The 288,358-nt window shown below is 37.0% G+C and overlaps 2 protein-coding genes, 4 long non-coding RNA genes, 5 other non-coding genes and 1 pseudogene across 11 annotated transcripts; 7 read left to right on the top strand and 5 right to left on the bottom strand.

The window, feature by feature from the left end:
• The first annotated feature begins 7,438 nt into the window (after nucleotides 1-7,438).
• Nucleotides 7,439-28,544, top strand: LOC121727396 (long-chain fatty acid transport protein 4-like). Its single transcript, XM_042115232.1, has 13 exons — nucleotides 7,439-7,553; nucleotides 8,977-9,212; nucleotides 14,594-14,744; nucleotides 16,604-16,841; nucleotides 20,330-20,579; nucleotides 21,138-21,339; nucleotides 21,737-21,847; nucleotides 22,194-22,275; nucleotides 22,914-23,044; nucleotides 23,832-23,982; nucleotides 24,775-24,932; nucleotides 27,448-27,601; nucleotides 28,115-28,544. The coding sequence occupies exons 1-13, from the start codon at nucleotides 7,500-7,502 to the stop codon at nucleotides 28,270-28,272; spliced, it is 2,076 nt and encodes a 691-aa protein (XP_041971166.1). The 5' UTR covers nucleotides 7,439-7,499; the 3' UTR covers nucleotides 28,273-28,544.
• Nucleotides 28,545-35,686: 7,142 nt separating this feature from the next.
• Nucleotides 35,687-165,742, top strand: LOC121727404. Its single transcript, XM_042115244.1, has 9 exons — nucleotides 35,687-35,903; nucleotides 65,739-66,168; nucleotides 99,686-99,789; nucleotides 112,450-112,629; nucleotides 114,470-114,664; nucleotides 114,871-115,047; nucleotides 151,967-152,056; nucleotides 156,644-156,728; nucleotides 165,450-165,742. The coding sequence occupies exons 1-9, from the start codon at nucleotides 35,831-35,833 to the stop codon at nucleotides 165,529-165,531; spliced, it is 1,416 nt and encodes a 471-aa protein (XP_041971178.1). The 5' UTR covers nucleotides 35,687-35,830; the 3' UTR covers nucleotides 165,532-165,742.
• On the bottom strand, nucleotides 107,691-107,807 carry LOC121734609. Its single transcript, XR_006036762.1, has one exon. It is a non-coding gene; the product is annotated as a U5 spliceosomal RNA (small nuclear RNA).
• LOC121734620 lies at nucleotides 110,166-110,282 on the top strand. The gene has a single exon (XR_006036766.1). It is a non-coding gene; the product is annotated as a U5 spliceosomal RNA (small nuclear RNA).
• On the top strand, nucleotides 124,535-135,395 carry LOC121727453. Its single transcript, XR_006035677.1, has 3 exons — nucleotides 124,535-124,655; nucleotides 127,968-127,977; nucleotides 135,385-135,395. It is a non-coding gene; the product is annotated as an uncharacterized LOC121727453 (long non-coding RNA).
• LOC121727448 lies at nucleotides 129,174-149,327 on the bottom strand. The gene is made up of 3 exons (XR_006035676.1): nucleotides 149,317-149,327; nucleotides 142,474-142,478; nucleotides 129,174-129,264 (listed from the first exon to the last, which is right to left on the bottom strand). It is a non-coding gene; the product is annotated as an uncharacterized LOC121727448 (long non-coding RNA).
• Nucleotides 165,743-189,082: 23,340 nt separating the features above from the next.
• Nucleotides 189,083-193,386, bottom strand: LOC121733256 (annotated as a pseudogene).
• A 17,596-nt stretch (nucleotides 193,387-210,982) lies between these two features.
• On the bottom strand, nucleotides 210,983-222,127 carry LOC121728347. The gene is made up of 3 exons (XR_006035783.1): nucleotides 222,116-222,127; nucleotides 220,258-220,263; nucleotides 210,983-211,085 (listed from the first exon to the last, which is right to left on the bottom strand). It is a non-coding gene; the product is annotated as an uncharacterized LOC121728347 (long non-coding RNA).
• Nucleotides 222,128-237,686: 15,559 nt separating this feature from the next.
• Trnah-gug lies at nucleotides 237,687-237,758 on the bottom strand. Its single transcript has one exon. It is a non-coding gene; the product is annotated as a tRNA-His (tRNA).
• Nucleotides 237,759-243,172: 5,414 nt separating this feature from the next.
• Nucleotides 243,173-243,244, top strand: Trnah-gug. Its single transcript has one exon. It is a non-coding gene; the product is annotated as a tRNA-His (tRNA).
• Nucleotides 243,245-252,173: 8,929 nt separating this feature from the next.
• LOC121727041 lies at nucleotides 252,174-258,998 on the top strand. The gene is made up of 3 exons (XR_006035614.1): nucleotides 252,174-252,184; nucleotides 256,626-256,632; nucleotides 258,913-258,998. It is a non-coding gene; the product is annotated as an uncharacterized LOC121727041 (long non-coding RNA).
• Nucleotides 258,999-272,283: 13,285 nt separating this feature from the next.
• Nucleotides 272,284-272,355, top strand: Trnah-gug. Its single transcript has one exon. It is a non-coding gene; the product is annotated as a tRNA-His (tRNA).
• The last annotated feature ends 16,003 nt before the right edge of the window (nucleotides 272,356-288,358 follow it).

Here is a 288,358-nt window from a genome sequence, read left to right on the forward strand (position 1 = left end):
ATGGAGCGTTTCGGGCAGCTCTATTTTATGAGATGTTTGAATTGTCATATCTTGGTGAAATTCTTTCAGCGATGTTTCTATTTTTTAAGGGTCTTTCAATTACCAATAAGAAAAAAAAATAGTCATCAAGCCTATTATTGTATACAAAGTACAAGTCACTGACCAAAAAATAGGGAGACTAAGAAAAAAATCGAGAAATACGCTTTTGACTACGCACGAGTTTGTGCGCAGTGCACACTGTACTATATTATTATGTATTTAAGTAGTGAGTAAGCATAAAAATCGGCCAAGTGCGAGTCGGACTCGCGCACGTAGGATTCCATACCAATATAATAATGTATAGGGAAAAAATTGTGTTTTTTGTATGGGGATTGGGAGCCCCCCTTAAATAAGTATTAATTTTATTTTAATTTCATTATTAATAAATTTATGAAAGTACAAATATATATAATATATATGTATAAATATTGTAAATATTTCAAGTGCTTCCCTCCCCTCCCTCCCTCCTGTTGTCATTATTGATATAGATTATAGAGCAAAAAAGGCCGAAAAATCACATTTGTTGTATGGGGCCCTTAAATATTTTTGAAATACTGCCTGTAGACAGATAAACAGACGGACAGATAGCGAAGTCTTAGTAATAGGGTCCCGTTTTTTCTCTTTGGGTACGGAACCCTATAAACCGCACACCACGATGTATTGCCTTAATATTATGGGGGTACTTCAAAGCAATACACACACACACACACTTTACAAGTATGTGTGTGTGTAGTGTGTACTACTGCGTGATATTGGCGAGGTATGATGTATCAGAATTCAGAGGTGAACTGGACTTGGACTGGCGCCTGAGTCGCCACCCGCTGAACCATTAAGCCACAGAGGTCGTCAATATATTTTTATTTTGCCTATGAAAAATTTCCCTGATAGTACGGAGTACCCAGCCGGCCACAGGTTGAACTGTTTTTTTTAAATTTGATCTAAGATTCTATTACATTACAAAGTAAAGGACGAAGAAAAACTCCATTGTATGTAGAACGTGCGATGGCCAATTATATTTAAGTGCATAACACTCGTACATGTTTTACAGCTAAAGTTGACTGATTATTATTTATTCCTTTCTGTGGTTTTTATTAGCTGCTGTGTAATGTTTGTGTTTCTTTCTAAAATTGTAGAGAAATATATAGTAACAAATGACAAAAAACATTTTTTAAGTATAGAAAAATATGTAGTCAGTAGTCACGGGTCACATGTTTATTATTCTGTAAGAGTACACTTTTAATACAAAGGGAAAAAATCGTTGCAACTTGGAACCGCGCGACACGCGACAACCGCAGACGACGTGTCGCAGCGACACTACTGGTTTGTATGTATTTCTATGAAATACCCTCCGCAGCTAGCGACACGAAGCTAGTGACACTTATTCATAGTGCCTGTCCTGCCTGTCTTGCATACGCCAACGAGATATCTCACTCTACATGTTTTCTCGATGTTTGATGGTTTGTCTCTTCATCTCTATTGACCCTAGCATGATAAACATTTTTTCTCGCGTAGATCTATCATCGAAACACACATTTTTATAGAGTTTTGTCGAGAGAATGTCGAGATTTTCACATTAAGAGAGGAGTAGTTTTTAATTATCTCGAGAGTGAGATATCTCGTTGGCGTATGCTAGGCAGGCAGGTGAGGCATTTTACGTCAGACGAGGTGTTTGTCCGTCTGTCCGTCTGTCTGTTACCTCTTCCCGGCTCCCGTCCCGCCTAAACGGCTAAACCGATTTTACTGAAATTTGGTATAGAGATACTCGAGTCCCGGGAAAGGGCAAAGGATACTTTTTATCCCGAAAAAATGTACGGTTCCCTCGCGATAAACGAATTTTGGTTGTGGGCGTCATCTAGTATTTTATAACATAAGACACATTTAATAAGTTTAAACGGCCTTTTTATGGCGATATAAAAGCTTTGGGAAAGTAGAGTCAGTGACCTCCACTGGCAACCTCTACAGAGAGCGAAACTTATTGTCACTTTCACATCGCTTCAACACTTACCTCTGCCATTTAGCACTTAAAGTAAGTATAGGTTGCAAGAAGATTTTATCCGACTTTCATTTAGGAAGACGATTGTAAAAATATGTTTTGCTGTTTTCGTACCAATTTGCAATTTTTAGCTTCTAAGTTCTAACGTACGAAATCATTTTAAAGTTATTCTAGAGATAATTTCAACTGACTTGCTAATATTACTAATATCAATACATAAAATGGGTATTTATCAGTCTGTAGTCTGTACTGTTACTTCTTCATATCGATTAAGGGGTCGATCAACTTTTTTTTATTGGTCCGACGGTACACGCATCATGTCCCTGAACGATAATTAATAAATATTAAATCATAAAGAGTTAAATTGGTTTTAATTATATTCCTTTTAATATTTTCTAGCATTATTGTGAACAATATTTTACTTGTTTTATTAATTTGTGCGTAGTTTAATGGTTGTCCGACAGACTATATGCAATTTTCCAGTACTATCACATTTGTCCCCAAGCCACAATGCATTAACAAACTTCGCATCACGAAAAACATACTATCACGACCATAAATACCAAATACATTTCTTGTTTCAGTTCATAATTGTTGACATCAAAACATACAAACATTTTTTTTTATTGGATATAATAAAATTTTCAGGCATTTTACTTTTGTCCCCATAAATCACCTACATGGCACAGGTCTCACGGACAACCGTAATTTAGTTATGGAACCAAAACACAGGTGGCGCGGTAGACTCCTAAACAACAAGCCAAACACAATAGTTAACTGTCGGGCTCAAACGCCATTTTGATTTGTATAAAATCACGGCGACAATCGTCCGAGCGACGTGGGTGAGTGTGGGTGGCTTTTTTGTCAGTCCGTCGGACAACTGTGATTAAAACGTAAGTACTTGATGCATTGTTATCAATTATACTACACGAGATGCGCTTTCGTCTATATTTTAGTATGAGCTGAGATTAATATATAAAATAACAATAGTATTTGCTTGGCGGCTCAAAATTTTAAAAATGTCCCGCGGACAACCAGTCACTTGGACAACTAAAGTGGTTGTCCCGTGGACAATTTGGTTGTACCTAGGACAATAATTATTTAAAACTTACTTTAACAGTTAAATAGTTGATGTTTTGTTTATTACTCAGCTGTTTCGGGAATACATTTTTATTACGCGATTTTATGTCTAGTTTAATTGTAATTTTTAATTTTTTTAGATAAGACAATGGGATTGTTGGAGAAAGAAAAGTCAAGACACTACAGAGAAAGGCTTAAAGCAGACCCAGATAAATTGGCTGAACGGAAAAGAAAAAAAAAAGGGAAAGTTATCACATAAATAAAAAGTTAGTTGCGAATATGGAGCCGGAGGAAAAAAATAACTGCAGAATAATTTGGAAATCGTTTGGACAAACAAATAATGTCCCATGGACAACCAAATATGTCTTCTGGACAACTAAGATGTCCCCATATGAAAATCACATTATACTTCATTCATTCAGTTTTATCGAGAATCAGTTCATTTCAATTTAGTAAAATCTATAATACAATCACTATTTCCGCTTTACTTATTTTTTTTATATTAGAAACATAATTTGGTTGTCCAAAAGACATCATTCGTTTCAATTTTAATAAAAATATTTCGTATTTTGGGTGTACATAGAACAAATATTAAAATATTATTTATTATTTAATATTAGAAGAATTTGTTTTAATTCTTAAGGGCATTTAACATTTAAAAAAGTACTACTGTGTAAGTTGTCCAAAGGACATTATTTCCCGTGAAAAGATCGGTTAGTGAAGTTAAATCCACAAATGTGTTTAATCAACATAACTGCTGCTTATATAATCTTAATCTACGAAGAATCCTCTTCTAAATGAAATAATAAAATGCTGAAAAAGAAGCAAAAAAAAAATAGCAGAAAATTAAGATCGGGACCTTTAAAAATTGATTGACCCTAAGATGCCATTGTGACATTTGGTACGGAGATACTACGAGCACAATAGACATATCATTCTGTCTACTCTGCTACGAGTCCCGGGAAAGAGCGGAAAGCTTAAAGCTTAGGCCAAACCTACGCGAACAGGCGTCTGCGAAGCGGAGCGTCAAGTTGTCAAATGTGTGTTTTGTATACAAAAAACACATAATATCACAACTTGACGCTCCGCTTCGCAGACGCCTGTTCGCGTAGGTTTGGCCTAAGCTTTAGTGTTAGAACGTTTTCCGCGTGATATAAATAAATTATTGTGTGAACGAATCTCTATATTTCATTTATATAATATGTCTCGTTAGTCATTACATAACATACTTTGCGACACAGCTCATTCAATTTTGTTTGTCAATCTTGTCGATCGACACACTAACCGTTTCTAATCCTACTTTCAAAACAGAAGAATACAAGTCTAGATTCTAGATCTACAAATATACTTATAGTTTATGTAACCTGGCCCTTTAGTCAAGACCTTTTCTTCATCGCTTCTTTATAGAATCACCGATCAAAATGTATGTAATTGACATAAGCATTAAGCATTCGTTAATATTATGAGGTTGACGTTCGACTCGTCTAATGTTAATTCCATACATTTTGATCGGCGATACTGTACAGAAGCGATAAAGAAAACGTTTTGGCTACAGGCTCTGTCTGGTAAAGAAATTCCGTAAGCTATAATATTATGAAAGTATAAAACCTTATGCAGTTTATAGCTACGAATGCAATCTTACGTTCTACAGGGTGTACCAAAAATAAGTGATAATATTTTAGGATGTGAACGTGTTCCTTGTAGAAAGTTTACTGTGAAAGTAGCAGCTCTGAAAGACGAAAAAAATTTTTCACGTTTGTATGGAAAGCTAGGAATAGAAATGAAGATAAATAATCAGTAGGTATAGAGTAGGTACTTACCTGTTACTTGTTTGTTTTGTTTGTTGGTGATTAATGGTACAGTTTACAGTTATTTTTACAAAATATAAATTAAGAATAATACTGGATGTGTTGAAAAGTTTTAAAAATTAGCATGTTGTTAGTGACATACTATATCAAGGATTCGCGGCTTCGGATATGTCGCGGCTACTGTAGTATTTCACACGTTGTGCCTAATTAAAAAGTCACGGCCGCTATTATCTGTGCTATTATATAACATCTTAAGCAGGGGTTCCTAAACTTATTTTGTCTACTGCCCACCTTGAGAACAAATAATGTTATAGCGCCCCCATTGTTTTAATTGAAAATGCATCCAGATGAAATAAATCACCCCGAGGCCCGAAGCCTCTACACGAGGCCCTGATTTTTTTTCTGGGCCCCACACACCTTTAGACCTTCAGCGCCCACAAGGGGGCGTTATCACTTATCGCCCACTTTGGGAAAGGCTGGTCTAAAGTAAGTATAAAATGAAGTGTGTATTTTAAAAATTCTACAGAGTACATATTCGTAGTAAATAAACAATCGATTCTTGCTAATGTTATAAAATATAGGTATGTGTATTGTGTATCTTGAATCTTGAGTCTTGACATGACTTTTCGCATCGTTGAGAGTTGAGACGATGCTGATGAAAAATTGGATGAAAAAAATAATGGAAGTGGGAAATGTACAATTTTTACGCAACACGAATAGGTGATCGAAAAGAAATAAAAATTAATTAAAAAAAAATATTTTTATTTTCATTTAATTACGCGCGTTTTGTTTGTTTTAGCGGAAAAATCATAAAATATAAATAAATTCACTGAATGAATGTTAAAAGCAAGCTTTTCATTTTAAAAGACGATCGCTCATAAAGATACTTACTTAAATATGATTTTTTAAGAATTTGTTAAAAAAAAACAATCTTTACTTGACTTTGAATGACGTCAATAATTTTAATTTACGTACGTATATGAAACAAAAACTTTAAAAACGTATTAAGTATATTATAATTGATACAAATCTACTGATTTATTACGAGATGATTACGAAACTTAATTTTACTCTCGATTTTATAGGTTATATTCTTATTAATAGATTTCTGGGGAGAATAGAGATCATTCTATTTATAGTGGCAAAATGTACGGTTAAATTCAAGTTCAAAGCCCCCCCGGCCCCCCCCCCCCCCCCCCCTTATATACGCCCATGACAACATCTATTATTACAAACATACTTAAATAAAAAATCTTCAGCTAATATACCTATTATATTTTTTGTAAGTCTATTTGATTTGTTCCACAATAGGAAACAGTTTTAAACAATTTCTTGAGTCAATGGTTTTAAACAACGACGCTCTGAAGATGGTCAAATATTAGTCCAAATAATATTGACATTTGACACTAGAGATGTGCCGTACCTGACTTTGGCCGACTTGCCAATTAGTCGGCTGCAAAGAAGCCGACTAATCGGCCGACTAGTCGGCCAAGCCGATCATGGTTTCGGATGTTTCCGTAACGCTTCGTTTACTGGTGATAAAACGCGGGTAAGTCACAAAACTCCGTCTGCAAACGTATCGGATCGTGTTCTATTTAAGTGTCGTGATGGTAAGACTGATTAATTGTGAAAGAAAAATATTATAAATAAATAAGGTTTTTCTTTGATGAAACTCCAATAATAATGCCGGATATTCGGCGCTTTTTGCTGAATTACCGAATTTACCGACTAGTCGGCACATCTCTAACTGACACTGATCACTCATTACCTTGACCAAAAAATTATCTCCGGTTCGTTTAACATTGTATGAATTATGTAAATTTTAAACTGTATATTACAATACAATATCCTTTTCAAACGCATGGAATTTTTATTTGATTTTCGTTTTTACTTTGTTTGCTAAGGTGTACTCGGCGAATAGAGATGGTAGCGGTCACTGACCCCCTGTCAAAAAACTTGTCATATTACATCATTTTCAATATTATAACCGCAATTGACAATGAAGTGTCAGATGTTCTTAGTCTAAGGGTGATATCGTATTTTGCATAGTCGATGTGAACTGAATAAGAAGCATATCACTTCGCTCGAACTCATAAAAAGTTGGAGACTATCATTCTAATAGTTACCAAGAGGTTTTCCGATGAATCTATAATGTCTATAATCTGTGTCTTTATAAGAGGTCAATTTTATTCTTAAATATTCTAAATACAGTGCGAACATGTTTTATTTAGTGCCTAGACTAAAAAGGTCAATCACCGCTACCGCCTCGTTTCGCCGAGTACACTTTAGTAAGACAAAATACATCATAATATTATTTACACTTCTTCATGATAGTGTACCTCAGTACAATATTAGACAAATTACATATTTTTGACAATGATGCTTAGCCACTGAGATTTCCATCTACACGTGGAGAAATGAAAACAAAAGAAAACACACAAGACAATAAAATTATTATTAAAGTCTCGAACTTTCAATTGATTATCTTGAAGCAATCAACTATTTTTTATTGTTACAGGTTAATACGTAAAAATGAAGATTGAATGAGCAGACATTTCTGGAATTGAGTTAATTTCAATATGTCGAACGTACACAGTAGCAACATGAGCAAGACAATAAACAACAACACAGAGGTAAGCAACCTTTGACTCCGAACATTGAGCGACTCGACGTAGCACGGAAAATGAATTTCAATTGCGTTTGCGCAGTTTCCAATGCAAAGAACGTTTGTGTTTGCATTTTGATCAGTTCATTACGTGCCTTTCTTCTTACCTTTTTCTTTAAAATTAAAATGGATATTTTTAGTAAATTTATGAGTGAGCTGATAAAAAACTAGGCCTTTACATCCGTTGTGGATGATTTATACAGTATTTTTCAGAGCGAAGTAACCACTCCTCAAATACTGTAGTGCCTGGGACAAGATTTAAATGTCCGTATGGTTGCCCAAGCGCATACGGCATTCTCGCATCATAGTCGGCCTAGTCCAGAGGCAAGAACTAGTCAATACGTCTGGGACCAACTATGTGCGGGTTTCCTCACGATGTTTTTCCTTCACCGTACGAGCGTCCGTATTATGTACTTGAGATCAGAAAATGTCTCATAGGTACACGCCTCCACCCGGGTTCAAACCTGCACCCTCTAGAAGTGCGAACCGAAGGTCTACCCATTAGGCCACGGACGCTCGTGAGCTGATAACTGCGTTGGAAATACAATTTGAACCAGGTATAATGTACATATCCCTTCATGGTCTAGTGGCTAAAGCTTAACTAGACTTGGGGACTCTACAATAGCAATTCAGTTAGTCGGTTCGGCTTATGATCTGATCAACTGACCCACTTAGCTATGACAGTAAAGGACGGCTCCAGAAGTCCAGACGGAACGCTATAGGTAGAGTGTTCTTGTGTATTACATACCTTCTGTCTTGGATACTATAAAATGTCTCCTATGGTCCCGGCCGACCGACAAGGCTTTAAGGTTTAAATGAACGTGGCGAAAAAAAGAACTAACGCCGCCATCATACAAAAACCTAAAAAAAATTAATATGTTAAGAGTTACCAAGACGTTTTCCGATTAAACTATGATAGAAAATTAAATTTTATTCCTATGTTAACAGAATGTAGTGCGAGTATTTTTCACACAGCTTTTAGACTAGAAGGTCAATGACCGCTTGTGCCACCTTAAATTGTCCTGACTATAGTTCTCCAAATCTTTGTAATCATTATAGTATACCGCTAATCTTCGATTCTTAGGGCCTTTCTACAAGACGTATTTTTTGGGCACTGACGACGCGCGTTTCTGATGCGCTCGTCTTCTGCGCGTATTCATCGCGTTTTGGCAGATATAAAACGTTTAAACGTGTTGGCTTCCTTGCGTTTGCTGAGTGCTTCGATCAACTTATATGCTGAGCGTTAAACTTTTGTTTGTGTCGATACAAACGAGCGTAAAAAACCTCGTGTGGAAGGGCCCTAATACAACGATACGCGTATCTTATCTTACGATATTTTCAGCTGTTCGCCGGTACATGTGTCATTTTCCTTTGAGCGTTCGCTGTTTTAGGTGAAGGAAAAAGACCTGGAGGGGAAGAGAGTGGTGACATCAAAGGTGCCCTGGGGGAAAGTGATCGCCATGGTGCTAGCCCTGGGCGTGCTGATCGCGGCCTGCACGGTCGCCTGGGTCTTCCAGGACTGGCAGACCAGTCTGCAGGTCTTCGCGATTCTCTTCGTAATATACATCATAGCCTTCTACTGGAGATGGATATGGGTGGCCATACAGACAGCGCCGAGAGATTTATCGTGAGTAACATAAAAGTAGCATAAAATTAGAATTAATTAAAATAATTTTGTTACAGTTTACTTCCGCGTCTAAAAGGAAATAACTAGTTCATATTATATAGGGTCACTTGAAATTTCTTGTTTCTGTACTACCTCTATTTTATTTCTCATTTTGAAATCACCACGCTGCTTTTAATTAAGTTCATCTCGAATTCGTGTATTTATTATAATGGATATTAATAAAGTCAATTGTGTAATAGGTCAAATTAGAAAAAACACTATAATAAGGATGGCCAACCTTTTCGACACTTGGGCCAAAATTTTGATGTAGAATTTTACCCCGGGCCGCACTACCAAATTTTATGTATACTCGTAGTGCGCGCCAGATAAGATTGCGCACAGCCAAAATCGGATACTAATTTTTCCTATTAGAACTTAGAGCTTAGAACAAAAAATGTACTGTAATAAGACTAATAAAAAAAGAAAACACCCCAGTCACGCGCTCAGTACGTTATTTTAAAGTCAGCCCCACTTTATGTTGATAAAGCATGTGTTGATTTTAAAAGTAAAAGAAAAGAAGTGTTTGTTTGCTTTTAAAGTAGGTATGTTATGGTAATTTTAGTATTAAATTTTTTTACTTTAAAAATAATGTGCTCGGCTCCGCGGGCCACAAGGTAACAGACGGCCGCGGCGGGCCGCATGTGGCCCGCGGGCCGCGTGTTGGCCACCCTTGCTCTATAATTTGGGTCGATAGAATCTAACAACTCTATGCTTGCATGCCCAAAAGAATTTCTACTATTGAAAGGTAGACTATCTATTCTTTCCCTCCTTCTTTAAAAATTGAGATCTTATCGACGTTAAGGCATTAACAAAGTTTCAAGTTAAGATGCGCGTTCAGTTTTTCGTAATCTGGCTGTACGCTCCGTACTTACAAAATGTTGAAGGACTTTCGGCGAGGAATACCTATGCCAGTGATGGCGACCCTTTTCGTATTAATGTTTCTGAAGAAATCTTCAGTTAACTCATAAACGTGCCATTCAATATTTTTGTCATCCTATGCGATTTCAAAATTTGCCTAATTTGGTGCCCACTGTGTAGAGGATCTATAACCAAATCATTGTTGGTTAGAATAATTTCGATTCTAGTTTTTTTTTTTTTTTTTTTAATGAAATAAGGGGGCAAACGAGCAAACGGGTCACCTGATGGAAAGCAACTTCCGTCGCCCATGGACACTCGCAGCATCAGAAGAGCTGCAGGTGCGTTGCCGGCCTTTTAAGAGGGAATTGGGTAATAGGGGAAGGTAGGGATGGAAAGGGAACGGAATAAGGGAAGGTAGGGAAGGGAATAGGGTAGGGGATTGGGCCTCCGGTAAACTCACTCACTCGGCGAAACAGCGCAAGCGCTGTTTCACGCCGGTTTTCTGTGAGGACGTAGTATTTATCCGGTCGAGCCGGCCCATTCGTGCCGAAGCATGGCTCTCCCACGTAGTGTTGGGAGCAGTGGCGCGGGCGTGCTCTAAATTTTATGTCGCGTGCCACTGGTGGCTTAAGGGTGCCATTGGTTCGCCATCCCTGACCTATGCTGCACTTGTAGTCTGGTATTATTATTACTCGTTATCACGCTGGAACTGTAAAAAAAAGTATCAGCTATTTCGTATCCCGGGACTACAATACGTATATCTCCAAACTCAATTTTAGCAATGTCGGTTTCGCGATTTGAACGAGAAGTAGCTTGCTTTATAGTTGTCTATAAAACTATTGCAAAGCAACAGTGTGTCTTTCTGTCTGTCGGTTACCTTTTATTGTTTTAGCCATTGAACTGTGGTGGTGAATCGCGGAGCTACTTTGAGTCCTGGGACAATAGTTTTTACAAAAAAAAAAGCGGCATACGCGCGGTTAAGGATTACTGAGGGATCCACAATTTGTAATTACATACTAGTTATTGTAAAATAAATAATTTTATTATTGTGCATACATACCTTTATATGATCTGAGATACATACTTAGAAGGAAGTCTGTACACATCATATTATATGTACATTAAATTCATTAATTATTGTTTCAAAAGAACCCATCTTATATCCTGGTCTTAACTTACAAATTCGGTAACTTCTACAATCTAGTATACTAGTTATAGTGTAATAACTTCTACTTAAGGCCAGGTAGTCCCTAAAATTAGCAGGTCGATGTCTGTCAGTACGAATATAGACGTAATGGACATTAAAATAACATTCATAATATCAGCGCGCCTTGTACGGTGGCGGTTACGACGCTCGCCACGTCTTTGATAGGGAGAAGTAGGAGAAAATTATACTATTCACTTAGATTTGATAAAGACCAAAATGCGAAATGTAACCCAAATGTAACCACATATTCTTGTTTAAGTTATGAGATTTTCGTAAATATGATTTTTGAAAGTAATAACTAAGTAAACTTCAAGAAAAATAAGACATATATCACAAATTATCGAATTTACCTTCCTCTTCGGAGTTATTTTTGATCGAGTGAAGTTTTCAATAATATTATGTTTCGAACCACAAATTGTCAAAGTACATTAAGTAAATATCAATGTGTATTTTTTTGGGTTTTAGAAGTCACTATTTGTTTGTTTATTATTGATTCAAAGTCATGTAAATTACCTACCTGGCCTTAAAATCTACATTTAAATATTCTTTTTGAGTTTTTATCGCTTACGTATTGCGAATTGCGACCTTTGATTTTGGCGACCTTTGAGTTTTACAATCGTGCAGAAAGTCTGATAAGGATTCATTTGTTACTTATCTAAATTATTTATTAATTATAGAGTATTAAAATTATAAAACATGATAAAAACAAGAACACTTCAAAGTATCTCTGATTAGCCCTAGATTTATAAATTATTATTATTATTACTATCAGAGAAGTTGATTCCTAGGCAGATGGGGGACCTACGCAGTACGGTCGCGTTACGTCAAACCCAGCCGACAGATCACAATTTACATTGAATTGATATGATCCGACCAACTAACGTTGGTCTGTCAACTGCATTGGAATCAATTTTCTCGATGGTACATTATATTATAAAACATGAGTAAGGTACTAAATAAGTGCATTATAATATATTATTCGAATAGGTTCAAACTTACGTTCGAACGTACAAAACGCACTTCAGCACAAGAAACAAACCTTTTAATTTTTGAGAAATAATATTTTAATTTATATTTCCTGCATCCGTTCAAAGTCACGGAACCCAAACTTTCTTTATAACAAATTTTATTAAGAGGGCGACTAACCCCAAAAATCAAACATCGCTCTTCACACTCACGCCCGTCTTTCATATGCCAGGTGAAAAAGAACGACGCAGATTCATCGCCAAATTAGTTTTTTCTTAATAACTCGATAAATATACAACATTTAAAAAATCCGCTAGGTCGATCTCTCAATGATAGAATTTTATACAATGTATTAAAATATTAACTTAGTTCAATGCACGGTTATGGCAATAAATGAAAAATTCGTGAAAATTAGATGCATCTTTGTGATTTTTTTCTATCGAGAAAATTTTAAGATATCGTGTTTTTGCTCAGATCGAATTCTCGGAAATATAATGTAGTAAGTATCTATGTTTAGAAAATGAAACAATTCGGGGCTTATTTTCAAGTATAAAAATGAATTATAAAATCGTCACTTTAGGGTTAGTCGCCCCCTTAAACTAGCTACACAGTATCTTTATCGATTAGTATGCTTTATATCAGAGATTCCCAAACTTTTTTTGTCTACTGCCCACTTGGAGAACAAACTATGTTTTAGCGCCCCCTTTGTTTCAATTTAAAATGCATCCAGATGAAATAAATCTCCCCGCAAGCCTCTACACAACGCCCCCATTTTCTGGATCCCACACCCTTTCAGACCTTCAGCTCCCACAATGGGGCGTTATCGCCCACTTTGGGAAAGGCTGCTTTATATTTTATAAAATGCATATGAAATGAAAGCGTAAAAACAGCCTCATGCAGAATGCGCTGCAAGTCATTTCCTGATTTAAATATTATACTTACTTACTTATTTTTAGTGAGAAGGCACCAGAAGGTGAGCTCTACAATTAGTGTTTATACCTTCAATTGGTGATACCGGTACTGTAGTACAGGTTTCGAGTACTTGAAGTAAACCTTCAAGGTTCTACATTGGCGGTCATTGCCAGAGAACTGGTTGTAGGTACTGCGCCCTGTTGTTAGACTTTTCTCTGCAAAATTGGTATTCTCCCTGGCTTGTAAAGGATAGGTAATACAATTTTGAACTGATGATAGTTTGAAAGTAACGGGACTGATAGATACTATACTTCGATTTAAATATTATTATTTTAGATGAAACTTTTTATATTTTTATGACTATATTAGATATATTTTAAACTAAATATAATAATTCGTAGACTATCACTAAATATTTACTTAATTTAGTTACGGATCTTTTATTAGGGTTCCGTATCCAAAGGGTAAAAACAGGACCCTATTACTAAGACTTCGATGTTTGTCCGTCTGTCCGTCTGTCTGTGTGTCTCCAGGCTGTAACTCAAGAACCACAATATTTATTTATTATTATTTGTGTAACCACACTAGCAGCCATTACAAAACTTTTAGGAAGTCTGTTCCAGACCACTTCCACTCGGTTAGGTAAAAAGTGCTTTCTAGGTAACTTCTTGCTAGGATTTTGGCACAATTTTAAAGGATGTCATATTTTTAATAAAAATCGCTGTAGTAACACGTACGTAAGTTCACACGGCTCTATCAAATACTACTTAAAAATTGCGAGAAAAACATAATTTATGCAGAGTAATTAATACGAACATTAAAGTAAATTGTAAATGAGCCATTAGTGGACACGTGCAAATGTTTATATTCGTGTTTTATAGAGCAAAAACATTGCGCAAAAACTGATTCAAAATTGTTGCTAGGCCGATTCCAAAATTCCAATTATTATTCCAAACGAGCAATTCTTGTATACAAGAATTGCTCGTTTAAAGATATGAGATAGATGTGCCGGAAATGTTTTATACGATAATTCGTAAGTAAAAATTTGCGGATGGAAATTTCACAAGAATTAAGTAGTGCTTTACGCTTAACTTATGCAACTTAAGCGCTCAATGAAGAATTTATTAATAATTTAAATTGTTCAGTGAGCCACAGAATAGATAATTAATAGTACAAGTAATGGAGCGCTTAAAAGCACTGTTTCATTTTTCACTTTTAGACATAGTATAATATAACCACATAGGAATAGGTTTTTATCTACTTTTATGTATGTATAAATATTAAATATATTAATATATTAATGTACTCGAAATAATTTATTTGGCAAAACAACATTTGCCGGGTGAGCTAGTACTCGAATAAGCAAAACTTTAAAAAATATACGATACTCTTGTTCCAGAGCACTATGGTGTTACATCAAGATCTTGAGGATGTCGGGCAGTTTCACCAAGAAGAACTGGTCGATGCCGGACATATTCCACGCCGTCGTCAAGAAGCATCCCCACAAAGCCTGCTTCCTCTTCGAAAACGAGACGTGGACTTTCCAACAGGTATGTGCCCATCGTGACCTTGGCTGGTGGTTTAAAATAATTGGCCAAGTGCGAGCCGGACTCGCGCATGAAGAGTTCCGTACAGTTATAATGCAAAAATAGCCCAAAATTGTGTTTTTCGTACCTATGGGAGCCGCCTTAATTTTTATTAAAGTACACATAATACGCCTTTGTGAAAATTTCAAGTGTGCACCTGTTGACATTATTGATATTGAGCAAAAAAGGCCAAAAAAATCACGTCAATATTAATTTTATTTTGTTTTTAGTATATTTTGTTGTTATACCGGCAACAGAAATACACAATCTGCGTCAGAAAGGTAGACAGACGGACAGACATCAAAGTCTTACGGCCGTTCCCAATATTTGATCTATCTCTGGTTTTGCCCTACTAAAGATAGGAATAGCTCACATTAGACATTAGATACATATATTTTATGTCAATTGTGAGCTATTCCTATCTCTAGTAGCGCAAAATCAGAGATAGATCAAATATTGGGAATGGCCGTTAGTCGTAACTCGTAGGGTCCCGTTTTTATCTTGTCTGTGGGTACGGAACCCTAAAAATATTCATTCAAGAACGCTCGTAGGCATGTATCATCACTAATTTTTTCATAATAATATTGTAATAACTTAGTCCTACTATAATTTTTAAATGAACTTCATGTTAATTTAAAGTTCAAATGGCAGCGAATCATTAACACAAACCCAAAAAAAATTACTGGTTATGGAGATGCGGCTGATATAAATAATATACACGAGTCACCAATTAGGGATAAACTATAGAAACTTTGAAAAAGACTTAGGTAACTATTTACTTGTCTTTTCACTCGGCCACAAAAATATTATATATGTTTGCTACTCAGTCTTTTCACGGGCATTTAAAAATAGGTGCTTTAAGGCCGTCCCCCGAGCAAACGACCTTGACCATACATTTGCCGCGTTGCCGAGATCACACCAAACCCTATTTTTTTTTACTTATCTTAGTTCAAAATTGACCTAAAAAAATGAAAACGGGGAATATGTAGTTTAAGATATTGTCGATCTATTGGCGTGCGTTTCAAATAAAAGTAATTTGTATTTACAAATTACTTTTATTTAAATACTAAGGAGATGCTGAATGTATGCTTGAATATAAATAAATTGGTATCATAAGTATAATTAACAAAAATAGAAAATTTAAAACGGGGAAAGGAATGTTGATATACTGAAGGTTATTGCTGTATTTTTATTATAACTTTGTAGCTTTCAAATTATGAGTTTATAAGGCTCTAAATATGGTAAATTACGGAATCTCCGTAGGACGGCCCTTAAAACGTGCGCAAAGAAAGGCAGGCTGCGCTTACGCTACTTAGGCATAGACTTTTTTCGAAGCTTGCTCGGAAACTCATGTCTGCTTGACTACATTACAGGGCCTCTATCATGAGCTCTTAAATCCATTCTTTTTACGTCCTTATCTGACTGTATAAGGACGTAAAGTGAATGGATTTAAGAGCTCATAATAGGGCCCCAGTTTATACTTTTTACACTCTAATATAATAAATACTAAAGTGTCGCAGGCATCATCTTAAATTCCTAAGGGTCAATTTATTCTAGCGTTGAGTCGAAGCGCATCAAAGCGAAATACCAAAAACTAAACATAACAAATTCAACTTTAATTCCAGAGTGTAACGCACACATTACTTCTGCGAGACCACTTACCGTTGGTCGTGGGCATTCGCGCGAATTCGCTAGAATGCGCATTTCTTTTTAAAATTTCAAAAGTAATGTGTACGTCATGTTCTGTTTTGGTAATTCGCTTCGATGGGCTTCGACTCTGCTCTAGTGCCTAGTAAATTGACCCTAACCAATGAGTCTTACAGGTAGAAGACTACAGTCTCCGCGTGTCGGCGGTGCTCAAATCCCTGGGCATCAAACGCGGCGACACCGTGGCGGTGATGGCGAGCAACTATCCGGAGATGCCGGCCCTGTGGCTCGGCGTCACCCGCGTGGGCGGCATCGCCCCGCTCATCAACACCAACCAGACCGGCCTCACGCTGCTGCACTCCATCAACATCGCCAAGTGCGACGCCTTCATCTACGGCAGCGAGTTCGACGCAGGTATCACTAGCTAACAGAGAATACAACGATCCTGAGTTTAACCTGAGTTAATCCTGAGTTCAACCATAAATAAAACAAGTGCGAGTCAAACTCGCGCACGAAGGGTCCCTACCGTTATAGAGCTAAAATAGGCAAACAATTGTTTTTTGTATGGGGCTCCCATACAAAAAACACAATAATTGTTAAATACCTATTTATTTAATTTTATTAATAATTATTAAAGTATAATATTAATTTTTTATAATTGATGCCTAGGTGGTTTACGTACGTAAACCACCTAGGCATCAATTATAAAAAAAATCTTAAGTTTCTAAGATAATCCATAAAATTAAAACTTAAAAAAAAAATGGGTCAGCACCCCGCGTAGCCGCGTAGCTTTCGTAGCCCCAGGATACGAGTTCCTTATTTTCCTTTTATCAGGGCCCCAATTTCACCAACGTCTGTTAGTGTTAACAGCTTGTTAAAATGTAAGGTCTTCTCTTTCATTCATATGAAAATCGAAAGAGGTAACGTCATGCTTATTCCGGCGTTAACTTTAACAGTCGTTGGTGAAATTGGGGCTAAGAGTAAGGATAAAAGCACGTTAAATTTATATAATAGTTTTAGTAAAGATAAAATTAATGTACCTTACTTAAATTTTAAGTAAATGTTGACATTTCCTCTCTATAATGTCTTCCGTAAAATGTTAAACATATAGTTTTGCATTTTTTAATTACTTTTATATTATAATTCGACCTTGACCTTGGAAATGATGGCTGTTAGCATGACAAAATTTAAGTACAAGGTAAAACCGACGTCCATTAATATGCGGTTCATAAGTGGTCTCTCTTTTAAAACTTAACAAAAAACGGCTTGCGCTTTTAGTAATAATAATATGGTTTCTTCACTTTTATCACAACTTTTATGAGATACTTACTCAAATAAAATAAAAAAAAATGTGCATTATTTTTAAACTGTAAGCGCGTGACTATTGTAAGCACGTTTTTGTTCTTGCTCTTAAATCTACTTTATCTGCATACTATCAAATACGTGAGTGGTAGAACCAGATAATTAACATTTTACAACATAACAAGAATTACTGCAGATTTTATTCCTTATAATTTGAACAAACCTTGTACGGTGTACCTTATCTACTTCATCATCTGGCTTATATAGGTAGGTATCTGATGGCTATATAAAATCCACATTTTTTATTTCAAATTATTTTCTCGTCCCTAAAAATAAATTGCCATTTTTTTGCACAAATATGGAGGCTCCATTATTTACCTGTTTCATCCACTAGCGTCTTCAATTATTTAGAAGCAGTATCGCAAAATATAAAACATAAAAAAATGTGGAAGTTGTGAGGACGGAAACAATTTATTCTTGGGCGGATTCGACCAAACTGGAATAAAATTTTACTCGAGTATAACTGTCTCCTAATCAGTCAATCAATCAATCAGTAAGCTGGTTTTGCTTTTTTCCAACTTCTAATCCACGAATGAGGCAATTACACGGGAGTAAATATTTACACGGGCTATTTTGGTGGAGTAAATATTAAACTGAGAATAGTTGCACAACAGGGTTCAACGTAGTGATTATATTCTCTTTGGGTTCAACTGTCACGGTCGGTGTCGTTGTGAACTGTAATTGACATTTTATTTCATACTCTGTGACTCTGTAAGTAACTTGGTAAAATGCAAACGATAATACCCTAGAGTAAATTAAAGGAGTAAAATTATTCTCATGATAGTTATACTATGGTTATACTCGTGTAACTTCAAAATGTACCATAATATATAAGAAAAAGCAAGACAAATAATAAGATGGAATTGGGCTCTACCTAAAAGATACATCTAAGATGCTCTAAACTTCTAAAGTCTAAACTCTAAAGTATGTCGTGTGAAATAACACCCACAGAAATAGTTTAGAATTTGGCTCTTAAATAAAAAATCGTGGATTAAATTCCTGGTGCGAACAAATTTTGTTTCTAAGTTCAAGGGAATTTTGTCATAAGCAATGATCACACCTACCGAGTAACGCGGCGAGACAGTGAAAACATGCAATTTGATTGGCCGAGACACTGCCGCGGTGAGCGTACTGTGAACTAATTTATATAGAAAATGACAACAGCCATTTGCAAAATAGTAGTTCCAAGTACACTCACCACTGCTTTCACATAGCAATCAGCGCCAATATGGCGACTTTCAAATAGGAATATTTTATTGACAGCGATTGCCTGTCCAGTGTATTATAGAGGTCAGGGCCGAGAGCACCGTCTTGCCACTCGGCACTCCACTCGTAATACTCGGTACCAGGGTTGCCAGATCAAAGACAGATCAAATCGCCACTTCGCGATAAAAAGATAGCCCAAAGTAGCCCAATAAAAAAGAAACACGGTAATTAAACGTAATGTCAATAAAACGTATGAATAATATTATATGCTACTGTTCTATTACATTAGAGTTATGTATTTACATGTAATTTTATCAATATTTTAAGGAGACTTGCTTCGTTTAATTCAATAAGCTTATATAATATAACATAAGATTCTTGGTTTAATTGGATACTTGTAAATTTGCATTAGTGGTAACGAGTTGTTTTTATTTTTTGGGGTTTTTTTCCCAACTATAAAAGTGACATTTAGCAATGAAAATCTATAATTCATAGTATTTATTTTAAAATTATGTATTTACGAAAAAAATCGAAACTCAAATTCACGATGATACCACCTCTTATAGAAAGATGTTGGGCAAGCGTTAGCGCGATGTAAGAGACGTAAGGCGCCATCTAGTATGAATTTTTGGAACTAACTTAATTTGAACAAATTTTCTTATTTTCACCCTCTTACAACCCTTTTTTCCAGTAAAAAAGTAGCCTATGTCCTTTCTCAGGCTTTAGACTATCTGTATACAAAATTTCATTACAATCGGTTCGGTAGTTTTGGCGTGAAAGCGAGACAGACAGACAGACAGAGATACTTTCGCATTTATAATATTAGTATAGATTATCTATGATATCTACTGCCTCTCTCTCACAGAACACTAACACTCCTACCGGAGCTCTCTCTGCTCCTGAACAGAATGATATTCAACAGCCACCCACGCGGCGAACCACAGATTATGAGTGAAAGTGGCCGCGCATAGACAACGCATCGCTGCGTTCGTTGATATTATGGCCGCGTTCACGAAAATACAATAGTAGGCAGTAGCCCAATAGGCGATAAGTAAAAAACCGTGTCGCCCAACAGGCGATAAGTCGCCATTCCAAATTTTTTGTAGCCGCGGAGGACCGCAAATTAGCCCAATTGGCTACTTGTCGCCCAATCTGGCAACCCTGCTCGGTACGTGTAATCTGGAGGCCTACAACGAAACCGTTTTGAGACTCAAACGATCGAACCGAAATGCCGCGTCCTGCTCTAACAGCGTCATTTCACGTTTGTTAGAGTACGGACCCGGGCCCTTAGGCTTATTAGCAGCAACCAATTTACCTACTGTTCTTCTTTCTAGCGGTGAACGACATAAAGAAGGACCTCAGTCCGTCCATCCGGCTGCTTCGGTTCACTCGTCGTCCTCTCAACACCTCGCCCGAGGCCGTCAAGGTGGCAGAGACGCCTGACGACTTGACCCACATGCTGGAAACCACGCCCCCTGCCTCCTGGTCTATGTCAGAGGGCGAAGGCTTCAACGGCCGCCTGCTGTACATATACACGTCAGGGACTACTGGGTTACCCAAAGCAGCTGTTATATCCCCATCTAGGTTAGTTGTTACTGCGTACTTTGTGTGCTTAAATTCGTCAGTGCGGCAGCACTCAGAGTAAACGATTGCTTATATGATTGATAGTTACATAATATGAAGATTTCACACAGGTTCACATTTACTGATAAACGTCCCAATAAATTTCCACACACTAAGGGCCTGTTTCACCACTTCCTGATAAGGCTATCTACCACTTAACTTGACAGATAGACTATGGGGAATCTGTCAAGTAAGCCTATCCGGAACCTTATCAAAAAGTGGTGAAACAGACCCTAATAATTGTATAGTGAACAATAAATAAAAATAAAACTTTATAAGTACCGTAAAGTTATCTATCATTTAAAATTTTAAGTATCAAGTGCGGTTGATAGAGGTTTAGATGTGTCTGAAGGTAGTTATAGTTGTTATTCTGTTGGTGTCGAGTTTCTGCACACGAGTGTTTTAATAAGTGCTTACTTCAGCCGAGCCATCAACTTTAAATAATAGTATTAAATGCTTCAATTGGAAGGATTTTCAAAGCTTCTTATCCAGGCTTAACGTGTAATCTTTACCTTTCAGAATGCTGTTCATGTCATCGGGAGTGCACTTCCTGGGCGGCCTGCGGTCGAGCGACGTGATCTACTGTCCGATGCCGCTGTACCACTCCGCCGGTGGTGTCATCACCATCGGCATGGCCTTAATCTTCGGTTGCACCATCGCGCTCCGAACCAAGTTCTCCGCGTCTGCATACTTCCGGGATTGCATCAAATATAATGCTACCGTAAGTAAAGAGCAACAGTTTGGAATAGGATGGAAGCAACGTTGCCTTGATTTGTATGTATTACAAGTCTATTCTAAAAATAAAAGCTGATCTCCAACTTGATTTTCCTTATTGACAAGAAAATTATTGAAACCGCTTTTTAGGTAATGGAACACCAAAAATGCATTTGGCGGATCTGTCTGTGTCTGTGTAAGCAGGGGCCGTACCACGAAACCGTCTTGAGACTCAAACAATCGTACGAGAATGCCGCATCCTATCGCAGTCTAAACGAGAAAAATACGTTGTTAGAGCGGGACTCGGCATTCTCAGCCGATTATTTGAGTCTCGAAAGGGATTCGTAGCAGACCTACTGGTAGCTAGCTATCTTTATTAATAGGATGGTGTTACACGATTTCAGGCCGCGCACTACATCGGCGAGATGTGCCGGTACGTGCTGGCCACCCCGCCCTCGGCGACGGACAGACAGCACAAGGTCCGCACCGTCTACGGCAACGGAATGAGACCAACCGTGAGTATCTTTCTCTCTCTCTCTCTCGCTTCTTAAAGCATTTAGAACATCAGGGGGGTGAGTCAAGATGTTTTCGTTATCGCTTCTTTACAGAATCGCCGCTCAAAATGTATAGAATTGACATAAGACGAGTCGAACGTTAAAGTCATATTAACGAATGCTCATGTCAATTCCATACATTTTGATCGGCGATTCTATAACGAAGCATTAAAGAAAAAGTCTTGGCTAAATGGCCTGTTTTTTTTTGTTTGGGTCTGTTTAGGTTATATTAGGTTAACTCTTAACCATCTATAATAGAGATTTTAATGATACAATAAAATTATACAATGTGTTTTTTTTTTTGCAGATATGGACTGAATTCGTCAATCGTTTTGGCATCAAAAAGGTGGTTGAATTTTATGGAGCCACCGAAGGAAATGCTAATATAGGTAAGATTTAAGAACAACAGAGTACCTATTCTTAATTTAATCTGAATCATAATTCATAATATTATGTTATACGCCTTCGAAGAAACAATTTAATTTAATGCGTGCGGATGCGATTGCATATCTGATATCTATTTTCTAAAATCTAACCCATATCTTGGTATTATGCAAATTTTACCTTCTAGGAAAAATTAATATAACTTATAAGGTGGAAAACCCCTTTTCATCTCGTATCGACCATCAGAATGACGTAGATAAACTCTGCAATTATTCCATGAAATATTAATTTCAAATTCTAATGTAGGTTGAATTCTAGATATTAAAATCACGTCAGTGATACCAGGAAAAACTTAGCTGTAAGAATGCCTGCATATATGCCTCAGTTTATTTCCGCATGAACTCAAATTCCAATTCCTCCGATCCCGTAGGCGGCGTAGGCCGCATCCCTCCGAGTCATATTCTCGTACGAAACAATCGTACGCAAATCAGGTCTCCTCTTACGATTTAAATTAAAAAAAATGTTATGTATAACGAGATGTCAACTAACGTTAATTTATTAGGTTTATCTCTATAGTTAATATTAAAATTGAGAAATATAGAAGTCGTCATTGAATTTAGCATTAACAGCGTTTTACTTCCAGTTAACATAAACAACAAGACAGGCGCGATCGGGTTCGTGTCGCGCATCATTCCGCAGGTGTACCCCATCGCCATCATCAAGGTGGACGAGGACACCGGCGAACCCATCAGGGACGCCAGGGGACTGTGCCAGGTGGGTTTGTTGTCAGATTACTGAATAGTTAATGCTAGGGGCTCTGGGCCTGAGGCATACTACGAAACTGTTTTGAGACTCAAACAATTTAACAAGAACGCCGCGTCCTGCTCTAACAACGTCATTTCTCGTTTGTTACAGTAGGACGCGGCATTCTCGTTCGATTGTTTGAGTATCGAAATGGTTTCGTAGTACGGCCCCTGATTCATAATCTTCATGTTTGCCGTGGGAGAGCCATGCTTCGGCACGAATGAGCCGGCTCTACCGCTTGCGCCGTGTTTCGCCGAGTGAGTGAGTTAACCGGAGGCCCAATCCCCTACCCTATTCCCTTCCCTACCCTCCCCTACCCTATTAGTTATTACCCTATTCCCTCTTAAAAGGCCGGCAACGCATCTGCCGCTGCCAGCTCTTCTGATGTTGCGAGTGTCCATGGGCGACGGAAGTTGCTTTCCATCAGGTGAACCGTTTGCTGGTTTGCCCTCTTATTTTATTAAAAATAATAATAATGAAACTCTTAACTCGGATTCGACAACTTTTCGCTACAACAGCACACGCCTTGCCTAGCTACGAGGTAGTTTTTAATGCAACCTTAATAAAAATATAGTGTTTTTGTGCTCTGTCCATTGGACAGAGCACAAAAACACTAGTACTGTTCAATCACTAGTCATGTTCACTCTATTATAATTCTTAGTTGGTTGTTGGCCCAATACGTCTTGATTGGGTTAGGTTAGATGGCTAATAAGCCTTTATCGAAAGCAATACTAACCTTACTTTCAATCTATTCCAGTTAGCGAAACCAAATGAACCGGGAGTGTTCATCGGTAAAATCAAGCCGAACAACCCATCCAGAGCATTCCTCGGTTACGTCGACAAAGATGCCTCAGATAAGAAAATTGTAAGAGACGTTTTGGAGCACGGCGATTCGGCCTTTATATCAGGTAACGTTATCCTAAACTTAAAACTTCACCCGTTTCGAACTACTTTCGAACATTTAGGCAAAGGTCTTTAGTTTCGATAAAAGTATATCAACTAGTTTTTTTTACAAGAGGCGAAGCGAGAAATAATATTAGATTATTCGGTTTGGACCATGGAATCATAGTAGGTATACAAATTTTAAAATTTACACAGTAATAAGAAACTGTGTTTATTTACGTGTTGCACATGAGTTAAAACTAATAAAAACTAAATAAAATAGCGAGAGACGCAATTCAATCCGCCCGACGCAATCATCATATTTTGCCCGTGCGGAGAAACTTACTCGCCGCCATCTAGCGGCGTTAGGTGAAAACTATCGGTACCGCGTGGCGGATGGACCTGCTTTCCCGACTCCCGAGGCAGTAGATTGCAGCAACTGAATACTAGGTGGCGCTACAAGTTAAATAATTCTATCGCAACTGGTTGACCTATTCCTGTTTTCACCAACCGCCTCCTATAACGTTAAGTGGTCCCCTAGCGGCCATAAGCCATTTAAAGAGTACATAATATCCTTCAAGATTTCACGAATTTTTGTGTGTCCGTTCGTCCTTAGGTCGTCGTCTTCCAAAGAACTTTTGCAAAACATAACTTTTTTTAAATGTATTTATTTTAAGATATATTTGACCTGCAAAGATCGCTATGGAAGGGAACACTTAGCATTAGGGGACCGTTGGTGAAAACAGGCACTAGTGTATTGTAACTATCATCATCATTTATTTATTTAAGGCATCATTGAGACTCGTTTGTATCCCCAGGCGACATCCTAGTGGCGGACGAGCTTGGCTACCTATACTTCCGCGACCGCACCGGCGACACCTTCCGATGGCGCGGGGAGAACGTCAGCACCACGGAGGTGGAGGCCGTCATTTCCCGGGTCGCGGATCAGAGGGATGCTGTCGTTTATGGAGTAGAGGTAATTGGAACGAAGTTCACTATCGCGCGTTGCGAAAGGGGCCAGACGGAAAAAGTTGTAACGACACTTTCTGACTTACTTTTCTCTATTATACAACTACACTGGACTGGACAAAAAACAGCAGTCATTTCCAAGGGTATCATATAGCTCCCACACCGGTTTCGGTGACGGTGGCCGGTTTCATTGAAACCAGGCCAGCTACGCAGGAGTAATTTATAGTGTCCAAGTGTGTGCGCAGTACACAAGAGCACTCTCTATTCCTTTACTCTCATAACCCAGTGGGACGGACGACCGACACGACTGGCGAGAGATCAGGCGCAGGACCGACTTTTTACATGCCCATCCGACGCATGGATCATCTTACTTGTCAGACAATCAGGTGATCAGCCTGCATTGTCCTAACCAAACTTGGAAATAACATGTTTCCAACGCGGGAATCGAACCCACGACCTCCGAGTCAAGGGCCGCGCTCTATACCACTAGACCACGGAGGTGGATGGAGCGAAGTAAACTTCGCTCCATCCGGGTGTCCCTTGACACCTGTCAAGTTTTTATCGTTATGTATTGTTCTTTGATTGTTCTACAATTCAGAGGACGAATTCTCAAGCATTGAATGTCGTTTCTACGCTAGCGCTTATGTCACCCACGTCAGCACATTCTGTCCCCCGCGTAAGTGACATGACCTGCGACAGCAGTAACCGGCGAAAATTTTAGCTACTTTCGTAGCAAATTCGGTAAATTACAGTTTGCGTAAAAATGTAAGTGTAAGTACTCACATACGGTTTTGCTCGATCGAGCAATCATGTAGAGTTAAAACCACGGCTCGGGCTTTCGTTTTTTAATAATAATAACTAAGGAAGAGACTGTGTCAAAAAATTTGTCAAGCCGGCTCGATTCGAGCCTTCAAACTGGCTCGATGCGAGCCTTCGAGCTGTGAGTTTTTGCGGTCCACACGGTGGTTTTTGCTCGATTTCGAGTAAAACTATCGAGCAAAACCGTATGTGAGTACTTAGCATAACAGATCCATCGTTCCATCATATTTTAGTAAAAGGAATAAGGATTAATGACAAATTACTAACGCTTAGGTAATACGAGGGCTGCCTTTTAAGTTCTGTCGTTTGTAAACTTCCCGCGATCATTGAAAAAGAAGCCATATGAGATTTTAATCTCCTTGTATTTGGATTTCAAAAACAAAAGAAATTATTCAGATTGGTGGAATAGTCTTATTGTATCGTCTATTCAAAGGTGACAAGTCGGTTGTAAAAATGGAAATGTTAAAGGAAAATTTCCGTGCGATAATTTTTTTCAACTAACGAAGTTGATTATCGTGACTTCGGCGTTTTGAGGAGATCACTTCTGTACTTAGTGATGCAGGACCATGTCTTAGGATTATAGAACGCTGGTATTTAGAAGTTTAAAGTGGACATAGGGCGTCCAGCCTCAGTTACCAGCCACGTGATGGTCGTCGAAAAACCGTCGTAACGCAAGAGAATATTGAAGCCGTGCAGCAGCTAATCCTCGAAGACCGTCATGTGATATATCGCGAAATAGAGGCATCCATGGGCATTTCAGGGACCACTGTCCAAAAAGTCTTGCACGAAAAACTTGGAGTAAAAATTGTGATTTCTCGTAAGATACCTTGTTTGCTTAGCGACGACCAAAAATAGCCCTTGTTAGTTTTTGTCGCAAAACTCTGCAGCGATTCAACCGAGGAGAGCCAAAGCACATTTATAATTTGCTCAATGATGAAGAGTTTTGGATATATGCTTATGATCCAAATTCTAAGCAGCAGTCTACTGTCTGGGTTTTCTAGAATGAGCCAAAATCGACCAAAGTCATGGACTCACAGAGCACTTTAAAAAAAAATGTTTGCCTCCATTGTGACAAAGGGTGGTCACAGCGCCACTATTTCGAAAAAAATGATTCAAGACGTCGTATGTTCCTGGCCATGACAACGCATGTTCGCACATCGCCGGTCAAACAAAAGATGTATTTGTGAACCCAAAACGTTGAAATTTTTGATCATCCGCCTTACCGCCCTGGCTTGAGCCCTAAGGATGTTAATAAGTTCCACAAAATTAAGCAAAGTCTTTGTGGCCAACGCTTAGCTCACCTGAAGAAGCTGTTTACGCTTAAAAATCGGCCATTTTGACTACCCAACTTCAGACTGGAATAAATGTTCTAAAAACTGGTTTGAACGCATGCAATTAGCATTTTAAATATCGCGAAGAATTCTTAAAAAAACAATAAATGGTGATAATCTATTAGATTGCCTCCAAACGACAAAACTTAAAAGGCAGCCCTCGTAGGTATGCTGTCTCTTTTGTTCTTATAAACGAAGCAGACGGCATGATATTCAGAATTAATAGTAAATACGACTATTATAAAATTTAGTAGATAGGAGAAAGTCGCGGTACTGAATTAGTGAGAAGATAGTTATGAATCTTTTTAGAAAACTAGGGACGGAAGAACTATAATCTTGTTTAGTAAATAACCTTAATTGTATACTTCACAGATCCCCAACACGGATGGACGCGCGGGCATGTGTGGTATCGTGGACGTTGACGGAACCCTGGACTTGGACAAGCTAGCCAAGGACATGGCGAAGGACCTGCCTAAGTACTCCCGACCTGTGTTCATCAGAGTCATGAAGAGTATGGACATGACAGGTATATGTTGCCTCACATTTGTACTATACTTACAATGTTTTTATGGTCGACCTATAACTTATTTCCTAAATTACCTAATTTAGATTTGATTTATCTGACTGATTTAAATCAGTAGATTTGACGATAGGGCGCTGCAATGGCTTTGAACATTTTTTTTTGCATGTTATAACATATTAGAGTATTATTATTTTCTGTCGTTAATTAGGTTATTAGGGTTCTGTACCCAAAGGGTAAAAACGGGACCCTATTACCTACTAAGACTTCGATGTCTGTCTATCCGTCTGTCTGTCTCCAGGCTGTATCTCAAGAACCGCTATAGCTAGGCTTCTGAAATTTTCACAGATTGGGTATATCTGTTGCCGCTATAACAACAAATACTAAAAGCAAAATAAATTAAATATTTAACCACCATCCTCATAATCGAAATGTATTGCACCACGGCTTGAGTCTTAACCTTGTTATTATTGAAGCCTTGCTATTTATAAACACTAATGAATTCAATTTTTTTTCCAGCTACTTTCAAGTTACGAAAAGTCGATCTACAGAAAGAAGGATGTAACCCATCGGCGAGCAAGGACCAGTTGTTTTATTTCGACGCAAAACTTAACAAATACGTTAGCTTAGGACCAGAGGAGTACAACAAGATAATATCAGGACAAATAAGACTGTGATTAGCTTAAGAGTGTATTATAGTTTAGCTGTTATGCTAGTATATACACACTATACGTACAAGGTAATTTCCAGGTAAACTGGATAGGGTTTACAGCCTCAGGTGTACTCGTCAGGCTAGCTAGCAGCTAGCTATTGCAAGGTGGTACAGCACTCCCAAATTAATAATGCGCATGAAAGGAAATTCTCGCTAACTGTCGTAATCACCAAAACACACGAATCTATTGAAACGTAAGAGCCCCAAACAATGCACTTGCATTTTGCATCTTGTTCAAACGAAATAGAAGTAAATATTATCATTTATCATATACTTAGCCGGTGGCTGTCGCTGTCGCCGGTCCGTCAATAAGCCCGGGCGCGGACTAGCGGCCAAGCCGCGGCGGCCAGGCCGCCGCGCTGCGGCCATCGAGATATTTATACCTTAATATGAAACCGCCATAGACCACGCGCACCTGGCCGCACGCTGTCAAGCGGCCACACCATACTTTCGATGGTCGCCGCGGCCTGGCCGCTGTGGCCAGGCCGCGGGAAGCCATCGCGGCGTTACCATGGTAACCGGTAACGTCCAAGCAACGTCAGACGCCTCTACGTCGCTGCAAAGCGCTGTTTTTCTATAAAGTTAAGTTTAAAACAGCGCTTGCAGCGACGTCTTCCGACGCTCGGGAAATACGACCGTTGCCGAAAAATTACGAAAATTTCTATGTGCATTATTACTTTGGGAGCACTGTACTTACTTGTTATTTTATTTAGAAATAAGTAGATACTACATACATTATTGTGATGCGCGAAAGCTTAAACAAAGGTGCCTATCAGCATTCAGCTAGCATAGTTATTTATTTAATGTCAATGGACAATTTTTAAGATAAATTTACACTGTGTAGCATATTTTACGAATTATGAAGGAACTTTTACTTATTCCTAACTAGGGTTATCGTTGTTGTGAAAAGTTGTAGATAAATGTAGATGTAAAATATACATATTTTTTCATTTTTATACCAATCAAAGGCCTATTATACCTGTCTAACTACCTACCACTCTGTGATGTATCTAGGTAGAATTATTTTATAAAGTTGTATCAATTGTAAAAATATTTTATGTAAGTAAATAAGTACAAAAATAAAGGGATTTCTATAAACTATGTTTTGACCTTACCTAACATAAATTAATATGCCTACTATTAAAACCGTAGCGTGCACGGTCTATCGGAGAGGTCCACCTGTGCAGACGTATGCCTGCGCAGGCGACCGGTGCAAAAACGAAAATCAATTCTCTCGAGTGAGTAGCAGATACTAGACATATTTTCTCTATGCTTATAGTCAAAATAAATAGATGCTTCCTGCCTAAGCGAGTACAATCATGATAGCAAAAATGTAGATACGCAACGTTAGAAATATAGTCTGTCGAAAAAATATATAACATAATAGAGTCGTCACCATCGCTCTTATGGCCACACTGCATCTGGTACTTAACTATAAAATATTTTAATGGTTAACCTTATGGCTTTTATGAAACTAAATGACGCCCTCCGTTTCGCCAAAATTCGTTTATCGTGCGGGAACCCTACATTTTTTCAAGATAAAAGGTATCCTAATTCCTATGTCCTCTCCCCGAAGTATCCCTATGCCAAATTTCAGCAAAATCGATTCAGCCGTTTGGGTGTGAAGATGTAACATACAGACAGACACACTTCCGCATTTATAATATTAGTATGGAAGTATGGATACAATTAAAAAAACGAAAAATCTCGAAAATGGTAGCTGTTTTATTTGTAGGACAATGTTACTCTTAAATTATATGACTAATAACCTATCAATATACAAAAATCAGCTTGTTAGGCTTCCGTAGTCAACGTTGATTACAGAACCCTATAACGGAACCCTAACGAGTAGATTTTTTGTATACTTATTGATAGATATTAATATTATTTAAGAGTAACATTGTCCTTCAAATAAAACAGTCCAAATATTTAAACACTAAAAATATATAAAGAAATAGTAAATTTACTACAAAATATTTGAACACTAAAAAATATTTTTTAGTGTTTTTTAGTGTTCAAATATTTTGTAGTTTTTTGCGCAGAAACCTAGGTAATTACTATTTTAAGCTGAAAAATAACTCAAACATGTTAAATATTTTCGTATCAGAAAATGATTTTGGTATTACGTATGTATGAGAATTTCGATGGCACCCGGCCCCTTAAGAGACCCCGCAGACTGCAGACTTTCTATCGGCCGATAGTTTGGTTTGGCTCTTGAAGCTGTACGGAAGTGCGCATATTATGACGATACCGAGTCGGCCGATAATTAATTTTGATGGGCTTTACGATTGCCTTCAATGTAACCAACGGTAAACTGTCGGCCGATGGTTAATATGTACGACGACTATCGGCCGATAGGAAAGTCTGCAGTCTGCGGGGGCTCTAAGTCGTCATATCCATCGGTTGAATTTTGAGTTTTGACATAACGCAACCAAATTATGTAGGTCCCACATCTACCTCTGAATCAACTTCTCTGACAGTACACGCACATTGTAAAAGGACTATGCTTGACAAGGAACAGTGTACAAATCACGAATGATATAAAAAATCTGATTTGCCCCCTCCTGGCCCAGAATCTGCGTAATTTGCCCCCCCCCCCTGGCACAGAACCTGGGTACGCCCATATTCCCCGGTCTATCAGAGAGTGAAGTCATGTGCGACGTACATCGATCAAGGCTGCCGCGCGACGTGACATATTTGACGGACGCAGGCTTTGCTGGGGGGACCACGATGTATGCGATACTGCGGACAAATGCTGACAGATAAACGAGAGAGTTTTGAAGATGTCAACGGCAGGGCCCGATCTAAGGGGGTCGAGCCAGATTTGCCCAGAGCGGCAAAAAATGAGGGGTAGAAAAATTTACTTATTCCTATCTTCCAACTTAGCTATTAGCCCTCTACCACCCGAGTTTGAGTATTTTATCTTCCAACCTACTCAAGGTTGGATAGTGGAAATATTTAAATATTCCCCCATTCCCAACAAAACTAGGGCCCCGGTCAAGAGTATAATAATTAATTATTTTGTAAAAAACTAGCCAATTTTGCATCGCCTCACACAAACGTGAGTCAGAAAGGGTAAAAAAATCTCCTGAGATGTTTTAACACGCTACTATGATGTAACAGTCCGCGTACAACTTTTAGATAGTCTGACAAAAATGGAAGGGGAATGCCGAATGTGCAGTTTTCGATTCTATAATATAGCTGGTCTCTTTGGTCGGGCTAAGAGTGAGCGGGGCTGGTGCCCACTGCCCACTACCCACTATTGCTACGAGTAGAATAGCGATTACCTATATAGAATACTATAAATCGCGACCAGACGAATAAACTATAAAATTAAACCCGATGTTTAATTATATAAATTATTTGCTAAAAATTAGTCCTGTGAACTCCCTAAGGCATGGTCACCCTAACACAAAGCTTGTTGACATTTTACTACACATAATAAAGTGTATCGATGGGAACCGATCCATTGTGAGTTCCATCACGCCCTTTCGCCAGCTTTTACTACCAGATGTAAACTATTCGAGCACCGTACGACTGATTGATACATATTGCAATGGAGTCAATCAAATATTTCGGATTAGCTCGAGCTTTACCACAGAATATATATTAGGTTTTACCAGAGTAGACAAAATGATAGAGTAGGTATACCGACTTAGAACTGATGTTGAATTTTTTAAATTTGAAGTATTATGACGAAAATCGTCGCTAGGGTTGTTAAATTGTTACCTACGAATTTAAAACTATGACATATTCGCTGGACGTGTTCCTTCCTTTTTGGTCGTATTCTTGTTTGTGTTTTGACACATGTGATTAAAATTGTCAGAATCCAATTTTGAAATCTTTTTTTTAAATATTTAAAAATAAATTATATCAGCCAGCGCGAGGCACATTCCGTTCATAATCCTAGTGAAACCCGACGAATTTGACAGATATTGAAACCTGTCCGTCTCTTTGCAGTCGAACTACTGGTCGTTATGTCTATTGTGGTTTTACACAAGAGTAGCTTATGAATCAACGACTGTGATATACACATAATTGTGCTAGTTTGTGCGCCTATACAGAACTCCGTAATCCGTACATTGTTGACGGGTTCTACGTTCGTTCTCGGGAGTTCGGATCTTGGGAGTTGACAGTAAAGAGCTCTCCACCTAGCTAAATAGACTCGGTAGTTTTAGCGTGACGAGGCAACTAACAAGCGGACACACTGACACAGAGAATAATACAAAATAATATAATAGAATAGAATTTATTAATTTCCAATTGTTACAAGGTGGTACAAAATTTCTGCCTCACAGGCGCAGTTTTGCAAATTTTAAATCGTAGTCGTAAATATTTACGATTAATCCAATTATTTTAAAAAAAAAGTGAAATTTATACAAACATTTGGAATCTCCATAAAGTTAATATACCTAGCGGAATAGAGAAACAAAGGCCTGAGCAAGAGAGATGTTATTATCAGTAACACTGCGTGGTAAAAACAGTCGTGTGATACATGACAGCAGCACTTTTTTTTGACGTCCAGTCGGCACGCGTGCCACACGTTGACAATTTAATCTCATAGAATTCATGTTCAATCATGCTTGTGTAAGTATACACATATTTTTCACACAGATGAAAACCAATTTTGGTTTCGTTTGACAGCTCGAGATTGTTGTTCTATTCCGCTAGGTATATTAACTTTATGGGAATCTCAAAACAATGCATAATATTTAGCGACATTCTTCTAACCGACAGTATAAGTCTATGTTTCTAAAGGGACGCTTATACGGGCAACTAAAATTGCTCCACTCTCGTCAACTTTAACGTCACGACTACAGCAAGCAATTTTCGGCAACAAGCGGCAACAATCAGCAACTAGTTACTAGGCAATACTGTCATACACGAGCCCATCGGATATTCGTCAATTCGTATCGCCGCAATTTATTAAAATTGCCCCATGTTGCTCCACTAAATTGCTCCAGATCGCTCCATTCGTGTCGCCGGCAATTAATTGCCCGCTTCTTAACAGTAATAATTATTATTTTTAATGCAAATTCATAATGTCAATCACACATTATACAAAACAATAAAATTAATGTCAAAATAATAATAAAAGAAGATCTTTTGCATTCGTAATACCAGTAACAAAACCAGTAATAACTAATAAGACATTTTTAAATGTTACTGACTTGTAGGTACTTACATTTTTTTTTATTAAATAAGGGGGCAAACGAGCAAACGGGTCACCTGATGGTAAGCAACTACCGTCGCCCATGGACACTCGCAACATCAGAAGAGCTGCAGGTGCGTTGCCGGCCTTTTAAGAGGGAATACGCTCTTTTCTTGAAGGTTTGCAGGTCGTATCGGTCTGGATATACTTGTAAAAATGTATTGTTGGAAATAAAAGAATCTTGATTTTTACAAGATATTAGCCTCGGTTCATTCGCCGGTAACGTTGAGTAAAGTAGCGCAATTTTCAGAATTTCGTCGCCTACGTGACATTATTGTAGGTGTTTGATTCCAAGAAAATGTCGTACAAAAGTCCCGATCAATACACTGACATACACACTCGTATTACATTATAGTTCAGTAGGGAAATAGCGAAGTGACGCTTTTAAAAGCTCTACCTCTCGCAAGCGGCGAAAAGTGCCAGAAAAAAAAAAGTTTATGTCGCTATAGGCTACGAAGCTACGCGAGGCTAGCAAGTAGCAATGCTACCTACCTTATTTACATTTTCTCAATTCGATTTATTAAATTATGTATTTAAAAATTATAATTTAAGACAAGCTCTCTTCAGCGGGGCTAAAATGATCGCTTTGGAGAATCATGATATGAATCATAATATGATTCATTTTTTAAAATCGCAAATTGCAACTCTGCTTGCAATTCATGTCTAGTAATTTGTACTGATTTGACATTTGTCAGTTTGACAGTTTCAATCAATTCATTTGCTGAATTGATTGACCATTTTAGCCCCGCTGACATTCGTAGAGAGTAATTTAAAGGTACTACAACACTTTTATATTTACTATTCAGTAGAAATATACTCGTAATAAGGTAATGAAAGTAGGTACTAAACAAATAAAAATCCTACTTAAAAAACATACCCACCCATCTGTCTCTTAAAAGATATTGATATATTTAATCTAATTGCCTAATTTACACTTTCTAATTACGACTTCTTATCAATAAGAAAGTCACTGTCAGGCAAAGGGCGATGACACTTGACATCAGCTGAAGATACGCTCGTTTTTACGTTACGACACAATGACATACATATAACTAAACAATAACACTTGTGTTTAAATGGGTACTCAATCTAAAGTATTCAAATTTTTATTTTAAAACAGTTTAACGGCCGTTCCCAATATTTGATCTATCTCTGGTTTTGCCCTACTAGAGATAGGAATAGCTCACATTAGACATTAGAGACATATATTTTATGTCAATTATGAGCTATTCCTATCTCTAGTAGGGCAAAACCAGAGATAGATCAAATATTGGAAACGGCCGTAAATGTATAAGATAATATACTGTCAACACTCTACAATATAGAGTTTGCAGTAAGTCAATAGACAAAATGCTATAATCATATAAAAAAACCAACCTAACTTCGCACAATAATACAATATTACAATCGAACCTTTAAGTACGTTAGTTTGATACTCCTATCTCCCAAATTAAAAGCCAAGTCTTACTGAATCTCATGCGTTTCGGTGTTTTGGCTTAGCGTAGCAACAATAAATTTGTTTTCGTAGTGTACAACTTATCAAGGGCGTCGCCAGGGGGGGCAAAGAGGGGCAGCTGCCCCCCCCTAGAGATTCTAAAAAAGTTGCCAAATATAATGCAAACAACGACCACTATAAATTAAAATCTGATAATTAAAAAAAAATACAATGTTATTATAACTTATTTACAAGTTTTTTATTGCATAGTCAAGAGCTCGTGCTCGTGTAGCTTTACACATTGGACTCTGTACTGTCACAGAATATATATTTATATAGTATTTTTATTATATAGTACTAAGATACTGTTTTTACAATCACTGTAGATGTAAGGCTCGTAGTACAAGTGAAAACCTTCATGTGATGTCGACTTTGCCTACAAATTACAATTCATACCTACTTTTCTCCTTCGTAGAGAATGAGAAAAGTATGAATTGTAGTAGGTAAAGTCAACTTGCCCCCCCTGCGCCATCGGCTGGCGACGCCCTTGCAACTTATTAACTTTGTTATCCAATTTACCACAGATAGGTACTTAAGGAAAATTAATGAATAACTTAACGTCAGTATTTGTAAATTTTGGAAAATTCGATCAATGTAGACGGGCTTTTCCGCTACAGGCTACGAAGTTCGGAAAAGCAGCTCACCGCTCAGTTGCGAATCGCGCGTTGAGGGGAGCGGTCGCGTCGCCCCGCGCCACGTTTACGCGCGCGTAAATCCAATTACGATTTTAATGCGATAATCGTAATCCCGGTTTGTTGTGGTTGGTTTTTGGTTACCGTTCGGTGGAGTGTGTTGGAACGATGTGAGTTGGGGAAGATGTGGAGGGCGTTTCGAACGCTCGCTGGATTGTTGTGGTTGGCAGGATGGCGCGGCACCGAAGGCTTGATAGGTGAGCTTTTGTTTTGAGCCCTAGATGTAGAGGTTGGCAAGGTGTTGTTCTCGGGTGCGATTCAAGATTCGCGAGCCGCGAAGCCTTCAGAGCTTGCCAAGTAATTGCTGTGTGGGGGTTACTTAATAAAAGAGACGATAGGTAATAAAGTATGACGATATTATATTAAAACATTAAATAAGTCTGTTTTTATTTGTGCACTTAATTTTGGTAAAATTTAAAAAAATTAAATATCCATTGGAGGGTAGTGGATGCTTGTCAAATATTTGGCAAATATCTACTACCCACATAAAGCTAAGCTCGTGAATTTTTACTTGCACCTAAATGTTTTTAAAAAGTAGAGTAGATATTATTACATATTATTTGTTTGTGAACCACCCTTTTGTACAAACATCTAGCTAAATTAATGTATCATAAATCGTAATTTCATGATTCAAGTCTCGACAGAACAATAAATACTAAGCACTCAATAATATTGCTATTTCGTAACGAATGACAAATTAAAAATATATCTACTTACAGGGTGTAACAAAACTAAGTGATAATACTTTAGGGTGTTTAATATGAGTCCACTTTTTTCATTTTGTATGGGAAAATTCACTACACCGCTCTTGGCCATACAAATCACGGACTATAACCTACTTTTAATTAGCTATTATTATTTATAACATAAATTAAAAGACAACCCTTATAAATTCGTCAGGTTGGAGGTCAGAGGTCAACGTCCTTTGTGTCATAGCCACATTTTCGGACAGATTTTACTCCGAAGGGCTTAAGGGTCTTAAGGGCTGCTTATGACAGGGTGAATGAAATTCGTTTATTATTTTAATCATGATTTTAGTAAATAGGGTAGAAAACTTGCAGAATTATTATTTTTATAAAAGGGTTTATTCTTTAATAGCTGTGAGCATGAAAAATCTGTCTTTCGTAAAAAAGTTCTCATTCTCAAGGACTCCATGGTAAAAGGCATTTAATATTTTGGTTTAGTGGTGGTGTCAAGAGGTAATAGACAGACGACTTTTTTTTGGATTTATGTTATAAATATGGCCGATTTACATTATTCCATCAAATAAACCAATCCAGCACTGGATTACTACTGAAATAATGTATAAACGGGAACTGGAACGCACTGGAATGCCATTCAGTGCATTCCCTGGTTGCATTCTTCTTGAGCAATTTCGCACTGGATTTAGTAAGGACGTAGGTTTCTCACGACTTTTTCCACTGAATAATATTTCCCTGATAAAATTAGTTCCACATCTTCTCGTTCGATGTAATAATTGTTTAAAAAGTTTTACGAGCGATATTACACAAAGCTCGCGGCTAACCAGAGGAAGCAGTTTACGACTGTGTTACAAATCTGTCTTCGTTTCTCAGCAATTGAACAAATGTGATATTTGTTGGGACGGGGTTAGATGCTCTGAAAACTTGATGATAAGGATGGTGGTGGAATTGGGAAATTTTAGGGTACGTTCTGGTTATTCTCTGCTCATCATAATAATATTTATTTTAAGGGAAATATTTAGCGATTTTTTTTTTCACTTAATGGATATTAGGTACTTTATAAATGAAATTTGGCTGATAACTAGCAAGCGGTCTCTCATCTCCGAAACAAACAGAATTGTACGTTTTTGGGTACTCTGAGGGATACTAAATATCAAAATATATTTTATAAACGGTTATGACGTGTTTATCATTGATTTAATCAGAACAATGATATTTTAAATACAGAGCAAACGAGATAACAAAAATTTTTATAGATCATTAACTTTAACAGGACATGGTGATTGTTACTAACATATTATGCTAAAGTCTAAAGTAAAAAGTTAAAAACCGTACACCGTTAGATTTTTTATTTTCCCAAAACGTGCGGCGATGGAAATGTAGTCTTTATACTAAGTATATTTGTATGCCAATTCAAAACTTCCATTTCCAACTTTTTTTGAAGTTTATAGATATTGTTTCTTAGACAAAATATTATTTATTTCGTTTAGTATTATTAAGCTTGAACGCCTCCGTGGTCTAGTGGTATAGAGCGCGGCTCTTGACTCGGAGGTCGTGGGTTCGATTCCCGCGTTGGAAACATGTTATTTCCAAGTTTGGTTAGGACAATGCAGGCTGATCACCTGATTGTCTGACAAGTAATATGATCCATGCGTCGGATGGGCATGTAAAAAGTCGGTCCTGCGCCTGATCTCTCGCCAGTCGTGTCGGTCGTCCGTCCCACTGGGTTATGAGAGTAAAGGAATAGAGAGTGCTCTTGTGTACTGCGCACACACTTGGTCACTATAAAAATTACATATGCGTAGCTGGCCTGGTTTCAATGAAACCGGCCACCGTCACCGAAACCGGTGTGGGAGCTATTATTAAGCTTTACTTGCTTTACGTTAATCGATTTAAGTTTCTAGAAAAGTTTTAAAGTTTTGCTGCTTATTGAGAGTACCACATCAATTTCTTTTAAATGGATGATGGAGAAGAAAAAGGCTTTTTAACTCCAATGCAGGTGCTGTTTGGGACTATTTTGACATACATTATGATTTGAAATTGACGTTCCTCTCGTAGATGGCGTAATATTTTATATAGGTACAAAGGTTACTTGTCCACCATGTCCTGAGTTTTAATTTCTTTGGTTCGATCCTATAGATCAGCGGTCGGCAACACGCTACCCGCGAATGGTTAACTTTCGGCCCGTGAATGTTTTGTGAATAAGCTATAAATATCAAAAACAATGTTTTCAACCACATACTACATAATAATATAGTATCGTATTCGATGGGCCCATTCTATTGGCCTTGGTTATTCGGCTATTCCCATATGTCACCGCACCCAAAACTGCTAATGTAACAAGCTTGGTAATGACCGTATTTCCGTGATTGTATTATTGTCATCAGACATCATCTTTGGATGTTCTTGTTTTTTAATGCAGCAAATCCATTTTTTAACATTGTGAAATAAATAATTAAGCAAAACAATTAAGTTATATCTTTTATTGTAAATGTTTGTACTGTTACCTTTCGATGAAGTGTCTGAATATGAAATTATTATTTATTGAAAAGTTCTACTATACGTCGTCTCTTGGTTTTATCCAAGGTCTGTTCCTTATGAGGGTTAAGTCACATGTGACAACTAAAGTCACAACTATAGGCACAGAATAGATAATGGTACAAACCAAACGGTACCTACAGAGCTCCACCAAGTGCCAGGCGGCCAAAGGTACAGTTTTGGAAATTATTGGTAGTTTTGGAAACCATGAAGCTACAACAACGGCGGCGCTTTATATAAGTATAGTCTGCGCCCTACTGAACTCTATAATTGATATTCTAAGGTTGAAACACTTACGGATTTTGTCGCGTAGCGTTGAGAATAAAAATTAATCCCGACGTTTCGGCTACTTTGCAGCGGCCGTTGTCACGGGTGCACTGAGGTGACAGTCGTCCAATTTATTGAAGTTCTTCAACTACCCGAAGATTAATCAATTTTTGTTTGCGTTCCGATCTACACAAAACGAACTCAGTGTCTTGAAGCCGAGGTGTCCTAGATTTGTGCTTTAGTTTGTTTACTGACCACGGCCGCTGTAAAGCACCCGAATCGTTGGAATTAATAAAAGTGCTCTGCGACAAAATCCGTAAGTGTTTCAACCTTAGAATATCATGAGTGATACTCGCGTAAACTTAAGAAATAATTATGTGAACTCTACCAGTTACCACACAAACAGATACACATTGAATTGATATACTTGCGATGTCAGTTTACCTATTTTAATTTTTAATAGCTTATGAACCTATGAACTGACTCCTACGAAAGAAGAAATGTCGGTAACCCTCATTCCTATATCTTTGCACACATGTCGTTAAATGGTAAACTGATTGAAGTCGTGACGTATGCTATTAAGCAAGCAAATACCCGACTCGGCCGACACGCAAACTTCCATTTTATAGCTTTCGGACTTACCCCTTTTCCAAGTGAAATGAGGAATTTATTTTCCCCTCTTCGCCTTAGTCTGAGTTTGCGCCAGTCTTGAACATATTATCAGCTAGACTGCTGCTGATCGTTTGTTAAGTACCATACCTTTCTAGATACGAATAACGAGACACATAGTATTAATACCACGTAAGCTTTAGTTGAAAATAATAATAATAGTTCTGAGGTTTTGGACAGATACAATATCACTAGCGCATTTGATTGTCGTCATACTCGTAACCAATAGAATAGATAAACTCCTATCAAAACCTGCAAAATCCTCAGAAACCTGCAGGCTAGGTTCAAAACTTTAGAGTATTATACCATTCATTGGAAAATATAATGATTTTGTATAGCCAAACCTTCAACGACGACGACGACATGGAAATTTATAGAAATTTTGTGTATCAAAGTTTAAGAAAGTTTTGTGGCTCCACTCACGGCTTTGACTGTAAAAAACGCAAACATACACGTACAAATATAATAAATAATATGAAATCGACACCTAATTGGATTCTCATTGATTTTCTAACATCAGAACACATCTGTCTTTTGTGGGAAGCACAAAAGATCCTAGCGTTATAAAAATTAAACAAAATCATCAATACAAGCTTACAACACTCAATTTTATTTATTATTCTTATAGATATAAGGGCTAAATTAGAGAAGCAGCATTTGACGTATGCACTTAGCTGCATAAAAAAATATAATCGCCCTGGCGAGGATTAATAGTACACCATAAAGACACGTGGTTACTCCATATAGTTGTAGGGGACTCGTGATAATAATTCAGCATTATAACATAATTCCGATTCGCACATTTGCTCTACATATAAAGGGCCCTCTCCACATTGAAAGATGATGGAGAGCCATGATTGCAACCGTGGAGTCTATCACATTACAGGCGGTACACGTCTTTCTTGGTTCGAAAAATAAAGTTGTGTGAGAGAGAAGAAACTCTTAACTTTTTATTGTTTTTTCTTGGGTATCTTAAATAAATCGTTTAATCATACTTAATAAAACGGTGTATTTTATTGTTTTTATATTTAATTAATCGTTATAAACCCCATACGATACTGACTGCGAAGCTGTATAAGGCATGCACATTGCACAATCGTAGTTACAATCTATGTAATTGATTGTACCTACCTGTAAGTTCTTGGCGAATATTCATGTCATTGTTCATTCATTTATTTCTAATAAAATATCATGTAAGTCAATAAGTAGATTGTGTTTTATTAGTATTATAGTCCTAATAATTGGGCAATCATAGACGAATATTGGTCCATTATGGGCCAACGTGGAAAGGCCGCATAGCGATTGATATTCCCCTGATAATACAATCGATTGTAGTTCTGGGAGCACAATAACGGTGCGTTTGTGCTCGTAGCGGTATTGGTAATGTATTTTTCTGCGTTTTTTAATATTCACTTAAAGTAATGGTGACAGAAAATACTAACAGTAAATTAAAAGTTTCAATAACTATCTTGATGCTGCTCTCGCATTCTATCTGACATGACAATACTTTATCTAACGTTTCATTTTAATAGTTGTTTATCATTCTAAATGAGTAATCAGTAAAGACAAAAAACCGGCCAAGTGCGAGTTGGACTCGCCCATGAAGAGTTCCGCAGCAGCAATAATGTTTATGATTAAATAAAGGTTAAATTAAGGTTTACCATTTATGACGTATAAAAAAACTACTTGCTAGATCTCGTTCTAACCAATTTTCATTGGTAGTTTTTATAGTAATGTACATACCTACATTTTTCTTTGACTTATCATATGCCCCTACTTTAGAAGTTAGAGGGGGGGGGGGGGGCACACATTTTACCACTTTGGAAGAGTCTCTCTTACAAACTGTGTAGCTTAAAAAATGATATTAGAAACCTCAATCAGATTTTTGAAGACCTATCCATAGACACCCCATACGCATAGGTGATAGGACCCCTAAAATTTTTATAATTTTTCCATTTTTGTATCAAAATCTTAATGCGGTTCATAGACTACATCTACTTACCAAGTTTCAGTAAATAGTATAGCACTTATAGTTTCGGAGAAAAGTGGCTGCGACATACGGACGGACAGACAGGCATACATGACGAATCAGATAACTGAAACCCTTTTCTACATAATTTAGGGTGTGTACGTGTTCCTTGTAGAGAGTTCACTGTGAAAGTAGTAACGCTGAAACACCAAATTTTTTCTTGACTTTTGTATGGGCAAGCGCCCCTGCGTAAAGACTTTCCTCATACAAAAGTGAAAAAATATTAAGCGTGCACATCCTAAAGCATTATCACTTAGTTTTGTTACACCTTGTATTTCCCGTAATAAAGTTTCTTTATGCTAAGTACTGACATACGGTTTTGCTCGATAGTGTTACTCCAATTCGAGTAATAACCACCGTGTGGACCGCAAAACTGACAGCTCGAAGGAATTAAATATGTCAAATATCAAGGGTGTCGCTAGCCGATGGCGCAGAGGGGGGAAAGTGGACTATACCTACTACAATTCATACTTTTCTCATTTTCTATGAACGAGAAAAGTATAGTATGATAGGTAAAGTCGACAGCACATAAAGCTTTTCACTTGTACTACGAGCCTTACATCTATTACCAGATTTTTATATTATGGTAGTCGTTGTTTGCATTATATTTGGCAACTTTTTTAGAATCTCTAGAAGGGGGCAGCTGCCCCTCCCTGTCCCCCCTTGGCGACGCCCTTGTCAAATATGTAATTTCCTTCCATTCGGAGTAAAACTATCGAGCAAAACCGTATGTGAGTACTTAGCATTAGTGCGATGACAAATAAGGGGTGACAAAACAATTAAATAAGGAAAGCTCATAAAAACACCATAAAAGTAATTGTTTTCGGCAATAACATTGAGAGGGGACCAAAGTAACGGTAGTCTTGACTGTAGAAAAAATCATTTATAACCAAGACACAACATAACCATAATATCAAACAAGAAAAACAAAACACTGATGTATTTAAAAGGTTTCTAATTAGCATACATCAATATAATATGAGAGCTGTATGTTAGTAGTATGTTAATAAATTACAGGCTTCAGTAACATGTAACTTCCATTTGGCCTGCGAGCCAGCTGGCTGTAGTTGATGTAACCTTAGCCATCCATCAACAGTAGACGTATCTCACAATATTTAACCCCGAGATAAACAGTAACTATCTTTAGCTATCTTATGATGCAAAGAAATATTTAGCAATAGAAGATGTAAATTGAAAAATAATGGAATATATTGTTGTATGATCGATAACGAAAACAGTTTTTAGATTTATTTATTGCACTGTAATCAACATTAGGTTTGGTAATGAAGATTGTAGAACCACTGACCTACATTTTAACCAGAAAATAGGTTTCTTGTTATGTCAGTCAGTATAAGACTAGAAGTAGAAACATGATTGATGCTTTTAAATTAAGACATAATGATGATAATGAAACATCATTTATCATTATGAAATAGCAGCAGTCCAAAACAAAACGATCAAATCGATTTATTATCTAGAGATGGGCAGATGCCGATCCAGTGCGTCTCATACACTGTGTGTAGCTGTGTTCTGTGGTAAATTACCCTTATCAAGCTAGACAATAATATGGCTTCTACTGTGCATAACGACTGCTTTCAGCAACGAATATTAATCGTTATATAAGAGAAAGGGTAATAGAGATCTCAAGGATTTAACAGAGACTTACCGACAAAAGGCAAAAACAAATTACTATGCTTACATTATAAGTAACTGCTGACACTTCTGTCACTAATGAATTTTTTTTTTACAAAATTAGGGGACAAACGAGCAAACGGGTCACCTGATGGAAAGCAACTACCGTCGCTCATGGACACTCTACTCGTAATAGTATAACATCAGAAAATCGTTTTAAGTCGGGCACAATATGATTTTTAGTCTTCGTAAACTTTGTTGGTAATTCTATTAATTACATATTAAGCAATTTGGCTTTGGTATACTTATAAACAATGTTCTTATTAAGTACTAGCTTTTGCCCGCGGCTTCGCTCGCGTGGAATTCGAAAATCGTCTACAATACGAATATTCTTGCAAATCTCCTTGATAGAAGCATGATGTTTTTCCAAGACCAAAAGTAGCCTATGTTACTCTCCATTATTTCAACTAAGTCGATGCCAAAAATCAAGTCAATTGGTTGCTTCGTTAGGCTGCGAAGAAAGGACAAACAAACAAATACACTTTCGCATTTATAATATTAGTATGGATAGCTGTTTCCCGCGACTTCGCAGGCGTTAGCATAGTATAATAACGGAAATGGATAATTCTCTCCTTTTTATGGTCCCTTACTCAAATGGTAAAAAACGGAACCCGATTACATTTTATACACCAGATATGAAGTTGGAAGAAGACAAATATATCTGAAAACCATATTCAAATCGGATACGTAGTTTTCATGTTAAAAAAAAAAAATTTTACAATATATCCCCCCCCTTTGGCCCCCCTAAAAGGGGTGGGGGAAAAATTTTATACACCAGATGTTAAATTGGAAAATACAGTTAATAAAATGAAGTTAATCCATTGAAGAAAAAAGTTTGATACAAAATTTGACCCCCTCTTTGGTCCCCTTATAGGCGAAAACCGCATTCAAATCGGATCAGTAGTTTTCGTGTGATGCTGGAACAAACATACAGACAGACAGACAGACAGACAAAAAACTAACCACAGTTTTGGCTTCTATAGCGATGTAGTAACAGCCCCCGCTTATTATTTTTTGGATATCTTTAATGTACAGAATTGTCATTTCTACAGTTTTATTATATGTATAGATACGTCATGTTTATTTGTATATTGTTAGCTTTATTCAAAGGAGATTTAAGCCTTCGTTAAAACTTTTTAATAAAATATCCTCCATTAAACCCCGCTTTAATAAAAAGTTAATAATTAAAACTTAGGAAAGCTGCGTCACAAAAAGTGTCCTGTTACTAGTCGTTAGACCGACTTTAATTAATAAAAGCATCATTAATCTTAGTGGGGAAGTCGGTTAAATGACACCACTAATGGTGGACTAGGTTAAGCAATGAACACCATATAAGAGCAGTGGTTATGTTTACTGTATGTAGGTGATTTTTAAATTGGCGGATATTCGTGGGTAAATATCAAATATCCACTCTACTTTCAGAGCAATTATATCCTGTGAAGTAATAAGAATAAGGAAATAAGAATCTAAATTTATTGTTTGATCATAATATTATAATTATTAGAAAACTTAATTCGCCACCTTGTAAATGGGATTCAAAACTATTCTGAATTTAAAGAAATTTCGCACAGACAGAGCGGGATTTACACGAAAGGACAAAAGGCTTTTTACAGCAGCAAAAATATGTATGTTCGCACTTCACAGGAAAGGACTTCATAAAAAAGGATTTGATAAAATCTTTTGTTAATTAAAAACTTATTATAAAACATTACGAAAAAAACTAAAATGTATAGAACGTGTACAGTATTTCAATGCTCTGGGCTTAAAATAAAAGTTGAGGGATGCTGAATTAAAAATGTAAAAATCGTGTCGGAACTTTCGAGGCTTGTTTTACTCCTGGAAAACTGCTTTTAGGTTGGATGTAAATTCTTTTGAAATAAGGTGCGTAAAATTAAAACAAATTATGATTTACCTCTGCACTCACTGCCGCAATCAGAGAAGAACAATTATAATTACTTATTATTTTTTAACAAAAAATTAAAACCGACTTCCAAGGTAAAAACAAAAGTAATATTCTTAAACATAATCTAAAAAGAATCAAATAATTCTTATTCCTTATTATAGTGCCGTCTTCAGACTCCTCAAACCTCAACTATTTCTGTACTCAATCTTCGTACTTTTGAAGTCGCTACCAGCCCGGAAAAGTTCTGAGATCCTTGACATAGAACTTACGCTAAGGTAAGCCGGTACCGGCATGAAGATTGAGTACAGAAATAGTTGAGGTTTAGGCGAAGTCTGAAGACGGCACTATAATAAGGAATAAGAATTATTTGATTCTTTTTAGATTATGTTTAAGAATATTACTTTTGTTTTTACCTTGGAAGTCGGTTTTAATTTTTTGTTAAAAAATAATCATTTTACCCGTTTTAGTTACCTATGAGACCACAAGGCTATATTACTTATAGCTCGTTGTCTTAGAGTTGTACATATCGGTCGCCCGCGGCTCCGCCCGCGTGGATGTCGGTTACGGCTGCAAAAAGCCTACCCAGGAAAGACTCGGTCAGCAAAATGATTCCCAGGTCAATTAACAGACTCCAACACTGACATCGACGCACACTGGTCCCAAAGTAAAATAAAAGGGACATTAAGAATTTTTGGATCGAAGGTCAACGGATCAGGCTGATTTTCTTTTGTAGACAGCTGATGCATTTACAAGTCACTTTTATAGATGTCGTTTTTTTCAAATATGCCGTATATACAGAGATAAAAAATAATTAATTATTTTTTGTATGGACGAAATCATAATTTTGTCATTTTATTCCAAGATTCAAACGTATTCAAAATAAATCATAGCACAGGTTATAGAGGGACTCTTGTCGTACATTTTTGTCACAGACACTCAACTGCGATTTTTGCGTTAATTAAATCGATCTAGCTAGGAATCATTTTTAGAAAATGTCTTTTTATTCGTGTTTTATCGAATACCGAGCAAAGCTCGGTCAAATAGCTAGTGATACATTATCTGTCAAACTCTTCATTAAATTTAAGGTAAATCATAATTAAATATCTCTGAGTGCGGCAGTCAGACACATCTTCCTCATTTATAGCTGTTAAGTAGTCATTAAAATATGTCTTTAAGGCGAGGATAAAGCCCAATTTGTTATTCCCTGACTCCCGGTTTACCTAGTTCCAATATTATAATAACGAAGTGTTAAAAATATGAGATATAAAGCACAATATTTAAAATCCTTAAACCATAAACATTTTAATAAAACGTAATACTTTGGCTGTAATGAATTTACAAACTCACCTCCGATAAAAATCTATTTCATCGAAATATAAGTATTAACTAGGATAATTATACATTTTATTTAAATAAATTGTTAGTAAATCTATATTAAAATGTCCTTAACCGAACAATTTTGTTTCTTAATGTTTATTTCCAAAGATATTTAAAAAAAAACATGAAAAATAGAGAAGATCCGCCCGAGTAACTGGAGTTTTATGCTAAGCTAAAATGAATCGTATTGCGATGCGTATACGCTTGTTCTTTGGTTGTGTGCATGGTTATCGTTTTGGATTGAGATTAATCCCCGATTAATTTTTTCAATTCTTAATTATGTCTGACGATGGAGTCTAGTGTATAAGTTACTTTTATGTTGTATGTTTGTAACAGTAGAGTTTGTATTAGTTTACAGTTCACGCCCGGTATACACTGTGTATAATCCAGGGATACAGGGTGTTGGAGCTTATCGGGTGCAACGTGCAGCGGGAAATAGGTCACGTCCTGTATATATATACGTTACATGGTAGCGTTCAAACTTCAGATATCTACTTAACGTACTGTAGATTATGGAGACAGGATATTCATATAGGTGTATTAAAATCAACAACTGATATTTTGGGGATTTGGTTTTCTGCTTTTGTATAGGGGGTAAGGCAAAGAAATACCCTTAAGGTCCAGTAGTCCCTAAAATAAGCAGGTCGATGTCTGTCAGTATGAATATCGACGTAAAGGACATAAAAATAACATCCATATTAGCGCGCATTATGTATGCGGTAAATGTATAAAATTTACAGCTCAAGCTTTTTTAGTAATGAATACATCAAGATCGTAATCTCGGCATAGCTTGTTGAAGTTGTGACTCGCTCTCACATAGGTACGACATACGAGTTTTATCTGCAGTTAGTGGAGGCTATTGGTACAGATGTTGCCTGAAATAAACCATATAACGACAGTATTATAAATAAGTTAGCATTTAACAATACAAGAAGTAATGTTTCTATTTAAATAAATAAATGGTATGTTTTTGTTGCTTTATTAGTTACTAGACGTTCCGCGCGGCTTCGCCCGCGTAAATTAGATGTTTCACAGAAAAATTAGTCCACCAAACAAAAACTTATGATCCTTCACGTGGTCTACTTCTTATCTGATCCAAATAACACAAAAATGCTCTAGTAGTTCGTAAGACAAACCCTTTCATATATTTTCCCCCGTTTTTTCCACATTTTCCTCTATTTCTTCGCTCCTATTAGTTTTAGCGTGATAAAATGTAACCTATAGCCTTCTCCGATAACTGATCTATCTAACACTGAAAGAATTTTTCAAATCGGATCAGTAGTTCCTGAGATTAGCGCGTGCAAATAAGCCCTTTCAAATAATTTACCCCGTTTTCCCCACATTTTCCTCTATTTCTTCGCTCCTATTAGTCTTATCGTGATAAAATATAACCTATAGCCTTTATCGATAACTGGGCTATCTAACACTGAAAGAATTTTTCAAATCGGACCAGTAATTCCTGAGATTAGCGCGTGCAAATAAGCCCTTTCAAATAATTTTCCCCGTTTTTCCCACATTTTCCTTAATTTCTGCGCTTCTATTAGTTTTAGCGTAATAAAATACAGCCTATAGCCTTCCTCGATAACTGGGATATCTAATACTGAAAGAATTTTTCAAATCGGACCAGTAGTTCCTGAGATTAGCGCATTTAAATAAGCCCTTTCAAAAAATTTCCCCCGTTTTTTCCAAATTTTCCTCTATTTCTTCGCTCCTATTAGTCCTACCGTGATAAAATATAGCCTATAGCCTTCCTCGATAAATGGACTATCTAACAGTGAAAGAATTTTTCAAATCAGACCAGTAGTTCCGGAGATTAGCGCGTTCAAACAAACAAACAAACTAACAAACTCTTCAGCTTTATAATATTAGTATAGATTATTAAATCTGGTAAGTACTAATACCTGCTGATAAGTAGTTTGGCATGGTTTGTACCAGCGCAACGTTACTATTGCATATTTTTAGATTAAAAAGTAGTTATTGTAAGATAATAATAATTGTAGTAGTCAGACATACGATATCGCGGACTTTTACGTTGATATTAATGTCCTCTATAAGACTATAGTACATCACTTTGCGATAAGTAAGTATAGTCTATAATTTATAAAGCATAAGCAAGAAGGAATATTTTGGTAGATTTTTCACACAATTATTAACACTTAATACGGTTCCCTTTTTTCTCTCATATTTTCGCCTATATTCAGCAGAAATAGTGTGGATTAAAAAATATGCATTAATACTTCCATCGTGCATCGGCATCGTGGGTATCGCAGACAATAGATCTTCAATTGTTATGCTGGCAGCCGGCTGCCGCTATTGGAGATTTATAGTTAAAGAAATTAATTAATTATAATAGCAATCAAAAATAATAGTCATTCAAAACTTATTTTAAAAAGTTCTAAAAATATTACTTTCGTAGTCATAACTTTTAAAGCTTTTTTGAAATTAGGATTATAATAATGAAGCACGATAGTCTATATCAAATCAATAAAGCAGCACCCGGCTGTCGCATAACTATTGAACATCTACTGTGTCTGCGATTCCCACGATCGAGGTAATATTTACGTGGACTCTCCGGGCGAGCACACCCGCGCGGCGCGCCTTGACGACGCCCAATTCGCAACGTGCAGCAGAAATCGTAATATTTTAATTTCGCCATAACATTAAAACCAAACGTCCAATTTTAATCATTCTAAGACCAAATATTATCTACATTAACTGTACTTAGTGATGAAATAATTTATTTTGATAAGGGTCAATAGCATGATTTAAATAAACGCATTTAAATATAGTCCAAAAAAAATTCTAGATTTTTTAATAAAAAAATGGTTATTGTGCCTCACTCAACATAGATAGGTATAGTGTGTCGCGGACTTTTTTGTAGATATTTAAAAGATCTATAATTACTTGGAACATTTTATGCCTCTATCTTTTATAGTTTAGGCAGCGTACGCAAAATAAGTAACTTTTCTAGTTGATTTTTTAAACCTTGCGTCCGAAAATCCCAAATATCTTACGGAACCTTATATTTTTCCAAAATAAAAATTAGCCTATGTTCAGCAGAAATAATGCAGGATTCCAATGGTAAAAGAATTTTTCAAATCGGTCCAGTAGTTTCGGAGCCTATTCGACTCAAACAAACAAACAAACAAACAAACAAAAAATCAAATCTTTCCTCTTTATAATAGTAGTGTAGATTACTGAGCAAGGCATACAGTAATAAAAAATAACATCGATTTTTAGTAAAATAATAAAAGTATTTAAAAATGTCCAATTTGACAACCCTAAGGATTTTTTGATACCGGGCAATGTTGTCAATCGATGATCGGAATACTGCTGGGTTAGTTTGCCCACCATCATAAGTTTTATTTTATAATTCCCTGATTAATTACATTATCACTATAATACTCTATAGATATTATTCTATAATATATCAAAAGCAAACTAACCTGTGGTTTCACCATCACGCACAATTCACTTACAAATCTGCACCACAATTTGCCCGCAAAAATACGTACCTTTTTTCACAAGTTCCAAAAAGTTACTGAATAAAGTTAGCAATACGGGGTATTCTCTATGTTACCAGTCATATAATCTATTTTCTGCCAAATTAAACAAATGTTGACATAATATTAAAATAACTCTGTACATCAAAGATTTGCTTAAGAATGGATCTTTGGGCAAAGTTATCCTATGTGGCAAAGTTGGCATGTTTCGCGGTAAGTAAAATGAAACTTTATTAACACGAAAATAGATATCATTTTGCTCTAAGTCACTACGTTAAATAAGTAAATTTTAATGAAATGCAACTTTATTCACTAGGCAACTAGGTTGCATTTCAATCTATGCCGCTAATTTTATTATATTAAGAAAAAAATCCTTTATTTTGATAACAGATGCCGCTGCTTGGCGGCTACATCGCGCTGTAACTAGCACGAATATATTTGTTATAGGTATAATGCGCTCGCTAAACGGTAATTCTGCATTACATGCATTACGTGCTGTAATGCACGAATTATCGTGTATTGCAGTGAATGATGCGAATTACATGCAAACTACGTGCTGTACCACGTGCTGTACATTGAATTACAACTTCTTTAATTTTTCAGCATGACATGAGTTACGTGCTGTAATTCACGCATGATCGTTTATTGTAGTGAATGACGCGAATGACATGCAAACTACGTGCTGTACATTGATTTACAAGTGGTTTAATTTTTCGTCATGCAATAATGCAGCGGATCGCGCGATCGGCATGTCATCGGCATGCCCATGGGACAACTCAGTTCCAGGGTGGTGCTCCCGAACACTTAAAAAAATTATGCGTTTCTTTGAACAGGGCATACAAACTGTTAATGTGCGCAAAATTAATAAATCAAATAATGTATTTTGCCATAATATAGTATTTTATTGCTAATAAATAACTTTTGGACGAATATAGGCTGATATGATGATGATGATGATGAAATAACTTTTTCAATTTAATTTATACAAAAAACGTCGGTAAGTATTTACAAGAACGTATCGTGATCTCCGTGGTCCAGTGGTTTAGCGTGGTCGTGGGTTTGATTCTCGCGTTGGAAACAATATTTTATTTCCAAGATTGGTTAGGACAATGCAGGCTGATCACCTAATCGTCTGACAAGTAATGTCATGCGTCGGATGGGCATGTAAAAAGTCGGCCCTGCGCCTGATCTTTCGCCAGTCGTGTCGTTCTTTCGGCCCACTGGGCTAGGAGAGTAAAAGGAATAGAGAGTATACCTACTCTTGTGTACTGTGCACACATTTGAGCACTATAAAATTACTCCTGTGGGATGGTCTCAATGAAACCGGCCACCGTCACCGAAACCGGTGTGGGAAACCGGAAATATTTGTACAATAATTTATTCAAGGTGCAATGAATAAGATTATCATCATAAAAAACTTGAGAGGTGTCAAGGGACACCCGGATGGAACGAAGGTCCAGTTTACATGTTGTACTAGTTACTTTAAAAACTATAGCAAAAATGCTAAATAGTTGTAAGCCGTGCGGTAGTGCTTGTTTCTCTCCCCCTCTCTGGCATTGAACAGTGCGGTGAAGCGACGTCTATTTTTGAGTGTAGGGGAACTGCATGCAGGCAAAACGGAACGGTCAAATTACTTGAAACCTACTAGGGCCATCTATTTGCTAGGTAACGCTACTAATTACTCGGGCCCTTCCCGTTCTCGGTCAGTGCCGGCGAAACTGTCATACGGAACAGCGGATTTTTATTGCGGTTAAATATTTTTTTCACATTTTGATGTAAAAAACACAATTTTTGACCAGTCCGCACTTTTGTTGTAATTAATATTTTCTATTTAATGATATGACACAGTGTTCTGCATGATTTTAACTTTAATATAGTATGTAAAGAATGAAAGGGGTAAAACGGTTAACTTCAAAATGTGACATTTATTCATGAGAACCTAAAAACAAAAAAGACGGGTGCAGTGTATGATTTGTCTCCTCTAGGCACATTGTAGTTTAGTTGTACACAACATTTATTTGTAAAAGGTATTCCCCAAATGACATATGCATTGGGACCATTTTGCCCTTTACCGTGGTCCATTTTACCTTCACACGCAGGCAAAATGGCCTGTGTGATTAATAGGAATTGTAGAGTGATTAATAATAAAGATATTCTATAAAAAATTTAATAGTAAAGCTATATTTGTTGATGTAAGACGAGTTTTGCCTTAAATATACAATTTTGCCTTCAGTTCCCCTATACAGGTTTTTATTACTTACATAAGAAATAATACCTACCTAAGCCCGGGTGTCTTTTGACACCTCTCAAGTTTTTTTTTGTTTATTTTCCGTTATGGTGTGTGAAATATTTTTGTGAAATTATACATTTATTCGAGCTAATTTATTTTTTTTAATTTTTGGCAGTTTAGAGTTTAGACTGAAATGTTTCTTAAAATGTTTAACCTATACTTGGTACTACTAATATATATTCTGTGCCTAAACATAAATAAAAAAAATATATAAGTACTTATCGGATATAATAGGTATGTGTTTTTTTTTTCTTCTGTTCTGAATTTCGAAATTTAATAATAGAATAGAGAAGGAAATAATTTTCCGAGCTCCACGCGGTAACTTGTTTTCGCATTTCATTTTATTAGTTTATTAATTTACGTTTTAGTTTTATTGTTCAATATAGTGTTATAATATGTAACTTCTTTCAATACATATCTGTATCTATCTAATATCACAGCTAATATATAGTATAAGTCGGGGTTTCCTTCCTGACGCTATAATTCCAGAACGCACCAACCGATTTCCACGATTTTGCATTCGTTGGAAAGGTCTCGGGCTCCGTGAGGTTTATAAAACAAAAAAAAATCAGAAAAACCTCAAGATAAAAGCAGAAAAACTGGGTAAACAGGCAAAACAACATTTGCCGGGACAGCTAGTACTTAATATAAAACAAAGTCGCTTTTTTTCCCTCATGTCCCTTTGTTCCCTTTAATCTTTAAAACTACGCAACGGATTTTGATGATTTTCTCAGTGTTAGATAGCCCATTTATCGAGGAAGGCTATAGGCTATATTTTATCACGCTAAGACTAATAGGAGCGAAGAAATAGATGAAAATGTGGAAAATTATTTGAAAGGGCTAACTTGAACGCGCTAATCTCAGGAACTACTGGTCAGATTTGAAAAATTATTTCAGTGTTAGATAGTCCATTTATTGAGGAAGTCTATAGGCTATATTTTATCACGCTAAGACTAATAGAAGAATGCGGAAAAAACGGAGGAAATAATTTGAAAGGGCTTATCTCGCGAACTACTGCGGCAATTTTTATGTTATTTGGCACAGATAAGAAGTAGCCTACGTGAAGGATCATAGGCTATCGATTTTAATCAGTTTTTTAGTGGCTATATATTTTATACCTACTCGTGCGACGCCGGGGCGGGTCGCTAGTTTTAATTAACTTGTTAATAACACGAGTGTGTTTATTATGACAAAAGCCCCGCCACCTGTGTACAGACACCAGCACTAAATTTTAATTATTATTTTTAATAGTTTTTAACATAAATTATAATAATTAGTTTTTAATAGTTTATAATATAAATTATAAACTATTGAGAACAATTAAAATTTTGTATATTTTTTTAATGAAATAAGGGGGCAAACGAGCAAAGCAGGTCACCTGATGGAAAGAAACTTCCGTCGCCCATGGACACTCGCAGCATTAGAAGAGCTGCAGGTGCGTTACTGGCCTTTTAAGAGCGAATAGGGTAATAGGGGAGCCGCAGGGCCGTCTCTAGCCCATGTGGCGCCCGTGTGCAAACATTACCCTAGCGCCCCCTAAGAAGCGCGCGCGCGCGGTCAAAATGAAATGGGTACAAAGTAAAAGTACAGTTTGTCCGGCCGTTTGAGGGTGAGGACTCTAAGCGGTGGCTTCCTTCGTTCCACCAGACGAACTATAACAGCACATCAAGTTAGTATAGGTACTGTCAAATTTTTCCAATATAAATAGATAACAAACTCTATTGTTATTTGTTTGTGGATTGAAGTTTTTTTCGGTTTTGACCATGATGTCTTGACTGACCCTAACAAGCTTAACCCCAAAACATAAATTTTATATTGCTTAAGTACTTCAATTTTACTTTAAATTTCATGTTATATACTTATTAAACATCACATCATCACAACATCGGTATTAATTCGATTTCATTATTCGATTTTATTGAAGAGCTCTAACTTCTCTACATCCGAAGAGCCAGCATGGCACAGTTTGTTTTCTAAATTAGAACACTATGCTTTTCACATTTAAGGTTCATTTCACGTTGAAAAATAAAGATTATAATATTTATATTGCAAAAGCCGAGCCGCTAATGGCGCGCCTTGCTTTGCTGTAATTCTACAAATATAAGAAGAGCTTCGGATATTACACAAAAATTATGCTACAAATACCCATTCTGTTTAGGACTTGCAGATTCTGTGAAGAGGAGGATGAAACACCTATTCACCTTCTCCTCGACTGCCCTGCTCTACTACAGAGCAGGAACAGGCACCTTGGTCGCCACGAATACTCGTCCACAGAGGAAATTCGTGGCACCAACCCAAACCATATCGTTCAATTTATGAGCAGTATTGGGTTGGGGATGATACTCTAGTGCGAAGGAGTCACAATAGATCCTCATGGGTCGCAGTGACGTCAGGGCAACAGAGACCTGCCTTCTTTAAAAAAAAAATTACCCAAAAATGTTTTCAAACTGGACTTCTTTTTACGTTGGTCAATAAAGCGTGGGCCGTGGCGGCCGGCCAGCGCGGGCGCGCGCTAAGTGCGAGCGGCGCTCGGTGCCCCTAGGACCGCAGCGCCCGTGTGCACCGCACACGTTGCACCTATGGGAAAGACGCCCCTGAGGGGAGGGTAGGGGTGGGAAGGGAAGGGAATACTCACTCGGTGAAACACAGCGCAAGCGCTGTTTCATGCCGGTTTTCTGTGAGAACGTGGTATTTCTCCGGTCGAGCCGGCCCATTCGTGCCGAAGCATGGCTCTCCCACGTATTTTTTAGTTTAGTAAATAACATTATTATTATACTCTTGAATTATCCTCCTGAATTATCATGCTGCATGATGAAAAATGAGCGTTCATCATGCAGCATGTAATTCACGTAAATGAATGGTCATGCTGAATTACCGTGTACGGGGTACTTAAGGTGATTAACTAGTATGAAGATATTATATCCATTCACACTCACTCTTGGTGTTGTAGAATTATCATGCCAGAGTGATATCAGTCCCAAGGTAGCCGTATAGACGGATTTCGTGATGTTGTGCTCGAACAGAAGCGTCATTCTTAAAGTTTAATTTTACTTGAATGTTTGTCAGCGTGGCGCGGCTTGCGATATAACGCGCCGTGAGCAGGGGTGGCTCATGCTCGCCTGTGGCTCGTGCTCGCTCGTAATAGCTGGCTCGGCGCGGCGCGGCATGTGATATCACACGCCGTGAGAAGCCAGCCTAAGAAATGAGCTCCGCAGGCAGAACGAATACATTTTTTTTTGTGTTCGAAAAGCGCGATCGAAATCGGTAGAATTACCCCAAATTATTAGACCATAGCGTAAGACGGACGCGACATAACCATGGTATGCTATAATTGCAGCCTTTTCGGACACAGTATGTCTTACATTTCTTAGGACGTATACAAATTTATTTTGGTCTTGGTCAATTAAGAAATTGGTCTTATCATAACGATTATGGTCCTGGGAGTCGTCAAGATAAGTAAAAGTAAGTGGAATTCTTATAGGATTTTATAATTGTAAGAAAATCAACATATTTTTAAAGTAAAAATTTTCCGCAAAATGAAAATATTAATTTACTTAACAAAAAATGTAAGTCTGGCATGTTTAGGTACCTCTTTTTTCGTAAGCGATTTTGTAACCTTTTTCTCAAATACCGCGCATTTGTACAAAAGTGATGATGGTGATGACAAACAACCCTCGTTCAGACGAGTGAAAATAGCTAAAAGAAGTAAAAATCCGCGTTTAATAGAGAGCTCGAACAATGCCAAGATAAACACGTGTAGGGCGCTCCCCTCGTCTTGTGAATTGATTTTTCCTCCCCAAATTTTCAATGCCAGCTTCTGTGCAGTGGAGCAGACGACTTCCGCAAGCACTATCAAAACGGGGCTAGCAATTTACTTGATGACACGAACAATTGATATGACAGCTTTATGAGTGTAGAGACTCTAGAGAGATGTTTTCTTGCAGCTCTTTGACACAATAGACATAACTACCAGTAGTTCGACTGCAAAGAGATGGACAGGTTTCAAAGTCTGTCAAATTCGTCGGGTTTCACTAGGATTATGAACGGAATGTGCCTCGCGCTGGCTGATATAATTTATTTTTAAATATTTAAAATAAAGATTTCGAAATTGGATTCTGACAATTTTAATCGCATGTGCCAAAACACGAACAACAATACGACCAAAGAGGAACACGTCCATCGAATATGTCATATTTTTAAATTCGTAGTGACAAGTTAACAACCCTAGCGACGATTTTCGTCATAATACGTCAAACTTAAAAATTTCAACATCAGTTCTAAGTCGGCATACTCTATCATTCTGTCTACTCTGTCTTTGATATCTCTAGTGGCGCGGCGAGTGGCAGATTCAGGCAACACGTAGGTGTCAGAGTGCGATCAGCTGTGAAATACGGTTTACTAGTTTAAAAATGAAAACACGTTGAAAACGTTAAAAATTGCTCCGAATAAGGAAAATATGGGCGGTACGAGGTACTGTTGTGTTGTAGGGTGCAAAAATTCCCAATCTCGGATTCGTGAGTTAACGTTTTATTCGTTTCTGAGACGGAATTGAGAAACGTATCGAAATCAACATATCAACATGCCGATTATTAATCATGCTTAAATCTAAATCTCGCATGAATATTTATAAAATATCACGTGCAAGTTATTTTTAATATCATTGTTTTATGTATAATAATATATTGTAATTGAAAAAACGATAAAAATAAAATTATTGTCGGTTCAATATTTATTACTAATTCCTTCAATATTCACTTTCGCATTTATAATATTATCATACTAATATACTAATTACTGATATTACTAATTTACTAATAATATTATAAGTGCGAAAGTGTGTCTGTCTTTTACCTCTTAACGCCTAAACTGCTGAATAGATTTTGCTGAAATTTGGCATGCATAACTCCATAATATATTCTTAAGAGTCCCGAAAAAGGACATAGACATTGGCGTAACTATAAAATCCGGGGCCCGTGGCATATTGATGGGGCTCTATCAGTAAAAATCGTCACGTTTATAATAAACAATATTATGTACTTAAAAGTTTTTGCCCATTTGGGTCGGGGGCCCGTGGCATTTTGCCAGCCCTATATTTACGCCACTGGACATATACTTTACTTTTTGTGTCGGAAAAATATACGGTTCCCGAATCCCGCGCGGTTACTCCGTTGTGCAAGAGTTATGGCACAACGGAGTTGCGGGCGTCATCTAGTAAATTTATTATATTACATATTAATCATAAAAATCAAAGAAAAATTTCTTTGATAATGAAATACATCTGCATTTTCCATTTTTATTTTGCATGTATGGTTGAAAAGTTGCTGAAAATATATTTGTTTAGATTATTCAATACATAGCTCCACTTTTACGTCGTACAGTCGATTACCTACTCTGGTCTGTGGTATTACTTTTACACGGATGATTCGTTCTCCATCATCATGGATTTCGAAAACTTCATGAACATGATTGCTTTGGAATTAGTTTGTGCTCTATAATTTTTAATTAGGTAAACAACCTGTTTTTAGTAATAAGTAATAACTAAGAAGATGATCTTACAAATAAATAAATACAAAGTAAAAAATCATATTCAATGAATTTGAAAGAATATTTCATGATCGTGTATATTTAAGTAAATATAGCTTTTGATAAGTACTGATTTTCCGCGGAAAAAGTCTGCGGAAATATTATGATGTCCACAATCAATAATAATTTGGCTCATTACCTTTTATTGTGCTTAAAATATAAACAATTACCAAAAAAGTGCAGTGACTTGTATGAGAATCATAATAAATGAGAAAAGCGCCCGTGAGTTTCCGCCGTCAACCGACCCGCGGCGTTGCCGTAGCTTAGCAACGATATCCAAGAGGCCTATTATCATTCTGTCTACTCTGCCTATTGCCTGGTTTTATGTTTTACAACCCCTTTTTAGCGTTGATTGCGAGATTTTACATTTCTGCTAATTCTTTAAAACATATCCCAAACAGAAATATACTCTAGTTTTCAAATGTAAATCTACTCATAATGTCCCAAATTTGAATATCGCAAATCCTAGACCTCTTTACATTCGCGAATAACACAATTTGTACTGCCGACCTACTAATTCTCGGCCCCCAGTCCGGATCCCATTGGGGAAAATAATATTTTAATCCCACTACTTAAGGGTTGATTTCCGATGCCATAAACCCCGTTAATCCATGCGTCGATAACGCCAGTATAATTTGATCTCCATCGTTGGGCCAATCGCTCGGACTTTCGTGTATAAAGTTGCAGAAATAGAGGTCAAGTTAGGTGGTCGTCAGATTGTTTGATTGGTTACCATGGCAACGTGATCCAAAATCCAAATGAGGGTGTGATTGTAAGCGCGACAGGTATATTTTTGGAGTCTGAGCGAGAGGGACGCAAGATAAGGGGTAAATAATAGAGCGACTGTCGAAATTGTTGCTGCATGTTTAGCGTAAATTCCGAAATGTATCTACTATCTAGGATACTATACTGACCAGTGCTCATGATGTCTGTGTGTGTGGTGTGGTTGTATGTAATGACCAGTGGGATGTATTATGATTTATGACATTCCAATAAAGACTAAAGCTGATCCCATATTTGTCAGCACAGATACGCGCACACGTGTCTAACGCACCGCATACTACACGAAATACGGTCCGGACTGTGGACGAATGTGCGAGGTTTCACATCATTTCATCATACAACATCATCATCATCATCATACAACAAATTATAAAATGCGGCGCGTCCGGCACTTGCATGCTAATAAATGTGCGATCAAGCTATAAATGGTAATTCACTTCCAAAATATTTCGGAACGAAGCAACAGCATGGCGTCGATTGTCAAGACGTCATAAGCTCGTATACTGGATTATATATTGGAACCTAAACGAAATGCAGCTCCGCCATTTTATCTTGCAAGTGTCGGTAGGCTAGTAATTGACTTATCTTGGAGAGTAATAGGTCGTTTGGGATTTCGTAGTTCTAATGAATGAGGGTTACCCAACATGATGGGAGCATCCCCGGATTTTCGACATTTATGGGAGATTTGGTGTGGGAATATTGTTATTTCGCTATAAACCCTCAGACCCCTCAGTAGTTGGACATTTTACTCATATATTGTGGCTATTTATTTTGGATGTAGTGACCAATTATTTTAGGAAGGAAAGAGGAGGAAAGATTCTTTACCTGAAATAAAAGGCAAGATATTATATCCGTTGTGTAACAGCTTTCGTCAAATTGGATAGCTATAAAATGAATTATATACTATAGCAGTTTAATCAAATAATTTAAGGAATATCATGGAACTTTAAACTTATAAAGTAACAATTTTAATACCCTACCAAAATCACAGCTGACTCTATCTTATCGTCTTATTAAGAGGCATTATAAATTGTTTACACTGAACTCTTACTTACTTTAGGGATAGCGCCCTTTGGCACGTGCCGTGTTCTTCACAAACCGTCCCTTTAATACAGGAGACTATGTGTAAGGGTTTGTTTAACAAACACGTAATAAGTGACGATTACCTTATCCGAAATAACTTATATATCAGTCAGTATAATATTAAAGTGATACGGCCTCATAACCCTTTCCACGTTTGCACATTTTTGCCATCACGATTGTACCATAAATTAATTATTATCCTCATCACCTTAATGAGGATTGAGGAGCAGTCTTCCACCGTGCGTTTTTCGCGTAACTTTCTGTCGCGCACTGTGAAACTCTGGAATGAACTGTCGCCAGTAGTATTTCTGGACCAATACGACCTGCAAACCTTCAAGAAAAGTGCGTATTCTACACCTACAACTCTTCCGATGTTGTGAGTGTCCATGGGCCAGATGACTCTTTTGCCTCGTTTGCCCCTAATTTTATAAATAAATAAATTAATAGATTCATAGGCAGATGGTGAACCTTGTGGACGTTATTTGCAGTTATTTGATCAGGTTATGTCAAGTCAATAATACGCGTGTTCTGTCGGCTGGGTTTGACCAACGCGGCCAAATTATGTAGGTCTATCTGCTTATGAATCAACTTCAACAAGCTGTTTACAGTAGTAATGGGAATTAATGCTATTTTCTATTAATTTCATTAACATGCTAATTTTGATGTCACAGCATGCTAAGTATTATTGCTTTGCTATTTGCTAAAAACGCGGCATCGTGAATTATCGGTTCGCATCGCTCGCGTCGTGTATTATTTCGCATCGAGTGAAAAATACCAATTTATTAACAGTTAGCACCGCGGTGCGAAACAGCGCGTACGTGATTTTTATCATGATCGCAGACTGTTGCTGCACACGATAATATTAGCAATCGTATTTTTTAGCAAGTACGATTAATTTAATTATTGCTAATAGGCATTTAACAATTTAATAATTATTGCTAATGCTATTTTTACCAACACTAGTTTACAGTGTGGAGTGTGGACATTGCACAATCGACGTTGATTATGGAAAGCAACGCACCTGGAACTCATCTGATATTGCGAGTTTCCATGGGTAACGGAAGGTACTTTCCATCAGGTGACCTGTTTGCTTGTTTGACGCGTTCCTAATCTTCGTTCGTAATCGTCCGTATTTGTCCATCATCAGCCAACGTGGCCGCAAAAGACTGCATCATAATTATTCTCTTAGTAAAATACTCCAGAACTTATGAATATGTTATCTAAACGTGGCCATCTTCCAAGTGACATAAAACATTGTCGTGCGTAAATCATGTTTTATGTAGAGTCGATCAAGATAGAGTCACTTACTTTACTGAGCATGTCATGTCAGCTTTCATTTTAAGCTAAGTAAGTCGTAAAATATGCGTAAATTGTCTACAAAATCCTTGACACACAATGTAACTAGGGATACTTAGATCATAAGTTAATATACCTAGCGGAATAGTGCTACAATCTCGAGCTATCAAACGAAACCGAAATTGGATTTCATCTGTGTGAAAAATATGTGTACGTATACACTTACACAAACATGATTGAACATGATTTCTATGAGATTAAATTGTCAACGTGCGGCACGTGCCGACTGCACGTCAAAAAAAAGAGTGCTGCTGTCATGTATCAGACGTCTCTTTTTACCACGCAGTGTTACTGATAGTGACATCTCGCTTGCTCAGGCCTTTGTTTCTCTATCCCGCTAGGTATATTAACTTTATGGGATAGATACGTGACAATCGTTGATCGCTATAGAAAAACTCGGCAAATTAGGCTGTGCTTCCTTGATGGGAACGCTTCGTCACGTCAGTCAGTCTCCCACAATAACTCATTTTTCCTGAAAACCGAAAATGTAACACGAAAAATCTCTCATGGTCCGAAAAGTCGTACGTACCAATTACTGAGCAAAACCCCGGTGCGTTTCTCAAGCGCTGCGGTGCGCAGTCATAAATTTTAATGAAGTCGGTATAAGCTCGGCTCCGTATGAAAGCAGACAAGATTCAGCCCTTAAGACATCGCCGTAGATGTGCTATAAAACCTAGATTGTTTACGGTTACTGCATTTTTACGGGTAATAAAATTAAATTGACCATATTTCATTCTAAGTTAATTTGTGGAAGATTTCGTCTTTTAGGTGTGAAAGAAAATGCTACGATTTTTATGTGGAAGCTTTTATAAAATTTCTGAACAAATCTTAAAGCTTACAATTTACGATTTCAAAGACATTTTTACCCAACATTTTAAAGATTTATCTAAAATGTAATATCGCTGGAACAAAAGCCGGATTAAGCCTTAAGGGTGGGTATACTGGGTATGTTTAATTATTTCTTTAATCCGGATGATTCAAAAGGCTACGGTACAATGAACGCCGAAACCCAAACTCCCATTGTGATTAAAGTATGGAGCGTGCAAGAATTCACGTCTACGTATTTTGTCGGCATTATAGCGATAACAAAGTTGATTCCGTGCATTAATTTACAACCCCTTTTCATCAAGTTACCTGCTTGTGTGTAATATGCAACAACCTAACTTCAAATGGTTTTTGCCTTATAGTCCGTGCAATCCACGAAGACGCGCCCCACTATTCCTCCTAATCGTCTAATATGTGTACAAGCTTTTTTGTCTAATATATGTGCAAGTTATCGGTACACACTAATTACCTATACAATACCGCACACTACGCGGTCAAAGGGAAAGATGCTCACCCAAAAATTGGTGGGGCGCGTCTTCGGATTGCAGGACCACCTATATCATAGATGAACTGAGATATAAAAAATGATGTCAATACAGAGAAACTATATGAATAGAACTAATTTTATTCCTATATGTGGGAATGAGCGTGGCGGCCAAAGGAAGATCTTCCGACCGAGCGAGGTGGTATGCTGGGTCAGGCCGAAGGCCACGTGATACATTTCAGCTGTCGTACCTATATATACCGACGCGCTCAGAAAACTTCGAAAACGCGATGCAGGAATGTTAGGCGAATTGTGGGTACCGCTACATCACTCCCCCCTAAGACCGGAGGTCGATTCTTGAAGTCTTGTCGCTTGAGTCGCCAGTGCCAGTGAGTTCCAGTGAGTCGGAACTGTAAGCTGCTGCACGGGATCCAGTGAGTCGGATAGCTGCCGTGCGGGGCCGATGCTATGTGCTGACCAGGGGAGATGTGCTCTGCTTGCTTACCGGTCGGTCGGTGTAGTGAGAAAGCCCGATGATGCCGATGCGGAGTCGCCCAGGCCGCGGTACATTGCGGCTAGTGGACGATGTACCCGATGAGGCGATGCTGGCTGGCGCGGTGCGTAGGGGCGGGTAATGATGATAATGAAGGAGGCATGCTCTGTCGAGGGCCACCAATGTGGAAATGAGCGTGGCGGCCAAAGGAAGATCTTTCGACCGAGTGAGGTGGTATGCTCGGTCAGGCCGAAGCCCACGTGATACATTTCAGCTGTCGTATATATATCGACGCGCTCAGAAAACTTCGAAAGCGCGATGCAGGAATGTTAGGCGAATAGGCATGATGACTATTTTTTTTTTCTTATCGGTAATTGAAAGACACTTAAAAAATAGAAACATCGTTGAAAGAATGACTCTGATTAAAAATTCACCAAGATATGACAATTCAAATATATGAGATATTTAAATTGTCATATCTTGGTGAATTTAAAAATACCTGCCCGAAACGCTCCATACAAAGTGCTACGAAAGTGTGACGTTAGTCTTTCGTAGTTTGTACGCATCGGGAGACAACTTTGTTCGACAGGTATATTAAATATTGCGTTTATGAAAGTGGTTTCATAATAAAAGTTGTTTTTAATTGCATAAGTTATCGAATTGTATACAAATATTAAGAAATTTAATTGAAAAAAAAATCGACTTGAATATCCAACTTTGAAGGCGCATAACAAAAAAAATACAAATGCTTATCAAGCTGAAATTTTGGGAATACTAATTGTTTACCGTGACTTCTTTATTTTATTAACAAAATTCGCTAATCTTTGACCTTGTCATCATCCCTATTGTGGGTACCGCTACATAATATACTTTGTTAGCCTGCGGTTTCGCTTATAGGTTTGCGAAGTGATCGAAAAAACCTACAATTGATTTTTGCTCGTTCACTTCGTAAATATATTTTCTATTCACATTTCAACGCAGATGCAACTTCATCAATTAGATATAATATTTTTACACATTTGTTTGAACATTTGCTTAATCAAATCAGTGCAGTAACAGTAGTGTATGTAACCCTATCCCTGCATTAACATAGTTAACATTCGTTCGCTCCATGCGATGCAGTTACGCAATCGACCGAAACGAAATCGATACTCGAATTAAACCGAGCGAGCTTACTGTTACATCACTAGAGGACATTAGTAATATAGCCGTAGGATTTTGCAGGATTGGAATAGCTATAGACATAGTAAAAAGTGAAGAAGAGTTTGCTAGATTAGTGAATGCAGGAATGTAAGACAATCCACTCCGATTACTTCATGCGAATTCTTCTGGGCGAGTGCTTTGGCTGCAGAAACTGATAACAATTCCTGCTCTATGTATTTTGTTGGTTGATGTTTACTTACAGCTACTGGATGCATTTAAAATAATTATATTTACATTGCTAGGTACTGCTGCTGCAGTATGTAGTGAAGTATCCACCTTTTTATCGCTTTATCGATGTTTAAGAACGAAGAAATTTTCCCTTCCGATGAAATCATAATATACACTACACAAACTAAAGAAATCTACTCTTATATGGTAAATAATGAACCGATGAGAACATTGACAGTCAACACAATTAAACGACAATAACGCGATGTCCCGTTCACATTATTGAGTTTGTGTGATTGGATTCATTTACATACAAAACTCCAACGGAATATTAAACCCGGTAGAACAAATAAGCCGCTATGAAACGGTCTACGCCAGCTGTACTCAACCAGGACTTTTTGGTGGCCCGTGTGAAGTTAAAATAATAATCAAAATTTTTTAGTTTCACTGTATCTGCCTTTTTCCAGGATGAAATCGCTCATTTTGTATGCTGCCCGCGACACGAGGACTAAAATTCGTGATGAAGTGTAGTATAACTAGTATATAAAATTCATAAAAAGGTTGAGTACCACTGGTCTGCGCGGCTTCATCAACCGGCAACCGGACGTGGATATTTTAAATATTTGGACAAAATTCCGATATAAGTAAGCCTTAAGCTTTGTTTAATGAATAATTAGGAATACTCAGATGTTAGGCGCATGTTAATTGGGTGTAGATGTTAAGCTTATTAATTTGATTTAGGAGGAATTACAAATAATTACCATTTCCTCTGTTTTGAATTACTATAATATCACCCGGTATTTTTGCTAATGTGGAAATTGGAAGATACCATCTGCGGTCTCTCTGAGCGTTTTGCGTTTGCGAATCTGTGATTATACATGATTGTTATGTATAATCACAGTATGAATATTGAATACACATTAGTCTGATATTGTCCATAATATTGCCGATCGTATGTCCAAATACAGTTGTGCAATGTGCAATCATGACACAATATCATGATTCAACATGAAGAGAGCCTTCGGGCGAAATATAATGGATAAGTAAATAATATAGAAAGAAGTAAGTCGAGTACTTTGTTCCAGAAATCGTGGAGGAGCAGCGGTGTCACGACGCGGAGTTTCGTCTCACTTGCCGAGACCTGGACACCCACATCGCGGTGCTGGAGGCCTGGTACACCGCCGCCGACGACTACACACCCCCCAACGGGAGTCGAACCCACGAACCTATCCTCACAGGACGCGACGCGGAGCTCGACCGCGTCTATACGTACTCCAGCCCCAAACACAACGGCGTCTACGAGCCGACCAACCGGACCTTCGAGAACATTACCTGGGCCATGGAGTATAGCGACTGGAACGACAGTGTTGAGACAGTTAACGACAGTGTCGAGACAGTGAACATCAGTGACTGTGCGAGTTTCTCCCGGAGTTACTCGAGTTTGAACGAGGGGGAGAGAGCCAGGCCGGTCGCTAGGAATACCTCAATTAATCTAAGAGCCCCCGTCAGCTACAGGTGAGTTAATGGTTGATGATGCGTTATAATTAAGTTATCTAACCGATATTAATGGTAGCGGGCCAGTAATTGTAGTGTCGGTACCGTTAACGACTACGTATGGGTAATGGGAATCATTTCTGGTTCATATTTAGCTTTAGGTTCAGTGGCCGAATACAGAGAATTTTTAACAAGGCCTAAGGGCGCGATCAGACGTGAGTGTGTTCTGCTGCAGCCTGCAACGTTTGGGAAAACACGCGCGCGGATTCAGCGCGGATGAGCGCGTGCTGCCCGCGTGTTTTTCAAATGCTACAACAGAACACGTGCACGTTTAAAATTTTAAATGCGCCCTAACGCTACTTTTCTTTCAGTCGCGGATGAAATCGTTGTATATCTCGGTTTGTAACTGACTTAAAAAAAGGAGGAGGTTCAAGTATGTTCGTCTGTATATATTTTTATACCAACAAGATAGCATTACAATCGCGAGCATAATATATGCCCATTCCGAAATCGTTGTACTCGACGACCGAGCTTTAGAGAAAATAATATTTTACGCTACATCACAGGAGGTATAATTATGTACTTATATAAATATATTTAACAAAATATCACTGTTTAAGATTATTTACACTAAGCTACAAACTAAATCTATGTTCAACAACCGTCTTGGCTTTAGTATGAACTGATAAAGTTAACTTTATCAAGAATTTGTGCTGAAACTCATGTCTGGGACCTAATATTATGTCGTACGACAAGTTGGCCACAGCTAAGGGCTATTAGGCCTCTGTCCGGACACAAGTGCGTTTTATGTCTGACCGAATATTATTTCTAGGTTAGCCAATATCCAGGTCTCAAGATTTTCTAGATAACTAAGTAGACTTCGTAACTTAGTGCCTTTTTCACGCAGAAAATAGGACTTCGTTTGTCGCGCGGGTATTGTAAAGTTAACCGCAATAAAACTATCCTAGTTCCTTTTCGGCAATAGTATCTCCATACATAAACGTCAGAGAGCCATGCTTCGGCACGAATGGGCCGGCTCGACCGGAGAAATATCACGTTCTCACAGAAAACCGGCGTGAAACAGCGCTTGCGCTGTGTTTCGCCGAGTGAGTGAGTTTACCGGAGGCCCAATCCCCTACCCTATTCCCTTCCCTGCCCTCCCCTTCCCTTCTCTACCCTCCCCTATTCCCTTCCCTTCCCTTCCTTGCCCTCCCCTATTACCCTGTTCCCTCTTAAAAGGCCGGCAACGCACTTGCAGCTCTTCTGATGCTGCGAGTGTCCATGGGCGACGGAAGTTGCTTTCCATCAGGTGACCCGTTTGCTCGTTTGCCCCCTTATTTAATAAAAAAAATACTCCTCGTTTGTGGTTCCACTTCCATTTCAACTACTTGATCTTTTTCGTCACGGTCGAGTCCAGACTCCAAACACTCCAAAGTTACTCCACTTTGACTTTTCCCTGTCTCCCGCTATGTGTTCTCTGCTCATACTTACAACTGTTGTTCTGTTTCAATACTTATTGTTCGTTCTGTGCTCACGATTGATAGATAATATTATAATTTAAAGCAACGGATAAAATTAACGCAGGCTTGTGTTTGCGCAAAGTTTGGGTAATTAACAAAACACCTACAAATATTTAGGCTAAGTTACTTTAACACCTACAAAAATTTTAAGTATTCCTAGTTTTTTACTACTCTGTTATACACATAAATCATAATATTTTAGTACATACTGTACCGCCATGGCTATAAAAACCTTAATTTTGAATTAAGTAGTAAAGAATTTGATATAAACTGTCGGGTTACACGCTTGCCATGTTCAGTCGCAGTGTTATGTATGTATTATACATTATGTATGTATAATTTAGTATCCAGACTACATGTCTAGTGGGGTTGGCTAATGGCTAGGGTATATTTTGTCGATGTAGGCACAACAACCAGCCTATTATTGTAAACTAGCTTTTCCGCAAGCAGCAGCGTTTTAGTAACTTGTTGGGTTTAACACATGGACTACCTACTTTTGACGCCAAAAAACAAAATTGATGTGAGATACTGTGTGATTACTGATTAAGATGTAGGAAGCCGGAGGCAAAAGATAGAAGTTCATAAGTAGTAGGATAATATCCTTTCAATCTTAACTCTTTTTGGCTACTCTACAAGACTCTATTGTCGTAGATGTAAGAATAAACATTTAGTAATTTGACAACTTAAAAAATGTAGCGTAAAAATTATCTTTTTAATAGACATTTAATTTTAAACTAAACTCGTGCTGAGCCAGTGTCGATTAAACGTACCGTTAGAGATAACAAATAATAACTAATCAGTGACAGTTTAATCGCAGTTTACTATTTCGTGTTTAAACGGGACTAGCGGGACTGGTCACGAAAATGTTTGTTTTGGGTGTAATTATCATACATCAATGTTCTACCGAAATTCTTACAAGTTCGATAAAGAAAGGTTCCGTGTTTCTGTCGAATTAAAATTAATGATCTATCTCTACGATTATTATTCTTTGCATTATTATACAGGCGACTGTAGGCAAATGACGAGTATTTACACAGGTTCTTTACTTTTTAGACAGTTAAAACATAATATTATATTAAGGTGACGCCGCGTTAAAGTAATAAACCGTGTTGGATATGTTTTAGATTGCTTGTTTTCTATGAGAGGCCGGCCCAGCCTCTCATAGAAAACAAGCAATGGAACAGCAAAAAAATGGAAAGGACGTAAATGGCTGGTCTCTGCTATGGGCAAATTAAAATCCCTTTTTTTACTTTTTGATTGATTCTTCTGTGTCATAAAAGTTGACCAATCGGTTTATGCTATGAGTAATTCGAAGACAAAGACATGATAAATACTGACAATGAACTTTAATTTCTTAGCTTTAGTCATTGCTGAGAAAAATCGACATCGCTACAGCCAAATTATCAAGGCGTCGCCTTAACCTTTTTTGTTCAAAATTCATACGTTCGATACCTTAGATAAATGATTGGTTTCGAAGGTTCGATACACACAAATCACAATTCACAATGATGTAAACATTTTCTGATTTTTTGCCCTGTGTAAGCGCAATCACGGCGGATTTGGACTGATACAACTAATTAGACTACTTTTACAGACTATTACGGTTTCTAGTGCCAAAACATGTAATAAAGCGCAATAAAACTATTTCCTTTTAATTTATATTTTTACCAAATAAGAGTATACAATAATTCAACTTAATTTAAACAGCATTTAAAACCAATGAGGTCTGTGCAATGCTGCGATACAGTCCTATATTCACAGATGTGATTATAAATTAAAACGATTATTATTAATTATAATTATAATTCAATTATCTATTATCTTCAAGACCTTGTACTCTTATTAGGTATGCAGTCTTCCTGTGAATTCCCTGTGGACGTTAACTGTGAATGCACATAACGGTCTACAGGGAAATAGCATCTGTATTTTTCTATTGTTTGTCTGGAACTTTGTATATGTCGTAGGATGATTTGATAAATCCGTGTTTTCGCGAAATCCCTAGAATTTTCGCGAAAATTCGATTTATCAAATCATCCTACGACATCGTAGGATGATTTGATAAATCGAATTTTCGCGAAAATTCTAGGGATTTCGCGAAAACACGGATTTATCAAATCATCCTACGACATATATATTATTTAAAGATATAAGATACATTTTATTGGATCGACTTAACAGTAACAAAGATACAAACGTAAAGCAGTCAGTTAGTTTTACAAGAAGTAGTTAAATAACTTCAATCGCACATGCCTCATCCCATTTTAAGAGCTGTAATAAAAGTTCTTTTGCCATTTCTTTAATATCTAGTTCAGATATTTTAATCAAATTTTATGTTTCATGCATATTCCACACATAACTTAACGAAACGAGCTACAAAGCTGCGTTTGTATGCAAACTCAACTTCGTACAAGGAATTTACTTCGTTAGTCCCAACATGAGTGGCATGTTAATAGTAAATCCATGTCCAAAGCATTTCCTCCCTCGGGATTTGATAACGGATAAGAGTTCTTTGGCAGCCCGGAAATCCCAAATAGGAGTGGTCGTGACGGAAAATAGGCTAATGACTCGGTGTGATAGCAATTTAAGGTATTGGCATGTACCTATATCTCGGATCGTGACAAAAATCTAGGCAAAATTCGCTAACAAGCAACTAGTCACTTCGGGTACCAAAACATCCATACTTACTTAATATTTTTTTTAATGAAATACTTAAGGGGGCAAACGAGCAAACGGGTCACCTGATGGAAAGCAACTTCCGTCGCCTATGGACACTCGCAGCACCAGAAGAGCTGCAGGTGCGTTGCCGGCCTTTTAAGAGGGAATAGGGTAATAGGGGAGGGTAGGGAAGGGAATAGGGTAGGGGATTGGGCCTACGGTAAACTCACTCACTCGGCGAAACACAGCGCAAGCGCTGTTTCACGCCGGTTTTCTGTGAGAACGTGGTATTTCTCCGGTCGAGCCGGCCCATTCGCGCCGAAGCATGGCTCTCCCACGTATAATAATATTATAAATGCGAAAGTGTGTACTATGTCTGTCTGTTACCTCTTCACGCCCAAACCGCCGCGCTGCACCGATTTTGCTGAAATTTGGTACGGAGATACCTGGAGTCCCGGGAAAGGACATAGGATACTTTTTACGGTTCCCTCGCGATAAACGAATTTTGGCGCAACGGAATTGCGGGCGTCATCAAGTCTATTATAATTAAAAAAAGGTAAATTAATGGCGATAATATTAGGTATTACTTAGTAAGCAATTTTCATCTTCTATCGTGGCATAAATATAATTATACCAGCTGCCCCGGTGAACTTCGTGTCACTTTAAAACCTTCCCTGGACTTCTACGAATATTTTAAGACTAAAATCAGCCCAATCCGTTCAGCCGTTTTCGAGTTTTAGCGCGACTAACACATTTGAAAATCCATTTTTATATATAAGATGTTTAGATTTAAATACCTTATAACTCAGTGATTTCGAATATGTTTATATAACACAAATAACTGTAATTTAGTTCTAAAAATCATCTTGACAGCTGTCTCACGTTTTGACTACTAAAAATTATCAAAATTATCTTAGTATTTTAAGCTTAGGAATTAGTGACCAAAATAAACTGTCCTCATAATCTCAAAAAGTATTTTCAAGTCGTCTTTTGTTCTCATATTTATAACCTCAAAATATAAATAATAGATTTTCCGCCACTTACTTCAAAGCTAATACTTAATTTATTGCACAGTATATAAAGTTCAAAATCGTGTGAGTGTGATCTTGGCGCCATTTTGAAAGAGTTGTCTGTCAACGCTGCGAAGAATTTGTTTGATCTCTGAAGCAAATCTAACTTATTGACAAACGATTTATTGATTTTTGTTACAAAATAAGTCTTCATATTTATTTTAATTTAAATAAATCAACAAGTTTATCTAGAAGTAAATTGTAACAAATCGTTTAAAAAGTATTAAGTACATAATAATATTAGAACATTTAGGTATTAAATAATAAATTAACTACTCCAGAAATTAAATTTTATCCCACCAAAACATCAAATGTAAAAAGGAGCCAAGCAAAATATTGCATAGCCATGCAATATATCTATCGTAAAAAGTTTTCAGATCACATTCAAGCCAAGCCTTCAACTTATTTTGTAATTTAAATCAACATTCAGTGAATTTATCAATAGTTTTCTTTATTTTATAATTATTATAGTGGCTCAGCAATGAGCACACGATCTAGCCTGTGTGTCACGAGGCTAGATCTTGAGAACCGCAATAGATAGATATTTTAATTTTTTACAAATTATGTACTTTTGTTGTCGCTATAAAAGCTACTAGTCCAACTAAAATAAAATAAATGATTAATCGGGGGTCTCATACAACAAACACGTTTTTTTTGCCCTTTTTTGCTCTATATCCATAATGGTAAAAGTAAGGTTTTTGAAAATTTCAGAAAATACTTAATTGTATTTCAACTTTAATAATAAGTAATAAAAAGTACATAAACTTGTGATTTAAGGGGGGCTCCCATACAAATTTACGGTACGGAACCCTATGTACGCCAGTCCGACTCGCACTTGGCCAGTTTCATAATTTTTCCTTTCACTGTGGATAAAGACCTACCTTGTTGCCAAATTTCAAGGTTCTAAGTCTGCTAGAAGTACCTTAGAATTTTGATGATCTGTCAGTCAGTGAGTGACAAAATGTAGTAACTTTGATCATCCGTAACTATTAAACTATTCATCGAAATGTTATGTAATTTGGAGGTAAAGCTAGTTTTAATACTTGCTCCTAGTCACCGAAATTCTAAATCCCTAGCTTTGTTAACATCAAAGATAAAGGGGGTGTGAAAAAGCCGCGAACCGCTTCGAGAAAAGTATGCTACGGCCGTGCCTTTGCTAAAAAGCTTGGCTAGAGCACTGCGGTGCTCCAGCCATGTATTATAATTTCATCATATTATTATTTTCTGGACTGTTCTATACCTATAAAGCAAAGTTCTTTGTTAATTTTCAGGTTAAATTTCACAAAGGATATTGAAAGGGACAGGTTTCCTTTGTGAAGAGATGAAAATGTAGAGGCTCTATCACATCAGGCGAGTAGACGGGCGAGTAGACAGGCGAAAGTACAGGCGAGGCGAGACTATAATATTAAGAGGATTCCACACCGCCATTTTTTCCATACAAACGCTGTCCCCTGTTTCCTCCCTGGATAATGCTAGTAGAGTTATAATTTTTTTCCTGAATATCTACGGCCACTAACACAATGTCCCTATGTTTTCTTTTTTTTCATAATTTAATTATTAATTAAGATATGAACGTTCAAAAACCTAAAAAAATGGCCAGATTTTCCGCTGTGTTCAAACGTCCAGAAAACAGATTTGGCTAGATTATACAAAAAAAAGCAAAACATAGGAACACAGCTCAAGCCTTTTTTTAATCTTTAATGAAAAAAGTACTTAAATCGGTTAAGTTTTGGAGAAGGAATCAGGGGACAACGAATCGTTGATTTTCTGGATTTTCTGCAGTTGTCTCTATCGCGTTCTGCGGTATATGCTTGAGGTAAGGGAGACAGCTATAGATATTACACGTACTTTTTTTTCATTTCTTTAGCCCCTGGTGTATCCTCTTAAGAGTTAGGCCTAGTGGTGTAAGTTGTAACCCGTGTAACTTTGTAAGTTGTAATCAAGTTGTAATTGTAACATTGTACCATTTTAGTTATTGCACAGAATACATATTAGTTTAACAAGTTATTGTAAATATATACTATCTTTTTGCAAATAAACTTTTTTTTTTCTTATTCTAATAGGGATGATGACAAGGTCAAAGATTAGCGAATTTTGTTAATAAAATAAAGAAATCACGGTAAAAAATAAGTGTTCCCAAAATTTCAGCTTGATAGCATTTGTATTTTTTTTGTTATGCGCCTTCAAAGTTGGATATTCAAGTCGATTTTTTTTTAAATTAAATTTCTTAATATTTGTATAAAATTCGATAACTTATGCAATTAAAAGCAACTTTTGTTATGAAACCACTTTCATAAACGCAATATTTAATATTATATCTGTTGAACAAAGTTATCTCCCGATGCGTACAAACTACGAAAGACTGACGTCATACTTTCGTAGCACTTTGTATGGAGCGTTTCGGGCAGGTCTTTTTTATGAGATATTTGAATTGTCATATCTTGGTGAATTTTTAAGCTATCAGAGTCATTCTTTTAACGATGTTTCTATTTTTAAGTGTCTTTCAATTACCGATAAGAAAAAAAATAGTCATCATGCCTATTCTCAGTATAGAAATTTAATTTGGATAATGATATAGAATTAGTACATACTAGCTAAAAGCCGAGCTTTGTCAGGGCTCTGCAGGTCACACCATGACTGATTGATGATAACACAATATCTAGCACATGAAATCAATAGGTCTGATAGTTTTTCCGTAAAGTGTACCACAAATTGTTCAGGTTGTGGGAATTCTCACTCTCTCGCCCTGATTATACTGTACACCAGCAGCAGTAGGCGTAGAAACGGTTTCTTTCTACCGAAGAATAGACAAAGTGACAGTTCGACAAGACAAAGTGACAAGTAGACAATGGAAATCCGCCATATTGTCGATAAAATCTGCCAGTATGTCGATTCTTTCCCATGTCTACTGTTGTTATGCTAGCCCTGCTGTAGGCTTTTAGCATGCTCTCAGTTATAGACATGCAATGCTGAAAAATAAAAGCAAGAATCATTGACAAAGGGAATTTTGTTTCGAACATAAGAGACGATGTGAATTCTACACTTGCACTTCGTTTGCTGTATCGTAGAAAATTCTACGTGTACGTTCTGTCGTAATCGACCTCGGACTTGACAGTTTGTTTGATACATGGTGATGCGTAAATAACAGGCGAATTTTGTTTATGACGTAACGATGACATCATCGCATTCCGGCGAACAAATAAAAGTCGGCCCCGACTATTCCTGGATTAATCGAACTTTAAACAATTGTTTTTCCATTGTCTTCGTTGCAGAGAATATTGCGCTGAAACAATTTCTGTTTTCCTTTTCAACCCGTTTGTTGGAATTTTCAATTAATTTCATAGCATACGAGTTCATTGCATTGTAAATTACAATATTGGATTTCTTGGAAAAGTTTTCTAAAGTAAGTTTTCTACTTAACCTCTATTAACACTACGTAAGGTCAATTTTCTTTTTCGGTTAGTAAACAGTCATAATTCAGAAATCTCTGTGCGTTATTTTGGTTTACAAATGTTTTACTTCTCTTCATTTTTCGATTGGCAGTTGAGTTATATTTTTTACCAACCTTCAATAAAGGAGATATTCTACCGAGACATTCTTCCTTTTGTCGATTAGCTTTCATATTTTCTTTCGAAATGCGAACCTAAATCTCTGACAATGGTTTTAGGGGCATCACACATGTCTCATGTGCGAGTGAAACAGCCATCTTTGGCTCTAAGCGCTCTAGTACTGCGATTCTCAACATTTTTTGGTAGAGAAACCCTTATAAGAAGTAATATTTTTCACGGATCCCCAAAAAAAATGACTGTCTTTAAACGAACCAAGGTGTCTTGTGACATTTCTAAAAACAATTTACGTATCGCTCGCGGAGCCCCTAGAACTCCTGGAAGGCATTTGAGGACTCCCAGGGCTTTATGATGGCTGGCTCTAGAATGTTCTTAGAAATGGTCTATATGTTCCGCGGCTAAAATCAAGTGTGTAGAAGACTTACACGGCTCCCAACACTTCCTCCTCCTAAGAGGCTTACTAGGGATCGATTGTACCGCATTAGTATACTGTTACCGCCTTGTACCTTACTTGTGGTGCTTTACATCACCTACTAATCCCATAAACCTGTCAAGATGCTGTCAAAACGTGATTTCCTCAAAAATTTCTGGTTACACACACCGTAGCCAACAGGTATTCTATGACCTTACAATTGAAACAAAATAATAAATATATTATGCCTGGGCTGTGGTTTTGTGTCGCGGATCTCTTGGTGGCTTTGGCAAGATTAGCTGTTGGAGTATCGCTTCATTTTAGTGGGTAGGCCTGCGTCCATTTACTATCTCTTCGGGCCCCGGGAGCCCAGCTATATAATATATCCGCGGTGGTCGGTGGGTCTCCAATCCTCAGGGGATGCGGTACAACAAATAAGCTATGGTTCTATGTGATATTGCCTATGTTATATGAAAAGGATTCGTTGGGATACCTACTTATCAAATCAATCGTTGGAGCAGGCATGTTGGTTGTTATTTTCTGACTGCTGCGGCCCTTATTAGTAGAATTTACTATAACAATGTCAACAATATACTAAATGATAAATCGGTAGACTAGAACTTAATAGAAAGAATGCGATTCGGCTCTTCTAATCTTGATGTCATTATAAAATAATCCAAACACCCAAATACTGTTCCAATTTTATATTTTTTTAAAACCAAACGATAAACGAGATAAATAATATGTTTTGACCTTTTTATGTACTTAATTTAATTTAATCAAACCGAAACTACATCAGAATTTCAGAACCGTATCATTGTATGATTATTTAGCTGAATCGACTTAAAACGCAATTCAATCTATTAACTGATATTATCCGTGCAATATTACGAAATACCTATAACGCTTCTGTAAAATGATCCTTATGTACTTGGAAAAAGGGTCGCTGGTTAATCTCTATTCTGCTATCAACACATGTTTGTAAGCTCACCTGTTTTATTTCCGAGTATCCAGCACGCTCCAATCAAAAGTATTTATAAATACTCTAATTTTGGACCACTAATAGTTTTATCCATTTCAATAATTTGATATTTGAGTACTTAGACAACTTGCATTCAATAAGTTCGGTAGTGAAGAAATAATGGAATGAAAATTGTCTAAGGGGGCGCTGTGGACTCATAAGTCATAAGTCATAAGTGACGAATAGCTTACCCGGAAAATTTGGCGTTGCTGAATTCATTTATTATTTAGCAAAAGAGAATAACTGCCGCATTCAGAGATATTCTTATGATGAATAAACTTCAATTTAATGTAGAGTTTGATAGCAAATCTAGAGACTGATAACCAAATCTTTATTCAATTGCAGTTAAGCTACAGTTGAATGCGGCAGTAAGCGTCCGAAATTAAGCTATTTGATACTTAAATCTTAATAGGCGATTTTGAAAAAGGCTATGATTTCAATTTACTTATTGACTAATGGTTGTCATTTGACCACTTTGTAAATAAAATTGTTTATCACTTGTCACGTCACTTATGAAAGAGACAAGTAGCGATAGATTCGGTTATTGATCTTTCGCTACTACGTGTTCAGTGACCGGTCTATATCGAAATAAACTATACTTCACTCGGGCTAACTTGTCGCTAGCGGTTATTGACTCCCTGTAAAAACTTGTCATTTTCCATATAAAACCACGATTGACAATATCTGACACTTCATTGTCAATCGCGGCTTATATGGAAAATGACAAGTTTTCGACAGGGAGTCAATGACCGCTAGCGACAAGTTAGCCCGAGTGGAGTATAATTACTTTCACAATCAAAACTACTTAGACAAATGTCAGATTGTATGACATCAAAGTGTCTCTAACTTAATAATTTAATACGTCATTTGATGGAAAGCCTCATTTTGGTGCCATGTGTAATGTGGCATGTACGGCAAATCAGATCTTGTTGCTAAAATAATAAGGTTGAAACTGGTATACGTCAGCTGTCTTGTATGATTGACATCTCTGTTATTAATCCCGAATCCGACAGTGAAATAAACTGTAGCATCTGCTTCGTTTTATTTCAGATCAAAACACTGACACGTAGCGCCGCCATGCTATGTGTTAACCCTAATTAGCTATGTCCACACTGTGCACTTTCATCTTCAATTTTCGTCGTCAACTTTCATATTGGCGCATTCAATAATTGAATGCGTCAAGGAACGTAACGGCAATATTGTCATTTTTGAAGTTTTGGATACGGTCAGAGGGCATGCGCCGCAGGCATGCCTCACGTTCGCTGTTGACTGCGCTATAACGCATGCCCTTGACGAACAGAAAAAGGCACAGTGTGGACAAAGTTATTAGAATCATTGTAGCTTTTGACACAACGCTTTTTTAATAATGTTCTAGTACTTCATCCTATTATGCTATCCACAATTTATTTGACAGATTCTCCATCCATTCACATAGTCTATCTGTCAAGTTAAGTGGTGGATACTATACTGGATAGCCGGCACTTATCAGGAAGTGGTAAAACAGGCCCTAAATATAGTAAAAGAGTTTTTGAGGAGTGTGTGAGATTGTTTTGTAAAATTTTCACGCAAAAACTTACTGCATACTTACAAATTGGTTTAGACTTGGGATAAACCCATAAAATTATGCTTTTTATTTTATTAAACTATGTCAGTGTTCCCATGAACGTGCCATGCAATTAAGTATTAAGTGTTGTCTAACTGCCGCACTCAGAGTGGAACATTAATTACTTACTTAAATGTAATAAAAAAAATTTGACATAAACTCCATACATTATCTGTCAAACTCTTAATGTCTCTGAGTACGGCGGTAAGCAGCGTTGCCAGAATGTTACTTTTGTAACATTTTACGTTACTTTTGAGTTTTGACCCTTGCATGTTACATTCATGTGACATGACTACAGATGTTATGTTTTACGTTACTTTTGGTAATTGAAAAAAAAAAGATGTTTGAAACCAAAAATGCGAAAACGAAACACACTTAGTTTTATTGAGTTTTGTCGTTACAGCTGACAATGCTTTGAATGAACGTGGCGAAAAAAGCAACTAACGCTGCCATCATACAAAAACAAATTTTTGACAGTTCTCCTTTATCAGCAGCGCCCCCGCCCACGAGTCTGACTTGCTCATAAAAGGTTCCGTACCGTGATAGAGCAAAAATAGGACAAAACTTGTTTTTTTGTATAAGAGCTTATGTTATTATATTTTCATTTTAATAGGTATATAAATAATTTTAATAATAAAATAATTACTTATACGGAATCCAAAAAATGTATAGTATGTTTTCGTGCATTCTGGATACACCCCCCCCCCCCCCCCCCCGGCATTTAAAATATTATATAAGTATTAAATAATACGAAATGTTACTTTTCCCCTCAAAATGTTATTTTTCGCATGACAATAAGTAACTTTCGAACATACATTCACCACTACCTGTCACCTAATAAAGTGCCGGAAAGGCTATCCAGTATCCACGTTCTACAACTTATTTGACAGATTCTCCATACTTTGTCAAGTTAAGTGGTGGATACTGGATAGTCTATCCGGCACTTATCAGGAAGTGGAGAAACAGGCCCTAGCTAGAAGTTCTAAAACCAAATTTAACGATCGCGATATTAAATTACTGTCAGAATAGAATAAATTTTATACGTGGTATAAGTTATAAATAAAGGAGTGGTCTAATTTTTCCCCGAGAATATCTTTGTTGAGTACAATTTTGCGGTAGGAATTAGGATACTTCTAAATTATTTCTGCATTACCTACTGTGAACACTGAGCGTCTGAGACTGTGCATCCGAAATCCGAATGTCGACGGGATTAACATTTAATACAAAGTCTTCATCCTGGACATTTATGTACAGTGTAGACTTACAAAAATAGTGAAAATTTCAGCTGTCTAGCTACTTGTACAAAGTACTTACGGTACCCTATATCTGTGAATATGTACTACCGATAGTGCGATGTAGGCGCCTCTCAGCGCCATCTAGCGAGGTTTTCAGGAACTAACTCACCCTTAACTGAGACGGGCCGTGCCGGGGCTCAGCGTGTCGGGGCTCATCGCAAAAATCCGCCGGATGCGCGTATCGCACACTGTGTCAGGGCGCAGCGGATTTCAGCTTCCATACAAATTGTATGGAGGCGGATTTTTGCGATGAGCCCCGGGCCCCGGCACGCTGAGCTTAGGGTTCCGTTTTAGGGTTCCGTAGTCAACGACGACTTATCCTTTCTGTTACCACTTTCTACCACTTTCGAGAATTTTCACAGCGGAAATTGTATTTCAAATGAAGCTACTCGCCACTACTCACGAAAAATTAGCTTGACAGTAATAAAAAAATGTTCTAGGGAACCTGTATTATATTACGTTAAAAATCGATAAAAATTGGTTCTAACTTCTAAGTCGTAACTCATCATTAGTGCTTATTAGGAATAGGTCCTAACTGTTTTAATCCTACTAATATTATAAAGGCGATAGTTTGTTTGGATGTATGGATGTATGGATGTGTGGATGTATGGATGTTTGTTACTCTTTCACGCAAAAACTACTGAACGGATGTTAATGAAACTTTACAATAATATAGCTTATACATCAGAATAACACATAGGCTACAATTTTAACCAACTTTCAAAATGGAGGAGGTGTTATGTTCGTTTTCTTATATTTAACGATTACTCCGCCGTTTTCAAAATTTTTCTTTTGGTATATAGGGTATCATCCCAATTTGGTATAATATTCACAAAAGTGGTGATCTGATGAAGGATCCATAAGTAATCGAGGGAACTCCTCAAAACTTATAGGGAAACATGTGGTGACTTCGGTTTCGTGAGAAGTATTCTAAGCATATGCTACCAACAAGTAAGATTTTGCACCGAGATATACCTGGTATACCGTGGTTCGGAAGGTGCTGAGAGAACTCCTGATTCTTTATAGATACAAGTTTGGGAGTTTCGGCGTTGTTTTAAGAACAGAAAGCATATGCTACTATGCAAATTACATTCATCATCATCATCATCACTACCATATTATACCATTTCATAGTCTTTTAGATCGAGACTCGAGTTTGTCGAGCGATAATTAAAAAAATCTATACCTACCTAATATTATAAACCTGAAGAGTATGTTTGCTTGAACGCGTCAATCTCAGGAACTACAGGTCCAATTTAAAAACTTATCTCAGTGTTAGATAGATCATTTATCGAGTAAGACTATAAGCTATATTATATTATCCCGCTAAGACTAATACGACCGAAGAAACTCAGGAAAATGTGGGAAAAACGGGGGAAATATTTTTTATGGGAAAATGTACGGTTTCTGTAAAATTCCTAATTTACGCGGGCGAAGCCGCGCGGGACCTCTAGTGTAACATAATTAAATGTTTATGTTAGCTATATTATGTTTGCATATTACACTTCTATTAACTTATTTCTAGCTTGGTAACAATTTCAGTGATAATACCAGCCATACAAACATACAAATGGGAAACACCCTCACCATAAGAATGGATGGCCATAATTTAGAAATAATGGCAAGGGTTCTCTGATTTATTATTACCAATAAACTCAGAAGATCAGATAAACAAGAAAAGGAATCGGAAAATGTATCTATTCTAACATACTTACTCAGAATTCAGAAACTTAAATCATCTTGATAAATACTTACTTTAGTGTAGTTTTTGCTCTTGTTTTGATGTGGTATTCCAATGGAACATTGTCCTTTTGTAGGAACAAGAAGAGCCTATTTTTTTTTTATGTGATAAGGGGGCAAACGAGCAAACGGGTCACCTGATGGAAAGCAACTTCCGTCGCCCATAGACACTCGCAGCATCAGAAGAGCTACAGGTGCGTTGCCGGCCTTTTAAGAGGGAATAGGGTAGTAGGGTAGGGATGGGAAGGGAATAGCGGAGGGTAGGGAAGGGAATAGGGTAGGGGATTGGGCCTCCGGTAAACTCACTCACTCGGCGAAACACAGCGCAAGCGCTGTTTCACGCCGGTTTTCTGTGAGAACGTGGTATTTCTCCGGTCGAGCCGGCCCATTCGTGCCGAAGCATGGCTCTCCCACGTATATTATGCTCTAAAGCCTAAACTACCGCTGCTCTGCAGTAGTTCTATAATTATTTAGCTTTATCAAAATCTCTTTGAGCACCTATAGCTAATATGACATAAAATTTAATGTTCTGAGTTCAGTAGGTTTGCGTGAAGGAAGTGTTACACACTTCATATAACATCCATTTTTATGCAGTTTTTTCGGGTCCGTAGTCAACGAGGAAGCCTTATAGTTTCGGTCTGTCCGTCCGTCTGTCCGTCTGTCTGCGGTTTTGCTCAGATACTATAAGACCTACAAAGCTGTAATTCGGCATGAATGCAGATATTAATGATGCCGACAAAATGGTATATAAATTTAATAGGTACTGGAAATAAAAAACCGGCCAAGTGCGTGTCGGGCCAAGCGCAATATTCCGGTTCCGTAGTACCGATATAGTTATTGACAATGTTTGAATGGTCAATGAATGTAAGTACATTTATAACGTGTTTTAAACTACTATCAACATCATCTCAGTTACTTTCAAAGTTTGAACGAAAAGTTCCCTTATACTCTGCCGAATACATTTTTTTTAGTTGTTCGATTATTACTCAATAACATATGAAGGTGTTGATATAATATTATGTCTATACAAATAAAAATAGGTACGCAAGTAAATTAAAAGCTAGTAGGTGTAATAATATTTAAAATAATCGAGTGCGAGTCGGACTCGCGCACGAAGGGTTCCGTACCGCTATAGAGGCGAAAAATTGTGTTTTTGTATGGGAGCCCCCCTTAATTTTTTATTTTATTTTAATATTATTCTTAAATATTGAAGTAGACATAATAATAAAGGCCTTTGTGACACTATAAAGTGCCTACCTGTTGCCATTATTGATATCGAGCAAACAAGGCCAAAAAAATCACGTTTGTTGTGTCATGTATGGGAGCCGCCTTTAAATATTAATTTTATTTTGTTTTTAGTATTTGTTGTTATAGCGGCTGGGCAACAGATATACACAATCTGTGAAAATTTCAGAACTCGACAGACGGACAGACAGACATCGAAGTCCCATGAATAGGGCCCCGTTTTTACCCTTTGGGTACGGAACCCTAATAAATAATGTACTTATATAAATTATATAATATGTTATACATAATATAGAATCTCAAATTACTACGAAGGTACTCGATACTCATTCATTAATATTCTAGGGAAAATATCTTCTGCAGAACAAACGATTTGCCTATAGAAATTATTCACGATTGTGTACCTTACTACCCAGATAATATGGTCTATTCGATTCGCGGAAAATTAATTTTCCCAGTACAAATCAAGTGCGATTCCGAACTTTGCTGCTTAGGTAATATGGTCTGCAGCTAAGTGTGATCCGTGATATTGATTCACAATAGCACAATAGGGCTGACATATTGAGTATTGAGGACAGGATCAAAGTGAGATTGAGAAATCATGGAGACTCTACTTCCTATTGTACAGGCATCTTAAAATTGTCGGTTTAGGATCTTTTTTTTACATGGGAAAATGCTTTACGCATCCCCGGCGGATTGGGGAAATCGGCCGGGGTATGTGGGACTTTCCGAGGAACTTCCCACTAAAACCCCATGGTGCTTGCCCGTAACTTTGCCTAAGCGGGGGGGGAGTCCCCCCCGCTTAGGCAAAGTTACGGGCACGATCAACCCACCGGAACTTTGCCAACATCGATTTAGGATCTAGGTCAACTTTTTTTAAGGACTAAACGGCATGAAGCAAGATATACGACAGACTCCCGTGAGACGCAATATCAGAGGAGTAGCATGTGCGTTATAGAGGGTATAATAGACTTTTGAGAGATTGACAAAGTTTTTATTAATAAAGAGTTTGGTTCAATAACAATGAGACAAGTCGCAAAGATGAAAAAGTGTCTTGTCTTTTACATATTTATTATTTACGCTTGAACAGCTGTTGCAATTTTGACGAAAGCTAAACTCTAGTCCCATAACAGAACGAATCCCGATAGCTGTTTACAACTTGAAAAATGTGCGGTAACCGAATTTAGATCTAATACAGTATAATATTTTCTTTTGTTCTGTAAAACTATAGTGACAATTTTGTTAACCGCATTCGCAGATATCCGAAACTGCGATAGGTGTTAAAGTAATATGGCGGTTAAGGTCTTTTGACCGCAACGACCGCTCGCAGTCGGCTTAGTGAAATGGTTCGTTATTAATGAAAGCATTATGTTACTTAATGTAATGAAATTGTTACAGATTAATGATAGAGTTAATGGCTAGATTTTTTAAATGATTTTATTAACTGTACTTATTTGGGTACAAATGTCGTACATTGGCGAACCGTACCCATTTGGGTACAGTGATGTTGAAAACATACATTTTGTTTTATTTTTTTGATATCTTGAAAATTAAGTCGATTGCAACGCGTTAAAATTTGTAATGAAGGGAAATCAAAACGCTTAAAACTCTAAAGATAAAGAAAGGTGACGGTCGCTTTTTACTGCCTATTTAAATCTCTTATCTTATATCTTTAAACGAGCAATTCTTGTATATAAATATATAATTGGAATCTCGGAATTGGCTCCAACGATTTGCATGAAACTTAGTATATAGGGGGTTTCGGGGACGATAAATCGATCTAGATAGGTACCATTTTTAGAAAATGTCATTTTATTCGTGTTTTATCGAATACCGAGCAAAGCTCGGTCAAACAGCTAGTAATATTATAACCATCACTAAAGAATACAATTTAAAGATCTCCTTTTTTTTAAATTATAAACATAAATACAAAAGACCATCAACTGTTGCGAAGTAGCTGGTGGGATATACATGTATATATCCCACCACGCGTTATGTTAATAAATGTTTTCATGTTTCATACAATCATCTCAATTCTTACCAAATTCGATAGCTAACACACTTATAGCCGCCCAATTGGAATAAAGAATAAAAGTTAAATAATGTTGAATTTATTCTCGTATGTGAGCATTAGAAACGAGTGGTATCTTGTACGGCTTCCGGTAATTACAACTGACATCCAGGCTATGCTCACTGTAACCCAATTCCTATTGTCAGTAAACATTACAGTCATTCACCCAGTTAGAAAACAGGTGAGTTCATGTTAAAACCGTGACCTGAAATTTGAAAATTGATACAGAAGGTTTAGTGGTTCCGTTTTTGGTTTTGAAATTGAAATACCGGCTTGGTTTGGTGTATTATATAAAAACTGTACAGTAAATTTTCATTTGTAACAAAATAAAGTAAGTAGGTAACGTAGCACAGAACAATTACCTTGTCTAATTGAAAAAGTGAGAGGAAGAATCGACCAAGTAACATTTCGTAACATACGGACAACAACTCATTTTTTCCCTTATTATTTTCATAAAACTTGTTACTTATCTACTTCATAACCTGGCTATTATATCTGGCTACACTATTAATCTACAGTTTTTCTATTTCAAATAAATTTTCCGGCCTTAGGGCCGGAAAAAGCCTCCATTTAAGCAATAAAACGGTAAGTTTTTTTCATGTTACTTATACTTACCTTATTCTTCCACTCACGTCTTGTTATGGTAAGTACCTAATAGTGTAACTAACATCTTGATCGCAGTCATTACATGAAAGTAAAAAGTATTTTTCCAAAATCGGGTAATAAATTAAAAAAAAAATTGTTCTGTTTGAGAACTTTATGGATGGAAGATAGCTAAGTCTTCGCGGGCAGTGAAGGGAATGTAGTTTTACGGGACATAATTTCTTATACGGATACTAAACCATAGTTAAGTGGTTTCGGCACTTTGCTTTTATGACTTCAATGTTGACATTTAATATTAGGAGACATATAAAGGAAAGAAGAGAAGAAAAATACATTTTTTTTTTAATATTTTTATTAGTTACTAGCGTAGCCTATGTTACTCACTGAAAAATAATTAAAATGATCCAGTAGTTTTGATACAATATTAAATTTATTACTACCCGTGGCTCGCATCCTACAATTCTTAAATCCATACTAATATTATAAATGCGAAAGTGTGTCTGCCTGTCTGTCTGTTATCTCTTCACGCTCGAACCGCTGAACCGATTTTCCTGAAATTTGGCATGGAGATACTTTTCGTCCCGGGAAAGGACATGGGATATTTTTTATCCCGGAAATATGTACGGTTCCCGCGCGATAAACGAATTTTGGCGCAACGGAGTTGCGGGCGTCATATAGTCTGTAATATCTTCGAAAATATTAATTTAAATCATGTGCTGTAAAGGGCCATATAGATCTATATTAAATCAACAATATATTTAAAGTATTTAATTGAAAAGGATTAATGCTGTATTGGTTATTAAATCGCTTCGAAAATAAGCCATTATTTGGCGTAAAAAGTAAATGACAAAAAAATGTATTGTTATCCATACGAGATAGACATATACCATCGCGGAGTTTTCTGTAGACCTTTTCATTGTGTACAATACTAAGTACATTATTTTGATAAAATATTTCGTAGGGTTAAGCCTGCGTTGGCAATGTTAATGGAAGAAAATATATTATGTACATCTTTGAAACCTCTAAAATAATAGTGTTTCTACTTTCTTCACTATTTATTGGATGTTATTATACTTATAATGGTTATTATACTTATAATGTATAAACCTTCCTCTTCAATCTATCTAGTATCTATTAAAAAACCGCATCAAAATCCATTGCGTAGTTTGAAAGATTTAAGCATACAAACGTACATAGGGACCGAGAAAGCGACTTTGTTTTATACTATGTAGTGATGTTTTAATATAAATGAATATTTTGTTAATAAAAAATACTTTTGTAAAATAAAAATTTCATACAACATCTTTATACTTAGTTGTTTTTTAAATAGTATTTGCAAAAGTAATAGGTAAGATGTAAGTACGAAATGTATTCAATTGTTGTCTGGTCGGGAAGTGAAGTGAAGTGGAACCATCCCCAGTACCCTCAGAGGGTCTCGAGAGGTCACTTAGACCTCGTCAGCATTTTTCTGGGTCTCCAATATTTGTGCCATTAGCAATGTTATGAAATTCTTGAGATAAATTATTAATCTATGCATATTTTTAGGAAAAAAAAAGTTATTAATGCTAACAAGCCAAATTTTTAAGATGAAAATATTTACATCAATACTAGCTGATCCGGCAAACATTGTTTTGCCATATAAATTATTTCTAGTGTCAATATAAAAAGTAGATAAAAACATACTCCCAGGCCTAACGAATGTACATACAAAATCTCATTAGAATGGTTGAGCCGTTTTGGAGGAATTCGCGCAAAAACACTGTGACACGAGAATTTTTTCCGTAGTAGGAACGTTGATCTATTAACATTACAGCTACAATTTTGCAACTTGTACCAACTTCAGATTAATTTTACATTCTTCTTGTTTTTCTCTACTTAATTGTAAAGAGAATAGATTATTAGGTTTCATTTGTAAAACCATAGACCAATAAGACCAACTTCAAATTAATTTTACATTCTTCTTATTTTTGTCCACTTACATAAAAAGAGAATAACTGATTTGGTTTCATATTCTGTAAAACTATAGACTAATAAAAGTGCTAAAACATTTTTTATACGCTTACAAAGTTCTGGATAAAATATTATTTCACAGTTTCCCAGTCCTGTAATTCTGTAACCCTGTGTCAGGAAAAGTTTAAGCACTAAGCGTGTGAAGCAGAATTTATTGCCTTACTGAGGAAGTTTTATCACATTACACAGGCAACATTTGGCAAGAAGCCAGCGGTAGTCCGTAGTGATGAAGTCGGAACTAAGCAAAGCTCCTATCTCACTTAACACGTAATTCTACACAGAAAAAGCATAAAATGGTTTGGTCCATGCATCAGAGTTAAGACTATTACAACATTTTACGTTCGAATAAAAAAAAGCTAGAATTGGCAGGCTATTCCATTCTGTTTATTGTTTTAGAAGAAATAATAATCATGCGATCAGGCACAACCGCTAAAGTTTGGCTTGCTGGCGGATACGCGCAATTTAGGCATCAGCATTCAGCAAACTTAGCGCGTGGGCAAACACAGAATTACCAAAAAGGTAAAAGCTGAGTGTAAACTTAAATAACCATCAATTGGTCACTACAAAATAAAAATAAAAGATGATTTTAAGTATGGGATAGTGTTTCATTTATTTATTAAATAATAATTAAACAGCTGAATCGTGGAAAATTACCATAATGATTATACCTCTAGTGTACCCATTTGGGGACAATATAAAAAACATACAGAGCATATAATATTACAGTAAAAAATAGCATAAAATATAAAAAATAATAAAGATTAAAATCATTCGACCACCAAAACAATATAAGGGGTGGAATGGTACGAATGCCCTTTGACCTCCGACCTCCAGACGGATACAGATATGATGTATCCCGTGATATAGACGTCGAACGATATAGGGATAATTGCGGATTATGGAGACGAATTCTTGCAGACCCAGACTTTTTAGGGTTCCGTACCCAAAGGGTAAAAACGGGACCCTATTACTGAGACTTCGATGTCCGTCCGTCTGTCTCCAGGCTGTAACTCAAGAAAAGCTATAGACTTCTGAAATTTTCACAGATTGTGTATTTCTGTTGCCGCTATAACAACAAATACAAAAACAAAATAAATTAAATAATTAAGGGGGGCTCCCATACAACGAACGCGTTTTTTGTGCTATTTTTTTTTGCTCGTAATCAATAATGGTAACAGCTAAGCACTTGAAATTTTCACAAAACCCCATACAAAAAACACAATTTTTGTCTACTTTCGCTTGGTACTATTATATTCTGTGGTTTCGCTCTATATCGGTACGGAACCCTTCGTGCTCGAGTCCGACTCGCATTTGGCTGATTTTCATCAATATTTGCAGCCAACTTTTTTTTTTGTGCAGGGGAAACCCATTGAATTAATTGCAGCCAACCATTAGGTTCATTATTATCTAACCAAACTAGTAGCACAATAGGGTAACTTCGAAGATGGTCTCCTTCACATTACACTGTGCTAGCTAGAGCTGTTCAATTTAACTTTCAGACGTTAAAAAGTTGTTAAATGCGCGGGTCAGCCTTCAACATTATTTAAAACGACAGCCCGACGCAGCTACCCAATATCTCATCGATCTAAGACTTGGTATAGTTGACGACAGACATTGCCGTTTTGATATATTTTAAAGAAACTAATTATTTACAAAGCTTTCAATTATAATACAACAAGATATTCCCCGTTGTACCTGCATCAGAGAAGTTGTTTTATAAGCAGATAGCTATGTTATTTGGTCAGGTTTTGTCAAATCAATATTGTAAGTCGTGATCTATCCAATGGACTTGATTTAAACAAACCACATAATATAGGACTGCCTATGAAATCAAAATCCTCAATAGTACCTTTATGAAAAATGTTGCCACACTGTCCTTAAAAGGAGGATTATGTTTTTATTAATGTTATTACGTGTCAGAGTGTACGTTACATATTGTCGAGATCAATAGAGCCGCTTGTCCCGTATACAGTGTACACAAATATGGCTTTTAATAAAAGTGACGAGGCGCTTTTCCCGATAAAGCGATCGTTTTGTACACATAATAATCTCTTCAGCTTTTCTTCTCTTCTTCTTGGGATGAGTTGCACCAACTTACTTTAACTACCTATAAGTAACTGTAACTTTAACTACAATGCAAAATGTCAAATCTTTGGTTAGTCAATATTGGACGCCATATTTGACGATAACCTTGAGCTCGACAAGGCTTTAAATGAACGTAACGAAAAAAGGAACTAACGCTGTCATCATACAAAAACGCAATTTTTGACAGTTCTCCTTTACCAGCAGCGCCCCCGCTCACGTTCATTTAAAGCCTTGTCGGACCACTGCCACTGTCACTGTGGTCAAAGTTAAGGTTTAAGGTAAAGTTAGCCTTAACTATAACCATAATTTGACCATAACTGTAACTATAACCACGCCTCTGGTGCAACCCACCCCTAGCTTATTCTACGTTTGCTCTGCTCGTCAAGTGTTTTGTACTGAGAAATTCTGTCTCGGGCTATCGACTTAAGAAGTTTTTATTTTTTAAATGCTTTTATCAAAATGGTCTATGGAGGCTTAAGGTCAACCTTGTATAAATTGTTTTAACAGAACCCCTAGAATTTTTCGGATTTAAGAAGTTTCCTCAGGTAGGTTTTTCGGAATCTAGATTCTGTATCATGTCTAGATGGTTGAAAGTGTGTCCTAGTCTCCTAGACAATCTCAAGCGTACCGTGACGACCTATGTTATTAATTACAAGGAAACAGGACTTATAAGTTTCATGTCAATGTCACAACTCATGAGTCATGACCTCGAAGAGGCGAAATTTTATTCATATTTTTAATTCATTAATTTTCAAAATAATTTATTTAGGATACAATAATCTGTAGATGTCTGTAGATAGGGCACGCAGAATGAACCATTTTAATAAAGCTTTGTAAACCAGGGTACTCAGAGCCTGATGTCATGAAATCGATGGTTTCGACTCTAAGGTTGGGTTGCACCAACTAACTTTAACTGTAACTTTAACTATAACTACAGTGCAAAATGTCAAATCTTTGGTTAAAATTAAATATGGCGTCCAAGGACGCCATATTATTTAACCTCCGCTCATACGTATATCTGAAAATTGACTATGTTTTACAGTGTTATATTTTTTCTGTCGATTTTTACGGATAATTCAATTTTTTATACCCTCAATCCCGTTACCTGTAGCTTCAATAAAAAAATAAACGCAACAGACATCTGTGAATTTCTCCGGTTAAAGTTAAGGTTCAAGTTAAAGCTAAAGGACGCCATATTTAACTATAACCATAACTTAAACTTTAACCACGCCTCTGGTGCAACCCAACCTAAAGTTTGATATAATCGTGTTTCAAAAATGAACTCGATCTTGTTCAAAAATTTTTTTCTTCTCTTCTTAATAATAATAATTTGTATTCTGTACTGCAATGTACTGTTTTCACCATAATCCTTAACCAATAATTATTTTGTTAACCACTGTCTTCAAAGTATCTAAGTTTTTTCCTTCTGTTTATCTGTGAAAACTTGTAATTGGCCTTCGTGTTTGTTTCATTTGTAACTATTTATTCTTCTGTTTAGCCGTAAGGTTTCCGAATTTCATAAACTCAAATAATAATAAATAAAATTAAATAATATCAAAAACTAATGGATTTGACATTACGCATCGCTAAGTGATGACTGATGACCCTTGCGATACCTTATTGAATCTTATACAAGTTAAAAAAAAATAGGGCACAAATGTGCATCCATTGTCCCTTCAAAGGGCAAACTGCGCAGTAGACCACGTGGTCCATCACGTGCCCTCAGAGAGTGCCCTACATAAGGGCTCGGAAGTACTTCATCCGTGCTTTGTCTTGTTTGGATGATAGGATGTGATGCAGAGATTGATTAAATACGGTAAAATTTATCAAAAGGTCAGCTTTTAGTAAAAATTGCTACGATTTTGTATTGTCTTTTATAATATAATATATTATATCCGATTATGTTTAAATGAGTTATGAGTTACATATGACTATCAAATATCAATCAACTTGCAGCACGAGAACTTCAAATCCCACCAAAAACATTTTCATGTAAAAATGTTGCCAAGATGAGAACATAATATTATAGTTCGTCGTGTCAAAAAGTAGTGAGATCTCATGTAGAGCCAAGTTTCTAACCTTACATACTCAACCCTAAATCTAAAAACCTTAATTTTACCCTAATGCGCGGCAAAATATTTGATAATAATATTATAATGTGTCAGCCGCACGAGGAGAATCTATAAACTATACACATTAGTCAAAATCGGTGGCCTGGCCATTTATTATTAGTTACTGTATATTAAGTTCAAAGCCCTGGCGAATAACAAAATGGCCAAGCCACCGATTTTGACTAATGTGTAGAGTTTTAGATTCTTCTCGTATTATGTAATATATAATATTATGTTCTCATCTTGGCAACATTTTTACATGAAAATGTTTTTGGTGGGATTTCATTTCTTTTTATAAGCTGGTTTACGTTGTTTTTTCTTTTAGTTCATTTTTTAGGGTTCCGTACCCATAGGGTAGAAACGGGACCCTATTACTGAGACTTCGATGTCTGTCCGTCTGTCTGTCTCCAGGCTGTAACTCAAGAACGGTAATAGCTAGAGAGTTGAAATTTTCACAGATTATGTATATCTGTTGCCGCCGTTACAACAAATACTAAAAACAAAATGAAATTTATATTTAAGGGGGGCTCCCATACAACAAACGTGATTTTTTTGGCCTTTTTTGCTCTATATCAATAATGGCAACAGGTAGGTACTTAAATTTTTCTCAAAGTCCTTAGTTATATGTTTACTTTAATATTTAATAATAATATTAAAATAAAATAAAAAATTAAGGGGGGCTCCCATACAAGAAACACAAATTTTTGCCTAATTTTGCTCTATAATGGTACGGATATAGGTTAAGTTGGGTTTGATAATTTTTATGTTGTTTCAGTACTAATATTATGTTACATACCAAATTTCAGCTTTCTAAGACTTCAGGAAGTACCCTAACAGTTTTGATGATCGGTGAGTCAGTGACCAAATTGTGGATTTTTGGACACCTATAAAATCTAAAGTATAATAGCTACGATATTCAAAATTTGCGCATTTAATAACTATACCCATGTCATTATATCTTAAAAATTTCAACTATCTGGCATTATTCAAACCAAAGTTACGAGGGATCAAAAATACGACGAAACGTTTCGAGAAAAGGTAGGTAGTGCCCTTGCGCGCTTCGCTTGGCTGGTTGATCGCCCGTCTTCGCCTAGGCCTTCTCGAGCGAAGTGAACCAAGACGCGCCGCCCTTTCTCTCACGCGCTCGGCCTCTTCCTTGGCGGAGATAACTGCTTCCGCGAAGTTCTCCACCACCCGCCATTTATCTTGGCTCTCCAGCATTGCACGTATTAATGCTGAGAGCGTTGTGTCTTGTCCGGTAATATTTGTCATGTCCGTTCGATGGTTGTCCCATGCAGGGCACGTCGAAATCGTGTGTTGGGCCGTGTCACATGTCTCAATACAGTGGTGACAGGCTGTTGTCTCTTCCCGTTTAACTATCTCACACAGGTACCGACCGAAACAACCATGTCCAGTCAATACCTGTGTGAGGCGGAACGTCAAAGCACCAAACTTCCTACGCACCCACTCTTTTAGAACAGGACGTAGAGCTGATAGTATATCAATGCTATAAGTCCCAAGGCACACTTCCTGCTAATGCGCATGCGGCGTCTTTCGAGACGGTACGATAACCCCTTACCACTCGTATCGCCATTGTCCTCTGCAGCTTCCCGAGAACCAAACGATTTTCGGGGCGCAGGTTATCTGTCCATATGGGCGCACCGTACATTACCATCGACTTAATGACGCCAAGGTAAAGACGGCGGCAGCTAAGGCTCGGACCCCCGAGATTCGGGAGGAGCCATGCCAATGCTCCAGCAGTCTTTTTGACCTTTTCAGACAGCTGCTTAAAATGGTCCTTAAAGGTCAAGCGACTGTCAAGAACCAGGCCGAGGTACGTCATGGTTGACTTGACGACAATTCTGGTTCCGCCAACTGTTATGCCCAGATCTGTGGGCGGCGTTTTCCTCGGTCCATGGAAAAATATTGCCTCCGATTTTTCGAGGGCTACGTCGAGACCCAGCGCGCGGATACGGTGCACAGCTTGTGCAACTGCCGCCGTTGCGAGAATCACCGCATCTCTGTACGTTTTTCCACGCGCGACGACTAGAGTGTCATCGGCGTAGCATTCTAAATCTACGTCGGGTGGGTAGACATCTCGCAGTACCCAATCGTAACCGATGTCCCACAGCTCGGGCCCGAGAGCCGACCCCTGTGGGACACCGCACACGACTTCCTTCGTCTCCCAGCCCACCCGCGTCGGGTACTGCACCGAGCGACCACAAAGGTAACTGCCGATGGTATTGCGCAGATATTTAGGAATTTTGTGATACCTTAGCCCCTCTTTAATTGTGGCCCAAGGCAGGGAGTTAAAGGCGTTCGCTATGTCTAGAGATACCGCCAAAACTACCCCACGCCGGGGTACGGCTTCTTTTATAATATTGCGCAACTGCGTCACTGCGCCGATTGTTGAACGACCTCTTCTGAAGCCAAACTGGTTAGGACTAAGATTTGGCCCGACTCTGTCCAAATGCTGGCTAATACGAGCAACGATGACTCTTTCCAGGATCTTGCAAACCTCATCTAGAAGAACGATGGGTCTGTATGCCGACGGCTGGTCTGCCGGTTTACCATTCTTTCGGAGGAGTACCAGTTTGCCCGTTTTCCAGCGGGAGGGAACTTGACCCTCGACCAGGCATCTAGTAAGAACATCAAGCACCTGCGGCTCAAGCTCCTTCATTGCCAAGACCCACACGCGCCCTGGAACACCATCAAGGCCAGGTGCTGTGTTTTTCTCTCCCATTTTAAGCACGGCTGCTGCTAGCTCTGCGGACGTTACAGGTGGAACCTCCTCATCATCCGAGTCATCCGATGGTGGGGCCATTATCGGTGGTGACCAGTCAGCTCTCGGCGGAAAAAGTGCAGACATGACATTTTCGCGCAGCTCTGGATCAAGACTCTGGGTAAGAGGTGGGGCGGCAGGGCGAAGCTTATGCCTTACCCATTTATAGGGCCTACCCCAAGGATCCCGCTCCAGAGTCGCAAGCCACTCCTCCCATGCTTCAATCTTAGCATCTCGGATGCTGTCCTTCAAAGCATGACGTGCCGCACGGTATCTATCGTACAGACTGTCTTCCTCGTCTTGGCTTCGATTGCGCCTCCGTCTATACCTGACATATCGGCGCCGAGCAGCTATGCACTCAATTCGCAACTGCTTTATCTCTGGACGCCACCAATGCGCTCCACGCCGAGGTCCAAGCGGCCGCACCCTTGGCATACACGCATCGCAAATTTCCTGCATGACATTGTTTAAACATTTCTAGTGCCTACCTTTTGCCATTATTGATATCGAGCAAAAATTTGCAAAAAATTAAGTTCGTTGTATGTGAGCCCCCCTTAAATATTTAATTTGTTTCGTTTTTAGTATTTGTTGTTATAGCGGCAGCAGATATACGCAATCTCTGAAAATTTCAGAAATCTAGCTATAGTGGTTCTTGAGAAACAGCCTGGAGACAGACAGACGGACTGACATCGAAATGCCGTAATAGTTACACTGTGGTAATAGGGTCCCGTTTTTACCCTTTGGGAACGGAACCCTAAAAAGGCAATTAATGTATGCGTCAAAGGTCTTTGTCTTCTACTTTTGTGTTTTTTTGCTTTTCACCCAAGAGCCAGCGGCAGCCAGACTTGCGTCATTTTATAAAAGCTGAAGGTTTGCCTGTTTATGACCCCTATAGAGGTGGAAACGACCATCAACTGCTCTGGTCTGCAACTGGCTGTCAAAAATATTCGGCAGATTTGAGATTTATCCAAAAGATGAGAGTTATCCAGAAGAAAATAAGATAAAAAGTAATTATTGTGCTTAAGCACAGATTACTAAATAACTACTTACTACAGTACTCCCAAATTAATAATGCGCATGGAAATCTTCGCTCATTGTCGTAATCACGAAAACACACGAATCTATGAAACTTGCATTTTGCACCTTGTTCAAAGGAAAAAGAAGTAAATATCATATAGCCGGTGGCTGTCCGCTGTCGCCGGTCACCGGGAAGCCATCGCGGCGTTACCATGGTAATGTCCAAGCAACGTCAGGCGTCTCTACGTCGCGCGTCGCTGCAAAGCGCTGTTTTTCTTAAAGTTAAGTTTAAAACAGCGCTTGCAGCGACGAATTACGACGCTCGGGAAATACGACCGTTGCTGAAAAATTACGAAAATTTCTATGTGCATTATCACTTTGGGAGCACTGTACGTAACTTTTTGTTGAAGGTGGCTTAACTCTTAATCGAAGGTCCTAGGACCGCGCCCGCCTTTCAATCTTATTGTCAAATAAATTGTTCAATAATACTGTTCAATTGCTCAGTAAAATTGATCGTCTAGGGTCCCACTGAAACAAATAGCTGCCCACAGTTTCGTTTTTTTCTTCAAATATTTCTCAATTTGCCAGCTAATAAGCGCGGGCTACATAGCTTCCCATAAATCTTTTAAGCTAGAAAGGACACACTAATTAGAGTGCTTAGCTTGCCAAAAGCCTTAGCTGACCTCGTTCTACTAAACTACTGTACATTTTTATACCACAGCTTTTTATGCCCTGGCTTACTTCCAGTGGATTACAGCAGGGTTACCCAGAATATAATATTAATGGAACCGGCAACGGACTTTGAATATTTTATTCTTATGTGACGGGAGCAAATGTTAGCTTGTACCTTTCGGCTCTATTGTTTTTTTTTAGGGTTCGGTCCTTCTAATACTTTGCTGTAGTATCCTGTGGATATGGATTACATGCATGGATGGATACTACAGCAAAGTTTTAGCAATACCATGTTTTTGAATACTCCATGCTATTGATGACTTTTCGTTGTTTGTCCGTCTATGTCAGTAGGTTGTATATCCCATAGACACGTGGTAGATACTTTGTTACAAAAGGTTTTTAAATCTAACTTCTAAGTCTAAGGTTTTGCTTATAGATGCAATAAACGAATTTATTATTTATTCCTACTGAGGTAATATACGTAAGTAGTACTTATATGTCACTGTTTATTCCCTAATAAATAAGTACCTAGATGTGTAAACGAATACGGTAGCACTTGATGTGTACGAAAACCGAGACCAAACCGCAACCAATTTATATGGTAGAGCACCGGTACCAAACCAAACAAACATAACATTGCTTCTAAACAATTTTTAAAGAAAGGTTTTTGTGCACTTTTTTGGTGTGTACAAATGTAAACTCGCTTTAGGACATGTGACCTGGCAGAAAGTTTGTAAGACTGCTGCGCCGGCGCGACGCAGGAGAGCAATCATAGTACTCTCTTTTTACCGCCCCGGCGAAAATCTGTGCCTTTTCTGCTGTACGGTTTTGCAACCCGTGTTTTTTTTATGAACTAAAAAAAGTGTCGTGCCACAGAGCTATTGATCCGATGTACATACAACTAGAGATTCTTTTCGTACGAAACTAAAGATGGAGGAACTCAAATAAGTCTTTCTATCTTTAGCTTTCTATGATAAATACGCTCAGTAAAAATAGTCGCAGTATCAAATTTATTGTTCACACCAGTAGTCTAATTCTGTATGTTATTGTTATGAGAAACAGAAACACTGAAAGCCCATTTGTGGTTTATAAATATTCGTGTTACTATGCCCTCATATCACGTTTCAAATATGTTTGTACAAGCCATTCTATTTGGCTACTACTCATACTAGGTACTATAGGTAGTACTATCATAATATTGTAGGAATTATACAGGCTGTAATAAAACTAATGTGATAATAATTTTGAGTGTGTACGTGTTTCTTGTAGAGAGTTCACTGTGAAAGTAGCAGCGCAGAAAACCCAACTTTTTTTCACTTTTGTATGGTCGTAGCGTCACGAGTTTCCCCATACAAAAGTGAAAAAAAACATCTTTCAGCGCTGCTACTTTCACAGTGGACTCTCTACAAGGAACACATGCCCGCCCTAACTAAAGTATTATCCCTTAGTTTTGTTACACCCTATATAAAGGGTGGTCTTAAACAAGACTAATAATAATTGATGCCCGCAAAACCGTTGCGCAAAAAATTCGTATACCGCGCTGGAACCGTACATTTTACCGGGATATAAAGTATCATAATATGTCTTTTCCTGGGACACTCAACGTGTCTCCATACCAAATATCAGCAAAATCGATTCAGCAGTTTGCGCGTGAACACGTAACAGACAGACAGACACACTTTCGCATATTTTGTAATATTAGTAAGTGTGGATGTTGCTCCCAACTTCGTTGTACTGAAATGTCTTATAAGTATTAATAAAAGTATTCGTAGGAAATATTTTCAAATATTTAAATAACGTTGCTTTTGAGGAAAAATGCAACGTAATTTTGAGGAATTACGTTGCATTTTTAGGGTTGTATTTTCTTTCCCGGAAGCCAAAGTATCTCCGTACCAAATTTCTTAAAAATTGTTTCGCGTGAATTCAGACATACAGAGACTGAAGATATTATTTAAAGTTCGAGTATGTATTTTAAAATATTTTTTTTTAGTAAAGTACAACTTATTAGACTTTAAAAGTTAAAGTACCTAGTATCTGATAGTATTCCGATAATTCTACCAGTGTCTATTTGAAGAGGGCCCAATTTGATTAAAGTAAAAAAATCCAACGTTAGTATTTTACCCAGCTATCTTAAATCTCATGATACAAATAAAACCATTTGTTACAATTACTTCTACAAATAGACCGCCCTTAAAAACACCGAAACAATAAAAACACCAAGTGGCAAACCTGGGGTATTCCCCTTTGGAAAGGTGATGATTTGAATTTGGAAGTCACAGGTGGGGTACGGCCGGAAGTCGGTGCCGCGCGTGACGTCACTTCCGCTAGCCGCTCCGTTATACGGAACGTTTGCATGATAAATAAATTATTTTGCATGTTATTAAGTAAGCGTCGTAAACTTGGAGTATTTAAGTAGCCCATTCGTATTTAATAGGAGAATATTAGTACACATTAATAAAGCAATCTAAATTTTAAAGGGTAGAAGTTGAAAATTTTAATTTGTTTCGTGAAAATATATCACATTTTATTAACTTTTTTGTGACATTTTTGGTACTTAAGTAAGTAATTATTTTAAAGGATTGATATTAAGTTTTGTTATATTATATCTACCTAAATAGCTACTAAGTAAGTAGTTTTCATGCAACATAAAATATTAACTTAAGTATAAAACATTCAATCGTTTAAATTTTATGGGGTCTTTATTGGTTCTGGCCTTTTTATTGCCAATAATCGACCAATAATGAACAAGTTATAAAACAATTATTTAAAATTTGAATTTGGAAGCCGATGTTGCGTGAAATGGAGCGCGCCAGCTGTCGTCGATATTGTCTATGCAATTTGGTGTCAATTATAGTCTATGGGTGAATGATAAAATAAATTGTGGGTTTATTGGGCGAATAGATCCAAATTCCAGAAAATATATTTTGAGCCCTATTGTCTTGATTCGAAATTCGAATGTCACATTCGCGCGTGATATCCAGGCCTGTGTGCGTTCGAATTATTAGGCTAAGCCCGAGAAAATACAGTTTTTTATATTATAAATTATGGTCGCCATTATATAAGTACTTTAACTTACTTAACGAAATAAAAGTAAGGTAGGAGCTTCTAAAAAAATTAAAATCACCTAAAACTAGGTACCAGTAACACTAACTTTCCTCAAAATACCGGACATTGTTCTGTCCGGTATGACCGTTAATTTTTTACCGGACAAGCCTCGAAAATACCGGACTGTACGCTTAAATACCGGACATCTGGCAACCCTAGTCGCAACACTCGCGTTCCTTGTCCTGCGCGTCTGTAGTTATTTATTAGAAACTGTCCAAAAATAGTATTTTGTTAAGAATAATAAATTATTCCGAAGAATAATTCCGAATTCAATACTGCTTTTTAACCACAGGTGGTCAGACAGGAATAAATGGTTAAAATCAATTACATTAGGGAGCCGGCTGCCCGTGTTTCGATCTTGATAAAATTGTAATTTTATTAAAATGATCTGCACATTTTTACCAGTTGCAACGTTTCAAAGATAAAATTAATTGAAATGAGAATTCCTAGTCATTACAATTTAGATTCTCATTAGTCCAGACACAGCATGATTCGGAGCTTTTCTGTTATGTGTAAGCAACTTTCTACGCTCCTGAAAAAAATACGATGGTCAATGTAATTTGTACCTACTGCTTTTCAAGTTTAAACCTATTAGGCGACTGCCCAGGCGTGGGGTCTACCCACTAAAACCTCAAAAAAAAAAAAACGATTGAACCACCGCAACTTTACCAGTAGGCAGTAGCCGTCCCCTGTATATATAAGTGTATGTATCTAGATTCTAGATTAAAAGTTTCATTACTTAACTCTCAACACCATTGTGCCAAAATTTTATCTATCGCTCGGGAACCATACCTACAGTTTTCTCCTAAAAAGTATCCTATTTCTTTTCCCGGATTCAAAGTATCTGCGCATTTCAGCAAAGTGGGTTCTGTGGTTTGGGCGTGAAGAGGTAAAGACAGACATAGTTTCGCATGTATATTTTTAGCATTGATTTACAAGGGAATGTTTGTTGCAGGTGTACAGGAGTGAACCACTGCAGCTTCCTGCTGGGCCAGGACTACCCGCGGTCCAGGCGGTGGTCACCAGGGGTGGTCTACATCAAGTACGCATGCTTCGATGGTAAGTCGTCTACATTCTACGTCTTAAATACCCTAACAACTAAAAAAATACGTATCGCACTCGGAGACTGCCGCGGTAAAGCTATTGCATAGCATTTTCTATCACGTATTGCGTAATAATATCACGCAACTAGAAGTTCCGCGCGGCTTAGGAAATTCACGGAAACCGTAAATTTTTCCGCAAAAAATAGCCTTTGTCCCTTCACGTGGTCTATTCTTCATAGGTGTCAAATAACATAAAAATTGCAATAGTAGTTCTTAAGATAATAAGGAATTTCAAATAATTTCCCCCATTTTTTCCACATTTTCTTCTATTTCTTCGCTCCTATTAGTCTTAGCGTGATAAAATATAGGCTATAGCCTTCCTCGATAAATGGGCTATCTAACATTGAAATAATTTTTCGAATCGGACCAGTAATTCCTGAGATTAGCGCGTCCAAACAAACAAACAAACTCTTCCGCTTTATAATATTAGTACTTAATACTTACGGCCGTTCCCAATATTTGATCTCTCTCTGGTTTTGCCCTACTAGAGATAGGAATAGCTCACATTAGACATTAGAGAAATATATTTTATGTCAATTGTGAGCTATTCCTATCTCCAGTAGGGCAAAACCATTTATAGATCAAATATTGGGAACGGCCGTTATAGATCCGCTATCCCCAACCCGCGGCCCGCCGCGCCGGGACTTTATTTTGTGGCCCGCGTGATGTTAAACAATTTTGAAATTCACTCCCACTGGCAATATAACGTAAAGTCTACGTGATAGTCGTTACATTTCTTCCATTTTTAAATCGTTAATTTTGCAGAATGTTATTTTTTAACCCTAAAAATTTTTTGTTGTGGCCCGCGACACCCAGACAGACCAAAACATGTTTGTGGCCCGTATGAAAAAAGGTTGGGGACCACTGTAATAGATAATATTAGTATAGCTATACGTAATATTATACACAGTACAATGAAATTAATCATCTAGGGGTCATATAAATATTATTTTGCAGTGAGGTAGGGTTGTAAGTTGTAACTTGTAAGTTAAATTATTGTGACTCAACTTTAAACTTAAAGAATAAACAACTTTAAATTTAAACTATATTATATACTAGCTGTCCCGACTCCCGGTGAACTTCGTGTCACTTTAAAACCTTCCCAGGACTTCTACGAATATTTTAAAATCAGCCCAATCCGTCCAGCCGTTGTCGAGTTTTAGCGCGACTAACACATTTGAAAATCCATTTATATATATATATAGATGTCACTTTAAAAGGTCACAGCAACAGCAATCAATTAGTGGAAGTCGCAGAAACTCAAAGGTCAGAGGTCGACCTTGTGCTAGTACCTCGAACCTCGCGCCAACCGTCCTCGGGAAATGTGAAATACTTTCAGTTTATTAACAATCAAAGTATTGAACGTAACTGAAACGGAAAAGGCGCTTTCTTACCTTTAGGCTTGAGGCTTTAGGTTTAGTTGAAAGTGAAACCGAAACAGGGCTTGTACCACGAAACCGTTGTGAGACTCAAACAATCGAACGAGAATGCCGCATCCTACTGTAACAAACGTGAAATGACATTGTTAGAGCAGGACGCGGCATTCTCGTCCGATCCAAATGCAATGCGATACGATACTCAGACGAGAGTATATCCCCCCTCGTATATATCCCACAATCTGAATCGAAGAAAATATTATGATCTTGTGTCCTAAATCTCCATATTTAGTTGAAAACCCCCTTATATGACCTTCTAAACCACTTATTCTTCACGAACTTCAAATAATAACTGATTGATGATATTGTTGATCTTAATTTATTTTATTTTTTAAGGAAAAAAAGATTTCAATCCATATTTTGTTCCTAGAAAATTCAATCGTAACTTTCGTGGAGTTTGTCGCAACTTTTGTGGGGACCGAAATTTTAAATTTGATTATCTCAGTAGTTTATGGACCGATTTACAAGCCTTAAAGATCGTATTTATTATCTTTAGAGCACCTTAAAGGTATTTGCATTTGTTTAAAGATAACTCGAAAATAAAAAAATCCCACGAAAGTGACTCGGAGAATCATTTTTGAAGAATCACTCGCCTACAGAACCTATAAACTACCGACTAAATCTTGTCTAAAGGCCAGACATCTTCTCAAAATTCGAGTCGCTTCAAATTCCAATTGTCTCACTTGCCGTGTGAGTAGGACATCCTGCAATCGAATCGACTTCCGAGGTATTAGATAGAAAGAAGCCTTTGGTCATCGCGACCACACCTTCTTCTCAATAAAGTACGAGTTTATGAATCGGCCCTGACTCTAGAGTCTAGACTATAGAGTATAGATCACAGACATAGACATCTTGATCTATGTCTGTGGTATAGACCGATAAACCTATCTAATACTTTTACGGGAATTGGATGAAAATAGAAAGGTTTTTTACCCGATTTCGCGAACAATACTCCAGAGAAGTCCTCAGTCACGCCACAAATATTTATTTTTGTGATTGTATCCATAAAACGTAGGCGTGACATCGATTGCACGGCAATATCGGGCAGATGCGTGACATCAGCGTCACGCCGATCAAAAGGGCAATTGGACCCCGTTTGGGGTAAATGTGCCCCAAATTGTATCCATTTGGCTTATAATATTGTTATTTCCCCACCCGGTTAATGCGTGAAATACAACGTAATGGTTGCTATTGTCGCCAAAAAGGAATATATCGAACAATAAAGTAGGATATTGGGAGTATTTATTACAATGTTTGGCGCACAAGCGCATGTTCACGAAATTTAAACTGGAGACCCATTGATGTAGGTAGTGATAATTTGTGCCATCACACTACTGTAATTATGGGCTTAGTTTACTTACCTTACTGTTTATACTTAAATAATATTTATCGTCATATTTTTGGTTTTAAATAATTTCACATTCAAAGTTGCGTATTGCTTACAATTTCGTTTGTGCAGAAATACGATTATCTTGCGGGCTTGCGGGAACCATTCATTTTCAGTGATAAAAACTATACTTACTTAAATCCTTTTCCGGAACTTAAGGTATAATATTCAAATCAATTGTCATCTGAAATTGTTTAGTGTTGTGTAGTTAAAATAGCATTTTGTATCGTAGTACTTTATTGTAAAGAATAGTAATGAAGTGACGTAAATAAGCTCGGTACTATGGCAACGACCAAAAGTAGCATAGATAAAGTATATGTCAGCTCTCCCCCGCTATTCCAGAATGCCTTGCGTAGGCAAGAGCTGCTGTAGGTAGGTTAGGTTACAGCATCCGTAGTATTGGTTTTAGGTTGGTATCCGCCTCCTCCTCCTTTATTCGATGTAAATTGCAGTGGCTCTTTTCTTGTAGGTCTCTCGTATATTCCTGAAGTGTGTATGTGATTTTGTATATGGAAAGGAATCCCTTCTTTCTCACGTATTCCTATTCGCTTCTTCTTTTTTTCTTTCCATTTATGCTTACGTACCTTGAACTTGTTTTTGTTTTTTGTTGTTTGTTGTATTTCTTTGGAATATACCAGATAAGAAATATTTTTCGCTCCTCCTTGCATAGTTACCATTATTTTGTATTCGCTCCGTTCTATATATTTTCTTTTCCGAATGTCGTTTGTATCTTTTTCTTTCTTCAATGTTGTATATTGTATTCTGTCAGAGGAATCGTATTCGCATCGTGTATTCATATTTTCTTGTAGTAGTTTTTCGCTCTGTGTGCTCGGCTCCGTAGGTGTACATGTTAATGGCTTATGTATGACGCCATCAGTTGTAGCTGGATCCTCAAAATATTTCGTAGACTGTAGGTTTTCCTTGCTTGAATATTCTTCTGATATATTGCAGCGTGTAGGTTTATTCTCAGTAATATGTAATTGAAAACTTCGTGAAGTTTGAGAATTAGTTTCAACTCGTTGTTGCATATTAAGGAGTTTTAGTTTGATGGATATGAATTCCTCCTCAATGTCGTGCATTGTTTCAATTTCATCTTCTAATTCTTCATCAGGTATTTCACATATTATGTTCTGTTGTAGTTCTCGAAGTAATTGGAAGTCTTCGTGTAGGCGTTGTAGTCTGACATGAGTCTCTGCGTAATCAAGATCCTCATGTAGTGTGTTTATGTATGATTCCCACCTCGAAAATTGTGCGCGTATAGAGGCGCGAATCCTCTTCCAATTCTTCAAGTTTGCAGTCATCCTCGTCGCCAACTCTGTTGTGTAGTTAAAATAGCATTTTGTATCGTAGTACTTTATTGTAAAGAATAGTAATGAAGTGACGTAAATAAGCTCGGTACTATGGCAACGACCAAAAGTAGCATAGATAAAGTATATGTCATTTAGCATTCATTATTATTTAAGTAACGCGTTTATCGCGTTTACTTGTATTGAAAAAAAGCGTATACTTGCTTTCGCATTAATAATTTGTTAGTCTTACTCATTTTACTTAGAAACTTCTAAGCGAATTCAAATGCAGATTTTGAGTAAGTTTTCTTTAACAATGAAGTTTCAGGTACTTTTGTGTCGTGTACTTATTGGTGTTGGCACTTGTCGAATTTCCCACGTCCTACGTACCTACTCGTTAGCATTAGGGACAATACAGTCTGGGGTCTGTAATGGGACTCGGTGTAGTATATTGTGGCGATTTCGGCACGTGCCAATAATCACAAAGGGGCCGATGTAATAAAGAAGAAGAATTTATATCTAATATTCTAATATGTTATTCATAGGAATATATTTTTTGTTATATTTTATTTTTAATATTTCGATAAGTACAAATATTTATGGAATATCATATACCTACCTATTCATACGGCAAACATACAGTGAGTTTTATTGACTAAACTGAGTACTGTATCTATGATATTCTATACAAAAACAACGTAGTTTTACTACGTACTTATCTACGTGGAGATCAAAGACATTTTCATTAATACCATTTATATTAAAACAATAATTGTTTTAATATAAATGGTCGAATTCTTGACTTAGTTTTGAGCAATCATAACTGCAATGTTACTGCATGTTCTTCACCACTTACTCCCGAAGATGATCACCATAAATCGCTCGAGATAAATTTCACTTTAACCTCAGTATTGTATTTAAAGGATAAAGACCGTCTGAAACATATCTATCACATGGCAGATTTTGAAAGCATCAGTAGTAGTCTTTTAGATATAAACTGGGTTGAGCAGTTGCAATATCTTGATACAGAAAGTGCAGTAGCACATTTTTACAAAATTTTATACCAATTGATAGATAAATTTGTTCCCAAAAAATTAGTTAGTATTAATAACAGATATCCTCCCTGGTACTCTAGAGCTTTAATTAAATTAATTCGTAAAAAAGAAAAAATTCATTCGAGATGGAAAAAATATGGTAATAGCCTAGACCAAGCAGAGTTTATATATTTACGCAAAAAAGAAAAAACACTACAAAATGAATGTTACCATAGCTTTATTTCATACTCAGAAGAAAAAATTGCAACTTCTCCTAAATATTTTTGGACATTTATAAAATCAAAATTTTCACAAAATAACATACCTACCCACATGACATATGGTGACAGATCTTCTGCTGATACCCATGAAATTTGTGACATGTTTAACACTTACTTTAATTCTGTATTTGTTTCTAGTAATCAAATGCATCATAACTTGGATTTAAATGAATCTAACATGTGTCCGGTTAATATAAATTCAATTAATATTTCACAAACTTTAGTTAGTAAGCTCTTAAAACAATTAGATGTACATAAAGGTGCAGGCTGTGATAATATTCACCCCATGTTAATAACAAAACTGTATAAAGAACTGTCTCTGCCTCTTACAATCATATTTAAGAAATCAATTAGTGAGGGTCACTTCCCAAATATATGGAAAAAAGCTCTTATTACACCAATACCTAAAGGAAGTAGTAACAAAAGTAACATCGTTAATTATAGACCCATCTCTAAATTAAATATATTTGGAAAAATTTTAGAAAAAATTATTACTGATGAACTTGCAAGCCAAATCCATCACCATATAGGGATCGAACAGCATGGTTTCCTTCGCGGCCGAAGTGTAAACACTAACCTTGTTTCTTACACAAATTTTATCTCTAATGCTCTTGATATTGGATGCCAGGTAGATGCCGTGTATACCGATTTTTCTAAAGCTTTTGATAAAATTAATCATAATTTATTATTAAACAAGTTATCAAGGATCGGTATACACGGTGATCTACTTAGGTGGATTGAATCCTATTTGAAAAATCGGAGTCAGGCCGTTGCCATTAAAGGTTTTCAATCAAGTTTCCTTGCAATTCCATCAGGAATTCCACAAGGATCCCATCTTGGGCCATTTCTTTTCACGCTGTACATAAACGATATAGGATGCTCACTAAACGATTCCTGTCACCTTTTATTTGCTGATGACACAAAAATTTTCAGAATTGTACAGTCTCTTTCTGATTGCGCGAAACTTCAGTCGGATGTTAATAACTTTGAATATTACTGTAAGACTAATCAACTCTATCTTAATGTCGACAAATGTTACACTATCTCGTTTACGCGCAGATATAACCCTATCTGTTTTGACTATGCGATTGATAACATCAAAATCAAACGCGTTGATAAAATACGCGATTTAGGTGTGATTGTTGACTCCAAACTTCATTTTAATCACCACATAGACACTATTGTGTCGAAAGCATATAAACAACTAGGCTTAATTCTGCGTCTAGGTAAACCCTTCAAAAAGCCCGAAACTTTAAAAGTTTTATATTATGCATATGTACGTAGTATTCTAGAATTTGGAAGCATGGTTTGGAGCCCTCAATACGAAATACACATTGCAAGAATTGAAAAAATCCAAAATAAATTTCTAAAATCATTAGATTATATAACTAATACTAAATTCTGTGATTACAAGTCATCCCAATTGAGACATAACATGCAACCATTACAAATGAGGCGCCAATATTTAGATGCTATATTTTTATTTAAAATATTACACAATTATATTGATTCTTCTTCATTATTAGAACATATTTCTTTTAAAATCCCAAACTTTTTATCAAGATCGAAGAATACATTTCATATCCCTCTCTCACGAACCAACTACTCAAAAAACTCTTTTCTTCGTCGTGCTTGTGACCACTATAACAAAAATTTAAACACTGTTGACATATTTTGCAACAATTTATTATCATATAAATCAAAAGTGCGTGATTTATTTAAACAATAACTTTGGACTCATGTTAAATAAGTACAGTTGTAAACATTTAATGTCAATGATATTCTATGTTACTAACGTAACTAGATTGGATGTTTACGGTAGCAACGCGTTGCCACTTCGAAGATGCCTGCAGGCATATCTCACATACATAATGACATAACGAATATATGACTTGACATTGTCTTTTGAACAAAAAAGTGGTTACGCATTTCTGAGAATCTTTTGTAAGACATTGCTACTCTAGTATTTTAGAAACTCATTGTTTAATGTACAATAATATAATATTGTAAGATGATTGTAAGGTGTTATTATATAATATTACCATATACTTTAAACTTTTGTATGTAATACACAATGTGTTCTAATGACTCAACGCTACGAATTCACCATAATATGTGTTAGTTTTATATTAAGTAATGGTACTTTAGGCTTGATTGTAAACTTATATTTAAGTATTTTTGTATAATGGCTGTTTGTTACCTAAATAAAATAAAATAAAATAAAATAAAATAAAAACAATTTCTACATAATATTATTATCTTTACTGACTAGTGACTAGGTAATAGAAATGATTGAAAACTTTTGTATGGCACTTTTTAAAGAGAAAAATAAATGTCAGTAATACTATTACGACTGGTTCTGTACTACAGAGCTACCGTCTACAGAGTCTGTAGACTGTAAGAAAGATAACTAGTTCGTATCTAGATTTTATAAGTCCAGCTAGTGCTGGACTTTTCAAAAATCCATAAGACTCATTTGAGTGTTCCCCTCCACGGAAATCTTTAGTAAAAGGCGAAAGATTTATACGTTTTGAAGGGAAACCAGAGTTAACAATGAGGAGTGATCGCAGAGTAGTCAACAAAAACTTTCGTGCTACCGATAGCGCGATGTAGAGCAGACACAGCGACATCTAGCGGCGAGCTTAGGCACTAATCGTGAAGCTCTCTCGTAGATCTTTCGCGGTCGTGTAAACTATCGAATAAAAACTATAATATTATAGTTACACATAAAAGAGACTCTACTAACTAATGATTTTATATATAAACGGGGTTTACCACCCTCCCCCTACCCCCCCTCCTCCCCTGCCCCTCTAAATCGTTGGGTATGATTCTAAACTTTTACCGTTATATAATTTAAGTTCCTACAAATAGAACAATACATGTTTTGGGATCATCAAATCAAAGTATAAAAACCTTTCTATCTCTGTTAGCTACCCCTTTTTTTCACATATAAAATTGTTGTTCCTCTTATCCAAATGAAAGCACAAAAAATTTGCTTGATAGTAATAAAAAAAAATTCTATCCCTGTCCGTAGTAGTCCCTGAATGAAAGTGTTTCATGAAATAGTTATTTCACATTCATTTTTTTTTGTTTTAATGTGTGCTCATTATACTCTGCTCATTAGTGTATTTTTCAAAGTGGTTTTTGGTATTCGAAACACTTCATTTAAGATAAAATGCCGCTCAGTATAAAAATTACATTTGCCAAATATTGAAAAAAAAAATGCAGGACGTAACGTTGACACTCAAACAGATATTAGGTCGCTCAAAAATGATAAAGTTGCTCATTTTGTATTTTAAGTAACTCAAATAAATAATTTCTAAGTAGCTGTTCTGTTAATTTCTCGTCACTCACTCTCAGTCGCTCAAATAGTAATTCTGTAACCCAAATTTAGTAATTTTGACACCCAAAACTGTAATTTACAGTCACTCGATTAAATACTACCCTTTAAAAAGTAGAATATCAATTATCAACACTTTAGTTTATCTTCGATAGAACTCAACCATAATAGAGTTTTCAGGCTGAAATACAAGGTTTGATAATATCGATTGAGAATATTATTTAGGCTGATGTACTGCTTATGTAGAGAAAATAATGTATAATCAGATTATCTTAAATGTGCTTAATCAAAATTTACAAAACCCTATATTTCAGCCTGAAAACTCTATCATTGTAGAGTTCTATCAATGTTGAGTTATAGATTGTTAAGTCTTTTCAAAATTTATCGTATCTACTATTAAGTGCTTATCATATATTTATCTATATCGTATCTACAGACTCAGTCTAGCCCCCTTGCTATTAGAAATCAAAAATACTTAATTGTGCCGTCTACTGACTAATCGTTTTAAATAATCCTTATAAAATTATCTTTCACTTGCATGTGGAGATTCACTATTGTTTTTTACAAGTAACAGATGCGCTGAATAACACTTAGTTGTTTAATTAATTGTCTAGCTCCAGTTGATTTATACGGGAGTTTCGTTGCACATACTCAACAACGACTAATCTTGATTAAAAATACTTGTGTCAACCAAATGGATAAAACTGGTTTTAAACAAATAATATTGTATAGACTACTTACAGTGGTACACACTACACTCTGGAATCAGCATATACTATTTCATTCACCCTGGAATCAGCATATCTGGCCAACGTAGTAAGATTTGGCGATATTGTGTTGGTAGCGATAATAATAATCGGCGAATGTTGAGGCATTTTTGTCCATTCATTAATGGATTTCGGCGGTCACTCACATTATTATCTGATTCATTAACCTCAAGCCCCAGGTTTTCGAGCGATAATTTAATATTTATTTGCTCAAAAACGTTACACAATACTTAATTCCTACTTTATAAACTTAAACTTATTTTTATGTAGAGTTTTAGAGATTGTCAAACAAATTACTTTGTTCCGACCTCTAAAACTCTACATAATTATTTAACAAAGCCCGCTTTGTGTGAAGTAAATTATTGTTTAATGAGGAGTCGGAGGTGAAATTCACTAACAATTAGAGCCATATAGCCATTGGTCATTACTCCCACAGGAATCTTCGAGTGCAAGCTCCGAGAAACACTATAAAACTATGTAGCTATTAAACGCCTGTCGCTTAACTGTCGCAAGATACTGCGGAGAACTTGCGGAGATATTCAAGCAAACTCTGCCTGCTTTTTAGTCCTCTTATTCCTTGGAGCTCGAGTGATTTTGTAGAGTCAATTATTAGTAGAGTTTCTTTTATGTGTAACTATAATATAGTTTTTATTCGACAGTTTACACGACCGCGAAAGATCTACGAGAGAGCTTCACGATTAGTGCCTAAGGTCGCCGCTAGATGTCGCTGTGTCTGCTCTACATCGCGCTATCGGTAGCACGAAAGTTTTTGTTGACTACTCTGCGATCACTCCTTATTGTTAACTCTGGTTTCCCTTCAAAACGTATAAATCTTTCGCCTTTTACTAAAGATTTCCGTGGAGGGGAACACTCAAATGAGTCTTATGGATTTTTGACAAGTCCAGCACTAGCTGGACTTATAAATTCTAGATACGAACTAGTCAGCTCTCTTACAGTCTACAGACTTTGTAGACGGTAGCTCTGTAGTACAGAACCAGTCGTGATAGTATTACTGACATTTATTTTTCTCTTTAAAAAGTGCCATACAAAAGTTTTCAATCATTTCTATTACCTAGTCACTAGTCAGTAAAGTCATGATAATAATATTATGTAGAAATATTTAATATTGAAGTTGCCCGCTATGTATTTCCAGTCACTTAGTAATACAGTCGCTCGGATAGAATTTTAATATCTGAAATAGATTAATCGCAATCCACATTTTGTAAGCTCGTTCTGGATTTTATTATAAAGTACCTGGATAGCTAGATCGATTTATCGTCCCCGAAACCCCCTATATACTAAATTTCATAAAAATCGTTGGAGCCGATTCCGAGATTCCAATTATACCTATAAATATATATTACAAGAATTGCTCGTTTAAAGATATAAGATCAATATTAGTCGTTAGTTTAGTTTGTTTTTCGCTTAGTCAAATTAATACCGCTCATGTTATTAAGACAGTACATTATAAGTCGCAAAGTAATTTTTTATTCGCTCCTTTTATTATTTCCCCTTTTTAAAGCTGTAGGTACTCGTACTTTAAAGTCTTTAATTTTCTTGCGTGTCGTCGACTCTTGTAACTTTCATAATATTTACTTTATTAACAATTAGTGTTCTGTGCTTTGTCCACGATCACAAAAACTTTTCTTTCTTCTTTTTCGGGCAATTACACATGTCAGCTCTCTAATTAAAAGAGATTTAATATTGAGCGACTGTGATGACACATTTTAATAATTATTGTGTTAAGTGGGGATCAGTGTACGAAACATCGTACACGAAAATATACCTTATCAATCAAGAAATAGGGTTAGTTTTATTTTGACGGAATGAAAGAGGGGTGGAAAAGCTATATTTTATAATGTCTTTTGTCGTTATTATCAAATTTTGGACATTTTTAGAACAAAAGCAATTGAGTATGTTGACGGCATGTGCGTACCGAGGGAGGGTGGGGCTGCTGCCCCCCCTGGATCATGTTGACGTTCCTACTAAGTATATTATCTAGTACTTTTATCTATAAACAATAAAAATTAATAACGATTTTTTGCCATTTGTTTGCGATACAATATTTTTACAACTAAAAATTATATTTTTTTTATTCTTTATAAACACCTAGCTTATGAAAAATCTGATTACTAGGCCGCTAGCCAAAGAAGGCCAAAGCCAAGACACTATGGAGACTACTTTTATATTTATTTACAACGCATCTTTTGGATCAGAATTAGAGCAGCCACATGGTCCGATCTGTCAGATAAGTTTTAATGGGGAATTTGACAAATGATCGGACGCGGAACGGCTCGTGCTATCGGCCCGGGATCATCTGATCGTGATAAGGGGCAGCTACTGAACCGAGTTATTGCCAATATTGGGACTCAGTACCATGATGATTCAGTTGTAACTTGTAGATTGTATATAGTGAAATTATATTTTATGGCTGGTGCCTGGTGTTTGAGGTTTTTGCCAGAAGTATGTCTACTAAATACATTTCTAATTATTGTCCAAAGTAAAATATTAACCAAACAACAAAGCTATTGAATATATACACTTCTGTCAAGATCTTCAGATAAATGCTTTCAAAACTTTAGTCGGGGAGTCGGGGACTGGCCATACACATACCGCAAATTGCATTCGGGACTCGTCCCTCGGGAGCGACTGCTCTAGAGCGGCCGCGTTGAAATTCGTAGGTGCCATATACTCGTAGCTTCATGATTCGTACCGACCGCTCTAGAACTAGTCGAGCGGTCCGTGTATTGCGGATATGAATTTAGTATGAAAACTGCAGATCGCCGTGCGGCGAACGCATTTTGCAGTCGGTTTCGACTGCAAGATGCGGTCCGTCTATGGCCGCCCTAAGAGAGTTTTCGATATAAGTAATATTTTTATTTGCAGTTGCTCTTTAGTATTCAGAACCGAAACACACGAAGCCCCGTCTGGTGAAATCGTGTTTTAAGAACTATCAACAAGAATATTATCTGACACTTTCCTACCTTGCACCTGCCACCATGCGGAGCTATGTAGCCGTATGGTCTTTCGCGGCAAATGTAGTTGTCAAACATCTGTCATATTATGTCACTTTCAATCTTTCCAGACCTAGTGTCAATCCACTACTGCAATCGCGAGGTGTCGCTAGCAGCATCGGGCCCAGACAGCGAGGGGTACGTGCGGACCCCAGGCTACCCGCACTATTACGTCGGCGACCGCTGCCGGTGGCGGCTGCAGGCGACGGAGCAGCGGATACGACTGACCTTCCTCGATGTTAGTCTGAGAAGTAAGTGTGAAAGAGAAAGAAGAGCTTCTCCGCCAGAAGAGCGTCTCTTCTTTCTGACTCAACGGTTGTGATTAGGGAATGCAAATCTCGCGAGATCGGAACTCAAGCGAGATCCCGCGAGTATATGAATACAATACCGCGAGATCTCGCGAGATTAGCAGTTTGGTGGGTTTTTTTGCAAATGATCACAATATTTGAATAAATTACGAAAAAAGTTATTAATATTATAAGTATTATAATATATGAATGTTATATATTATAACATTCATTTTCACATATTTTTCAATAGAATTTTAGGCATCAAACATTGTTTGACGTATCTGTCTATAATTTTTAAGTAGTGAACTTTGACGTACTTATCTATTATCTATAAATTAATAACAAATGAAAGAAACAACCAGTCTTCTCTTCTAATGTGCGCTTTTATAATTTGCATGTGGACGTGGCGCTAATATAATGGACGTCCGCGGTAAAACGATAACATAGGGAAGTAAAATGTATGGAAATATAAGGTTATGCTTTTAAATTTCCGTCGACGATAACTTTTTAACGTGCGCGTTAGAGAACATCACGACGTCTACATTTCAAAAGGGCATTTAACGTACCCAACGTTTTATCGTGGAAGCCGGCGTCCACGATAACGTGACGTCCAGAATTATAAAAGCGCACATTATCAAACACAAATCTTTTAGTAATAAAACAGTTATTTTATAACTAACAAAACAACGAGAAGTCAAAATTCAGGAACTAGTTGAAAATCACAGTGCACAGTTGCTTAGGCCAGCTCCTCTTTGGTTTTTACTCCGTGATCGCAACTCCGTCCGTGTCAGTCCGCGCTTCGAACAAGACGTTTTTATGCTCAAGTGCAATCTCGTCAAACTCGCGAGATCTCGCCTTTTTTTCGTCCGAGATCAATCTCGGTAAAAAAGGCCGAGATCTCGCGAGAACGAGATTGCATTCCCTAGTTGTGATAAACCATTTTCTTTTTGAATCAACGGTCATAGCGTCACGGTGACCACGATTGTTCATGATTGGGAAACTCTGTAGTAAGATGATTGGGAAGTCTGTAGTAGGCACAATCGTCGTTGATGATAAGCATGGACAGTTGGGTTTGTCAAGGGTCAACATAGAAAGGCCGTCCAAAAGTTGGAATAGAACACAGAATAGAATGAGTGGAACAGAGCACTGGCATAGCGAACCTTTGTGGGACCTTGTATTTTTATAGCCTATGGGGGGCCCAGGAAGCAAAGATGTAATCTTAATTTGTAACGTTAAGAGGATACACCAGGGGCTAGAGAAATGAATAAAAAGTACGAGTAATATCTATAGCTGTCTCCCTTACCTCAAGCCTATACCGCAGAACGCGATAGAGACAACTGCCTGCAACTGCAAATCAACGTTTCGTTGTCCCCTGATTCCTTCTCCAAATCATAACCGATTTAAGTACTTTTTTCACTCAAGATTAAAGAAAGGCTTGAGCTGTGTTCCTATGTTTTCCTTTTTTTTGTATAATCTAGCCAAATCTGTTTTTTGGACGTTTGAACACAGCGGAAACTCTGGCCATTTTTTTGGGTTTTTGAACGTTCATATCTTATTTAATAATTAAATGATGAAAAAAAAGAAAACATAGGGGCATTGTATTAGTGGCCGTAGATATTTAGGAAAAAAATTATAACTTTACTAGCATTAACCAGGGAGGAAACAGGGGACAACGTTTGTATGAAAAAAAGGGCGGTGTGGACTCCTCTTAAATTCCAGACTTTAGATCCCTGTAACTTAAGAGCCCGTTAAACTGCTGATCAGCACGCAAGATATTTAAAAGCTTGTTTGTTAATTTCAGGTATAGGTCCCTTCGAGAAGAAGTGTACAGACTACATCACGGTCACAGACGGCAACGGGGAGACCCTCCTGTCTACCTGCGACCAGGTGAACCTCCCTCTCCGAGTTACCTCACTCACGGACTCAGTGGAAATATCCGTGGAGGCGCAATCAAAAGGCGCTTACCCCAAACGTGGCATACTGATGCACTATAAAAGTAAGTTGACAGTAGCATAATATTAAGAAAATGTTATTATTATAGTACATAATATTTAGAAATGAATTTTTACCATTCTTTTGAAAGTTGCACTATGGTCCTAAGAATTTAAATCATATAAGCAAGGCCATCTATCGGAAGATTCTATGTACTAACTTGTTAACGTTGTACCAAAAGCGCCATCTAGTTTTATCTTATGTCAACAGGTGTAGGCTGCGTGCCTCTACCAGCGCCATCTAACGGCTACCTGGTGTACCGCAATAGACACGTAGCGCACTACATGTGCAACGTGAACCATGTTTACGTGGACACGCGACAGAGGGCGCGCGTCATATGGTGCTATGATGATAATAAGTGGAACGATACTATTGTCCCATGTGTTGGTAAGTTATTTTATTTATCTTTTATAATTTTAGAAGCCCAAAGGATAACGTTTAAAAGCTTGACCATGAATCATCACATGAATTATGTACTTACTTAATGTACTATAGAATGTACTACATAAATATCCTATTCACCTACGAATAAATTCACTCATTTTATTTGGGTTGCTAATGTCCATTTTTTTCAATAACTACAATAAAATTATTATTTGAAAGATCGAAGTTTGAAAGTTAGCATAGAACTTTATAAACACAAAGCGCATGACTGTTCTTGTTTGTCTTGCATCTCGCTCGTTCAATACGTCGTTAGCCTGAGAAGGAAAGTAGCGAAAGATATTTCAGTTTCAATGGTGATTTATCTGTCGTGAGTTACCGTTTCAATTTGTGCTTTATGCCGTGGTTATAAAGTTTGTTTTCGGTTGACGTATTATTGTGTTATTTTTACTGGGGGTTCGACTACACTCTACGCGTCGAAAATACGCGGTAAAGTTGTTCGAATCGCGTTCGGTGCCAGTCGTTCTAGTTGTGAGTTCGCCGTCGCGTGACGAAAAAGCACGTGCTACTAAATATTACAGTGAGTTTCTACCAAAAATACATTATTGTTAAGTTTTCTTGCTAAATTATTCAGTGTTCAGTGTCGAATTATCATAATTTTTACTATTTTAGTCAACTTTGTGAAATTAAAATTCTAAAATTCTATTGTTCGCGTTTCCGCATTGCTTTTTTTATAAAAAAATATCTTTAGAACAAAAAAGGAATAATATATTTTATCTTTTTCACTAAAAATAAAATTATACTTAATGCGATTGTTCTGACCTTTTATCAGACTTTACATTTTGTTATCAATAGCTTGTTTATCGTTTTGATAATGTTTATTGTAGAGTCAGAGAAAACATTGAATTTCAAAACATTAAAACTTATCCAAATTAGAACATCATGTACTAGCTTTTGCTTTATACAGCATATTGTGTCGTTCTAGTTAGGTATAATTAGATTAATTGGTCGTCAATCGTAATAGAAGTAAAACAGTCGCGTGTTGAAATAGGGAAAAAGGAATATTATGTAGGTTATGGGCTGGCCTATGGGTGGACCTAGCTTGTTTATTTTTTTATTGTGAAGCAGATATAGTACAAATTACGATAAATACGTTATAATTTATGAAAATTGAACAAATAGATTGAACTCTATCAAGAAGATTAATTAACGTTTTACATGTAAAAATACTAAAAAATAAAATCGGCCAAGTGCGAGTCGAACTCGTGCACGAAGGGTTCCCAACTTTTATAGAGCAAACATAGACCAAAAATTGTGTTTTTGTGTGGGACCCCCCTTATTTTTTTTAATATTATTGTTAAATATTGAAGTAGACATATAATTAAGGCCTTTGTGAATATATCAAGTGCCTACCTGTTGCCATTATTGATATCGAGCCAAACAAAGATCTCTCTAATACCTTTTTCTCTCTAATACCTTTTTCTCTTGAATACCTTTTTAGCTCAAAAATCGCAGAACATAATAAAATAATAAACCCCAGGCTGAGACCTGGCGTTTTTGTAGGCTCTATTATTTTTCGTTGTCATTCTTTCGTAATGAAATCATAAAATAACCGCAAAATGTCCGACAAAGGCGTAATTTGTTTTTCTTTGAGAACAACAATTACTTTTTACTATTATTTGTCCTCGTTGTCAGACAGGGGTTATTATTTATAATGAAGAGAGGAAGTTTCGGCGGTAAAAGGAGGATTTTGAGGTCGCATTATTAGACCTTCAATGATGGAATAATCTAAAAAGACTAACCTAGCTTAGGACGGATGGAATAATCTAGTAAGACTAGTAAGTCAGGTGACTTATAATATCACTGCATCCATTATTAATGATTCACTGCTGTTTTGTCAGTTCTTGTAGCTGTTCAAGGCTTTTTGAAAATTAAATCTCCACTCCACCATCTTGTAAAGTGTCACTAGAAAGACAGTTGATGTTGACACATGATGTCCTCCTGGCAATATCATGTCGTATGTGGTCCAAACGAACACCATCGTTAAATTTTGAATGACATAAACTGCTTTGCATCCATGCCGCACACCTCCTCCATCCATGCCTGATGCCATCCAAGTGTCACAGGATCCTTGCAGTTCTGTATTAAATTGAAAATCTAAGCCAAAAGAAAATATACCAAAGTAATTTCGTGTGTAAAGACACTTTGTACTAATTTTAGTTATTCTACGCTTAGCAGTCACTGATTAATTTACGAAAATACTGTACAGTTTCTGGTCTGAATAAGCTTATTGTTACGGTACATGGTAAACGGACACGTGGTGCGCAAGTACATACTCGAACCTTCTAAAAAGGTCCAATGTTTGTTTACGTGCTTACCCTTTATTTGTTAGCGTATTTGAATTTAGACCTTATGACTGAGTCCATAAGGTCTAAATTAAATTCAACTTACTGCACTTATCGCAAGGACGGCAGTTTTATTGTGGTACATGCCCGAGCTTCCTAGAAATTTCCCACGGTTGTTTACTTGTTTACGTGAATCGGGAAATTTCTGGAATTCGTCTCGCCATATAAAAAGAGCCGCAGGCAGGTCCGGCAAGTCAGTTTAATCTGAGCGATCTTCGAGGCGATTTCGGAGTGATCAATAGTGAGTGAACCAGTGAAACCTGCGACTTGGCTACGACCTAGGACAGTGATAGTGCTTAGTGTTGTGACCTAGTGTTAGTGCAGTGTTAATAAAGTCTTCAAGAGAGTCACCAGGTCTTTCTCTCCAAATCCTCGAACCCTAGCACGTAACAACTGGTGTCAGAAGTGCGATTTGGAGATGCCATTGACTCCGAGAGAGGACTTCAAGGGGAGTGTCAGGACAAGGGCGCAACAAGCTGCTGCCATTGACTCCGAGAGAGGAGTTGCGGAGACCACACCCACTGGGGGCCAAGCTCCGCCCACTGAGGGACAGGCCCCACCCACTGGCCCCACCCACCAGGCTCCGCCCACTGACCACGCCCACCAGGCTCCGCCCACTTTGGGTGCCGCCCCGCCCACTGGATCCGCCCACCGGGACCCGCCCACAGGCCACGCCCCCCAGGCTCCGCCCACTTTGGGAGTGGCCACGCCCACTGGCTCCGCCCACCAGGCCACGCCCACTCTGGCCCCGCCCACTCAGGCCACGCCCACTGGCCCAGCCCACCGAGACACGACCACTGGCTCTACCCACCTTGACTCGCCCGTAGCTTCTGCAGCCCCTCAAATGGCTCTTCAATTGGAAAGCATAATTGAGTTGATTCAGGCTTTGCAAGAGGCACAAGACCGCAAGCTCGGTGCTTTGCAAGAGGCACAAGACCGCAACCTCGGTGCTTTGCAAGAGGCACAAGACCGCAAGCTCGGTGCTTTGCAAGAGGCACAAGACCGTAAGCTCAGCGCGTTGCAAGAGTCACAAGAGTCACATGATCGCAAGCTCGGCGCTTTGCAAGAGTTACAAGAACGCAAACTCGGCGCTTTGCAGGAGTCACAAGAGCAACAAAAGGACCTCCAAGAAAAAGCGCTTTTGGCTATAAAGGATGTTAGTGACACGGTGACTAAGCTTCGTAAAGACGTCGACGTAATGGACGAACGCGTTACCGGGTTGGGAGTGGATGTGGAAAATGTGAAAACCGGCCTCACTGAACTACAGAAAAAAGTAGTGCGCCTGGAAACCACAGGAGTCGCGACGTGTAGTGGAAATTCTGGAGTGGCACATGGACCAAGAGTAAAAGTGCCACCATACGACGGCACTACTTCTTGGAATGCTTATCGTCAGCAATTCCAGACTGTTGCTTCTGCCAACGGATGGAATGATGAACAACGCCTGACCGCTCTCACTGTTGCGCTCAGAGGGCAAGCTTTGTCGGTCCTAGAAGCGCATACAGGAAATGGGTTTCAAGACCTGATGGAGGCACTTGAATCCAGATACGGGGAGCGACACCTGGAGCACGTGTTCCGTGCCCAACTGCGTGACAGAGTCCAACGCCCAGGAGAAGGACTACAACAATGGGCGTTGGAAATTGAAAAACTCGTCAAGAAGGCACACCCAGGAGCTGACGCCAAGATGGTCGACACCAATATTGTGCAAGCATTTGTCGACGGAATCAGGGACCTGGAGGTCAGAGCTGCAGTGAGGCTACGTCACCACACCTCGCTTAAGGAAGCATTGGCGCATGCTTTAGAGGTCGAGGCTGTTCGGCGTGACATACGGCAGACATATAAGATCCGCGAGGTCTCTGAGAAAGTCAAGGAGGTTAAGGCTCCTACGAAGAGAAGTTCTGGAGCCATGTGCTACAAGTGCGGCGAGAGGGGCCATCTTCAGCTTAACTGCCCGCAGAAAGAGACCCAAATGGCAAGGATGAAAATGCTCGAGGAACGTCTGGAACAAATGGAGGAGCTGCAAAAGCAAGGGGCCACGTTCCCTGCCCGGGATCAGGGAAACAGGACTAAGGGGCGAGTGCTGGCTGACACGGAGGAAGCCCCGATAACTGTTATCTCCCAAGCATGCAGCGGGAACAGTCTTGTGATTCAGGGGACTATTAACAGGACGGATTGCAAAATGACTCTAGACACAGGAGCCTCTAGAACGATAGTGAACCCAAATCTGGTAAAAGCCGCAAGAAGACATGAGAGGAGAATTAACTGTCGGCTCCTTACTGCCTCCGGTCAGCCAATACCCGTCCTGGGAGAAATATCAGTTACGATTAATGTAGGGGGATCCTCATACCCTCATGACGTTATCGTGGCTGAGATTATGGATGATTGCATCTTGGGTTTGGATTTCATGAAGAAACACAACTGCAGAATTAATGTCGCCGACGGAGTGTTCAAGTGTGGCGAAGAAGAAATTTTCATCCTTGGAGGCGCTTGCGGGAAAGTTGAATGTGTAAAGAAAGTCATAATACCTGGACGAGCGGAAGCTAGAGTGCTGGTGAAACTACCGCCAGCTGGAAAAAAGAAGTTAAATAGATGCGTGTTGATCGAAGACTTACCTACCAAGATATCAGCGCAAAAACTAATGACGGCGAGAACCCTTGTTAGTGGTAGCAGTAACGCTGTGGTCAGGGTTTTGAATCTTGGTGATCGCGAGATCTGCTTGAACAAAGGTGACGTCATTGGAAAGTGCGAGGAAGTTGTCTGGATGAGAAAGTGTAGTTCGATCACAGGCTCAGACTCAGCAAACACCAGCAACTATGGAATAGTGACTGAGCTACTCGATGACTGCAAGAGTAATCTGACTTATTCGCAGAGCATGAAAGCTAAAAAGTTTTTACAACGCCACGCGAAAATCTTCTCCAGTCAGGAAGGCGACCTTGGAAGAACGTCGATGGTTCAGCACAGGATAGATACCGGAAGCGAGAACCCAATTCGTCAACGAGCAAGACGGATACCCATTGCAAAGGAAAATGAAGTTGAAGGCCTTTTGGAGGACATGAGAAGGAATAAGATAATTGAACCATCTGCAAGTCCGTGGTGCTCACCGGTTGTATTAGTGAAGAAGAAAGATGGCAGCACAAGATTTTGTGTGGACTACAGACGTCTCAATGATGTCACTAAGAAGGACAGCTATCCATTACCTCGAATCGACGACACTCTGGATACCTTGAGTGGCATGAAATGGTTCTCGACCCTGGACCTGAAATCTGGATACTGGCAGGTGGAAATTCATCCAAAAGACAAGGAGAAGACAGCGTTCTCCACCGGTAAAGGTCTATGGCAGTTTAACGTCATGCCCTTTGGATTGTGCAACGCACCTGCCACATTTGAGCGACTCATGGAGTGTGTACTGGCAGGCTTAGTTGGAGAGGCTTGCTTAGTCTATTTGGACGACGTCATCATTGTTGGCCGCGACTTCGAGGACCATTTGCGAAACTTAGAACGAGTTTTCGCCAAAATAGAGGGGGCCAAGTTAAAGTTGAATCCGAAGAAGTGTCGTTTATTCAGGAGTAAGGTGAACTATCTCGGCCATGTTATCTCCAGTGATGGAATTCAGACGGACCCGGAGAAACTAGAAGCAGTCCAAAATTGGCCAACCCCTAAGAACAAAACCGAAGTGCGGGCATTTCTCGGCCTATGCTCCTACTACAGGCGTTTTGTTAAGGGATTCTCTGAGATAGCCAAGCCATTACATCGGCTGACAGAAGATAAACGACAGTTTATTTGGGACGAGACTTCCGAAGATTCTTTTCAGAAACTAAAGAAACATCTGTGTGAAACACCAATCCTGGGGTATCCACAACCTGAAGGTCAGTTTATAGTCGACACGGACGCAAGCAACACGGCCATTGGAGGGGTGTTATCTCAAAAACATGGTGAAAGAGAAGTTGTAATTGCATATTTCAGCAAATCTTTATCTAAGCCAGAGAGAAACTACTGTGTGACAAGAAGAGAACTCTTGGCTGTCGTAAAGACGCTACAACATTTCAGCAAGTATCTCATCGGCAGACAGTTTCTACTGCGAACTGATCACGCAGCCTTGAAGTGGCTACTACAATTCAAGAACCCAGAAGGCCAAGTAGCTCGATGGATAGAACAACTCCAGGAGTATGACTTCAAGACGGAACACCGCAGCGGAAAGTCGCATGGGAATGCCGACGCACTCTCACGAAGGCCGTGTTTAGAAGACTGCAAACATTGTGTTAAGCAGGAATCTAATGAAGTAACATTAAAGTTAACGAAAACAAGTCCTTTGGGTCCATGGGAGAATGATGCTATGAGAGAGGCTCAAGAAAGAGATGACGACCTTCGACACATCATCACATGGAAGAAACGGGATGACGTAAAGCCAATCTGGAGTGAGGTTGCACCCACTGGCGCTGTCACTAAGGCGTACTGGGCGCAATGGGACAGTCTAATTCTTCAAAACGGAATACTTTACCGGAAATGGGAGAAGACTAACGGTAGAGAGTTCCATCTTCAGATAGTGGTCCCAAGAACGAGAGTACCGGATGTTCTCCGTGAAATGCATGATGGCGTATCAGGAGGTCATCTAGGAGTAAAGAGGACGTTAACAAAAATGCGAGAACGATTCTACTGGTTGCATTGTCGAGACGATGTACAGGATTGGTGCCGCAAATGCACTACTTGCGCTGCAGTGAAGGGACCACAGACAAGGAGCCGTGGGAGCCTGCGCTTGTATAACGTTGGCGCACCGTGGGAACGAATCGCAGTTGACGTAGCTGGGCCATTTCCTGTAACGGAATCAGGAAACAAGTATTTTATGGTTGTCATGGATTACTTCACCAAATGGCCCGAAGTGTTCGCCATACCAAACCAGGAAGCTACAACAGTTGCTTCTAAGCTAGTCGAAGAAGTAATATCTCGCTTTGGTGTGCCTCTAGAAATCCATTCCGATCAGGGCAGGAATTTCGAATCGCAGGTCTTCCAGGAAGTGTGCAGAATTTTGGGAATGCATAAAACGAGGACCACCGCGTACCATCCACAGTCTGATGGAATGGTTGAGAGATTTAACCAGACCCTTGAGAGGCATTTGGCGAAATTGGTAGATGACAAACAAAAGGACTGGGACAAGTATATACCGCTCTTCCTTCTGTCGTACCGTACCGCCGAGCATGAGAGCATAAAAGCTACCCCGGCGTATGTCAATTACGGTAGAGAACTACGAGTACCAGTAGACCTTTTGACAGGAGGATCACCGGAAGAACCAAAGACCGTACCAGATTATGTCTGCGATTTAAGGGAAAAGATGCGTTATATACACGCCATGGTTCGGGAAAATGGGTTACAGTCAAGTGAGAACATGAAGACCAGATACGACCGGAAATCGAATACAAGCGGTTTCGAAGAAGGGTCACTGGTGTGGCTGCATAACCCAACTCGCCGAAAAGGCAAATGTCCAAAGTTGCAGACCAAGTGGGACGGCCCATACAAAGTGGTTACCCGATTGAATGACGTGACTTACAGGATTCAAAAGCAACCAAGAGGGACATTCAAAGTGGTACACATAGACCGTCTGGCGCGTTACCATGGCAGTAACAATGATGCTCGGGACGAGCATCTCTAAGAGGGGAGTAGTGTTACGGTACATGGTAAACGGACACGTGGTGCGCAAGTACATACTCGAACCTTCTAAAAAGGTCCAATGTTTGTTTACGTGCTTACCCTTTATTTGTTAGCGTATTTGAATTTAGACCTTATGACTGAGTCCATAAGGTCTAAATTAAATTCAACTTACTGCACTTATCGCAAGGACGGCAGTTTTATTGTGGTACATGCCCGAGCTTCCTAGAAATTTCCCACGGTTGTTTACTTGTTTACGTGAATCGGGAAATTTCTGGAATTCGTCTCGCCATATAAAAAGAGCCGCAGGCAGGTCCGGCAAGTCAGTTTAATCTGAGCGATCTTCGAGGCGATTTCGGAGTGATCAATAGTGAGTGAACCAGTGAAACCTGCGACTTGGCTACGACCTAGGACAGTGATAGTGCTTAGTGTTGTGACCTAGTGTTAGTGCAGTGTTAATAAAGTCTTCAAGAGAGTCACCAGGTCTTTCTCTCCAAATCCTCGAACCCTAGCACGTAACATTATTTTAGAAAGTACGCGCGTCATAACTCAGACACGACGTGATCTCCTCAGATTGCCTGGCTATGGTTTTGTATAACTTTGAATATGCTAGACGACTAGTTAACTTGGTTAGTTAGAGGGTACTAAGTAGAGTTTTAGTTGCTTTTGGTAACGGTATAATAGGGTTTTTACACTACCTGAAATCTATGCTTAATATTATAAAGCGGAAGAGTTTGTTTGTTTGTTTGTGTGAACGCGCTAATCTCAGGAACTACTGGTCCGATTTTAAAAATTATTTCAGTATTACATAGCCCATTTATCGAGGAAGGTTATAGGCTATATTTTATCACGCTAAGTCTAATAGGAGCGAAGAAATAGAGGAAAGTGTCGAAAAAACGGTGGAAATTATTTGAAAGAGCTTATCTCACGAACTACTAGATCATTTTTTATGTTATTTGGCACAGATAAGAAGTAGACCACGTGAAGGATCATATGCTATTTTTTGTGGACTAATTTGTCTGTGAAATATCTAATTTACGCGGGCGAAGCCGCGCGGAACGTCTAGTAATTGAAAGTTTGCTTATATTATGTTTAATTCCTACAGTAATATTGACAAAGTAAGCGGTGTATCTCTCAAAATTTTGCGTTTGTAGGATGCCAAGTAAAATGCGTGTGCGACTCTACAGAGCTCAGGAAATTTTTGTCTCATGGCCTTTCATCCATTCCATTTTACATCCAATGTATTTTTTAGCTGTCGTTTGTCGATCGCAACGATTTCATAAGATGTTATGAGATTTATCGAGCTATAATATACATCTTTACATTATAGCTGTCGTGTGTGAATCTGTTATTCCTTGTCAGTTGTCGAACTGTCTACAGGGTGTAACCAAACTAAATGAAAGATCAACTTTTTTTTCACTTTTGTATAGAAAAATTCATGACGCTGCTGGGGCTTGCCCGAACAGATCACAAAATAAATTTTACTCTTTCACCGCTGCTACTTTCCCAGTAAACTTTATGTAAGGGACATACAAACCCTAAAGTATTATCACTTAGTTTTGTTACAACCTCGTATTGTTCATATAGTTCACAATAATATGATGTAAAACCTTGCATATGCAATTATTCTCATGTAAGTGAGCTGCCGTTGTCGCTTTTCATTACTTCGCCGCCACTCATCATACAAAGCCCCCGGAAAACGCCTCTTACGCTGATGGCTCGCAATAAAGAAGGACACCTTGTTGTGTTAATATGTTTGTTTACGTTTATATGCTGAATTGTAAGCTAACGTTACTTAATATTCTGCATACAAAGATACTACAATAAATAAATTTTAATATAATAAACTGTGCTAGCGTGGTTCATTTATTTTAAGTTATCAGTTAGTCATAATTGCTGACTAATTGTCAATGATTTTACTGCAAACTCAAGGCATAAATCATAATAGACTCCGAAAGGAAGGGAACTTTTTGATTTTGGCACAGGTATGGACTATGGAGTAAACTACGGGGAAGGATGTAGAGTACTTTTCATCACAAAGAAAAGTACCTCTTATAAGGGACCTTGACTATGCGCCGGAAATATATAATAGTACTAGATAATGCCCGCAACTCCGTTGCGCCTAAGATGATCGCGCGGGAACCGTACACTTTGCAGGGATAAGTGAATCCTATTACCCATATCCTTTCCCGGGACTCAAAAATCTCCATCTTTCCCGGGACTCAAGAATCTCCATACCAAATTTCGGCAAAATCAGTCAGAGGTTTGAATGTGAAAAGGTGACAGACAGACACACTTTAAATTTTATAATATTAGTATGGATATGGACATAATACTAAAAATTTGACGATAAAATAATATGATAATTAATTCATAATTTAATTAAATCCTGAATGAGTGTAATAATGGAGCGGTTATTTACATAGTTAAAACTCGTTTACCCACGGGCTATGATAGTAATTGATTTATTTACACTAAACTTTACAACTTTCGGGTCAAACGAAAGCACTCGTGTTAAAATGTCCAAAGCTATAAATCCATACTAGTCCATACTAATATTATAAATGCGAAAGTATCTCTGTCTGTCTGTCTGTTTGTCTGTCTGTCTGTCTCGTTTTCACGCCAAAACTACTGAACCGATTGCAATAAAATTTTGTACACAGTTATTCTGGAGTCTGAGAAAGGACATAAGCTACATTTTGATGTGGGAAAATATCTTATTTCCATGAAAATATCGATGAAAATGAATTCGCATTGCGCGTGGCCAGCGCTCATCCCGGGGGTCCTGGGTTCGAGTCCCGCAGGCGGAACAAAAAGTTTTCAATGTTCCTGGGTCTTGGATGTGTATTAAAATAAAATTTCAAAAATCTTAAATATATTTTATGCATAATATTATAAAAAATCCAGAAATATATCGATGCAATGAACATTTTAGTTCTAATACGATTCAACAGATCAATCTGATCAATGCAATCAACATTTTAATTCTAATATATGAAAACAGATGGCGTTTTATTTTTTACTAAATATATTTTATGTATAATATAAAAAAATCCAGAAATATATCGATGCAATGAACATTTTAGTTCTAATACAATTCAACAGATGGCGTTTTATTTTTTACTGCATTGTAACATAGAACTAATCATACTTATTACTTACTAGCTGTTGCCCGCGACTTCGTCCGCGTGGACTTCAGTTTATAAGGCGCGATGTCAACAAAATTGGTGTCAAAAGCTTTTATAAAAAAACCCTGGTACCCCTTAAATCAATACAGCTGTGCAGTGTGCACACAATAAGTATTTCATTTTTTTATATTAAACTTTATATTTTATGCCAAATTTTAAAGCCAATTACACAACTTTACCAATAAACTATTTATCATTGATAGGTTTAAGGTTACGTCACTGCACAGATAAAGTACTGAGTTATTTAATACCGTAGAATAGATATAACAATCGAAAAAATCGAAACTTAAATATAAGATACCACCTCTTATAGAAAGACTTTTGATCAAGCGTCAGCACGATGTAGAAGACGCACGGCGCCATCTATTATGAATTTTTGGAACTAACATAATTTGAACAAATTTACGCATTTTCACCCCCTGACAACCCTTTTTTCCAGTAAAAAAGTAGCCTATGTCCTTTCTCAGGCTTTAGACTATCTGTATACAAAATTTCATTACAATCGGTTCGGTAGTTTTGGCTTTTGGCGTGAAATCGAGACTGACAGACAGACAGAGATACTTTCGCATTTATAATATTAGTATAGATTATGTGCACACTGTACAGCTGTTTTTGGGTATTTTGATTACTAAAGGGCTGCGCTACACCGGAATGGCAGCGGCGAGGCGAGGACTTTCAGCGCTGCCATTCCGGTGTAGCGCGGCCCTAAGAGGGTACCACTTACCAGGGTTTTAAAAAGTTTTTAAATTTGACACAAATTTTGTTGACACCGCGCGCTATAAACTAAAGTCCACGCGGACGAAGTCGCGGGCAACAGCTAGTTTTATATAAATTCACAACGCTAAAGCTCACAGGAGCTTTACGTTGATTCAGAAAGTTTTTTATGTATATTGTAAATTTTGTAAAAAGTTGCTTTTAGTTTTTAGGGTTCCGTACCCAAAGGGTAAAAACGGGACCGTATTACTGAGACTTCGATATCTGTCGGTCTGTCTGTCTGTCTACAGGCTGTATCTCAAGAACCGCATATAGCTAGACTTCTGAAATCTTCACAGAATGTGTATTTCTGTTGCCGCTACAACAACAAATAATTTTTGGCCTATTTTTGCTCTATAACGGTACGGAACCCTTCTTGCGCGAGTCCGACTCGCACTTGGCCTATTATTTTAAATCTACAAATGTGAACAAAGACTCAAAATAATCAAAAACCAAATAATTGAGGTTTACACCACACTCCGCTAAAACTCAACTCTCCTTTAATATTTTATTAATTCTGTTATTTACTGCCGCACTAAGAGTGGAACATTAATTACTTAAATGTAATTCATTCAAAATTTTGACATAAGCCCCATACATTATCTGTCAAACTCTTCATTTAATTGAAGGTTAATCATAACGTGATGTCTCTGAGTACAGCGGTTATTCTTTTTGTTTCATCACAAATCCAATAAATCGTTGCTCAAGAGTTTAATATTAAAACTCCTTTAGAAAAGTAAAATTTAAAATGATTTAAAATTTTAAATTTAATATTTAAAATTTCTTATTTAACAAATGAAATCATTCAAGAGAAAATTTTAATTTCATTATAAAATATTGTTTATTTTAAATGAACATAATACTAAAAATTTAAAATTTCATTATAAAATAATGTTTATTTTAAATGAACATAATACTAAAAATTTAAAATTTCATTATAAAGTATTGTTATCGTTAGAAATTATAAGAAAAATAACAAAATACTAAAAATACCTTGTGTATATTTACAATATTTCTGGATTTGTTGAGTAAATATCTTGTATCGTCAGACTGTCATATCCATGTTCGTAATCGTTATCACAAAATCACAAACGGAATATGAACCCCCCCTTTTTTAAAGTCAGTTAAAAACCGGACCAAGGAAAATCGTAATCAGTAAATTGGTTGATAAAACAACGATGTTTTCGAATAACGATTCGAAAACATCGTTGTTTTATCAACCGATCTGTCTGTCATCCGTACCGTAGTCAATAGTCATCCATGATCCAACCAATCAAGTCCTTCGGCAACATGACCGCTTCCCCTGGGATTGACACGTAGGGTGTTGATTGACGTGTGGCGTGACCTGTCGTGACCCGACGTGACCCGACGTCCGCCGCTAATGAGCACGACTGATAAGGATACGGGCTGATGTCACAAAGGACGTAGGATGCAGGAGCAGAATTAGTAATTAGTAATTACATTGCTGATAGCATCAAAAAAGATGTTTGTTGTTTAATGCGATTATTATAATTATTGCATAGTGCATTGTTGTTTTGATACCAAGCCTACTAGTAATCCTCGTACTTGAATCTAGGGGACCAAATTTCGTACCTGCGAGTTCCGCTCTCCTGTCAATGTAGGGTAATTATTTCCAGGCCTATTTATCCATTTAATTGTCCCATTTTTATGCCTAAACCAATTAAAATTTTTGTTATGGAGATACTTAGATAAGGACATAGGATAGTTTGGGCCTGTTTCACCACTTCCTGATAAGTGCCGAATAGGCTATCCACCACTTAAATTGTCTTTAAAAAAAGTTCGGTTCAGGTGCGGTAAACGACGAATTTTTTAAGATTTCACTTGAATATTATTATTTTTTCAGCTTACCTTCACAAATTACAATATTTGTTATGGAGGCACTTCACTTGGCTATTTGTATTTGTGTATTTGATGTATTCGCCAAACAATCACCATGTGTAGATGGTATGTTTGACAAATATTGGCCTTATTTGCCTATTTGATAAATATGACCAATACCAAATACACGTATCCGTACCTTTGTCGGTTTTTGACGCACATCAAAGGAGTCAAATAGGCAAGTAAAGAAAATCAAGTAAAAGTTTGGTATTTGACGTCCATGTGTGACGGTCGTGTTTGCCTATATTTGCTTGTTTGCGTATTCGTCAATAATGTTGTCAAATACAACAAATAGCCAATAGCAAATACAAATAGCCATGTGAAGTGTCTCCATTACAGATCTTTGTGCCTGCGGGCATTACAAACAAAAAACTTAATCCCTCTTTTAAATATCGTGTGTAAACCCTGGTCCTGGACTGTGCCCGCTCCACTGAACACAAATTCAATTACGATTTACGACGAAGTTTTACTAAAAATATAACCTTTGTTCGACCGAGACTCATTTGTGAAGTTTGGAGATCGTTTCATTATCATATCTATTTAATTATAACTTAAAAGAGCGTAAAATTGTGATAAAATTAAAAAAGTTTCTAGAATAAGAATAGAAAAGTTATTAGAAAGCTCTTAGTAATTAGTACATAGGTAATTTTAGTTATTCTACGCTCAGCAGTCACTACACTACACTAGTAATTAGTACGTAGGTAATAATGTTTAGGGTAATAAACCTTTAGGGTCAATTCAGACCGCAACTCGACGCGTAGATTATATATTTCTAAATTTGTATGAATTTGACAGATTTACAAGACGTCTCACCGCACGCTCACGAAATCTGTCATTAGCTTTGTCCACACTGTGCCTTTTCGTAAAGGGCATGCGTTATAGCGCAGTCAACAGCGAACGTGAGGCATGCGCACGCATGCGCTCTGACCGTATCCAAAACTTTCGCTTTGTTATTTTGTTTCAGGAATTTCTTATGACCAAATAAGCCGCACATATTTCACCCAGTAAAATGTTCTTGTCGCACAAGTTACAAGAAGCTGACAAACACTGCAACTGAACGAAAATGACAATGTTGGCGTTGCGTTCGTTGGCGCATTCAATTATTAAATGCATTTACGCGTCGCGTTGCGGTCTGAATTGACCCTTAGGCTGAAGCAGGTACCTGCTTCTATCTTCTACTCACTCTTTTTACTTACGGGTGTGATAGAGAAGTAGCTTCAGTTTAATGGCCTCATTTCTTCATGTCCAGCGGCCGGACTGTATTCACCTATCGATTCTTCCCCCTTTCACTGACATAATAATATAATTTTTTGCGCGTGCAAAAAGACAAAAAGCTGGTTGATGGCCCAATTTTTCCGTCGCTCTTTCTCTATGTGTACTATTCTATACAAATTGGCGTCTTCAAAGATAATGAAGTATACAACATTATGCTTAAAATATTATGATAGGAGCACTGTAAATTACATCTAAAACACTTATTAGCTTCATTATACCTAAAAGCTTAGGTTAGCTTACTAAAAGCTCTAATGGTAACCAGATATACACAGCGCTGTAAGTTTAAACTTTTACAAGCTTAATGTTGTTTGTCACTTTTAGGTAGCATTAATTATAAAGTTTGTGGGTATACAAACAAATATATAAAACTTTGTTAGTACTAACTACATTTTGAGCTTTTCTAGACTTACTTTTCGGTAAAAACTCGAATTAGGAAGGCTATTTTAAATACTTACTTATTATTTTATTGCTAACTCTTTTCTTCTACTTACTTTTAATAATAATATAAATAATCATACTATGTAATATTATAAATGCGAAAGTCCTTTTATTTGTCACCTTTTCACGCCCATACCACTGAACGGAATTTGCTGTTTGGTATGGAGATACTTTGAGTCCCTGCCCCTGTAGACAAGTGGCAAAACGCTAACGCTAACGCTTGCGCTAGCGCTACAAAATATATGGATTTGACATTAGTATTCGCTAGCGAAGCGATGACTTGTGTCAAATCGCATACATTTTGTAGCGCTAGCGTTAGCGTCAGCGTTAGCGCTTTGCCACTTGTCTACAGGCCCTGGATAGGACAGAGGATGTTTTTATCGAATATCACTTTAAACGAATTTTGGCCCAACGGAGTCGCGGGTGTTATCAGCTACGTAGTATTTTATATAGGTACTTGAATTAACACGTAAAACAGTAATATTTTATAACAAACGAAACAATAAATTATAATTAGGACATCGTTACAATAAAGTCGGCCCTAAAGTTTTTACGATGACCCTTTGGTACTCCCTTCTCCCAACGTGTTTACGACGCGACGGTCAGTTCCTAGCCGAGGGTTGCCAGGTGCTAATCCGAAAAATCGTACAAAGCAGACAGCTTAGCCGGACATTTGTATAAAAAAGCCGGAAACTCTACTGTACACTCAGAGTATAGCGTTCAAGCGTGTGCAAATATTTTGATTTAACCGATTTTACATTTATTCTAATAACCTGTCTCAAATTGGCAGGATTTTCATATAAAATTATATAACAATACAAAAGCCTTTTATTTGGGCCGGACACGCAAACAAAAAGCCTGACAGTGTCCGACTTTGTCCGGACGCCTGGCACCCCTACCCGTTAGGGTAGGGGTGCTACTTTTAATGCTACCAGAGTGGGGTTACCCACTCTCTGTGTTCAGATGTATTCTTCCTTTGAACCTATAATACTAAACCTTATGTCTTGGGCATAAATGTGCTGTAAACAGTGTATATGTATTTCAATTATAATTCAATCTACCCGCGGTTTTTTAATTTTATTACCTGTTTCTGAAGTTGTTTCAAAATATTGTAAGGTATTGGCAAAATAATGAGAAAACTGTTTTAATGTTTTATGAAGAGCTCTGATCAAATATACTTTTTGTTACTATAATATCCTTATTCTTTACTAATATTATTAATGCGAAACGATGCTATTTGCTTTAACGAAGAAATCCGATACAACCTTTATTAATGACTCTGTAGTTTAATTATACACGGCCTTAGCCCGTTATAATCCGCTGATCCGCCGGATTATTGTCTTCAGAGTTACCGACAGACTGACAAGCGAATCTCTATTGAAGACCCAAGTGGATAAAGTGTATAACAAACGTTTTGTAACACAAGTACTCATTAGTACTCACTTTCTACTTCCTACTTATATTATAAAGGCGAAAGTTTGTTTGGATGTATGGATGTATGGATGTGTGGATGTATGGATGTTTGTTACTCTTTCACGCAAAAACTACTAAACGGATTTTAATGAAACTTTACAATAATATAGCTTATACATCAGAATAACACATAGGCTACAATTTTAACCGACTTTCAAAATGGGGGAGGTGTTATGTTCGTTTACTTATGTTCAACGATTACTCCGCCGTTTGTAAACCGATTTTCAAAATTTTTCTTTTGGTATATAGGGTATCATCCCAATTTGGTATTATATGCACAAAAGTGGTGATCTGATGAAGGATGCATAAGTAATCGAGGGAACTCCTCAAAATTTATATGGAAACATGTGGTGACTTCGGTTTCGTGAGAAGTATTCTAAGCATATGCTACCAACAAGTAATATTTTGCACCGAGATATATACCTGGTATACCGTGGTTCGGAAGGTGCTGAGAGAACTCCTGATTCTTTATAGATACAAGTTTGGGAGTTTCGGCGTTTATTTTAAGAACGGAAAGCATATGCTACTATGCAAATTACATTAATCATCATCATCACTACCATATTATTATACCATACATCGTCCCATGGTTATGACTTATGAGCCTATAATGACCCTGTCATTGGTACTTTTCATAGTCTTTTAGATCGAGACTCGAGTTTGTCAAGCGATAATTGAAAAAAATCTATTCTTAATATTATAAACCTGAAGAGTATGTTTGCTTGAACGCACTTATCTCAGGAACTATTTATCAAGTAAGACTATAGGCTATATATTATCACGCTAAGACCGAATGCGACCGAAGAAACTCAGGAAATGTGGGAAAAACGTGGGAAATATTAGAATTACGAACTACTGGAGCAATTTTTATGGCAATATTTGGCACAGATATAGAGTAGACCAAGTGAAGGGAGTAGGGATATAAGAGCTATTTTTTATGGGAAAATGTACGGTTTCCGTAAAAATTCCTAATTTACGCGGGCGAAGCCGCGCGGGACATCTAGTCCCTCATAATTTGAACAAAACGTGTGAAACCTACTTCGTCATGACCATTGACCATGCGTGTAAATCTACTTGAAATCCACATTTTTGATGATGTGTAAGTATGGTTTAGTGTGGTGATTTGTAACTTTATTTCATCTGAATGCATTTTAAATTGAAACAATGGGGGGCACTATAACATAATTTGTACTTAAAGTGGGCAGTAGACAAAATAAGTTTAAGTATTCTAGCTCAGGGGTTCCTAATCCCTGAGCTTTAGAAGTTTTGCTAAAGTTTCGATATATTATGTATGCTAAAATGTAAGGTTGGACAGTGGACTTGCGTCCGCCTGAATGCGCGGTTTGGCGGCTACACCACTACGGAGTACGGTATCACAAGCAATTGTATGTAAGTGACAGCGCGACCACGCCGCTATTTATATAAATCGTTACGTATTACTATTGCTTGTGATCTCGCGGCCGCGGCGTAGCGGCGAAAACGCGCGTTCAGACGGGGTGCCGGTTGGCAGCGGGGGACATGAAGCAACCGCAGATGACGTGTCGTCGCGACACTACTGGTTTCTATGTATTTCGATGAAATACCCTTAGCGACACGAAGCTAGCGACACTTTTCATAGAAACATATAGAAACCAGTAGTGTCGCGACGACACGTCGTCTGCTGCCGCTTCATGTAGCCTTTATGTATAATAGCTCCCACACCGGTTTCGGTGACGGTGGCCGGTTTCATTGAAATCAGGCCAGCTACGCGTAACGCGGAAGTAATTTTGTAGTGCCCAAGTGTGTGCGCAATCAGAGAGAGAGATCAGGCGCAGGCCCGACTTTTTACATGCCCATCCGACGCATGGATCATCTTACTTGTCAGATAATCAGGTGATCAGCCTGCATTGTCCTGACCAAACTTGGAACAAACATGTTTCCAACGCGGGAATTGAACCCACGACCTCCGAGTCAAGAGCCGCGCTCTATACCACTAGACCACGGAGGCGTTGCCTTCATGTAATTAGCGCTTTATAGTCCAAATCACATGGCTAGTCGGAGAAATCGTAACGTGATTTGTGACACGGTAATACAAGAATTTCAGTCAAACAAAACTTTAACGTTAGAATCTCAGATCAGTAACGTTCTAAGAATCTGAGTTATTCAGTACTGTAACGCTACAATCTCAATTCTACGAAATTATGTTCTTCGAATTCAGAAGCGAATGCTAGAATTTCTTTTCAGAGGAACATTTTTCCGGAATTCTTTAGAGTTTAGGTCTTTGATACTTGACCTTATAATTGAAGTCTTTCGTTCTGGCACTTTCCTTAAAGCGGTAGGAAAATGTAGAATGCTTTAGGACTTTATCTCATCGACGGTGACTAATTGATAAATATATTACAACCAGAAGGTTTTATTGTTGATCGTACTACTCAGAGATGAATATTAATTAGGTACTTAAATGCAATTAAATTAAAATGTTGACAAAAGCCCCATACATTATCTGTCAAATTCTTTATTTAAAATGGATATATAATTACTAATTAATATTCGTCTTTGAGTGCAAAAGTCAGAACAATATTGAATTACTACATCCTCGCAACTTGAAATACGCTCAAAATGAAATCCCGCAGTAAGATTTTTCCTCAATAACAAGCGGCCTATGTCCCTCTTTGTTTAGACTTTTAGAGCATTAAATCATTGCAAAGCAAAAAAAATATCATTGCAGTACATATTTCGGAACCGATGCAAACTAACAAGCGTTTGTGTTCATTTTAGTACAGGCAACTCTATAATATTCAAAACAACGTCCAGTTAAAGCCCAAGTCAAAGTTTACTCAAATCTCAGAATTGCCGACCTGAGTCCGTAGTCGTGGCCGCTGACCCGACATGACATTTACCTAACTCAAGTCGATGAAAATTTGATTTGCTCCGGCATTTTTCCTCTTATTTTATTGGATTTTTATTGGACTTACGTAATGCGTTGTGTGATTTGTTTATAAGTAAGATTTTTTCATTGATCGACAGTTGATCAAATATGTTATTTCTGGCTTTTTATTTTGGACTAGAGATCGCCCAGTAGTCGAAATTCGATCTTATTAGGACTACTACCTATATTTTGTAAAAAATATTGACTTCATCATAGTTTTTTCAATTCTTGTCTCTGGGACTCAGCTGCTCTCAGACTGGCCGTTTAAACATTGTGTAATAGTATCTAAAATTAAATAAAAAAAAAAACAATAATCAATTTTCAATTTGTCAACTTGTTGTCAACAGACTTCAACCATAAATAAAAGAGTATAATTCGTAGGCTTGTCACTCAAAAATCTGTCATTTTTCCTAGTAGTAGTGTCGTAGTGTGTGTAACGTTTTATTTGTTAAAAATATATGGATGCTGTTAAGCATTCGTGTGCTAACCCACACAAAAATCACGTATTGAGTTATGAATGCAGTTATGTTCTTTAGATGATTTAGAACAAGACTGCATTCAAAATTTTACGACAAAAAAAATTGTGGGTTAGGTCACTAATGCTTAACAGCGACCATATAATATGATAAAAGCATCGTTTTAATATAATATTAGCTCGATGCACTCCTTCATCATATAAACTATAACTGTGCAAAATTTCATGCACCTACGTTTCCCCATTTTTCGTAAAAAGGGTTACAAAGTTTTTCTCTCACGTATTAATATATAGATAAGCAGCCTATCATCAGCCTCATCATTGGTCTTCATTCTAGTTTTTAGAATGAAGACTAATGATGAAGCTGGCAGGTAATCAAAGCTGGTAGAAGGGGGGGGGGGGGGGGGGGACACTAGACTACGGAGTACGGTATCACAAGCAATTGTATGTAAGTGACAGCGCGACCACGCCGCTATTTATATAAATCGTTACGTATTACTATTGCTTGTGATCTCGCGGCCGCGGCGTAGCGGCGAAAACGCGCGTTCAGACGGGGTGCCGGTTGGCAGCGGGGGACATGAAGCAACCGCAGATGACGTGTCGTCGCGACACTACTGGTTTCTATGTATTTCGATGAAATACCCTTAGCGACACGAAGCTAGCGACACTTTTCATAGAAACATATAGAAACCAGTAGTGTCGCGACGACACGTCGTCTGCTGCCGCTTCATGTAGCCTTTATGTATAATAGCTCCCACACCGGTTTCGGTGACGGTGGCCGGTTTCATTGAAATCAGGCCAGCTACGCGTAACGCGGAAGTAATTTTGTAGTGCCCAAGTGTGTGCGCAATCAGAGAGAGAGATCAGGCGCAGGCCCGACTTTTTACATGCCCATCCGACGCATGGATCATCTTACTTGTCAGATAATCAGGTGATCAGCCTGCATTGTCCTGACCAAACTTGGAACAAACATGTTTCCAACGCGGGAATTGAACCCACGACCTCCGAGTCAAGAGCCGCGCTCTATACCACTAGACCACGGAGGCGTTGCCTTCATGTAATTAGCGCTTTATAGTCCAAATCACATGGCTAGTCGGAGAAATCGTAACGTGATTTGTGACACGGTAATACAAGAATTTCAGTCAAACAAAACTTTAACGTTAGAATCTCAGATCAGTAACGTTCTAAGAATCTGAGTTATTCAGTACTGTAACGCTACAATCTCAATTCTACGAAATTATGTTCTTCGAATTCAGAAGCGAATGCTAGAATTTCTTTTCAGAGGAACATTTTTCCGGAATTCTTTAGAGTTTAGGTCTTTGATACTTGACCTTATAATTGAAGTCTTTCGTTCTGGCACTTTCCTTAAAGCGGTAGGAAAATGTAGAATGCTTTAGGACTTTATCTCATCGACGGTGACTAATTGATAAATATATTACAACCAGAAGGTTTTATTGTTGATCGTACTACTCAGAGATGAATATTAATTAGGTACTTAAATGCAATTAAATTAAAATGTTGACAAAAGCCCCATACATTATCTGTCAAATTCTTTATTTAAAATGGATATATAATTACTAATTAATATTCGTCTTTGAGTGCAAAAGTCAGAACAATATTGAATTACTACATCCTCGCAACTTGAAATACGCTCAAAATGAAATCCCGCAGTAAGATTTTTCCTCAATAACAAGCGGCCTATGTCCCTCTTTGTTTAGACTTTTAGAGCATTAAATCATTGCAAAGCAAAAAAAATATCATTGCAGTACATATTTCGGAACCGATGCAAACTAACAAGCGTTTGTGTTCATTTTAGTACAGGCAACTCTATAATATTCAAAACAACGTCCAGTTAAAGCCCAAGTCAAAGTTTACTCAAATCTCAGAATTGCCGACCTGAGTCCGTAGTCGTGGCCGCTGACCCGACATGACATTTACCTAACTCAAGTCGATGAAAATTTGATTTGCTCCGGCATTTTTCCTCTTATTTTATTGGATTTTTATTGGACTTACGTAATGCGTTGTGTGATTTGTTTATAAGTAAGATTTTTTCATTGATCGACAGTTGATCAAATATGTTATTTCTGGCTTTTTATTTTGGACTAGAGATCGCCCAGTAGTCGAAATTCGATCTTATTAGGACTACTACCTATATTTTGTAAAAAATATTGACTTCATCATAGTTTTTTCAATTCTTGTCTCTGGGACTCAGCTGCTCTCAGACTGGCCGTTTAAACATTGTGTAATAGTATCTAAAATTAAATAAAAAAAAAAACAATAATCAATTTTCAATTTGTCAACTTGTTGTCAACAGACTTCAACCATAAATAAAAGAGTATAATTCGTAGGCTTGTCACTCAAAAATCTGTCATTTTTCCTAGTAGTAGTGTCGTAGTGTGTGTAACGTTTTATTTGTTAAAAATATATGGATGCTGTTAAGCATTCGTGTGCTAACCCACACAAAAATCACGTATTGAGTTATGAATGCAGTTATGTTCTTTAGATGATTTAGAACAAGACTGCATTCAAAATTTTACGACAAAAAAAATTGTGGGTTAGGTCACTAATGCTTAACAGCGACCATATAATATGATAAAAGCATCGTTTTAATATAATATTAGCTCGATGCACTCCTTCATCATATAAACTATAACTGTGCAAAATTTCATGCACCTACGTTTCCCCATTTTTCGTAAAAAGGGTTACAAAGTTTTTCTCTCACGTATTAATATATAGATAAGCAGCCTATCATCAGCCTCATCATTGGTCTTCATTCTAGTTTTTAGAATGAAGACTAATGATGAAGCTGGCAGGTAATCAAAGCTGGTAGAAGGGGGGGGGGGGGGGGGGGGACACTAGACTCTAACGATTTTTTCCACTTTAAAACTTAATATTTCTCAAACGGATCCCTCAATCGGAAAATGATCTATGAATACTCATAATATTTTTAAAAACCTTTTCAACGACACTCGGGTGGACGCGAAAAAAAATCATCCCCGCTTGATGTGTAGGGAATGTGCCATAAAGAAAAATATTTTTTTAAGATTTCATGTACCTACGATTTTGTCGGCATCATTAATATGTGCATTCATGCCAAATTACAGCTTTGTAGGTCCTGTAGTCTCTGAGCAAAACCGTGGACAAACAGACAGACAAACGGACAGACGGACGGACAGACCGAAACTATAAGGGTTCCTTGTTGACAACGGAACCCTAAAACGGTTCTTGGAGCACCATGAATGCTAGGTGCAATGAGGAATAATTTAGTTTTCGCAGTGCAGCTACGTTTGGTATTAGATTGATGCATTTAGGATAAGGATCGAGCAGTTCCGAGCTCGAAATATCTTGACAATATTACCGGGGAACATGTACTCCAGTACATACCAACTATATGGTGGTAAAAGTTCGTATCGCAAACCTTTTCGGACATTTACCATTAGGAATTGGTAGATCTTAGGTTTTACTAGAAAATCTTAGGATTTACTGCAGTTCGAGCTTTTACAGTAACACATACATCTCATGGAAATGTTGAATGTTTGTAATAAAACTAGACCTTTGCCAAATCATCCACAAAGTTTGATGTCCTTTGAAGATTAATATCCTGTGCTTAAACCTAGGTCCGCCTACAGATTATCTCTCATTAATTCTATGTTACTGAAAATTAATATCTTGTATATTTATAAGATAATATTATAATATTATGTTTATAGTAGGTATGACGGGCGTATTTTTAATTTCTGGAGATGGAGAAAAAATATTTTTACCACCGTCTGAATCCATCCTTCCAGCCTATAATAGACTTTTAAAATAAGATATTACTGTTGAATATCTATGTCCAGTATATTTTTAAAGGTCGTAGGCTAGGTCATTGCAGGCGTCCTCAAACGCTGGACCCTTCAACCCTTTACCAAACAAGTAATAAGGTCCCTCCCTCGAGATTCCCTCAATAATGTCAAAGGGATTTAACAAAAAATATCAAAGTCATATTTCCAAACAATCACGAATCCAGACGGTTTATATATTATACATATTACCGATTCATGTTCGGGGTCACCTCCCCATGGGGGTTTACCCCGGGGGGTTAGCCCCTAGGGGTCGAACCTCCTTCCGGCGCCTCACAGTGGTCCGAAATCGCTAAATAGTGGACATTCGCAAAAAAGATCGATTTTGATGTGGAAAAAAATACCATCCGATAGATTTTAAGAGGAGTAACAATAAATCCTTATTAAGTTTTTTATAAAAATGTATATTTAAGGTGAAAAAAAAAATACGAAAATGTTGTATGGGAAAGAATCTAATACTTAAATAAATTTTTTGCAAAAACTACTAAGTCATTCTGGTTCATTTTTGCAACAAGTAAAGTTCTAGTGGTATACCACTAGAACTTTACTTGTTTTATTTCAAAATTTTGAAATAATTTTACTAACTTTTTAGGTGTGGAAAAAATACTATTCGAAAGATTTCTTAAAGAGTAACAATAAATCCTTATTAAGTTTTTTATAAAAATGTATTTTTAAGGTGAATAAAAATAATTACAAAAATGTTGTATGGGACAGAATCTATAAATAGATTTTTTGCAATTTGCAATAAGTATTGTTACTTTTTAAGGACTCGTTTTATATATACCCATACAATTTTCGTAATTATTTTTTTTCGCCTTAAAACTTAATTTTTGTGCAAAACTTACAAAGAATTTATTGTTACTCTTTAGAAAACAATCAAATTGTATTTTTTTCCACACCTAAAAGGTTAGTAAAATCTCACCTTAAATATACATTTTTATAAAAAACTTAATAAGGATTTATTGTTACTCTTAAAATCTATCGGATGGTATTTTTTTCCACACCAAAATCGAACTTTTTTGCGAATGTCCACTATTTAGCGATTTCGGACCACTGTGCGCCTTCACAATCACACCGGAACTGGCGCACCTATGAATGCGAATATATTTGTCGATGTCGAGTGGAAATACAATTTTTACGTGATTTTTTATTAGTTCTGCCTTATTATATAATGCAAAATGTATTAGTTTAATTCATTATCATCATCACCGAACACTAGTCTTTTCCTTCCTACCGCTGGAACTTAGGAGTTGTAAGTTGTAACTGTAGGTAACTGTAGAGTAAGGGGCCTCATTACACCTACCGAGTAGAGTGGTGCAGTGCTCTCTATAAATAAAATTATACTCCACTCGGGCTAACTTGTCGCTAGCGGTCGTTGACTCCCTGTCAAAAACTTGTCATTTTCCATATAAACCGCGATTGACAATGAAGTGTCAGATATTGTCAATCGTGGTTTTATATGGAAAATGACAAGTTTTTGACAGGGAGTCAATGACCGCTAGCGACAGGTTAGCCCGAGTGGAGTACCTATAGCCAAAAGCACTGTCTTGAACCTGTCTCGTCACTCTTTTCGGTAGATATTATATCCATTTTGCAGGCCATTAGCACGCTAATTCCCTTCACTACCCTCCCCTATCCCCTTCCCGTCCCTACCCCTATTACCCTATTCCCTCTTAAAAGGCCGGCAACGCACCTGCAGCTCTTCTGATGCTGCGGATGTCCATGGGCGACGGAAGTTGATTTCCATCAGGTGACCCGTTTGCTCGTTTGCCCCCTTATTTCATAAAAAAAAATCTAAAGCTGATGATAGATTGATTAAGTAAGACCCGTGTCGTTATTGCTGATCGTCAAGATATCATCTTCTCTTTCATAATACGATAAACAAGAGAGATAAAAAGATTCATTTTGAATAACACTGGCTCGAATTCATAATCAATTTCAATTTGCCATCAAAACGTTATCAAAACATTGCTTATTTTTAACTACATAGATGACGCCCGTAAATCGACATTTTTCGGGATAAAAAGTACCCTTGTCCTTTTCCGGGACTCGAAGACTCTCCTAACCAATTTCAGAAAAATCGATTCAGCGGTTTGGGCGTGAATGGTAGCAAACAGACACACTTTCGCATTTTTTATTTAATATTGGTATGTATCATCAAGGAAAATATTTCGACTAAAGTTTCTATGGTTTTGTAAATAGCCCTCTAGGTCTGACTTATCTTCCAATTAACCTGTAATGACTTGAACTTTCATTAATATAATGAATGGGGAGAATGTAAATGAATGGGACAATTTGTCCCGGAATTCCACAATTCGTCAGCGGGTGGTTAAGCGGAGATGTCGCCGCCATATTTTATTTTCTGTTTATTGCAAGTTGCTTCATATTTCATGTACCTAGATGGTAACGTAAAAATTGCTTTGGAAAAATTTTCGCGTTAGTAGAGTAATGTTTTTGGTTTCTAATTCCAATATAATATAAGTATTTTCAATTTGGATACTTATAAGATGTAACATAAAAAAATCGGTACCATTATATTATAGCTAAATTAGGCCAAAAATTGTGTTTTTTTTTTATGGGAGCCTCAATATTTTTTTTGTTCTTTTTTAATATTATTATTAGATATTAAAGTACATAATTACATATAAGGAAGGAATTTGTGAAAAGTTCAAGTACGGACCTGTTGCTATTATTGATATAGAGCAAAAAAGGCCAAAAAAATCAGGTTTGTTGTATAAGAGCGCCCGGCCCCTTAAAATATATTAATTTTATTTTTATTTTAGTATTTATTATTATAGCGGCAACCGATTGTAAAAATTTCAACTCTCTAGCTATTACCGTTCTTGAGTTACAGCCTGCCTGCCTAGCATACGCCAACGAGATATCTCACTCTACATCTTTTCTCGATGTTTGATGGTTTGTCTCTTCATCTCTATTGACCCAGCATGGCAAACATTTTTTTCTCGCGTAGATCTATCATCGAAATGACACATTTTATAGAGTTTTGTCGAGATACTGTCAAGATTTTGACATTATGAGACGAGTACCTAGTTTTTAATTATTTCGAGAGCGAGATATCTCGTTAGCGTATGCTAGGTAGGCTGGAGACACGCCACAGACAGACAGACGGACAGACAACGAAGTCTTAGTAATAGGGTCCCGTTTTTACGCAAAGCGTAGCGTTACGCAAAGCGCAAACAAAGGTACGAAACCCTAAAAATAATAATATTATACCATCTCTGTTACAGCGGTAACTTATTTTGAACTAGCCAGGCTTTTAAATATTTTACATAAAGTGCCACATAAGCATTTTCCTCTTTACATAGAATCTTAGTTCGTTACTTTTTATAGCATATTTTTAATTTAATTAGCCTGTAGTCTAGACCTCAATTTAATTTACACGAGCGGTAAAATATAAAAATTTAACTGTAAATGTAAGAGTGCTTGTTCTAATTAGCTGTACACTGCTCAGCAGTCACCACGTAGCTAGTAAGGCTCTGCCTGACGAGACAGCTTGAACATTTTTAAATTACTAATTTGCTTTTATTTTGTCATGGATTGGGTGTTTTAAAAATTCTAGATTGTGGGGCACTCCCACATTTGAGATAGCTGCAAAATATGAATATTGAATATGTATAATAAAACTTATTAGCATTTTATTACTTATTATTTATTAAGGATAACTTTTAACCGTAATAATTACTAGGTACCTGTCGCTAATAACTTAGGTGATGAAATTTTCAACGGGCTTGCAGTAGTTTTTAATTAAATATGATTTTAATTAACTCACTACTAAGAATTCATGACAATTCATAATCCTTCAAACAAAATAGCATCGTTTTGTTTGTGCTAGAAATGCCCTAAGCGAAATATTTTCTTATCGAAATTCTATACAATATATTTGACACAGTAATCTGGTTGAATCTGATAATTGATTCTGATAATTGGCGGAAATTCGCCATGCAATGTATTTTAAATTACCGATGACACACCGTGCCGAAATTACGTCATGTTATATTGTATGCGTTTGCTGGCGTAATCATGCCGAACTTCTGCCGCGGAACTTCGGCATGGTGTGTGTAGACACATTTAATTTAAAGTCCCTGACTTGACCAGTTGGCCTTTAGTCATAAAATGGTTTCATTCAATGAATTCGCTAGTCATTTAATACAACTGACATTATACTGGCTTATAAATATTACTTATCAGTTATCAGTACTCTGACCATTTCGCAGAATTCCATTTTGCCAATGTTTATTGTGTACGTTGTTTATCAATATAAACACTGCTTCTGTGAACACATCTGCGCTATTATTGTGTTATCAACGAATGTTTACGACAAGTACATATTAACACATTGAATTGTATACTTATTATACATTTTAAAATACAAAATGTCTGAACTCTGCTTTCTGCAACTTCGATCGCACATAGTTTGTTGGCAAATAAATTATTTTAGTCGTAATAAAAAGTGTGTGTCTTGCAGGGACTAGTCCCGAGAATGGTTTTTTGACATACAGTATCTTCTTACCCGTCTAAAACGGCACTCCCTAGAACCCAACTTATTTATGTACACTGTCGTTTACTCGATATTAATTAACGTTTCGTCAGTATCGTCAAATATTATTATAACGATAAAGTTCACTTACATTAGCGAGTTACATAACTGTTATACAGGGTGTAACAAAAATAAGTGATAATAATTTAGGGTGTGTACGTGTTCCTTGTAGAGAGCTTACTGTGAAAGTAGCAGCGCTGAAAGACCAAATTTTTTTTTTCACTTTTGTATGGGCAAGCGCCCCAGCGTCACGAGTTTCTCCATACAAAAGTGAAAAAAAATTTTGGTCTTTCAGCGCTGCAACTTTCTCAGTGAACTCTCTACAAGGAATACGTACACACCCTAAATTATTGTCACTTATTTTTGTTACACCTTGTTTAGCGTAGCGTTAAAGCTTATGCAAGGTGTTACAAAACTAAGTGATAAAACTTATGCTGGGTATGTTTCCCTACTATAGACTTTACTGTGAAAGTAGCAGCGCTGAAAGAGAAAATATTTTTTTGTGATTTGTATGGGCAAGCACAGCGCGTCATGCATTTTCTCCTAGCGCCATACAAAAGTAAAAAAAAAGTTACTCTTTCTGCATACTTTCACAGCGAACTCCTTATATTCTTACATGTCTAAAGTACACTTTCTTTTGTTACACCCTGTATAATAAGGTCAAGGGTAATATTATTAACACATAATGTGCTATCGCCAGATATGAGCCCCACCCTTGAGTGACTTAGGGTTAGGTCGCGCTCGATACTAGGCCTAGAAGGTCGTACAGTATATTATTTGTGCTTTATCGCCTCAGTTTAATCTTTAATATCTTCATATACGAAGCTAGTTTATTATCAATCATCATCATCAGATCAAAACACAGCGATTAATTAAAAATAATAATTGATTAAGCCAGCTTTAACCACATGGTTTACAAACTAATGAAACTAATGAAATGCTGCCGAGACGACCACATAATATGCTTTACCCTATAAAAAGATATGAGATCTTATGTAGAGCCGGTTGTTTCGTTACTAACTTCAGATCAGAAACTAAATATTCGCATCACCTCCGCGACGCCGACGGTAGCGAAACGGCGAAGCCATTCATATTTACTGGTATGTAGGATTTATTTTGTTTAAGTTAGGGTCAGTAGAGTTAGGCCGTGTATAGATTCAGAAGCTTGGCTCTACATGAGATCTCATATCTTTTTTCACAGGGTAAACCTTATGTGGTCGTCTCAGCAACATTTTACAAGAAATATTTTTGGTGGGATAAGAGCATTTCCCACCTAGTGGGACGACGATCTCCGCTTAGTTGCAGGCCCATGTTGGATGCGAGTAGCAGGAGATCGTTCATCTTGGCGTTTATTGAGAGAGGCCTATGTCCAGCAGTGGACGACTATAGGCTGATATGATGATGATGATGATGAAGAGCATTTCCACAATTCTTATCTCGCTACAGCCTCAATGTTAGCAGTTAGCAGTTCGGACACAGATTACGAACACAATAGCTGGACAGAACGTGACCAATCTAATATGACTCGGTGAAACGCTTATCAACGTACAATGAAAATACTTCGCAGGATAATAACAAAGTGCAATTCACAGAGTGTAACAAAACAAAGTACAAACAACTTTACTGTATGTATGTGTCTCTTATACAGGGTGTAACAAAAATAAGTGATATACTTTAGGGTGTGTACGTGTTCCTTGAAGAGAGTTCACTGTAAAAGTAGCAGCGCTGAAAGACCAAAAATTTTTTTCAATTTTGTATGGGGAAACTCGTGACGCTCGGGCCCTTGCCCATACAAAAGTGAAATTTTTTTTTCGTTTTTCAGAGCTGCTACTTTCACAGTGAACTCTCTACAAGGAATACGTAAGCACCCTAAAGTATTATCACTTATTTTTGTTACACACTGTATAGAGTTAGTTCACTGTGAAAGTAGCGCTGTGTATATGTCGCAGCCAACTGGTTTAAATAGCCGTTCAATCAAACAGCTAGCCCTTTGACTGAACAACGCCATTCAATCACACGGCTATACGTCGTTTAGCCGACTTATTGACTACAACGTTCAACACTACAGCTAGACGACGCTGAGCCTACTGGTTTAATGGCAAATTAACTAGGGCGACCTTTAGCTTAATCCTTCGATCGCGAATTCTTGGAAATCTATTGTTATTCTATTGTGTCTCGTTCACCGGTGAGCTTATGGGGCTTGATGGGTTAATATGTAATTTGGGAGAATAGGAAAACTTTTTGTATTTTATTGAAAGATTATTCTCGGATTAAGTTTAAGGGGTGACCAAAAGTTTAATGCAATAAGTAAAAATAAAAAAATCTGAGGCGTGTTTTGTGACACGCAGTCACAGTTCTAACCTACCTACTTTTGGACTTTCTGGATTGTGTTTGTTTTTGTTTTGGCGGGGGGCTGCGCGAGCGAGGCGAGCCCCCCTTTTATTTGACGACGGTCGCCGGCTGCTGCCGCAGCACGCTCGATGCGCTCGCTCGGCTCCCTCTGTGTTGTGGTCTAAGTTCTAACCCAACCTAACCAACTTTTGGACTTTTTGGATTGTGTTTGTTTTTGTTTTGACGGGGGGCCGTCCATCAATTTCATAATCCCGTAATTTCTCCTCGAATATTTGTTGAAATTTTGACTCACTCGTATGTGCCTCCACAATTTTTGTCTCTTTAATAACAGTTGTAACTTTTATTAACTACTTTCTTTCCGAAAAACAACCACAAACACCTGCTAGTTGACGCCATATTGTAAATAAAACGCACCTAGCGCCGCAACTGTGCGCGCTGAACTACTTCAATTAGAATTTGAGCGACTTAAATATTCAATCTAAAAGCTAAACGTGTGATTGAATGGCGTTGTTCAGTCAAAGGACTAGCTGTTTGATTGAACGGCTATTTAAACCAGTCGGCTGCGAAATATATATCTTTACTCAATTCAAGTTATTCTTAGTGACGCTGTAATACAGTCACAGTAGGATTTCATGATTAAATTTGCATTATTTACTGTAAACAATCTCCAAATTAATTACAAATATGCGACGGTAGCGAGGATAGTTTCTGACAATCGCGTCACCACATACCTAACTTCCGATATATGAAGCAAGTTTCAGGACATTCTACGTTTATGATTTGGTGGATAATTTCTTGGGGCCAAACTTGGGCACTTTGCGCGTCGGGGCACTCGGGGGGGCAATAAGTTTGGGGCCCGAAATGACGGACGCGACATATTTACACGGGCCTTAACGCCAGAGATTAATTAAATTTTGTCTCCTTTGGGCACGAAGATTGGCTTTGCCGCAATATTAAATATGTATTACAAGATTTGGCAGGGAAATTGCTTGTCACAAAATTCGCTTTATAGTTTTAGCTCTATTTAAAGACATGAATGAAATTCCTGAGACCAAAACGAGCTTTGAAAAGGTATATTTTTCGTTTTACAGTTTACAATAAATAATTAATCAAACGACAAGAAAAGTAAGGAAATATGAAGCTAACTGAGCCAAAAAATGTCAGCCAGTAAATGTCCCTTCATTTAATTCGAGTTATGAAGTATTTTAAATTCACAAGAGATTAACACAATTTGTTACTCGTAGTTCAGTTATTTGTGATGTTTTGACTTTTGACACAATTAAACATAACAATATCCCGAGCAGAGAAGAGATGATAATGATGACGATGAAGAGATGAGATATACAGTGTGTAACAAAACTAAGAGATAATACTTGCAGAGAGTTCACTGTGAAAGACCATTCTTTGTGATTTGTATGGGCAAGCGCCCCCGTATCATGCATTTTTCCATACAATGGTGAAAAAAAAAATACTTTTCAGCGAATCTACTTTCACAGCGAACTCTATATATAATATAGGGAACCCATGCACACCTTAAAGTAATATCACTTACTTTTGTTATTGAGCATGGTCGGCTTTTCTCTCTACCCTACATATTTTTATCCCTAGGGAGCCTATATGCGGTGCGACCGCTGCACTGGTCAAACTGGTCGCAGGCCAACCTGATCGAATTCGTGCACGTAATATTATACTTTAATGCACATAATGAGAGCTTAGGTCAGCCTGCAATCAGTCGGACCGGATGGATCGGCATTCGCGTCTATGGGGGGCTCGAATGATTAATTTGATATCGTACAAGTTACCCAACATAATGTTCCTAACATCATTAGCACAAGAAATAATCTAAATGTTTACCGTCTACCAGATTTTTCGCAGCATTTTAGGCGCCATTGTCGTGTGTCGTGTGTCATGTCTTCCTTACAAAAATAAATTTTCCGTTACTTGAAACTGTACCAGCTTTTTCAGTTTTCGTTTCAAATAATCCAACTATGTTTAATCTCCCTCGAAACTTTAAGGTATTTAAATAGAATAAAATAGTTTGGATAAGCATGAAACAAACAGAATTTGGCGTTGATCCAAGTACAATCGATAAAAATTCGAATGTACAGTGTCGCAAACATAAAATGTGCTTGCAAGATGTCAAACGTTAGTGAATTTCAAATAAGCTTTGTTTCGTTTCGTTTTTTACAAGGGATCTAACAGGGATCTGTTGTTTGAATATCAAATTGAACATTGATCTAAATTTCCCTTATGTACAGTTTTACTATTTCTCTTTCTCTATTTTCTTTTACCGGTACCGTATAAAAACATGTGTGGTGACCACTCATTTTATACTGTTCATGTCTTCAAATATAAACTGTTTTATGGGGTTCTTATATACCTATTATATTACATTTGGACGCTGTTAAGCATTGTGTACGTACTAACCCACACAAAACTTGCGTCATGTCAGTCATGAATGAATGAGATATTCTTTTGATCATTTAAGGTGGAGCCAAACGAGCGGAAATGTGAGTTGCGACTTGTGAGTCGCAAAATTTCGGTCGCGTAAATATCTTTTCATACAAATGAAGACTCACAAAATGACGCTCGTGTGAATCAACAGGAGTTTTGTATGAAACTGAATGCAGCAGAATTTCTGCCAGCCGAAATTCTGCGACTCACACCTATAGTTGTAAACCAGCGGCTTGTAAGCGGGTAGTAACCGATAGCAGCCGCTAGAAACGAATAAACAGCAGCTTGTTACCGGGTAAACAGCCGCTTGTTACCTGACTTGAGCATCGAAGAATAAAACTATTTTCAATGCTTTTTATTGTTAAATTATTATTTAAAATACACTATTTATTTAAATATATTATTTAATTAATATTGATAATAATTAAAATACTTTTTATGTAAAATTAATTAAAATAATTAAAAATTAAAAATAAAAATTAATAAAAATAATTAAAATTTAAAAAATTAAAAATAAAAAAGTAATAAAAATTTAAAAATAATTAAATACTTCATTAAAAATAATTTAAAAATTAAAATAATTAAAATATTAATAATAATAAAAATAAATATACTTACTTACTATTTATTTAAATATATATTATTATAATAGTACTATTAACACTTTAACACAGATTCAGAATGTAATCTATATCAATGAAATGTAACAAGCCGTTACCAGCCGCTATTTATCGCTAGTAATGATAATAAGCCAAAAAAACCGTTATTCGCCGCTTGGCTAGTAATGTTAGCAACCGGCTTCACATCTATACTCACACCTCACAAATTACGCTCGTTTGGCTACGCCCTTAGAACAAGACTGCATTGCAACAAAAAATGTCATAATGGATCACACCGCTTGTAAACGCCCTTTGACCCTCGTGACATATTCAACAACCGGATGTCATCAGCATGTCATTTGTCAGCTGTTAAATGTACTACAATTTTTAAACTCGGTTTTTGAGACTGAATACTTTTTATACGGTGACTCTTTTTACCTTAAACTTATTAACTTTTTTTGTTTTTTGTATGGGCAAATTTGTGATGTTTGGGCATCACACATAGAAGTTAAAAGTAATTCTTTTGGCGCTGCCACTTTCACTGTGAACTCATTTATTTAAAAGGCATTGTTGTCAGTTACACACCTTAGATATCTTTATATTTGTTGACTCCACGGAAACAAGCCATAAGTCACTGTAAACGCCCCAAAATAAACAGTAATAAAAGCCGAATTAGCATATATATTTGATTAATATCCTGCCGACATTATAGAGCAATTTAGGCCCTTATTTTATCCAGGCCCAATGCCTACCTGAATAATAATGCCCTCAGAGAATTCACCCCTTCATTGGAATTTATAGCGGGTGCTCATAGCATACACAATTTTTACAGAACTCCAGCAATTTATACGTGGGAGAGCCATGCTTCGGCACGAATGGGCCGGCTCGACCGGAAAAATACCACGTTCTCACAGAAAACCGGCGTGAAACAGCGCTTGCGCTGTGTTTCGCCGAGTGAGTGAGTTTACCGGAGGCCCAATCTCCTACCCTATTCCCTTCCCTACCATCCCCTATTCCCTTCCCTTCCCATCCCTACCCTCCCCTATTACCCTATTCCCTCTTAAAAGGCCGGCAACGCACCTGCAGCTCTTCTGAAGCTGCGAGTGTCCATGGGCGACGGAAGTTGCTTTCCATCAGGTGACCCGTTTGCTCGTTTGCCCCCTTATTTCATTAAAAAAAAAATGTATAAAAATATACTTTGCGCTAGGTAAATAGGATTTAAATTTACTTAAAGTGCTAAATTAAATTAATTTTGGATGTTATAAAAATTTCGCGCGCCGTTGAATCACAGTTCACACACGTGACTAACTCTGTTAACAAAAAAAATCGCGACTATCCGAAGGTTAATTATAGAGAACGGAACAATGGAATGTAAAACAAAAAGACTTTCGCTTGACCAATGTTATGTGGAAGGGTCATCAATTATTATTTAAAAATATAAAAGTATTGCCGTCAGTTTAGGGGCTGAATATAATATTATGTTATCAAAGAGTTCGGGTAATGGGTAATTCCTTTGTTCACATTTTTCAGACAATTTTAGGAAACTTTGTACAGATATTCATAGGAATATCAAGAATTTTCTTTCCTGTCCATCATAAAATAATAAAAGCATTAAATATTATTTTCGGAATGTTTAACCCTTCGAAATCAAACGGTCAACGGTCGATCCCAAACCTACATTTATTACAATTCTATTTAAACGAAGTCCAGAATAAGAATTAAAGCGTACTTAAATATTTAACAAACACATTTCTCCCCTTATATTCCCTACTAGATGACGCCCGCAACTCCGTTGCGCCAAAGTTCGTTTATCGCGCATGAACCGTACATTTTTTCGGGATAAAAAAATCCTATGTCCTTTCTCGGGACTCAAAGTACTTCCATGCCAAATTTCAGAAAAATCGGTTCATCGGTTCGCGCGTGAAGAGGTAACAGACACACTTTCGCATTTATAATATTAGTATGGATTATACTTCCCTTAACTGTTTTCTATTTAGGTACTTAAAACTTTTTCGTACCTAAAACAGTTAATATAATGGGGGAAATATAATAAAAGTTTGTCGGCTGTAGCCTGAGAGGCTGTAAGGTATAATCATACCAATTTGAAGGGTCAAATCTCCGAGGAGGACCGTAAAAGATGATTACAATATTGATTTCCCATTTGACATAGCTAGTGCTCTGTTTACAAAACAATCGGAAAATACTTAGCTGGTAAATGAAATCGTTGCTTGTTGAATGTTTTCTGTATTCTATGTAAAATTATACACAAACGACTTAAAGTTTGTTTGTTTCGAATCCTTTTGGACATTATTTACTCGTACAGAATTCGGACAGTCTGAATGGTCAACAGGTTGAATTTTCATAACCTAAACGACGCACGAAATTAAAAATTTGTAATGTCAAAGCAATTATTTTACATTTTTAATCTGTTTTTGAGTTTCAAGAAGGTTTTGAAACGTATTATACAATTTGAAAACAGCTGATATAGTATCTAATAAACAGAAAGATCATTGGCGTAAATAGCTAATATTTTATAGCTCACTGCCCAAGGTACATTGGCAGTAAAACAATTTTAATCGGCAGAAACCAACTAATTGTAACACACTCTATACAATCTGCAGTAACCGACTATCTCTAAAAAATCACCAATAACCAACTTTTCTTTGCAGAAGAGGCGACTGCTGTAGTCGCCGACAACTCGTCATCGGTCGGCTCGGACACAGGCAAGCTGCCGCACAACGACGGAAACATGATAGTCGGTGAGTATGGGTCAAATTGACCGGTATAGGTCAAGTCTGTCTTCATTTCAAGTTCCTACCGGTCAAATTGACCCATGCGAAACTTGAAATAAAAACAGACTTGATCGATTGTCGATCCTGGCTTACAGGAGTCGTAATGGTGGGAACGTGTGTTGTCAATTTTCATATTTTATAAAAAGAGCAAGATTGGAAGAAATCAGACCTTAATTATAGTGGGATAGCAGGGGACGTAGAATTTCATACAGCCATAGAAATAGTTTCGTACGGAAGTGAAAAAAAAACAGGAAGCGACGAGTCAACGTATAAAATTTCTAGTCTATTATATAGTAGTAAATTAGCTATACTTAATAGCCCGACCGCTATTAAGTATAGCTAATAAAAAAGTATGGAATCTTGAAATAAACCATGTCTTGATAATACGCGGTAACATTTTGCTAGTTAACATATCACCATCATTCAAATTCAAGCACCATATAGTAAATAAAAGATATTATATTTCCAATAGAAACTGGACAAAATATAGTGTCTCCATTCCAAGCTTTCTCGGACGATTGAAATTTTATTGTTATAAAATGCATCGAAAACAGAAATATGAATCCCATAAAAGTTTGGCGACAAAGGTACGACATAATCGAGTTTATCGAATCGTATCGAAATGCTTTGCTGGAAATATTTCTAAAATATACTGGGTTCTATATTATATTACCAGTTATGTCGATAATCTCATAACTCGTTCCTCAAATTGATGAACCAAAAAAATGTAATATTGACCCTCAAATACGCGTGGGGTTTTTGGCGGCGACACTTCGACGAAGCACAAAACACACTTCGACGAGGCACAAAACACACTTCGACGAGGCACGAAACACACTTAGACGAGGGACGAAACACACTTCGACGAGGCACGAAACACACTACGACATACTTATAGTGTATACGCAGTGAGTCGTTCCACAGATAATAAATTTATTTCATAGAAAGCACAGACTAAAATATGCACAGACTATAATTACAATAATTTTGTTACCATATTAACACATGCGAGGCACGATTCACGAAACGCTGATGAAGCTCCGTCGAAGTGCAAGTTTTCAAAGCAATGTAAATTCTCTCTCGCGCCTTCATTTCCCTTTGTTTTAAGTAAACATCGCCTTGCATTTAATGGCCTGTTAAATTGCTGGGTATATTGGTACACCTTGACGGTAACGTTTTCATTATAGGTTTTGTTGGAACGATGAAGATTTGCTTTCGAACTTCGCTGTAAATGTTTAAAGTTTAAACTTAAATTGCATTTTCGAGGACGTATTATATTTAGTTTTAAATGATGCATTTTCGTCATGAAAGTATGTAATCTAAATAACTTGCAAATTGTCTTGGCATATTTAAATATCCTTCTCTTAATAATAAAAAGATCTTCACTGTTTTAAATACAGTTTACTTATACAGCGTTTTATTATTAGCAATGTTGATCTTTTTATATGAAAGAAGGTCTAATAGTCAGGGTTCCCTAGAACATTTTTTTTATTACTATCAAGCTATTTTTTTTTTTTTGAGTAGCTTCATTTTGATAAGACGAACAACATTTTTATCTGCGAAAAATCTCGAAAGTGGTAACTAGCAGAGATAGAAAGGATTTCATACTTTGATTCGATATCCCCAAATAGTCCCAAAATATAGATTGTTCTATTTGTAGGACAATATTACTCTTAAATTATATAACTATTAACCTTAAATTATATAACTACTAGCTGTTGCCCGCGACTTCGTCTGCGTGGACTTCAGTTTATAGCGCGCGATGTCAACAAAATTGGTGTCAAAAGCTTTTATAAAAAAACCCCGGTACCCCTTAAATCAATACAGCTGTGCAGTGTGCAAACAATAAGTACTTCATTTTTGTATGTTAAACTTTATATATTATGCCAAATTTTAAAGCTTATTTAGCCCCCCAATTACACAACTTTACCCATAAACTATTTATCATTGATAGGTTTAGCCCCAATTTCACCAACGTCTGTTAGTGTTAACAGCTTGTTAAAATATCCTGTCTTCTCTTTCATTCATATGAAAAACAAAACAGCTAACGTGATACTAATTCGAGCATTAACTTTAACAGTCGTTGGTGAAATTTGATCTTAAGGTTACGTCACTGCCTGCACAGATAAAGTACTGAGTTATTTAATACCGTAGAATAGATATAACAATCGAAAAAAATCCAGACTTAAATGTAGGATGATACCACCTCTTATAGAAAGACTTTTGAGCAAGCGTCAGCGCGATGTAGAAGACGCACGGCGCCATCTATTATGAATTTTTTGAACAAATTTACGACCCTTACAACCCTTTTTTCCAGTAAAAAAGTAGCCTATGTCCTTTCTCAGGCTTTAGACTATCAGTATACAAAATTTCATTACAATCGGTTCGGTAGTTTTGGCGTTTGGCGTGAAAGCGAGACTGACAGACAGACAGACAGACAGAGATACTTTCGCATTCATAATATTAGTACAGATTATGTGCACACTGCACAGCTGTTTTTGGGTATTTTGATTAATTAAGGGCCGCGCTACACCGGAATGGCAGCGGCGAGGCGAGCACTTTCAGCGCTGCCATTCCGGTGTAGCGCGGCCCTAAGAGGGGTACCACTTACCAGGGTTTTAAAAAGTTTTTAAATTTGACACAAATTTTGTTGACACCGCGCGCTATAAACTAAAGTTCACGCGGACGAAGTCACGGGCAACAGCTAGTTATGAATAAAAACAATAATATATAATAAAGTAGGTACCGTATGATTAGTTCTGTTATAATAATGAAGTAAAAAATAAAGCGCCATCTGTTTTCATACATTAGAATTAAAATGTTGATTGCATTGATATATTTTCTGGATGGAATATAGGCCAACACAACACACTCGAACTCCTTAGAAATGCAGTAGGAGTTCTATAAGATAAGATAGATTGATTATTATTATAGCAAGTGATAATATTATTAAACATAATATTCTAACGTATTAAAAACTATAAACAAAAACATAATAACTAATAAGTATGATTAGTTTTATGTTCCAACGAAGTAAAAAAAGCGCCATCTGTTGAATCGTATTAGAACTAAAATGTTCATTGCATCGCGTCGATATATTTCTGGATTTTTTATAATATTATACATAAAATATATTTAAGATTTTTGAAATAATATTTTAATACACATCTAAGACCCAGGAACATTGAAAACTTTTTGTTCCGCCTGCGGGACTCGAACCCAGGACCCCCGGGATGAGCGCTGGCCACGCGCAATGCGAATTCATTTCCATCGATATTTTCATGGAAATAAGATATTTTCCCACATCAAAATGTAGCCTATGTCCTTTCTCAGACTCTAGAATAACTGTGTACAAAATTTCATTGCAATCGGTTCAGTAGTTTTGGCGTGAAAGCGAGACAGACAGACAGACAGACAGACAGACAGACAGAGATACTTTCGCATTTATAATATTAGTTTTTGGCGTGAAAGTGAGACAGACAGACAGACAGAGATACTTTCGCATTTATAATATTAGTATGGATTAGTATAGAAGTATAGATACATAAAATATATTTAAGTAAAAAATAAAACGCCATCTGTTGAATCGTATTAGAACTAAAATAAAATAAAACGCCATCTGTTGAATCGTATTAGAACTAAATTGCATCGATATATTTCTGGATTTTTTATAATATTATACATAAAATAATTATATTTAAGATTTTTGAAATATTATTTTAATACACATCCAAGACCCAGGAACATTGAAAACTTGTTCCGCCTGCGGGACTCGAACCCAGGACCCCCGGGATGAGCGCTGGCCTGCGCAATGCGAATAAATTTTCATCGATATTTTCATGGAAATAAGATATTTTCCCACATCAAAATGTAGCCTATGTCCTTTCTCAGACTCTAGAATAACTGTGTACAAAATTTCATTGCAATCGGTTCAGTAGTTTTGGCGTGAAAGCGAGACAGACAGACAGACAGACAGACAGACAGACAGACAGAGATACTTTCGCATTTATAATATTAGTATAGATTAACAACTTAACTGAAGAACCAAGTTTTAACCAAGTCAACCAAGTTTTGTTGATTACAGAACCCTAAAATTTGAATATTTCAAAAGTCAACCTTTTATAAAGTCAATATTTTTATTACGTATCGAGACGCCTACTCGATTGCAGACTATTCCGATTTGTTTTTCCTCTTGTATACCCTTATAAAAACCAGATAGGGTGTTAGGGACCTATATCAGACATAGAGCGGTCACGCGGTCAAGCGTTCAAGCGGTCAGTTTTGCGTTCTTTATGTTGTATCACGTGTCAGAATTGCTTCTGTGTGAGTGTGACTGACCGCTCGAACGTAGAATGCGAACGCAAAACGTGTGACCGCTCTCTATCTGAGAAGTCCCATAAGGATAATTTTATTTGTAAAGTACCTACAGTATCTGTTCCTACTTATTTTTCTCTGATATTCCCTTACAAGAGCCACATAAGGATCATTTTATTTGCTATATTACTCTTATCTTGGGCCGTTATTTGGTAATTTCACACATGAATTCTTCCGCAGATATCGTGATCCCGTCCCTGCTCATAGCCGCGCTGTTCATAGGGAACGCTTTCATCGTCCTCGTCATATACAAATATAGGAAACGGTAAGCTTTGATGTTATAGTACTTTGATGTTATAGGGCAAATAGCTTTTTATACTCCAAGATCTACACTGTAGACGTTATAGTTATAAGCTGCACAATGCTGTAAATGACTTTCGAACAGAGAAACAGCTACTTAGAAACCTGTCAAATGTATTTATCTACTACAAGCATTCCTGTTTCTCTGTATGAAATCTTATATTTTCGGGCTCTGCACATGTAGGTGTCATCGAAAAACATGTAGATTTGGTCAAAAACTCGGCTCCATACAAATTAAGTAATAATGATTAAATGTTTCTGAGTGCGGGCGTTTAACACAATAAGTCAAAGTAGCACACCGTACCGACTACCGCACTACATTGTGATATTCAATTAACTGAGTTCAGTGGCCGAAGCCGGCGCAGGGTTAAGTAGCAGATTACTCCCACTTATTTGATTCATGGGGCTCTTTATACATATACCGATACGATTGTGTCAGACCTAATGTCTGTAAATGGTTGGTAATTCTAATACATATATTATTCTGTAGACTCGGATGGGTTGTGATAACCATAATGACGTCATCAACCGGGTCTACATAATATAATATTTTGAATGTGTAGTATGTGGTTTACTGATAAAGTCCTATTAAATGGTTAGAAACTAGAATCTACGTAGAATATTGAAGGAAAGAATGGAAACATTATTATTTTTATGGTATGCAAAATTAGTGGTAAGGTAGCAAAACAATTAATTAAATACTCTAAGGCTTTATGTAAAGTTTTGGTCATACATTTATTGTTCTGGAGATAGAAGACAAGTTAAGCTATATTCTTATGTCTGAACTCTATGTAAAGTTGTTAGTACAATAAACCTTACTTTGTTGTATGCTGCTCAAGCTTAAGGGCCACGCTATACCGAAATGGCAGCGGCGAGGCGGGCACTTTCAGTGTCATATGGTTTTAAACTTTATCTTTATTATTGTATTACATAATATCGCTTGAGAAGTTTACGGCCGCCCGTGGCCGCTCATGGCCGCTCGTGGCCGCTGGCGGACGCAATTTCTCAAGCGATACTCTGTATTACAATAACGAAGATAAAGTTTGCCGCCTTGCCGCTGCCATTCCGGTGTGGCGTGGCCCTAATAGTAAGGTAGGAGAGAGTTCTCTAGGTTCTATGTGATTGCAAACAATAAACGTACATAGAGTTGCAATACAATAAACATAGTTACAATGCTCTATAGTACAAAACAACAAATCGTTGTTACTGTAGGGACAGTCGAAGGCATTTCCAGCTCAACACTTATTAACAAAAAATAAGGCCGAAAAGTGATAAGATTTGACCGTACAAGTACGAGGTGAGTGAAAGTACGAGGAAAACGAGGTATGTCATTATGTGTGGATAAAGAAGAATTAGAAGTAAATGAGGCAATCACTGATGGGTACAACCATGCTGCTAATGATCCTCTGCATCTATTTTCTGTGGAAATAACGTAGAATGTTCAGCGCTCATATTCAATAGTCAATACTCATTACTCATTATCAAGAAATTGATACATAGGCAGTTGGTTGATTTCAACTGTCGTATATTATAATATACCGACGCACTTAGAAAGCTTTGATAGCGCGATTCAGGCATGTGGCGCTAATTGTGGGTACCACCACAAGTTAAAAAAAATGTCTACGTACTACTAATAACTAGTCAACTTTTTCCGATTTTTCCCCTTTTCGCTTTTTCCTTCCTTCCTTCGCGCTTTGTCGAAAAAGTCATAAACAGTTCTTCCTTCGTATCATGTAGTTCACCGGAAAAGCAGCTTTGTGTTCGAAAGTGTTCGTGTCGTAACTCATAAAAGCTTTATCTATTGTGTGTAGCGACTTAGCGAGCCTAATGTAACCCTCGCAGGCGTATGACTCAGCGATAACACTCCATTAGTGTTGACTCTCACCCGGGATCCTATTCTCAGTTTGGGTGAGACAGGAAACCTGGGGTCCTATTCTCATCCCTTAAACGTCGCTCCCATCGCAGGTTGTCACAGTCGCGTCTAAGCTGATCACACCTTCTGAGTAGAGTGGCAAGAGAGTTCACAGTTCCGTCGACCGACCACATCCACACAAAACATACCGAAAGTTGGCCAAGAGCATTGGTTTGCCAACTCGGTAGGTTTGATTAAGGCATATGATAGTGTTAGTGCGCGCGAATGAAACAGTCTACGCTTGAAAAGACATTCGAGTTAAGAGAATATGCCCAAAGTTCTCACACCGAACATAGCTAGGTTTTACCGGATTCACCTATTATTTGGAGACGCCTTTACATTAGTTAAGTGTCTCTTTAGCTTTCTCAGCTATAATTGTATTTTGTGTCACTTGGGACTGCACTTATTCAAAGTTCATGACACCAAGAATACCTTCCTTGGGTCATGCCATAGCCCATATGACAGCTATGTCACATGGCACGACTCTAACAAAAGACCCTACGCTACATAGCTGCATCTAGTATCAAATGAAACACTGACAAAGCCTCATTCCTCGAATCTCGCTCGCGCCGAGTTTTCAGAGTCCAAATTCAGAAATTGAAAAGCCTTTAATTAAATCAGCGTCTCCTAAACTTTGATTACTCTAATACTTATTTATGTATCATACAGGTATCTTACTCGAAAAGTTTTAATAAGTCCTATTTAGTATCCTGCACGAAGTTAGGTACTAATTGTCAGGGTACAGGAAACTGTACAGCCGAGTTGGGAAGTGACTTAGAGAGTTGGACTTGTTGAATTAGTTTATTGTGGTATTTGCAGGCGAGTTGCTTATCTCTATGGATCTAGGGGCTTGTAAGTTATACCTGAAGACTAAAGGATTTCAGCTTGGGTCATTATGTATAACCAATAACCATGATTGATAACCGTGGTGCAGTGGCTTAGAGCGTTGCTCTGCTGATTGGCTGACAAGTAAGGTGATGCATATATCGGATGGGCATGTAAGAAGTCGTGCCTACGCTTGATCTCCCGCCAGTCCAAAGAGAGATCCATGTCCATCTATCTAGTGTCATGAGAGGCGTTATAGTATAACCATGATTTTTTACTATTATTCGTTTCCCTCGAAGTAAACTCGTGTCCTGCAATATTCGTTATCAAAAGTTTTGTCTGCTATGCAAATAGATAAATTATTTTCGTATACAATTCAAATACCATACGTACCCATGAATCCTATAACATATGTGGGAACAGCTGGATTTTCAATTCATTTGGCTTGGCTTGGCTTGGCTTGGCTTCAATAATCCAATATGCTCGTTATTTCTGCATTTGAGCTGGAAGCATCTGCCGGGGCCGTTACAAGGTACGTGACGATGCTTCTTTAAATTTTTATGGCCCAATATATTACGTGATTGGCGAACAGATATATTCGTCGTTCATTTTTAAATAGGGATTGAACGAGCAAAGGGATCGCTTGTTGGAAAGAGATAAGAAGTCGCAATCCGCAAGTGGGTTGCCGGACTTTTAGGAATACGCTCTCGCGCAGTTGTCTAGTTCACGTAGTATGTGCTAAATGGTTACAGATTTGAATTGCTGCAGAAATTAAAAAGTGATAGGAACGAATGTCACGTCGACTTGACAGTAGCGAAAAATAGTAGATTCGTATTTATGCGGGCTCCACACTAGCGGCGCGAAAGCCCGCGAAGGCCGCTAACCGCGGGTGTGAAGGGTGTCGCAGCTTCGCGTTCGCGCTTCGCGGCTTTCCCCGTCCGTTCATAGAATATATATTAGTTTGTCGGTGTGGGTTTTTTGGCCCGCGACAAAGGGCTCGCGAAGCGAGAACGCGCACATCATCCACACTCGCTTTTTTCGCAGTAGCACACAATGTCAGAGCAGCAGCAAAAGTGACTTCAACGTCCATCTCAAATGCGCGAACATAAATGCGAAGATTGCGAGTGTAGAGGGCCGTATTTGTCCTCGTCGTGTTCACGGCGCGTAGCACCTGTGAATCGCGGCCGTAATTCGCGCGAGTGTAGAGAGGGCTTTAGAATAATAGTGGTTCCTCATTAGGAATAATATTCGGTTTAGGACGTTTGTTGTCTCGTATTATTTATTGTTTATAAGTTCGCAAAGTCTATAAAAACCCATTTGTAGGGTTTTAGTAGCTGATTATTGTTGTTTGTAGATACATTGTATATTCATTATTCATCTTCAATCATTGATTTCAATTTAATTATCACTGTTCATTAATTAACAAAATTTTAATTAGATAAAGCTCATAAAACGAGCTAATTACTATCAATAAGTTTAATGTATAGCTGATAATGTCCAGATTGTGTATACAATATTATTGTGTACATGACTTCTGTAATGACTGTTAATTTCTGGTGTACAAATATCAATTTCAATGTGTGCAACATTTAAATCTACCCTCATTATCGTGGAAATTAATTTTTGTAAATAAATATTATAGGTAACATTATGTTAAGTATATCAGACATATTTAATGCAATAACATCTCGAACGACTTGGTATCTTTTATTTAAGCCAACCATACTAATATGTATTATAAATGCGAAAGTGTGCCTGTCTGTCCCTCTTCACGCCCAAACCGCTGAACCGATTTTGCTGAAATTTAGTATGGAGGTACTTTGAGTCCCGGGACAGGACACAGAATACTTTTTATCCCGGAGAAATGTACGGTTCCCGCGCGATTAACAAATTTTGGCGCAACGGAGCGGGCGTTATCTAGTTGTCTAAAATGTTAAGTACTCACATACGGTTTTGCTCGATCGTTTTACTCCAAATCGAGTAATAATTACTGTGTGGATCGCAAAACTGACAGCCCGAAGGCTCGCATCGAGCCGCTCGAAGGATTGATGGAACTGGATCGAGCCGGATTGATGGAATGAAATATATTGATTTAGAATAAAACTATCGAGCAATGCTGAATGTGTGGACGAAAGCCCGAGCCGCGGGTTCGCTCGACGTTATTGCTCGATCGAGTAAAACCGTATGTGAGTACTTAGCATAACTGCATTACATAGCCAGTAGTGGGGTTGATCAAGATTCAAGACTCTACTTTTGAATATGCTTCAAAACAGAAACTTTAATTTTAAAAACAAAAATATATTACTTTTTGCAAATGTGGCGAAAAAAACAAATTTTATTTACTAAAATACATTACAAATATTAAACATATTTTATATCAAAAGGGATATCAGGGGATGATTGATCTAAAATATAAGGAATACCTCAGGTATTTTGTATGAAAGGTATTTTTCCGTTCATTAGCGTCCTTATTAAATTCTCCTCGTCGTTTGATGGAGCTAATACCATTTCAATGATATTTGGGAGTCTCATCGATCGATTTGTAGATTCGATATTACCCGTATGCATGGGCGTACCCAGGTTCTGGGCCAGGGGGGGGGGGGGGCAAATTACCCAGGTTCTGGGCCGGGGGGGGGGGGGCAAATCAGATTTTTTTATAACCTAAGTGTTTATAAATAATAATAAAAAAATTTTTTGTTGTAAAAATATTGTATTGCAAACAAACGACAAAATTCGTTTTATTATTTTTAATTTTTATAGATGAAAGTACTAGATAATATACTTAGTAGGGACGTCAACATCCCTTGGTTACGTCAACATTCTTTATTGTTTTTTTTACTTAAATTGTTCCTTCGACCTCTGGTGACCACTGTTATGGATGTATGGTATTTCGATGCTTAGATTTTTGCATGTTTACTACGTCTGCGGTCTGACCTAATTTAAAAGGTTTTTTCTCGAGCTCGCTGAAGTAACAAGTTTCTACCGTGAATAACCCTGTTTATTAGCTATCGACTAGTCTTTATCATCATCAACTTTTCCTTAAGATGCCATTAGCCTGAGCTAAGTACAGTATCAGTAGTAAACTAGAAGAGTTTGCATCCGTTTCCCCTTAGCTTCAGTTCAGTTTAATTGGTCCAAATTCGAGGAGTGAACAAGGCGGGAAGTGAACCTGCGAACCGTAGTTTAATTGCTTGTACTATTATCTATTCTGTGGTTTAATGTAATGTTTGCGGTTTCCTTGTCAATGTACTAGGTACATACTATTTCGTAGTCTTTATTCTGTAGTACTACTACATATTTTGTTATGGATCGTTTTGAACTTTTCTTTGCTTTCTATGAAACCTGCCTCTCGCAGTTTTGATCCATCGCAACCATAAAGTTAATATACCTAGCGGAATAGAGAAACAAAGGCCAGAGCAAAAGAGATGTCACTATCAGTAACACTGCGTGGTAAAAAGAGACGTGTGATACATGACAGCAGCAGTCTTTTTTTTGACGTCCAGTCGGCACGTGCCGCACGTTGACAATTTAATCTCATAGAAATCATGTTCAATAATGCTTGTGTCTTCTATACGACATACGTACACATATTTTTACACACAGATGAAACCAATTTCGATTGCGTTTGACAGCTCGAGATTGTTGCTCTATTCCGCTAGGTATATTAACTTTATGATCGCAAATCGCATTGCAAATGAAAGTCGCGAACTTCTTCATTTCAAAGCATTTTATGCCGCTACGCAGATGACGTTATGTTATACAAGATTCCAATGATAGTGTAGATAGTACACACTCAGAGACTTTAAATTCTTACTTAACTTTACTTTTAGAACAATAACGTATATGGAGTTTGACTCAAAATCTTCATTAAATTAAAGCGAAGTAATCAATTAATCTCTCTGTTTAACCTTGCTTGCTAGTATACAATAAACAAAAGCGGTATTTGTAAATTATATTTGCAGCACTAAATACATGGAATATTAAACTACCATTAGTAATTTACAGTAAATCACGGCGGGTGGACTGTAAAGAAGTTTATTTATTCAGACCTAATGGCGGACATTCGTCATGGCTGTTATAATTAGCCAAGCTATAATCTACTATTCCGCCATTTTGCTTTCACGCATTGTATGCTATGTCGAGTTGACCATTTAGGTAGAGTATTTTTATATAAATATTAAATAAGTAACAATATTTTCTTCAATATTTTTTTAAAATTTAGTTTAAAATTATTGAAAAAACCATTGCTAAAATAAGTCGGGATTATGTGGTCATATTGTTTAGGTTTAGGTTGAATAAATTGCTACTTCATTACTCTCATTTCAGTTGAAAAATGAAAAGGTTTTTTGTATTATTACGTTGTATAATGTCATAAAGCTTTGAATAGTTAGTGATATAGTGTTTTGTCTTATTCAATCCAATTAAAAATGTCACTTGTGTGACAGGAACAAAACACTGTATAACTATTCAAAGCTTATACAACGTTTATTAGTAAGGGGGTTTATGTATAAACAAATGCTTATAAATGAAACACCGTGTTATTTTAAACGCGATACAAAATGGAAAAACTGAGCATTTCATTATACAGAGGATATTAAATGGAGTTTATAAACTGGTTTTCCCCAGGAAACCGTTATAAATAGTTTCTTTACTATACGATTCTATTTACACTAGTAGTAAATAAAAATGTTGCAGCAAATCAGTGACAATATAATAATAGTATTTCTTTAAGGCACCGTACACAACAGAGAATCTTAATTGGAAATTAAATTAGATCGGAATTATAAACAGAATTTGATATTAAATTTATTCAAAAGAAGTCTTTGATGGTATTAATGAAAAATAATTTAAGTATTTATTTATTTTTAGCCATGCCGACTGTATGGGCGCCGCAGACTCGATCGCACAAAAAGTCTGTCGTCTGCGATCTCCCAAAATGTAATTGGCTTTAATTATTTTAAATTAAATTATTATAATTGGCTTGGACTTTAATTATTGTACTCTTACTGTAATTTTTGCAAGCTACAAGTTTTCCGAATAAAATAAAAATAAAAAGACACCAGCACCACCAGTACATACATGTATTAAACATTACAGTTAAAATATAACAAAGCAAATAAATAGTACAATCCCGATACATGCACTTTTATAGGTACAAGTTAATCGTATATTATAGAGGCATAATAATTACTTACTTAACTAAAAATCAATTTAACATAAGACTAAAATAGTATTAATAAAACATAAGACACTATAGAACGAATTCATGCAGTAGCCGTGGTTGCACGTAAAATGATTTTTTGATGTATGATGTAGGAAAGCATCCTCATGGCTTCTATTTTATCCTTCGGTAAAAAAATTTTATTAATAAGACCTTTAACACCTCCATCGTAGGTATCGCAAACACAATAGATTTTTAATTGTTATGCGGCAGCCGGCTGTATGTCGCTTGGGGATTGATGGTAGTCAATCCCAAAGCGACATTAGGAGGGAGGGAGAGGAGTGGTTTTGAGCGTTGAAAGTCACAGCAGTCAGTACACATCGACTCTGAAAGGAATCGTTACCGTTTCGCCTCGAAACTTTTAATTAGCTTCTTGCAAGTTGTAACACGGTTGTTGGGAGTAACGTAAATCGTAATCGCCTCGCCTTGAAATACTGTTAGGCCTCAGCCTCAAATCAGCGGGCAGTGGGGAGGTGGTGACAGCGGCGTGGGATAGGTGCGTTTGAATGTATATATTTAATTATTTATATAATGGAACTGACCCCGAAGGCAGCGGCTGCGGCATACTAGACGGGTACCCGCGCCGCGCCGTCCACCGTTCCCGCCCCGCTGCCCGCAAAATTCGAGGCTGGGGACTTACGAATCTTACGAACCCTTTCCGAGTGGATATATTATGTGCTGTGACCAGGGTTTTTTTATTCATAAATTATTTTTTCTTTTTTTCCCAGGAAACCCGACGATCTGGAGGACGAGTTCAACACGATCCCGCTCAGCGCCAACGGCGTCCACAGTGCCGGCAACGCCGTCTAACTGTCCATCCACTTGGGTGTACTCACTACTATCTTATACATACGATATGTCGTTAGAGTTAAGGGGGTATTGTAAATGGTGATGTCAAAACTATAATTTTTTTTTTTTTTATAGTTTTGACATCATTTGCCCGCTTTGATGTAGACCGCACACACGTCCTTACAAACGCTGTCCCCTGTTTCCTTCCTGGATAATGCCGGTAGAGTTATGATTTTTTTCCTAAATATCTATGGCCACTATTAGCATGTCCCTATGTTTTCTTTTTTTTCATAATTTAATTATTAAAAAAGATAAGAACGTCCAAAAACCCAAAAAAATGGCCAGATATTCCTCTGTGCTCAAACACCCAGAAAACAAAACTGGCTAGAATATACAAAAAATATAAAACATAGGAACACAGCTCAAGCCTTGCTTTAATTCTTAAATCTTAATGAAAAAATTACTTAAATCGGTTAAGTTTTGGAGAAGGAATCAGCGGACAACAAATCGAAGATTTTCTGTTCTTTTATTAGAACTTTTGTCGTGTTGTCTCTATCGCGCTCTGCGGTGGGAGACTTGAGATTGGTGAGACAGCAATACATTTTCAAATACCTATTTTCAATTTCTCTCGCCCCTGGTGTATCCTCTTAAAGGGGTGACAGACGTGCGAGTAAGTACGCGGACTTATGGCTCGACGATTTTAATCGCCTGTGTGTCAGCAAAGAGCCGCGAGCCGTGAGCCGCGGGCCGCGAGCCACGAGCCTGGGGGCATAGTTATCCAGTGTGAGCGATTCTCGTGTGTCACCGACGCGAGCCGAGTAAGTTCGCGAACTTAAAACCCGGGTACTTTAAGTTCGTACGTCTATCAGGCACTTAAGATCCATCGGCAAAAATGTGCGCGGTCTTAACACCATTTTTTGTGTATAAGTCTTGTGTTATTTGGGATTCGTTTTAATAATATATCACCTATCGTTTATATAGTAGAACGAGACGGAGGGACATTATCCTCAAAGAAAAAGATAGTTTTGAGTACACTCCCATATAAACCAAAGCGAGGGGACTAGGTTAAGTATTTTTTATTTCTAATCAAAGGCCGACTCTTAGATACGTCTGCGGCGCTAATTAACTTTAGTCATTAATTATTCAGCTTCAGCCTACAAAGCCTTAATTGATCCTGTATTAATAGTTAATTTTACGCTCTAAAATGTTCTTTGATGATACCAATCGATACTGAGACATGTTAAATTCAGCTTTGTTGAGGAAAAATTCATGAGAATTAACGGGAAAAATATTGTTTAGCCTCGTGTTATTTTTAATAAATAATAAAATGTAAATAATCAATGCCTTTTGCTCAGTTTCTGAGGTTTTTTCAGTTTTATATATAGATTTATAGAGTAAGGGTGAAGCCAAACGGGCGTTATTTGTGAGTTCGGCTGGCAGAAATTCTACTGCATTCAGTTTCATACAAAAGTCCCGTTTGATTCACACGAGCGTAATTTTGTGAGTCATGATTTGCATGAAAATATATATTCGACTGAACTTCTGCGACTCAGAAGTCACAACTCACAAATTGCTCTCGTTTGGCTGCACCCTAAGAATCCGCGAGGGCCAGACCTTCCTTCGTTTCGTAAAGCTGAAAGTTTACCTGTTTGTGACCTTTACAGAGGTAAGAACGACCAGCAACTATGAAGTTTCAGTCGCGGTTACTTTAGGAGGTATCCAGTTCTGAAGGTCTACCTGACCTTCGAGAAAGAGCTCAATTTCATAGCTCGTAGCATCAATACTCTTCGCGGTAAGTGGAGGAATCTCGTCTTCCAGTGCCGGACATATTTTTTGACAGTTGCTTCTCCACCTTTAAACTTTCTTAAAGTATTAGACTTTGAGGGTGTCTAGCGGTGGGAAGCAACTGTTTACTCTTTTTCGAAGGTCAGGTAAAACTTCAGAACTGGATAATGCTGTTATTTGAGTAATTAAATAAGGAGTATGGATGTTTATTACCGATGTTTTAAAGCTTGGTTAGTGCCGCAGACCCGCGTAGGTCCTCTAGATGTTAAGTACTGACTGATAGGTACGATGCTCTATGCTGCTATTTTGTCGCACTTTTGTCTTCTGGGGCCTGTCATTTAAGTTCAAGCTTAGACAGAGAGCATGTTCAACTGTTATAGAACAATACTGATTTTTGAGTGTCATATAATATCTAACAACTAGTTTCTGAATAAAATTCGTGTATTTTAGTGTACGGTAGAGCTAAACGTTAGAAACTATGTTTTTCTCTATTTAACGGCCTAGGACCAATGATGATATTATTATTGTTTACGAAAAAGAAGCCGAATTTCTTTTAGTTATATTGTGACAGGTCTCACAAAATTGTACAGTCGGGAATAAAGTGTTTGGCAGTCGAATTTGAACTTGAAAGTTGGCACACGATTAATTAGCGCATACCGATTTGCTGAGCATTCCTTTTCCTCGACTTTACTGTCTTGCAGTGAAATTTTTGTGACGATACATTACGAATTACGATTAACGAATTATCGTCTAAGTCATAATTTTAATTAATTATTTATTTAATATTTATTTCAATAATCATTTATGTTATACGCGTAATGTAAATAACTGTACTTCCAATGACATTGTAGTATAGCGGGAATTGATATTGTAAAACCGTTGTAAGATATTTTCGAGTGACTAATGTATATTTTGATTTTTGTGTAGAAGAAAATGTATCGTCACATCGTTAATCGTTATAGCTTCATAGATGTAATATCAGGTTTCACTTGTTAATGTTTTTCGGCGAAAATGTATAGAAAATGTATTAAAAGCACCATCTTTATACGTTGTTTTACTTTTACCCTTTGTTACCCACTACCACTACCTACCACCGTTCACACGTAACCACTGCTTGACGGCATTGTGTCGTTGCGACGTGGTGTGTTTGTGGTACGTGTGGGTTGGCCCTGAGACCTAAGCCACATATTACTAAATAACTATTTAGGACGTAACATAAGCGGACCAAATCGTGGTTTGATTCCACTTTAGGAAACAATTTAACAACGAACTAAATAATTTGTAGCTTGGTGTAGCAGAGTACATATACTTACATCCATACTAATTACTAATGTTATAAATGCGAAAGTGTGTCGGTCTGTCTTCCTCTTCACGTCCAAACCGCTGAACCTATTTTGCTGAAATTTGGTATGGAGATACTTTGAGTCCCAGGAAAGGACAACGAATACTTCTTACCCCCCGAATGTACGGTTCCCGCGCGATACACATTTTGGCACAACCAAGTTGCGGGCGTAATCTAGCGACAGCGTAACTGATAGCGACAGCAAAATAAGGGTCTGTTTCACCACTTTCTGATAAAGTGCCGAATAGGCTATTCACAACTTTTATGACAGATTCTCCATACTTTATCTGTCAAGTTAAGTGGTGGATAGCCTATTCGGCACTTATCAGGAAGTGGTGTAACAGGCCCTAAGAATTAAAAAGTGTATGGGATTTGACGTTATATTGAGGTATGAAGCGCCATCGCTATGCCATTTGCTCAAGGTCGAATTATTGGATACAACTTGTTTACTTACATAATTATTATAATGCTGAAAAGCTGCCAGAAAAATAAAGAATGCTACATGGCCCGCTCGTTCGATTCGGTGAACGCAGTAAAAATGGGCATTTTCAAAAAAACGTGTACCCTTGCAAAAATATGTCTATATTTTTTAAGGTCATTTATTTACCTTTTTTTGAATGTCATATACAAGGAAAAATATTGAACTAATGGAATAAGTTAAAAAGAACGCTGAAAACGTTATATTATTCTGATATTATTGAAACAAAATCGAATTTTCGACGAAACAGATTCCGTTGTGCGACTAAATGTAAAATATAATTTAATACAAAAAAATACAGCAATAAATGGATTTCTTCGTTAATTTAATCTAGTGAAATGCATATTTAATTGTTTATTAAAAAAAATTTAGATAATTTCAAGGATCAACAAGAGTAGCAATTATTTTTAATCCATAGTGTGACTATGTGACCCAACCACTAGGTTATTTTTCATTTTTTTACATGAGTAAGTAATATTTAACATATTTAAAGGAGTTTTTATAACACAAAAACCTTTTATTTAAACATTTTTATTGTTGCACTACTTATAAAAGTAAAACATTCTTTGATTTCATAGATTTAACTTCAATAATTAGAGGGACGAACATCTCATAATCATAAAGATGTGTTCACATGTCTACGAATTCCTAAGTTATTAATGACATCGGATTATATGCACGATCAAAGTGCCGAAATATCCATGCAAATATGCACGAAAAATGGTCGAAATATGCACAAAATATGCACAATCAAAAGTCACTTAATATTAAAATTTATTATTTTTTTGAAGACTTTTCCGGTAGTGACATTAATAAAAGCGCCAATTTTTATAATTTCATAAAATCCAGGATCTTTAATTTCTTGAAATAAAGACTTTTTATTTATTTATTATACGCCAATAATAATTTTCTACCAACATTTTCCGATTGCAATCTTAATGCCCATGGAAGTTAAACTACCGAAATATGCACTATCAACGAAAAATTGCCAAAATATGCACTATCGCCTAAAAAGTGACATTATATGCATTTGCATATGCAAGTATGCAAATGCATATAATCTGATGTCTAGTTATTATAAATCTGCAAATATCAACGACACAAAATGATTTTCAACTTTACTGATAGAAAAGTAGTGGAAATAAAATCAAAATTTTTAAAAAACATAAAACTTTTAGGTACTTAAATTTTAAATAGTATATTTGTTATTGTTAAGTAAAGTCGACGCCTTTATGATTTGGCTGTAGCGATATCGATTTTTCTCAGCAATAACTAAAGCTAAGAAATTAAAGTTCATTGTCAGTATTTATCATGTCTTTGTCTTTGATTTACCCATAGCATAACACGATTGGTCAACTTTTATAACACAGAATAATCAATCAAATAGACCTGTGTAAAAAAAAAGGATTCCTATTTTTCCCTACAGAGAGTGATTTAAGCTTCCAAAAATGTACATGGATTGGTTCAAGCATACACTTTAATTTGCCCATAGCTTATATGAAATGTATTTATGGTTTTTAAATTACGCGACAAAACTATTTTGTCGCTTACGCCCTTTCCATTTTTTGCTGTTCCATTGCTTGTTTTCTGTGAGAGGCCGGGCCGGCCTCTCACAGAAAACAAGCAAAAATAGCAATCTAAAACATATCCAAAACGGTTTTTTACTTTAACGCGGCGTCACCTTAACACATAAGTAATAAAAAATATATTTGTACGTTAATCGTACCAGTTTAAAAATCTCCAATTTTCTTAATAAAATCTGTGAATAAAAAAATAATTTATTTAAAATGTGAACTAAGCCTTATGCTTTCCGCCTGTTGTGACTTGTCCGTTCCATTATATGTGACCATACGAAAAGTCACAAGTCGGAAGTCACGTAATATTACTTTCTTTTACTTTTAAAGTGTTTGTAAATAACCGATAATAGTTATCACAATTTCATTTTTTATACTAAATACTAAACTAATTTTGCAACGTGTCAACAGTAAAAACAGTTGGAGAAAGTATAATAATGCTTACAAAATATGGTCACTTATCTGAACAAATAAACCGTTCCTGAAGAACCATCCAACCTGCGTCCGCGTCTTGTAGCAGATTTTTAACTACTAAATTTAAATTGAAGTTTCTCGATGTACAATGAAATATAGTGCTATCATTTAGTGCCGAAAATATTTTTGTAGTATGTTTATAAAACTAAAAAAAACGGTCACTAAACCGAACATTCCGGCCGGGTTGTTTTTTCATGATTATAATTTTAATTAATTTGTAGTTAAATTATGTTAGATTTTTCAATAACAAGACACTCAATTGATACATTAAGTATTTAAGAATCTAACATATGTTTTTTTAAGTAACTTACTTTAAGAAAAAAAATAGTTATTAAAGATTTTGTTACAACTTCTGGGAAGGGGACAGGTGAATTTAATAGGTTTCGGTACTTAAAAACCCTTATAAATCTCATACTAAATAAAATTATATACAAACGTGAATGTATTTTAATAAAAGAAAACTTGTTTATGCTCCTACATTAAAATTACAAAATGTTAGTATGTCATTTTTTACAAATAATCTGTAGCAAAGTCAAGGGACAAGGTAAAAACCAGGGGTACACATTTTTTTGAAAATGCCCAAATACGGAATATTCCAAATTCTGTATTTGGATGTTAAATTAGGCGCTTGAAAAAATATCTTTTCGACGAAAGAAACGCTGAATAAATAAGGGAACTCTGTTCAAATCAACCGTAGATTTGCGATCGTTCGCCAAGATGCCGGGGGATTTGGCTTTGAACTTCCTGAGGCTATTAGATCAAAGTTTGTACAAATGAAGTCTGGCTGCTAGGGCTCGATCGGCTAAGCTGTTGAGTATTTGAGTAGATGTATATTCTCTATAGATTGTATGTGGATTAAAGGCGGGACCACACTAAGGCCTTTAGTCTTGAAATCAGGAGGCAGCGGGGCGGGAGCGGCGGCGGCGCGGGAAGCCGTCTAGTACGCCGCGCTTCGCTCGCCGCGCCGCTGCTTTCGAGGCCAGTTCCATATTACTTAAGATAATATTATATATTTATACATTGGAACAAGGGAAATTGGAAATCCTCCCTGAGATCATAATATCAAAGGGTTTTCTTGGTTGGATACCGCTGTCGATCCTGGCGACACAGGAGATACAGTGGTGGGAATGTGTGGCAGAAAGCCCTTTTAAATATACATTGGAACGTGTCGCCGCCACTCCCGCTCCGCTCCCGCTGCTGATATCGAGACTAAAGCCAGAAGCGATACTTCATACTAGTTACTACGCTGTAGTGGCGCGACACGGCATGGCACGTATCAGCCATCAGGTAAGCTGCACTACGCGGCAGCGACACTTCGCGACAAGTTCTATGGAAAGTCGACTGTCGCGTAGTGCGCTCTCGTAGTAGTCTTAGTGTAATTCCTGTAGATTCTACCAGAACAGCGAAGAAAATTAAATGTTTTTTTTTCGACAATTTCACTACAGTCTAGCTCTATAAATCCCGAATGCATTTGTAATGCACTAACGTACTCGTAATAAGGTTAACCGTGACTAATGGAAGTGTGCCGGTTAATACAAAATTAACCGCCTCATTGTGTATGTGTAGTAACGCGCGATTGTTTAGCAATCCATACTTACTACTACTACTAATATTATAAAGGCGAAAAGTTTGTTTGGATGTATGGATGTATGGATGTTTGTTACTCTTTCACGCAAAAACTACTCAACGGATTTGAATGAAACTTTACAATAACATAGTTTATACATCAGAATAACACATAGGCTACAATTTTAACCGACTTTCAAAATGGGGGAGGTGGTATGTTCGTTTTCTTATGTTCAACGATTACTCCGCCGTTTGTTAATAGATTGTCAAAATTTTTATTTTCGTATATAGGGTATCATCCCAATTTGGTATTATATGCACAAAAGTGGTGATCTGATGAAGGATGCATAAGTAATCGAGGGAACTCCTCAAAATTTAAACGGGAAACATGTGGTGACTTCGGTTTCGTGAGAAGTATTCTAATCATAATATGCTACCAACAAGTAAGATTTTGCACCGAGGTATACCTGGTATACCGTGGTTCGGAAGGTCTCCTGAAGAACTCCTGATTCTTTATAGATACAAGTTTGGGAGTTTCGGCTTTGTTTTAAGAACGGAAAGCATATTATGCTACTATGCAAATTACATTCATCATCATCATCATCATCACTGCCATATTATACCATGATACCTAATATTATAAACCTGAAGAGTAAGATTGCTTAAACGCGTTAATCTCAGGAACTACAGGTCAAATTTAAAAACTTATTTCAGTGTTAGATAGCTCATTTATCGAGCAAGACTATAGGCTATATGTATATTATCACGCTAAGACTAATACGACCGAAGAAATTCAGGAAAATGTTGGAAAAACGGGGGAAATATTAGAAATTACGAACTACTAGGAGCAATTTTTATAGCAATATTTGGCACAGATATTGAGTAGACCAAGTGAAGGGAGTAGGGACATAAGAGCTATTTTTTATGGAAAAATGTAAGGTTTCCGTAAATTTCCTAATTTACGCGGGCGAAGCCGCGCGGGACATCTAGTTATATTATAAATGCGAAAGTGTGTCTGTCTTTATGTTACCTCTTCACGCCCAAACCACTTAACCGATTTTGCTGAAATTTGGTATGGAATTTGAGTCCCGGGAAAGAACATAGGATACTTTTTATCCCGGAAAATTGTACGATTTCCACGCGACATACGAATTTTGGCGCAACGAAGTTGCGGGCGTCATTTAGTTTTTAACTAACTTATAAGTAAAACTTCACTGAAAATGCCCAATTTTCATTTAAATTAGGTGAAACAATCATTAAATCCCTTTAAGTGTTGCGGGGCTAAAATGGTAACATTTACCAATTCCTCTCAATCAATTCAGCAAATGAATCGTCAAAACTGTCGAACTGACAAATGTCAAATTAGGACGAATTACTAGACATGAATTGTAAGCAGACTTGAACTTTGACTTTTGATTTGACAGAAAAAATTAAGTAATCATAATATGATTCTCCAAAGCGAAAATTTTAGCCCCACTGAAACCGAGTGTGCAGTGTGCAGCGGGGCTAAAATGGTCACATTTACCAATTCCTCCCAATCAATTCAGCAAATAAATTGTCAAAACTGTCAAACTGACAAATGTCAAATCAGTACAAAAATACAGAAATGAATTGCAAGCAGAGTTGCATTTTGCGATTTTAGAAAAATGAATCATATTATGATTCATATCATGATTCTTCAAAGCGACCATTTTAGCCCCGCTGGTGTAAGACATAATGTAGCGACTTGTAGTGACACTAATGCTTTGTTGATTGTTCCAGTCGCTGCCAGCTCCATTAGCACGGGATGAGAGCAGACGCGAGCAGCAATCAGATATAATGACGGTGTAGAGAAAAACACTGAATAGCTGGGAATAGCTCGTTTTCTGTGTCGCCTCTTAGGTCTTAATAGATTTTGTTATTGTATAAATTCTAGCATAGGATCCTGCAAACGATTTTTAATGGGCACAGTATATTTTAAATTGACTATCGACTTACTTAGTAGAAGTTGTTAAATTAATATTATGTATTCTGTGGTAGAAGTTAAAGTTTATAATACGAGACTATAGCCCAGCTCAGTGACCTGTGAAGATATTCAATCGTGCTAGGCAGGCGACAGCACATAGTACATTTTGCGATTAATATCCCGTTAAAATAAGTAAATCAGATGACCCCCGCAACTCCTTTGCGCCAAAATTCGTTTATCGGGTGGGAAGCGTACATTTTTCCGTAGTGTATCCTATGTACCTTCCCGGGATTCAAAGTATCTCCATATCCAATTTCAGTAAAATCGGTCCAGCCTCTTGATCTATGTCTGTGGTCCAGCCGTATGTATGTGCGTGAAGGGGTAAAAGAAGCGCTCTAATCTCAAGAACTACTGGTCCGATTTGAAAAATTCTTTCAGTCTTACGTAGGTAGCCTATTTACTGAGAAAGGCTAAGGATATATTTTATCACGTTAAGACTAATTAATAATTATAGGAGAATAATGAAAAAAACTGTGGAAATTATTTGAAAGGGTTTATCTCGTGAACTACTGGAGCAATTTTATGTTATTTGGCACAGATAAGGGAGATCGCTGACTCGATCGCAGAAAAAGTCCGTCGTCTGTGATCTCCCTAAGAAGTAGACCACGTGAAGGATCATAGGTATCGATTTTAATCATTTTTTCAAAGGCTTTATATTTTATACCCGTGCGACGCGACATAAGGAGCTCCCGATATTTTCACGTGAACCTGTGATTTATCCGGCGTGTTCCGCTCTCCCGGTCTATCAGCTATTTGTCACGAGTCACGACACCTTACTGCGTGATACAGCGAGCGACACGACACGATGCGACGCGACCATACTAAAACGCAACACTTCACGACTGTCGTTCCATAGAACTGACGTTTTAAGGGTCAATACAGACCGCATCGCGACGCGTAGATTTCCATTTGTATTAAAGAATTTACAGATTTCAATTGCGCGAGACGTCTTGCATATCTGTCAAATCCATACAAGTTTAGAAAATATGCATCTGGGCGTCGCGTTCGGTCTTAATTAACCCCTCTGCGAATGAACTGTGAACATACTGACAGATTTTAGTGTTAAAATGGCGGATTACCTTTGTCAATCTGTCACTTTGTCTACTCTTCCGTAGAAATAAACCTATGGTGAATGGTGATCATGCTAAGCCTGTTAGTGTGTTGGAATGCAATGATCGAAAATCTATTTCGTATGCAAAATTGTTATGCACTCCGTAGTCCGTACAGTTTAGGTACCTTAGTGGAAGTACATGAGATCACAGGAAGTGACGTCTCACAATTGAGAACATCAAGTAATCAACAATAAGGTAAGTATTCTGAACCCACCATCTTCGAAACAAATTACTTAGACGTAAATTTCCATTCATATTTGACTTATGAAGTATTTGAAATTCTTGTAATAAATAGTAACTTTGTGGACTTACCTTTTCACCATGCAACGAAAAACTTTCATGGAAAAACAATTGCAAATTGAGTGGGCTCCAATACAAAAACACCATTTTTTTAGTTTATTTTTTCTCTAAAATGGTACGAAACCCTTCGTACGCGAGTCCAGCTTGCACATGGCCGATTTTCTACTTTCGCAAATGTACCGCAAACGTATCCCCCGACAAATTAATTTCGGCACTAGCAACGAGCAACATCATTCTAATATGATATTGCTTAGAAGTTACAGCCTAGTTCTAAAGCGACGGAAATCCTTTCACTAACGACGCTGTAAGTTCTGTTTATTACAGAAGTCAAAGAACGTTTATTTAAAGCCCTTTTCAGCTAACAGGTCGAGGCGAAATCGTGTCACTTAACACACTGTATGGGACTTCAGGTGCTCAACAAACAAAAGAGGCTGTGAGACTTGGATTTAAATCCACTGTTTCTCGGCTTTGCTCTTAAATAAGACGAAAATGCTCATTGCGTTTTTTAATTTAGAAATATCTCGGTCCAAAATATATTAGGACTGATATTATATTATTATAAAATATGTCGTAAATAAGTAATCAAATAAAGAAGATGTAAATACACCGCAGATATAAAATTCCAAGTTGGCCGACTAAGTAAATAGGGACCCCTTAATTGGACAACTTTTTAATTTAAGGTAATCGAAAAGGAATCCCGGTTCTTATACGATTACCTACAAATTAAAAAGATACACCGATCATATAAGAACCACGATTCCTTTCCGATTACCTACAAATTAAAAAGTTGTCCAATTAAATTGTGAAACTACGCAATTTAGTCGGGGAACTTGAAATTGTAAATCTGCGGTGACCCTAAGACTTCGAAGTCTGTCTCCAGTTGTATCTCAATAACCGCTATAACTAGACTTCTGAAATTTTTATTTCTGTTGCCTTCTGTTAACTTCTGTGTATTTATGTTGTCGCGAAGAAGAAATACTAAAAACAAAATAAGAGTTAAGTTAGTTGACGTTTCTTTTAATTCCATATTATGTATATGTTACGCTCAAAGACCGAAAACGCTCAATGAGCGAAAAAATGGCTCACAACGCGTTGTGGTCATAGTGAAAACGGCCACAACGCGTTCTGGTAATCACAGAAATACCACAAAGCGAAATTCATGTCGTGGCTGACGTGCTATTCGAACACAACGCGTTGTGGTAATCGAGTAAAACCATGACGCGTTCTGAGCATTTTAAAACTGCCACGACGCGAATTCGTGTTGTGGCCCTAATGAACGGCCACGACGCGTTCTGAAACCAAGCCGTGTTACGCAGGATTAATTTTATAGCGCTCAAGTGTGTGCGCAATACACAAGAGCACTCTGGTTTCAAAACTGACAAGTAATAATCATAGACACACATTGTATCATAGACAACAACCAAGTTGACAACTGGTTAAAACAAGGCTACCACACTATAGAATAAGATAAAAAAGAAGAAGAAGAAAAATTGTAATCAAAAGTAAACATATTGAGCAGAAATGGACAGTCCCAGTTGCAGTAATATTACCATTAGACCCAAAAAATTATTTAAATCTAAGTCATGCGAGTCACTCCAAAATGATTGCCTAAATATATCTGACTTGTCAAGTAATTCTGAGTACGGACATAGAAATTTTGATTTATCTACACATGAACCTAATGAAAATATTTTAAAAATGAAAGAAAAACTTGAAAACATGTCAATACAGTTACAAAGCACACAAAATGAGCTAGAAAATGTAATATTGGAAAATAATACACTGAAAAAAGAAATTATTCACCTAAAACAGCAACTAAATACTTTAAAATTACACAAGTCCAAAACCTAAAACACCCAGAAACAATAGTACTAAAAATCAGAGAAACAATCCAAACTTCAAAATGAATACAAAATCACACATTCGAACAATATGATTAATAAATCTTGTGTAAAAGAGGTGCAAACTGATAGCACAAAATCACAGTCTCAGCAAATTATTTAAAAAAAAACAGTGAATGAAAATAGCACGAAAAAAATTTTTATATATATTTGGACACCTACAGATATAGCAAACACATTTAATGAATATTTTATAAAAACAACAAACATAAATATAGCTCCAAATTCTAATTTGCAAGTGATATTCCTGACAATCCTATGAGCATCTTTTTAAAACCTTGCACCTGTGACGAAACAATACACATTATTAATTCCCTAAAAAAAACGAATGCAGTTGGTTACGATGAAATATCTACAAAGGTAATTAAAGAGTGTAAATATATAATAGCCCCCATCTTAACTGAGCTGATTAACAAGTCTTTCGTAGAAGGTTATTTTCCAGACAAATTAAAGGTATCAATAATAAAACCAATATTGAAGAAGGTGACAGAAAGCAATTAAGTAATTATAGGCCAATTGCGCTAGTTCCAATACTATCAAAAATATTTGAAAAAGCAATGCATAAAAGATTAACATCATTCATAAATAAATTCAATATTTTGAAACATGAACAATTTGGCTTTCAAAAGAACAAATCTACTCAACAAGCATGTTTCAACGTTACTAACCAAATCGTAAACTGCATTGATGAAAAGAACCACTGTATAACTGTTTTTATCGACATGACTAAAGCTTTTGATTTTGTTTCACATAAATTATTACTAAACAAATTAAGTAAAATGGGAATAAGCGGACCAGCGTTAAACTGGATTAAGACCTTTCTTGAAAATAGAACGCAATACACAATAATAGAAAACATTAACAGAGATAATGAACTAGTCAATACTAAATCTGAAGTCTTACTCAATGAATACGGAGTTCCACAAGGCTCTGTATTAGGTCCTCAGCTATTCTTGTTTTACATAAATGACATTCCCAATGAAATTAATAATCCAATAATTATGAATAATTATAAATTTACATTATTTGCAGATGACATATCTATAATATTTACATATAATAAATCAGACGTGAATAAAATCGAAAATGACATTAACTCTACACTTAGATATATGTATAATTGAATGGCTGACATCTAATAACCTTAAAATTAATGTTAATAAAACTAGGTATATACAATTTACAACTTATAATAAAAAACCAATTGAATTAAAATTAACACATAATAATGAAATAATAGAGGAAGTTGAGGAAAACTTGTTTTTAGGCGTACAAATTGACAAACACTGTAACTGGCATGCACATATAGACAAAGTTTGTTCAAAATTAAACAAATTTGTGTTTGTCTTGAGCAGGTTAGCGTGGACAGTTAATAATAATAGCTCCCACACCGGTTTCGGTGACGGTGGCCGAATTCATTGAAACCAGACCAGCTACGCAGGAGTAATTTTATAGTGCCCAAGTGTGTGCGCAGTACACAAGAGCACTCTCTATTCCTTTACTCTCATAACCCAGTGGGACGGAAGACCGACACGACTGGCGAGAGATCAGGCGCAGGACCGACTTTTTACATGCCCATCCGACGCATGGATCATCTTACTTGTCAGACAATCAGGTGATCAGCCTGCATTGTCCTAACGAAACTTGGAAATAACATGTTTCCAACGCGGGAATCGAACCCACGACCTCCGAGTCAAGAGCCGCGCTCTATACCACTAGACCACGGAGGCGTTCGGACAGTTAATACCCAAAACTCAATTACAGCCTATCACGGTTACGTGTCCTCAGTCCTTCGATATGGTCTAGTTGTCTGGGGAAACTCTACACACATAGATAAAGCATTCATTGTGCAAAAGAAATTTATTCGTGCTATAGCTAAGATTCCACCGTATGAGTCATGTAAGCCTTTCTTTAAAAAATTCAAAATATTGACTACCTAGCATGTATATTTTAGAAATATTCAAATTCGTTATACACAATAAGGACATTTTTACACAATTGATTGACACACACCCAACTAAATATTTTAGAAATTCAAATAGATTGATCATAAATAAGAAACCAAAAACAATTGTTTTTTTAAATAATGCATATACAATGTGTAAAGATTTACAACAAAATACCAGATCACATAAAACAATTGTCTAAAAAACACTCTATTAGAGAATTAAAACAAATTCTAATAAATAAATCATATTATGATGTGAAGGAATTCCTAAACAGTTGACATAAGTACAATTATTTTATTGATAATAGTCTAAAATTAATTGTCATTTTGTATTTTGTTAACTTCTTGACATCTTTCTCACTATTTTCTTGACAATGAAATTATTTTATTGATAATACTTTACTTAAAATTAATTGACATTTTGTTTTTTATTTCATTTCTTGACATTAAGAATATATTATATATTTCTCACTATTTTCTTGACATGTTTAATTATTATTATTAGGAATGACTTTAATGTATAAATTTGATTTGATTATTGCTAACGTAAAGATATTTTGTACGAGGTATTTGCATGCTATTTTATATACTTATAGTTAAAAGTGCTAGTTCTTAAGAAAATGATCATTACCACCTATTGTATTCACCACTTTTATAGCAAATAAACGATTTGATTTTGGATTTTTGATTTTTGGCAGCGGGCGACATAAAGCAACCGCAGACGACGTGTCGCAAGGACACTACTGGTTTGTATGTATTTGAACTATGGAATACCCTCCGCAGCTAACGACACGAAGCTAGTGACAACTGACACTTATTCATGGAAATACATAGACTGGTATAAATAGTCAGTACTCAAGATGCATCTGGGTCTCAAGACACGGTTCAGGCTCTGTGATTGGTTGGCTGTCAAAATTTGGACCAATCACAGAGCCGAACCGCGTCTTGAGACCGGGTCGCATCTTAAGTACTGACCATAGAAACCAGTAGTGTCGCGACCACACGTCGTCTGCTGCAACTTCATGTAGCCGGCTTTCAACTTGTACCTTAACGCTAAGTGGGTGAAAATGGACACCAGTCGGCAGGACGTTTCGTATCTTGCGGCAGGCATTCGACAGCAGATATAACAATATCTGCTATCAAACGCCTGTCGCAATGCTGTCGCAATACGTAACCACTAACCATCCTGCAATCTTTCGACCGTTTCTAGTTGTAACGTTCTTATTTAAAACAATTAACAGCTATAGTACGTAGTTAACATTTTACTGAGCAGTAAAGCTGAACATTCAACGGTAGGACAATTTGCTGGAGCCGGTCGACTGTAATTACGCCTAATTCGCGCGACATTTCAGACGAACTTCGTCGGAACTCCGTCACGTAGACGAGACGAATGCTTGTTAATAAGTTTACAAAAAAGTTCCCGATAGACAATTAGAGACCTTTTTTTGAATACGCCTGTCTCAAATTAAAGAAAAAGTTAGTGAAATTAAGCTGAACTAGGGTACTTTAAATAGTCAATTATAGCAAAACCTTTATTTTATTATTATTTTCTTATTTGTTACTTTTACTATGCCCTTTCCCGTATTCTACTCTATGTTATACTTGTATTCTGTGCCAAATTATATACTGGTGGAGAGGAGGAAGAAGAAGCCCGCCGCCCGCAACCATCGCGGCACCGCACCACTATAATATGACCTGAGCTGCGTCTGCGGAGCGAGGTCTCCGCGACGCCCCTGTACATATCCCGCCTGCACTGGTCCATGGAGGTTGAAGACGACGTGGACCACATCCAGAAGAAGACGACACTGCGCCTGAGGGTCGAGCGTCTGCAGTCTTGCCACAAGGTTAACTTTAGCTCCTTTGTGGCGAGAGTACCGACGAATCTTCTGTCGACTTTTGAGGCGCCGGAGTTCTGGCCTATGGATGTAGTCTATCGGAGGTTCCGGGGGAGAGAGATTATAAAATATGTAAGTATGTTAGTTTTAAGGTATTTATTACATAATTGATATTATGTAAGTATATTAGATTTAAGGTAAGTATTTGTTATAATATGGGCCTCTGATGCCCGAAATAAATGATTTGATTTGATATTTAATCGGTTTAGTAATTCGTAAATTAAGTGCGTTCAAACCACGTTCAAACTAACAAACTCTTTTTTTATTTTATTTATTCTCTTTATGTACAAAATTAAGACATATTTATAAAAGTGATAATATAACTCTTCAGCTTTATAATATTATATGGATATACAATATCAATCAATCGCTTAATTTGATTGTTTAATTAAAATGTATCTAAAATGTTGTGCAATAAGTGATGTAAACACTAGCTCTTGTTTATTTAAATGTTACCTAAAATGTATACTTAAGTAAGTATTGTGTTTATATTGTTGATGTGCCTAAATAAATAAATAATAAATCTCATGATCCTTTACATCAAAAAAAAAAATCCACAGCCGAACATATTATTATAACCTCCTCGTTTTTTGGAAGTCGGTTAAAAACGGGTTCTTTTGATTGCTACTCCGGGTTTTCAATATACTTTTGTTGTTGTATACGGTACATACATTAGTACGTGAGCCCTGGAACAATTTTTTTATTACTATCAAGCTATTTTTTGTGAGTTGCTTCATTTTGGTAAGACGACCAACATTTTTATCTGAAAAAAATCTTTAAAGTGGGAACTAACAGAAATAGAAAACATTTCATACTTTGACTTGATGGTCTTAACATAATATGCATTGTTCTATTTGTAGGACAATGTTACTCATAAAATAAATTATAAAATTATAAACCTATCAATATACAAAAAACCAGCTTGATAGGGTTCCGTTTTAGGGTTCAGTAATCAACCAAGTTTTGTTGATGTAAAGTTAAGCTTGGACTTTGATGAAACTCAGAAACAAAACATGAAACTACAGAGCATCGTCGACGGCTTCGACCAATGCAGATAAATAAACCACACCAACTGAATAAATACTGTGTGTTACTATATAAATATAAATAATAATAAATGATTATGATTATGATATAAAAACAATTTAAAAATACGGACAGGTAAACTAGTTGCTTTTCTACTATTGATCTATTATTCTACTATTGATATACTATTCTACTATTGATCTACTATTCTACTATTGATCTACTGTTGATCTGACCGGTGAGAGGGCGACCTATGAATCCTACGATACAAAAAGTCGGACCACAACCGGCTGAGTAATCGTTGAACATACAAGATACATACAGCCGAACGTATTACCTCCTCCTTTTTGGAAGTCGGTCAAAAAAAACAGTTTATACCCGCGGGCCGCACACTTCACACCCTCCGCACTCGTGACTCGCCCAACGCATTCAAAATGTTACCGCGGATATTTTGTGTAATTTCCACGGAGCTAACTGCTAAGTAATTACTCTCGTAACCGTAAATAAATATTTCGTCGATAAAAATGCCGTATTAGCCGACACCAGTGTCCGCGATTCTTTAATGTTATGAACATTATAGGATCGGACTGTCGGGACACAATATTAAAATACAGTGTGTTAGTGTAAACACCGTTATCATTGAAACCATCAAATGAGCCCGTCATAATGAACAACTTTTTCTATGAGAACAATGCTGGGAACTCAAAAAAAAAATGCCGTCTTCGTACCCATTCGGATGCCCGGATCGGCAATTTGTATGGGTATGAAGAAGGATTTTTTTGAGTTGGACCAGCATTGTTCTCATAGAAAAAGTTGTTAATTTTGACGGGCTCATTTGATGGTTTCAAGGATAACGGTGTTTACACTAACATCTTGTATAATTATAACACTACTCCAAATCGAAAGCCTTCAAGTCTGTACTAATACCCTGCTAAATTAAATAGTTTTGGGATTATTAAAAGTGATATTTTACAAGTCACAATTCTTTATTATTTCAATTATAAAAGTAAAGCAAATATACAAACAATATAGACTGTAATTTTAACACAATATTATAATATGGTTCATTGTTGTAACAAATCGGCGCCGACGCTGCGCACCATGGGCACAAGTCTGACTTGTGAGACGGGGAACAAGTCAAGGGGAACGTAAACAGTCGAAATTGTGAAAGGGGTACGAAGACTTTGGTCGACCTACTGTCCGCTATTGTGTTTTTTCGCGTTCACGAATATTTTTTTCAAAAATGGATAGCTCACATCAATACAAACAAAAAATAATCTTGGACAAAATCACGTAAAGTGTCACATTTCGAAGATATGAGCTGCCAAAGTTTTACCAATTTATGATAGGTATAATTGTAACTTTGGCAGCAACTTTGGCAGCTGTTAGCTATCCATGTTTGAAAAAAATATTCGTGAACGCGAAATAACACAATAGCGGACAGTAGATCGGCCAGGCTCCATATAAAAATCTTTATACCCCTTTACAAAACATGCGCCAGTTGTAAGAGAACAATAATGTATGTGACGACAAAGTTGACCACGATCGGTAGAAGCGTGAGATCCAGGGGGAAGACCGAGAGGACTTTGTACCTCATCGGCCGAGCCTCTATGTAGGCTATGAACCTGCGGATGTCCCGTGCGCTGTCTGCATCTACACAAAAATGTTGAAACATCTTTTGCAAATAATATGTTCAAAATTATAACTTGATAGAATTATTTTTTATTAATTTTTTTTGGCGGTTGATGCCATTTGGCGCAACGTTGATCTTTATACTTAAATAATTATGATACCTGTTTCACGTAAAATCAGAGAATATAATATTTCTTTAATCTTATCAGCTTCATTCGCTAAAAGTGCGGCAAATAACGGAGCACTAAAAACCAACAGCAGTGTGTACAACACTACAGACAATGTGCCGTGTATTAACTTTGTCTGAAAAAGTGAAAAAATGTTAATGACGAATAAAAAATAGTCGTTTTATCAATTGCTTATAAAAAAGTAATTGAAAATTCACACACTGAGGTAAGTTGTATTCATTGGGTCAATTCAGACCGCAACGCGACGCGTAGATGCATTTCTAAATTTGTATGGATTTGACAGATTTCAATTGCGTCAGACGTCTTGCGAATCTGTCAAATCCATACTAATTTAGAAATGCATCTACGCGTCCCGTTGCGGTCTGAATCAACCCTAAGACTTACAATATACTGTTATGGTTGTACTATAAGCTGTTCAAACCTACGCGACCAAAGCGACTGCGAAGCGGGAGCGTCAAGTTGTCAAATGGTTTTAACCCTTTAACCGCCGAGCTTAAAATCAATTGTCGTGCCTCTAGCGCCGGCACCATAAATCGGAAAATTTATACCTACAACAAATAGTGATGTGCAATACTTATCTTTTTCGATTTCGATAATTTATTTCATAATTTATATAAAGTATAAACTGATATATATAAGAGAAGGGGGAACAGGATTAGAAGGAACACCTTCGTTTTCACCACTCATTTTTTTTATTTAAATCAGAATAACTTCACTAATATTGGTCACACTACAATTTTTACTTGCTATTTTAAACACTTCACAATCAAAGTTTGTTCGAATCACTCAATTTAAGCTTTTTCAGAAAATATCACTTTAATATTATTATTTATTCGTTCACTGATTAATTTAAAACAAAATCACTTTTTCACAAAATTAAACACAGTCCGACATCTGTACGCTTCGGAAGTCGCAAGATGAAAATCACCCGAACTGTCAAGTGCAGCACTTTTATAGGCGCAATGGTGGGAGTGAGCGAGTGGGGCTGGGGGCGGCGCGTAAGTCGCTCGAGTGGGGAGCGCGCGTGGGGCGATCGGTGCTGGTGGTGGTGGCGTGATCGTTGAATGATTCATTGAATGAGTTAACGCGCCGATACGGCCATACTGACGACAGGCGCGTCCCTGCGCCGTTATTTATCTGAAACAGGAAAGAAAGAAAAACTAAACAGTTCTCATCGATTACTCGTAATATGCACTAATTTAACTTCGTAGCCTCGGCGCTAAGAAGTTACACGTTAATCAAAGCCACAAAACCTCAACATTCATTTTGGCTAACATGCAGCTTATGAGCCTCAACACTCATTTACTCACAACATCAAAAACTACATCATTTGTTCAAAAACACAACTACCTGTCTCATATTAATCAATCCTCTTCAACAATTTCTCTATTCATTGCCGATATGGCCATACTACTTTGAACTCCAAATTTAGGAGCACCACGCAGTTGTTCATGACAAACTTTTCTACAGCGACCGCGTTGATTAATGCGACGTACTTCGTATCTATCATGTGGCAAGATCTTTTTTATTTCATAGGGCCCGTCATATTTCGGGCTCAGTTTAGTCCCCAATCTTGGTTGTTCTTTAAGTAAAACATATTCTCCTTTTTCAAATCTTTTCACTTTAGCTTTGCCACTATCATAACGTGTTTTATATTTTTCAGCTTGCTCGGTCATTCTTCCCATTACAATTTCTCTCAAAATTTCAGGATTTATTCTTTCATTTTCCTCATCTATGATAGAAAGAAGCTGGGGAAGCACACATCCTTTTTTTCCAGTAAGTAGTTCAATTGGAGTTTGTCCAGTAGATTTTGAAATTGTACAGTTAATTGCTAATTGCAACGTTCCCAATGATTTATTCCAGTGACATTTTTGAGTATTACTTATCACAGTCAAGCCATTTTTTATTATTCTCATTAATCTCTCTACTTGTCCATTCGCTCTGCTCGTGTACCCTGCACACTGATGTAATTCTATTCCATATTCACTGTAATAAGCCTTGTAAAGCGAGGTAAATGCGCCATCACCATCAACAATAATCCGCTTCGGTGCGCCAAACAGAAAAATTTGTTCTTCAAGATGTTTCATGGCACTGGTTTGAGATTTATTTTTAGCATGTTGAAGAAAAACAAACTAGGTGAAGGCGTCAATAGCAACAAAAACGTATTCTTTCTGCGTAGCTGAGCCACTTAATTTTCCAGAAATATCTATGTGTAAAGTATGAAATGGTTCTGGTACCTTTTCGATAGGATGCAGTCTGCTTTGAGTAGATCCAGATGCTCCCTTCATGGTCTTGCATCTCACACAATGTTCTACAAAATATCTCACAGTAGAATACATTTTTGGAAACCAAAAGTTTTCTTTAAGTTTAGCCAAAGTTTTCTTCCAACCCATGTGCTTAAGTGCCTCGTGGTACGTATTAATAAGACTCCATTGGTAAGCTAGTGGAACCACTTTAACCAGTTTTGTTTTTCCATTTGTTTCTATTTTATAATTCAAAATATTATCTTTCAGCTCAAATTGGGAGTCCGTTTGGTCTTTGGGTAAACTTTCAATTATTTTATTTAATTCAAGATCACGTCGCTGCTCGATCATTAACCATTCATCTTTAGTTGTTATATTCATTACAACTTGTAGTGGATTCCGGCTGAAATAATCTGCATGCTTTAATTTCTCACCTTTTCTATACTCCACTTCGAAATCGTAATTCTGTAAGAAGGCCCACCATCGATGTATTCTCGGAAGCAGCTCTTGTTTGTATCGAGAAGTTTTTACTGCATTACAATCAGTGAGAATTGTAAATTTTCGTCCATATAAAAAATGACGAAAGTGTTTAATGGCACGTACTATTGCTGAAGTCTCAAGCTCATAGCTGTGATACTTTGATTCAGCTGAGGTTGTTCTCATGCTAAAATATCCAATTACACTTGGGACACCATCTCTCAATTGTATTAACACGGCTCCTAGCCCTAATGAGCTAGCATGAGTGTGCAATTCTATAGGGTGACTTTCCTGAAATATAGTAAGCAGCGGTGCAGATGTAAGATAGTCAATAATTTTTGAACGTACTGATTCATGCTTTAATGTCCATTCCCATTGGGCTCCAGTTTTTGTCAGATCATACAGTGGTATCATTAGAGTAGAAAATCCAGGTATAAAACGTCTAAAATATCCAGCCAAACCATTAAATTGTCTCAGCTGTTTAACATTTGTAGGCGGCAAAGATTTGGCTAATGCTTCAACTTTAGCTGGACTTGGTCTTACTATTCCATTACAGACAACAAATCCAAGGTACTTGATAGAAGTTTTCATAAATGAACATTTCTTTGCATTTATTGAAAAACCAGCCTTAGTTAGCGCTTCTAAGACTAGGTGAAGTCGACATAGACCTTCAGTCACAGTTTTACTAGGTATTAGGACATCATCAATGTACACTAAAGCTTCTTTACCTCGTAATTTCCCAAGTGCTTTGTTTATACTTCTCTGGTAAACAGAAGGCGCATTAATTAATCCAAATGGCATGGTCAAATACTCGTATTGTCCATCTGGTGTGATGAACGCTGTTTTTTCTATGGACTCTGGGGCTATAAGTATTTGATGAAATCCTGCTGCCATGTCCAAACTAGTAAAATGTTTTGCGTCAGCTAATTGGTCAAGTTGTTCAGAAATTAATGGCAAAGGGTAATGATCTCTAACTGTATTCGCATTTAGTTCACGGTAGTCGACGCAAAGTCTATCTTCCCCGTTTTTCTTTTTTACCATAATTATCGGGCTTGCAAATGGAGAATTACTTTCTCGAATAATATTCTTTTGTAGAAGGTCTTTAATTATTGCTTTGACTTTCTCACGTTCAATCGGTGCTAAACGGTAAGGTCTACGGTTCACTGTCTTATCAGGGTTTTTTAGTCGTATAGAAAGCTCACCTGTAGTTATCCTAGAGCTTGACACGCCTTCCGTAAACGATTCTTGATATTTATTCAAAACTGTTAATAATTCTTCGATATCTTGTTTTTCTGTCAAGTCTGTGTCAATCGTTGAAGCCGAAAGTTGCCAAACATTTTTAGTAATAGTTTCTTTGTTATTTGTTATATTAACTCCATTATTGGTAAGTGTAATTTCAATACCTGGTATGCTCAAAATATCTTTTCCTATTAAGATTTCTACAGGAATTTCATTATCAAGTACCACATGAAGATTGAGTTCAACATAAATATCATTTATCGGAAGAATAGGAGAAATTTGGAATGCTGATATAATAGGTACTGGTCCAATTCCTTTTAAATAAGTTAGTTTCGTTATTCGAGATCCAGAAAGTTTTGCGGCTGTTTTTCTTTCTTGATTCTCTCACTAGTGAACAGTCGGACCACTGTCGAACAATGCCTGAAATATTTGCTGATTACTGAGAACAATTATTACATTTGAAACATTCTTACCTTTCTGGCATAAGTTGACATTTTTTTCAGCATTGATGCGCTTTTAACATGTCTCATATGTGTGACCTGGCAGGGAGCAATATGAACACTCTTTTTTCTTCTTTTCAGAGGATTCTTTAGAAGCTGATTGATTTGCTTTAGATCTAGCTTGGACTATAGAATTGTGACTACACCATCTTGCTCGATGTCCTTGTTTTACACAAACAAAGCATGTTAATTTTTCATCAAAATTACCGTTACGCTCGGTTTTGGCTCTTTTGAAAGAAGTAGCGCTGTCACGAATCGGAAGGGCTTCCGTTTTTGCATGGTTTTGGCAATAGCAATAAGCTCCGGTACAGTATTGGATTTGGTATTAAGTAATTCTGTTCGCAAAGAGTCATCAGTTATACTGCCAATGACAAATTCTACTGCATCTTGTTCGGTAGGATTCGGTTTCATTATTTCACATAGTTGAAATATATTCAGGAATACTTTCGGCATTTTCAATTGTGTATCTTCTAAATTTTAATATATCAGAGAAATACCTGCTTTCTGCCTCGAATGTTTGTAGCATGTCCTCTCTCATTTCAGCCCAAGTAGTAGTGCGAAGTAAGCAATCGTCAGCCCAAGATTGTGCTCTGCCTTTCAAAACACTAGGTGCTTTTAGTCGTACTTCGTGATCCTTCAAATTGTATTCTTTTTGTGTGCGTGAAATTAAATTAACCCATTCTTTTACATCCATTTCTTTGTCTGGGTCAAAGCTTGGAAAATAAACGTCGGATATGCGAATCCTTGAATTTTCAGGTCGAATAACGTTCATCATTTCTAAAAAAATTGCCTGGTTTTCTTGAGTCATCCGCTCCATCATTTCCGACATGAAATCTTTGAATGTATTTGCCAATAGCAGCTTATTAATTTAAAACAAAATCACTTTTTCACAAAATTACGTTTATTATATTAATAGTACGACATCTGTACGCTTCGGAAGTCGCAAGATGAAAATCACCCGAACTGTCAAGTGCAGCACTTTTATAGGCGCAATGGTGGTGGTGAGCGAGTGGGGCTGGGGGCGGCGCGTAAGTCGCTCGAGTGGGGAGCGCGCGTGGGGCGACCGGTGCTGATGCTGATGTAAGTAAATATACAACGCTGGCAAAAACATTAAATAAAAACAGCTTGAATAGTGAAGTGACATAATTCCCGATATTTGTTATTACATTTCAAATAATATTAATTTCATAGCTTCCACGGATTAAATAATTGAGTTGTTCTACTACAAATATAGATTTTCAATAGTAGATCGATACCCCATCCCCTTCACATGCATACAATTTCATCTAAATGTCGTAGCAGACAGACAGATAGGAAAGCGTTACTTTGTAATTTATTGTAATTTTATTTCTAATTTAAGTATCCACTTCAATTACATTTATCGATAGCATCAGCATAAGCATAACACTAGTGGAAAATTCTAGGAGGCGGCACTCGTTTATGATGTCAGAAGCGGTCGTGTTTTTCCGACCGTGGTGCAGGGTGTGCCAGCACAACATTCGTTTCTAAACATGCAGGCTAGGGATGGGAATCGTCAATTCAATCACTGACATTTGTGTGGGAGTAGTGGGGTGGGGAAAAAAAGAAAAAAAAAAGTAGGTTCAGCTGTATTAAAACTCCGTTAGCTACTTCCCTGAACAACCCTTTCTGATAATCTGCGTTCTGACAGGACGTGGGCGGTGGGTGTGGGTGTAGTGGGGTAGGGAAAAAATGACTCCCACGGCCTGCCAGCACGCAGAAAGGGTTGTTCAGGGAAGTAACTAACGGAGTTTTAACACACCTGAAGCTACATGATTGATTTGGTCGTCAGCTCTTAGTCGAGTAGTAGTAGTAGATCTATGAGTAAACAAACAAAGTTTACCTCTTTTTAATATTAGTATAGATTAAAAACGACTGAATCGATTTTAATCATTTATTCAGTGAGTGACATATGCTATAATATATTTTTTACCGGTGCGAAGCCGGGGCGGGTCGCTAGTTTATTATAAATTAAGTAAAACAAACACATTTATTTGTTCAGTAACCATTGCTTTATTTGTTTTATAATAAATTAGTTAGTTTATACAGAAATGTTTTAATTTATGTGGATTTTTGTATCAGTAAATCATTGCTTATGTCCCGTCCCTACTGTCGGATTTTTCCGACTCAGGCGTTGGACATAAATACTAATAATATTTTTGTAATTTATTTAACTTTTAGGTCTTCTAATTAAGAAACTAAAGTGTAATCAATTGTAAATGATTACTTCATTGACTATTTACCAAGTATAAACATTATTTTAATATAATACAGTGCTATCAAACAAAAAAGGCAGATTAACCGAGTAGTGGTGCTGGTCGTAAATATCCGACCTTAGCGAAATGGACATGAAAATATTTGTCGGATTATTCCGACCTTGGCGGTTAAAGGGTTAAAAAAGAAGTCTAGTTATGTTCTTCTTCTTCTTCTTTTGGCGTAGCCTCCCCATTTAGGAGTTGCCAGCGTCAGAGTTGAGGCAAAAAATGTGAACCCGTGCCCACTGCATGGCAATCAGTTTACGTTCTAAGTTATAACATAACGTAAACTGATTGCCATGTAGGGGCACGGGTGATGACTTCATGCGACCATGCAAATACAAGATATAATAATGAAACAGAAATCTAGTTATGTTATAATATGACACTTCAAAACGTCACATTTGACAACTTGACGTAACTTGACGCTCCCGCTTCGCAGTCGCTTGGTCGCGTAGGTTTGAACCATAGACTTATAATATCAGTTTGAACCATAATTGTGTAGGTATGTAATGTTTCTCTATTCCGCTTATATTTAGGTATATTAACTATACCTAAATATAAGCGGAATAAAGCAACAAAGGCCTGAGCAAGAGAGATGTCACTATTACACTGCGTGGTAAAAAGAGACGTGTGATACATGACAGCAGCACTCTTTTTTTGACGTCCAGTCGGCACGTGCCGCACGTTGACAATTTAATCTCATAGAAATCATGTTCAATCGTGCTTGTGTATACGTACACATATTTTTACACACAGATGAAACCAATTTCGGTTTCGTTTGACAGCTCGAGATTGTTACTCTATTCCGCTAGGTATATTAACTTTATGATGCAGTTGATGTACAGTTTACTTTATTTGGTCAGGCAATATTATCAAGTTAATGTTAGACAGCTGGGTTTAAAATAAAGCGACGATAACGTACGTACGTAATATCTAATAGCACAAAGCGCTATGAAAAATATAAATTAAATCATTATACATACCTCTTGTAATTTAATCCAGTTTATAATGAATTCTCTGATTATTAACAGGGTTCTGAACACTAATTGAAATAATTTGAAACAAAACTGAAATGAGTACATATACATTTTAGTTTTAAGTGATTATGACAGAGGCGTGAAGATTTATTAATGTATCTTACCGAATAGTTGAAACCACTCTGAACATCTTCTATTGCATCGACGAGAATCTTGTAAATTCGATGACAAAATTTTATGTTTGGAGATCTGTTGTTAAAAAATGCTCGTTTTACATTTATAAGTCTATGCAGTGCACTGTAGTATACAAAACCATGTAAAAGCGCTGATATATCCGATGGTAGCTGAATCAAAAGGTGTAGGTGTATTTCTTTAATCTCAAATGAAATCATTTTGAGGAACATCATGAATGATCTATAAACAACAATAAGGAAAATACAGCATAAAAGTTTCATTTCGATCAAATAATTCCAACTTGCGACTTTTATTTCATAATCGATTTGCTTTAAAACTTCTTGATAATAGTAAAAGGTCTGTTCCAATGGTAGCCGAGATTGTATTATAACTGTTATAATCATGAAAGCCACATCTAGTCCTATAAAATAAGGATTGATTTTTTCATTAAAAAAAAGTTTCACTGTAGGCATAAGTAATGCCAGAGCTACAATATAGTACAAAATAGCCAAAACGTTTCTTTTAAATTTAGAAATTGTATGCTTATAACCAAAATCCAGACTTAGAGTTAATTGTAATATGATAAATATATGTTGGATTAATTTAGATAGTCTTTTGTTGCAGCCTGATATAAAAGTATTGAGGGATGAATGTTTAGATTTACGCATGATGAGATCAAACAGTAGGTTGTAGTTGTTAGTAGTCGGGCTCAGTAGACTGAGTGATGTCGACGGTGTGGTTATTCTAGATTTTGTTGATAGCATGTTAACCCATAAATGCTACAATGAATCTGTGTACTATTATGACTACTGTTTACGTTGTGACGGTTGATACTATTTGCGCAACGTTGATCTTTATACTTAAATAATTATGATACCTGTTTCACGTAAAATCAGAGAATATAATGTTTCCTTTATCTTCTCAGCTTCATTCGCTAAAAGTGCGGCAAATAACGGAGCACTAAAAACCAACGGCAGTGTATACAACACTACAGACAATGTTCCGTGTATAAACTTTGTCTGAAAAAGTGGCAACATATCATGTTAATGACGAATAAAAAATAGTCTTTTTACCAATTAGCCTATTAAAACGTCATTAATATTAAATTTACACACTGAGGTAAGTTGTACTATAAAATAAATTGATTCATAGGCACAATCCAAAATAATTGTATCAAGTTATACTTTTGAACATATTATTTGTAAAAGATGTTTCAACATTTTTGTGTAGATGCAGACAGCGCACGGGACATCCGCAGGTTCATAGGATACATAGAGGCTCGGCCCATGAGGTACAAACTCAACAAAGTCCTCTTTCGCACAAAAGCTACAACGGTGTTTTTACGTTTTAGATAAGTAACTAAAACGTAAAAACACCGTTGTAGCTTTTGAGGGTTAATTGCTTTGATTGCACCCGTATTAATAACAGAATACATGAAAGATTTATTGCACCGGTGTTCATGACAACATTAAATACATTGAAAAAAAAACAATAATAATTATTTTACATTTTACAATTTAAGCAGAGTTTTTTTTTAGCGGCTCCTGTTTCGGGACCTCTTGTTTCCCCTATACATAATACAGGACAATTTCTGCATTGTTTTGCCTTATTACGTTATAATACGATCTTAGGTTTGCATTACTTTATGTACCATCGAGGAAGTTGATTCCTATGCAATTGACAGACCAACGTTATTTGGTCGAATATGTCAATTCAATGTTAATTGTGATCTGTCAGCTGGGTTTGACGTAACGCAACCAAACTACTTAGGTCTCCGATTTGCATAGGAATCAACTTCTCCGATTGTACATTAAATTATCTTTTTACTACTTTTCATTTACGTTCATTTAAAACTATTATTTTACTTCATTACATTTTAGTCATACCCAGTTCCAAAGCTTTTTCACAGTCTTATTTCAGCTTAGTCACGAGTGTCCGATTCGAATCTGGCTATAATACTTTATAATTTACAAAATTATAGTAATATACAGTAGTGGATCGCCATTTTATAAGCATTTTAATAAGCATTTTAAAGCAGAGATTTGGACTATGAGCGACCCGCGAATTTTTTCACATTTCTAGAAGCATTAACCGTTTAGCTGGTATCTTCTACCAGCTGCCAGGGGCCAGGGGGACACTGGACTCTAACGATTTTTTCCACTTTAAAAGCTTCATGTTTCAGAAATGGCTCTCTAAATCGAAAGATGATTATTAAAAAATCTACCCAACAACATCTCACACGGTGGGGTCTACGCCAAAACAAAAAAATCATTCACGCTTGATATAATATAGGGGAGGTACCATAAAAAAATATATTTTTAAAGATTTTTATACTTACTTACCATTTTGTTGCCTTTATTAATCTGTGCATTCATGCCAAATTACGGCTTTGTAGGCTCGATAGTATATTCTGAGCAAATCACGGACAGACAGACGGACGGACGGACAGACAGACAGACAGACAGACAGACAGACGGATGGACAGACTGAAACTATAAGGGTTCCTTGTTGACTACGGAACTGTAAAAAGGAAACCTATCACGGCTAAAAAGACTGCATAAGTTATTGAGTAATAGTCGATCAACTAAAAATTATGGGCTACTACGGACCCTATAATATGTATTGCGTGTTTCCCTATGCTCCATTTTTACTTATAATACCTGTATATAAGCAATTATACGACAGTAATACAGCCTGTAATGCTACTTGGGTAGCAGGTTTCACTCTGTGTAAAACAAATAATAATAATAATACATATTATAATTTATTATATTACAATACAAAGAATGTAAAAAGCAAAAATATGTTTAACATTTTTTTTAATACAATGTTTTGTTACGGTACCTATAACTGTAAACTTTGTTTACAATGTAATTACAAGGCAATATCTCACTTTCACAATTATTTATTACAATGTCACTTTTTATGACATTGTAATAAATAATGCTAAAACAACTCGATAACTAATAATACCTATCAAATTACTGGAAGTTGCTTACAACTATCTATTTTGAAATTATCATGAAATGGGAAAGAATATATAAATTAAATTTTGCTCCACATAAAACATGTTTCCTGATTTCCACCAGGAGACGTTAATACGATATGCCACGACTTGAAATGGGGGGCGTAATTATTGTAATAAAGTATTGTGACTCTATAAAAGTCCTAGGGTTTACCATAGACAACGGCATTACCCTTAACCAACATGTAGAAAATGTCTGTAAAAGGCAATCTCAAGATATAAACAGATAGCCAGAGGCCAGAGCAGCTTGTGAAAGCTGGGTGCTTAACCCCCTTATAATATATAACTTATTTATACAGTGGTTATAGAACCAACTATTTTGTATGCATCAGCAGCGTGGGCATCCATCGTCGATAAGATGGGGGTCCAAGACAGGCTTAACTCTGTTAAGCGGGGTTTTGCCCTGAAGATCTGCATAGCATATCGGACCGTCTCCCTGAACTCTGCGCAGTGCGCTACTGTTGGTTGGGATACTCCCTCTTGTTCTCAGAATATTCAAAGCATTGGGACTTTATGAGATCAAGAAGGGAGTATCATACAGGTAGGTGGAACGAATGGCTCTTGTGATTAAGGACCCACATCCAGTAGAGCAGGTTGAGTTGAGGTTCGGGATGGTAGATGACGACTCGTATACTGACGTGGTAAACAGCCACGTCCATAGGATCTATACGGACGGCAGCAAGATTGAGGGTCGAGTCGGAGCTCCGAGCCGCACGCTTCGTATGGAAGGGTAAGGCCGAGACAAAGGCCGTCAGGCGTCAAGCTCGCTTTGTTGTCGTATTGCACCGTCTACCCAGCCGAACTTCTAGCGCCCCAAAGAGCTGTAACTATAGCCTGCAAGAGTGGAGACGTAAAGGTCGGTATCCTGAGCGATATCCCTCATCCCCTGGCTGTGCAAACAAGCTGCATCACTGAGGCGGGAGGTTTCCTTGTTTTGGATAAAGGCGCACGCTGGGTTCAGAGGGAATGAAAGGGTTGGCGAGTTAGCTAAAGAAGCCGCTCTGTGATTGAGGAGGAAAGCCGACTACGATCTGTGTACTGTTTTATTCGTCAAGCGTATTTTAAGAGAGGATACGATTGAGAAATGGGACAGGAGATACGAAGTGGAAGGGACGGCCGGAGGCACGAAGCTCTTTTTCCCAAGCGCAGATCAATAGTCAAAAAGATAGACATCACACCTTACGCCACACTGGTTCTGACTGGACACGGCAGATTCGCCTTCTACTTGAACAGATTCAAGCCGAAGGAGGATCCATCGTGTATGACGTGTCAGCCCGGAGTCGAGGAGACGGTTCCTCACCTGCTACTCGAGTGCCCAATTTTTGCTGGCAATAGATACGATATTGAACAGAAATTAGGCACATCGATAACGGGTGAGAATCTGCCTTCCATTCTGGTGGGTAAAAAGCGGGACATCTTCCTAGCTCAAACTCTTTTTTTTTCTCGGCAAGAAGAACCGGCGCAAAAAACTCGCACGGGGCCATCTTTTACTAAAAAGATGCAAAAGAAATGTAAAGTTACAAAGACATTATGACTACTCAAATAAAAACAAAACACAACAAGTGTACAATATTATACCGAAACAGCTCTGCAGGGGGGCGACCTTATGCCCACGGAGTACCTACATCATTCATGAAACCATTAATAACCACTATAACTTAATTAATTATAGTCAATGATATTCTACATATTTGAGTTTTTCGTATAATATCATTGATTATATGTAGTATATTTTAGTACACAAACTTTCTTTACTTAACTGTTAGCTGATCAAGGTTTTTTTTCCTTTGAGTTCATTTCCTTATCTCACATCTGTGTATTTAACAATAACAGTAGTTTTTTTTTACCTGTACTTGCGATCCCCTGAGGGGTTGCGAAGTTTCTGTAGGGGGGTTACCACTTACCACTTGCCAGTACTTGCCAGAGGTCGATAAGTTTTAGACTTACGTACTTATATAAAAATAGTAACGAAATATTTTTTCATCTCAGGGCCGCATCATAAAAAAGTTGAAAGACAGTGAATTAGAGCATCAAAATAAGTATATTTTGTTAATAATATGAAGCCGTGGGCCGTGGTTGCTCTCAGTAGAATATACCTACCTACTCAGTATACAGCAATGATATTCTATGTTACTAACGTAACTAGATTGGAAGTTTACGGTAGCAACGCGTTGCCACTTCGAAGATGCCTGCAGGCATATCTCACATGACACATAACAAATATATGACTTGACATTGTCTTTTGAACAAAAAAGTGGTTACGCATTTCTGAGAATCTTTTGTAAGACATTGCTACTCTAGGTATACAGTATTGTATCCGTGTGGGAGGCAATTACCGTAATAAGGCTTTTATTACCCATATCAAAATTAACGTTTATGTCCCTCAGAGCCAGGGCAACAATGCGAAATTAGGAAGTACAAGTATTTCTCATTAACACTTTCTTCTTACCAATTAAAAAATCCTGTTTTTTAATTAGTAAGAAGAAAGTGTGATTGTTTTTATTATTGAGATGGTACATCTGTATTTTCTCCCGTATTATGTGTGCAGTAAATCATTACCCGTCGCTGGCAGAAGCGGTCGAGTCTATTGTCTAAGTACTTTCAATTTGTCACCGCACAAAAACTAAAGTCCTGCCCAGCACTTTGGGACCATCCATAAATTACGTACACAGTAATTTCATGATGTTTAAAGGTGCGCTTATACGGACAACTAAAATTGCTCAATTCCAGTCAATACTCATCAACTATGACGTCACGAGTACATCAAGCAAATTAAGGCAAGGGCAACAAGGATCAATATTGCGCAATACAATATTGAGCGATATATGGAGCAACTTCATAGTTGATGAATATTACTGTTCTACACTAGTATTTCAGTATTCGCTCGCTATGGACAACATCGTTGCTCGGAAGCAAGACAGCAAGCCGCATAAAGTTAGTATACCTAGGTATATTAACTTTATGGCAAGCCGCAAAACAAACAAGTGCAAACGATATACATACAAAAATAGTCTGGAATTTCCAAGCCCATTGGATATTTGTCATTTCGTATTTGCGAAATTGAGCGATATGAAATATCTGGAGCAATTAGAAGCAATAATTGCCGCAATTTATTGAAATTGCTCCATGTTGCTCCACTAATTGCTCCAGATTCGTGTTGCCGGACAATTATTGCGACCGTGTAAGCGCATCTTTAGACCCCCTCCTCCTTGTTACTGGTGGTCACATATTTTGTGAGATCTCCCTAGTGTGACGCCACAAATTTGCAATTTTACAACAGCAAATAAAAATTAAAACCACCTAAATATATTTTTTTAAATTTTTAAATGTGATTAAAATTCTTTAAAATGGTTAGCTCAAGTGTGACATACACTTCATCGACCCCCTCCCTTTACGTATGACATACTTTCATGGATGACCCCTTTGTGGTGTTAGGGAGCACACATTACGTAGAGCCGCAGCGGAGTGCGTCGCACTTGCCATATTATTCTTTTTGATATAAAACTATAGATTAAGTGACATCGAGACTATAATATAATAATTAATAATACTTATTAGTTATTACATCTACGAATAATAAAAACTAGTTTTTATTATTCGTAGATATACATAAATAATAATATAGCTTAAGTGTAGTTCCACATAATGCAAAGGATAAGACAAAATATTAATAATTAATTTTTAATTATAAGTATATCAATTCAAATTATTTTAAGATTTTTTAAAAATAAATCATTATTTGGTAGACCTTTGAAACTTTTTAATTTACTCCCTATACTTACCAGAAACTTCTGGAAAATTGTAAATTAAAATGCAATTCTCTCGGATTTCCCAGAGTCATCAAATAAGATCACAAATGAAAAACAAGTGTAGCAAAGATAAAAGATAAAAGAAAGATAAAGTTTGATCGCGGACTTCCCTCAATAATGAAATTCTTCTGATGAAGTTTCGACTTTATAATTCACCAGGAGAAGTTCTGTCTCCATATTTCTGCTTCTTAACATTCTTTTTCTTTTTAAAACTCCCAATGAAACATCTAAACTCCGATATTGATAAACTTGGGTACGTTTATGGCGATCGAACTTCAAAGTTGTTCTCTGATATAGAAAAACTTTGATGTTACAATCAGTACAATCCTTCACAGATATTTGACTAACTTTTGTAAATAAAAACTAATTTTTACCTACTTGGTGAAGCCCGTTTCTCCGTTGCGGCATAATTCCTAAAAATTTAAAGGCCGGACGCACCTGCAGTTCTTCTGATGTTGCGAGTGTCCATGGGCGATGGTAGTTGCTTACCATCAGGTGACCAGTTTGCTCGTTGCCCCCTTTTATAAAAAAAAAATCGTTTATCGCGCGAGAATAGTACATTTTTTCGGGAAGATAAAGTATCATATTAATTATTATCTCCTTTCCAAGGACTCCCAAAGTATCTCCATATCAAATTTCAGCAAAATTAGTCCAATGGTTTAGGCATGAAGAGGTAACAGATAGACAGACACGCATACACACCTTCGCATATTAGTTTGGGTTCCAAATATCGAGGAGATCAAGGCTAGTAACGTCAACGACCGCTGGTGCTACGTCTTCTCATTCTGACTATAGTAAGATTAGTTAGGTAAGGATATATTGAATATGTATATTATTAATTATTATATTTAAATATTTAAAGTTAAGGCATAATCAAAATACTAACGCACAAAATTGCATACAAGTTTTGACATCCTATATTTCAGTTTTGTGCCTCGTTTCGCAGTTTGAACTGTATATCAGCATATTATACTGAAAATTTAGATTTTAAAACCAGCACCGCTTAGCATCAACTCGGTGAGGTCAATAATTCCGAGTTTTCTGACGGACATCACTCAAAATAACACCAGCGGACATTCAGTGGACACACCGCTTCGTTCTATTATACCTCATTAATAAGGAGATAATAAACGATTGAGACTTGAGAGTCTACCCAACTTTTGATTATTCATATTTTATTAACCCACTTGAAAAGGAAAGAAAAAAAAGTCCTGGAAAAGGACATAATATGATTTTATGATGTTTGCCTCTCTGTCCATCAGGTGACCCGTTCTCTCGTTTGACTCCTAATTAAAAAAAATAAAAATATGGAGGAAAGTTAAAATTTGGCTTAAACCTGAAAAACTGAAAACTGTATTTTACTGAAACTTTTTATCGATAGTTACAATGTTTGACAGTTTGTATTTATCAGATTTGCGAACAATGGACACAATCACATATTGAAGCCATATCGAAGTTTTTGTTGCAACATTTAGTTACCACATTGTAAATATGCATATTGCATAGTGCATTTTATTATGAAATATTGATTTCGCTTACTTTATTTCTAGTGGCTACTAGTATAATATTATATTAACTGTTAAAAAATTTGGTGTAGACAGAGTTGCCTTTTTTGCGCCTTTTTAGGGTTTCGAAGCCTATTAATGAGACTTCGATGTCTGTCCATCTGTCTCTCTGTCTGATGATAAAATTAAAATAAAATAAATAGGTATAATATTTAAGGGGTGCTTCCATACAAAAAAACATCTATAAAGGAGTGAGCTCATTGAGACGGGCCGTGCCGGGGCTCAGCGTGCCGGGGGTCATCGCAAAAATCCGCCTCCATACAATTTGTATGAAAGCGGATGCGCGTATCGCATACTGTGTCGGGGGCCGGGGCGCAGCGGATTGCCGTCAATGCGACAAGGCCCGGCAAGGCCCGACAAACCCGCTGCGCCTCGGCAACAGTGTGACCACACTTCACATAGATTTGCACTTTTTGGTAGATTTGAGGTCAAATGAATGACGATTTAGTAGTCCAAAATTTTTTGTAAATTTTAATAGAAGATCGATATTATATAAGTAACAAATAATATAATATAAAAATATAAAAATGCATAATGAAGACAGTCCATATTATAAACATTTTAGTTTCAACCACATAGGTACCACCAGTAGGTCGTAGAATACATTGATCAATAAAGGTAGATTTTCGGTAGAAGCTAAAACACGGTGTAGTAGATTTTAGTAGAATATAGCAATGTTTTTGATATATCGAGTCACGAGTGATTTAAGAGTGGTCACACTGGAGCTATCCAAAGTACTCAAAATCCGTCAATGCGATGCGACCCGGCCCGGCAATAGTGTCTTTAAATAGTGTATTTTGCGCTGCGCTGAGCCCCGATCCGCCCCGGCAAGCCTCGGCACGCGCCGACAAACTGTGCGCGTACCTTTACGGTACGGAACCCTTCGTGCACGAGTCCGACTCGCACTTGGCCGTTTATTTTGAGTTGCAAATTGCAATTGAGTCTTCATCTCTAGTCAGGAATTATAAAGCGGTAGATAGAATTAGAGACTGAATTAAGCTAAAAAGACTTATATATTATATTTATAATACTTATTACTATTATAATATTATATTCGTTCGCCCATTCATAAAATTGACGACGCAAGTGGATGAAGTGGATGTTAATTTGGAAATGATCGTTTTTTTTCGCATAAATGGACTCTTTGGGGCTCGGAAAATAATTTGAAATCAAAATAATGTAGATTTTATCTATTGTGAATAGTCAGATACAGATGAAGAACTAGGTAAGTTTGTTTGTTAATTTTATATGGGAAAAAATGGCTAATTGCTCTTATGATGTAAATTGGTTACATACTTTATCCTCTTGCCCAATATTCAAATCAAATATTCAGAGCCACATTCATACTGCTTAATCGTTTCCAAAAATAAGTTAAATGTTAATCCGTTATTACGCCTAAACGGAATCATTAATTAATGCTAGGAATTTTCTTTTTCGGTATAAAATGAACCCTTTACTTAAGGAGGATTTTGTAATTAATCAACGCGTAGGAGCGTGGGCCTGACGCAAAAATCTTATCTAGAGACCCGTCTTACCCGCATATACCCCGATTATATGATTAGTAGTTTTACTGACGAGTGAGGGAGAATAAAAAGGTTTCTCCTCAAACCTATAATGGATGATACTATGATTGCCACTGTCTATGATTGCTCAACTATTATTTTCTTTTGCAGGGGAAACCCGGGATGTGTCTCATAGTAAAGGTGAAGCACCCCGGGGGTAGGTGAAACTGGCCCACGAGAAGCGTCAGCCACCTAGGGAATGCAAATCTCGCGAGATTGGGGCTCAAGCGAGATCCCGCGAGTTTATGAATACAATGCCGCGAGATCTCGCCAATTTCGAGAACTCGCGAGATTAGCAGTTTGGTGGGTTTTTTTGCAAATAATCACAATATTTGAATAAATTACAAAAGAATGGAATAAATATTACAAGTATTATAAGATTAACATTCATTTTCAAGAATTTTCTCAATAGAATTTTATGCATCAAACATTGTTAATGTAATATATGTCTATATTTTTTAAGCAGTAAACTTTGTCATACATATCTACTATCTATCAAATAACAAATGAAAGAAACAACCAGCCTTCTCTTCTCATGTGCGCTTTTATTCTTTTGTTGTTGTATAGGGTTGTTGTTCCGAATTTGGTACCATTTTACTTAAATTCGTGAGATATCGAAGGAGTTCATTGGTTTTTGTTGGGACATACATAGTTTTATGACGTTTCGCCAAAATGCGCTTATCGCGCGGGAATCGTGAATTTTTTCGGGATAAAATGTATTTTTTATCCTTTCCCAGGACTCAGAGTATTTCTATACCAAATTTTATTCAAATCGGTCCAGCGGTTTGGGCGTGAAGCTAAAAATTTACGATTACCTCATGTATCTTTCATATTTTTTAATAGTTAACTTAATTATCTTCATATCCTTTAATGTTATGAACATTTTAGGATCAGTCACTGGTGTCGAGACACATTATATTATAAGTTATAACATTACTCCTAATCGAAAGCCTTCAGTCTCTACCTTACCCTGCTAAATTAAATAGCTTTGGGGTTATTAAAAGTGATATTTTACAAGTCGCAATTCTTTATTATTTTAATTGTATCAGCAAAGCAAATATACAAACAACATAGAAATTATAATATGGTTTGTTGTAACAAAACTTTGCGGCGCCGACGCTGATCACCATGGGCACAAGTTTGACTTGTGAGATTCAAGGGGAACGTAAACAGTCAAAATTGTGTTTACAGAACATGCGTCAGTTGTAAGAGAACAATAATGTATGTGATGCAAAAGTTGACCACGATCGGTATAAGCGTGAGATCCAGAGGGAAGACCGAGAGGACTTTGTACCTCATCGGCCGAGCCTCTATGTACGCTATGAACCTGCGGATGTCCCGCGCGTTGTCTGCATCTACATAAAAATGTTGAAACATCTTTTGCAAATATGTTTAAAACTATAACAGATAACTTGATAGAATTATATTTTAAAAATTTTTACTGTTTATGCTGGATTTAAACGGGTTACTATGGCCACACGATTTACGCCGCACGGCGAAAATCAACTGTCTAAATGGCAAACGCCGCATGACGAATTGCCATTTAGACAGTCGATTTTCGCCATACGGCGTAAATCGTGCGGTTATAGTCACCCGTGTAAACCCAGCATTACGTTGTGACGGTTGATACTATTTGACGCAACGTTGATCTTTATACTTAAATAATTATGATACCTGTTTCACGTAAAATCAGAGAATATAATGTTTCCTTTATCTTCTCAGCTTCATTCGCTAAAAGTGCGGCAAATAATGGAGCACTAAAAACCATCGGCAGTGAATACACAATTACAGACCATGTGCCGTGTATAAACTTTGTCTGAAAAAGTGGCAACACATCATGGTAATGAGAATAAAAAATAGTCGTTTTATCAATAGCTTATTAAAACGTTATTATTAAATTCACACACTGAGGTAAGTTGTACTATAAAGAAATATATTCATAGGCACAATGCAGTTAACGTACTCACTTTATTTGATCAGGCAATACTCGTATCAAGATTATGTCAGACAGATGGGCTTGAAATAAAACGACGATAATACGTCCACTGTCTATTAATTTGAATAAATCTCTCTAATGCTAAGTACTCACATACGGTTTTGCTCGATAGTTTTACTCCAAATCGAGTAAAAATTACTGTGTGGATCGCAAAACTCACAGCTCGAAGGCTCGCATCGAGCCAGTTTGAAGGCTCGCATCGAGGCGGCTTGATGGAATTAACCATAACGATTTAGGCGCTTTGCAGACGACGGGGCGGGGCGGGCCGGTCAATTTCACCGCAAACGATAACACAAAGGGTATCCTATATTACCAACGCACACGGCGGGCAAAATGACCGCGCTGCTGGTGCCCGGCGCACTGGCAGCGCATGTCTGCATGTAAACTTTTCTGTGATCACACAAACCAGTTTACATGCAGTAACGCAGACGGCGCGGCGTGTGCTTTGTGTACGCGGCGCGGGCAGCCGCAGACATCGACGGGCGTACGCGGCGAAATTGACCGGCCCGCCCCGCGCCGTCCGTCGTCCGTCGTCGGCAAAGCGCCTTAGAGTAAAACTATCGAGCAATGCTGAATGTGTGGACGAAAGCTCGAGCCGCGGATTTTGTTCGACGTTATTGGTTCGATCGAGCAAAACCGTATGTGAGTACTTAGCATAATAGTACAAAGCGTCATGAAAAATATAAATTAAATCATAATAATTATACTAATAATATACCTCTTGTAATTTAATCCAGTTATTTATCAATCCTTTGATTAATATCAGGGTTCTGAGCACTAATTCAAATAATTTAAAACAAAACTGAAATGAGTATAAATTTTAGTTTTAAGTGATTATGACAGAGGCGAGATTTCTTATTGTATCTTACCGAATAGTTGAAACCACTCTGAACATCTTCTATTGCATCGACGAGAATCTTGTAAATTCGATGACAAAATTTTATGTTTGGAGATCTGTTATTAAAAAATGCTCGTTTTACATTTATAAGTCTATGCAGTGCACTGTAGTATACAAAACAATGTAAAAGCGCTGATATATCCGATGGTAGCTGAATCAAAATGTGTAGGTGTATTGCTTTAATCTTAAATGAAATCATTGTGAGGAACATCATGAATGATCTATAAACAACAATAAGGAAAATACAGCATAAAAGTTTCATTTCGATCAAATAATTCCAACTTGCGACTTTTATTTCATAATCGATTTGCTTTAAAACTTCTTGATAATAGTAGAAGGTATGTTCCAATGGTAGCCGAGATTGTATTATAACTGTTATAATCATGAAAGCCACATCTAGTCCCATAAGATAATCAATGATTTTTTCATTAAAAAAAAGCTTTTCCGCTGTAGCTATAAGTAATGCCAGAGCTACAATATAGTACAAAATAGCCAAAACGTTTCTTTTAAATTTAGAAATTGTATGCTTATAACCAAAATCCAGACATAGAGTTAATTGTAATATGATAAATATATGTTGGATTAATTTAGATAGTCTTTTGTTGCAGCCTGATATAAAAGTATTGAGGGATGAATGTTTAGATTTATGCATGATGAGATCAAACATCGTCGGTTGTAGTTGTTAGTAGTCGGGCTCTGTAGACTGAGTGATGTCGACGGTGTGGTTATTCTAGATTTTGTTGATAGCATGTTAACCCATAAATGCTACAATGAATCTGTGTACTATTATGACTACTGTTTACGTTATGACGGTTGATTGATATTTGCGCAACGTTGATCTTTATACTTAAATAATTATGATACCTGTTTCACGTAAAATCAGAGAATATAATGTTTCCTTTATCTTCTCAGCTTCATTCGCTAAAAGTGCGGCAAATAACGGAGCACTAAAAACCAACGGCAGTGTATACAACACAACAGACAATGTTCCGTGTATAAACTTTGTCTGAAAAAGTGGCAACATATCATGTTAATGACGAATAAAAAAATAGTCTTTTTACCAATTAGCCTATTAAAACGTCATTAATATTAAATTTACACACTGAGGTAAGTTGTACTATAAAATAAATTGATTCATAGGCACAATCCAAAATAATTGTATCAAGTTATACTTTTGAACATATTATTTGTAAAAGATGTTTCAACATTTTTGTGTAGATGCAGACAGCGCACGGGACATCCGCAGGTTTATAGGATACATAGAGGCTCGGCCCATGAGGTACAAACTCAACAAAGTCCTCTTTCGCACAAAAGCTACAACGGTGTTTTTACTTTTTAGATAATTAACTAAAACGTAAAAACACCGTTGTAGCTTTTGAGGGTTAATTGCTTTGATTGCACCCGTATTAATAACAGAATACATTAAAGATTTATTGCACCGGTCTTCATGACAACATTAAATACATTGAAAAAAAAAAACAATAATAATTATTTTACATTTTACAATTTAAGCGGAGTTTTTTTTTTAGCGGCTCCTGTTTCGGGACCTCTTGTTTCCCCTATACATAATACAGGACAATTTCTGCATTGTTTTGCCTTATTACCATAGCTGGGCATTAACTCGTTAATCCGTTAATCGTGAATTAACGAAGTTAACATTTTGATTAACGGATTAACTTTTAAGCGCTTTTAAAAATATTAACGGACTCGTTAACTTCCTTTAATATGCAGAAGTCCGTTAATCGTTAATCCAATGTCAACTATTCACCGTACGGCACCGCGGCGCGCCGCGAAAACAGGTTCTGACAGTTAGTATGAAAAGACAAGTGCCGGGCGGGCGGGCAGCGCGGCGCCGCGGCACAGCAACACCGAGTGAAACAAAAACAATACATTTTCAGGCGAGTGAGAAGAGATTTGTTTCGTTTTATCATTTCATTACTCAGCGCCGTGCTTAAGTGATTTGTTTATTGTTATTATAAATCATTTCCATGTTAACAAAGAAGAGTGCAGTGTATTTTAGTTCGGTACAATACCGCGAGATCTCGCCAATTTCGAGATCTCGCGAGATTAGCAGTTTGGTGGGTTTTTTTGCAAATAATCACAATATTTGAATAAATTACAAAATAATGGAATAAATATTATAAGTATTATAAGATTAACATTCATTTTCAAGAATTTTCTCAATAGAATTTTATGCATCAAACATTGTTAATGTAATATATGTCTATAATTTTTAAGTACTAAACTTTGTCATACTTATCTACTATCTATCAAATAACAAATGAAAGAAACAACCAGCCTTCTCTTCTCATGTGCGCTTTTATAATTTTGGACGTGGCGGTAATATTGTGGACGTTCGCGGTAAAAAGATAACATAGGGAAGTAAAATGTATGGAAATATATGGAGACGCATTTAAATTTCCGTCGACGATAACTTTTTAACGAGCGCTTTAGAGGACATTACGACGTCTTTACTTCTGAACTGCACAAAACGTCCGCGGTACGTAAAATCAAAAGGGCATATTTTAACGTACCTACCCAACGTTTTGTCGTGAAAGCCGGCATCCACGATAAAGTGACATCCAGAGTTATAAAAGCGTACATTATCAAACATAAATATTTTAGTAATAAAACAGTTCTTTTATAACTAACAAAACAACGAGAAGTCCAAATTCATGACCTATTTGAAAATCACAGTGCACAGTTGCTTAGGCTAGCTCCTCTTTGTTTTTACTCCGTGATCGCAATTCTGTCCGTGTCCGTCCTCTCTTCGAATAAGACGTTTTTATGCTCAAGTGCAATCTCGTCAAACTCGCGAGATCTCGCCTTTTTTTTCGTCCGAGATTAATCTCGCTAGAAAAGACCGAGAACGAGATTGCATTCCCTGCAGCCACCCCACTAATACCACCTGCGGTTTTTTTTTTGCCTGAGAGTGTGCTAGATCTGTCTAACACAGCTGGCAGCCATGGTTAATAGACGGTTATGGCTACTACATGTTTGTACTCTCGTGTAATCCTCTACCATGGGTGATCGTGGAGAGGCTGCACACATTATTTTTAACACAAGTATAATGGAGACAAATGGTACTAGAATATAATATTTGAAAAAACACACTTTAGCGGATTGCCGCCATCTTGGATGTCCGCCATATTGGATTTAAGTCACGTGGCTATTTTTTTTTCGTATTCCTGACAGCAAACTCTTTCATTTCATAATCCATATTATGGGGGTGCATTTCAAGTAGCCGCCATCTTGGAGAGGCCGACATTATTGGATTTATAATGACGTTTCTTAGCTGGTCATGTATATTGTATTGTCATTCATCCAAATCAAAGACCGGGAAGTGGGTCAAATTAAGATTCCAAGATTTTCTTACATACATTATATGTTACAAGGGAAGCTAATAAAATCGTGTAAAAGACGATTATATTATTTATATAATATATTATAGTATTTTTGGAAAAAAATAGGTACATACGTATTTTAATTTCATTAAAATTTGATAGATGGATATCCGGTAGGCGCTAATACAGTAATTTTCATCGTCAACAATAATTTACAAAAAAGATACATACAGCCGAACGTATTACCTCCTCCTTTTTGGAAGTCCGTAAAAATAGGTTCAGACAAAATATATTTTGGTTAATTCTTAGAAGTAAACATTTTTACACACAATTTTTGTGAGTCGATATAAACATTTTTGTGAGTCGATATAAACATTTTTGTGAGTCGATATAAACATTTTTATGAGTCGATATAAAGAAACGCTTTAATTATTAATGACCATCCTTTTCTTATTTAGGCTTTTCGTTCAGAACCTAATAAAGCTTAAAGATTATCAGGAGTGGTATTAAGACTGAAGAGGTCCTTAGAAAGGTAATTTTTTCATAATTCCTTCGTCCTTAAATAAATGTAACAATTGTCCATTTAAATATAAAAATGCTAAAAATTATAAGTTAAGGAGGTAAAATTGTTTGCGTAAAGAATTACAGAGAAGCCTGCTATTCTTATTTCAGCTTAAATATTACGTACGAGTAGTTCCTGAGATTAGCGCGTTCAAATAAGCCCTTTTATATAATTTCCCCCGGTTTTTTCACATTTTCCACTATTTCTTAGCTCCTATTAGTCTTAGCGTGATAAAATATAGCCTATAGCCTTCCTCGATCAATGGGCTATCTAACACTGAAAGAATTTTTCAAATCGGACCGTAGTTCCTCAGATTAGCGCGTACAAACAAACAAACTAACAATAGTATAGATAGGTCTACCAGGATCTGATGGCAAATTTGGATGGCAGATTTTCAAAAAACAACCTTGATCATTGGAGAAATTTTTATATTTATTATTTACAATATGTTTCATACACAGAATCAGCCGCTATAAGGAAAAAAAAGGATCAAAATGTTCAAAAGGATCAAAATTACCCCGGGTTTGCTAGAGTCAATTTCTTTTCTCACTTTTTGCCATCAAATTCTGGTAGACCTATAAATGCCGCCATATTTAGAAAACTTCCATAGTAGCTCAGTCAACAAAGTAGTTGTAGAATGCGTGAGCGGGATCCTAAGCAATTTCTGCAGGAACTTATTCAGGGTGGTTAAAGACAAAGCATACTAAAAGTCCTGGGTGGTCCTGGTCCTAGGAGGTGAGCCGGGGGCGGGGGGACAAAGGTCTCAATTTTTGGTTTTTCGCCAATAACTAAAAAACGATACGTTGTAGCAAAAAGTATTATATGATGAAATTGAAGCTTATTAAATTCTCTATAAATTAGATTTTTTACAGATTTTCCAAATTCTCATCCGTTTCTGAACTACACGATCAGGAAAAGTAAAAATTAAAAAAGCTTTATTTTCAATATGTTTTTCCTTTCTAATTCTGTTTGCAGCGACAAAATATTGTTCTTAGTAAAGCCTCAGATGCTGGTAAGTCGTCTATTGTTCTTGGCGTCAAGAGATTGCCTTCATTTTTCCACGCTCACTCTTGAGGGGTCAGATCATTCCCGATGATTCATGTTTTTTATACAAATAACTAAGCTGGCAAACAAGAGTATGGTCTACCTGATGTAAAATGGTTACCATAATCCCTATGCGACATCTGCAGGACCAGGGGTGCTACAGGTGCGTTGCCACTTTAAGGGGTGTGATGAGGGGATGTATAAGGGGATGTGGGGATGAGGGATGTAGGGTTCGGTGAGTGAGGCCCTCTCACTCACCTAACGAAGCACAGAAGCTTAAAGATAAAGCTTTTATTCAAACAGAAATAGAAAAGAATATTTAAAAATAAAGCTTTTTTTTAATTTTCACTTCTCCTGAGCGCATAGTTCGAAAACGGATGAGAATTTGGAAAAACTGTATATAATCTAATTTACAGAGAATTTATTAAGCTTTAATGTCATTATAGAATATTTTTTGTTACAACGCATAGTTTTTTAGTTATTGATGAAAAACCAAAAATTTAGATCTTGTCGCCCCCTCTTCCCTCTGGCTCACCTCCTAGACGTCAGGACTTTTAGTATGTTTTGTCCCTAATCACCCTGAATAAGTTCCTGCAGAAATCGCTTAGGTTCCCGCTCACGCACTCTATACCCTCTTTTGAGTCATTCGTTAACCGGACTATAGCGCGCTACAGAATCGTAGCGCTAGTATTCGCTATATATTTCTGTATTATTATAATATTGTTTTGAGTGCATAGAAAAATAAATTCTAAATAAATACAACACAGCTTGTAAAGGAATTTATATATAAAAAGTGCATAAAGCGCAAAAATAAAGCATTCAAACCTCACAAAAAGTATATTTGAACTGCTGAAGACTGTTGTATTTTACAACACCTGTAACTGTTTCCATCTGTTCACAATACAGATAAAAATAAACAACGCGGGTTGGAAAAATTGTTCCCATCTCCTTTAAAATATAAGTTCCGATACATTCCCGTATACAATTTGGTTCCTAGCGTGGTCTCGGGTAGAATAGGTCACAAATTGGAATTCCGGCTGTCTTTGTGTGGTTCCGTAGTTGTGACGATGTAATCTTTTACAGAATGTTTATGTTCGATTCGTTCCGTGACTTTTATGGGAAGAATATATACTTTAATCTTCATAATAATTCTTTATACTAATTCATAATAATGTTTTGATTCAACTTACTGTATGGTCAGTAAAAAAATGGGTAAAAAAAATATTCTTCACGATATACGAGTAGAATACACGATTATAGATAATTAATTAAGGTGCTAAGTAGAGGGGTGTAAAAAACAACATAATATAATATTATTGTTATAACGGCCGCACTCAGAAACATTTAAATATATAAGGCACACATAATATCAAATCGGAAAGGGATCGGCAGCGTATCGCCTCGAGCCGTTCAATATTGTTTGTATGAAACTCCCTACTGCAACGCACACTAAGCGGAGCCGTAACGTAATCGCCTCGCCTCGGAAGGGGACAGCGGTCATCGAGCCGTAAGCGAGGCGTCGCGTCGCCTAGCCGTAGCCGAGTTGACGTACAGGCGTTACCCTTAGGCTGCGTCCCCATCAGACACGGCACGACGCCGCCACCGTGACACGGTGCGGCGCCGGCGCGCGTCGATATTTGCGCTCGAACGAGAGTGCTTGTATCCAGACAAGCACTCTCGTTCGAGCGCAAATATCGACTGAATAAGGACGCACCGTACGCGGCACCGTGACACGGTGCGGCGCCGTACCGTATCACGGTGGCGGCGTCGTGACGTAACACGGTGCCGGCGCCGCGCCGTGTCTAATGGGGACGCAGCCTTAAAGCGTACTGATACGCTTTGGTAACGTGCATACGTTAGGTTGACGGCGAGGCGACAGGCGATACGGTGACGATCCCTTTCCGAGTTGATATGTGTGCTGTGACGACTTCAATTTAATGAAGAGTTTGACAGATAAGGAGGAGTTTATGTCAAAATCTTCACTTAATTATTATTACAGATATAAGTAATTAATTTTCGTCTCAGAATCGGCAGTCAGATAGCGAATAACAACTTCTTTTACCCTAGTCATAGTCAGGTAAAACATGAAGTAAAAGCAAGTAAAAGGCTTATATTTGCTTGATATTATAATGGCGAACGTGCAGTTAGAGCTGAAATGTAAGACCTCGCTGTAATAATTGTTTGCACAACGTGTGAACCGGTGCTGTGCAAATAATGAACGTCTACAGCAAACGTTGGGGTTGACTCGTGGAGTTCCAGGCCTTTTGATCTACTACTACGGGCGAAGCGAAGAGATTTATTTGTTACGTTACATCCATACTGAGCGTCCGTGGCCTAATGGGCAGACCTTCGGTTCGCACTCCTAGAGGGTGCAGGTTCGAACCCGGGTGGAGGCGTGTACCTATGAGACATTTACTGATCTCAAGTACATAATACGGACGCTCGTACGGTGAAGGAAAACATCGTGAGGAAACCCGCACATAGTTGGTCCCAGACGTATTGACTAGTTCTTTCCTCTGGACTAGGCCGACTATGATGCGAGAATGCCGTATGCGCTTGGGCAACCATACGGACATTTAAAAATCTTGTCCCAGGCACTGCAGTATTTGAGGAGTGGTTACTTCGCTCTGAAAAATACTGTATAAATCATCCACATCGGATGTAAAGGCCTAGTTTTTACATCCATACGAATATAATATAATATAATAATAACAGCTCCCACACCTAGGTTTCGGTGACGGTGGCCGGTTTCATTGAAACCAGGCCAGCTACGCAGAAGTAATTTTATAGTGCCCAAGTGTGTGTGCAGTTTTTTTTTATTTTTATTGAAATAAGGGGGCAAACGAGCAAACGGGTCACCTGATGGAAAGCAACTTCCGTCGCCCATGGACACTCGCAGCATCAGAAGAGCTGCAAGTGCGTTGCCGGCCTTTTAAGAGGGAATAGGATAATAGGGGAGGGTAGGGAAGGGAAGGGAAGGGAATAGTTGAGGGTAGGGAAGGGAATAAAAGGGTAGGGGTTAGGGGATTGGGCCTCCGGTAAACTCACTCACTCGGCGAAACACAGCGCAAGCGCTGTTTTACGCCGGTTTTCTGTGAGAACGTGGTATATATCCGGTCGAGCCGGCCCATTCGTGTCGAAGCATGGCTCTCCCACGTATATAAGAGCACTTTCTAATAGAGAGTAATGGAATAGAGAGTCTCTATTTTTTTACTCTCATAACCCAGTGGGACGGAAAACCGACACGACCGGCGAGAGATCAGACGCAGACCGAATTTTTACATGCCCATCCGACGCATGGATCATCTTACTTGTCAGACAATCAGGTGAACAGCCCGCACTGTCCTATCCAAAACTTGGAAATAACATGTTTCCAACGCGGGAATCGAACCCGAGAGAACTCCGAGTCAAGAGCCGCGCTCTATAGTCTATACCACTAGACCACGGAGGCGAATGATTGCCTTTCTGTCTGTCGACAGAATCCGACAGATACACACTTTCGTTCTTCACGTTAGTAGCATATTGTTTGCAAAACCGATTTTTAGATATCGAGATAGTTTTAGATCGGGATAGGACATACAATATTATTTATCCCGGAAAAATGTACGGTTCCTTCTCTATGAACGAATTCTGGCAAAACGCATTTGCGGAATTTTTACTCATATTATTTTTTGTAATTTTAATGGTAAATACCAAAAAATGTGTTCAGTTTTCCCCCCTTCATCGTAATTTGTATAGGAAACACATAAACGTAAAACATTACTTTTGAAATAAAAATACGTAGGTACGCATTCACTAATCATGCCGCGCCGAAGCCTCCCAACGATTTTAATTAACTCTCGCACCTGATAGGTACAAAATATTTATTTTAATGGATACGAAACTTGTAGACTGTAAATTATTTGACTAATTGGATACATAATTCTAGATATTAAATAAGTATATTATACCAGTGGCTCTTAATGCTTTTAAGTTTACTTAGCACTTCCAAGTTTTGTTAATTTGGAAGTGCTAAGTAAACTTAAAAGTTATGTTCTGGCACCGACTTCAAAAAATAATTTTGAAGTCGGTGCCAGTTCCAAAAGTTTGAAATATTCTGTCAGAGAACTGAAGATTCAGCTATCTGGTACCGACTTCAAAATGATGAAGATTGAGTACAGAAATAGTTGAGGTTTAGCCGAATTCGGAAAAAGGCACTATTAGATAAGAAAAATTATTCAATACTTTTTAGTTCATATTGCTTATAAGGATGTAATTATTGTTTTTACCTTAGAAGTCGGTTTTAATTTTTTGTTGAAAATAATAATGTGTTATTATGTTGATTTTGCTCCCTAACTCCCGTCTGAAGAAAAACATTCGCCACAGAAATGGATCTAAATTACTCTTTTTGCTTTAGTGAGCGGAAATAATTATAGTTTACGTACGAAGGACTCACGGCTCACTTCACACGGGTTCAGGTGAACACCTGACTTCACGCGCTAATTGAGACAACTTTGTGCTTTGATAAAGTTTTCACGTCATTTAGACAGTTGCTGATTCTTCCAGAAGTTGTTTATATAAAAACATACGATAATGAAACATTACAATTTACAGGCGCTGTTCAGGACACAGGCACGGTTCAGAAGCGATGCAAGCTTGAAAATTTTGAATATAATGTTTCGGAGTCAGCAAGGTATAACTACTTACGTAGAAATACAAGACTGAAGACAATAATTACAGCAGGGCTAAAATGGTCGCTTTGAAGAATCATAATATGATTCATTTCTCTAAAATCGCAAAATGAACTCTGCTTGCAATACATTTCTGTATTTTTGTACTGATTTGACATTTGTCAGTTTCACAGTTTTGACAATTCATTTGCTGAATTGATTAAGATGAATTGCTAAATGTGACCATTTTAGCCCTGCTGTACAGCACTGTATTAAGTATACATTTTTTCACCTAGTATTGCATAAATATCTCTTTACCTGTAACTGTACAGAAATATAATATTGTTATTCAAAATTTTTTGTCAGATCTGCGCCTGGAGTTGTTGATTTGACCTATCATAATAAAAAGTTCTATTTAAAGTTTAAGCCCTGAAAAGGGTGTTTTAAAGTTGGCGTGTCTATGTTTGTCTGTGACATCGTAGCGTTCCAACATTTAAATTCAATTTTGGTCTAGTTTTTTGTTTAAAAACTGACGTGATCGAGGCTATTCATAGCTGCAATTAAGAGGGCGACTAACCCAAAAAATCAAACATCCTCCTTTTCTCTTCACACTCACGCCCGTCTTTCATATGCCAGGTGAAAAAGGACGACGCGGATTCATCGCCAAATTCGTTTTTTCTCAATAATTCGATAAATATACAACATTTTAAAAATCCGCTAGGTCGATCTCTCAATGATAGAATTTTATACAATGTGTTCAGATATTAACTTAGTTCAATGCTCGGTTATGGCAATAAATGAAAAATTTGTGAAAATTAGATGCATCTTTGTGTTTTTTTTTTATCGAGAAAATTTTAAGATATCGTGTTTTTGCTCAGATCGAATTCTCGGAAATATAATGTAGTATCTAATATTAGAAAATGAAACAATTCGGGGCTTATTTTCAAGTATAAAAATCAATTATAAAATCGACACTTTAGGGTTAGTCCCCCGCCGTCGTCGTCGTCGTCATCATCAGCAGTAATCTTATGAACTATGAGATTGTTACCTAGATTCTAGATTGTGGCAGATTTTTAAGCTATTTCCAATAGTCTAGTACAGGTAATTTTCTTCAAAAGGCCTAGAGAGAACGCTACGAATTATATCGAAGGTGTATCAAAGGGGTCCTTTATCTGATGGCCGAGATCCAGGTGAATGGAGACATCTTTTCAGACGCCATTACTGTTTGTAAATAATTAATGACACACGTACATGGGAGATGTAGGTCGCACGGGTATCAGGGAACACATCAGTAATTTCACGTGAGTATAATATTATTATGATCTATTAGGGGTATTTTGGGTACCTATGTGATCAACTGCTTATATGGACGAAATAAAAGAAAAGAAATTTCTTTTCATGCTTCATTTCTTGTAATGTTGTTTTTTCCCCTGTTCAAATCCTTAAATTGTTTATTGTAAGTAAGACCGAAATTTTATTGAACTAACTTCAAATGTATAAGTGTCTATGCTATTTGTATCTTTTAGCATTGACTTTTTTTTTAATGAAATTAGGGGGCAAACTAGCAAACGGGTCACCTGATGGAAAGCAACTTCCGTCGCCCATGGACACTCGCAGCATCAGAAGAGCTGCAAGTGCGTTGCTGGCCTTTTAAGAGGGAATAAGGTAATAGGGGAGGGTAGGGAAGGGAAGGGAATAGGGGAGGATTGGGCCTCCGGTAAACTCACTCACTCGGCGAAACACAGCACAAGCGCTGTTTCACGCCGGTTTTCTGTGAGAACGTGGTATTTCTCCGGTCGAGCCGGCCCATTCGTGCCGAAGCATGGCTCTCCCACGTATAAACAAAGTGGTGTTAAGCCATTACTTAAAAAGGATTTTCTAAGTTTAAGCCCAAAGGGTAAAATAGTAAATAACCGGTATTTTATCGCTTTTGGTTCATTTCCCAGGAATGATATTTCACACGGGAAAACCCGCGGACAAAAGCCAGCAAACAAAAAAGTTCATAAAAGTACTTTATTACAGCGAGTGGTGCGTTCTGCAAACATTTGCCTGATCGATATATTTACCACCATTGGAAGTGGAGGGGGGGGGACACTTTATGTGATTAACAGAGCCAATAACTTTGTTTAACAGGCTACAGCCAGCGGCTATGTTTGCCCATAGGTATACCACGTAAATATTATATTATAGTAGCGATAGTCAGTAATAAAAAAATATAGTGGATGTATAATATGGAACTAAAAATGTTAAAAATGTGTCTTAAAATGTTAAAAAAATGAATATGAAAAATACGCAAGTTGTACGCGATTACGCGATTTAGAATCACCGTACACGGCTATTACTTTTTAATGGGCCAAAACGCAAGTATCAAGACGTCTTCCGGCCGCGTCATCTGGCAACACAGGAACGCTAGCAACACCGGAACTTCACTTCTCTTCACAACCCATCCCTGGCCAGGGATGCAATAACTATTCTTCTAAAAACGTAATAATTTTATTTATCTTATTTTTTTATATCTTACTTCTAATACAGTCCACAAGTTTTAAGTTATTAACACAAACACAAGTCAATCAAAATCAAAATAATTTTTATTCAGAGTAATTTTTTTAGAAAATTCTTTCCGAACGTCGTAACTAAGGTGCCTACCACCGGTTCGGGAACTAACCCGGCGAGAAGAACCGTTACGCCGGTTCTTCTCGCACTCTCGAAACTCGCACGGGGCCATCTTTTACTGAAAAGATGGAAAATTACAATTTAAAACATATGTAGGTACAACGCGGTCACATTAATCCGACGCACCGCTGGAATGCAATAATGTGTCAACAAATCTACTGTAGCCAGCATAGAATATAATCGACATTGGAATGTTGAGGCATAAAGCGTGATCTAATATTAATGGCCCCACTTCCGGAAGGTTTGGGAAATTTTATTTGAGGTATGACATTGTGTGGAGATTTTCGTCAAATATTCGTCTTTCCAATATCCATATTAGTACAGGCTTTCAACAATTTTTGACCTGATTACTATCAAGCTAATTTTTCTTAGCTAATAATAATAGCTAATTAAGACTATCAACAATTTCCAATGCGAAAATTCTCGAAGGTGGTAGCTAACCGACGACAGAGATAGAAAGGATTAAATATTTCGATTTGATGGGTCTAAAATAATTATGGATTGTTCTATTTGTAGGACAATGTTACCGTTAAATTATATAACTATTAACCTATCAATACTTATACAAAAAATCAGCTGGTTAGGGTTCCATTTTAGGGTTTCGTAGTCAACGAGGACTTGTTGATTAAAGAATCCTAAAACTTAACCCTATATCCCATTGGCTCGATAACTTTGACTCTGGCATCCTTTTGTTGGACTCAAGTCTCAACTCATTGGATCTGAGATGAACATCGGAAAACCATTTGTATTCTTTATTTATTTTGTTATGAATGATACTTTAAAAATTAGAAATAAGTTAGTGGTTTAAAACTATCTAAGAGACAAAATATTTAGGACTGTATTTAAGGCGAGGATAAACCCCAATTTGTTATTCCGTGACTCCCGGTTTACCTAGTTCCAATATAATAACGAAGTGTTAAAAAATATGAGATATAAAGCACAATATTCAAAATACCTTAAACCATAAACATTTTAATAAAACGTAATACTTTGGCTGTAATTAATTTACAAACTCACCTCCGATAAAAATCTATTTCATCGAAATATAAGTATTAACTAGGATAATTATTCATTTTATTTGAATAAATTGTTAGTAAATCTATATTAAAATGGTATTTAACCGAACAATTTTGTTTCTTAATGTTTATTTCCAAAGATATTTATGCTAAGCTAAAATGAATCTTATTGCGATGCGTATACGCTTGGTCTTTGGTTGTGTGCAAGGTTATCGTTTTGGATTGAGATTAATACTTATTTAAAAAATACAAAAATTGTCTGAAAAAATATGAAAAATAAGACGATTTTTTTTCAGCCCGCCCTTCAAAAGTCGGGTAAGCCTACATATTTAATAATAACCTTTTTTAGTTTAAAGTTCTTCACAAAATTTAGCGATGAAAAATTTCTTAGTTCTATTCATAAAAGGGATAAAGTGGTTTGCCGGGGTTATAATATCGATGTGTATTCGATGATTACCAGCTGAGGATAAAGAAAATAGAACGTGGTGTTTAATTTCTGAAGCAGATTATTTACTTCGTAATTTCTCAAGTTTGAAGTCTACTCAAAAAAAATAAGCTTCATAATATAAAGTCATTCGATTAACAGCATCAATCGAATTTTGGTCTACACTGAGGTGATTAAACTCTTTAGTATCTCAAACATATTTTTATTTTAATTAAGATAAATAAAGTTGTGTTTTTTTTTCAGCCAAGTGCATTTGTTATTTCAAAAACATTTTTCTAACAGCCATCTTTTGTTACTTGTTTCAGTAACAAAAGATGTATGCTATAGATGTTATAGATAGGTTGGGTAGGATAATTAATATTTAAAATAATTTTGTACTGAATATAATTAATAAGTAAATTAATAAATCATAGTCGTATTGTAGTATATTATGCTTAAAGCTTACTTTTAATCTGTGGTTATTACAGCACAAAATGCACGGGTATACTATAACTGTAGGTACTCCATACTCCAAATTAATCATCATTCAGTATAATATACGACCACAAACAATTAAAGCGAGCTATAAAATATTCGACGCGATAAATTCTTATTATACGCCGAAAAGCGCTGCTAATCTTTTTACGAGGCGTAATTTTTTAATATTATTGCGGCAATCTTTTACGAGAGTGCTGCTTCAAATGTCCATTCGCTGGCGGACGTTTTGCGACATCCATTAATAAAACAAATTAATATCGAGTGACAAGTGAAAAAGTACTTGTTTGGAGACATCTTCAGATCTTTTTATAACACCGACAAGTGAGCGATTTTCTCCTTCAAAGCTGCAATAAAATAATATTCAGAAATTGTATCTATTAGAGGATAGCCAATATGTGGTTACATTGTGATTTGTGACACTTTTGGACTTTATTAACTTTTGCCATAACATTGAAATGTTTTGGTTTTGCTCTATTTATTATTTAATCATTTTACAAACTTGCGATTTAGATTTCTTGTTGACGAACGGCAGTCGGCACTTGTTGACGGCACGCTTCGACGGTAGTCGACCGAATTCTATGATCGACGGCAGCCGACGTTAGTGCCGTCGACAAGTGCCGTTTGTCTGTAAGAAGCCATAACAATCAAAGTTTTGACAACTTGTTTGATTCAATAGATAGTCAATCACCAATAACGAAAGACAAAATAAGCATTCTTACTTCAATATCACTTACGGAAAACTTTGCTTAAATCATATCGAAAGAATTCGTTGATTTTCCAGGAAAAACAGCAATACTATGTTCGACGCGATGAAATTTAAATGAAAGCTTTCATATCATATCCGCGCAAATGGATCGCATTAAAAATGAAAGGCCAAGAGGTCGGTCAGGCCTCCGCGTCAGCCTCAACCTGGCGCCGTCATGACCCTCGTCATGACAGAATACTGATGATTAATTATGTACAATTGTGAATCAGTCTCCCAAATCTGTTTTTCTCGTCATAAATCCCCTTACAATTTTTCCACTTCAGGGCCTGTACCACGAAACGGTTTTGAGACTCAAACAATCGTACGAGAATGTTGCGTCCTACTCTAACAAACGTGAAATGACATTGTTAGAGCAGGACGCGGCATTCTCGTCCGATTGTTTGAGTCTCAAAACGGTTTCGTAGTAGGCCTACTGTTTTGATCTTATTCAATAAACGTCACGTTCCAGGTGGGACCGAAAATAAAATTGTTTTGTTTGATGTTGAGCAAATACAAGGGTAATCAATTTTTAGGGTTCCGTACCTCAAAAGGAAAAAACGGAACCCTTATAGGATCACTTTGTTGTCCGTCTGTCCGTCCGTCCGTCTGTCAAGACCCTTTTTCTCAGGAACGCGTGGAGGTATGAAGCTGAAATTTATATCAATTACTCAGGTCTACTGTCCCTTGAAGCTGTGAAAAAATCAAACTTCTAAGCCAACGCAATCAAAAGATACAGCCGTTTATGCCGCAAATTTTCGACACTTGCAAGGGAATCAAAACCTACAGGGTGCTTCCCGTGAACTCAGAATCTTGAAATTTGGTACGAAGCAACGTTTTATAGCATAGATAAAGGAAAAATTACGAAAACCATAAATTTTTAGTTACATCACATAATATTTTTTTTTTAATAATTTTAAACTTACTACCCATTTCCTCATAAACGCGTAGAGGTATTAAATTGAAATTCATACCAAATACTCAAGTCTATAATACCTTTAAGCTGTAACAAAATCAAACTTCTATGTCAACGCAATCAAAAGAAACAGCAATTTAAGCTGCATATTTTGAAACTCGCAAGGGAATCAAAACCTAAAAACTTCCAGTCGACCTAGAATCTTGAAATTTGGCATGAAGCAACGTTTTATAGCACACATAAAGGAAAAATTACGAAAACCTTAAATTTTTAGTTACATTACAAAATATATATTTTTTAATAAATATAAACTTATTACTTTTTTCCTCATGAACGCGTAGAGCTATTACTTAAACGATAAAGAGATCTGTGTCTTAAATTTATGCTCCTCCATCTTTCCCCATTGTAATGTTATGAATTTCATTTTGCAATAAAAATACCATAGTTATGACTCGATTGTCGTAATGAACGAACTTTGTAAACCTTGCAGGTTTGTACGGAACCCTCGGTGCGCGAGTCCGACTCGCACTTGGCCGGTTTTTTTTTATAAACTTGTAAAACTCACGTTTGTTGCCCTTACGCCAGTCTGGGTTGAACTTAATAATTGTGGAATGATTATTATGTTATCGCGTTCTTCATATTTACAATAAAGCTCAATTATTGTAAATCCCCTGTACGGTAATTAAAATGGATTTTATTACGCAACTTTAACTACTAACGTAATATAATAGGGTTATTCAAGGAAGCGCACAGTTTGACACTAGAACCACAGAACAGTACAACTAGTTAGTCAATTGTACTGCAGATTTCTTGGGCCCTGGGAATATGCAAAACGTCCGACGCAGACACTCGTCCCGGAGGAAAATCCTAACACCTAAATAGAATTAAGCGGAACGTCTCTAACAACTCGCTTTCAGACTTCACAGGAAAAGGAGTGACATAATATCTAAGAACGATGCCACACTGCGTTGCGGCGTTGAAAATAACGTATTGCTGCGTTGATGCGACGCCCGTCGACACAACATAATACCACCGTCTTGTGTTGTAAATTGTTCCCATAGTCACCACGCAAGACATCAATGCTAGTATAATAACATTATGCTTAAAATTTAAATATGTAAAGTAGGTACCTACCTAATGTCAAAGCTGCCTGCTGCAGTGACGGAAAAACTGCTATAGACCTGGATCCCAGAAGGATAAGACATAACTTACTCTCTGATGGATGAAACCATAGGTTATTAGTAGTGCCTCGTGTACTTAGAATACCTGCGAATTTGTGTAGCTCTAAGTGTGACACCTGGTCAGGTACCAGGAACCAAAGTGGACTAAAAATGAGTCTTACTTTACTTATTTTCAAATGGCTAATATTTATATATAATTTGTAGATTATTGTTCTGAACTAATATCATATAGTGTAAGACACTTTTCAATGACCAAAACTATTGTCAGACGTTTTAAAAGTAACTTTGTTGCTATTTTTTTTTCAAAGGCATTATGTTTATTTTATAAATTTAAAAACCTTAGAAAACAATACGATATTGCAAGAATTTATTTTCTACTAACTGTTGCCCGCGACTTTGTCCGTGTCAGCATAATGTTTAGTATAATAACAAAGATGGACAATTTTCCTCTGGTTCCTTACCCAAAGGGTAAAAACGGGACCCGATAACAAAGATATTTCAGCCTGTCCAGAGCAAGTGGAACTCTACCTATTTCTATACTCATACTTCAAAGAATATATTTTTACCCATATTCTTCCCATCCCTTTATTTTTCCATACTTCCATTAGTACTCAACAAGACCTAGGCCTTTTGCTTCAAGTCGCGAGATGTAATTATGTAGGTACTACTTAGTGTTAATTGCGGCATTTATCCGAAATGAGAATTCTCATTTCTCGCCAAAGTAATAGGGTTAAGAAGCCACGGAGGCTGACTTAATGCTGAAATACTAGGCTCTATTTTAGGCTTTTAGCCTAGGACTTAGACCGCCGAAAATAGAACCTTAAGCTAAAACAATAGAATTGAATATCGAAATATCGAGTGTCAAATCAAATGTCAATGTCAAATCTGACAATTCAACACGAGATTTTGATTTTCAGCTCTACTATTTACTATAGAGTTCTACTTTCATTTCTCTGTCTCCAGCTGTAAGGAACTGTAAATTTTTACCCATAGACTTGCCTTAATACCCAATAGAGACTTAAATTTTACGGCCTGTCTCGTCACTAGGCAGTAAAAGTACAGACCATAAAATTCACAACAGGCCAAGTTTAATTTAACCAAACACGTTCGGGGGTCCCTGACGTCGAAACCGCGGTCCGCCATTTTGAATTAAATAAAATATTTCCTTGTACACCCTGTATATCCGCTGGGATGTTCATTATACGGAGTGGTGCCGATATTGTGTTTTAAATTAATTACAGAATACCTGGTTTCGTAATAAATTGTATAGACTTTGCTGCGACGTGCGCAATAAATCGTGAACTTTTATGTTTTTGTCCACTGCGGGCTGTGGTCGTTGATGGGTTTTTTTAGGAAGAGTTTACAAAAAGCACTGAATTTTTATTTATTTTAGCCTTTTAAAAACATTGAAATGACTAGTGGCGTTACTTTTAAACGCCTTTAATACTATTGAATGTTACGATATACTTTAAATTTTAAAGCGTTTCAGTAGTTGCAATAATTTGTTCCTACTTTGCATAATCGTTCAAAACTCAATAAGTCCGTGTTGTTTTTTGACATATATACAAGAAAAAAACATTATAAAATTATAAAATAAAAGAGTTTAAAACAAATAAAAATTAAGTACTTATATAAAGTTTTTTTTTAATTAAAATTAGGGGGCAAACCAGGAAACCTGATGGAAAGCAACTACCGTGTTTCATGGACACTCGCAACATCAGAAGAGTTGCAGACGTCCGTTGCCGGCTTTTTAGAGGGAATACGCTCTGCAGAAATACTGCTAGCGACAGTTCCAATAACTATGTATCTTGAAGTTTACCTAAAGAATTAGAGTAATAAAGGACACGACAGCTGTTGAAACAACCGATAAGTTCGCCGTGACAGGCCTGTCGTAATTAAGCTGAGTCAGTGTTGTCACGTCGGATGGCGTGTTGTCACGTCGCGCGTCGTGTCAGATCGCGTCGGTTGACGTGTTGGAGCGTCGGTAAGCGTGTCGGTATCGGATTGTGTCGGGTATTGGAATTGCGAGTTAACTTTATGATAAATTGTTTCTGACTCGTCAGATTCTGTTATCGCCTCAATTCAGGTATCGATTTGTATTGTTACGTGCTAGGGTTCGAGGATTTAGAGAGAAAGGTGACTCTCTTGAAGACTTTATTAACACTGCACTAAACACTAGGTCACAACACTTAGCACTAAGTCCAAACACTAATCACTAGGTCCAATCACTAAGCACTATCACTGTCCTAGGTCGTAGCCAAGTCGAAGGTTTCACTGGTTCACTCACTATTGATCACTTGTTGTCACTCGGAAATCGCCTTGATGAGCGCTCGAACCGAACTGACTTGCCGGGCCTGACTGCGGCTTTTTATATAGCGAGACGAATTCCAGAAAGTTCCCGATTCACGTAAACAAGTAAACAGCCGTGGGAACTTTCTAGGAGGTTCGAGTATGTACTTGCGCACCTCATGCCATCTAGTATTGAGTAGGGGATTTATGTTGCCTGTGCTCCCTCGGTAAGCTTCGCTGGTTTGTCGCTAGATGGCACCACGTGTCCGTATACCATGTACCGTAACAGTATCAAATCGTTAGACAAACAAAAGAAATTTTAACCATGATAACCATCAGTGGTCATCTTGGCGACTCCAAGCGACTATATGAACGTTAGAAGGCCATATGCGTTTAAGATAGCCAATTATCTGATGACAGCTTCGCAATCAATAATAATCATAGTAACAATCAGGGTTCGGAACTGGTTTGAAAATACCGGTTTATTTCGGTTAAAAACCGGTAAATATATCGTTCTTTTATTTACCGGTTAAACAAGCGAACGGTTTTTACGTAACCTAAATGGTAAAGGTTACCGGTTACTAACACACAAACGATTTTGAAAACCCAAATTAACCGGTTAATTCTTCGATCGCACTTCTTGGAAATCTATTTTTATCACGTATCGCGGCCCGCTTGGGCCACTTGGGAGTTTTAGAATGTTTTATTTTTTTTATTTTAATTTTTAATTTAAAAAGACCGGCACACAAAAGGCCGGGACACAAAAAAACGATACGACGTCGTATCGTGTTTTTGTGTCCCGGCCCTGAGGGCCAACGCTAAAATACGGGCGGATACGGGCGCGGGCGCACGCGTCGAAAGACCGCCGCGTGCCACGAATCCGCGAGCGGGCACCCGTCACGTACGCCCACCTCATTTAGTGCTGCTAGTATATTTTTTTTATCTCGAGAGGGGTGCAGTTGTGTCGAGTAGATTACCATGGATTAGTTACTAATTTACTGCGAAAAGCGTACGCCCGCGCCTTGTGCCCACCGTACGCCGTAATTTAATGGCCGTAATAGGCCTCCGGGCGTCATTTTTAGGTAGCGCGCGCGGCTTCAAAACCGAGCACGTCACACTGATTATTTTTAAGGTATTAAATATTAATTTAAAAATTTAAAAAATGAATGGGGTTTTCCGAACACTTCAAAGAATTCGCTCCCGTTCGAAATTCAACTTAAAGTTATTTTTTCAACAAATTGGACAAATGTTAACTAACGAAATTTTCTCGAACTTCCGTCCTCATTGTACTTACATAAAAAAAAATTTTAATAATTTTCGTAAAAAATTTTCAGTTCGTGGAGCCCTTTTTATACACATACAGATCACGCCATAAAAGTTAAAAAAATCAATACTTTGTTTAAATAATAATTTTATAACCTAAGTATACAAAAAAATAGAAATCTGGAAGTAATATTGTCAAAAAAATTTGGTTTCATTTATCATCACATAATTGTTTTATATTAATGAAAGACATGTATTACCTAACTAAAAAAAAAAATATGCCATTTGTTTACAAAAAAATTATAAACAATTAATGGACTACTTCGATGCTTTTAAAAATTTCTTTTTCTTAACTTTATGCTCTAGAAAATATTATGATTTTTAGAATTAACTTTTTTTCTTAATAACAATATTTAATTGTTTATAATCGTTTTTTTATATTTCTATTGTTTAACCCTTAATTAGGCGCATCAAAAACTCACACAAGTAGTCGCATGGAGTCTCTACTGACCCCAAATTAAAAATGAAAATTAAGTTGAAGAAATGAATAAAACAAAGTATTAATTATGCGAATTGTTATAATGCTTTATGATAATTAATCTCAATAAGCAATAACCTTCATTTGCATACAATACAACTAAATAATGCATACAACTAAAAAAATCAATCAACTACTGCTCTGTCTCGAAATCTCTTAAATATCACTATGGTTGTGATCGAGATAAAAAAATCAATTAAGTATTCAATTTGATGACCAGATTTTTTTTGAAACACTGAAGGAAGTAGGTCCTGAGCTAATACTGACAAACATATTTTCCTCATTTGTATGATTTGTTACGCACTTCTGGTCATCACCCCCTCATCATCATCATCATCACCATCCAGGATCAGGTCAGGGATTATTTTAGGCATCTCTGGGCTCTTAAAATATCTTGTCTACCGATTCATTCCCGTCACAAAACGGTGCATAGTTAGTGAAGGCTAGGCTCGCAAAAAGTATTTTATCTTCAGAAACCTTCCAGCCTCCAGCCTATTTCACTATCAATATTAATTTTAACAATAGAAATATTAAAAAAAAGATTATAAACAATTAAATATTGTTATTAAGAAAAAAATTTGTTTCTAAAAATCATAATATTTTCAAGAGCATAAAGTTAAGAAGAAATTTTTTTAAAAGCATCGAAATAGTCCATTTGTTTATAAATTTTTTATAAACAAATGGTGGAATTTTTTTTTAGTTAATACATGTGTCTTTCATTGATATAAAAACAATTATGTGATGATAAATGAAACCAAATTTTTTTTGACAATATTACTTGGATTTATAGTTTTTTGTTCAAGTTAAAAAATTATTTTAAACAAAGTATTAATTTTTTTTTTTACTTTTATGGCGTGATCTTGTTAAGTATGTTTGTCCCGCGCGGCTTCGCCCGCGATAATTAGGAATTTTACAGAAACCATACATTTTCCCATAAAAAATAGCTATACTCCCTTCACGTAAATATTGCCATAAAAATTGCTCCAGTAGTTCGTGAGATAAACCCTTTCAATGGCCAAATTAAAAACGTTTGTGGGATCCGTCAAAAAAGTACTTCATCGTGAAAGAATGATCGAGGATAAAAACACCCTTTCTCGGATCAAGGCTTCGTCACAAACAAATCGGCAGGCTTTAGCAATGGAGGCTTTTTTGAGGGAACCATCTACACAAACACCGGCAAATAAAAACAAAAGATATAGGGCCGATCTCGGGCAAGTGCTCCCGCCAAAACTCAGACTGGCCCAGAACCCCGAAGATCATATAATAAATGCCTTCCTCGAGTTCCAGGCGATAATAAGAGCAAACAAGACCATAAAGCTCTTGACCTGCAATAAGATCATACAGACCTATCAGCGGAAAAATCAAAAGCTGTTAGAAGTGAGACTCGAGGATGCAAAAGCTGCCATATACGACAATGTCACCTCCACAATAATTGCCGGGGCGATGACAGGGCAGTATATGGCGGCATTAAGTGCCGACTGCGGATTCGTGGTTCTGGACGAGGATGAGACAAAACGCACGGGAACACTCAAATTTATCACAAAATCTGAGGATCCAATAGTGGTAATAGCGGAATGTACCAGAATAATGCTGGAAGACAGGATACTAGAAATGGCAGAAGTCCTATCTGGGGACCCCGAATCTAGCATGGACTGGGACATATTCGCGAAACCTATCAACTACTCGTGGGTCAATGGGGTTCCTGGATGTGGGAAGACAACTTGGATCATTAATAACTTCAATGAGGAAACAGACGTTATAATAACAACTACAATCGAAGCAGCCGAGGATCTAAAGCAAAGGCTATCGCTACGAACTGGCAACAAAGTTAAAGATAAAGTTCGTACCATGGCCTCTTTGCTGGTAAATGGGACAAAAGGAACCTACAAAAGGTTGATAGTTGACGAGGCCCTCATGAACCATTTCGGCTCAATCGTCATGGCGAATCAGTTAACAGGAGCCAACGATGTCATCCTCATTGGAGATATTAACCAACTTCCGTTTATAGAGCGTGAAAACCTCTTTAAACTTAATTACACTCGTCCAAACCTGGTAACCAGCATCACCCAGGAGTTGTCTTGCACACACAGGAGCCCTATGGATGTGGCATACGCCTTAAACATGGTCTATAATAACATCTATTCATCGAAGGAAATTGTGCGGTCCCTAAAGCTAATGAAGTATACAGGAGCGAGAATACCTAAAACCGATCTAAATACCCTGTATCTTGTCCACACACAAGAGGAGAAAGCAGCCCTCACTAATACAGGCTATGGATCGGGAACGGACTCTCGCGTCCTCACAATCAATGAAGCTCAGGGATTAACGAGTCCTTCGGTGATCATCATACAGACCAAGTCCCGAAAGCTGGCAATCCATGACAGCGTTCCTCATGCAGTTGTAGCTATATCCCGGCACACTAACACCTATGTCTATTACACTGACACTGATGGAGACGCTGTGGCAAGCTTCATAAAAAGAGCCACGGAGGTGTCAACCGAACACATAAAAGATTATAATATAAAAATGGCTATAAAAGACAGGAACGATAAAGTCCTAAGCCACATGGCGGGTAGATTCGACACAGAACGATATCTTTTTAACAACCTAGAAACTCCACCCAGCTTGAGTGACCCCTCTCCACCAAGCCAATGTCACAACATCTAAAGGCAAAGGGTGGAGCAGCATAAAATCTAAGGAAATCGGAAAATGTCGGATCTACTGGCCGCCACACCGACTGGGACCTCACCGATCACAACATTAATATTATTATTATGCAATTTATAAAACAATAAATATATATATATTTATTTATTATATGTATAACATATTATACTCTATTCTATTAAATATATATATATATACATATATATTAAAAAAATAATAATAATAAAAAAAAAAGTGTCCATGGCGTGATGGACCACAATTAATTAAAATTCATAATATTATTTCAATTATCCTTGGTGCGAAAAATCTAAATAATAAAATAACAAAAAAAGGATATGGACGAACAGTCCATAGACGGCCCCAATTTTATAATAAAAAAAAAACCCTTTCTAATATTTCCCCCGTTTTTCCCATATTTTCCTGAGTTTCTTCGGTCGTATTAGGTTAGCGTTATAATATATAGCCTTATTCGATAAATGAGCAATCTAACACTGAAATAAGTTTTTAAATCGGACCTGTAGTTCCTGAGATTAGCGCGTTCAAGCAAACATACTCTTCAGGTTTATAATATTAAAGTATAGATTTTTTTTAAATTATCGCTTGATAAATTCGAGTCTCGATCTAAAAGACTATGAAAAGTACCAATAACAGGGTCATAATAGACTCATAATCATGCGACGATGCATGGTATAATATTATGGTAGTGATGGTGATGATGATGAATGTAATTTGAATAGTAGGATATGCTTTTCGTTCTTAAAACAACGCCGAAACTCCCAAACTTGTATCTATAAAGAATCAGGAGTTCTCTCAGCACCTTCCGAACCACGGTACACCAGGTATACCTCGGTGCAAAATCTTACTTTTTTGTAGCATATGCTTAGAATACTTCTCACAAAACCGAAGTCACCACATGTTTTCCTATAAATTTTGAGGAGCTCCCTCGATCACTTATGGATCCTTCATCAGATCACCACTTTTGTGATTATAATACCAAATTGACAGGATACCCTATAAGTATACCAAAAGAAAAATTTTGAAAATTCGTTTACAAACGGTGGAGTAATCGTTGAACATAAAAAAACGAACATAACACCTCCCCCATTTTGAAAGTCGGTTAAAATTGTAGCCTATGTGTTATTCTGATGTATAAGCTATATTATTGTAAAGTTTCATTAAAATCTGTTCAGTAGTTTTTGCGTGAAAGAGTAACAAACATCCATACATCCAAACAAACTTTCGCCTTTATAATATTAGTAGGTAATTTATTACTTATTCAAATTAATTATTTAATTTAAAAAAAAAACAATAAATTTAAAATAAACTTTTTTCTAAAAAAAACTAGATATATTTAAAAACGATTAACATTTCTTACGAAAATTATTTAAACATTTTTTTTTTATGTACAATGAGGACGGAAGTTCAAAAAACTTTAAGTTAAATTTCCAACGGGAGCAAATTCTTTAAAGTGTTCGGAATACACCATAAGTTTTTAAAATTTTTAAATTAATATTTACAATATTTCGCGGTCCGAAATTCGACCTTTCGCGGTCCGCACACGGACCGCGGTCCGCCTGTTGCCTGCCGCTGACTTAGACTATAAAACAAATACACTTTTTAAGTCGAGTAAAGTAAAAATAAACACTACATTTTTTAACTGATAGTTGTTAAATACCTAAAAGAAAACTAATTACCTATTAAAATCTGTATAATCATTTTGTAAAAATCAAAATTGTCTGAAACGAGATGGTTGCCGATAACAGGCATAAATCATAATATTCATCCTACAGCACACATACATACTACATAGTAATTTCAATGTCCATTACTATTACTGAATTCTGATGAATATAATTTGCACATTAACATATACTTTCCGTTCTTAAAACAACGCTGAAACCCCCAAACTTGTATCTATAAGGAATCAGTTCCGTCAGCTCTCAGCACCTTCTCAACCATGGTATACCTTGATGCAAAATCTTACTTTTCGCTTGCGCACGGGGTGGCAATGTCGCGCGCGGCAAATTACCGGTTAATTTTTAATACCAAAACCGAAATTAAAGAAAAATCGGTATTCTGCGTTTACTTGTTTTTACCGGTAAAGTGCAACCTTTAACCGTAATCGAATTCGGTTTGGGGTCAATGACCGAAACCGGTTTTGTTCTGCAACCGGTTTCCGAGCCCTGGTAGCAATCACGATTTTCAGAATCCATACTAATAATATTATAAATACAACTGTTTGTTTGTCTGTCTGTCTGTTACCTCTTTCAACCGATTTGAAACCGATTGAAATTTGGTATGGAGATAATGTGAGTCCCGGAAAAGGACATAGAATGCTTTTTATCCCGCAAATGCATGGTTCCCGCGTGAGGACTGAGGCGCTATCTAGTCCTAATATAATCCTAGGAAAACACCACATACCACGGTAAAAGCCACGCAAAAGCTGTGAAATAATGGAGATGGGCTATTGTTGAGCTGTCGGAAGCTATTGCCCGTGGGCCGGGGCTCACCGGTGACGTCACAGCTCAGTTAGCACAAAAGGGCACAATGAGTAAAGCTGTGTAGCTTTTGAGATAAACTTAAGTGAAGTTACGAGTATGTGCAAAACGGGCCTCTTTAGTAGGCTATATAAAGGCATGATGGATGGTTGTTTTGTTTGTTTGTTTTATTTAAGTAATACCCGAAAATATCGATCAGATTAAAATTATTTTTTTCACTGACAATGATAAATAGACTGCGGCAAAGGAAAGAAATACTAAGCCCCAATTTCACCAACGACCGTTAAAGTTAACGCTCGAATTAGTATCACGTTACCTCTTTCGTTTTTCTTATGAATGAAAGAGAAGACATGACATTTTAACAAGCTGTTAACACTAACAGACGTTGGTGAAATTGGGGCTAAGGATATAATAAATAAACTTACAATAAAATAATATACTTAATAAAACCCTAGGGGCATGTTTCACCACTTCCTGATAAGTGCTGGATAGGCTATCCACAACTTATTTGACAGATTCTTCAATTCCATACTCTATCTGTCAAGTTAAATGGTGGATAGCGTATCCGGTACTTTACCAGGAAGTGGTGAAACAAGTAAAAAGTTTAATGTTATCGCAACACGGGGCATTTCTAACGATCTATCTTTCAATCATTAAAATCTACAGGTTCAAGTAAAAAGTACCACATGCATGGCCAAAATCATTACGTATCTTTTTAGCCTCGTCACAGGTACCACATGCATGGCCAAAATCATTACGCATCTTTTTAGCTTCGTCACAGGTACTTACCACATGCATGGCCATGGCCAAAATCATTACACATCTTTTTAGCTTCGTCACAGGTACCACGTGCATGGCCTAAATCATTACGCATCTTTTTAGCTTCGTCACAGGTACTTACCACATGCATGGCCATGGCCAAATCATTACGCATCTTTTTAGCTTCGTCACAGGTACCACATGCATGACCAAAATCATTACGCATCTTTTTAGTTTCGTCACACTCGGGTAAACTATGGCCAACTGAATCTACGCCGATTGAAAGCACAAAGGGAAGCTTTTAAGCTTACATAAAGCACAGAAAAATATAAACGTTAAGCGCCTTTGTCAAACTGTAAATAGGGCAGAGCTTGTTTGTGGCAGATAATATGAAAACCTTTATAATAAACGATTTAAACATTTTTAACTAGACACCGGTAAACTCACTGGAATTATAAGAGTTTAAAATGCATAATTGATACGACTGTTGACTTGTTAAATTGTTAATGTACTTTATAGTGCTGTTTAACAACTCATAAAGTTAAAAAAAATGTTTAAACAACAAAAACATTTCTCGCAGTGTGTGATTATGTTTTGTAGCAATACATAAAAATTCCAGCATGTGATATTATTTATCACATGCTGACAAAATGGACAAAACTAATTATTATGCATAAAAGTTTTGTCACAATAGTTATAACTTATAAGCACGGACGTAAAAAAAATACGGACGGATCGCCATTAAGAAATGAGTGAAGCACCCTTAATAAGCCCAGGCGATCATATGTACACATCTTGCACGCACACTCGCACTGTAATAAGCCGATCGTACCGCCATTACGCAATTAGACTGCATCGCGGTGACACATCTTTGTCATTCATAAATAAAAATAAATATGCTATCTTGTGTTGTAAAATGGTGCAAGAACAATACAACCTTACACAAAAAACACCAAGGAATAGTATTTCATAGGTAAGATAACATATTTTTAAAGTATTTTGATAAAATAATGTAAATATTAATTCAACTTCAACAGGTCAGTAATGTCCATAACAAAGTGGGGAAATTTTCCCCAAACCGGGGAAAATTTTAAATTATTTTTAGATAATCAAATAATTAATTTTATTGTCTTTTATTAGTGTCATGTAAGTATTTAGCATACTATTGACCAGTAATTAGGCAGGAATACAATAATAGGGGTGTAGACAGTAAACGAAATCTAATACAAATTATTGTTTTTTTGACAGTTTGTATTATAGAATTACCGAAAATGGACATATTTTACTTAATAACTTTATAATATTTTTTATATTTAATGAGTGATTTTTTAAATTGAAATAAGAGTGTATTTATTTTTTATACATATTTTTAGGTGTAACAAAATACTTATGTACTATCAGAGAAGTTGATTCCTATGCAAATCGGGGACATAAGTAGTTTGGTTGCGTTACGTCAAACCCAGCCGACAGATCACAATTAACATTGAATTGACATAAGTATTCGACCAAATAACGTTGGTCTGTCAGTTGCATAGGAATCAACTTCCTTGATGGTACATCTGTAAAATAAATATATTTCCTAAAAATAGTCTACACCCCTATTAATTTCTTAATTTACAAAAGTGGATATAACTGTTGTTTGACGACCTCTGTGGCTCAGTGGGTGGGCTGTCGGTCGCTCAAGCCGGGGGTCGCGGGTTCGAATCCTGCCGACGGAACAAAAAGTTTTCAAAGGTCCTGGGTCATGGGTGTGTATTAAATATGACGTGTATCATATAATAAAAATCTTAAATATAATATGTATAGTATAACAGTATTAAATATATATCCGTTGTTTGGTACCCGTAACACAAGTCCTTCAGGTACTTAGCACGGGGTCAGACTGACGTGGTGTGAAGCGTCCATAGATAAAATTGTTGTCTTAGATTTCCTTCAGTAGTAGGGGAGGGAAGGTGCTATTGGTGTAGTCACCCGAGCGTCATTGGGACCTAGTAGGAATGAAAATATTGAATGGACCTCTAGACCAGGAATAAATTTAACACCATGTTAGGTGATTTGATTTGACGTTAGCGCATGGTAGAACTCTCGATAGTTCTAACAGGCCGTTAACTGATTTAACAAGCCATTATTTATTTAACATTACTTGATTGTTTGAAGATAGGTACGGGTTACGGGACTTAAGTATCTTATATCTTTTCGTATACAGGTTTCTTATATAGGTTTCGGGGGCGATAAATCTGTCTAGCTAGGAATTATTTTTAGAAAATGACATTTTATTCGTGTTTTATCGAATACCGAGCAAAGCTCGGTCAAATAGCTAGTAATAATTTTATTATTGTAAATGTTTGTACATAATCATTATTACTAATAATGTTATGTAAATAATATACTTCTCCGTACGTAATATGTGTTTTTTTTTTCTATCTATAGTGTCATAAAAATAATATTTTCATTATGACATCTTTAACAACCGCTTACATTTCTGAAGCGAAAAAAACATAAAAATATGTATAAGTATAAAAAATACATTTAACTTGTCTGAGTTTACAAAATTTAAAAGTAGGGAAATTTATGATTTATATGGCAACCCTCATATCACGCACACGTCCTACACGGGCGGCCATAACTAGGCTTCACTCGTGATTAGAGAAGGTTACGTCCGTACTTTTTTTACGTCCGTGCTTATAAGATAATAATTTCATTTAAATTCTAAGTTTTACCTTTGGAGTTGCTGTCTTATTAAGGGCAGATTTTTCAACGTTCTGATAATTTTTAAAGTCTGAGGAACAATAAATTAGGACGTTTTAGACTAGCACGATTTGGCGCATGAGTACCGAAAACTATTCCACCTCAATTTTTTTATGCGATCCTCTTCAAATTGCCCTCCTGATGATATAAATGCATGTTGCCAGGGCGCAACCCGGTGCCATATTGTTTAAACAAACATTGTTTAAACAATTGCAAGGAATTGTTATTTTTCAACCGAACAAATTTTTTTAATATTCTTTATTGAAATACCAATAAAAAAGGTCCCATGACTTTTTACGATAAAGTTAATATTTTTAAAGATATGAATTTTTAAAGGTTCGAAAAAACTCAAATTTGGGTACTTTCGACCGATGAAAAATATATTAAAAAATAATAATGTCAAAGTAATATATTTTTTTAAATTCTACATACAATAGTTAATAATATTGTTAATAGAGATTTCAAAAAATTTCATTGTTTATATCTTTTTTTTATCTTAGCAAAAGTAGACAAAAGATTGTGTTTTTGTATGAAAATAAAGTATATTATTTAAGGGGGGCTCCCATACAAGAAACGTGATTTTTTTGGCCTTTTTTGCTCGTAATCAATAATAGTAACAGCGAGGCACTTGAAAATTTCACGAAATCTTTAATTATATTTGTACTTTAATAATTAATAATAAAATTAAAATAAAGTTTAAGGGCTCCCATACAAAAAACACAATTTTTTAAAAAGATAAAAAAAGATATAAACAATGAAATTTTTTTAAATCTCTTGTAACAATATTATTAACTATTGTATATAGAATTAAAAAAAATATATTACTTTGACATTATTATTTTTTAAAATATATTTTTCATCGGTCGAAAGTACCCAAATTTGAGGTTTTTCGAACCTTTAAAAATTCATATCTTTAAAAATAGGTAAGTATTAACTTTATCGTAAAAAGTCATGGGACCTTTTTTTTTCAATAAAGAATATAAAAAAAAATTGTTCGGTTGAAAAATAACAATTCCTTGCAATTGTTTAAACAATGTTTGTTTAAACAATATGGCACCGGGTTGCGCCCTGGCAACATGCATTTATATCATCAGGAGGGCAATTTGAAGAGGATCGTATAAAAAAATTGAGGTGGAATAGTTTTCGGTAGGTACTCATGCGCCTACTCGTCCTAGTCTACTTTGCTTTGACTGATTTTTTATGAAAAAAGTGTCAAAATCATTCCTTATTTAAAAGTTATCTGACGACTGAAAAATCAGCGCTAAATAAAAGGAAAACATTCCACAAAGAAACTCTTCTATGCCTACAGACAAACTCTACCATAGAGAATCTTGAGAGCGTATTTTTCCTCGGCTCAATTAATTTATCATTGTTCTATTTGCTGAAATATCGCCCCGAGCTGGGGGAATTTCGTCAAGTTGGTAAACATGGACCTTGAAGTGACGTCACCAAGGGCCTCTTTACACTTACCGAGGAGAAAGGCGAGAGTCGAGACAGTGCTCTCGGCCAATCTCGCCACTGTCTCTCCACTCTTCTCGGTAGGACAAGGACTTAAAGTGGATTGGACAAAAATGCCAAATACAAATCAAACCCGTCACAGAAATTAGAACGTTTTATACCCCGATAGTATATTATGTGTTTATCTCCTATAAATGTCATAAAAACTATAAAATGTTACGATCCTCGTAATGCTTAGAAATATTTTATCTCGCCTCTTTATGGAGTCAAGCGATCATTATTTGGAAAGAGGAATATTCGAAGGAAAATGGATTTCATGTCAAGGACGTAGAGTTGATATTTCTGGTGTAGATACAAAGATATCTCTCTGCTGAATAGCATTTCATGTACTAATAAGCTCAAGTGATACGAATATGACGAATTAGGAGATAAAGCCTTATGCGTTACTGCTATTGTACACTTTCATGAAATGTATTAATAGAATGAGAATTAAGTCGTAGAAGAATCGAAAGATATGACTATAGTAGATATTTTATATGAAAAGGAGCTAAATGAATTATGACTAGTATTTTATATGAAACTAAATATTTTTTCCCGTATTTTCCACATTATCCGCTGTTTCTTCTTATTGGTTGTAGCGTGATGTTTTATACATAAAATTCTTCCTCAAGGGACCATCAAACACAAACATTACATTTTCAATTGGAACTTTTACATTTTTAATGTAAATAACTAATAAGTACTTTATGTCTAATTACTTACAATGTTGTGTAAAAATAACAATGATAAAAATACTTAAAAAACGACTAATTTTAAATTCGATTTACATTAGCATAAGACTATTGGTTCTCAAAAACACTTCACTCGCAACACATCTCTGGTGGAAACGCAGCCCAAAAAACACAGAAAAAATGTATCTCCGCCGTGACAGCATTTCGGCTGCCGTGACCAGGATTCGAACCTGGGTTACTACGGCCACAACGTAGGGTCCTAACCACTAGACGATCACGGCTGTCGGAAATATGACCGCTCTGCTGAAATTGCCGACCGCGTTACTCGTACTTTCGGCAAAATTACGCAAGCGCGATAAAATTATTGCGACTGAATTAAAAAGTCGGCGAAGTGCGAGTCGGACCTGTGCACGATGAGTTCCGCACTATGTAAGTATACAGGGTGTAAGAAAACTAAGCGATAATACTTTAGGGTGTGTATTCTCATAGTGAACTCTACAGGGTGTAACAAAACTAACTGATAATACTTTAGGGTGTGTATGTTTTCCTTGTAGAGAGTTCACTGTGCTTTTTTTTTTAATTTTGTATGGGGAAACGCGTGACGCTAGGGCACTTTGCCCATACATAAGTGAAAAAGAAACACTTAGTTTTGTTACACCCTGTAGAGTTCACTGTGAGAGTAGCAGCGCTGAAAGAGTAATTTTTTGTTGTGATTTTTATGGGCAAGCGGACCAGCGTTTGCATTTTGCCATACAAAATACTCTTTCAGTGCTTCTACTTTCACAGCGAACTCTTTAATATGTATAGGGTATACTATACACCTAAAAGTATTATCACTTAGTTTTAAGGTTATATGTATAATATACCTGTAAGTATATTATACATATAACCTTAACTTAAAAAATCCATAAAAGAGAAATGCAGATGTACCTACTTACGTCTGTCTATGACCAGTAAATGTTAAAACCGCAGGACAGATTTTATAAAATTTGGCATTATTATACAATGAGCTCCAAAATGGAAATTGGATATTTTTATGATTTATTCTCGAAGAATGTATTTATAACCTACCTACTGTTTATAAAAATTCAGTGCAACAGAAACAGATAGACGGACAGATAGACAGACAGACAAAGAAGTCTTAGCAAAAATATTTTTAATCTTTGGGTACGGAACCCTAAACAGATGAATGTAATGAGAAACGTAACATTTATTTTTGCGTCTATAAAATTTTAATCTCTTCAGAAGTTTTTAATGGTGGACTCTCAGACAGCTTAAGTTGATGACTCTCTGCTCTACATCGGTTTACAAATTATAATCTTGTAAGTATATTTATTTTGAAGAAATAAATACAAAATTTATTTTAACCCTTTCTTTTATTTAAAATTAATGTTTACAGAAGAATACGAGAACGGTCTATGCCGTGGCAAAAAGTACTCGTATGTCCTAACTCCTATCCCGGTCAACTCTATTAGACTACACTGCCATGAAAAATATTAACTGGTGAAATAACCCAATGTAAATATCGCTTATAAGGCTGTTCCTATACCTGAAAATAACTCTGAGCTCTATGTCGTTATTTCTGAGCGGTACAGGTGGTACGCGGTGAGGTTTAATAACTTATAAATTGCCTGATAGACGTACGAACTTAAAGTACGCGGGTTTTAAGTTCGCGAACTTACTCGGCTCGCGTCGGTGACATACGAGGTCGAGGATCGCTCACACTGGATTACCATGCCCCCAGGCTCGCGGCTCGCTGCTCGTGGCCCTTTGCTGACACACAGGCGATTAAGATCGTCAAGCCAAGTCCGCGTACTTACTAGTTACTACTCGCACGTCTGTCACCCCCTTAAGGGTTGCGTTGCGAGCCATGGCTTTCCGCCTCCGCGCTGGAAAAATGTACAGCGTTCATGGGTAAATTATTAATAATCAAGATGTGAGTGGATGAACAGGGTAAGTAACACGAAAAAACTTCTCTTTTTTTGTTTTAATGGAGGCTTTAGGGCCGGAAAAAAATATTTGAAATAGAAAAAGTATGGATTATATGTGTAGCCAGATATATTAGCTTGGTTATGAAGTAGATAAGTCACAGGTTTTATTAAAATAATTAGGGAAAAAATGAGTTATTGTCCGTATGTTACGAAATGTTACTTGTTCGATTCTTCCACTCACGTCTTCACTTATCTGTATACGTATACAAAATGAATTACACAAGTAGCGTACAGTAACAACTAATAACCTACATTACTTCTACAACTTTTGGCACAGATTACTAAATAGTTGGGTACTACGTAACAGCTATCGGCGAATCAAAGTTGCACTGACTTTTAGCACCACCACTTTAGAACACACTTAACAACCACACAAAAAGTTATAACAAAAACTAATTAACCTCTCCTCTATTTCTCTATTGTGCAATCAAGAGGAAAACTACAAGAAAGTATATTGTGCTGGTTATTATCAGGAGCGTAATTAGCAGAGATCTTCCATCACAAACTTCCCCGATCTCGTTATAAAAATATGGAGTACCCCTGAGGTGCTGTTAGAAGTTTTCTTAGTTTTTACACGACGAAGTGTTTATTTTTAAGATTAAACCTGTGTCGGTTTTATTTTAACTTTATTACGTTTAAATATTCCCTAATAAGGCTTATATTTTAACGCAATCAGAATAATTACGAAACGTATTTCATCAAAATCATTTTATTGATTGAGGGGTGAAAAAAGTTTTTTTTTATGCAAACGAGCAAACGGGTCACCTGATGGAAAGCAACTCCCGTCGGCCAGGGACACTCGCAGCATCAGAAGAGCTGCAGGTGCGTTGCCGGCCTTTTAAGAGGGAATAGGTTAATAGGGGAGGGTAGGGATGGGACGGGAAGGGAATAGGGGAGGGTAGGGATGGGACGGGAAGGGAATAGGGGAGGGTAGGGAAGGGAAAAGGGTAGGGGATTGGGCCTCCGGTAAACTCACTCACTCGGCGAAACACAGCGCAAGCGCTGTTTCACGCCGGTTTTCTGTGAGAACGTGGTATTTCTCCGGTCGAGCCGGCCCATTCGTGCCGAAGCATGGCTCTCCCACCTATGAATCCCACGTATGAAGTATATTTACTTATAGAGTTCCCTAGAACATTTATTTTATTACTTTCAAGCAAATTTTTGTGAGTAGCTTCTTTTTGATAGACGAACAACATTTTTATCTGCGAAAAATCTCGAAAGTGATAGCAGAGATAGAAAGGATTTCATACTTTGATTTGATGGTCCCAAACTACAGATTGTTCTATTTGTAGGACAATGTAACTCTTAAATTGTATAACTAACAACTTATCAATATATAAAATATCAGCTCGTCTTGGTTCCGTTTTAGGGTTCTGTAATCAACAAAACTTGGTTGACTACGGAGCCCTAAAACGGAACCCTAGCAGATTTTTGTATATTGATAGGTATAGAGATACTAATAATTATTATCTATAGTATAGATTCTATACTAATATTATAAAGCGGAAGAGTTTGTTAGTTAGTTTGTTTGTTTGAAGGCGCTAATCTCAGGAACTACTGGTCCGATTAGAAAAATTCTTCGATAACCCATTTATCGAAAAAGGCTGTAGGCTATATTTTATCACGCTTAGACTAATAGGAGAAAAGAAATAGAGAAAAATCCCGTGGAAAAAACAGGAGAAATTGTTTGAAACGGCTTATTTGAACGCGCTAATCTTTTCAAAAAAAAGTTTTCAAATCGGACCAGTAGTTCCTGAAACTACTGGTCCGATTTGAAAACTTTTTTCAGTGTTAGAGCTAATTTATCGAGAAAAGCTATAAGCTGAGACTAATAGGAGCGAAAAAATAGAGGAAAATGTGGAAAAAACGGAAGAATTTATTTAAAATTGCTTATTATCTTAAGAAACTACTGGATTTTTATGTTATTTGGCACACATGATGAAAGAATAGACCACGTGAAAGGATATACGGTTTCCGTGACATTTCTAAATAACGCGGGCGAAGCCGCGCGGAACATCTAGTAGCTATATAATTTAAGAGCAAAATTGTCCTACAAATACAACAATATGGATTACCTTTAAGCTAACAAAGATAGTACCTTTATATCTCTGTTAGCTACCACTTTCAAGACTTTTCGCAGATCAAATGTTGTTCGTCTTATCAAAATGAAGCTATACTCACAAAAATTTGCTTCATAGTAATAAAAAAATTGTTCAAGGGCCTGACTAAAGCTGTTGTCCGCAACCTAAGAAGGTTGCGGACAACAGCTTTAGTCACAGTTCCCTTGAACAATTTTTTTGCAGCCCCGCGACAATTTTTTCTCATTAAACCCCGTTTATTCAACGGAATAAACGGGGTTTAATGGGAAGACTCATTAAACCCCGCTTATTCCGTTGAACCCCTATATTTTGCTACGATATAAACTATCCTGTTTTCCTGAGACTCAAATTTCTCGATGCTAGATTTCATACAAATAACTTCAGCGGTTACATTATCCAACACTTTCTCATCTCTAATATGAAGTATGCACCCTGCACAACCTTATTTCAACGGGGCTGCAACCTAAGCCTTGCTATGATTTACAGGACAATTTATGACCCCCAAATGGCCTCATAATGGGTATATGGGACGCTATATGACGCCAGGTGGCACAGCCTCCTTATTGTGGACACAAATCATTTTGGCACGCAACGATTGGCCCGTACTAACGCAATGTCTATTCTAAATTTGATATTGACAAGTAACAACGACTATCTGCGACGCCTTATGCCCTTGACATCCCAGACATTTTGGCTAGCCTATAATAAGAGCTCGATAGCGATGTTAAATGATAGAGACAATTATTTTCTACGTGTTCGGTGACTAAGCTGAAGAAGGCAGCGAACGCGATACTGTAGAGTGTATGATGTAGAGTTGTGGTAGAGTGTATACAATTGTCTCCAAGTTTGTGAAGTTGTATATAGCATATCCAAACGACGTAGATCATGGGTAATTAATAATTACTAGAGATCACCCAGTGGTCTAAATTAGACCTTAGTTTCAACGACAATTAGGACTATTATCTATATTTTGTAAAAAAAATATTGACCTTATCATAATATTTCCTTCAACTCTTGTCTCTGGGAGTCAGCTGATCTGAGACTGGCCGTATAAGCATTGTCTTATAGTATCTAAGATTCAATAAAAAAACTATAATCCATTTTCAATTTGTCACCTTGTTGTCAACAGACTATAACCGTAAATAAAATTCGTATGTATAGGCTTGTCACTCAAAAATCTGTCATTTTTCCTAGTGTGTGTGTTTTAGTGTGTATAAAGTTTTATTTGTTAAAAAAATGTATGATAAAAGCATAATTTCAAAATAATATTAGCTCGATGCACTCCTTCACCATATAAACTATAGCTGTGCAAAATTTCATTCACATACGTTTCCCCATTTTTCATCAAAAGGGATACAAAGTTTTTGGCTCACGTATTAATATATAGATAGACAGATATAGGTACACGTTCCTTATCGTTTGGTCTATCTATTGGTCTAACATTAAGAGGCCTTATAAAGTGACCGTTAAGAACTCTTTTAGCTAATATAATGTCCAACATCAATATCTAGTACAATTTTGTAGTCAAATTGCGCAAGCGACAAGTGAAAGTATACCAAGAGGAATGGCTACTGGTTATTGACCAAAGCCTCTATATCTCCGACAGCCGTGATCGTCTAGTGGTTAGGACCCTACGTTGTGGCCGTAGTAACCCAGGTTCGAATCCTGGTCACGGCAGCCGAAATGCTGTCACGGCGGAGATTAATTTTTGGGTAGTTGATTGGCTGTTCAAATATGGCTATCGGTATTAAGTAAAAGTACATTTTTAAGGGTTTCATGTTAGGCCGGCTGCATACATATTACATACGTTTTCCGTATTCGGAAATCCGAACCGAAATCCAGAATTACCTGCCGCACACGTTCGTTTTTCTCCGTACGGAACCAATTCCACACGTACGTTTCAAGTGCAATACTGGCGCGATCGCGCTTGAAAAAAAAACGAACGTGTGCGCTAGTTTCACGGAATTCCGAATTGAAATTACGTGTTAGGAAAACGAACACGGAAAACGTGCGAATGCGGCCAGCCTTATTGTACTCCAAATTCACGAAAATCGACGACGACGTTGAGTATAGCCTAATATGGTTTCGCATTGCAACGTGACGCGATCGATGTAATACGATGTATTTTTAAAAGAGTCATTCGAAACTATCAAATATAATAAAATCTTATTATAATATCATTTCGATTTATCGCAGTTGCGTAATACTCTAACTAAAAAAATCCCCTAAAACTGCTCCCTCGCCGCGAGCATTCACTTGTAATGTAACATGTATGTAACATTCGACTTTGGGCATTCTATAGCTAGTTGATGTTAGAGGTTATAAACACTATCAAGGTGCGCATTGCAATGCTCGCGACCTGTAACGTTACATTTAGTACACTAGATTGTCTGGCAGAAACTACTGTTAGCAGTAAGACCGCCTATTTGTTGCTATTGCTATTGAAGGTTCACATTGAATTGACAGTTTCAATTTTTGATTAGGGCATTAAAAACGTACCTACTTATTGCAATTTGAATGCCATGGCATAGTGTCCGGTTATTGATTATTCTTATGCAGTGATCAAATCGACGCCCCCACCGAATAATCGGACAATCGTAAAAATGAAAATGTTTAGGAGAGCCGAAAAACTGATTTTTGTTAGTAAGTCCGTCGAAAAAAAAGCATCAAAGACTTTTTATATCTCAAATGAAAGCTAATTTTTTTGCCTATCTTGCTATCTTAACAATTTTTAATTACCACCGAAGGTTTTTATTTAATAAAGCAAAACGCAACTTATCGTTCTGGAGTGGGTCAAGCTCTGAACATTATTGTCTATTGCATGATTATTCGGGTAATTTTGCGTTTCGACTTCAATAAAATGCACATATAACATCTCATTGCAATATTATTCGGGGAAATTGTTTGGGATAAGAATATTGGTAAACACCTATTACTTTACTATTCGGTGATTAAAAAATATTGTACACTTTATAATTATAGTCATTGTCGTTTATTCCAATAATTTTCTACTATAGGTAAAATAAAAATAATATGTATTTTTATTTTAATACATTCATTATTTGATGACATAAATGACATTCTTCCAATCGAAAGAGCTCTTGGTTAAAAAAACACTCTAGAGACAGGCTCTATTAATTTAGTAGTATTTATGATCATTGTAGTTAATTAAAATGTTAATCATAACCCTCATCTCCACCGGAGTACCAGAGTTGGTGTCACAATAATTAATATCATATTATGTTCTAATAAAATGAATGATAATGGAAGGAAATTGCTTTAGACAGTCTTCCGAGAGCATCATAGGCCTTTCTTAGATGACGGTGCTTAAATCGTCGACTTCTGTCTACATCGTAATACAGTTCAATGTAATCAGGATCAAAACTATATTAAAAACTTCTCAAGTTACAATACAATACAATATTCACACAATACACTATAACAGCACATCTTATATAGCTAGCAATCGCATTCCTAATTAAATACTGAATTGGGTCCCATTAGGACCTGCAGGACGACTTCCACGAATAATGACAGCTGTTTGCAGTGCGTAAAACTGTAACAAGTGCTGTCGTGACAGTTTTAAGCACTTCTTAGGAGTCTTTGAGAAAGAAGAAGATATTTAAATACGTTCTCGTTAATTTTAAGAGGATACCACAGCGGCTAGAGAAATGAAAAAAAAGTACGCGTAATATCTATAGCTGTCTCCCTTACCTCAAGCCTATACCGCAGAACGCGATAGAGACAACTGCAGAAAATCCAGAAAATCAACGATTCGTTGTCCCCTGATTCCTTCTCCAAAACTTAACCGATTTAAGTACTTTTTTCATTAAAGATTAAAAAAAGGCTTGAGCTGTGTTCCTATGTTTTGCTTTTTTTGTATAATCTATCCAAATCTGTTTTCTGGACGTTTGAACACAGTGGAAAATCTGGCCATTTTTTTGGGTTTTTGAACGTTCATATCTTATTTAATAATTAAATTATGAAAAAAAGAAAACATAGGGACATTGTATTAGTGGCCGTAGATATTCAGGAAAAAAATTATAACTCTACTAGCATTATCCAGGGAGGAAACAGGGGACAACGTTTGTATGGAAAAAATGGCGGTGTGGAATCCTCTTAACAGATCTCGCTGCTTATCGGTCACGATTAGTTTATTTTGTAGCAAGTATTGCCCATACATCCTTGTTTGTAAGAAAACCCGCATGTGGATTACAAATATCGAAATAGATTATGATTATATCTCCTGAAAACTGAAGAACACGGATTCCTTTAATAGCCGTATAGTATAAAATAAAATTATGAGCAATGTACCTAATTTAACGATTATTAGGAAGGACTTTACCACTTGATGTCTTCCAAAACGACGACGTTCTTACGTCTATGACGACTTAAGACATCCAAAAAAGCTAGCCAGGGACAGTCAGACGTTCTTATTTATTTAATGAAGAAAGTCTGACAATTCCCGACTCTTGGGTCCTGTCTTTTGCGATGACTGATCTGATGCTTGTCTAAAACTGGAGGCTGAAGGTGGGTGGACTGAGATGATCACTGCGATATGATGGTCGTCCGACTCAGATTCTACAAGTTGTATAAAATAAAAACCCAACCAATATGCCTTTATGCCCCAAAGGTGCACCGAAGACGCCCTCTATAGGTTATTGAACCACATCAGAAAGAAGAGAGAGAAGGAGAAAATTTCTGTTGTGGTATCGCTGGACAGAGAGGGGCCTTCGACAATGCTTGGTGGCCAGCTGTAAAGGTTCGGTTAGCCGAAGTTAGGTGTCTGGGGAACCTAAGGCGGGTGATCACTGGCTACCTGAGTGGAAGGAATGTGAAAGTGAGATGCGCAGGAGTGGAAGTGTGCAGTAGGCATCAATTTATTTACCCGAATAGTCATGCAATAGTCGTTTATCGTCATTTCGTATTTTTTCGCAATAGCTTATTGCCCAGTTTTTGGTGTAAAATACAATTTTAAGTATTGTTATGGAATAAACACATAATTTTTTATATCTTTGTAAATATCCAGAGAAAAATTCTGAAAAAAATTCACATGATGTATTTTGACTTCTAGATGCCAAAAATCGCATAACAGCAAAAACCCCACAATAGCACATTGTCTGATTATTCGGTGGGGGCGTCGAAATCCGTTTTTTTTTTTTTGCAAAATTGCATTCCAGTGCTCGTTTACATTATTCCGTAGTAAACCAGCACTGGATTGGATCACTGTATTAGAATAATTTAAACCAGCTATTGCACCTTAACGGTTAACCTCTCCCCCCTCTTAACTCTAATTAGTAATTACTATTAATTTATATTCATTTATATTAATTTATTTTATATTTTTAAAGCGTAGCGAATATATCAATGAAATTACTATAATAATAGATAAGGATTAAGAAATCGTTATCAATCTGTTCGTTTTGAATCAACTGATATGCGTATTTAGTTAATTATCAATTACGTTTAATTATTGTTAATCAGTAATCACTTAAGTGTGAAATTAATTACGGTCGTTCATGTTCGCACCTATGTTTATCATCAAGAAGAAATTGTGTTAGGAGATCTGACATTGTAAGTCTGCTTTAACAATGGATTTATTTATATGATGAAATACCCGATAGATGTTGTTCTATGTTAGTAATAAACATAGAAAAACATCTGCAATAAATAAAAACAAAATCTATTATTTACCATAGAGAATATTATAAAGCTTGATTACGCTGTATTGCTTTTAAATTTTTAAATTTGTAATAAGTCTGTTCTACCCCATGATCATGAAGCTAATATACAAATGCAATTGACGATCATTTCAAACGTGGAACGCAATATAACCCTTAAACGGCGTCGATTTTACCTTGTTACGTACGAGGTAAGGTGGGGTCTCGCGCGCCCCATTGCCCAGTCGCGGCAGTTCCTCGGTTTGTTATCGAATTATGTTTGCACGGTCGATTTGCCGACGTCGTTACTTCGACGACGAGCAAATTGACCTGAAAGGTGCGCCCAAATTACACTTCCTAAGAGTTTTGTGACGATGTTAACAATTTCATCGTTGCGAATAAAAATAGTGCGGTGTGGACTGTGGTATATATTTTTTCCTCCTATAATACCTCTTTCGCTTATTGGTATATAACCTAAGTGGCAGGTGGCTACGGCCAGGCTTTAACTTTAAATATTATACTACTTACTACATTTTACATTCCATTCGGAACGTGCACGTCAGTAGTGACATAATATTTCAAATGAAGTTTTAGGGGCATGTGTCAAAAAATAAACAACAATAGTTTGTTTATTTTGTAAATATTAAAGCACTTAAAATATATATTATATAGAACAATAATTAATGGTATTTGGGTTATATTTATTATATATTTAGTTAAAAACTACTTGTGGAAAATGAATATAATCATAAAAAATTTAGAGTGTAAAACACACAATAAGTTTCAATGCCCAATCTATGCTAAAAGGAAATAAATTGTGTTAGCAGGACATGTAAGGGATGTAGAAGAGCTAAGAACTAATGCCAATAAAACTAATGCTAAACATTTGGATAAAGCAAGTCTAAACATTTTTATTCATTCTTACAGATAGATAATAATGATCGGGTTGTTGCTGGAGTAAAATGCAGCTGCATTTATACTACTTACTACATTTTACATTCCATTCGGAACGTGCACGTCAGTAGTGACATAATAATTCAAATGAAGTTTTAAATATGTGTCAAAAAATAAACAACAATAGTTTGTTTATTTTGTAAATATTAAAGCCACATTAAAGCACATAAAATATATATTATATAGAACAATAATTAATGGTATTTGGGTTATATTTATTATATATTTAGTTAAAAACTACTTGTGGAAAATGAATATAATCATAAAAAACTGGTTTTGAGAGTGTAAAACACACAATAAGTTTCAATGCCCAATCTATGCTAAAAGGAAATAAATTGTGTTAGCAGGACATGTAAGGGATGTAGAAGAGCTAAAAACTAATGCCAATAAAACTAATGCTAAACATTTGGATAAAGCAAGTCTAAACATTTTTATTCATTCTTACAGATAGATAATAATGATCGGGTTGTTGCTGGAGTAAAATGCAGCTGCATTTATAACCAAAGTGGCAAGTGCAAACATATTGCTGCTTTAATCAGTAACAAAAATACGGGCAATACTTTCGCTTTCTTTACCCCCTCCACTCACTTCGCACGCTCCGAATACTAGCGTCGTTTAAATCGAGAATAACACAGATTATTTTTCCGACCCAAATATCGACCAATAGAATTGCACCATTCGACGTCACGTGGTACAACCTACATGGTATTATTCTGATAATTTTTTGAAAATTTTCTCTGGTAGTTGCTATAATATATAAAAAACAAATTCTAATTCTATTGGCCGACTTAGAATTCCGACTGATTTTTTAACCTGAAAAACTTGACTCCTTCATTTGTTTGCAACGAACCTATCGGGAAATACCCGATAATTTTGAAGCTCTTGTGGTATTATAAGTGAAAATTATACTTAGTCTAAAGATAAAACCTGAAAATAAAAATCCAGAATACAGAATAAAAGTTTAGTAATTTCCCTCCAAATCCGAAATAATTAAAAAGTAGCCCGAAAAACTTTTAATAGACTTTTCCGAACTTTGGGGAAAAAGCGTTTTGTAAACTTAATTCGTATATTGGATGTGCGAGCTCTGTTAGTGGCATTAAAGTATGTTAATTTAAGTGCTTATCTCTGATGAGGGCTTATACTTAGTTCAAGGAACATATTCCGAAATATAAAAAAATAATATATTGTGTTAAAATAATATAAAATTATATTATTTTAACAGCGAAAACAATGGTCTACTTGTCTTCACCTGGCACATAATAATATTATGAGAAGCCATTTGTCAGATAAAGACAGCGGATCACGAATAATTAGTAAATAATATTATATTTATTATTATTAACGTTTGGTAATTATCTGCATTATATAGTAAGAGAGTATAGTACCAATAGTACTATGATACGACGATGAGACGACGTTATGTACGCTACCTAGATTATACTATTGTTCATTATTGTGTGTTTAATAAAGAATTTAAATTTGAATATGGAGTTGACAGTTACTCGTTTAACCGACTTCATAAAATCGTTAAAAACGTATTATTTTCTAAACTGCATCCTCTCTCGTATGTGAATTGTAACACGAAAATGGCGTAATAAGTACACCCGCTTTATTTTAATTACACTCCCACTCGCGGATGCAACAGAGTAACAGTTTTATCCCGCAATTATTTTAATTCGCCTCTGCAGCTGGATAAATGAAGGTATATTCGAGAACGAGATACCTCGTTAAAACTAGCGACTCCCTCACTCACTCATTAGTATTTGCACTTCATTATTTGTTACACGTTTTAAAGGTATATAGCTGATGCTTTGTTTCTTAGTGATAGTGATATTCGCTTCAATGATAATTTAAATCTGCTCCTGGCTCCATACGAAATTGATTAATGAACAATTTTCTAATACGTGAGTCGTGAAGGAAACTGGAAAATATGGAATTGATCTAACTACTGGAAACTGCTCGACAATCTTTAATGAAATAGATAAACACAAATTTTCCAGCACTTAACGGGCTGATGATGATGTCAGCTTTAAAACAAAAAAATGGATCAAAATCGGTCAACGCGTTTGGATGGTACGATATATATATACAGACAGACAGGTCAAACTTATAACGCCCCTCTTTTTTATCGGGGGTAAAATTCTTAAAATTATGTACCCAGCTCTCACTTTTAAATAACATTCAAAAGTATAATATTCAAATTACAAAGTCAAAATGCAGAATAATCAATGTCCAAAATTACAACGATCTCTGGGCGGTTGTGTCACGTAATACGCTTTGTGTTATTCAAAAAAGAAAACTCCGTGTATTTTCGTGTTAATTTGAAAAGTTCAACTTTATATTGTGAACACAATCTGTTTAGTAACTTTGACATTTTGATACAGCGCACAAACAAATTTCGATTTGCGGGGAAAAAACAAAGTTGTATAAATACGGCCATTATAACTCTCTTTCAGACCTGTCCTCCAGGGTTGTCGGAAACGGGAAAACGAAAGATTTTTGAAATTAGGTAGAGTGATTTTTAAATTACATATTATTTTAATATAATTAAATAGATTTGTTGATATTTTACAATGTGCAATAATTGTGTCTAAGGTGTATTATAAGAACTTTTTTACCTTACCCATTTTGCACTTTACAGCATTTATACGTGGGAGAGCCATGCTTCGGCACGAATGGGCCGGCTCGACCGGAGAAATAGCACGTTATCTCAGAAAACCGGCGTGAAACAGCGCTTGCGCTGTGTTTCGCCGAGTGAGTAAGTTTACCGGAGGCCCAATCCCCTACCCTATTCCCTTCCCTACCCTCCCCTATTCCCTTTCCTTCCCATCCCTACCCTCCCCCATTACCCTATTCCCTCTTAAAAGGCCGGCAACGCACCTGCAGCTCTTCTGATGCTGCGAGTGTCCATGGGCGACGGAAGTTGCTTTCCATCAGGTGACCCGTTTGCTCGTTTGCCCCCTTATTTCATAAAAAAAAAAAACTTACAACTAAACCCAAAAGTTGTAAACGGCTAGTTAACTCCTACTTTAGGAGGATTTCAAATTAATTGATATCACCTTTATTTTGCCACAGCTCTCCTTTTTTTGGAGCCAAAATATTTATAATTTAGAACAAACATTTTGATAAGGCGCCTTTGTACGCCACTGCAATGTACCTACAGCCTACTGCTGCAGCCTGCCTCACATTAGTCACACCAATATTATTATAATTAAGGGAGAACGATTGATGATGATAAAATAAAACCGCTCCCTTTGATCATATTATGATAACTGACTTTATTTTACGTAATAGAAAATATGAATATGATTCGCGACATGAAGTGCTAGAATACTATTTATGTACGGTTGGCAACAAAGTAAAATTATATTATTGTTTAATATAAAACCAAAAGAGTAAATTATTTGCAAAAAACAATATTTTATCTTTTAACATAAGCATGATAAGAGCTTTAGACATATTCAATTCACTTAGTCTAATTAAACGACTAAACATAGGGGGAGCGCTTTTATCGAGGCATGTCTGATTTCACCAGATAATAATATTTCGAAAATTCGGGACACTGTACGGTTGGCAACAACTCGTACAGTAGGCAACCCTACTAGACGTCTCATTTCAAGACCCCCGCTGTTATTAATCGTTAGGTCGTTCCAGCAAATAACTTTGTCAATTGCGACGAAATATATTGTATTGTGGTCTATGATTTATATCGCGGCCAGTCTAAATTAAAGTTGAGACCTGACGTCTAAGGTTGACCAAGGTCCTGAGGTTTTTTAAAACGTGAGAGGAATAGGTCTTAAATAAATTAAATACGTGAGTGGAACAACACAATAAGTAACAGTCTAAATTGCCGTTGCTTTTTGCATAAATGGAGGCTTAGCCGAAAAAACGATTTGAAATAAAAAAAAACTGTGCATTTTATGTGTAGCCAGATATATTAGCCAGGCGATGAATTAGATAAGTTACAAGGTTTGTTCAAATTATAAGGGAAAAATGAGTAAATGTCCGTACTATGTTAAAAATTTTAGCTATCGTGCTCTTGAACTCGCGTCTTCAGTTATTGTTGTTTTGATACTAATCGGTGTTCCTTTAAGACTTAAACCGAATATAAAGTTTAGGAGTTCTCAAACTAGAAAGTGAGACGGATTTGTCATATTTTATGCCTTTTAATTGTTACAATACAACTACAATACATTATACAACTACCAATCGAAGATAACGCGAAGTAGCCTAGTTTGATTCATGCATATGTGTAAGCGTGTATCTGTGTATATTTAAACAAAGTGCCCTAAAAATGACAAAAAGCAATTGTGTGCGTAGTCTTGGATTTATTTTAGGTGAAGGTTGAAAATACTGAAATATAAGAAAGCAGATTTAGCCTTAACAGAAATAAGATAGAAAGAAGCCTTTAAAACTTCTCACTATTCAATAGGTTACATAAAATCAAAAAGAACTCCCTTAGTTCTATCTCACAATAAAGACGTATCAGTCTTTGTGACGTGGGAGAGCCATGATTCGGCACGAATGGGCCGGCTGCATATACAGGCATGCGGGACCGGAGCAATACCACGTCCTCACAGAAAACCGGCGTGAAACAGCGCTTCCGCTATGTTTCGCCGAGTGAGTGAGTTTACCGGAGGCCCAATCTCCTACTCTTTTCCCTTCCCTACCCTCCCCTATTTCCTTCGGTACCCTCCCCTATTCCCTTCTGTACCCTCCCCTATTCCCTTCCCTACCCTCCCCTATTACCCCTTAAAAGGCCGGCAACGCACCTGCAGCTTTTCTGATGCTGCAAGTGTCCATGGGCGACGGAAGTTGCTTTCCATCAGGTGACCCGTTAGCTCGTTTGCCCCCTTATTTCATAAAAAAAAAGTCATCAGCGGTTTCCACTATTTATCAAACACCGCAACTCCTCTGTAAATACCTTTAGTTGAGTTACGAAGGCCCTAGGGCTTCCCCCCTGATCCGGCGACGCCCTTGTCGCATCCGCCATTAAAGTCACACAGACAGACGCACTAATGACGTCTGCTCTCACCGAGTGCCCATCGAAGTGTGAGGTTTTTGTTTACGTCTACGCGGCGGCGGGTAGTCGGAAAAAAGCTATGCGTAATGAACGCGAGCACTCACAGTGAGCACTTCTAATTACACTCTTTTTTACTATTTTTATCCGACAGTGATACCAAAAGGGAGGTTATCGTATGTGGATGAGAGCAGAGGAATCGCCTGATAGAATTGCCCATGGATGTTTATTTCGTTGGAGGAAGGAAAAATGTGTTTTCTGGACAGTCGGCATATTGAAATAATATTGTAGGTGCAAGACTAGCTATGGCACTAAACTATAAGGGGAGTCACAAAACTACATACCTATTTAAAGTATATACTTTGCCAATTGCTTCACATGGTTTAAAGCAATTTTTTTCCATTTTTTTCTAATAGATTTTTAGGGAACTACTTATTTAAAACTCTAATGCTAAGTACTGACATACGGTTTTGCTCGATAGTTTTACTCCAAATCGAACAATAACCACCGTGTAGACCGCAAAACTGACAGCTCGAAGGCTCGCTTCGAGCCGGCTCCGATAGAATTAAATATGTCAAATATGTCATTTCCTTCGATTCGGAGTAAAACTATCGAGCAAAACCGTATGTAGTACTTAGCATTAAAATGTTTTACTCGATCGAGCAATCACGTAGAGTAAAAACCACGGCTCGGGCTTTCTTCCACACATTCAGCATTACTCCATCTATATAAAACTCTCCAAATCGAGTAAAAATTATCGTGTGGACCGCAAAACTCACACGCTTGAGTATGGCTTGAGTAAAGCTCGACGGCTCGCGTGGAGTACCTAAGTTTGAAGCAAATTAAATTTATTTAATTCCATCGAGCCGGCGAGCTGTGAATTTTGCGGTCCACACGGTAATTTTTACTCGATCTGGAGTAAAACTATCGAGTAAAACTGTATATGAGTACTAAGCTGCATTATATGCAGATGCAAAAAATTTCGTTAAAAACTGTTAAAATTGGCACTTCAAATGAAAAATAGAGCTTTCATTTTGCATCTACAAGAAAAAAGCAGTATTTCTTCTATTGTGTTGATACACAAATAGTGTTTCTTCTGTTCATAACAGCGAAGATTTATGCTAAGGCGAAACATCACAATCCTTAGCCCTTTTCAATTCAGCCTTAGGAGTACTCGCATCTCGGATTGCAGCAAATTACTTGTGTGTGTACATAATATTATAAGGTTGTCCGGATAAAGCCGGACTCAATCAGGCTTTTTGATTGCGTGTCCGGACTCTGGCCAAAATTAGAGGCAGTCCATTTTTGTAGAGCTTTGAATCCACAATTTTATACGAAAATTCTACTAATTTTAGACGTTTTACATCTAATAAGATGTTTCATGTTGTATTATAGATGTTACATGTATAAATTTTACCTCTTAGATATTTAAATAAAACAGAAGTACACGCGCTACCAAACTTATTGCTATAAAGAAAATTTATAGGTATACTGAAAGTCTCCTGCTTAAGTATAAGCTTTGTCCGGCTTTTCGGCGACCTGGCAACCCTATGTGCATACAACAGTCGACGTCGTTGACAGTTATTGTTAAAGAGCCAATACGAAGGACCTGAGGAAGGACCTTAATATGATCATGCTCCTTTTTCTCTCTTTTTTTTCGAAGAAATTTTAATATCATATTGTGAAAGCCACATTTGAAATAATGTTATTCTGGCTGTTATGTTAAAGGTCAAACGTCTCTTAAGCTCAATTTTAATTAATTTTCAAATATTAACTATATATAAAAGAAAATAAAATTAAGGATCAAAAGCCCTGTCTATCTTTTATCGTAATCTAAAATCATGTTTTAATTTCCCGCTGAAGTTACACGAAAGCTCAGCTATGGCAAATTCGCTCTTATTTCTATAGCCATAAGCTTCAAAAGCAGTATGATACAGACCGTACATTCAATTCAGCTCTCGATGACGTCGTGTACCAATTTACATAACACGCGGGTAGCGGGTTCGATTCTACATTTAATCACTACAAGGCCTAAAAGTCAAATTCATATGTATGGATAAATGAGAATTTCCTAACATGTCGCTAATTTACTACAACATTACGCTATGCCAGTGTTTTTAAACCTGTGGATCGCGACCCCCGAGGGGTCAAGCTTCCGAGGGGGTCGCCAGACGGTCGAGCGAACTATTTCAGTAAAATAACCTATAAGGAGCGATATATTATATTCAGTGGGACAATTTAAGTAAGGAGAAAATTGTTATAATCATAAACATACATAATATGATAAGAAAGCAAAGCAAACAGATAGACAGACAGACAAAATAAGCCTGTCTGTCCGTGTTTTACCTCTTCACAGTTCACGCCCACCGCTGAACTCACCGGATTTCGCTAAAATTTGGGATGGATATATTTTGAGTACCGGGAACTAGGGATACATGGGATACTTTTTATCAGGAAAAATGTTCGGTTACCGCAGGTGAGGGCGTCACCTATGCACTTTTTAAGTGTTTTCAACTCTCGTCGTTCGTTCTTTCTTTAAACTGGTTTTTGGAGAGGGTTTTCTGTACTTGTACCAATGTATGTATTCTTTGACGTTTGGTAAATAAAAATATTATTATAATATTATGTATTTAAAGCTTTATTATATCATACCAGTAAATAATCTTATATTATACCAAAATTATTGAGAAATGTTGAGATTGTAACAAGAGTAATCGCTGTCGATGTTATTCCCACCGGGCTATATTCTGAAAACATATTTTTTCGTCATTTTTTCCCGAATATTGTATCGATTAATAATACATCTTAATTTAAGGCTGTCAGTGAAAATAAATTAATTCCCCAATAAAGGTTCAACGTAATTTTTTAAGAGGTAGATATTTATTTTCATTTTTTTAGCTGGAGCAAAAGAAAGGTAGGCTGTATATTATAAATTATAATTCATATACCATGAATAGAATTGTGTTTTGAAATAAAATAGCCACATGCTAATTCTGACAATACCTACTCTTATATTAATACAAAGTGCCTACCTGCTAACTAATAGTTAAGTTAGGGATTTCAACAAAGTAAGTACTTATCTCAGAATAAATATTATACTTTAGGTCTAAATTTATACGTTATTTATTCCCATGGCCGGCGGCTATCGCTTACTATCGTGACCTGAATGCTTATTTCCTGCTTAATTGCATACATTTTAAGTATGTTATTATTTTTATAAATATTCCGCGTCAAGATTTGACGGACGTTGTTCGTAGAGTCAACATCCTGAGGATGCTCCGGTGTTGGGGCGAAATGCGCGTCGAGGTTTTTAACTTGCATGGTGGTAAGAGGCCTTGCACGAATTTGCCAACATTATTGCTTGTGTGGTGGTGGTGTTTGCAGGTTCTTGCATGCGAGTGTACGCATAGACAGTGTGGGAGAGGAGGGAGGTGCTGTACGCATGCCTATACGTACACTCACACATTTACTTACAGGTTTATTTTGCGAAATATTGCTAAAAATAATAACATACTAAATTTTAAGCTATGGATTTCCGCAAAGTAACGCCATTCTGTTAAGAGCGCTTACAGACGAACGGCACGTGTCAGCGGCACGTGTCGGCGGCAGTCGACGGCAGACGACTGCACGTGTCGGCGGCAGTCGACGGCAGTCGGCGGCACGTATCGGCGGTAGTCGGTGGCAGTCGACGGCAGCCGTCGACAGTTTATCACGCTTGCAGTTGTGACGTAGCGCGTAAAGGTATAGGTCCACAGGTCGGTATCGTACGCAACGGATGTCTCGCATCAAACGGATATTTTTTTTACAGTACGTCCACTGTATCTGCAGCGTACGGATTACCGACTAGACAGTATGTTTATCTTCAAGTTAGTCCAAACAAAGTTTCTAAGTCAAAATTTCTGCTTTTGACTATTCCATCCACACCCTCCTTTTGAGCATTCATTTATTAGACTATTCGATAATCCATACGCTGCCGATTCAGCGGAAGTACTGTGAAAAATTATCCGTTTGATGTGAGACGTCCGTATGATATTGACCTGTGGCCGCTTACCTTTAGGCGGTACGTCACAACTGGGGGCCTACCACCACCTCTACTAAGCGACACAGTTTGACAGATAAGCAATAATTACTTTAACGTCAAGCTATCGATCTTAAAAAAGTAGATATTTCACAGCGGATTTAACAATATTTTGCATTTTTTACTGTTTTTTAGTAAAATTATATTTAAAAAGCGAGTACGGTAATGTTATTGTAATCTTACAAAAAAGCTTTCAGGAAACATGATCGTTTTAGGAAAGGCGTGGTAGGTCCCCTGCAAGCGTCATAAATTGTCAACGGCTGCCGTCGGCTGCCGTCGACTGCCGTCAACTGCCGTCAACTGCCGTCAACTGCCGTCAACTGCCGTCAACTGCCGTCAACTGCCGCCGACACGTGCCGCCGACACATGCCGCTGACACGTGCCGTTCGTCTGTAAGAGCGCTAACTATTCATAAAAGTTACCTAATGACTCCGTCAATAAGCCCTCAATATTAAAAAACTTATTCCTATTAAACTCTTAAGTTCTTAGCGACAATGACCCAATTTTAAAAAAAACTTTTCCTTGCATATTAATTATTAAATATTCTTGGAATTGATTACAAATCAACCGGACTTGCTGCTGCAGTAACAATGAGGGTAGAGTTTTGTAAAATTGTCAAAGAGAATATTCAGAGCAGAGGGCGCTTCTAGAATGTTACAGTAGATAAATAATCCGAACAAAATCCGACATGTTCCACACGTCATAACAGATAATACGGACTTCTGTCCGTATTACGTAGTCGAACGACGAGCAAAACTTTTTGTTTTCTGTAGGCGCTGCCTCTAGCGTAAAAAAAACATTACAGTAATAATTTTACATTCATGATAAATTATATCCCACCAAAAACATACCTGTTAAAATGGGGCCAAGTTCCTATCGGCAAATTTTTGGTCTAAAAAAAGAGTTGGAATCCAATCCAATGCCAAGTTTAGATGCACTTCATCGATCGTTATCATTTTCATCAACAGCCTGATCCATAATAATTCCAATTTGAACGTGGCAGGTTAATTTAATTATATTATTATCTAATTATACAATTATGAATTAATCAAGAGTTACGTATAGCACGAAAACTTGCCAAGTTCAAATTTAGAAGTATTATGGATCAGGCTGTTGATGAAAATGATAACGATCGATGAAGTGCATCTAAACTTGGCATTGGATTGGATTTCAACTCTTTTTTTAGACCAAAAATTTGCCGATAGGAACTTGGCCCCATTTTGACAGGTATGTTTTTGGTGGGATTTCAATACTTTTTTTTCAAGAAATTATACGTATTTTTTTTTATCAATCTACATATTGTAACACACGAGCTGAGTGTCATATTTCATTACGTTAGGAAAATTGGAAGTGGTATCTAAAGTTCGTAGATGAACCGACTCACGCTTGACCGATTTTTCAAATTTCTCAATTTTTTTAATCAACTTATAACACATGACCTGCGTGCCAAATTTCATAACGCTAGGACAATCGGAAGTGGCCTCTAAGGTTTGTAGGTGAACCGACTCACGCTTGACCGATTTCTTAAATTTCTCAATTTTTTGTTAATCTACATATAACACACGACCTGTTTGCCAAATTTCGTAATGCTAGGACAATTGGAAGTGGCCTAGAGGTTTTGATTACCGGTCAGTGAGTGAGTGCCAAAATTAGCTATTTTCACAGGGAGATATTTCAGGATCTACCGAAGCCATATCTATTAAATTTGGTATACTGCTTAAGTACTTGCACATAATTATGTAGGTATAATTTTATCTTTGCACTCGCAATAGGTACTGAGCTACAGGGGGGTCAAAAGTGCGTCGAAACGGTCCGTGTAAATAGTGCATGGAATGCGCGCGGCCTGCTGGAACTTGGCCGCGCACTCATATATATTATATACTCATACATATACAGAGTGTAACAAAAATAAGTGATAATACTTTAGGGTGTGTACGTGTTCCTTGTAGAGAGCTCACTGTGAAAGTCGCAGCGCTGAAAGACCAAACTTTTTTTTCACTTTTGTATGGGAAAACTCGTGACGCTCGGGCCCTTGCCCATACAAAAGTGAAAAAATTTTTTCGTCTTTCAGCGCTGCTACTTTCACAGTGAACTCTCTACAAGGAACACGTACACACCCTAAAGTATTATCACTTATTTTTGTTACACACTGTATATATATATATATATATATATATATATATATATATATATATATATATATATATATATATATATATATATATTATTACTGATTACTGATATATTATATATACAGGGTGTAACAAAAATAAGTGATAATACTTTAGGGTGTGTACGTGTTCCTTGTAGAGAGTTCACTGTGAAAGTAGCAGCGTTGAAAGACCAAAATTTTTTTTCAATTTTGTATGGGGAAACTAGTGACGCTCGGGCCCTTGCCCATACAAAAGTGAATTTTTTTTTCGTCTTTCAGAGCTGCTACTTTTACAGTGAGCTCTCTACAAGGAACACGTACCCACCCTAAAGTATTATCACTTATTTTTGTTATACACTGTATATACAATATACATATATAATATATCAGTAATAAGTTTATAACTTATTACTGATATATTTTTATCGTTTAATGTGGGCTTTTTTTTACCACTTCCTCATAAGTGCCGGATAGACTATCCACCACTTAACTTGACAGATAGAGAGCCTGTTTCACCACTTCCTGATAAAGTGCCGGGTATCCAAAACTTATTTGACAGATTCTCCGAACTCTATCTGTCAAGTTAAGTTGTGGATAGATTATTTGGCACTTATCAAAAAGTGGTAAAACAGCCCCAGAGTATGGAGAATCTTAGGTTTACGCGAGTATCACTCATTATATTGCAAGGTTCAAACACTTACGGATTCTGTCGCGGAGCACTTTTATTAATCCCGACGTTTCGGCTACTTTACAGCGGCCGTGGTCACGGGTGGACTGAGGTGACAGGCGTCCAATTTATTGCAGCAGCAGCAGCGCTGAAAGACCGAATTTTTTTTTTCACTTTTGTATGGGGAAACTCGACGTGACGCTCGGGCCAAGGGCCCATACAAAAGTGAAAAAAAAAATCGTATTTCAGAGTTGCTACTTTCACACTGAACTCTCTACAAAGAACACGTACACACCCTAAAGTATTATCACTTACTTTTGTTACACACTGTATAGTACCCTCGTAGCGTCTAAGCTGGTCCTACCATAGTTATTCTTGTATCAGCTAAGGCTTATAAGAAGTTTAAAACTCAAAGCTTACGGCACGGATCACCGCAAATTGCTTTTGAAGAATCCCCGCTGTATTGTGGAGTTTAACAATAACGCGGGACCTTTACGACGGACCCTTATTGCAAACGCCATAAGTGTCGTAGTATAACAAGTCAAGGATGCAATAACTATGAAGGGTAATGCTTAGCAACAAATTGTTCTTGTTGCTTGGGAACTAAGCAGTCTAAGAATGCGGTCAATCATCACTGATGGGTGCTGACGTCAATACAGCACGGGGTATACTAACGAGTTATTTGGCAGCAAAATCTCGACCTAGTAGAACGACTTTTTTCGTCCTACAACGATTTTGTATGTGATCGAATTGTTAGTAAATAGTAATACTATAGAGAAAATACGTCTAGCAGGGGCGTAGCTACCGCCGTATCAGCCGTATCAATTATACGGGGCCCCGACCTACGAGGGCCCCCCAAGGTGCGTAAGCAAAAATTAATAATAACTTCCCAAATTTTTTAAATTTCAGAAAAGAGAAAAGTAAAAAAAACTATTTCTTTTTTCCCGAGTAAAGCGTGCGTTCAAATTTTAAGAACTTCGGTCAGACCTGTCACTATTGCCCATAGAGGCAGAAACTTTAGAAAAACTAAAGTTATCATCAGCTATGAATGATTTAATTACTTAATCAGTTTGCCGAAAAAGGGCAAGGAGAGTTAATGTTTAATTTGAATTGATTTTAAATAATGTGACAGATAGATAAGTAATTATTATGATGAATAAATATTTCTTTTAATTTTATGCAAAATATGTTTTTTTCTTTTTTGAGAAATCTTTACCCTTCCTATGGGCCCCCAAACAAATTTTTATACGGGGCCCCGCCAAGGTACGCTACGCCCCTGACGTCTAGTCAGGTATTAACTCACCATTTCAAAATTGTTTCGTCCTACAGCGATTTACTTGATAGAGCTGTTAATAAATTTCAAGAAAGCTCGGAATTGCCGAAAGCTTGCATCATTATGAATAAACTTTAAGCTTATATATCACGGTAGATAACAACAACTTCGAAAGCTGAACTTTCACAATAGTGCACCTCCGAGTGCACACGAAACTTCGTAAACAATTTAACGATAAATTAAAATAAAACGATACTTTATTCCAATCCACATTTCACTTGTTTTGGTAACGTTATTATAAAAGTTTCAGTACTCATCGCAGCTGTAGTATAATATAAATATTATGCGGTAGAGTAGCGCAGTATTTCAAGTCAATTTCGCTCAGCTGTGGCAGGGCTGTAGCTAAAGTCAGATTTGAGGTAGGGCAGCATTGGTTACAGGTAGGGCGGAAGTAAAAAAAATCATAATTGATTGATTTTCTTGGGTTTTTTGGTATTTTTAAGGTAGGGCATTATGATTTTAAGGTAGGGCATTGCCCCACGATGCCCCCCGTAGATACGGCCGTGAGCTGTGGGCTCAACAAAGAGATAAGTTTCATATTATGACATATTACTGCAATGTTTTCAAGCTAAAATTCAGCACAAAAATTGGTATCCTAATTGATAACGTATCTGTTAACATTCTCATATGACCACTGACCTCCATTATACAAGTACGCTGGACTTATGACACCCTTTGAAATGACTACCGTTTTTTGTGCCTATTTGAAGCGTAATCAGCGCCCCCAATGCGGGGGAAGAGAAGTAAATCTAACGTAAGTACCATCGGAGCAGATTCGTAATTTATACTCTCATTGGGCATTTAAGATCCTAAAACACACTACATCTATACAAAGCACATTGGAGGTGCTGGATACATAAACAAAATATATGTACCTATTTTGTGTCGCGTAATTTGTTTTTTTTTATTATTATAAGTCTAAACTGTCCTAAAGGCCTCCCCCAAAGACTTCCATCTGTCTCTCTCCTGCGCCACCGCTGGCCAGGATAATGTCGTCAGCAAAATGGAGATTCGTTAGCCGTTTTCCGCCAACTTCAATGTTCCTCGCCGCCCAAGGATCGCTCACACAAGTAAAGACGTTGGGAAAGAGCGGGTCACCCTTTTTGACACCCTTGACATAATTTGTACTATCTTATTATTGTATTAAGGGAGAGACAGCCTTTTACTAGTACATGCTGGGTCGTCTTGCTCTTTAAAGTTATCTGATAGCGTGGTGCTAATGTGTCATGCCCGCACTGCGCATAATTCACTTCCTATGAAGTTGGGCTAGTCTGGCTACTGTATAATTTTATGCTGTAGCTGTAGCGCAGTATTTTTGTAAGCTGAGGTTTAAAATTTGTGCGGTTTTTATTCATTTTAGTATTGTATATTTTTGTGGCTTGGCTTAAAATGGAATTAACGTTATTGAATACAAGTCTTTATCACCTTTGAGTTATACGATAATTATATAACTCAAAGGTGACTGACTGACTGACATAGTGATCTATCAACGCACAGCCCAAACCACTGGACGGATCGGACTGAAATTTGGTATGCAGGTAGATGTTATGACGTAGGCATCCCCTAAGAAAGGATTATGATAAATTCCACCCCTAAGGGGATAAAATCGGAAATGAAAAATTGTATACTTCTTAACGCGAGTGAAGCCGCGGGCAAAAGCTAGTATTAAATAAAGCTTCAAAATCTTACAGAATAGTAGTATGGTAGATTTATCTATATTATGGAGTTGGTAAAGTCAGCCTAAATAAGCTCGTCTTGCATAATGTGATTTCTCTAGAGTCTAGTGTCTTAGCGGCCTTTTACATGATAATTTTTGGGCGCAAAATTAATTTTTATCATAAATCTAGATTATGCCCTAAGCCAAATCGTTGGGGTAAACCCTAAGGGTTCAATGACCGTAAGGGCTCCCCTTAGGGACCAATTACACCTAAACTAAATAGCCCTTGAACAAAGATTTGTTTATGGCCTCTTTTTGGGTTAATTCTTCCATTTCTGTCCAGATACGACCAATTGGTTTTATACCGGGATAATCGGAAACATTCGAATGTACGAAATAATTATATTACATAGAAATTCAACGACCCAGAAATATAAATACAACCTCAGATATGAATGGGTATACAACGACTACTTATACAGTGTATAACAAAAATAAGTGATAATACTTTAGGGTGTGTACGTGTTCCTTGTAGAGAGTTCACTGTGAAAGTAGCAGCGCTGAAAGACGAATTTTTTTTTCACTTTTGTATGGGCAAGGGCCCGAGCGTCACGATTTTCCCCATACAAAAGTGAAAAAAAAGTTGGTCGTTCAGGGCTGCTACTTTCACAGTGAACTCTCTACAAGAAACACGTACACATCCTAAAGTATTGTCACTTATTTTTGTTACATCCTGTATACAGGTGTAACAAAACAAAATGTACTTAACTGTGAGTACGTGTCCCTTGTATACTCGTAATAGATTTCAATTTTCACTGCGAAAGTAGCCACTTGCTGAAAGAGTTAGGTTAGTACTCCTTATTCAATTTCAATTCAATTCTTTATATATTTATTTGCATAAAACATAATAATATCATAATAAAATATGTTACAGTCCGGAGTAGACAGTAGGTACATGTTTTTTTGTTTTTAAATTTTTCAAGTCGATTCATCGCATATTCTAAAACGAAACAAAAAAACACGCATAGACGCTTCATAAGGAAATATTCAGCTGCAATAAACGAACAAAACAACACGTTTTTAAATTGTAATACTCGAAGAATATACGTGAAGAGAACACTCTTTTTTATTTATTATTTTTATTTCAACAGAGCCTTTTGGACAGCATTATATACATATTATCAAACAGCCAATTTACCGGTACTTGTGTATGTTACATACTAACAAGAAGATTTCATCCGGCTTATGGTCGAGAAAACAAAGAGTTGACTCCCCCGAGGCAATTGTAAAAGTTGCGTCCCGTCCGTAGCGATTGAAATTTTAAACTTTGCAAATACTTTAATGGCTGGAATTTGTTGCAATTTCTTGTGTTCTGGGATCAGTGTTTAGTTAAGTTTAGTAAATGTTATTCTAGTCATGAAATTTCCTTAAAAAACTGGCCAAGTGCGTGTCGGGCCACGCGCATTGAAATTTTAAACTTTGCAAATACTTTAATGGCTGGAATTTGTTGCAATTTCTTGTGTTCTGGGATCAGTGTTTAGTTAATTTTAGTAAATGTTATTCTAGTCATGAAACTTCCTTAAAAAACCGGCCAAGTGCGTGTCGGGCCACGCGCAATATAGAGTTCCGTAGTACCGCTAGTTTTTATTTTTATTTTTTGTATGGTCAATGAGGCGCTGTGCAGACGACGACGGGGCGGGGCGGGCCGGTCAACTTCGCTGCGTATACCCGTCGATGTCTGCGGCTGCCCGCGCCGCGTACGCAAAGCAGTTAGCAGACGCCATCTGCGTTGCTGCATGCCCGGCGTGGCTCACACAAACCTAAACTGGTTTGTGTGATCCACGCCGGGCAGCCGCGGACATGCAGCACTCGTGCCCGCCGGGCACCTGCGGCGCGGTCTTTTTTCCCACCGTGTGCGTTGGTAATATCTAAGGAATCCCTTTGTGCTATCGTTTGGGACCGGCCCGCCCGCCCCTTCTTTTGCAAAGCGCCTGAATGTAATACATTTTTTTAGTTAATCGACTATTACTCTATAACTTATGAAGTTTACTTAGCCGTGATAGTTTTTATTTTAAATTCAGCATATTTCCTACTTCCGTGAATTTTTTCACATTTCCAGAAGCAACCGTTTAGCTGGTAGAAGGGGGGGTGGGGGGTACACTGGACTCTAACGATTTTTAAAACTTAATATTTCACAAACAGATACCTAAATCGTAAAATAATCTATGAATACTCATAATATTTTAAAAAAAACCTGTCCAACGACACCTCACACGATAGGGTGGACGCAAAAAAAATCATCCCCGCTTGATGTGTAGGGAAGGTACCATAAAAAATATATTTTTTAAATTTCATGTACCATTTTGTCGCCATCATTAATATGTGCATTCATGCCAAATTACAGCTTTGTAGGTCTTACAGTCTCTGAGAAAAACCACGGACAGACAGATAGACAGACGGACAAACAGACTTACAGACCGACGGACAGACCGAAACTATAAGGGTTCCTTGTTGACTACGGAACCCTAAAAACGAAGTATACTCAACACTCGTTGTGTTTCAGTGCCTGTGTATGTGTGTGTTTCAGTGTATGTGTTAGGGTCAAATCAGACCGTAACGCGACGCGTAGTTATTATGCATTTCTGTACTGAATTGACAGTCTTACATGACGTCTTGAAGTCTGTCTTGAAGTCTGTCAATTCAATAAGAATTAATGCATCTACGCGTCTCGTTCTCATCTAAATTGACCCTTAGTTTTGACGACAATTTTTTTACACCGTGAATTACTTACTTTTTTTTTTATGAAATAAGGGGGCAAACGAGCAAACGGGTCACCTGATGGAAAGCAACTTCTGTCGCCCATGGACACTCGCAGCATCAGAAGAGCTGCATGTGCGCTGCCGGCCTTTTAAGAGGGAATAGGGTAATAGGGGAGGGTAGGGATGGGAAGGAAAGGAAAGGGAATAGGGGAGGGTAGGAAGAGGGGTAGGAAAGAGTAGGGGATTGGGCCTCCGTTAAACTTACTCACTCGGCGAAACACAGCGCAAGCGCTGTTTCACGCCGGTTTTCTGTGAGAACGTGGTATTTCTCCGGTCGAGCCGGCCCATTCGTGCCAAAGCATGGGTCTCCCACGTATAAACTACTTCTTAACTACCCGTTACTTTTTTTCATTCGGATTGCGAATTATTGTCGAGTATGGATATTTCAGAGAGTCTGAAACTGCTTGACCGATTTTGGTAAAAATCAGATATAGTACTCCGAGTGAAGAAGAAGAAAAAAATGATATCTTCGTGTCCTTTAGTAGCACCAAGTCCCAGGAATCAAGAAAGCCTTCAGAATATAAAACTAACTTGAATATATTTTATTTTATAATTTTCCTAAACTCTCCTGTTGGGGGATATTGCCGAATTATATTTTAATTTAAGAGGGATAGAGGGTAATCCATCGTAGATTACCTCCGCTCTCTCGCCCTTCAAATATTATAATTTAAGATGCGAGCCCATACTTAGGGTGTCTTTTCGTTTTTTACTTTAGCTCAAGAAAAGCCGCTGCCAAAAATCAAATTATTATATTATGTAAAATATGTATAACACGGTTTCTTTTAAATTATATCATCTAATCAAATGAATTTCAAATGTATTTAGTCTTTCTAAAACTTGAGAACGGCTGAACCGCTACCTTAGGTAGTGATCACGTAAAAATAGCGATCAACAATCCACGCATTGCTTTCGCAAGATATGAGATACGGGGGCGGATTTGGCTAATGTTCGTCTTGAAGTATTCGTGGAAGTTCAGCTTACCTAGCATACGCCAACGAGATATCTCACTCTACATGTTTTCTCGATGTTTGATGGTTTGTCTCTTCATCTCTATTCACCCTAGCATGACAAACATTTTGTCTCGCGTAGATCTATCATCGAAATAACACATTTTTATAGAGTTTGGTCGAGTCGGTCGCCTCGTGTCATAATGTCAAAATTTAATTATCTCGAGAGTGAGATATCTCGTTGGCGTATGCTAGGTAGGCAGGGAAGGGTTATACGTTGAGAAAATTTAGGAGTTAAGTAATACGAGGATCAAGGACTAACTAGATTTAATATTTAAAGTAAACGACAAGTGAAATATTTCGGAAGCATAATATATACTTACTACTAACCTGTCGATGCCTGCACTTTATTGATCGGATTGATATAAAATTACGGAATGGGAAATACGAAATTTGAAAAATGCCATTTTGAACTTCCGCCATCTCCGCTTTACGGCGCTGTAAAACGGTTTACGGCGAAGTTAAACGAACGAGACTTTAAACCGGTAACTGTTATTACAACTGCACTCAACAATTGACAATTTTATGTATTACCATCTAGATTTCATTTGCGCTCCTTTCTTTTATTGCTTACAGCATTTTGATTCTCTTAAGTTTCTGAATAAAAACATTAAAAATACAGGAAAGAGAAGGTTTTATTTGCACACTCATGAAAATATATACTTACGATACTGTGACAGGTATAGGTGTTGTTTAAATCGGTGGTCTTCACAGGTGGTCTTACTATAATATATCACACTCATAAAAATATACTGTGATAGGCATGTGCGCTGAGTAAACCGGTAGTTTTACCACTTACAAAATTTCAGAAACTGCTGTAAGTTACATCAGCAGTTTCTGAAAGAAAGTAGACTTAAAAAACTAATGTTAGGGCAGATCGCGATCCTAATTTGGTCGTAATATTATGTCAAGTAGGTACCATATCTACAGAATAACGTAGGTCCATCATCACTCTATGAATCAGTTTCCATTATTGAATCCACAGTTACCTATTCATTCAAGCATTTATTTGACACCCTCACTGTGCAAAATTTTATATCACGAAATCCTCAAGGTCGTGATAAGTCCATCCATCATTTTTCCTTTCAAAGGAAGCAAACAGAAGGGTCGGTGATAAAAACGTAAGTACAGTTCTGATAATTGTATGTACTGTAATTGTTTGGAGATGCGAGAATCGTAGCGAGCTGGGCACATATTGGCATAGCGCAGGGTGACCACAAGTCTGGGCTTTCCACGGGACTTTCGGCTTTTGCAGAAAATCTTTTGGGAATAACCGAAGGTGTAAGTTGACCGAGCGAAACCGAATAATTTTTTAGATTGTGAAACACACTGCAAAAGGTAACTAGTAAAACATTCAACTATTGGAAATTTACGAATTGTTACTTCAAGTCCTATATTATTAAATATTGACATTGCACATTGTATTGTTAGCGGCACCGGCATAATTAAGTATCTATAATTTGTCGAGTGTTGAAAGTTGTATAAATTATGAACATCTCATGATTCAAATTATTGAACTACGATGGATCAATAAATAAAAGCTTTTAAAATAGCTTCGCATACCACGTTGTCAACTATCCATCACGATTCTTGGCCATTATCCCAGCGTAAAAAGCTTTTGTAGAAAATTCGTAATTCAGTATAAGTTCCCACGTAAAATCCTCAATAAACCTTACTCATAGCCACCCGAGCGGTCTGTAAACGCCTGTTCCCGGCTCGTGTAAATAACAGGATTTTAGACCGAACTAGACTATTCTCAAATTTTCTATTCGGCTCAAATTTCAAAGCGTTTTTGTAGACTTCCAAAGGGTTTTTCGACGTTCTGTTAATTGAAGTCATGAGTGGACGAAGTGGGTAACTAGCAACTTTTACAACAATATAAATTACTCATTTTTTCCCAACAAACAAACCTTGTAAGTTGTAACTTACCTACAAGCATACATCATCATCTAGCTAATATATTAAGCTGTACTTATATAGAATCCATATTTTTGTATTTCAAATCATTTTCCCGGTCCTAAAGCCTCCAATTAAGCAACAAACGTCAGTTTTGAAATTGTTAGTTACCAGTCTTCAAATGTCTTCAAATGAAGCTATGATATTGGCAACGGAAACTAAGAACAGCGGGTTATTTCGTACTTGATCTAGTTTCAAAAAGGTTCAAAATGTAGGGAGTAGATTTCTCATCTCCCGAGTCCTAGCGCAGTTTTGTATAAGGGTTGCAATCTAGGGACCAAGAAGAATGCATGTTACTAAACACAAGTTACAACATTCTTATATTTTATTCTATACGTAAAGAGTCAAAACTAAATTCGTCTGTCTGTCTCGGGCTTCATTTGATTTGTACATGGCATTTAATTTTTTTCAAATTATTTTTCATATTCGTAAATCCGCATAAATTTCAGAACCAAAATACATTCGATTCCCATATATCTTTATAAAGAAAAACAATTGGCAAGTAACCCTTTGCCTGTCAGACACTTAGCATTGTTATCCCTATTCAATAACAACAAATCAAAGTACACAAAGCAAGCGATTTTTCCTGTGAGCGGACTACGCGGGATTTGCGGATTTTCCGGGATTCGGGGATTATTAAGGCTCTCGGAAACTTGGAGACTTTCTTGGAAATTCGCGTGCATTACGAAGTATTGTATCTTATTTATTTTTAAAGAAATTAGTGCGTAATTTCATCGCCAAATGGCAGTGGCATTTTTTTTTAATCTGACTTTGGTCCACTACACATTCTTATAACTGTATCTCCTGTGTCGCCAGGATCGACAGCGGTACCTATTGTAAGCTTTATGTTTAGTTTATATAATAATTTACGTTAAACCTTATTGATATATTTAATTATCTCGGTATCAATAAATATTTCTTGATTACAAAATGTAAAATGTAATGGTAAACGTTTTGATTTCTGGGAGATTGATTCTAGTGAAACAATATGATTCTAGTGGAAATAGGTCGGGGAAAAATGAAGGCATCTGCCGTTGACGTACGGAAAAGAAGGCAGGCTAAATCAATCTTCAAGAAACACAAAAGTCTTAAATGCATGATTATGAAATATTAAGAGCATTTTGTACGTAATATAGCATAATAAAGAGTTTGAAACATAAGTATTGAATTCATTGTTAATACTATATAGCGAACCACGAAAACCCTTTGATATTAAGCAGCCCGAATTTGATATTAAGATTATCAGGCAGCCCGAGGGACACGCTAAAGCTGTCTTGGGACCCGCAACAACTTTTTATGGGGAGGGAAACTGTATACTACTCCTCCTATCTTCTTCTGATGGCAGAGGCAGCTTAAAAAAATATAGATAACTAGATGACGTCCGCAATTCCGTTGCACCGAAATTCGTTTATCGCGCGGGAACCGTACATTTTTCCGGGATAATAAGTATCCTACGTCCTTGCCCGGGGGCCGGGACTCAAAGTATCTCCATACCAAATTTCAGAAAAATCGGCTGAGTGGTTTGGGCGTGGCTGCAGGACTGGTCATAGACAGACACACTTTCACATTTAAATAATTAGTATGGATTCAAAAATGCGGTTTGTCCATGTCGGTCATTTGACAATTTATACAGACTATGAACATGTATATTCGACATTCGTCTATGATTGCCCATGATTGGGATGTAATCATGGTTATACCACAGAATAGATAATAGTACAAGTTATACTCATATATCTAAGGCTTACGAGAGGAACCTGTTGAATTAGAAATACTTAATTATAAATATTATAATATTATGATGACAGTATTTCAAAATTTCTATCGAACTCACAATTATATAGGTATTTAATATTAATTTATTATGCACTTCGCTTCGAAATGTATAATTTTATTCAATGTTTAATGAATAGTTACTTATTAAATTTTATTACGTGTTAAAAAATGAAATGCAATGCACTTGTAAATTCCTTTCAAATGTACAATATCCGTAATTCGCATGTTTAAGTGGCATGCATACATCAAACCTGTAGGTAATTAAATAGCAGTAGCTACTACTGAATATGCCAGCTGCACGGCGTAATATGCCGCGATTAATTGGCTCGTGGTTTTGACACTTGGCATAATGTTGTTCCTCCTGACATAGACGCGAATAATTTAGTAGAGCCAAAGTATTAATAGTAGTTTTTGCGTGAAAGAGTAACAAACATCCATACATCCATACATCCAAACAAACTTTCGCCCTTATAATATTAGTAGGATGATGTAATATGTATGTACTATCAGGGAAGTTGATTCCTAGGCAGATGGAGGGGGGATGGGGGATAGTTTGGTCGCGTTACGTCAAACCCAGCCACGTCACAATTAACATTAAATTGACATGACCCGACCAAATGACGTTGGTCTGTCAACTGCCTAGGAACCAATTTCCTCGATGGTACACTACTATGATGTTTGCATTTAGAAAGCGTACGTACTATTTAGTAATATATGAAGAAAGGCAAAAAATATATACTGTAACATACTGTATTAATAATGCGGCGTTACAAATCACATTACACGTGATGTATCACACATGGCACTGAAGCGGGAATGATGGCGGGAACATTTTTTGCCGCCAACCCCCGCAGTAATCACGAACTAAAGTCCTTCCCCAAATCTAATTTGATGTATGTTAGTAATATTATAATGGACATTGGACAGATATTATTTCGTTGCCATTAGAGTCATACCTAAATAGGCGCAGTTTCGAAAAAAGACTACGGCTGCATAGAAAACCGATGGAAAATTAGAATTTTGAGGAATATTTTACTACCAGTCATTGTGCAACGGAGTTGCAGAAGGCGGGGTATAGAGATACTTGGAGTCCCGGGAAAGGACGGACATAGGAGTATCCTTAATGCCGGAAAAGGTACGGTTCCCGCGCGATAAAGAATTTTGGCCCAGCGGAGTTGTGGGCGACATCTACTAAATTACTAGATGATGCCGCAACTAAGTTGCACAAAAATTCGTTTATCGGGAACTTAATTTTTTCAGGATAAAAAGTATCCTATGTCCTTTCCCGGGACTCCAAGTATCTCCATACCAAATTGCAGCAAAATTGGTTTAGCGGTTTGGGCGTGAAGAGGTAACAGACAGACAGACACACTTTCGCATACTTATTTATAATTTTATCATATGGATAGCATACTAGAAGGCCTTGTCAAATTTACCTACTGCTATTATTTCGTCTGCAGCGCAACAAAAAACTTATTGCAACACTTATTTTAACAATGCTTATCAACTGTCGCTGATCAAGCAAAAAGTTGCGTAATCAATGGACTTTGACATCTAATACCTAGTGATAAGGTGGACCTTCACTTTGTCATTGTAACCCGTTAGGTAATTTCGGCGACGCAGTCATATCTCCGATAGCCGTGATCGTCTAGTGGTTAGGACCCTACGTTGTGGCCGTAGTAACCCAGGTTCGAATCCTGGTCACGGCAGCCGAAAAGCTGTCACGGTGGAGTAATTCTTTTTTAGTGTTCTTTTACCTCTATAATTCTTTATCTAGCTGAAATGGTTTTCCGTTTTTAATTTTTATATTTTGAAAATTATTTAAGTATCTTACCCAATGTTAAAATTTTTATTTATTTACATATTTATTTAGGCATATTTATTTTTTGTTACGTAGTAGGTTAAATTTTTTATTCTTTTTGTAATTTTTGTTTCTCATGCATAATTATTGGGCTATTAATATAAATATTATAATACAACCAGCTTATATTTAGAAGTTAGAACCATTACCAAGCTATCCTTTCAATAAAGTTGCTAGTCCCCAGCCATCGCAAAGTTAACAAAATTGTACATTTACTACGTAAACAACATTATCTACGCCACGTGTGGAATTTCAGTAATAAAATTCGTATACTTTTTTCGAAATAACAATATTCTAATAACCCTTTTAGAAATCGTTATAAGCTTTATTCATACGCAAATATTATTTCTTTATCGTAAAACAAAATATCCATCGGAGCGACAGCCCGCATACACAATATAATCGAATCCAAATACGATTCGATAATTCGATTACAAATGTTCAGCGCCGCGTTAATCGCATAATGTCGATTTCTAATCGGAATTATCGAGTGGACGAGTCGGTTTTCAGCTGAATTACGATTATGGGAGCCAAATGTGTAAATTGTATAGGAACAGATTCTGCGTGAGGCGTTTCGTATTTCATATTATACAGTGTGTAACAAAAATAAGTGATAATACTTTAGGGTGTGTACGTGTTCCTTGTAGAGAGTTCACTGTGAAAGTAGCAGCGCTGAAAGACCAAAATTTTTTTCACTTTTGTAAGGGAAAACTCGTGACGCTCGGGCCCTTGCCCATACAAAAGTGAAAAAAAATTTTCGTCTTTCAGCGCTGCTACTTTCACAGAGAACTCTCTACAAGGAACACGTACATACCCTAAAATATTATCACTTATTTTCGTTACACTCTGTATATACCTTTACCTACTTGATAAATACATAAGTGAGCGAAGATGAACTAATGTTATTATGTATATAATATTATAATTGATGCCTTCCAGTCTAAACGTAGTCTAATATGTTGCATACGTAATACAACACTGTATTATCGAGAAGCCTCAAAATCGAGTTTTCTAATTATTTGATTTGAATAGAGAAAAACAAAAAATTGAAACCGACTTCCAAGATAAAACAATAATATTTTTATAGCAACTGAAAAGTTTTAAATAATGATTCTTGCTCTTTAAGAGGGCGACTAACCCCAAAAATCAAACATCGTCCTTCTCTCTTCACACTCACGCCCGTCTTTCATATGCCAGGTGAAAAAGAGCGACGCGGATTCATCGCCAAATTAGTTTTTTCTCAATAACTTGATAAATATAAAATATACAACATTTTAAAAAACCCGCTAGGTCGATCTCTCAATGATAGAATTTTATACAATGTGTTAAAATATTAACTTAGTTCAATTCACGGTTATGCCAATAAATGAAAAATTCGTAAAAATTAGATGCATCTTTGTGATTTTTTTCTATCGAGAAAATTTTAAGATATCGTGTTTTTGCTCAGATCGAATTCTTGGAAATATAATGTAGTAACTAATTATAGAAAATGAAACAATTCGGGGCTTATTTTCAAGTATAAAAATGAATTATAAAATCGACACTTTAGGGTTAGTCGCCCCCTTAATAGTGCCTTTTTTTAGAATTCGCCTTAAGCTCAACCATTTTTGTACTTAATCTTGATTCAGTGAATCCGCAACAACTTTGTTATAATACATTATTTCAAACCTATATAATACAGCTGTTAAGCTGTTTATTTAGTAGGACTTATCATACCATCTAATGAACTAAGCTTTTGAAATCACTCGTGCAGCATAAAATTCTATGATTTGACTGCATAAATAGGTATAATGTTTTACTGTATTTCCCTTGGAGCTAGATGGAAGCCTAACATGGTAAAGGCAAGACACAGTGCCGAGTGCATTTAACTGCATCGCAACTGAACCCTGCAGTACACCCTAGAATAATTATCACCCTTGAGCCGTTGGCATAAAGATCATGTCAGAGGCAACATGACTGTAAACGCGATGTAATCGTACAAACCCGTGTTGAACGTCCCTTTGTTCCAATTTCTGATGTATCAATGCGTGCGGGTGAGAACGCCTGTTGAACAGTTCGATATTGAATCGCAGGGCTGCCAAAACGATTAAATAGGGTAAGATGTGCTAGCGCCCGTTTATTTTATGACATTTTAAATTCAATTGCGTGTATCGTAGACGCACACTAAATTTAATTGTCCGTAGTGTATATATATATATATATATATATATATATATATATATATATATATATATATATATATATATATATATATATATATATATATATATATATATATATATATATATATATATATACAGGGTGTAACAAAAACAAGTGATAATACTTTAGGGTGTGTACGTGTTCCTTGTTGAGAGTTCACTGTGAAAATAGCAGCGCTGAAAGACCAATTTTTTTTTTCACTTTTGTATGGGCAAAAATTGTGACGTTCGGGTCCTTGCCCATACAAAAGTGAAAAAAAAAAATTCGTCTTTCAGAGCTGCTACTTTCACAGTGAACTCTCTACAAGGAACACGTACACACCCTAAAGTATTATCACTTATTTTTGTTACACACTGTATATATATATATAGTCGGTAGGATATATCCTACCGGGATTCAAAGTACCTCCTCCATACTAATTTCAGGCAGACAAAAAGGCACTTTTATAATATTTTTTATACTTGTGGATTCGCGTTTTATCTACACTGATGAGTGATGGCTTAACGGAAACTTGTTTCCAAACGGCTTTGTGATATTTTTACAGTTTAATAACATTAAAAGCGTCGAAATTTCCATCGACAAAAAACATTGTTAGAACCAATGAGTTTCTAAAATACTAGAGTAGCAATGTCTTACAAAAGATTCTCAGAAATGCGTAACCACTTTTTTGTTCAAAAGACAATGTCAAGTCATATATTCGTTATGTCATTATGTATGTGAGATATGCCTGCAGGCATCTTCGAAGTGGCAACGCGTTACTACCGTAAACTTCCAATCTAGTTACGTTAGTAACATAGAATATCATTGGTTAGAACACTACAATTTATTAAAAATTACTACAATTGTAAAAAAAAACTTAAAAGGCTCGTGAAAGTTTCTTACGCCGCTACGCCGGTTCTTCTCACTGGGTTAACAGTGATAGATTGATGTTAAACAGTTCCGAAGAAGTTTATGGTTGGGAATTAACATTTAACTTCTCGTTTGTGACAACCCTGATAAAATTGTGTGATGTCGTCACGTAGAGCGTATACGGTGATTCTGCTAAACTACCGGCCTGATTGATCGGCGGCTGATGACACATTGTTCCATTAATGCTGGACACCATAATGAAAAAACACCAAAAAAATTACAATTAAGTAATTAATGAAAATTAATAAAAATTGTCCGTTCGCGGAGATCGGTTGTCTTTGGCGTTCATTGAGAGAGGGCTTTGTTCAGCAGTGGACGACTATAGACTGATATGATGATGAATAAAAATTGGCCAAGTGCGAGTCGGACTCTCGCAAGAAGGGTTCCGTACCATTTATGAGCAAAAATAGGCAAAAAATTGTATTTTTGTATGGGGGCCCCCCTTAAATATTTATTTGATTTTAATTATATAATTTAATATTAAAGTACAATACTATTAAGTATTTTATGTATATTTTAAGTGCCTACGTGTGCCATTATTGATATAATTATAGCCAAAAATTGCCAAAAAAATCAAGTTTATTGTATCGGATTTGATTTATTTTATTTTTAGTATTACAGAAATACATAATCTATGAAAATTTCAACTCTCTGGCTATCACCGTTCTTGAGATACAGCCTACAGATAGACGAACAGACAGACGCGGGACAGACAGATAGACAGACAGACATCAGTCTTAGTAATAGGGATTTTACCCTTTGGGGACGGAACCCTAAAAATCACTTCTTATAAGATAAATGAGTAATCCATGCTAATATTATAAATGGGAAAGTGTGTCTCTCTGTCTGTTACCTCTTCACGCCCAAACCGCTGAACCGATTTTGCTGGGAATGGCAATACTTGTTAATATGGACATAATTAAATAAAAAAGTACACTTAAAAGAGATACGTATGACGCCACATTCTACATAATATTATAACACAAAGTTGCTTTTTTTTCCTCATGTCCCTTAGTTCCCTTTAATCTTTAAAACGGATTTTGATGATTCTTTCAGTCTTAGATAGCCCATTTATCGAGGAAGGCTATATTTTATCACGCTAAGACTAATAGGAGCAAAGAAACAGAGGAAAATGTGGAAAAAACGGGGAAAATTATTTGAAAGGGCTAACTTGAACGCGCTAATCTCAGGAACTACTGGTCCGATTTAAAAAAAAATCTTTCAGTGTTAGATAGCCCATTAATTAAGGAAGGCTATAGGCTATATTTTATCACGGTAAGACAAATAGGAAAATGTGGAAAAAACAGGGGAAATTATTTGAAAGGGTTTATCTCGCGAACTACTGGAGCAATTTTAGGATCATAGGCTATCAATTTTAATCATTTTTTCAGTGGCTATAATATATTTTATACCCGTGCGACGCCGGGGCGGGTCGCTAGTAACGAATAATTAAAGGCACCGATCCAAGATAAAGAGAGACCTATTTTAATTTAATTTTTCGTAAAAAATAAAGGAATGTGAGAAATAACACCGCGTTTCCGCTTCCACTCCTTCCACTCCTGCTACCTTTACCGCTTCCGCTTCCACTTCCACACTTGCTTCCACTCCCGCCACCTATACCGCTTCCACTTCCGCACTCGCTTCCACTCCCGCTACCTACACCACTTCCGCTCCCACTTCCGCTCCCACTTCCGCGGAAATGGTTCCGCACTCGCTTCCACTCCCGCTACCTATACCGCTTCCGCTCCTACTTCCGCACTCGCTTCCACTCCCGCTCCCGCCCCGCTTCCACTCGACTGAAGTGAGATCCCGAACTGCGTCCCCTGCAATTTTCAGCCAAATCGGTGCAGCCGTACTTGAGTTATAAATAAATTAAAAAAAAAGTTTTAATACCGAAACTAAATACCCTTAAAACAGAGAATTTACATAATATTAATTTAGATTAAATCTATTTAATTCAAATTCTAAAACAATGGCGTACAATCGGATAAATTAATACTGCCGCATATCAACTGAAATGTTTTAGTTAAATCCGGTTTATGTTAATTTAACACAATAATTAATTCCCATTCAAACATGTGACGATTGTCATTTGAAATACTTACATAACATAATATTATTATGCAAATATTATATTACAATAAACTAAAGTCAAAACCAGTAAACGAGGCACAAACATTTATATTGATTCAATAACTCGATTCTTCGAAGTCAAAATGAATTCAGCGGGGCTAAAATGGTCGCTTTGAAGAATCCTGATAAGTAATGAATCATAATATGATTAATTTTTCTAAATCATTTCTGTATTTTTGTACTGATTTGACATTTGTCAGTTTGACAGTTTTAACAATTCATTAATTGCTAAATGTGACCATTTTAGCCCCGCAGGTGGCACCACACCACGGTGTCACAGTTAACCTTTCTGGTCTAGTAACTTTTCTACCAGTGCGGCGTTGCCAGACTTCGGCACGGTGATTGTGTGCGTGCGACAAGTATGCAATTAATAATAATTGCATAATCTGATAAAAAATGCTATGCAATAGCTTTGCCGCGGCAGTCCCTGAGTGTCTGCACACGTATTTTTTTTTTACTTTTGGGAAAAATCATGACGTTGGGGCGCTTGCCCATACTAATCACAAAAAAATCTCTTTCAGCGCTGCTACTTTCACAATAAACTCTATGTAAGACACATCCTTAACATTATAAATTATGTTAGACGCTGGGTGACCGCCCAGAGTGCCGGATAAAAGGGGGCGCTGAAGGCAAACAAAAGAGACGCCCTCGCTTAAGGCGCTGGTAGCTGGTAGTGCTTAAACCGGCACTGCGCGTTTGTATTGAAAAAGATAGTAACATTGGGATAATATAATACTTTATTGTAAACGTATTAAAAGTTTATCAGTAAGTATATTAAAAGTTATGTGTCTAGTTTAAGTACGTTTGAGAACTTTCAAAACGAGGCAAACTCTAGCAAATCAATCCATATACTCTCTTCAATAATATTATGTTTAAAAATTCAGGAAATAGTTCACTTCCCGACGTCGATTACTCGTTCCTGAGAGTCATTTAACCTCTAAATTAGACCTTATGACAGCGGGGTAAAGGTCATGTTTGAGATAATAAGTTTCAACATTTAACGGGGAAGTAAATGATATTTGCGCGCCCATGCAGCCATTTCTTTGAAAACTTTCTATAAATTGAATTCACAAAATTGAAGCTTCAATTAATCAAAATAATTGCCTTTTCCTTTCTGAAAAAGAAGAAACTTGGGGTAATCATTCATTCGAAATCGAAATTGCAAACACGTTTTGGTGACAAAGGAGTCTTGTTATTTAATTAGCGGGTTGGCTAATTATTATTGTAGTCTTGTACCTACCGGCAAAGTCTAATGGCTGAATAGGGAAAGGATCTAATGACTGAACGGGAATAGTGTGTAATAACTAAATAGATAGAGTAGTTTGACATGCTTCGGCACAAATGAGATAGAGTAGTTTGACGTGGGAGAGCCATGCTTCGGCACAAATGGGCCGGCTCGACCGGAGAAATACCACGTCCTCACAGAAAACCGGCGTGAAACAGCGCTTGCGCTGTGTTTCGCTGAGTGAGTGAGTTTACCGGAGGCCCAATCCCCTACCCTATTCCTACCCCTACCTTCCCTTATTCCGTTCCCTTTCCATCCCTACCTTCCCCTATTACCCTATTCCCTCTTAAAAGGCCGGCAACGCACCTGCAGCTCTTCTGATGCTGCGAGTGTCCATGGGCGACGGAAGTTGCTTTCCATCAGGTGACCCGTTTGCTCGTTTGCTCCCTTATTTCATTAAAAAAAAAAAAAAGTAGTGATACAGAAAATACAGACACAGCGAATTACCAGCTCGTGATGGACAGAATTCTGTTACAGCCACAAACTCCGAGTTATAGGAAAGATACAAGTGACGTGGGTGAGCCATGCTTCAGCACGAATGGGCCGGCTCGACCGGAGATATACTACGGGCTCACAGAATACTGCCGTGAAACAGCGCTTGCGTTGTGTTTCACCGAGTGAGTAAGTTTACCGGAAGCCAAAGCCCTACCCTTTTCCCTTCCCTACCCTCCCCTATTACCCTATTCCCTCTTAAAAGGCCGGCCTCGCACCTGCAGCTCTTCTGATGCTGCGAGTATCCATGGGCGACGGAAGTTGCTTTCCATCAGGTGACCCGTTTCCTCGTTTGCCCCCTATTTCATAGAAAAAAGTGACAGAAATTGTACCAGTATAATATCAAAGCTTCTCTTCATTTTAGTATTATTGGTATAATTTCAGTCATTTTAGATAAAAAAGCTGACTTGACAAACGCTGTTTTGCCATAATCACAAGTTAAATATACAAGGTGTAACGTGGTGTAACAAAAGTAAGTGATAAAAAGTAAAAAAAAGGTCTTTCAGCGCTGCTACTTTTACAGTTAACTCTCTACAAGGAATACGTACGCACCCTAAAGTATTAAGTAAAATACTTAATTTTGTTACACCCTGTCAAATATGACCATATTTTATACATACGTAAACCTATCCGTGAATCTATTTAAAAACGCATTAAAATCCATTCGGTTATTTTAATGATGTAAGATGTTATGTCCCTATCACAGACAGCGAGTATAATATTTACTTATACTAGGTCGTGATTAAAACATCCAGGAAGTTTTAATAAAAACGGGCCAAGTACGTATCGGGCCACGCACAATATAGGCTTCCGTAGTACCGCTAGTTTTTGATATTTTTTGTACGGTCAATGCCAATGAACATGGGCGTACCGAGGGGGGGGGCAGGGGGGGGCAGCTGCCCCCCCCTGGATCATGTTGACGTTCCTACTAAGTATATTATCTAGTACTTTTATCTATAAAAATTAAAAATTAAGAACGAATTTTGGCTATTTGTTTGCAATACAATATTTTTACAACTAAAAATTATTAATTTTTTATTCTTTATAAACACCTAGCTTATGAAAAATCTGATTTGCCCCCCCCTGGCCCAGAACCTGGGTGATTTGCCCCCCCCCCTGGCACCAGAACCTGGGTAATTTGCCCCCCCCTGGCCCAGAACCTGGGTACGCCCATGCCAATGAGTGTATTATTTGTACATTTATAACGAGTTTTACACTACTATAACAATATCATCTAAGTTTATATTTCTCCGAATTCTTTTTTTTTAGTTGATTGACTATTACTTCATAACTTCTGATGTCTTCTTAGCCGTGGTAGTTTTCCATTTAAATTCAGCATTTTTCCTGTCCTGTGATTTTTTTTTCACACTTTAAGAAGCAACCGTTTAGCTGGTAGAAGGGGGTGACACTTGACTCGAACGATTTTTCGCCGAAATTGCGATCCCTAAAATGATTTTTGAATACTCATAATATTTTTAAAAAACCTATCCAACGACACCCCATACGGCGGGGTGGACGCGAAAAAAAAATCATCTTCGCTTGTTATGTAGGGGAGGTACCATAAAAAAATAAGATTTTATAAACCATTTCGTTGGTATTATTAATAATATGCGCATTCATGCCAAATTACTTCTTTGTAGGCCCATAGTCTCTGAGCAAAACCGCGGGCAGACAGACGGATAGACCGAAACTATAAGGGCTCCTTATTGACTACGATTTACGAATCACTAAATTGAATTTGTAAGCCTAGCTCCAATGGTATCAAGAAAAAGATATTTTCACATCAAAGAAAATAATTAAAGATCAGATGCTTAATGTTGTAATTGTAACTTCTTAACTTAACTTAACTGTAAAACGTAATTCACAAACAAAAAGCAGCTTTGGCCAAGTCTGTGAAATAAATCTTTTCGCTAATGACTCACACAAACTTTTACACAAATACTTTTCAAAGTATTTTCTTTCTATTTGGCCCACCAAAATAGACAAATTATTTTTACTCTTAGAGACGTTTTTTTTTTATTATAAAATTGGGGCCGTCTATGGACTGTTCGTCCATATCCTTTTTTTTGTTATTTTATTATTTACATTTTTCGCACCAAGGATAATTGAATTAATATTATAAATTTTAATTAATTGTAGTCCATCACGCCATGGACATTTTTTTAGGATAGACTATAATTTATACATATAATAAATAAATATTTATTGTTTTATAAATTACTAAAAATATTTAATGTTTTGAACGATGTGGTCCCAGTCAGTGTGGCGGCCAGTAGATCCGACATTTTCCGATTTCCTTACATTTTATGCTGCTCCACCCTTTGCCTTTAGATGTTGTGACATTGGCTTGGTGGAGAGGGGTCACTCAAGCTGGGTGGAGTTTCTAGGGTGTTAAAAAGATATCGTTCTGTGTCGAATCTACCCGCTATGTGGCTTAGGACTCTTAGAGACGTTTCTAAACCACAGATTATAATTATAATTATCACTAAATCTTCTTTGACCTTATTGAAATTACACACTACATTGAAAATAAATCGAGATACCTATACAACTATTCTACGTTACTACGTTACTATAACTATTAATTACTACGTTATTAACACGTAATGTGTTGAGATTTGTGCTCGTGTGGCCGTTGAGGTGGAATGTGATAACACCGTAGTTCACGATAAATTAAACCCGTTAACTATTAATGCCGCTAACTCAGAGCGCATAAATTCCTGTCATGATGGATTATTGCCGTCTTTGTTTTCTTTATCGCTTCTTTATAGAAACGCTGATTAAAATGTGAGGAATCGAAATGAGCAGAGCTTAAAAAAAAGGCATTTTCAAGGTATTAGAGCGAAGTAACCACTCTTCAAATACTGTAGTGCTTGGGACAAGATTTAAAATGTCCGCATGGTTACTCAACCACATACGGCATTCTCGCAAGTCGCAGACGGCCCAGTCCAGAGGATGGAGCGTTGACCTCTGTGGCTCAATTGGTTGAGTGTGTAGCAGCTCAAGCCGGGCGTAGCGGGTTCGAATAACGCCGACGGAACAAAAAAGTTTTCAATGTTCCCGGGTCTGGATGTGTATTAAATAATTAATGTATGATAATATAATAAAAAAATATTTATATACTAGCTGTTGCCCGCGACTCCGTCCGCGTCAGCAAAATGTGATAAATAAAGAAAAAAAAAGAATGTTTCCCCTTCCTTACCCAAATAGTAACGCCGATACTAATATAGAAAATTTTAAGGATAGAAAATCTTAAGGATAACGAATAAGAGTAAAATTATTATTTTTAAACAAAAATTGAAAACAACTTCCAAGGTAAAGACAATAGTAATTTTCTTAAATGAACTAAAAAGTATTAATTAATAATTCATATTCTGTAGGTACTTAGTATTTCTGTTCTCAATCTTAATAATTTAAAGTCGGTACCAGTCATATTAGTTGCAGTTATATTTTGTCATGGAACTGGTGATTAGGTTAGCTGGTAGTTGGTACCGACTTCAAAATAATGAAGACTGAGAACAAAAATACTGAGCACCGAATATGAATTATTTAATACTTTTTAGTTCATTTAATCTAGATTTGTAGATCTAGATTAAATGAACTAAAAAGCGGTAAATTGCTCATACAAATTGCGCTAAAGTTAGCTGCTACGGAGTAAAAAATTATGAAGATTGAATACAGAAATAGTTGACGCGTCTATATGTGTGTCCCAAAAAATATCCAGGAGTTCCCTCTATATCTCACGAATTTCAGTATCAGATCACCACTTTCGTAATCATTGTACCAAATTCGGGTTATTGTACCTCTATAAACAGTAAACACTAAATAGTAACTAAACACTAAATGGAAGAGCCATGCTTTGGCACGAATGGGCCGGCTCGACCGGAGAAATACCGCGTTCCCACAGAAAACCGGCGTGAAACAGCGCTTGCGCTGTGTTTCGTCGAGTAAGTGAGTTTATCAGAGGCCCAATCCCCTACCCTACCCTTCCCTACCGTCCCCTATTCCCTTCCCTTCCCATGCCTACCCTCCCCTATTACCCTATTCCCTATTAAAAGGCTGGCAACGCACCTGCAGCTCTTCTGATGCTGCGAGTGTCCATGGGCGACGGAAGTTGCTTTCCATCAGGTGACCCGTTTGCTCGTTTGCCCCCTTATTTCATAAAAAAAATAGCAACAAAAGAGTTTTGAAAATCAGTCAACAAAGTATGGTGGAATAATAGTATAATCAAAGGCAAGATTTTTGATACTAACCTGTAACACTTCAGGTACATAGCACGGGGCCAGACTGACGTTGTGTGAAGCGTCCATAGAAATTATTATTCTTTTTATTATTATTTATGTTAATACATATTATATTAAAATAAATAATAATTATAATAAAAAGAATAATAATTTCTATGGACGCTTCACACCACGTCAGTCTGGCCCCGTGCTAAGTACCTGAAGGACTTATGTTACAGGTACCAGACAACGGAATATAGTATAGTTTAATAGAGACATCACATTACACATAGCCTGCAGAAAATCAAAGATTACGACGCTACGCTGCTACGAGTATTTCCGTAGCAACGTAGCGTCGCGGCGTAGGCTTCACGTACCGACGCCGCGTAGGGCGTAGGCCGTAGAACGTACTCGTAGCTACCTTCACACCACGTCAGTCTGGCCCCGTGCTAAGTACCTGAAGGACTTATGTTACAGGTACCAGACAACGGAATATAGTATAGTTTAATAGAGACATCACATTACACATAGCCTGCAGAAAATCAAAGATTACGACGCTACGCTGCTACGAGTATTTCCGTAGCAACGTAGCGTCGCGGCGTAGGCTTCACGTACCGACGCCGCGTAGGGCGTAGGCCGTAGAACGTACTCGTAGCTACGTATTTTCAAACCAAATTGCCATTATTTAATCCATTTCAAGAGATATAGAGGCTAGCACAGTTAACACTAAGCGCCAGTTTCACCACTTCCTGATAAGTACTGGATAGGCTTTCCAGCATTAAAGTTGATGCGTAAAGTATGGAGAATCTGTCAAAAAAGTCGTGGACAGCCTATCCGACACTTTATTAGGAAGTGGTGAAACAGGCCCTAAGTATTCGTAACTTTATCAAAAAGAGAAAAAAAATAGTTATGAATTTGTCAAACGTAAAAATCTCAGCGCCTGAGAAAGTCAGGATCGACATTTCAAAACTCTGAAATTTTGCTTAATAATTCTCAAAATGATCTAAAAAAGACCTCAAAGTGAGGCCTGATCTTATTGGGTTCGGCACACCATGAATAGTTAAATTCAAAAGTTTTCTATATATCTGGTGAATCTACGATTTTTCTAGGTCTGCATCACATGTTAAGATATAATAATATCAACAGTGGCCAGAGGTTGCTAAGCAACGAAGGCTTCAAATGTAGAAGCTGAAAGCCTTCGTTGCCTAGCAACTGCGATCCTTTTGTCGCACTGACGATATTAATATCACTAAAAGTATTTAATATAATATTTATGAATAAGCATGCGACTTAGTAAGAGAATATTCTTCTAGTATTGATTTACATTGATACTAGTGAACAATGGACTTAAATATCAATATTATATAATTAACTGGCTTAGCTGCGCGGCTTCGCCTACTTGAACATTAATAATAACTCAAAATTGATTCACATAAAATATGGCTACTTTTTCTTTAAAGCTTTTTTGTTGAATTATGAATGCAGTCTTCTTCTACATGATCTTAATAACATAACTGCATTCATAACTCAAGTCTCAATACGTATTTTTTTGGGATGGTATGTTCGATCACTAATATGATGGTACTCAAATGTGAAATGTCTAACAACGTCCAAACATTCGTGTCACGTTACTCTATCTATAAAACAACAGCATCAAAAGCATTAAAGCTATGTCGTGATAACAATATTGTCTTTCCCCCTTACTAATAAACGTTGTATAAGCTTTGAATAGTTATACAGTGTTTTGTTCCTGTCACACAAGTGGCATTTTTAATTGGATTGAAGAAGACAAAACACTGCATAACTATTCAAAGCTTATACAGCGTTTATTAGTAAGGGGGAATGTCTATAATAACTGCTTCTATACTCTCGTACACAACAAAATATATTTCACCCGTGACTTAAAGAAACACAGAAACTATGTTCCTTTAAGTCACGTTCCTTTAACTATTTATATGTGGGAGAGCCATGCTTCGGCACGAATGGGCCGGCTCGACCGGAGACATACCACGTTCTCACAGAAAACCGGCGTGAAACAGCGCCTGCGCTGTGTTTCGCCGAGTGAGTGAGTTTACCGGAGGCCCAATCCACTACCCTATTCCCTTCCCTACCCTCTCCTATTCCCTTCCCTTCCCTTTCATCCCTACCCTCCTTTATTACCCTATTCCCTCTAAAAGGCCGGCAACGCACCTGCAGCTCTTCTGATGCTGCGAGTGTGTATGGGCGACGGAAGTTGCTTTCCATCAGGTGACCCGTTTGCTCGTTTGCCCCCTTATTTCATAAAAAAAAAATGGCGGCACTCAAACCTAGTTCACCAACCACAGCTGATGGGTGACCAGTTGAACACTGACGCGCTTAAGGCTTTAGTCTCGAAATCAGCGGGCAGCGGGGCGGGAGGGAATCTAATACATACAATAATTCTCGTGTCACAGTGCTTGTGCGCGAACTCCTCCAAAAGACTCAACGTTTCATTCATTCGTTAGGCCTGAGAATAGGTTTTTTATATTGACAATAGAGATAATTTATATGGCATAACAACGTTTTCTGGGTCAGCTAGTACATTTATATGGATAAGCCGTCTAGTACGCCGCACTCCGCTCGCCCGCCGTGCCGCTGTTTTCGAGAACCGGTCCATATAAATCTATACGTTGAAACGTGCCGCTCTCGCGCCGCCGCCGCTCCCGCCCCGCTGCCCGCTGATTTCGAGGCTGAAGCCACAGATCGTAATTTAAACACACTGGCAGCTGCAACTGGATGCTGATCATGTTATAATTCTGCGTACTGGCGCCTGCTACTGTGTTATTGTAAAGCGTCAACATTAAATGCTTTCTCTTTTATATACGAGTGATTAAATTAGAGCCTATTCATAGGGTTCATCTTTCACTTTATCAGCAAATATTCTTCATTTTCCGCGCGTGTAAGTACTACTCGTGTTACGTGTATCAACTTATTTCAATAAAGTTATTATTAATTATATGAGCTCTCCTCATTTTTCTTCCCTGTGTAGCTTTTCTTACCTATATTCATTTATTACATTTCTATATTATCCTGTTATGTAAGTTATGTATTTGATACTAATTTGGTCTGTGAAATGAGAATAATAACAATTGTTTTATTTTGAATTGCAATCTTCCAAAACTTACTAGAAATTCTTCCAGTACAGCGTCTTTCTCTTGTTGATTGTCTGGCAATTGTAAAATGCTTGTAAATATATCAATAATTATCATATTATTTGTTTATTTTTTTTTAGGTTTCAGATTTGTATCTGCAATAATGAATAAAAAATATTGCAAAACACAACACCACACTTTCAGCATTTTTAAAAGCCGAGATTAAAACGCCGTGATTGTTTCGAGCCAAGGAAAACATGCATTTTAAGTGGCATTATCTCATAGCCCGCGGCCGGGCTGTGTGCCAGTGGACAGATTACTCCCAAACCACCATTACCTTTGATAGATGGAACGGCTTATAAGGTACGTGCACAGTTTGCCGAGCTCTGTTGGGGACTGGGGTGGAGCGCAAAATGCTAACCATTAGTGACGGACGTGGCCAAGCGTGAGGAGAAACGTGCATTGACAGATTTTGAATGACTGTCGAAATTTGCTTCCTTATAATACAATAGCACACTGACGTAGCGCAGCAGGCCGCATCGCACGGACGTAAATTCGCTTCGCGAAAATAATATAATTACGAGCCGCTGCGCCCCTATACTGTGTGCGATAGTGTCATTCCTTTTTTCTTACATTGATTTGAAAGGGATGACACTACGATGTTGCCACTTTTTAATTTCTTCACTTTCTTGACAGACTATATAAAAATTGTAAGCTGTTTGCACATTTTATGCGCTCCGCTCCGACACGCTGCGGCCCGGCATAGTAAGCGCGAACCTATAATGGACTTTAGTTCAGAGTTAATTTACCTCGGAGTTAACCTTATGTTGGCAGCATAAGGTCCTGTTCGTAAAGTAAGGAGCTGTAAACTTTACTCTTAAACACGTGTAAGTTATAGGCGTGGGCCTGTGGTCCATTAAGACGTAGGTACGTAGGATGCTTAGAAAAGTTTGTTATGTTTTTGAATTGAAACCTTATTTAAGGGCATTGTGCACTTTTTTGGGCTAAAATGTTATGTTAAAATCGCGTCAAGAAACGTGACCTGAACGAAAGTCCGTAAGACTTCTCTTTTTATTGCTCAAGACGTTAATTTATAATAATAAATCTATGGACGCTTTACACCACTGACCACGTCAGTCTGGCCTCGTGCTAAGTACCCGAAGGACTTGTGTTACGGGTACCAGACAACGGAAATATATTTAATACTTTTATACTATACTTATATTTAAGATTTTTATTATATGATACACATCTTTAATACACATCCACGACCCAGGAACTTTGAAAACTTTTTGTTCTGTCGGCGGGATTCGAACCCGTGACCCCCGGCTTGAGCTACCTGCAACAGCCCACCAAGTGGTGCGATCTTGGCATTGCTTGCCGCGAAGAAAGTTTACAACATCATAACTACATTGTGGCTACAAAATACTATGAATATATTCTACTATACAAGGTGTAACAAATCTAAGTTATGATACTTTAGGATGTGGAGTTCCC

Source organism: Aricia agestis, chromosome 1 (assembly GCF_905147365.1).
Source record: "Aricia agestis chromosome 1, ilAriAges1.1, whole genome shotgun sequence".
Taxonomy (NCBI): Eukaryota; Metazoa; Arthropoda; class Insecta; order Lepidoptera; family Lycaenidae; genus Aricia; species Aricia agestis.

Coding starts and splice junctions, on each gene's coding strand:
- LOC121727396 (XM_042115232.1), top strand. CDS start 7,500: ATGTCGAACGTACACAGTAGCAACATGAGCAAGACAATAAACAACAAC. Junction 7,554..8,976: donor CAATAAACAACAACACAGAG/GTAAGCAACCTT, acceptor TCGCTGTTTTAG/GTGAAGGAAAAAGACCTGGA. Junction 23,983..24,774: donor CGATTCGGCCTTTATATCAG/GTAACGTTATCC, acceptor TTGTATCCCCAG/GCGACATCCTAGTGGCGGAC.
- LOC121727404 (XM_042115244.1), top strand. CDS start 35,831: ATGTGGAGGGCGTTTCGAACGCTCGCTGGATTGTTGTGGTTGGCAGGA. Junction 99,790..112,449: donor CAAGTACGCATGCTTCGATG/GTAAGTCGTCTA, acceptor CAATCTTTCCAG/ACCTAGTGTCAATCCACTAC. Junction 114,665..114,870: donor CATACTGATGCACTATAAAA/GTAAGTTGACAG, acceptor TTATGTCAACAG/GTGTAGGCTGCGTGCCTCTA.